Below are 279560 nucleotides of genomic sequence, written 5' to 3' on the forward strand. Positions count from 1 at the left end.
CCGCAGAGCAGACAAAGCCCGCAGCCGCGATGCGGGGAGAACACGGCTGGGCGCGCTGGGGGGGCCGGGATGGGGTGCCGGCTTGGAGGGTGGGACCCCTTGGTAAAAGACGGGGTCCCCTCATCTCCAAGCGGCAAGCCATCCCCCCTCGTCCTCTCCCGCTCCCCCAGTCTCGGAGATCTGAGAGGCACCGACTGGGAGGTGAGTTAGTTAACATCCTTCTGATCAGTAGAGGGGAGCTGGGAGGGCTGTGGAGAGATGAAGTGAGGAGGATGAAGGGGTGGAGGGAGAGGAGAGAAGTGGGGGGACAGAGAGTGAGGAGGCAAGGGAAGTCTTAAAGGCATGATGTGACTTAACAGTTTCGGGTGAGAGCCAGGAGCTTTGGGTGCGACAGAAGGAGGAAAGAGAGACTGGATGGAATGGAAACCCAGACTTCTTCAGGCCTGGGCCATATATGTAGCTTGCGGGTGATCTGTTCTTTAGCCTTCACCATCATCCCACCTCTCCCCCACTGAAAACCCATTAATTCAGCTCCTTTGACTCTGGAAATTTGGTGAAAGTAAAAATCAGTTTTTAAGGCATGAATCGGACAGTTGGGCACTTTTAGGGGAGTTTGTGGAAGTTGGAGTGTAATGCAATCTTTTCTCCCCTTACCCCATAGCTTCAACATTTCTTTTGTTACCCTTTTTATGCCTGGGTCTTTCCCAGCAGGAGAAGGGATGGCACTGCAGCTTGAGGGCTTGAGGTCAGACTTTTAAGAACTTCCCAAAAGTTTTATAAGAATGGGTGGGTGAGCTACAGTGGTAAGGTGTCCTTTTCTGGAGTGCCTTGGAAACCAAAAATCTGAACTAGTTTGTGAGGTAAAGTCCTGCTTGGAGGCAGGGGAACAGAGGAGATGACCTCATAGACCAGGCACTGTGAGGCCGTGAGGGCTGAGCTGCAAGCCCAGTTCCCTAAATTGATTCTTGGAGAGAGTAAATTTGCACACCAATGGGAGGGTGGGAGCCAGCGTGGAGGATCACAGGAGGGGTTGGGGGTTGGCACACTGCGGGGCTCTTGCTTCTTTGCCTGGCAGAAGATGCAGGGAAGGGGAGCCATGACTGAGAAACCCCGGAAGCCCCGGGAATTGGAGAAGGGGTGCCCTCTGGATCGAGGATTTAACATAAAGTTAACAACAGACCTTCTTGGATTGGGTGCTCCCGCCTCTAAGCAAGAGTGGGCGAGGAAGAATTGGAGAGACATAGCCCTGTGGGAGTGGCTGTTTCCTGCTCTTGTCCCCTCTCCTTCTGCCCCAGGAACTTGGATTGGGGGAACCAGGCTTGGATTGGGGGAACCAGGGAAAGCGTCCTACTCTGTGGACCAGGTGACTGTTTTTCACATGAACAGAAATCGCAAACGGTTGCATAGGACTGATTGTGTGCCAGGCCTTTCTGTCACCAGCCGGTCTGAGCCTTCCTGTCCCCTCTGAAATGAGATTCCCCCTAGACACTCACTCCTGAATTTGCCCTGCTTCCCACTTTCCTCCCCACTAAGCTAATTAAAGCAGGAGGTTAATGACCAAAGAAGCCTTGGGGGTTTGGCCAGGGAGGAAAACAAAGGACAGAAACAAGTGTGTGCGAGTGGGGAGGGGACAGCTGCTGAATGGGAAGGGACAGACTAAGGGGCAGGGTAGGGGAAGGGGCAGTCCCTGCTGGACCCCCGCTCACTGATCCAACAAGGACTAATCAGCCCCCCTGGGTGTGTTCATGTACCATGGGTCCACCCTCAGGCTCCCACTGACTCCAAATAGCCAAGGTGAGAGAGGCAAACGTGAACCTGGCACCTGGAGGGCAGGACGTGTGTGTGAGCGCACTTAGGTCTGGGGCTTGGCTGTGCACATAGAGGCATGTGCCTGCAGATTGTGCGGGGTACATCCACCCACAGGGGGCCTGCCAGAGTGCCCAGTGGCAGCAGAGCCTGGCGATGGGCACCTTGAGGAGCCAGGTTCTCAGGAGGTTTTTTTTTTTTTTTTTGGCTGTAGGATCTTAGTTCCCTGGCCAGGGATTGAACCCATGCCCTTGGCAGTGAAAGCTCGAGTCCTAACCACTGGACTGCCAGGGAATTCCCTCGGGAGGGGTTTTGATGAGTCCTTCCCCCACTCCCAGAGGCTGGTGCCCTCCTTTGTTCAGGGGACTCCCCTCCTCCACTGACATTTGTGTTGGCCAAGCTGAGTTTCTGTCCAGGGGCCCTCCTTTTCCTCTCTCCCCCGCCTGCCCATTCTAGAATTAGGCCCATGAGGGCTGAAGGCCTTACTTAAACAATTTTGCTTGGAACTAGGTAGCTATGCCCGCCCCACCCCAGCCCTCACTCTGCCCATGACCAGCAAGGTGTGTAGGTGGCATATCTCTCCCCTTCAGGACCTTGGAGGACAGGACTGTGTGTCTCATCTTTTTTTTTTTTTTTTTTTTGCGGTACGCGGGCCTCTCACTGTTGTGGCCTCTCCCGTTGTGGAGCACAGGCTCCGGACGCGCAGGCTCAGCAGCCATGGCTCACGGGCCCAGGCGCTCCGCGGCATGTGGGATCTTCCCGGACCAGGGCACGAACCCGTGTCCCCTGCATCGGCAGGCGGACTCTCAACCACTGCGCCACCAGGGAAGCCCTGTGTGTCTCATCTTTGTCATTGTCTCCTACCCTAGTCCCCCAGTACCTAGCACACGGCCCTGCCCAGAGCAGAAGCTCAGTAAGGGTGTAGTGAGTGTAACTGCGCATTCCAAGCTTCGTGATGTAGGAGGAAGGAGCAGACCTCTGGAGCCAAACATGCTGGGTGTTAATTCTGCCCCTTGAGCAGTCAATTACTGCTGAGCCTCGATTTCCTCATCTCTCAAATGGAAGTAATAAGCCAAGTTCCTAGCACAGTGCCTGGCTCATTTAAGGTGTTCAGTCAATGTTAGTTTGGGGGCCCTGGTTGCTCTCCCCTGGCAATTGACTTTACCTAGACTGTGGTCTTCATTAATTAATTTTAATTAATTCATTCAGCTAACTACTTCCTATTGAGCTCTTAGGATGTGCCAGGCACTGGAGGAGGTCCTGACCCACTGTGAGTCATTTGAAGATAGTTCTAGATCTAGACTTGCAGAAATAAGATCATCCCAAACAAACAGCAGATAAATCCAAAAATAATTCCTGTTGAGCACTGGAGTGCAGGTGAACTCTATATGTCTCTAGCACACACACAGCCTCAGACCTGAGGAACAAAGGACCCTGTGGAGTCGTTGAGTTGGCTGTATGAGCGTGTGTGTCTATGTGCAGGTGTATCTGTGTGTGTGTGTGTGTGTGTGTGTGTACACAGGTCTGGCTGCAAGGCAGGAAAGGTGACCCAGTTGAGAGTGGGATGGCCCAGAACTCGAGTGGAGGCTGAAAGACAGGAGTGGGATGGGTGATCCAGACTGTGCTTATCTGTGTGTGGAGCTGTGTCCCTTTTCTTCTTCCAGCAAACCTGGGCACCTATTATTGCTGTCGTACCAAGGGATGGGGCACAAACCTAACACCTGCCCCTCCTCTGCCCTATTCTCAGAGCCCCCAGGGAGGGAGGCAGACACAGGAGGCTACCATCAAGGTTGCCCTAGCAAGCTGGCTGGCCCTTATAGAGGTTATCTCATCCATCTCCCTACTCCTCTCGGGATGCCTTCTCCATCTGTCTTAATCAGCTAGGCCTCCTGTCCTGTACTTTATGGGGTTTATGTTTTCTTTTCTTAATACCCCTCCCTATGGGAAGTCTACCTTGTGATCTAAACACCATTCGTCCTGCTGAGAGTGCAGCCAGTTTTCTCTCTGTTGCTGGAATACACTCAACTCATTAATTTCTTTCCTTCTTTCTTCCTTGCTTCCTTCCCTCCTTCCCTCCTTTCTTTCTTTCTTTCTTCCTCTCTTTCTTTCTTCCTTTCTCTCCCTCTCTCTCTCTCCCTTTCTTTCTTTCTTTCTTTCTTTCTTTCTTTCTCTCTCTCTCTCTCTTTCTTTCTTCCTTTCTTTCTTTCTTTCTTTCTTTCTTTCTTTCTCTCCCTCTCTCCCTTTCTTTCTTTCTTTCTTTCTCTCTCTCCCTCTCTCCCTTTCTTTCTTTCTTTTCTTTCTTTCTTTCTTTCCGGCCACACCACACGGCTTGTAGGATCTTAGTTCCCCGACCAGGGATTGAACCCAGGCCATTGGCAGTGAGGCAGTGAGAACACAGAGTTAACCACTGGACCACCAGGGAATTCCCCTCAACTCATTAATTTCAATCAGTGAGAATGTATTGGGTAAAATTCTCTAGGACACACAAAAGAAGTAACAGACTTGATCTCTGCCCTCAGCAAGACACAGAAACTAGCCTACATGACCCAGAGAACACGGACAAACAGGATTAAACGTGAGGGCAAAACAGTCTTTGGTACTTGGAGGCCTACAGAGATTGGAGAAGAGAGGAGGTCTCTCTGGGTCCTTCCACTGTTGTGGGCCCAATCTCCAAGGGCTTTGGACCTGGACAGACAAACACCTCTCTGCTCCTCCCCTGGGACCACTCCAGCACTCCCCCTAGCAGGTCCCCTGCACTCTCTGATTTCCCTAGGGAGAGCAGCTCCGAGGGGCTGGGGCAGAACTAGGGTCCCCCAGGACAGCTGGCTGGCAGGGCCCCTCTGGGATTCAGGGCCGGACCCAGGTGTCCGGGAGGCAGGTGATACCAGAGCTGTGACAGTTGGTCCCCAGATTCCTCACCCAGTGGCGCCAGCTCTGGTTTCGGGCTGAGGCAAGGGAGGGGGAGGGGCACCTGGTGCCAGGCAGGGCTGGGTGTTCTCTTGGGGCAGGGAGAAGGAGGCAGTAAACATGCCCTTGCTAGGTTGTTGGGGAGGGATTTTTCCAGTGCCCTCTCTGTGCCAGGCACTGTACTGGATACTAACAGGGGATACTGAAGCATAAGACACAATCTGGCACAGGTGAATTAATGGATATAAAAGACTGTATAGAATGTCATAGGTGGACTAGAAACTAAATGAATGAATGAATAGATTCACCAGTTATCTAATGACCTTGTTTTACAGAGAGGAAGATTGAGGCCCAGAGAACTCAGGTCCTATGACTCTCTTGTGCCTTTTGTTCCATCATGCTTCCTTTTTCAGGAAAGGGAAGAGGAAGTTAGAGAGAGAGGGGTGGGAAGAGGGACTTTCCAATTCCTGAGTTTCCTTATTTCCAGGCTCTCTTCTTGGTGTTTACAGACTTGATCTCATTTAATCCTCTTACAACTCTGTGAGGCTGGAATTGCCATCTCTGCTTAACCTCAGGGACCTAAGGCTCAGAGAGGTTAAGTAACTTGCTCAGGTCACACAGCTGGTAAATGGACACTCCAGTGTTCAAAGACAGGTCTGTTTGACTCCAGAGCCTAGGACCCCAGAAGTGAACAGTGATACCCAGTGAGTAGTCTGGAGGCCGAGGAGAGAGTGATCACTGAAGTTGGACCAGGAGAGGCTTCCTGGATCTGGAGTCCCTGAAGGATGAGTGAGGCTCGTGCAAAGGGAGAGGACTGGAGATTGATGTCAGAGGTGCCCAGGAGGCTTGCTGGTTGGGAAAGTGGCCTGCTTGCCTGGATCCTGAGGAGCTCCAGGGACAGGTGGAGGAAAAGCACCTTTGAACTTTGGCCACGAGGTGGCGCTGCAGGCCAGTTACTGGGAGCTGCTCCAGCGTGGGCTTGCACACTAGGACCCAGAGGTTTCTTCCCTGCCAGTTAGGGATCCACGCCCAGTCCTGCCTCCTCAAGTGTCATCTCAAGCTTCCACCTTTCCCTTTTCTGGAGGGGCATCCACCAAGTGGGAGACAAGGAGGCTACCAGTCTATTCCTGACTAAGGACAAAAAGCCAGGTGGCCGTGACCTGGGCATCCCCATGGTCTGACCAGCTCTGCAGGTCATCCTGAGCCCCCTCCAGCTGCTTAAGACTGGTTAATGTCCAGTTGCCCTCCTGAGTCCCTGGCAGACACTCATCGGGGCCAGGCTAACCAAACAGACATTTGAGTACAACCGACCTGGGTCTGAAGCAGAATAATAATAAAACCTACCTAATAAGGAGTTAAAAAGTTTTCATCCAATAAACACATATTGAACACTTGCTGTGTCAGGCACTGTTCCAGGCATTGGAGATATATCATTGAACATGACAAAGTCCTTACTCTCATGGACCTGATATTCTGTGGGGGAGGGGAGACAGAGTAAACAAGTAGATCATGTAATTTATGGTAGTGGTAATCGCTGTGAGGAAAAACAAAGCAGGATTTGGGGTTAGAAAGGTGTGAGATGGTTAATTTAGAAAGAATGGTCATGTTGTGAGAATTTAACTGGACATATATAAAGCACAGTGCCTGGCATTGAGTTAGCAATTGTTACGATTATTTTGTTCCCTTTGCTTCTGCCCTTCTCCATCCCCATGTTCCTCTGTCTCACATTCTCCCTGCCTTTTCCCAGTAGTCCCCCAGGGAAAACAGGTGCTGGCTTGGAACCAGGAGTCCTGAGTTTTTAGTCCTGGCTCTGCCACAACAGTCCAAACTGGCTCTCCCCTCCCCTGCTTCTGGTAAATGACATCACCCTCCACCTGGTTGCTCAAGCCAGAAATCTGGAGCTATCTGTCATCCCTGCCTTTTCCCTAACTTCCTCCCATCTAGTCCATCAACCAATTCTGTCAACTACACCTCAAAACATTTCTCAAATCCATCAACTTCCCACCTCCACTGCTACTCTCCTGATCCAAGCCATCATCCTCTCCTGCCTGCAATAGTCTCTAGCTGGTCTCTCTCCTCCATTCTTGTCTCCCCTGCCCCCTCCAATCCATTCTCCACATGGTGGCCAGAGAGATAATTTTTAAAAAACAAATATGATCATGAAACTCTCCTTCTTAAAACACTGTATTGGCCCCCCATTGTCATTAGATCCAAGACCAAACTCCTTAGTGTGATTTAGAATATCCTTCACATTCTGGCCCTTGCCCAGCAGTCAGCTGATCCTGCCCTCCCTCTCACCCTCCACTCCAGCTACATGAGCCCTCTTTCAGGGCTTAGAGCACACCATGTTCTGCCCATCATCCAGCTTTGGCCTGCACTGTCCCATCTGCTGTTCCCTCACCCTTCACCTGGCTCATGCTGGTTCATGTTGTGGGACTCAAATTCCATGTCACTTTCCCTGGGAAATCTCTCCTGGTCATTTTTGGAGATCTCTTAACCATTCCGCACACTATATTGTAACTGTCCATTTACACTTCTGTCTCCCCAAGTACCTGGGAGCCCCTTGAGGACAGGGACCGGCTCTAGTCCACTCCTGTATTCCTAGCACCTGTGCCGGCACACAGTAGGTGCCCAATGTTTGCTGCTTGGAAGCTGCGTGCGCGCGCTCATCCATACTTCCCTCTTGAACAGCCTCTTCCCTTGGCCCCCACGCCCCACCATACCTCCCACCCTCCACACCCAGCTGCATCTCTCCCCTCCCCTCCCAAGCGCCACCCCTGGGCCCTCACAGCCATCCCTTGTCTGATCTCCAGAGGGGTGCCGTTTGCATGATGCTTGGCATATACCTTCACTGGGTTGGAACCAGGAGTCCTCCTCTCGCCAATGCCTAGTCCGGAACACATTCACAGCAGGAACTCCATAATGGTGCTGATTCACTGGTGTGCCTTCTGACTGATGGCTCAGAAGGGATCTCTAAGCATGTAAACCCCTCCCCTCAGTCACTGCTGGTAAAAGGAGTCTTGGACCCAGTAGGCCCTTGAGAGTGCAAAGAAGTACACATAGATCATGTGCTCCTGCCAGGTCCTCTCATCCCCCTACGCCTTTGCAGGTGCTATTCTCTCTGCCTCCAACACTCTCTCCCCCATCATCTTGTCTATCTCCCACTCATCCTTCCCACTCACTCCTGAGCTCAGGAGTCATGTCCTCTGAGAGGCCTTCCTGACCGTGCTCGTGGACTTCAGTGCTCCTCCTGAGTCTGCTGTGGCCCACAGTGCCGTCGCAGCCAGTGTACATGTTCTGTATGCTACTCCAGACTTCAAGCTCCCCCAGGACAAGGGACATGTCTTGCCAAAGCCTAGCGGAGGGGGCACTCAATACAAATTTATTAAGTGAATGATTAATTGAATGAGTAAGAGGAAGAAAATTACTGTGTGATACTGAGTCAGTCACTCCCCATCTTTGGGCCTCAGTTTCCTCTTCTGTGAAGTAGGGACAGGAGACGGTAGAACAGAGGTGTGCTTGCACATATTTAATAACAGGGGTGGGGTGGGGGGGAAGTCCTGGTTTGTGACAGTTGTCAATTTCCAAGGTGTAAATTCTCTCACCATGGCTGATTTCAATGTGAACAATGGGTTCTTACCAGCAGGCTTAAGCTCCCTCCAGCTCAGGACTACAGATGGGGTGGCTTGGGCCAGAGGGACTTCAAGGCACTTTCTCATTCCAACATCCTTGCACAAGGCCCCTTCTCCAGAGCCTGAGGGAGGTCAGGCTGTTTCCCAGTTGTACTTATACCCAGGCTGCCAGTTATACCCTTATTGCCAGTTTTCTAGAGGCACATCCATGCCCATTCCAGGTGGGTAACTATACATGTCTCTCCCAGGCAGCCTTCCCAGACGGCTCCAGGCCTGTTGGTTGGCCCAAGCCCTGACATCAGACCTGTGCAGAGGGGTCACCTACCCTGCTCTCCCGGTGTTTCTGGGTCCCACCTTCCCACACTGATGGGCTCCCTTAGAGAAGGGGCTGAGTCCAGTCTCAGTTTTTATCTTGCTGGACCTCTGACCTCTGACCCTGCTGGCCCCTCCTTCCTTCTCTATACCCTTTATTTCCTCCCCAGCTTTTCTCCTACCTCCCTGGGTGCTCCTTTTCAGTTTCCTTCGCCCGTCTCTCCCCCTGTTTCCACAGGGCCAGTGATTTCCAGGCCTGTAGTTTCCTCCACCTGGAACACACTTTCTTCTCCCTTTCTGCCCAGCTATTCAAGCGAGAGCCCGTAGTGTCCTCCACACCTGGGCTACAGGTGGGCAGGTGGCCTATTACTGGTGAGCTCTATGCAAATTAACTACTGTTACTGAATTTGTTTTCCCCATCTATAAAATGAAGATAAGGGTAGCAATTACCTCATGGGATTGTTATGTGATAGTGGCAAGAGGCAGGTAAAGTACTAACATAGCGTCTAGTACACAGAAAGTGCTTAATAAATGTTGGTGATTATTATTCAGGACTTAGCTTAGTCACCCCTTGCTCGGGGGAACCGCAGCCTGCGTTAGGTGCCTGGTTCTCTGCCCCCGCCAACCCTCGCATCCCGAGCAGCGCCTTTTGAGGCACTCATGACAGTTTAATTGCTTGTTCCACAAGGACAAGAGCTATTTGGGGCACACAGATGGTAAATATCTGTGAATGAATGAATGAACTAATGATGTGAATGACTGTCTCCCCTGGCAGGACACAGAGCGGGGGCCTTCTGCCACTCAGGGCTAGCCTGGACACGCCCACCCTTAAGGAGGAGGTGGGGCTGGTACCCCCGGGCCAGCAGGTGGCGCCAGCGCCCGTCAGTCTCCGTCCGTGGCCACCTCCCTTGCCCTCGCTGGTTTTACAACCCCACGCTGACGGAATTTGAAATGGGCAGGAAAGGTGGGGTCCTGAGGCCCGCGGGGGCAGCCGGGGCTGAAGTTCAGTCATGTCTCACGGGCAGACGTTTTTCCAGGAGGTGCCCAGACTAACTTGGCAGGGAAGGGAGTGGAGGCCGCTGGGGAAGAGGGCCCTGCTGAGGGGCTGTGGGCACAGATCCTGAAGTGGGGACAAGGTTGATGGTATCCTGGGGACATGAAATGAGAAGCTGTTCAATCAGTGAGTCAAAAGCCGAGATCTAGGAACCAGACACAGTGTGGGGAACAATGTGATGAAATCAATCAGTGAGAGAGGAAGAGGAGGTCCGGTTTCTATGACAATGGTCGTGTTTGTGGCAAGCTGGGGACTCCTGGGACCCCAGGGCCTGTGAACAGTGATTCTCCACAGGAACGGGAAAGCTGCAGAGGGACTGTATGCTGGGGACCGGATGCCCTGTGATTCCTTCTTGGTGCTCAGCACGTGTTCTCCCAACCACAGCTCCTGAACCTGTGCTCTTTCAGATGCTGCGAGGGGCGCTGAGCCCTGACAAGAGGCAGGCCCTGTGCTCCTCACCGTACATGCACATTTCACTTATTGCTCACAACGGCCCTCTGGAATTAGTGTTACCCCATTTTACAGAAGAGGAAATTGTCAGGCTGGCCAAGGGTGACAAAAGTAGGACATGAGTGGTAGAGCCAGGATTGGAACCTGGGCTAGTCTGACTCTAACCATCCTGTGAAGACCCAGAAAGCAGAAAAAGAAGAAGAGGGGCATGGAAGTTAGATCATGTTTGACCCCTACTCTCCACTCCCAGCCCCTGCTAGAGCCTGGGAATTCCCAGCATCCTCCAGTCATTGTCAGGACAGTTTCATTCTTGTGTAGCTGTGGGGCTGCCACAATTTCAGTATGAAAGGGGGTATCCCTGTCTCATCCCCTAATGACATGCAAGAAGGAACTGTAGCTCTTCATCATCTCTTCCCCTGCAGCAGAAGGGATGGAGGTTGGAAGTGCCTTGGAAATCTTCCAGTCCAGTCCACTTGTTTTGCAGATGAGGAAACCGAGACCCATAGAAAGGAAGCAATTTCTCCAAGGTCACAGAGCGAATTAATGGAAAAGAGAACTAGATCCTCTGTCTTCAAAGTTCTGTGATCCCAGAAAGAACCTTCTTAAATTTGGCACTGGGTTCTTAGATTGGAGTCAGGCAGAGGAACAGAGGGAGGACAGCAGATTAAATGGGAAAACCTAACATAGTATATAGCCCGTGGAAAGAAGGTACACAGCTCATGCCCCACCTGTCTACCACGTTACAACAGCAATGATAGTGGGGGGATCATCAGAAAGACTTATCACATATGTATGTCAGGGGGTAGAGGATCTTTGGTCAAAGTGGACTGCGTGATCTTTAGCAAATCACTTACCCTCTCTGAGCTCCAGTGATAATGTGGGGTACCCTACCTCCAGGGTTTTAGGGATGATGGATGGGATGGTGGGCAAGTTTTTATGAATTATGGGGTGACATGAATGTTCTTGGTTGTCAGGGAAGGCAAGTCACGTATAGTGGGACTGGAGATAAAGTTGCCCTGGAGTGCAGAGGTAGGGGATAAGCTGAGGTGCTTGACCCTTGATCCTTAGGAGAGCAAGGAAGCCACATGAACCTTGGACATGCTCACTACAGGCAGCAATTCTCTTCCCTGGGGGAAGGGGGAGGTGGGCAGCAGGTTCCTGCAGACCCTGGGGGTGCCCAGAGGCTGTGGGAAGCTGAGGACTAATTAGCTCTCACTCCCTAATTGGACTTAATTGCCTGCTTGTGATCAGCAATTAGGAGGCTCCATCAATTAGCACAGGGAGGGTGAATGGTTCAGCCGGGGCTGGTCAGGGCTCCCCTTCAGGAGGGGAGGGAGGCAGGCAGGTGGAACGGTGGTCCCATGGGGAAGTTGCCTCACTGCCCAGGCCCTTACCGCCCAGCCCCTTCTGCCCCTGTGAGGGAGGGGCTGGGAGCTTTCAGGTCTCCCACCTGGACTGTGGCTTCTCTGACCTTGGTTTACCCACTCTCACCGGCTTTCTGACTTCTGTCTAGAGGAGATGGCATCTGGCTGGGCCTGGCTCCACCACTGGCTCCTTTGCAACTTTGGGGTTGAGAGTGTGGGCTTCCAAGCCAGGCCTCTAGGGTTTGAATCCCAGCTCCACCACTGATTGGTTGTGTGACCCTGGACCCACCGTGCTTTGTAAAATGGAGCTGATAATAACAGTCCTTCCCATGCAGGGTCATAGTGAGGATCAGGTGAATAATGCACCTGCTCTATTTAGACCAGTGCCTGGCATCGTCAGCACTCAGTGTTAGCTGTTATTATAATCCCTGCTCCAAACCTCAGCTTCTCCATCTGTTAAATGACAGACTGAAGTAGTGTTTACTGAAAAATGCCAGGGTCCCACTCTAGATGAATTATTGAATCAAAATACCCAAACTTTGGGTGCTGGCGGTTTTGAAAGGCCCCTCCCCAAGCAATTCTGATGCCCAGTGAGGGTTGAGACCACAGGGTTCCCCCCAGTCATGACCCCTGAAAACCCTCGAATAAATCCCACCCCACCCTCACCCCCGTTCTGGACAGCGGCTCCCTGTCCTGTGCCACACAGGACCCCCTGCATGGCCCTGGAGCTTCTGCCATTTGGTTGAGAGCCACCTGTGTGGCCAGAAGCCGGTCTCTCTCCACTCACTTGGACCAAGTCCCCTTCCATAAAATGAGAATAATGACCTTGCCCAGCTCAACTCCCAGCGCTGTCCAGAGGTAATGTTTCAAGAGTGATAGGACTGGGGCTTCCCTGGTGGCGCAGTGGTTGAGAGTCTGCCTGCCGATGCAGGGGACACGGGTTCGTGCCCCGGTCCGGGAAGATCCCACATGCCATGGAGCGGCTGGGCCCATGAGCCATGGCCGCTGAGCCTGCGCGTCCAGAGTCTGTGCTCCACAATTGGAGAGGCCACAACAGTGAGAGGCCCGCGTACCGCAAAAAAAAAGCGATAGGACCTGCTGTAAAGGTAGGCAATTATATTGTTCCTTCCCTCAGTAGACATTTATTGACGGCCTAGTATATAACCCATCTCCTTTACACACAGTGATGACAGAGTTATAAGCTCCTGGAGAGGTTGGTCCTGAACCATCAGACAAGTCAGGTTCTTGGGCCGGTCTCTTTTTTTTAGCTCCTGCTGGGTATCAAATGAGCCAATGAGTGGAAAGAACCTAGAACAGGCCCTGTCCCATAGAAAGCGCTCTGTAAACAGTAGCCGTTGTTACTACTGGTATTGGGACTATGCCCTGGGCTGGGCGTGGAGAGAGGCCTGGTTGCAGAGCGAGCACACATAGAGCTCCGATACCGGGAGGCAGTGAGGGGCACGTGGGAGGAAGGCAGGGCTAGAATTAGGTGCTGAAGAGCGGGGTGTGTGGACAAAGTACAGGGAGGAGTTGAGCTTAGGGAGTGCTGGTTCAGGAGGGAGGTCTGTTGAGATGCTCAGCTCACATGTGAACAGAGAAACTTCTCTGTCCCAGGCACTGTGCTGGGTGCTGGGAATACTGGGGAGGGCCAGACCCACCCAGCCTCTACCCTCAAGGAGTTCCCCTAATGTGGGAAGACAGAGGTGAACACAGTGTCAATTTCGTGTGACAGGAGATGTTGAGGGCTTAGCGGGACACCTAACCCAGACCTAGTGGCACTTTTTAGCTGAGCCTGGAGGGTGAGTAGGAGTTGGTCAGAGGGCAAAGCATGTGCCAAGTCCAGGAAGGTTAGCTTAGAAGAAACGAGAGAGATCCAGATTGCTGGAATCTAGAGGGCAAGCAGTGAGGCTGGAGATAACAAGCAGAGCCTGGGCCATGGAGGGCTTTACAGACCAGCTCAAGGAATTTGGACTTTACCCCAAATATAGTTGGGGAAGTGCTGTTAGTTTGAAGTCTTGTGGAAACAGGCTGAGGTTTACATTTTGGAAAGATGGCTGCGGTTTAGGGAGGAGAAAGGATCAGGGCAGAGGCAAAGGTGGAAGCAGGAAGACTGGCCGGGAGGCTCCTGCAGTTACTCAGGCGAGGGCTCTTGGTACTCAGAGCCACGGAGCTGGGAGTTCCCTTGCGGTCCGGTGGTTAGGACTCCGTGCTCTCACTGCCGAGGGGCTGGGTTTGATCCCCAGTTGGGGAGCTAAATCCCGCAGGCCGTGTGGTGTGGCCAAAAAACAAAACAAAACGAAACGAAAAGAACCACGGAGCTGGAGGCAGAATGGAGAGAGATTCTGGGCCCACAGAATGTGGGGGGTCACTGGCCAGGGGAGACAGAGGGGGTGAGGCTGAGGAAGGAGGAACAGAGTGGGGCTGGGGTGGTGTTGGGGAGACATGAAGAACTCCATCTGGGACATCCAAGGAGGAGTGGCAAGTGTGGAAGCTCGGGAGTCACCCCTGACCTGGGAATCCTTGGAGGCCTCTTCCAAGAACTCTCTGGAGTGGAAGGGCCCCTCACCTATGGCCCAGTGCCAGGCTCCCCTTTCGCTGGCCTCTCCTGGACAGGCTGGGACTTCCTGGCCCAGAGACACCATGTTGGGGCAGGCCTGCCTGGATCCTCTCCAGCCCAAAGGGACAGAGGTGCCCATGTGCCAGCTCCAGGACACATGTTTTGGGGAAAGAGCAGTGGAGGCAGTGAGTTCAGGGAGCTCCACTTCCTATGCCACCTCCCCGGGCCTCTGGCCTCCGTTGTGGCCCTGGGAACAGATTCCAAGGAGGAGGCCAGAAGGCGAGCTCTCTGGGCCTGGGCTATACAGGGCAGCAGGGTGCAGCGGCCACACTGTAGTTTCGGCAGTGGTTGTGTGAATGAATTCTCCTTCCTCCCTTCACTTGAGCATCTAAGTGTTTGGAAGCCGAATTCTCCCTGGCCCGAGGTGCTCCCAGTGGATGGATCACCGTACGCTCGTCTGCCCCAGGCCCGGCGCTCATCGCCATTTCTAGGCCCCTCCTGCGGCGCCTCTCTGCCTTCTTCAGCCTGCTCTGTGCCCTCCCTCATTAAACGTGGTTTCTGTAGAATGTGATTTGAATTAACTCTTGGGAGAAAAATCACAGAAACCAGGAAAGGGGGGCCATGGGGAGGGGGCAGTGAGTCATGTTTCCGTGTGTATTTTTCAAACTTTCCAGTGGGAGTTTGGAAAGCAACACTCTTTCGGTTGCCAGCTTGGACCTGGCTCTCCAAGGGTCCCTCGGTCTGTTTCTATAGGGCTGTGCCCTGGCCCACCCTTCAGGTCTGCTTTGCTTCCTGGGATCCGAACCCCTTCTCCCTCTGGGCCGGCTCATGCTGTGGACGGGCGCGGGGAAGCCCCTCCTGGTGTGGCGCTTCAGTCTCGCCTCTGTTGTCATTTCACAGTGATGGCCCTCCATCTACGTCCATTTCAGGGTGGACCCATGGGGCCTGCAGCCACTCTGGCCAACCCTTCAGCCCTCAAGAACCTCCATCAGCACCAGGGAGCCTGGGCTCCAAGAACCTCCTCTCTGCTGTGGCAGCTTCCTCTTTGTGTCATTCCCTCCCATTTCTGCACCCCGATTTCCAGAGGGCCTGTGGCCGAGGGTGAGAACCCACTGACCCCCAGGGAGAAGCTCTGCAGAGCAAAGACCTCACCCTGAGGAGGTGGGTAAAGAAGAGAACCCCTCTTGTGTGCTGGGCCCTGGGCCCATCTTCTGCCCTGGGAAGGGGTGTCAGGATGTCCATTTTGCATATGGAAACCGAGGCTCAGCCAGGGAAATGGATGGGAACCTTAAGGGTGGTGGGGAGGTCATCTCAATCCCTTCTTGCAGGCCCGGAGCCCTTTTACCCTCCCCCAAAGCTCCCATCCGCTGCTTCAGGGGTCCTGGCCTAGCTGTCCGTCTCCCCTGCCCCTCCCAGCTTCTGACTAATACTTCCTGGCGGCAGCTGTATGTCCTGCCCCCACTGTGCCCATGCCAGCGACAGCCCACGTCACATGGGCCACATCTGGCTCCATTTGAGTACACCCTCCCCTCCTTTGTCCCTCCCCCTCCTCTGCCCAGGCACCAGATCAGGAAGGACCCCTGAGAACCTCTCTTCTCTGGATCCATTAGCCCTCCTTGCCTGCCCTTTCACAGCCTCTAAGGGAGTCACTCCTTCCCCTCCTTTCAGCCTCCTCATCCTCTCTTCCAGCCTCCACCCCCTGGACATCTTGACTCCATCCTTCAGCATCCCCTCCCTCACTGTATCCTGACTGCTTGGACCACCTCCTTCTCCAGCCCCCACTGAACAATAGATTGGGAAGGGGAATTTTGCAAGGTTCGAGCCCCCAGAGCTGTCCTAGGGCGAGGGGAAGGCGGGCAGCCCAGGGATTAAGTTGCCCTCTGTCCTGTTACCAGCGTGGGGCTGGGGCGGGGGGGGACATTGGTAGAGGTGACTCCAACATATGTGTGCATGGAGGGATATAGCCGAGCCTGCGTGGAGTGGGTGGAGGGCTGAGGGGAACTGTATGGCTCACCCTCTCTAAGTTGTCTTTTGTGAGGGACGGGAGGAGCCTGGAAGGCCCTCTAGCTACTGGCTTCCCTCCTCCTTCCTCCCTGCTTAGCAACTGTTGCTGGGTAAATATTTGCCCCACCAGGATCTGTGGCTGGAGAGCTGGCGTCAGCCCGGGCAGCTGCCCCTCTCCTCAGTTCCTGGGCCTCCCCTCTGCCCAATTCTCCACTCCTCCTGGGCCCCCTGACCTGGACTCCAGATGTGATCTCCCCCACACCTCAAAGCTCAGTTCTCCCTCCCTCACGGTAGACTTCTTCCCCAACCTTCTTCCTCTGCCCACTCTTATCTCTCCCCCATCCCCACTTACCCTCTGTGCTCAGATCTCTCTGGTCCATCCTCCACTGCTGGTCCACTAAAGTGAGGCCCCACCTCTGAGCCAGACAAGTCCCTTGCCTCTACCCCACCACACTCCACTTGGAGCCCAGCCTGGCTATCGCATCTGGTACACCGCTGGTGTTCACTGAGCCCCAGAACCTAACCTCCTCTGCTCTAACAAAAAATATGCCCCCACCCCTAAACCTTATCAGAGCTCCCCGAAGCTCCAGGCAGAGGGAGGAGAGGGAATGCGGGATGTTTTGATGGACACCCTGTCCGCCCTCCATTCCCAGGCCAGGCAGCTCTGCTTCAGGAAGCCAGCGCCATTTTCACCTCCTCTGGGGGTGGCATGGAGGGAATCCTGGCCAAGAGGAAACAGATGCCCCCTTGGCCCCTCCCTGGGCAGCCTGAGAGCACACCAGCCTCAGCCCATGCATCCTGTCCCTACCAGCCAGTCCCCTGCTGCCCACCCCTGCTGCAGTGGTTTCCCCATCACCTATCACTGTGATGAAGAGCCCCTCAGGGGTCGATGGCCAAAGTGAGGTGGGCTCTCAGGGTGCCCTGTGAGCTTTGGATTTACTGGACAAAGAGGGAAAATGGGGTGCTACTCTGGGGCAGACCTGTGGGTGGCTTAGGGTTAGTGGGAAGGGGGAATCTGGGAAGTTGGACCAAAGCAGGTCTAGAAATGAGGGGGGTTGGTCTGCATGATGTCCTAACTCCTCCCAGCTCTGAAGTTCTGGCTTCTAGGCAATGAATGATGAAGCACTGGCCCAAGGCAGTCCCTCCCCATCCCATGGGCCTCCCTCCAGGAGCTCCTGATCTTGGCAGAGATGCTGCCCATCCACCTGCCCCACCTGGCAGTCCCAGCCACTTCTCCAGGAAGCGCCCTTTGCTCCGTCCGCCCATCAGGAAATCCCTTGCAGATTAACCACCATTCTCCTTTTGAGAGTTCACTTTCCCAGTTGACCCCCCGGCGTGGACCCTCAGTTGCAGGCCGGGGAGCCTTCCCGGCCTTTCCGGGACCCTCAGAGGAGTCTGCCCATGTTTGCACGTGGTCATATTTCTGTGTAAAATCTGTAAAAGATATTCTCATATTTTAAAAATAAAGCCTCCTCACAAAAATTGGATGAACACTTAGGGAGACCGATTGTCTGGTTTGCCAGGAATTGTCCCGGTTTGAGCACCGCAAGTCCCTTGTCCCTTGTCTTAGGAAACTCCTCAGTGCTCTGCAAACAGGGCGGGTGGCCACTCCAGTTTCAGGCCCCACATTTGTTAACGTTTGGTCCCTACGTGGATGAGGGGAGGGGGACGGGGAATCCTTTTCTACCTCACTTTCTGCAAGTGTACAGGGCTTGCGGACCCTTTTCTCCAGCCCCAGTCCTGGAGTTGTGGAGCTTCTGTTTGTCTCCTTGGCAACAGGGAGAGGAAACCCCCATTTAGGAGACCCGGGAGGCCCCAGCAACCATACACACACACGCAGAGACACACAGACTCACAGGCAGCCGCCCACACGCAGTCGCCTGCGTCAGCACTAGCCGTCAGCACTGCCCGCCTCCAGGCCGGGGCGGGGCGGGGAGGGAAGAACAACCCAGTCGGAGCCCGAGTCACACTACCGCCCCAACTGATCTGCCGCACCACATGGCTCCACCCATGTCTCCGGTGCCCCGCCCCTTCTCACTCCAACCTCCCCTCCCCCACCCTCACCAGGTGGGGAGGGGCCATAGCTGGGGGATGGAGAGGAGAGAGTAAGATGTCACTGCCGAATTCCTCTTTGCGCCCTAATCTGGTGTGTACTGTGGCAGTATTGTGTACTGTGGTGTGTACTGTGACAGTTCCGGAAACCTGAGGCTCACAAGGTGGGGCGGCTCTCTTGGCCCAGTTGGGAGGGGGATGGGGTTTGGAATGTTGGGCAGGACCTCTCCAGCAGACTCTCCGGATTTTGCTGTTGGATTGGTCTCCTCGGGGCCTGGGCTGAAGAGAGGTGGGATGTAGTCAACCTGGAGGCAGACACCTGAGGTTTGGGGCCTGCTTCTGACACCTGTCTGCTGTGTGGCCTTGAGCAAATCAGTTAACCTGCCCAAGCCTCAACCTTGGGGGTAATGGTGTTTGCTTTCTGCATCTCTAAGAGGTTGGCGAGGGTTAGTGTTACGGTAGTAATCTTAATTGTGAAAGGATCACACCTGGGAGACCTGCCCAGCCAGGTATGAGGTGTAAAGGGTTAGTTCTCTGTCCATTATCCTGCAGCCCCTTCTGGCCAGGCCGGAACCCTGAAGGAAAAGAACCGCGCTCTGGCTCAGCAGCCAGCACCCCTACGTCACAGTGATGTTCATGCTGGTCTCTTGAGGTGGATTAGCCCCTCAGATAGGTCCGGGGTGCTGTCCTGTCTCCTGTGATAGCATGCGTTGGGGTCAGAGTGCTATTTCGGGGGTTCTGAGTGACCTTGGGCACATCTTTCCTCCTCTGGCCTTAGAAGCCACTTGTAAAGAGAGGGGCTTATTCCCCAGAGCCCCGGGGACCTCTTGGGAGAGGCGCAAGGGATCATCAGGCAGGAGTCCCCAAATCTCCCTACTAGAGAGGGTCTGCCTCTGTCATTTAGTATCTTGGGCTTTTGGGGTGAGATTTCATTCGAATGAGGGGTTCTCTGTCTTTCCAAACGGCTGTCAAACACATGCTCCCCTTCTAAGGGCCTTCCTGGCTGAACTAAGCTAAGCTAATTGCCCTGAACCTGCATCATTCCATCTAGCTGAGTCTGGGTAGGAAGAAGGCAGTCTAGTCAGCTGGGCTACCTTAGGTCAATTAGTCAACCTCTCGGAGTTTTGGGGTTTTGGTATATATTGATAAAATGCAGATAATAATACCTCCCTCATAAGGCTAAGGTGAAGATTAAGTGGGATCACCCACACACAGCCCCTAGCCCAGTGCCTGGTGCATGGCAGCCACTTAAAGAACAGGCAAGTCCTTCCACTCTCAAGGTTATAATAATCACCTGTGCACAAGTGACTCAGCAGTTCAACAGGTGTTTAGTACCAGAGCCTGTGATCAAAGAATGAATAAGACAGGGACCCTCCCTCAAGAACTCACTATAAAGGGATCCTCAAACCATGGCCTTGACTCTCCAAATCAGCCCCCACTCCCTAGACCCTCCTCCAAAGGGTTACCTCTTCCCTCCCCTATGGGGGAATATAACTGTCTCCCCAGTGGCCTAGGACCCATCTGAATCCTCCTCTCTCTCACTCCTACCTGTCCAGGATTATAACCTGGTGGGTAAGTGCTTGGCTTTCAGAGTCAGGTCCACCTGTATTACAATGCCAGTTCTGCTACTTACCATATGACCTTAGATAAGTGGTTCTCAACTGGAGGTGATTTTGCCCCACAAGGGACATCGGCACTATCTGAAGACTTAAAAAAAAAAAAATTATTTATTTATTTGGCTGTGCTGGGTCGTAGTTGCGGCACGCGGGCTCTTTTAGTTGCGGCATGCAGGACCTAGTTCCTTGATCAGGGATCGAACCTGGGCCACCTGCATTGGAAGTGTGGAGTCTTAACCACTGTACCTCCAGGGAAGTCCCCCTCTCTCCTTCTTGACCCCAGGCTTATCAAGCAGCAAAAATCCTCTCTCGCAGGCCCCATCCCTGAACCAGGCGGCTGCCTCCATCTCCCCCTTCTCTGGTCCTCGTCCTGACTTTCCTCCCACACTTTCCTGCCTCACCTCTAGTGTCTCCCTGCTCAGCTCAGCTGTGCACCCTCCTCAGCTCTTTCCCGCTTCAGCACCTCTACACAGACTTCCTCCCTGCACCAGTCCACCCCTACTCCTCCCACAGTCCTGCCAAAGTGGCATAAGATAGTGAAGTCCTGGACCTGGCTGCCTCATCCAAGTTCTGAGCTCGGCCTATTACTGTTTAGTTTTGGGAAAGTCAGCCTCAGCTGTGAAACAGGGAAATAATCTCCAGCCCATAAGGTGGTTTTGTGGAACAAAATTGAGAATGTATGTGAAAACACGCAACTATAAAGAGCGTCAAAGTGTAAGTTACCCAGTGTGTTGAGCATTATCCCACTTTATATTTTATTTTCATAGCACTTAACCACCTTCTAACAAACTATAATTTTGTCTTTTATTTATGGACCATCTCCCCCCACTAGGATGTCAGCTCCATGAGGGTAGGGATTTTTGTCTGTTTTATTCACCGCTGTCTCCCAGTGTCTAGCTCAGTGCCTGGCACACAGTAGGTGTTCAATAAATGTTTGTTGGATGAGTGAATTCACTATCTATGTATAAGGCACTTCTGTAAAGCCCGAAATCTACCTCCTCTAAGAAGCCTCCCTTTAAATGCATGTTACTTAATCACTGCAGCATCCCCATGCTGCAATGGGGAAACTGAGGCTGAAAGAAAAGAAATAACTTGCCCAAAGTCAGTCACCTGAAAAAGTGGCAGGACCAGATGCATTTGTTCATTTAAGAAACACTGAACACCTCCTGTATGCCAGGCTCTGGGCCAAATGTTAGGGACACAGATGGCCAAGATTTGGTCCCTCCTGTCCCTCACAGCACTTTTGGGAGGCAGGGTCAGAGGAAGGCCCAGGATGCTATGGGACCAGAGGAGGGTCCCCCTCCAAGACCATGGGTCTTCAAGACAAGTGCCCCTCCACTGCCCAAACCACCGCTTGGACTCAACAACCACATTCTGATATCACTTATTAACGTTCCAGCTCCCAGCTTCTGGGATCCATTTGGAATTCGTTATCCAGTTGAGGGTTCTATGCTGCTCTTTAACCACTTGTGCTTGGTTTTGCCTTTCCCTCTGTTTTCCCTACAAGTGGGCAACTCCCTTGAGAGCAAACATAGTAGCTCAACCCCCATGTCTCTGGTAGCCACACTACCCATGTTACAGGTGAGGGAACCGAGGCCCGGAGAATTCAGTAGCAGACCTGTCATCACATAGCAAGTGGGAGATAAGATTGGAACCTGGTCTCCGCCCAGTCACAACTCCCCCCAGCCCTCACCCCCAGCAGGCTCCGCTCCTCTGGACCCGGCCTTCCCTGCTTTCTCCTGCTTCTTCTGGGACTGGTGGTCTACACCTGGCAGCAAGAGAGCAGATGATGACATTTGGGATTCAGAGTTAGGATTGAATATTCAAGATAAAGGCCCTTCGAAGTTCACGTTTAGGATTGAGGCCATTGTGGTGGTGGTAAGGTGGGGGGACCCTTTGGAAAGGACCTAGAGTGAAATTTAGGGTTAGTTCCCCCCCTTCTTTCTCCTGCCTCTTTTCTCCAAAGATGGGGAGGTCTGGGCTAGGAAGGGTTAAGTGTGGTTTTGCTTCCCCAGCCAGGAGGGGAAGCCAGGCCAGGCAGGGACTGGGGGTGGGGGGTGGGGCGGGGGGACGCTCAGTGGAGTGGGGGCTAAGGCAGTGGGAACAGCCAGTGTCCCGCACGTTTCATTGGCACACCCACCCCGCCTCTGCTTTTGGTTTGGAGAGTACAAGAGGGAGAAACAGAACAAGGCTTTTTGTTTTGTCTGGGAAGCTGAAGGTGAGTGCCATGCCCTGGGGGAGAGGGCTGCAAGGAGGGGAAGCCATGTCCTGAGTCCCCCAACTGGGTGCATCCTGGATACTCGCCACACTGCCAGTCACCCCCCTAGAGATGGGAACCTAAGCATCCCCTTCCCGGTTCCTCTCCCTGAATACTCAAGAGTCCCTGCCTTAATCCCACTCCAGCCCCTTGTCCCTCTGAAGCCAGCTCCAGAACCCAGAACAGAGGACCTGTCCAGCTCTGCTTCTCTTGCGCATCCTGATATCCTGGAGCTGTAGGAGTCAGCAACATAATTTAATTTCCCCTGTTGCTCATCAGAGAATAAGCTGTGGAGGCCACAGGGGCAGGGCAGGAAAGCACATGGGTTCTGGAGCCTCAGCCACCGCCACCTCTTAGGATGAGATGGTTGGTGGGCCCAGGGCCAGGATAAGGGGAGGGGAGTAGAAGGCTGATTAAAGGGGTCTTTGGTGAGTCCTGGGGAATGGAAGTCCCAGAGCCTGGGGTGGGGAAGCCTGGGGACTTGGGTGATCCTGTTTTGTGAGAAGGCCTGGCCCCTCCCCAGAGCCAGTGGCAAAGCAGACCTGGCCAGAGAGGAGTGTAGAGATAAGTGCAGTGCTGGCCCTGCAGCCAGCAAGGTTGTGGGAGTCTTTGCTGTCCCTACCTCCCACCACCCCTTCTCTGGCTGAAACCGGGATAGAGACCCAACATTGGCTGTCCAGCCCCCAGCCCTGCTCCCCCTTTCAGGCCCCTCTGGGAACCACAAAAATCTGGGACCTGGTGTCCTGGCAATGTGATGAATGCATGCACAGCTCTGGTATCTGTTTTAAATTATCCATTAAAATAAGTACAGTCCTGGAAAAAAAAATAAGTACAGTCCTGGAGTTGGTGGGGTGGGGTGAGGAGTAGAAAGGGACTGAAGGGGGAGGAACCCAAGGCAGGCTTTTTTTCCAATTGCTTGAATCCAAAGGAAAGGGGCAGGAGATGGGCAGTGCCTGGGTCCAATTCTTGGCCTTCTCTGGGGCCTGTGGCTTGTTCCTTGGGTCTAAGACCCAATGGTTGGTTTTGAAGGCAGATTAAATTGGGGCAAAAGATAGGAAAAGAGCGACTCCAAACTCCTGGTCCCCACCCCAAGTTTGAGGGTGTAAAAGGCACTCAGGATCCAGAACTTTGCTGCAGCCCTCCCTCCAACCACGCCAGGGAACCCAGGCATTCTTCCCCACCTCACCCTGGCATCCTGAGATGCAACTTTGAATGGACTGCCCACATGTAGGGGGGCGGGCGGGGTAGGGGTGACTCACTATCACTATGGGGAGGAAAGGGGGAGCCAGTGGTGGAAGAAGAGTGAGTCACCCTGATGGGCACCAGCCTTAGCCCTCCCCCTACTGCCTGCCTGGCACCCTCCCTTGCTTTACACCCACTTTCCCTCTGTCCCCCGCCCTTTGCCCACCCACCCTCACCCCTTGGCTCTGCCCTCTACCCCCGAAGGCCTGAGGCAGTGGTGGCAAGCTTGCAGCTTGGAGCGCTGAGCAGGCAGGGACCTAGACGCGAGCTTCAGCTAAGCCTCGGGCACGCAGGGGGTGCGCGAGAGAGGGTGGAGCCCTACTCCGCCACCACCGCCGGGTGGTCCTCTCCCCTCCTCACCCCTCCCGCCTCCCCAACCCCCCGTGGGTATGCGACGGCCCCTTTAAGAGCAGTGGCCCCTCCTCCAATTCCCTAGACCTATTAGAGCCTTTGCTCTGGCGCCGGTGACTCAGAGTGTTCGCGGGAGCGCCGCATCCATACCGGCCAACCCAGATCCCGAGGTCCGACAGCGCCCGGCCCAGATCCCCACGCCTGCCAGGAGCCAGACGAGAGCCAGCCAGCCGGCCGGCGAGCTCCCACCCCGAGCAGTCTCTGTCCTTCGGCCCGAGCCGCTTGCCCTTACCGGGACCTCTGCCCCGCGGGCAGCGTTGCCACCCTGCCGGCCATGGAGACCCCGTCCCAGCGGCGCGCCACCCGCGGTGGGGCGCAGGGCAGCTCCACCCCGCTGTCGCCCACCCGCATCACCCGGCTGCAGGAGAAGGAGGACCTGCAGGAGCTCAATGACCGCTTGGCGGTCTACATCGACCGTGTGCGCTCGCTGGAGACGGAGAACGCAGGTCTGCGCCTTCGCATCACCGAGTCCGAGGAGGTGGTCAGCCGCGAGGTGTCCGGCATCAAGGCCGCCTACGAGGCAGAGCTCGGGGATGCCCGCAAGACCCTCGACTCGGTGGCCAAGGAGCGCGCCCGCCTGCAGCTGGAGCTGAGCAAAGTGCGCGAGGAGTTCAAGGACCTCAAGGCACGGTGAGTGCGCCCAGGTGGCGGCGTGGGGCCGGGAGAGGCGCAGAGAGGGCGAGCGGACTGTCGCCCTTGCCGAGCTCCAGACGGCTGATAACTTTGCGTTATAGTCTCCTCCCTCACCGGAACCGCCCCCAGCGGGTGACTGGCAGTGCCAAGGGAAATTGTCAAGACAGGACAGAGAAGGGAGGGGTCTCTGGGAGAGGGTGGAATATATAAGGTAACGGCGCGGGCAGCAGGGCCAAGTAGGGGCTGGTGGCAGGTCCACATTCTGTCAGGGTGGGATTTGCCAGTCATTTGGGGCCTGGGGGAGAGTCTTGGGCAAAGCGGAACTGGCTCCGCCAGGTCTAAGAAATCTGGGCACCCAGGACACTTTGGAGTGGGTGAAAGGCTCCTGTTAGAACTTTCTTGGCAGGCTTGGCACTGTGCCAACTTTGCCCAGCCTGGCTCTGAACACATGACACCCACTAAGACAGGGTTCCCAAGCTGGCAGATGTCCAGTGGTGCTGGAGAGAGGCCACCAAAGCAGGGTGACCCCCTTTTTCCCCTGCAGGGGCATGGTGATGGCCCCCTCAGCACGACCCTTACCCGGGTTCTCTGTAAGAGTTGGGAAGCTCTCCTTCACTCCCTACCTGTCTGAGACCTTCCCTGGACTCTGACAGGCCCACCAAAGAGCTCCAGGAGAGCGGCTTCCCCACAGCTCTCACAGCCCTTGGCCTGCTTGGCCCAGGAATGCAAGGGAGGGAGGGAGACAGAGGGCAGAGGCTCCCAGCTCAGGAAGTTGTGCTATGCCCAGGTCTGCCTCCCCCCTTCCCCACCTTCCCCCATCCCACCCTCACCCTCTGCCTGGAGTCTTCGAGGGTTGGGGGCTTGTCGCACCCTGCCTCCCTCCTTGGGGTGAGCCACTTTCATTTTCCCAGCCAAGCTGAGCAGCCTTTGCTCTGGCCCAGTCCTCTCAGCCGCTGATTTTTTGTTGTTGTTCTTTGCCTTGTTCAACTACCAGAATATAGTGACATTTTTGAAATCCAGCCGTTGGAAGCTTCAGGCCACTCCTACCTTACCCATCCCTGCCCCATTCTACCGCACCCTACTTGGCTCCTCCCTCTTTTCTAAAAAGGCCTTTGGAGCTGGGAAGTTTAGGCCATCTTCAGCTCCCCAAGAATTTGTTTTCTATGAAGACCTCAGCCAAAGAGCACTAAAGGTGCTTGGAGGTCCCTGGTTGGGGTGGGGTATAGTTTGACTTTCCTTCTTTCCCTTGGCATCATCTTCTCCAGACTCACGCTCTTCTCAGAACCTCTGTGTATTCTGTGCTCTTGATACCCCTTCGTGAGCCCCTAGCCCCAGGCATGGTGGGTGTGGCAGATACATCATCCCCTTGTGAAGATTAGATGGAAATTGAAATTGTGTGGAGAGGCAGGGTGACTTGCCTGCCGCCCCCCACTCAGGCTGTGGCTTGTGGGGATCTCAGTTCTCCGGCCAGACCAGGGATCGAACCCGGGCCATGGCAGTGAAAGCCCAGAATCCTAACCACAAGGCCACCAGGGAACTCAGGGTAACTTTATTTCTGTTGAAAGGGATCACTTCTGTCATTGTCCACTAGCGATAGGAGTAACTTAGTTAGCAGGACAGACAGGAGGCAAGCTAAGGGGAGTCCCAGAGAATTAGTGTTCTAAGCTAGTCCACGCAACTACCAAACTACTACCTTGCAGATCCCTGTGAAGGGCATTGTTAGCAGATCTTTTTCTGGGGAAGGCATTGATCAGGGAACAGAACAAGTGGAGTCTATGGTCTCTCGCTAACCCAGCCACGCCAGTCTGTCTCCTCTGCCTCCTGGTGCAGCTGTCGGGCCTGGGACACCAGGCGGGTGTGCACGCATGTGGGGCAGGGCCGGGGGTGGTGTGTGTACTTGTTATATTTAGCCACCTGCCTCTCCTCTCCCCCACTCATCCTGGCTGGGGAGGCTGGACTTCCGGAAAAGGGGGGGCGGGTTTGCACACCTGGATCCTAGGCTGATGAGAGGCAGGGTGGAGACGAAGAGGGCTCAGGTTGGGGTTTCTGTCCTGTTCTATGTCCCCCGTGGGAGAAGCAACGATTTGTTGCTCCCTTTTGCGTCTGCCGTGCTCAGGGTGAGGTGTGGAGTAGAATGAAGAATTTGGGAGAGGAAGAAAGGCATTGTCCTAACTCCTCCCACTAAAGCCTAGGGAGAAGGTGTTGCCTGGTTTAATGTTTAGTTAGAGCTCAGAGTTCAGGGCCAGGCTTTGGGTTGGGATGCAGAGCTGTCTGTAAGACCTTGTGGGGATTCCTGGCCCAGCCTGGGTACCTTGACCACACCCAGGGGTTTGGGGCACCCTCTCATCAGGCTGGGTTACAGGCTGCAAGCAGAAACACTACCCCCACCCACAAACACATACACACATCCTCTCAATTCTGGAGCCCCAGGGATTTGGACACCTAAGTGCGGGAAGAATGAGGAGGTTAAAAGATCAGGAAAGGCCTGCCTGGGGTCCAGGCTTGGAACTAGGCCCCACCCCAAGCAGGACAGCTGGGTGGATGACTCAGATGCTGCCCCCCTCTCTCCCACCCTTGTGGCTTTACAAAAGGCAGCAAGAGACAGGGTGGAGACAGCAGATGTCTTAAAGGGAGGGATGGGGGCCCGAATGTCTGCATCTTCTGCTCCCCGCTCCCCACTGCATCCTGGGATCCTTTTCTACCTCCTTCCTAAGGTTCTGGTGGTGATCTGAAACCGGGACTCCTGACAGGCAGTATGCACAAGTAGTTCTAGAGTTGAGGTCTAGAGTTATGGGCTTGGGCTGCGGGATGGTGCCAGGGTCTGTGTCTTCCCGTGCGGAACTGGTGGAGGAAGGCTGAGTCAGAAGTGGGGAGATCCCAGCCCCACAAAGCAGAAGCGTCTCTTCCTCCCCAGACCAGGCCTGGGTGCTCAACGACTTCCTGAATTGCCCACCTTTTGCGGCCCTGGTTGGGATAGGCAGGGACCTGCCAGGCCCAGGTTCATCCAAGCTCTCATCAGGATAAGAAAAGCAAAAGCCAGAGAGGTGTAGAGGCTTGTGCCATGTCACACAGCAGGGGAGTGACAGGTCAGGACTTGAGCACAGGCCTTCTGCTTCTTAGTTATGTGCTCGTACCATTAAACCGTACTTCTCTAGCTTAGGGGACAGGCTGGAGGATCTGGAAGGCGGGTTGGGATGACTGAGGTGCACTCCTGCAGTCTGGAGATTCTGCTCTGGGACCAGTGTTGTCTTCATGTTCTGCTGTTCCGCAGGGCCTGTTAACACTTGATCAATAGCCTTTGCCACATCCCATACCTGGAAAGACCCAGGACCCTGCCAGGCCATGGATCATGGGACAGAGCTCAGGGAGGCTGGTGATTCCTGTCTTGAGACTGTCTTGGGACTTGTCATGGGAATTGTCTGTCTACCTGGATCTGCAGGAGGCCGTGCCCTTTGGCAGATACATAAGGATAACAGGGATGGAGGCCTTTCGAGGGTACCTGAGCCCCAGTCCTCACCTGAGGGAGCTCCTGGTGTCATCTCTTCCCCCACCCCACACCCTGAAGTCCACATTCTTATTCAAACGGAAAGAAGAAGGTACAGCTAACCCTGGGGGCTGAGCAGTAAGTACTTAAGGAGCCCAAGAGAAACAAGAAAGACAGTAATTCCTGCCAGGGCCCCTGATTGCCTTCCCACGATTGATGCCCCCCGGCCGGCACATCCCCTGGCCTCCAGGAATCTGAGACTTACTCTTGCATGGGATGTGCCCATTGTCCCCACTCCCAGTCCCACCCCCAGTGATTCAGTAGCTCAGTGTCAGGGCTGAAGGCAGGGACAGCTGTGGGGACAACTGGTAGGAGATGCCTTTACCTACCAACTGTGCCCTCTGCTCCCCCTCCCTTGCCTCCCTCCTCCCCAGCCCCTGACTACCTCTAGCAGCTGCAGCAGGCAAGACCAGGTCTGGCTCAGAGGCCCAGGGCAGTTCATTCCATTCTCACCTCCCTGAGCCCCACCCTGTGTACAGAAGATGACACAGGCCAAGCTCGAATATTCTTGGAGACAGCAGGAAAGAGGTTCTTTGGGGAAGGTTGCAGCATCTCCTACTGCTTAACAAGAGGCAAGGTGGTCCACCAACAAAATGACAGGTAGCAGGAGGTAGCGGAAACAGCCCTGGCCCTTGGTGTCCTTAGTTCTAGGCTTGGCCCTGCTGCTAAATTGCTGTGTGACCTTGAGCAAATCACCCCCCATCTCTGGATTTCCCTAGCTATAAAAGAAAGGGGTTAGGGCAGAAGGTCTCCAGAGATCCCTCTGGTTCCAGAGTCGTACAATGACCCACAAAGTGAGAAAACAGTCCTCTAAAATACCACGCTATAAGTATGAAAATCGAATATAATTAATAACCAATGCTATTCACAATAGAAATATTTCCCACAAGCTTGGAATTAAAAGTACTAACACCCTCCTCTCTTTCTCAGAGAAAGTTTGTGAGAAACGGTTAACTGTTATGGCATCATATCCTTGGCTTATGCTTTGTTTTTACTGCTAGTAGGAAAGGACACTACGTTTTTAATGCGTCTCCCTTCAGGACATGTCATGTAGGCTGTATCATGCAGGAGAGGGAGAGTCCCATGGGTCTGTGTTGGGGAAGAAGGGAGGCTCTGGGGCAGGCAGGACTGTTACCTTAGTGCTGGCCAGGATTAGACAGCATGAACCCGGAATAAGAGGGAGGTGCAGGGGTGACCTTGAACTGCCCCCCTTCTCTCCTTCCTGCACCCGCAACCTGAGGCTGGGCTGTGAGGAGGTCTTGGCCCTTAACAATCTCTCAAGGAAGGGGACAGTTTGGGAAGGAGGCGGGGCAGGGTGGGGGGACAGGAGCTCCCCCTGCCCGTTTGTGGGAGAGGAAGCTTGAATCCTGCCTGTCGAAACCAGGAATAATTCTGGCTGGAATCCCAGGCCCAGCAGACGAGCTGAGTCACGGTAGAGGGCAGAGTAGAGAGTGGACGGGAGACCCTGAACTTGTCCAGTCAGAGAAGAAAAGGCAGAGGGATGGCCTTTTATTGAAAACTACGATGGGTGTTCTTGTTGAGTGGCAGCAAGAGGGATGAGGGCCTGAATCACATGAGGGACAGATGGAGGGGAGCAGAACACAGGAGTCTCTTTAGGGACTGGCTCAGGGGAGTTAGAGACCCTTAATTTCAAGGGTCCCAGACCTGGGCAGTTGAGAGGGGGCTGTTTGGGATTGCCAAGGCACCCCCTTCCTTCTCCTGAAGCTCCAACGCTGCCACCCTCTGCTGGCTGGGAGAGAGCATTGCATCTTCCCAGGCTGGAGTTGGAATGCAGTGGTACCAGAACTCCTCGGCCCTCCTCCCACTACCTCTCTCCATCTTGGGGTGCGGCTCCCACCCCCTTCCCGCTGTTGTCAGGGTTAATAACCATGAGCCACCAGTCGGAGGGTTAATACGTCCTAAGAAGGGACAGCTAAGTCACCTTCTTGCAGGGATCCCCTAAATGTCCCACCTTACGGCCAGTGGCCTCCCTCCCTCCCACCCCCAGGACATCCTACCTCTTCCCAGGCCTTCCGTCTCCCTTCCATGCCCCCACTTCTTTTGGTCTGTTCCCAGGCCTCAGCCCTGCATTTTTATGACAACACAGGAATAATTTCTGGAGAAACAGGCCAGGAAGAAGGAAAGTGGAGTTTGGCATGGGACCTGGAGGGAGCGGTTGGTCAGGAAGCCCGCTGCCTGTCGTCCAGGACCCCAGCACCCTGGCCTCTGGCCGCAGGCCTCTCCTGCCTCTGCACAATGCCACGTTGATACACCCAGCAGCTGTGACTCAGGCCTGGCCCCCTGCCAGTCCCAGCGCCTCTGCTGGAGTTGCGTCTGAACGTGTCAACAGGCCTCCTGTCCCCCTCTCAGCACCAGTTCCCCCATCCCAACCCTCCCTCTGCTTGGAATTAGACCTGTCTTTGTCTGGGGCGAAGACAGCTGGGAGCCTGGTGGCTCTGGAAGGGGATCTGAGGACCCTCAGACCCCGAGCATATGTGGCAGGTGTCACGCCCAAGGGAGGCGTGTGGAAGCAGAGCCGTGCCTGCTGTGGGTGCATGTGCCCGTGTGGGGAGGCCCATGCACCCACATACTGGGGGTCGACCTCTACCATGTGCTTTCCAGGTGCAAGACATTCAGAACTTCACAGGGTGGCGTTTGGGGGAGGCTCAAGGGGCTTCTAAGTCCCTGGAACACCTGCCCCTCTCAGTTCCTCTCTTCAAGGTCTCCTTTCCAGAAAGGGCTGGTGCCTTGAATGCCAGAGTGGGGAACCAGATGTCCCAGCCTATCCACGTCCTACCCATACCTGAAAGTGATGGCAGACCCACAGACCAGCCAAGAACCCAAGCAGTGGTTACTTTTGGGGGTGGGGGACCGTCGAACTTCATGGCTCCACACACAGCTGTGGGAGTAGCTGATGTTTGAGGGCTGTTTCACTAAGTCTCTGTATCATCACTCTCAGACTGGGGTGGCTCCCAGCAATTGAGCAGAAGTCGAAGTGTCTTCCAGGCTCTCTCCCTGGGTGTCTCTGTCTACTTTCTGCGCCCTCTGTGTGTGTCATGCCATTTTCTGTGTCTGTCTCCATCTGTTGTGAGTGTCCTCAGGTGACTGGGTGAGCAGGGTTTTAGGGTCTGAGGCTGCTCTTCTCCAGGCCTCGGTTTCCCCATCTGTAAAAGGGCAGGAGTTGGTCCAGGAAGAGGTCCCCCTAGAAGCCTTGAGCTCCTCCTAGTCTCAGGGCATTTGGGGACATACAGAAAAAGCCCGGAGACACACTTATTACTGGAAAGAGAATAAACCAGCAGATAAAACAACAGCTGAACGCACTTGGAGGAGGAGAGAGGGCTGGGACTGGATCTGGAGGCGCTGGGCTGAGGCGGGGCTCAAACAGAGGTGGGGGCGTGGATTTGGATAGGTGGAGGGAGGGAAGGATACATTTCAGTGGGGGGAGTTGCTGGAACAAAAGGAGGAACGTGCGGCCGGCTTGGGGTGGCCGTTGGAGACGCCCCATCACCTGGCAGGGAGTCAGCCTGGGCAGAGGTCTAGACCCCTGGGAAGAGAGGGGAGAACTCTCGCCAAGCCAGGAGGGCTGGGACTCACTGCTCTGCCCCCAGCCCTGCTGTGCCCCCAGCCCTGCTCTGCCCTGCCCAGCCACAGGGGTCTCCCTTTCCTGTGAGGCAGGAGACGCTCGGGGGCTCAGGGCCCTTTGTGCGCCTGCCTCCCCTCCCCCTCCTCCCGTCTCTGACCCGCGGCGATGGGGAACACGGAGGGCCGGTGAGGCTGGGGCGGGGCCAGTGAGTGGACAGGGGCGGGTCTGAGGGAGCCCGGCTGGGCTGGTCCGGCTCCTCCACTGCCCCCTTGGCCACCTGCCCCTCCCACTTCTTATTTTTAGCCCCAGTCCGTTGTCGTTGCTCCCCTTGTCTCTTCCTCAGCTCAGCGGAGGAAATGGGGGCCTCTCCCTCGGGGCCTAGCAAGTTGCTCCCGGCAAGCGGGCCCAAACAGGCCTGCGGCCGGCCCTGGCTTCCATATCTGGCATCTGAGCTGGGCTGAGGAGGGTGACTCAGCGGGCGGGTCAGCGCCTGGCCCAGTGCCCACCTCAGCCCCTTTCCCGTGCTGCGTGCCTTTCTCCCCCTCCCCCGCCCCCCCAGGCAGCCCCCAGAGTCCTGGCCTGCAGTGGCCCTGGAGCCTGGCTTCCCTATCCCACCAGCCGGCCTCAGCGTAACAGAGCCCCAGCCTGGGGCCACACGCGCCAGCTCCCGGGTCTCATTTCTACCTTATTCTTTTCCTCTCTGCTCCCCTGCCCTCCCCCACCCCACTCGTCCCTCCTTCTGCGATCAGATATGCCAGACGTGGGAAGAGTTAGAAACAGGATGCCCAGCCCTTCTTGCCTCATGAATGCCCGCTGGGATGGAGCCACTCCTGTGTGGGAGGAGCCTGGCGGATGGGAGGGAGAAGCCAGCAACCCCCTGGCATGGCACCGGGCCTGGGGCAGGACGTGGGTAAAGCCAGGGTCTCCCCTGTGAGCACCAGAGGATTTCCCGACCCCTGCCAGAGTATTGTGTGCTTGAGGATGAGTCACCTGTGGAGCCCCTGGTTCCCACCCTTCCAGCTCCCCTTGCCTGCCTCACCCTGTCCTCCCTGCCAGCCCAGTCCTCCCTGCCCTAGCTGTGGGGCAGCAGTCAGCATGTGCCCAGCTTTCCCACCGCCAACCCCCAGTGGACTCAGGCACGGGCAGCAGCACCACTCTGGGGCTGAACGCCTGGCCAGTGTCTGCTTGGGGTCCCTGCTAGGGCTGAAGACCCCAGCTAGGGAAGAAATGGCATTTGGACCTGGTGGTCAGGCAAGACTGGGGAGGAGGTTGGAGAGGCACTGGTTTCCGTACTGCCACCCGCAGCGGTCTCTTGGGGAGTGCTTGTGGCTCCCTGGCCACAGAGCTCCTGAGGTCTGAGTCATGAGCCCATGGGTGACAGCGGCTGCTTCCCCACAGAGGGGAGCTCCCCAAACACGGCTGAGAAAACCACAAAGGCTCTTCCTTGCTTCCCTCTCTTTGCTTGGGGTTTCCCTCACCTGCAGGGTGTGCCTTAGTCCTTTCATCGCATGTCTTTTAAGCCCTAATCAAAGCCTCCAGGAGGGGAAGGAAAATCGCCCCCTTAATTTCTCTGGAGGCCATTAGAGCACGGGAGGTGGAGCAGTACATCAGTGATTTCCAGCTCTGCTCCCGACTTGCTGTAGGACCCTGGAGGGACCCTGGACGTAGCTCTCTGTGCCTGTTTCCTCACTCACGCAGTATTAGCACCTATCTCAGTAGGGAAGCTGTGGAGATTAAGTGAGTTAATATTATAATATTTAGAGCAGTGTCTTGTATGCAATTAGGTGTGTTTGCTGTCATTATATGATTATTAGTATTAGTCTGAGTATCAGTATTAATATTAGTATTACTACTACCCCACCTTTGGGAGCAGAAGGAACTGAAGAGGTTATACTGAAGGACAAAATCCTGCAGTTGTCAGGCTGTGTGAGCCCCCGAGGACAGGGACCGTGCAGCTCCGTTGTTTTCCTCTGTCAGTGCTGCGTTGCACTGCCACAGGAAAGGTATTTCCAAGGAGAACTTCTGCAGTTCCTCTCCTGGTGTCTGAGGAGGCCAGGGAGGCGGGACTAGGGAAGAGACACCCTTGAGATGCCTTCCGAAAGCATCACGGTGCTCCTTCCTGCTTCTCCCAGCTCAGGCTGGCTGGATCTGGGAGCCCTCTTTCTCCTGCTGGCTTCTCTGCTCTCTCTAGACCTGTGGCTTAGGGGGAGGGGGAAGGGGAGGGGAGGGGGAGGAGGGAGGAGTCCTGATCAGCAGCCAGAATTGACTGTGACCGCCCCCCCCCCCCAGCCCAGTCCCTATAGCTGCTTGCTGTGCTTGACACTGGGTCACTCACCTTCCTCCTCTGTGCCTCAGTTTCCTCATCTGTACAAGGAGGGGGTTAAGCTGAACGTATGCTCAGCTCCTTCTAGTTCTCTAAATTCTGAGAGCCTCCCAGGATGGCCAGCTGCAGCCGTTAGCCTGCAGGGTAGAGAGGCCTCTTGGCTGGGAAGTCCCTGCCAACCTTGGAGTCAGCCCAAGGGGATCGGAATCTATGTCTGCTGCGTCGCTTCGCTTTACCAGCGGTTTTTCTTCTTTTTCCCTCCTCGCCCTGCAGCTGCCTCAGCTTCGGAAAAGTTCTGAAGTCATGGAAAGTTGGGGCTATGCTCCCAGCCAGGGGCTGGGCCGGATGGCAGCCAAAACCTGAGCTGGGTTTTGACTTTATTTTTAGCTTTTCTGGCTGAGACGGAGGAGGGGAGACATCCTCCAGATCTGGAAGGGCCTCTTTTCACAGGAGACAGACACTGTTGCATTAAACAGCTTGTTCTGAGATGTGGCCAGAGGCCTGGACAGAGCAAGCGTGCAGGCTGGGGGTGCTTCCCCCAGGTCTTCGGGTCCTTCCCTTGCCTGTCTGGATGTTGCTCTGTCCCCCCTCCCAGTGGAGCCCAGTTGGAGGGGAGGTGGCTCCTGTTTGAAATCTAAGCTGGTGGCAGGAGAACACCGTCTCAGTCTCGGGCCCTCCCTCCAGAGCTGCCTCCAGTCTAGCCTTCTCCATCCTGCTTCACAGTGAATTGTTGGGTCTGCTGGAGCTGAGGGCTTTGGTGGCAGGAGAAAAATGTTGGCAGGGCCACTTTTCTCCTTTCCAGGATAGAATTTTTTTCCCCCTGCCCACGTTTGGTTTTCCTTTTTTCCATCTGCCATGGTGGGTTCATGCTTGAAGTCTGATGAGTTGCAGATGGCAACTGGGCCCAGGCCCCTTGTCTCTTTCCTTCCACTCCCTGGGCCTAGTGGTTTCTCTCACCACGCATTGCTGAAGGGATCATTACAACTGAAAAGTTCTTGGGTTCCCCAGAGGTCTTTAAGAAAATAGGATCCCTCTATTTCTCTAGGTCACTCTCCAGCAAAAGTCATCAGCGGCCCAGAAAGGGAAGGGAGGTGGCAGAGGCAACCCCTGTTCGGTTGGTTCTAGCTAAAGCTTTACCCAGTTCGAGGAGTGGCGAGGTTCAAGGCTGGAACCCAGATGGACCTGGAGGCCTGGGGGTCACATCTGGAGCCAGATGCTGAGGCCTGTGGTCGATGTGTCGGGCTCAGCATTCTCAGGCTCTGATGAGGCCCAGAGGGAGGGAGGCTGGAACCCCTGTGCTCTGCCCAGATCAGGGGACCCAGACTGGGTCCGAGAAAGGGAAGGGTCAGTACCATGCCTGGCTGTCCTCATCCCAGGTCTCCCTGAGCTTTAACCAGGCTTTCCCTCCCAGCAGTTCCCGGTGTGTAAAAGGGACTAGGGGAGGTGACAGACACCTTTAGGTCTCAAACTGATAAGTGTTAGGGACGCACAGACCCAAGGCCTAGGAGCCTGGCTGTCTGGGTACCCACAGGGAAGGAGGCTTGGCTTAATGGAAGGTGGGTGGAGTCGGGGGAGAAGGTTAAGGCCCTCTGTGGGAAGGGGCAGGAGACAAAGGTGGCTCTGTCTCTTTGGGAAGGAATGGGAGGGGAGAGAGGGAAAAGCATTCATCTCACGGGATCGAGCTTTGCCCTTGGCCCCAGGCGCGTTCCTGAGTACTGAGTCATGGGAAGGGTGGAGAAGCAGGAAGGGGGTTTTGGGGACCTTGGGGGAAGTGGGAGTCCAGCCCCAGAGGCAGGCAGATGCAAACGAACCAAAGTCAAGGATGCCCTCCCCTGGCAGTTTGAGGGATAGCAGAGCCAGGCCCCACAGCTGACCTCCCAGAACCTGCCTTCTCTCTCTCCCTGCGGGACCTGGCTCTCTCTAGGAACACAGACTCCTCCTCTTAAACCCACTCTTCCCTGGCTTCTTTAGCAATACCAAGAAGGAGGGAGACTTGATGGCTGCCCAGGCCCGGCTCAAGGACCTGGAGGCTCTGCTCAACTCCAAGGAGGCTGCACTGAGCACTGCTCTCAGTGAGAAACGCACGCTGGAGGGCGAGCTGCATGACCTGCGGGGGCAAGTGGCCAAGGTGAGGCCCGCCCGTGATGCCACCTGACACCTGTCCCCCCTCCCCTGCCAAATGCACACTCACTCTTCCACCCCAGGCCCCCTCAGGAGGTGCCCAGTCTGACCTGTCACATGGTATCAGAGCCATTCCCATGTCCTACCCTCGTTGCACCCATCCAGACCATACTGCATCCTCCTTTGCTGCCCATGGTGTCTAGCACGGTGAATTTAAAAGAATCCACAAGCCATTTCCATTTAACTTTGCAATGAATTGTGCCTGGCCCTGGATCCCTCCCGGTGTGACCCTGCTAGAGAGAGCCATGACCTCTCTGGGAGGCAGGAGAGGATGTAGCCTGTCCGCAGAGCCCTGATCGGGAGCTGATGGTCGATCACATATGGATGCATGTTCTCAGTGCTCAGCATGTATACGATGGTCTTTACTTTCAAAACACTTTGCTATGTATTCTAGCCTCTAATCTCTCATGTTACAAGCTAAGGAACAGAATCAAAGAAGCTGGCTTGTTCCCAATCTCACAGCCACATCTGCTCAGAGCAGGACCAGGACTAGAGACAGTCACCAAGCTTCTGTCCTGGGCTGTCTTCCCTCCCAGGCCCTGCTGCCACGGTACACCGTGGAGAGACCAGGAGAAGCCAGCATGTTGACAAAAAAACCAAGGCTGGGCCATTCTCCTCCCAGGTCCTGCCCCCAGCCCTTCCCAGCTTCACTTCCCAGCTTGGGCTTTCTAAGATGAAGATCTAAGACAGGTGCACCCTTACTTGAGCTTCAGAGGATTGTTTCGTGGCAGATAAGGGCGCGTCTCTCCATGATCAAACCCCTGCCTTCCAGTCTGGCCGCCTCTGCTGTCACTCTACCCGCTGAGCCCTGTCCTTCAGGCTTCAGCAGTACTGACTGGAGATCCCGAAGTGCACATGTGTGCCTTCTTCCCTCTGTGCCTTTGCACTTGGCTCCTGTCTGCCCCACTCACCTGTCCTTCAGATCTCAGCCTCTTGGAGGCCTTCCCGGAAGCCCCCTCTACCACCCCAGACACACTTCGGTTCCTTCCCTCATATTCCTTCTGTATTCTGGACATAATTCCTTTATAGCAATTGCTATGTTGTGCCAGAGAAAGGAGGCACTGTCTTTTCTTTTCTTAGCACAGTACCTACCCAGAGTCATTACTGTAAGGGAATAAATATATTATTACCTCTATGGGTATCCAAGGCTCTCACTCCCCTAGACCTGTTTCTGCACATGTAAAGGGATGTGCTGGATGCAGCCCACTTCTCAGCTTCCTTCCAGCTCTGATGTCCTATGATCCCTCTCCCTGACCTCTGCCCCCTTCCTCTCAGCTCGAGGCAGCCCTGAGTGAGGCCAAGAAGCAACTTCAGGATGAGATGCTGCGGCGGGTCGATGCTGAGAACAGGCTGCAGACCCTGAAGGAGGAGCTGGACTTCCAGAAGAACATCTACAGCGAGGTGGGAACTGTGCCCTGCAGACCGGAGGACCAGGGCTGGGTGGTGACAGATGTCAGAGCTGGGGCTGGGGGATCAGCTGTGTGCAGAGCTCCCTGCCTGACTCCCTTGTACTAGTGGATGGGGAGTTGGGGGGTGGCCAGCCCCCAGGTTAAAGTGGGGCTTTACAGTGACTCCATTCAGGGTTAGGGCTGGGCCGGGAACTTGGGTTTCATCCTTGAAGGACTAGTTCTGATTTTGGTTTCTGGGTCCAACCCTTCCAGGAGCTTCGTGAGACCAAGCGCCGCCATGAGACGCGACTGGTGGAGATTGATAATGGGAAGCAGCGTGAGTTTGAGAGCCGGCTGGCGGATGCCCTGCAGGAGCTGCGGGCCCAGCACGAGGACCAGGTGGAACAGTACAAGAAGGAACTGGAGAAGACCTATTCTGCCAAGGTGCTCATTATCCCGTGGCTCCCTTGCTGCCTCTGCCCCCAGCAGCCCTCCACCCGCCCACCCTGAGATGTCCTGTGGGAGATCGGGAGGACGGTGTCAGGAGCTCAGGGTACCCGGCCCCTGACGCTGCAGCAGTGATGCCCTTCTCAGGTCCCTCCTGCCTTTGGTCGCTGCAGCCCTAACCCTGTGTCCTCCCCTCCAGCTGGATAATGCCAGGCAGTCAGCCGAGAGAAACAGCAACCTGATGGGGGCTGCCCACGAGGAGCTGCAGCAGTCCCGCGTCCGCATCGACAGCCTCTCCGCCCAGCTCAGCCAGCTCCAGAAGCAGGTGATGCCCCCACCCCGCCCCTCCCCCATCAGCCAATAGTCTGGGCAGGATGTCAGGATGTCAAGTGGAAGTCCTGAGGAGGGGAGGGTAGTGGACAGAACATGCCCCCAGGACCACAGGCTGAGTAAGAAGCCTAGGATTTGGAGTCAGATGACCAGTTTGCTGTTCCAGGACTACCTCTTATCTCGCCTGTAAGACCTTGCTTCTCAGAGCCTTGGTTTTCCCATTTGAATATGGAGATCATTCTTATCCTCCCTAACTCATAGATCTGCCAGGAGACCCAGTGTGAGGTGTTAAAAGCATCAATATTCTTCTAGCTGGCTGTGCCACTTGTGGCAGAGGAAACAGGTTCTAGCCTCAGATTAAGAGATTTCAGTTGGATATTGAGAAGGCCTCCCCAGTCGTCACCAGCCAGCCGAGGCCACATTAGAGCCATAAAAGGCTCTGATGGAAGCCTGGAGATCCTGGGGAGGATAACTGGGTGTCCCCTGCCCCTTACATCTCCATACTTGGGGCCCTTGGGAGCTCATCAGACCCCTGCCCCCCGTCACCCAGCTGGCAGCCAAGGAAGCAAAGCTGAGGGACCTGGAGGACTCGCTGGCCCGTGAGCGGGACACCAGCCGGCGGCTGCTGGCAGACAAGGAGCGGGAGATGGCGGAAATGCGGGCAAGGATGCAACAGCAGCTGGACGAGTACCAGGAGCTGCTGGACATCAAGCTGGCCCTGGACATGGAGATCCACGCCTACCGCAAGCTCCTGGAGGGCGAGGAGGAGAGGTGGGCTGTGCGGGAGTTGGGGAGGTGCTAGCGGCCGCCTCCGGCCTGCCACCGGCCTTGACTAGGCCCCCCACCCTGTCTCCCCCTCCGCAGGCTACGCCTGTCCCCCAGCCCCACCTCGCAGCGCAGCCGCGGCCGGGCCTCCTCCCACTCGTCCCAGACACAGAGTGGGGGCAGCATCACCAAAAAGCGCAAGCTGGAGTCCACGGAGAGCCGCAGCAGCTTCTCCCAGCACGCTCGCACCAGCGGGCGCGTGGCCGTGGAGGAGGTGGATGAGGAGGGCAAGTTCGTACGCCTGCGCAACAAGTCAAATGAGGTAGTCCCCCAGGTTGGGTCTAAGAGAATGCATCCGGGTTAGGGAGAAAACCTGGAAAGTGAAGGGATGGAGTTTGTGGGGAGGGCTGTCCCTCCCATCAGAGGCAGACCAGGGCAGTGTGGATATCTCCTCCACACTCTGGTTCCAGTCCTGGCTCCGGGACTCATCGGTGGCAGTGAGACCTTCGGCAATTTATTTAACCTCTCAGAGCATCGGTTTCCTCATCTGTAAAATGGGCATAATAATAGTCCCTAACCCTTTGAATTCTTGGGAAAATGAAAGTACTGAGTGTGTTTGGCACAGCATAAGAGCCCATAGATGTAGCTATTATTTATCCTTGAGGGGGAAGGCAGCGAGGGGCAGAATAGAGTGAGATAGACCCAAGAGCCTGAACGAGCCTCCCCCAACCTTCCCCTTCTCTCCCCGGCAGGACCAGTCCATGGGCAACTGGCAGATCAAGCGCCAGAATGGAGATGATCCCCTACTGACCTACCGCTTCCCGCCAAAGTTCACTCTGAAGGCTGGTCAGGTGGTGACGGTGAGTGGCAGGGTGTTTGGGACTCTGGGGTGGCCTCGGGTGGGGATGGGTTGGCCTGAGGATGGGAGTGCTGGAGTGAGCACCCTTCTCTAATTCTCCCTCCCCCAGATCTGGGCTGCAGGAGCTGGGGCCACCCATAGCCCCCCTACCGACTTGGTGTGGAAGGCACAGAACACCTGGGGCTGTGGAAACAGCCTGCGTACGGCTCTCATCAACTCCACTGGGGAAGTGAGTATGCCGCAGGCTGGCCTCTTACTGGACAAAGTTCCCCTGACGGCCAAAGTAGGAGCCAGCTGCCCCCAACCCAAAGGGGCCAATTCAGGGCCACTTCCTCCCAGCTCTCCTGTGCAGTCCCAGGCCCCAAACTCTCTAACCAGTGTACAGACCCAAAGCTGCCTCCCCCAGCAGCAGGAGGGGTGGAGGTTAGACAGTGAGGATTGTTAAGGCAGACCATGCTCCTACCCAGAGAGTTTGACAGTGTCACCCTGGGGGTAGAAACAATTTCCTGGGGTAGAAACAATTTCCTTAGCTCCAGTACCACAGAGGACAGAGTAAGCAGCAGGTTGGACAAAGGGCAGGCCACTCGAAGGTTCTTAGGTGGTCACTGGGTTGGGTATGCTGCACACTCCTCCCCTGGCCCTGAGCCCTGACCCCTGGGGCTCTCGTATCCCCGGCAGGAGGTGGCCATGCGCAAGCTGGTGCGCTCAGTGACTATGGTTGAGGATGACGAGGATGAGGATGGAGATGACCTGCTCCATCACCACCACGTGAGTGGCAGCCGCCGCTGAGGCCAAGCCCACGCTGGGGCACCCAGCCAGGCCTAGGGACAGCCTCTCCCTGGCCTTCCCGTGCCCCAAAAATCTTTTCATTAAAGAATGTTTTGGAACTTCACTTGCTGCCCTGGCTTTTCTTCTCTCTCCTCCCTATACCTTGAACAGGGAACCCAGGTGTCTGGGTTCCCTACTCTGGTAAGGAAGGGAGTGGAACTTTCTGATGCCATGGAGTCTTCCCATGGGAGCAGTGGACAAGGGTCTGGATTTGTCTCCTGGGACAGGGATGGGAGGACAGATGTGGGGCACCCAGCCCTGCCTCTCTCCCCCAATTTCTGTTGCATGCATCTCCTTTCTTGTCTCCTCCCCATTCCTGTCACCTGCATGGCCTCTCATCTCCCCCATTTTTCCTGGGAGAACGGTCTCTCTCACCCACGCCGCTTCCCAATTAATTTTGCATGCCTGCTGCTCTACAAGCTTGCTCACTCTCTCTCCTTTCCCTCTTAAGCTCAGAGTAGCTAGGACAGAGTCAAAGCCACAACTCCTATTCCCTGTCTTCTGTCCCCAAGTCTTCATGACCCTGCCCCCTTTCGTGTCCTCCCTTCCCAGCCCCGGCCCCCTAAGCCCTATCGCTCGCCCACCGTTAGGTTAGGTTAGGTTAGGTTACTTGAGCGCAGAACCCCACCTTCCCACCTGGTAACTGGGAACCTGCAGGAGCGCGGAGCCTGGGTGTTGGGCCTGAGCAGTCAGTCTCAGACTCGCCGTCAGGCCTGAGCCTTGTCTCCCTCCTCAGGGCTCCCACGGCAGCAGCTCGGGGGACCCCGCCGAGTACAACCTGCGCTCGCGCACCGTGCTGTGCGGGACGTGCGGGCAGCCTGCAGACAAGGCGTCTGCCAGCAGCTCAGGAGCCCAGGTGGGCGGATCCATCTCCTCTGGCTCCTCCGCCTCCAGTGTCACAGTCACTCGCAGCTACCGCGGTGTGGGGGGCAGTGGGGGTGGCAGCTTCGGGGACAGCCTGGTCACCCGCTCCTACCTCCTGGGCAACTCCAGACTCCGAACCCAGGTGAGTTGTCCCTCTGCCTCTACACCCCCACAGGCAGCGGGGCCCTGGTCCCTGAGGGTTAGGGTGGCCCTGTGGGGGGAGAGCCTTCTCTTCCGCAGCCCGGGGGAGTGGGAGCCTCCTCCCCGAAGCCCAAGATCCTAGATGGTCGCTCCCGCATCCTGCCCCTCCTGTCTGAGCCCCAGATTGGAGGGCAGGGGTGGGGCGGGGGGTAAGGGGAGGGAGGGTATGGGCCAGGTGCTGCGGCTCACACGTCTCCCCTTCTTTCTTCTCTCTTAGAGCCCCCAGAACTGCAGCATCATGTAATCTGGGACCTGCCAGGCAGGGATGGGGGTGGAGGCCTCCTGCTTCCTCCTCACCTCATGCCCACCCCTGCCCTGCCCCTCCTGGGAAGGGGCTTGAAGCCAAAGAAAAATACCCCTTTGTTTTTTCTTCTATGTTTTTGTTTTTTTCTAAGAGAAGTTATTTTCTACAGTGGTTTTATACTGAAGGAAAAACATAAGCCCCCCCCAAAAGCGCATCTATCTCAATCCCCCCCTTTTTTCCCCTGCTTCTGGGGAACTCCATATCTGCCTTAAAACCAAAGAGGGAGCCAAGGGAAAGGGATGCTTTTTACAGAGCCTAGTTTCTGCTTTTCTGCCCTGCCTTCTGCCCCCATCCTGGGGACCCTGTGACATGGTGCCTGAGAGGCAGGTGTGGAGTCTTCTCCGCCAGGCCCCTGGGCCATCCCCCATCGTTCCACTACACCTGGCTGAGGCTCCTCCGCCTGCCCCGCCCCCAGTTCCCCCCTGTCCCCAGCCCCGGGATGACTTGATTCTCCCAGGTACCAGCTGCGCTTGCTTTTTCTGTATGTTATTTAGACAAGAGATGGGAATGAGGTGGGAGGTAGAAGGAGGGTGAAGAAAGGTTAGAATGAGCCTGCCGTCACCCAGCTTCAGAGCCAGGGGTGGGCTGTGCCCAGTCACTGGAGATCGAGGTCAGGTGGGTGTAGGGGAGGAGGGAGAGGGAGGCTGACTAGAATGGGGGAGAGCCTGCTGGGGCCCCACCACAGAGGAGGAAGATGAGGAAGGGTGGAGGGTGTGTGGCAGTGGATTTTGGCAAACACTAAGGAGCCCCTTGCCTCCCATTTCCCATCTGCACCCCTTCTCTCCTCTCCAAATCAATACACGAGTTGTTTCTACCCCTGGCTGCTGTGGTGTCTGTCTTTGTTGGTGGGTGTCACTGTGTGTTCTGAGGGGCAGACAGACAGACAGACACACACACACACACAAATGTCTCTCAGTCACCGCATCCTCACGCCTCCCAGCCTTGCCCCTGCTCTATGGGAGATGCGACAAGGCCCTCAGAGCTTCAGATGCACATCTGGGCACCCAGCGGTGGCTGATGGGGAGAGGCTCTGACCTGAGCATTGCCCACCCAGTGCAGGGCTCTCTCTCCATAAGTCCCTCAGAGAAGCAGAGCCTGAAGGAGAGCATTTCCTTCCAAGCTTTCTTCAAGCAGCCAGCACTTAGCGAGCACCTTCTTCGTGCTGCACCCTGAACTCAGCGTGAATACTGAGACATGATGATATGGACCCAGTCTGAGGGTGGTGACATCTCAGGACCTGGGGCAAGGACAGATGGGGAGGAGGGAACAGAAGCCAGTGAGAGCAGCAGGAAAGGGGCAGGACTGACTTTGCAAACAAGCAGTTAATGTCCCTCTGCGCCACACTCCATGCTCAGCTCAGGGACAGGGAAATGGACAAGACAGTGTGTTCAGTGTCCTCAGGGACCTAACATTCCACTGGGAGCCAGAAAACGTGGACTGCTGTGGACAAAGGGACGTGTCAGGCGGAGTAGGAGCCTCAGAGAGGGAGCCTATCATCTGGGGGAATGAGGAGCCCAGACTGAGGGAAAGGGCCCCAACCAGGGAAAATGAGTTATAGGAACCAAACTTTCTCTGGCCCTTTATAAATTCCAAAGCATCTCTGCGCTATTTCATTGGACCCTCATACTGTCTTGACAGGTGGATATTGTCCCCTTTGCCCCTGGAAATGGGGACTCAGAGTTAACTCGACAAGACCACACAGCTAGTAGATGGCAGAGAACCCAGGGTCCTGGCTGTAGACCCCTACTTCTGTGACACTATGCTCCCCCTCTGAAAAGAAAATAGTGATGATAAAATATAAGTTTGTATTCCCTGGGACAGAGGAGTTGAGCCTGCAGTCAAAAGTCAGTGAGAAGGGGCTTCCCTGGTGGCGCAGTGGTTGAGAATCTGCCTGCCAATGTAGGAGACATGGGTTCACGCCCTGGTCTGGGACGATCCCACATGCTGCGGAGCAATGAAGCCCATGCGCCACAACTAATGAGCTTGCACTCTAGAGCCCGTGTGCCACAACTACTGAAGCCCACGCGCCTAGAGCCCGTGCTCCACAGCAAGAGAAGCCACCGCAATACAGCAAGAGAAGCCACCGCAATGAGAAGCCCATGCACTGCAAGGAAGAGTAGCCCCTTCCCCGCTCGATGCAACTAAAGAAAGCCCGTGTGCAGCAACGAAGACCCAACGCAGCCAAAAAAAAAAAGTCAGTGAGAAAAAGAGCATGTCTGGGTTTGTGGGAAAACGAATTGGAGAAAGCAAAATGAATGAGAGGAGAAAAGCCTCTTAAGTCCGCTGGAAAGTTCTGGTTCCCCATGGGCTGAAACCAGGTGTCTCTGGGAAAGGGATGCTGAGAGGATGGGGCGTGGGCTTGAGGAAGTGGTCCCTTTCTGAGGTGGGCAGCTTCGAAGAAGGAAACCCTTTCTCAGTCCCAGGCGAAGGCCTCAGGGGTCCCAAGTGGGTATGGGGTCTTGGGCATCATTGGAGTCCTGTGTCTGTTCTTTTTTATTTATTTATTTATTTATTTTTGCGGTACGCGGGCCTCTCACTGCTGTGGCCTCTCCCGTTGCGGAGCACAGGCTCCGGACGCGCAGGCTCAGCGGCCATGGCTCACGGGCCCAGCCGCTCCATGGCATGTGGGATCTTCCCGGACCGGGGCACGAACCTGCAGAACCTTCCCGGACCGGGGAACCTGTTCCCTGCATCGGCAGGCAGACTCTCAACCACTGCGCCACCACGGAAGCCCCTGTGTCTCTAATAAATGAGGACTTCCTGGGATGGACACGTGGGGGCGCCAGAGCCCCACCCACGCCGTTGGTTCCCCCCCCCCCCCCAGCCCAGCAGGACCCCGATGGATGGCGCGGGCTCTGAACATAGAAGGCTACGTGCGCACTGTGGGCTGGGAAGCACCAGGACCAGCCGGCAAGGTCCCGGCTCTTGAGGAGGGCAGAGCGATAAGGCAAGTCCGCAAAAGCTGCGGCAAGCCGACCATGCAGTCGAATTGGTAGCTACGACTCAGCCCAGCGGGTGCGTCGCACACGTGGTTACTTCACATGACACTCAGCGGACCACAAATGACTATTAAGAATTTTGTTGCTGTTAATAACATGTAACACATACTCTGTAGTAAAACGGAAAACACGGGTAATTACAAAGAAGAAAAAAGAAGTCATCCCTTTCAATCACCCAGAGGCAACCCCGGGTGGATTTCCTTCCAGATTTTTTTTTTCCTGAACATATATTTATTGATAGTTTACATAGTTAAGGTCTCACCGTGGTTTAAACTTTGATTCTGCTATTCTCAGTTAACATGCATAAGCACTTTCCAAAGTTATTTCAAAATAACATTGACTTGGGACTTCCCTGGTGGCGCAATGGTTAAGAATCCGCCTGCCAATGCAGGACACATGGGTTCAAGCCCTGGTCGGGGAAGATCCCGCATGCCGCGGAGCAACTAAACCCATGCCCCACAGCTACTGAGCCTGCGCTCTAGAGCCCAAGAGCCACAACTACTGAGCCCTCGTGCCACAACTACTGAAGCCCGCACACCTAGAGCCCATGCTCTGCAGCAAGAGAAGCCACTGCGAGAAGCCACTGCAAGGAGAAGCCTGTGCACTGCAACGAAGAGTAGCCCCTGCTCGCCATAGCTAGAGAAAGCCTGCATGCAGCAACGAAGACCCAACACAGCCAAAAATAAAAAATAAGTAAATTTGTTAAAAATAATAATAATAACATTGACTCTTTTCCTATCATGTAAGTAATACTTGGCCATTACAGAGAGGGTAGAACAAGAGAAAGAAAAATATTATAATCATCTGTGCTGCCACTACTCAGGGGTAAACACTATGAACACTATGGGGGAAGGCCTTCAAGCATTTTGTTTTCAATTTTCAAATATATACATATATTTACAATTTTCTCCTGGCTCTTGTAAATAATGTGTCCTGGAACAGACATCTTTGCACACATCTCTGGGCATTTCCAAGAAGTAAATTCCAAGAAGGGGACTAGCTGAGACAAAGGTATATACATATTATAAAGGCCGTTGATAATATTGTCAAGTGTCATCCAGAGAAACTGGGTCATTACCATTCTCACCTGCAGCAGAGCCCACTTTTTCCCAAACTCTTCCCAACACCAGGATTTTTGTCAGTTTTAATCTTGTTAGGAAAACAATTATAGTTCATTAGTGTTTCAAATTGCATTTCTTTGAAGAGAAGTTGAAACCTCTTTTCCATCCACATACATTGGTTTTTTGCATTTCTTCTGGTGTGAATAACATGTTTCTATCCCTTTTGCTCATCTTTCTATTGGCAAGATTATCTTTTTCATATTGGTTCTTAAGATAAGGGAGAAATGGGGCTTCTCTGGTGGCGTAGTGGTTGAGAGTCCGCCTGCCGATGCAGGGGACACGGGTTCGTGCCTCGGTCCGGGAAGATCCCACATGCTGCGGAGCGGCTGGGCACGTGAGCCACGTGAGCCACGTGAGCCACGGCCGCTGAGCCTGCGCATCCGGAGCCTGTGCTCCGCAACAGGAGGGGCCACAACAGTGAGAGGCCCACGTACTGCAAAAAAAAAAAAAAAGGGGAGAAAGCTTTTCCTCTCAATTTTATCTATCTATAGCTATTAAGTCATATGTTTTGCAAATATATTGTGTTTTGCAGCCATTTTTAATGCTGAATGAATATACAACACTTCATTTAACCACCCCCTCTGGACATTCAGATTAATTCTCAATTTTATGATTGTAAATAATGCTGCAGTGAATGTCTTGTCTTTAAAGATTTCAGGTAGTTTCTGCGGATGGAATTCTGATGACTCCCCTGCTGACTGGTCTTTAAATTCATGACCACGCACCCCTGGGACTCCCTCCCCTGCTACTCCTGTCCCTAGCCCACTCATCCCTTTTCTCCAGATGGCTATTTCATACCTGTCCTTTCTCTTCAGACTTCCCCTCTTCACTCTCAGCTGCTGATCTGCTTCCTCCTTCATTCCCAAAAGACTGCTTTTGCAAGGTCCCCATGACCTGCACATTGCTAACCCAGCTGCCACTTCTCAGTCTTCATCTCCCTTGACGTTGTTTGTCACTGCAGCTGACATTGCTGAATCTTCCTCTTCTCCCCGACCTCTGATGGATGGAGTGACCCAGGGCTCAATTCTTCTCTCCTCTGTCTACACTTAGGCCCTGAGAGACTTCCTCCAGGTGCATGGCTTTAAATACCATCCATATATTGGTGACTCTCAAGTTTATACCTTTAGCTCATTCCTTTGCCCTGAACTCCAGACCTGAATACCCACTTGACAGTCTAATGGCTCTCAAAGTTAACATGTCCAGAACCGATATGCTGATTTCTACACCTCCACTCCACTCTAATCTGCTCTGTCTATAATCTTCTCCACTTCAGCCAATGACCACTCTTCTTTCCGGTTGCTCAGGCCAAACACCCTGGAGTTTGTCTTTAACTCCTCTTGTCCTCTCATACCCCACGTTCAGTCCATTAGTAAATCTTGCCAACTCCATCTTTAAGATATATCTGGAATCCAGTTCATTCTCACCACCACTACCATCTCTTGTCTGGGTTATGGCATTAGTTTCCTGCCCTTGCTCCATACACTTTATTCTCCGCAGAGCAGCGGAGTGGTCCTTTAATTGTTGGGTCACTCCTCTGCTCAGAACCCTCCAGAGCCTTCCCAAAGCACTCAGTGTAAAAGCCAAAGTCCTCTAAATGGCATGCAAAGCCAGGCATGACGACCCTTCCAGCTCGTCTCTCACGGCTCTCCCTCGTGCTTACTCTACTTAAGCTGCAGTGACTGCCCATGTAATTCCTAGAACACACCAAGCACACGACTGCCTCAGGACATTTGCACTAGTGGTTCCCTCTGCCTGGACCCCTTTTCCCATCAAATATCTGCTTGCTTGTTCCCTCACTTTCTTCAGGTCTCTATTCAAATGTCACTACCTAATAAAGCCTTCCCGGACCAAATTTAATAAAACAGCATCCTCCTCCTCATTCTGAGCCACCTTCCCTGGTTTGTTTTTCTCCAGAGCACTTATCATCACTGGACATATTTTGTTTGTATATTTGTTCATTTTCTGTCTTCCATACTGGAATACATACACCTGAGAATAGGTGTTTTTGTCTTTTTGAATCCCCAGTACCTGGTGCAGTGTCTGACAATATAGTAGGTGATTTATAAGTATTTGTAACTGCATAGACTCAGAAATAGACTCAGTGGGAGCACTTTTGCAGAACCTGAGACCTTTAGCCAAATTACTTCCAAAACAATAGGGGGCAGACTGTTAGTATTCCCGTTTTAAGTGAGGCAGCTGAGACCCAGAGAGAAGAGAGGTTTACCTGAAGTCACCCAGCTCACTCCAGGACTCCTGATTCCCAGAAAACACTGTGGCAACTCAGAATAGTGTGGGAGGACCCAGGAGGGCTTTACAGAGGAAGGGGTCCTTTTGTGGGGAGGGCATGGAACATTTCTATCAGGTAGAAATGAGGAGAAATACCATCCCAGGTAGGGCATAGAGTCTAAACTGAAAGTTGAGGAAAGGCAGGGTCCAAGTGGACTGGGCGGAGCCTTCCCAGGCTGAAGGGATGAGAGGAGGTCTAGAACACCAGTCAGGGAGTTTGAAATTAATTCCACAGGCACTGGGGAGCCAGGGGGGATTTTTGAGCAGAGCAGTGATGTGAGAACTGAGATTTTCTACTGACTCACTGCTGTCTTTCAGTTTCCACTTCTCTTTCCCTCTACTTATATGTCTCTCTCAGCTGCCCCCTGCCCCTCCAGGGCCAGAGGTAACTGGTTAAGTCATTTTCCTTTTCTATGTCACCACCCTGACGGCTGATCAGGGAGTAGGAGGGGGAGGGGCTGAGCCAGGACCCTTTGTCTCTTAGCCTCCCCAGCACCTCAGTGACCCCTACCCAGGGAGGGGCGGAGGAAACAAGACTTAGAAGGTAGTTGAGAGGGGAAGGTGCCTCCTGCCCTCCCCCACCCTAAATTGACTCTGAGGTGCTGGCCTCCCCTCCCCCTCTGGGGCCAGGCCTCAGTCCCTTACAATCCTTGGGCTGATTCTCCGTGCTTAGTACCAGTCAGTGCCAGCTGGCAGCTCTCACCGGAGACTGAGGTGGCACGAATATGGGGAAGGGGGGAGGAAGTGGGCAAGGGCCCAAGGGGAATAGGGGCCAGGATTCGAAGAGGTGGTAGTCATAAGCTGGGTGGCCAAAATGGGGGTCGTATGGGAGGAAGAAAGGGCTAGACTGAGGAGTCTGGGGGTTTCCAGGGGAATAGAGGATGTGTCAGGCCCCTTACTCTGGCCCTCCTGTCCCTGGCAAACCTAATCCTCTCCCCACCACCTACTTTCCTCTACATCTACCCCCTTAAGCTGCCCCTAGCTAATTCTCCTTGGTCCCTTTAAGAGCTGCCTGGGAACTGGGGCACTGGAGGGGGCTGGCAGGGCCCCCACCCCTCCCCCTGCCCTGCCTGCCTCTGCTCCGCCCCCTGCCCGGTACAGACTCTGCTGGAAGTCTTGGACGCCTGGGTTAGGGTCTCCACTGCTGGGCTGGGGGTAAGGCTTCAAAGTGGTGGGGAAGGGGGACCGTGGTCCCTGGGGTGGGATGGGGTGGCGTGGGATGTCAGTTTCCTAGCCCTATGGACACAGAATATCTGTGTGCCAACTTCAATGGATAATGTAGGGGGCCCTCTGAGTGGTCCTCCGGCCTCGGACTGGGGGAAGGGTAGCCCCAGGTATTTGAGGGACAGAGCCTAGGGGGCAGGATGCCTGGGTATCCTCACCCTTCACTCCCCCATCTTATTTTCCTGGGACCCTCATTTGCTAACCTCCATCCAGCCATTTCCTGCTCTTCCTGAAATTAAAGACATAGGGCCCTGACGCCGCCTTCCCACAGATGGGGAAACTGAGGCTAAGCAAACCAGAGTAAATGGAATTGTGTGTGCCTCAGCAGGAGAAATGGAGATTAGGCTGTAGAAAGGTTCTCCTTTCTCTACCCCAGTGAACTAGACACAGGGGACTTGGGAGTCCAGCGTACCCCAGCAAACTTCTAACTACAGCCACAGTCCCCACCGGAGACTAAGCCCCTGCTCCCTCGTCAAGACAACTTAGCTCCTGCCTGCAAGTTTTGATTTCCATATGTCAAAGCCAGGAGAGGTTCCCCGAAGCCCAGCTGGGTAACCTGGAACGAAGTGGAGCTGGGGGCGGGGGCTGTAGGCCCCCCCTACTTTACTCCCTTTTCAGAAATGGAAATGTAGTCCCTTCCAGTTCTGCCACAGAGACTGTGAGCAATTCCCCTAAAAGGGAAAGAGATGGGGGCCAAGGACACCGCCGGGTGTAAAGTCGTTCTGCAGTCCAACCTGCCCTAGCCCAGTTTCCTCTAATCCCTGCCACCTTGATTCCAAATCATTTCTTCCCCTCCTGCCGTGTGTCCCAGTCCTGAGGAAGAAGAGCCTGTAGGCCCCCTCTGAGTTCCCAAGGGCCTCGGGCTGAGGGCACACAGGATGGCATGTCAGGAAGTGGGGGAAAGTGGTAGCAGCTCTGCTCAGTCCACTTCTGCTTTCACCACAGACGCTTCTTGCCCTGCCCCGGACAGATATGCTCACCCATCACCCCAACCCAGACCTAATCTAAAGGGGAACCAGGTTTGGCCTGTGAAACTCTCTGCCCTGGGCCGGCACCAGCACACTCACTTCCTTCTTCCTAAAAATACTCAGTCTAGAGATAAGCCAAGCTGCTTCCAGGTAGGCTGGAAAGCCATCCTTTTACCTATGTGAATCAGAGAGGGCAAGTGCCCTGCTTATGATCACACAGCAAGTTATAGGTATGCAGGCCTGGGATCCAGGGCTCTATTTTTGTTTTAATTTTTAAAAATTTTATTTATTTATTTATGCGGTACACGGGCCTCTCACTGTTGTGGCCTCTCCCGTTGCGGAGCACAGGCTCCGGAAGCGCAGGCTCAGAGGCCATGGCTCATGGGCCCAGCCGCTCCGTGGCAGGTGGGATCTTCCCGGACCGGGGCACGAACCCACGTCCCCTGCATCGGCAGGCAGACTCTCAACCACTGCACCACCAGGGAAGCCCCGGATCCAGGGCTCTTGCTCCCCAGTCCCATGGTACCTTTTCTCACAGTCTTCCCACAGGCGGAGAGAGGCCAACCTGGAAGAGGCTTTTTGTTTTCCATTTCTTTTTTCCTTTTTGTTTTTTTTTGGCCACAGGGCATGTGGGATCTTAGTTCCCCTGCCAGGGATCGAGTCCACACCCCCTGCAGCGGAAGCATGGAGTCTTAACCACTAGACCACCAGGGAAGTCCCCTGGAAGGGGCTTTTTCAACTCCTCATTTTACCAGTGAAGAAGTTGAGGCCAAGGGGGAACAGGAGGGAACTCTGGTAAACAGTGGCTCAGGATCAGGCCTGGAAAAGGACACCAGGCCCAGCTCCCAAAGCTTCCACCCAGACCCCTGCTTGCCTCACAGATGGGAAAGGATCCAGCTCAGGCTTGTCTCTTTTTAGCCCTATCTCATCTGGACCTCTGGAAAGTCCTTTCTGAAGTCTTCCCTCAATCCCTCCTCTTATAGCACAAACTTTCTCCTAATAGGTCTCAGGGTGTTAGCCAAAGAAGACTTCTGGCATCTTCTTGGTAAAGTGGCTTAGTAAGAAATGGCAGAACCTGAACCTGGCAATGGAGCCCTTGCCATGCAAGCCAGGATAATATTAATAGAAGAGGGCTTCTTGGGCTTCTTGACAGAGACCCTGTCTCTTGGCTTCTTTGCATAGATATTTGTGGGTTCATTTGCATCCTCATTGGCAAACTCAAAAATTTGCCTGGGGTCAGGCAGACCAGCATCCAGGTGTGACCCCCTTACTTATACACAGTTCCCGAGAGAATGGGGAAAACACAGAGAAACCGACCATAAAGGAGAAATGGCCCCACCTGACCCCCTGAACTCAGCTGGGGAACATCTGCACTGGGGTGCCTGCCTGACGGTGGGCAAGGGAGCTGAGCAAGGACCCCCAGGGGTTAGTGTGCCCCCTCCTGCCTCCCCCCACATCCGGAGCCCTGCCTCCTCCACACATGTGGATCCAGGAGCCGCAGAAGGTGGGGCGCAGGGGGACACTGGGAAGGAGGAGGAAGAATATGGGGAGATTCTAGTCCCTCCCACTTAGAGATGCAGTTGCCATGGTGACTGAGGACGAGTGAGGCGGGATGGGATTGGGGATGGGGGGTGGGGGTGTGGCAGGGCCGAAGGCACTGGGAGACAGGAAGCCTGGCATTCCAGGGGGAGGGAAACACGGAGGCCGCTCCAAGCTCCAGGTAAGGGAGCGGGAGAGCTGACAGTTCAGAAAGGAGGGGGCGGGCCATTGTCTGGCGCTCGCTCTGCCCTGAGGAGGGGACAGAGAGAGGGGGTCGGGCCATTGTGTTCAGGACTCAGCTCAGTCTTCCAGCACTAGTCAGACGGAAGGAGGAAACCTAGCAGGCACTGGGTAAGGGGTTAGGGGGGACTGGGCTGGGTGGGCGGCAAGAAGGCTGGGAGACTGGGGATGGGAAGAGGTGGGGGGGATGCTGGGGGAGTAGAGGTTTGACGATATCGCTAGTGCCTTAGACACAGTAGGCACTTAATAATTATAAGTTGATTTGACTTGCTTGTGATTGTAACAAGAGGGTAACGAAGGGCAGGGCAGGTGGGGCTAAGAAGGAGAGCCAGGAAGCTGATGTTCCCTAGGACTGTGCCCTTCTGGGGCTGTCCCTGATGCCAGAAGGGAGAGGTGGGTGGGGGGGAAACTGGACCAGCTGGGTCATTGGCAAAGCCAGGAGTGGCTTCTCTCCTGGCTTCAGGAGCCCCTCCCTCAGTGAGGTATCCATGCTCGCTCAGGGTGCAGAAGAGACGGAGTCCCTGGGGTGAGCATGGGGTAAGTGTGGGAGTGACATCCCCATCTCCCTTCCCACCTCCATCCCCACATCTACATCTCTATCCTGGGCTGAAAGCTGGCCAGAAAGGGGCTACTATTTGATGTGGTCTAGGGGCCGTGGGGGAGGAGTCCCCACTGGGGGGGTCAGGGTTGAACTCAGCATTGTTGTCATGGGGGTCCCCAGGCTGGGCCCCAGGGCTGGGAGAGAAAGGAGTTGGGGAGCTCCCACAGTGGAGCTATGAAATGGCACGGCCCCTACAGCCTGGTCCTTGAACCTCTGACCCCTTCCTGCCACCACCCCACCTGAACTGCTGCCTGACTCCAACCTCAGCCAGGACACTTCGCCTCCCTGGCCTTGGTTTCCTGGTTTGTACAGTGAGGGGGTGGGACCCTGTCAGCTCTGAGCATTCTTGATATTTTGGGCAGGACCTGCTACACCATTTGCAGGGCCCAGTGCGAAATGAAAGTGTGGAGCTCCTGGAACAAGATCAAGACTTTCAAGACGGCAGCAGCTGGGCATTAGACCGAGCGTGGGGACCTGTGTGACTGCGCAGGTCACATGCCCAGGAAGCCAGCCCTGGCTGTGGGCTCTGCAGGCTGCAGCAAGGGAGATGGCAGTGTAACTTGGGATCTGACTCCTGAGGCTCTGGTGCAAGACAAGCAGTGGTAGCGGCAGGGTGCCCTTCCTCCCCACCAGGCTCCTCCAGGGAGCTAGACCAGAAAGCCCTTGTGGAGACAGGGGGTGGGACCTGTACCTGATGGCCTTTCTTCAGAGAGGTTTCTGTTTCCTCTTGAGTCAGGAATCACCCTAGAGGCACTGTTTCTTAGCCCATAGGAGCTAGAACTTGCCACCCCCCACCCTACACACTTGCCTTCTCCATGCAAGTGGCTCAGAGCTGAGTTTCCCCGACTAGGGCAGGAGTAGGACTCCTGAGAGACAGTGTAGCTAAGGGAGTCACTCTGGTATGAGGCAGATATGAGTTTAACTTGGCTTCTGGCTGTGTAACCTCCTTTGCCTCACTTTCTGTCATCTTTAAAATGGGATTATGGTGGTACCTAGCTAAAATTGTTGGGTAGACCAAAGCCTGATAATGCAGACTTCATATCCACTGGAGAGGCTGGCGAAAGGGAGACTTGTTGCCAGAAGGAGAATTCCTGGGTCTCTGGAGAAGGAGGAACTCGGCTCAGGGCATTGAATCTAACACTTCCAGAGAGGTGGGAATAGGGCAAGGACTGGGAGGGTGGGGCTGGAACCTCCTTCCCCAAGCCCCACCCACCCTATCAGAGCTCCTCCCAGAGACCCAGAAAAGACGATCTGTTCAAGCAGAGAGGTCCCAGAGCAGGTTAGGCTCTGAGGTGGGGTCTGGGTGGGAGTTTCCCTTGATTCTGAGAGTCTACAAAATGTTCTCTGGGTGGCTTAGACCATGGCTTCTCCCAAGGATCTGGCAACAAGACTCCATGAGAGTCTGGGGAAGTCTTAGGTAAGTCTTGATAGAAACAGTTGTCAGGAGGGGTTGGGCTGAGGCCAGCCCTCAGGGAAATGGAGGGAAAATGGGAGCAGAAGGAAAGGAAAGAAGGCTGAGCAGACTGATAAGGAATTCTTCTAAGGAGAAGCCTAGGCTGTCCCATCACCCTGTAGGCTTTGCTGTGGCAAGAGGGACGGAAGTTACCCTACAGGAAGGACTTCCTGACCATGAGGAATGTGCATTTAAGGAGGAGATGGGTTATTTATCGGAGTCGGATTAGCCCTGGGGTGTCTGTGCTCTTTAACCAGCAGTCAGCGGGGCTCAGGCTGAGTGGGCAGGAAACTACCCACTTTATAGGTCGTGAAGCCCTTGGTGCTAGATGCCTCATTAACCCTGGATTATGAGGTTCCCCCTGGAGCCTTCAGGGAGGGGGTGAGCAGCCATCATCAGGCGTTCGGGTGCCCCAGAAGTATGTTCAAGCTCAGATGGGAAATTTTCTGGGTTTCCCACTGGCCTGATGCTGCCATTAGAGTGTTGGAGATAAGACTACAGAAGGAATTTCCACACCAAAGCCATGGATAAGAGCTTAATGCAATTGTTTTATTTAGTTATTAGATTTTTTAAAGCCATTTTAAAAAATTGAAGTATAGTTAATTTACGGTGTTGTATTAGTTTCAAGTGTACAGCAAAGTGATAGTTATACATATATATATATATATATATATATTCTTTTTCAGATTCTTTTCCATTATAGGTTATTACAAGATAATGAGTATAGTTCCCTGTGCTATACAGTAGGTCCCTGTTGTTTGCAATTGTTTTATTTTTGAAAGACTATGGCCCAGTTGGAAGTGGGAGGTTTGAAAGTTTAGATCACTGCAGGGACTTCCCAGTAGGTAAGAGTAGAGAGACCGCACCTTGTGGGTAAGTGGAAAGAGGAATATGAAAGACTGTGTCACGTCTCCTAGCTGGGAAGTCTTGAGCAAGAGGAGAAACCACTGCCTGGTTAGACTGGATGTGATGAGATAGAGGGACAGGGGAATGGCTGAAATGACCCAGAAACTTTCTGGCCGTTTAAACTTTCTGGATAGATGAGGTGAAAGACAGAGGTGTGCCTCCTTTTAGTCCCCTCCCAATCCACCAACTTCCGCCCAAGCCAGGGATCTGTCACAACTCGAGGTGGAAATTCTGGTTTCCCTTGCCCAGAGCTCCCAGTGCTGGCTTTGCCGCTATGGGTACCTGGAGCGCCGCACGCCTGGCCCAGCCAGGCTGAGCCTCCCGTCCCCTGCCTCTGGGGCCTGGGAACCCCCCTTCTTCATTCTCTTGGATGGCACCCACGCCCAAGAGTCTGGACATCTAGGTTCTGCACTGTGTCTGGCTCAAGGGTGAGATGAGATGGGTGGCTGGGGGGTGGCAGTCCCAGGGGAGGATTATGCAGAGGCCCAGGGAGATAGACAGCAGCAGCACAAGGACCAGGGAGAGAGGGGGCAGCTGCAGAGGCTGGGAGACAGACAGCCAGTCCCTGCCCTGGGCCACTTTCCGCACGATGCTGGTAGCCAGCCCTCCAGGCTGGACTCCCATCTCCTCCCTGCAAGAAGAGGCTTGTAGGCCTGAGAGTCAGCGACCTAAGCCCAGTTGGGGAGAGATCAGAACAGGCTGATTCAGACCTGGTCTGCTTGTTTGGGTCATCAGAGGGTAGGGCTGTGTACGAGGCCCTGGGTATCAACAGATCTGAAAGTGCCAGGAGAGTCACGTCTGAAGAATCTATACTGTGAGTGCAGGAATCTGCTCCCCAGAAAGTTCCCTGCCCAGGACCAGGCATTGGTTTGGGCTCTGGGCTATATGAGGAGGGAAGGCAAAGAGGAAACAGCAAGAAAGACTTCCCTGAGAGTAAGGTGAGAAAAGGCAAAGTGGGGCTATCGGTGCAAAGAGATCAGAAGGGCGGGATGGGGAACAGCTGGACTCCTACCCAGAGGGGAGATTGAGGCGGGCCTTTGGGATGATGGAAGTGAGACTCTCTAAGGGCACTCTGGAGAGGAAACTGGCCCGTCTCTCTAGCATCCCCCCCACAATACACACTTCTGCTGCCTGGGGCTATCTGATTGGTTCCCAGGGAGGATGTGGTAACGACTGCTCACCCAGAGAGTGGCGGGTGCCTGTTTCCCCAGAGCCGTCTGGTGACAGCCTCTGGCTGAGCATGGCCCTTCCAGCCCTGGGCCTGGACTCCTGGAGCCTCCTGGGCCTTTTCCTCTTCCAGCTGCTTCTGCTGCTCCTGCCACCACCGACGACTGCACGGGGTGACGGGCAGGGGCCCACACCCAGGGTCAAATACTACGCAGGTAAGTGTCTGATGATCAGGAAGTGTGGGGATGGCAACACCGGGCTGACTGAGACAGAAGTGAATGATGAAACTCACCTGGGGCAGAGATTGAGGAAAGGGAAGTGAGGGGACCAGGGGGCCAGGGGCGTTGTGCCTTCTTGTTCTCCAGAGTTGGTGATTTTTCTTTCCCTCCTTAAATGTCACTGGTATCGAACTGGTCACCTCAAACCCGTAACTGCTTTCATGCCCTCAAGTGCCCCAAAGCCAAGGCCCCTGCCAGAAGAGCATCTGTGGGCCTGGTGACCCAGGACACACCAGGACACACAACTGCACAGATGATGCTGGACCACGTCAGGCCCAGTACTGTGGACACCAAGAATACAAGAACTCAGTGTGGCCTGACTGGGATACGGACCCTGGGACCCTTGAGGCACAGCTTGGCTGGTTTCTTACTGAGGCTGTGGTGACTGCTGGTCTTGCACCTCCAGGGAAAAGATTCAGGAAGGAACATGGGCCCTGTAGGAGCTGTAGGGGCAGACTCCTGGGCACAGCTGTGTCTTTAGCGTCTTTCTGGGGCAACGCGGTGAAGGAAATGCATGTTGCCTGTTGATGGAGGGACCTCTGTGTTGGGTGCTGGGATTACAACATAAACAGGGCTCAGCCCCTGCCCTCAAAGTGCTGATGGTCCCAAGGGGGAGGCAGATGAACCGACAACCACACTTTGGGGCAGTCAGTTCAGTAACAGAGGGGTGTATACAGTTCTGGGGAGGCCTGCCTCTCCAGCACCTTGCCACACGTTTCCCCAGCTCCTCCTCTTGGTTGGTCCTAACAGTCTCTGAGCCTCCAAAGGTAACAATTAGCTAGTCAGTCCTCTAACTAATGCAAAAGTACAAATGTGCTCATGAGAGAGGATTTCAGAAGCTCCTCCCCCCTTGCTGATATGCCAGGGGACCAGGCACACACGCCCCACCTCTGCCACACCACAGTGCTGGGGAGACCTCAGGGAACTTCCCACAGCCAGCTGGAATCTCATGCCCAGGTGACATCTAGGCGCTTGCAGGAAACTTTGGAGAAAAACATTTCCTTTCTGTTCAGCCTATGGCAGTGATTCTTGTGGTGGAAATTTCCTGCAATAGAGGCGGGGAGGAAAGCGGGGCTGGTGAGTGGGTCCCCTACAACCCACAGCTACTTTGACACATAGTCTTATCTACATCTAGCTTTCCTGTCTGTGGCCGCCAACACCTTCCTGTCGTCTCTCTGCCTTCTGCTCTCCCCATGGGTGAGGACCAACGTGTCCTCGCCCACCGCAGCCCCCAGGCCTGGAAGAGCATCCACTGTGCCTCACTTTATTTCCTGTCCCTTTGTCTGTCTCTTGGGTACGGGCCACCCTCCCCCAGCTCCAGTCTGTCATTACCCTGTCTCTGGCTGCCTTTCCTCTCTACTATGAGCTCAACACACAAAGCTCCTATGGCTGCCAGCAGGGTGGGACGAAGCGGGGAGCTGCTGATGAAGAGTGGGTCCAGTTGCCAAGGTCTGGGGAACACACTCTGCCAGCCCTTTTCTTCTCCTGATTTTATCTCAGAAATCAGCTGCTTGCCCACTGACTTATTTTTTTTTAACTTTTTTTTTCTTTTTTTTTTTTGCGGTACGCGGGCCTCTCACTGTTGTGGCCTCTCCTGTTGCGGAGCACAGGCTCCGGACGCGCAGGCTCAGCGGCCATGGCTCACGCGCCCAGCCGCTCCGCGGCATGTGGGATCTTCCCGGACCAGGGCATGAACCCGTGTCCCCTGCATCGGCAGGCGGACTCTCAACCACTGCGTCACCAGAGAAGCCCTAAACGTTTTTTTAAAATTAATTAATTAATTAATTTTTTGGCTGTGTTGGGTCTTCATCTCTGTGCGAGGGCTTTCTCTAGTTGCGGCAAGCGGGGGCCACTCTTCGTCGCGGTGCGCGGGCCTCTCACTATCGCGGCCTCTCTTGTTGCGGAGCACAGGCTCCAGATGCGCAGGCTCCAGATGCGCAGGCTCCAGATGCGCATCCTCCAGATGCGGAGCACAGGCTCCAGATGCGCAGGCTCCAGATGCGCAGTTGTGGCTCATGGGCCTAGTTGCTCCGTGGCATGTGGGATCTTCCCAGACCAGGGCTCGAACCCGTGTCCCCTGCATTGGCAGGCAGATTCTCAACCACTGCGCCACCAGGGAAGCCCTGACCACTGACTTCTCATCACTGTCTCCTTCTCCCCACCTCTCAACAGGGGATGGACGCAGAGCTCTTAGCTTCTTCCACCAGAAGGGCCTCCAGGATTTTGACACTCTGCTCCTGAGTGGTGATGGAGACACTCTCTATGTGGGGGCTCGAGAGGCCATTCTGGCTTTGAATATCCAGGACCCAGGGGTACCAAGGCTGAAGAACATGGTGAGAGGCCAGGGGAAGGGCGTGGGCTGGGAGTGAGGAGGGGACCGACAGCTGCCCTGCGCTTGGGCTGCTTACGCATGAATAACCACCCAATTTGCTGTTACCTATAATCAGCAACAATCAGCAATTCTTTTTTTTGTTAATATTTATTTATTTTATTCTTTGGCTGCATTGGGTCTTTGTTACAGCGTGCGGGCTTCTCTCTAGTTGTGGCCCGCGGGCTCCAGAGCACGTGGGCTCTGTAGTTGCAGCACGCAGGCTCTCTGGTTGTGGCTCGCGTGCTTAGTAGTTGTGGTGTGCAGGCTTAGTTGCCCTGCGGCATGTGGGATCTTAGTTCCCTGACCAGGGATTGAACCTGAGTCCCTGCATTGGAAGGCGGATTCTTAACCACTGGACCACCAGGAAAGTCCCCAACAATCAGCAATTCTTCATATAAACATATATATATGATTGGTATAACAGACAAGAAACACTATAGTGGCCTCACTATTCATTGGTACCATGAATACTGGTTGAATACTATTAATTACTAAAATGGCTGATATGGAAATCATTGACATATGAGAGAAACATTGACTCAAACTATATCAATAATATGATATCCACCCACCGGTAGAAATCACTGAAGCTTCTGTGTTAAATTACAGCCACCCTACTCATGGGAACAACATGAGGGAGAAAGGGAGAGGGAAGGATAAAAGGAAGGGAGGGAGCTAGCAATTACTGAGCATCTCCACAGTTTGTTTTTCTCAATGTGTGGTCTGTGGGCCACCTGCACACATGGGATGCCAATTAAAAATACAGATTCTTGGGCTTCCCTGGTGGCGCAGTGGTTGAGAGTCCGCCTGCCGATGCAGGGGACACAGGTTCATGCCCCGGTCCGGGAAGATCCCACATGCCGCGGAGCGGCTAGGCCCGTGAGCCATGGCCACTGAGCTTGCGCGTCCGGAGCCTGTGCTCTGCAACGGGAGAGGCCACAACAGAGAGAGGCCCGCGTACCACCAAAAACAAAAACAAAACAAAACAAAACAAATACAGATTCTGGGCTTCCCTTGTGGCACAGTGGTTAAGAATCTGCCTGCCAATGCAGGAGACACGGGTTTGAGCCCTGGTCCGGGAAGATCCCACATGCCGCGGAGCAACTAAGCCTGTGCGCCACAACTACTGAGCCTGCACTCTAGAGCCTGCAAGCCACAACTACTGAAGCCCGTGCGCCTAGAGCCCGTGCTCCGCAACGAGAGAAGCCACCGCAATGAGAAGCCTGTGCACCGCAAGGAAGAGTAGCCCCCACTCACCACAACTAGAAAAAGCCCGCATGCAGCAACGAAGACCCAACACAGCCAAAAATAATAAATAAATATAATTTTTTAAAAATACAGATTCTCTGAGGTGTGAGGAACTGACATTTTTAACAATTTCCTCAGGAAATGTGGTGGTTTTTTTTGCCAACCTTTGCTTTTATACCATGCATGGCATTAGGCGCTTTACATATGCTACCTAGTTGTGCCCTCCAGAAGCCTGTGCAGTTGACCAAGATCACTCAACCAGTAAGTGGCTGAGTCTAGATTCAAACTCAGGTCTGATTCCATAGGCCATGCTCTACCATGGAGCTGTGTCCTAATGAATAACAGTATCATCAGAGTAATAGCCAGGGTCACAAAGTGAGGTTATTATAGCCCACTAGCGTGTAACTAACCACTATGCCTGTTGGTGATTTCACATCAGAGCCAAGGGGGGGATGGTAGGTCAGAGCTAGAGCTGAAGACCTCATTCCCTTTATCTCCTCTTTCCCAATGCCCCACTTCAGATACCCTGGCCAGCCAGTGACCGAAAAAAGAGTGAATGTGCCTTTAAGAAGAAGAGCAATGAGGTAAGTAGAGGTGGAGATACTGGGGCTCTGGTAGAGAACCCTGGTGTCCCTAGACCATCACTGGATGATCTCAGGTTGGGCAGGCAGCAGAGGATGCTTGTTTGCATGATAATTGCCTGCATCATGTTCTATAAAGACAGATGGGGACTGCCTCAGCATTGCCCAGCCCTTCTCCCTGCTAGGGAGTGAAGGAGCAGCCTCTGGGGGCCCAGGAGTTTGGGGCAAGTGCCCTGGAGGCCTGAATTCTCTATCTCCCCCAGACACAGTGTTTCAACTTTATTCGTGTCCTGGTCTCCTTCAATGCCACCCATCTCTACGCCTGTGGCACCTTCGCCTTCAGCCCTGCTTGTACCTTCATTGTGAGTTATCTGGCACCAGCTCTCAGGCCCCAAGCATCCCTCCTCACGTCTACTCCCAGCTCATCCTCTGCAGCTCTGGAAAACTCTGGTTTTCCAGACGCAGGACCCTTGTGAGCTTCCTGGCCCCACACCAATTTTCCTCTACATCCCCTCCCCTCCCTCCCTCACGCCCCTCCTTTCCCAGACATGAGACTCTGGCGTTCTGGCCCCCAGCCACTCCCCCTCTCTAGGAACTCCAAGATTCCAACCTGTTGCCCATCTCGGAGGACAAGGTTGTAGAGGGGAAAGGCCAAAGCCCCTTCGACCCCGCCCATAAGCACACGGCTGTCCTGGCAGGTGAGTATGAGGTTCCCTGGTCCATCCCAGCAACTGCTTTCCCTGGTCACTCTGTGACATATGGAATCTGACAATTTCCTGAAAAGCAGGGGACAGAGGGAGGAGAAGCCAGGAGCCTCAGAACACAAAATCAGAGGGAGAATCAGGTACCCCAAACATCAGCTCCTGCTGAAACTGCCACAAAGGAGGTGGAGCGAAATGGATATGGAGAGAGGCACAGAGGTGGGAGGGTCCAGGAAGGGTCGCAGGCAGGGAAGAGGTCTGAGATTCAGTCATTTGTTCAACAAGTATGCTCTGTATGAATGCCCCCTCTGGTGTGCCAGGCATTGTGCTAGGAACTGTAGGGATTACAAAGAAGAAATCATGGTGCTGTGCCCTCCCAGACACAAACCATTACAGACTTCCCACCCTGGCTTCCTGAAGGCGGTGGACTTTGACTGAGTGGGACCTTGAAAGATAGGTAGATGGGCAGGGAAGGTGTTCCATGAAGAAAAGGGTAGGACTTAAGGTACGGAAACAAAACGAAGCCGTCTTCGGGCAACAATGAGTGATTCTAACTGGCAAGTGGTTTAGCTGGGCATGGGAGGGAGGAGCCAGAGAAAAGTGCCAAAACACTGAAGGCCATAAGATTGGCCATTCCCTGTGGGCAGAAGGACCTAAGAATGGTGCTCAGTGTGGGGCTGTGAGCTGGGCTTTGGGATTCCATAGGAAGGTGTAGAACACATGAAGGAGGCCAGAGACTGATGTGAATGCTGACAGGTCTGAGGAGGGCAGGGGCACCCTCCAACTGATGAGGTCTCCCCGCCTCTCCCCACACTAGATGGGATGCTCTATTCCGGCACCATGAACAACTTCCTGGGCAGTGAGCCCATCCTGATGCGCACACTGGGATCCCAGCCTGTCCTCAAGACGGACAATTTCCTCCGCTGGCTGCAACGTAAGGACCTGAGCCCCACCCAGCACAGGTTTGGCCCCCTTCCCCAAGTCCCGGAGACCTGGCACTGTGAACTGCTGTTAATTCACTCAACTCTCGTTTGTTGAGGTATAACAGTGTGCAAGGCAGTACTGTTAGGCATTGGCGGTACTGCAGGGAAGAAGACAAAACTCCCGTCCTCTTGAAACTTTCATCTTACATAAATAATTAAAGAAGTACCAGTCGCTCTCCGCCCCCACCCCCCACCCATGGCTACGTCTCGACCAGCTGTGTGGGACCCGAGAGGTCATGTCTCCTGTCCTCCAGAGCCAAGAGTTTTCACAAAGGGGAAGCAAGGGCATCCAGGTGCTCCATCTCTTAGCCCATTTGCCCCGCCCCTGCAGCGGACGCCTCCTTCGTGGCAGCCATCCCTTCGACCCACGTTGTCTACTTCTTCTTCGAGGAGACAGCCAGCGAGTTTGAGTTCTTCGAGAAGCTCCACACATCCCGGGTGGCCAGAGTCTGCAAGGTCTGCAACCTGGGCGGGAGGCGGGGCTGGCTGTGGAGAAGCCAATGGGGAGATGGCAGAGGCGGGGCTGAGCACGTAGTGACCAATGGGAGTGAGGGGCGGGGAAGAGGGTGAGGTCACGTGGGGCAGGGGTCGTCCCCTGACTCCTCTGGTGCCCCTAGAACGACGTGGGCGGCGAAAAGCTGCTGCAGAAGAAGTGGACCACCTTCTTGAAGGCCCAGCTACTCTGCGCCCTGCCGGGGCAGCTGCCCTTCAACATCATCCGTCACGCTGTCCTGCTGGCAGACAATTCCTCCACCGATCCCTATGTCTACGCTGTCTTCACCTCTCAGTGGTGAGCGGCCAGGCGGGAACGTGGCGGCTGGAAGCGGGATTACGGGTCAGCACCCTTGTTGCCCTGGCCCGCCAGGGAGGGTAGGAACCGATGTGAGTCGAGCACATACTCCACACTTCACATACGAAGGCATTTGATCGTCACCATCTCCCAGGAATTTGACTCATGCCCTTAATGTAGATGGGAAAAATAAAGCTCAGAAAGGTTCTTATTAGTTTATATCCTGCCTGGTTCCAAAAAGGATAGGAGGCAGCTTACAAAAGGCAAACATTAAAATAAAATAAAATCCATGAGGAAATGGAAATAAAAGGAGAATAAGAGAACCCAGGGATCCAGTCAGCACATTACACATGTGCTTTACAAATGTGCACTGCTGGGATGTCGGCACAAATTTAGCTCCGAGCTTCCTAATGGTCAGAGCAAAGAGTGAAACACCACCAGCGACATAAGATAAAAATACAGTCATTGCTTGGAGGCTGAGAAAGTTTAACTTACTTGGTGTGGTCTGGGATCTGCTGACAATATGTCAGGTATCAAAGATATCTGTTGTAAGCAGGGTCTGGTATCTATGGCATCCAGAAATGAGAATATGGTGTATGTCACAGGTTAAAGAGAACAGGAGAGACCTTTTGTCTCCACAGACCAAGGCTGAAGGAATAAAAATAGTTGTAGTTAGGCTGTGGTTGGTTATCTGAGGACCAGGAATACATGGGATCCCCAAGGAGGAACACTTCATCTGGAGCCTGTTGGGCAGCTGGTTATACTGCTCCTCCCATAGGGGCCCAGTCTGGGCAGGCCAGGCAGGAGACACCCCAGGGCATGAGCCCCATTTAATTCTCATTAAAGATAATCACACCTCAGATCCTAAGATGGGCTAGAGTCTGGGGCTCTCCTAGCCCTTATCACCACAGCTGGGGGCTGACCCAGCCCTTCATCCTCCTGCCCTTCTGGGGTTTCCTCACCAAGGTGGGCCAGGGTTGGAAGGGGAGCTTCCTGGTATAGCAGAGGAGGTTACAGACAATGTCCCCTCTGGCTTTCTCCAGGCAGGTTGGTGGGACCAGGAGCTCTGCTGTCTGTGCTTTCTCACTCAAGGATATCAAGCATGTCTTTGAGGGGAAGTATAAGGAATTGAACAAAGAGACTTCACGCTGGACTACTTACGGGTTCTCTGATATCAGTCCTCGGCCAGGCAGCGTGAGTACTACCCATCCCACTGAGCAAACCCTGCCTCCCCAGATACATAATATGCATGTCAAAGTACCTATCACAGCATAATAAATGCCCAGTAAATGCTAGTGTTCCCCGCACCCCCAGGTCCTGTCTGCTCAGATATTCACCCATTCTGGCTGCCCACATTCCACATGTGTCCAACCCCATCCTAAACACAGAGCAGCACCTCTTCACCCCAGCTGAGTGCACGCCAAATACCTGGGTGTATCACTAAGGAAACAAGGGAGCACGGGCTGTGCCAAGGACTGTCATGGGCATCTTCACCTGCATTTCTTATTTAACTTTTGTTTTTTGATCAGAGTGTATATGTACAGCATTTAAACAATCACATAGATTTACATGGTTAGTTACAAAAAACAGCCCTGTTTCCTATCCTCAGCCCTTTTTCCTCTCTAGAGACAACCACCTTCAACTCTTTTAGCTGATTCTTTTGATATTTATCTCTAAATCTGGAAATACTTTTCTTGCTACTTCTTGATGTTTCAGTGTCAGGCAGTGTCTATTGAATTCCCATTCTGGATGGTGAGGATTTAACCATGTCCCCCACCCGCACTCAGCGATGTGCTAGAACTGGCTTGCAGCAACTAGCAAGAACCCTTTGTGCATCTCTTTACAAATCCGAGTTCAGTGACAATACATTGATAGCTTGAAATCAGCCATGGTGGGAATAATACATCATGGAAATCAGCAAACACTTCAAATCAGAGGTCCCCCCACTCGTCGTTCCCCAGAGCTGCCTTATCAACACACCACTGCACCCACCCGTCATCTCCCAACATTGTTTTATAGTAATTTTGGTTAAATCAATATTTGTATTATGATTCATTATTCACAACTGAGCCAGGTAGTAAGACATGATTATTTTTCCTTTTTGCATAATTTAAAATTTTTCCCTGGGGTTAGTAATTATCTTGATTATTATTATTTTTTTTTGCTTTGTTTTCTAAGCTCTTATCTTTAATTCAACCCCAAACTATTCCTCAGTTATCTGAATCTCTTTTAAAAACAGATCCATAAAAAAAAAAAAAAGATCCATTATGTATTCTAAGAGTTTCATCTTCCTGGAGATCCTTCCTATCTGCTGTAGTCTGTACTACATCTTAACTACATCCGGGACACAGCTGCCATCCTGGAATCTCCCTTCCTCATCATTCTGGGCATTCCCTTTGCCTCTTCCTTGTGCAATCTGGTGTTTCTTGCATCCCACAACTTCCTCTCTTTTCTTTTTTTTCACTATCTCATTTTAGTGGAGATTCCCGGAAAGGGATACATGACAGGTAAATTTTTTTGAGACCTTGAATGTCTGAATATGTCTTTATTCTACATTCACGTTTGATAGTTTGCCTAGGTGTATCTAATTCGAGACTAGAAATGATTTTCCTTCCAAACTTTGAAGGCTTCCTCTATTATCTTCTAGCTTCCAATGCTGCTGTTGAGAAGTCTAAAGCTATTCTGATCCCCAACTCTTTGAATGTCACCTGTTTTTCTTTTTCTCACTAGAATCTTGTAGTACCTTTTTTGTGTTGCTGGTTGTTTTGAAATTTCATGATTGTGCCTTGATGATATCTGTTTATTCATTGTCTGGACATTCAATTTGCCCCTTAAGCCTGGATTTTTAGTTCCTTCAGTTCTAAGAAGTTTTCTTGAACTATTTCCTCCTGTTCCCTTTTCATTCAACAAATATTTTTTGAGGCCACCTGTCACTGTTCTAGGCACTGGGGATATAGCAGTGAACAAAATAGACAAAAGTCTCTTTCCTCATGGAGCTGACATTCTAATGTCAGAACGTTTTTTCACTTCTTTCTGGACCTCCTGGACTAGTCCTCTACCTTTTAAAATCCTTTAAAAGATTTTTTCCATGTCTTTGGTTTTGTTCTACTTTCTGAGAGAGTATCTCAATTTTATCTTCTGATCCTTCTATCAGATTTTTAATTTCTGCTATCAGATATTTAATTTACTAGATTTTTTGAGCTTTGAATATGTCTTTTATAAACATGTTCCATTATAGAGAATTTTAAATATATAAAAAGTGAACAGAATAGTGTAATGGACCTCCGTACACCCATCAGCCAGCTTCAACTCATAGCCAATCAAACTGTTTCATCTATACCCCACCCACTTCTCCTCTTATTATTTTGAAGCAAATTCTGGTCATTGTATCATTTCATCTGTATTAGTTTCCTACGGCTGCCATAACAAATTACCACAAACATGGTGGTGTGAAACAACGCAAGTTTATTCTTTCACAGTTCTGAAGGCCAGGTGTTTGAAATCAAAGTGTCGGCAGGGGGCTTCCCTGGTGGCGCAGTGGTTGAGAGTCTGCCTGCCGATGCAGGGGACACAGGTTCGTGCCCCGGTCCGGGAAGATCCCACATGCTGCGGAGCAGCTGGGCCCGTGAGCCATGGCCGCTGAGCTTGCGCGTCTGGAGCCTGTGCTCCGCAACAGTGAGAGGCCACAACAGTGAGAGGCCTGCGTACCGCAAAAAAAAAAAAAGTGTCGTCAGGGTTGGTTCCTTCTGGAGGCTCTGAGGGAGAATCTATTCTATGCCTCGCTCTGAGCTTCTGGTTGGCTGCTGGAAACCTTTGGTGTTCCTTGGCTTGTAGGCACATCACTCCAATCTCTGCCTCTGTCATCACTTTGCCTTATCTCTGTATGCCTTATCTCTCCACTTCTCTTATACAGACACTTGTCATTGGATTTATTGCCCATTGTAATCCAGAATGAGTCATCTTTTTTAAAAAAATATTTTATTTATTTATTTGGCTGCGTTGGGTCTTAGTTGCTGCATGCAGGATCTTTCATCGCGTTGCAAGGGCTTCTCTCTAGTTGTGGCATGCGGGTTTTCTCTTCTCTAGTTGTAGTGCACAGGCCCCAGGGTGTGTGGGCTCTGTAGTTGTGGCACGCGGGCTTAGCTGCCCCGCGGCATGTGGGAACCTAGTTCCCTGACCAGGGATCAAAGCCACGTCCCTTGCATTAGAAGGCGGATTCTTTACCACTGGACCACTAGGAAAGTCCTCAGAATGAGTCATCTTGAGATTTTTAATTATGTATACAAAGACCCTTTCTGCAAATAAAGTCACACTCACAGGTTTTAGATGGACATGGCTTTTGGGGGGCTACCATTCATCCCATTACCTCATCCATAAATATTTTAGTATGTATCTTCAAAGGATAAGGGCTTTGAAAACAACAACAACATAGCCGTAGTACCATTATCACACCAAAATATTAATAATAGTTCCTTAATCTAATATGCATTTAGTGTTCAAATTTCTAATAGTCTCACAGATATCATAAGGGTTTTTAAAAACTATGGTTTCTTTATTGGAATCAAAATCCAAATAAGAACTGTAAATTTGGATTGGTTGTTCTTTTCAGTCTCTTTTAGTCTGTATGTTCCCTTTCCAACTTCTTTTTTTCTCTTGCAATTTATTTGTTATGTAGAATTTTCCACAGTCTGGATCTTGATTTTGCATCTTGTGATGGAGTTTAAGTATTTTCTGTAAATTGGTTGGTGTTTGGATCTAGAGATGTAATCAGATTAAAGTTTGATTTTCGGGAACAAAACTACCTCATAGTGGTAGTGTGGTCTTCTTTCAGGAAGTATGTAACCTCTGGCCACACTCTTTGAAATAACAACTCCTCTTTTGTAGCATTATGTTCTTGTTTCATGGGTATACTAACTTCATACTTATCTCTCTTAAGATAGTAATGATATTTTGCTGTGGTTTTCTTTTCTCTGAATCATTTCTGTTTCTTCTTAGGTTTTCGTTTATTCATTTTTCCATTTCCTTGTTTTGATCTCTTTCATGTTCATGGTTTCACTCACATATCTGGTAATCCTTGGCTATCTACTCATATTTAAGAGGGAGGGGACCATGAAGCTGTTTGGAAACTCTGCACCCTGGGCATGACTTGGCAACTTGAGCTCCGTGATAGCTCCACTGAGGATGGTCTGGCTGGACTGCTTTGTTGGGGACCTTCAATGTCAATATCTTTAAGTCTTTCCTCTTGGACCTCTAGTCAGTTTTCCTGGAGTAGATTCTTCCAGTCTTCTGCCTGGAGGGAGATGGTCTGGCTCCTGGTGTCTGGGAGCCATGGGGAAAGAGGGCTGGGTGTGGGGGGAGAGTCTCAGCAGGTACTGTGTCTACTTGGATTTAATCCCCTGCTTTCATGGTGGTGTCACCCATCTCTGCTGTACTCCATTCAGAGTCCCTCTGTCTTACCCTCTCCAGAGAATAAACCTCCAGTTTGGGGCTAGGGTATGGAAGGGTCAGTCACTCAGTGGCATGGAGCTGGGAGGAAATCTGCTTCTTAAAGAGACTTTCAAATAATCTTCTTTATTCAGCCCCTCCTTTGCCCCATTTCCAAAGGTGACTGGGGCCACTAATCCATGAACTTCAGGAATTCTGCCTTATAAATCAGATAGTTTGGGGTTATCCCTGGGCTGGCTTAAGAAGATTCTTTTATCCTGCTAAATCTTTTCCTATTTGTTCATTTGCTTTCCAACTTCCAAAATGTGGCTGCCTTTGCCTCCTCTCCTGTTCTCCCCATCCCTGTAGGTTTGTGTCTTTAAAAAAAAAAAAAATCCCTTTGGGAGGAAGTGAGAGTAAGTGCCTATGCTCATTCTGGCATCAAAATGAAATACAAATGTTATTACATCACTTTACAGATGAGGAAGTTGCAACTCATAGAGGTGGGGTAACTTGTCTGAGGACATATCTTGTAGGTGACAGAGCTGGGGCTGGTGTTAAGACAGTGCGCTTGGAAACGGAAGACAAGAATCGTGACCAAAGATCAGGACACAGGTGTCCCAAAGCCACAGTATGCTGGTGTTGGCAGGGCCTTTAGAGAACAGCTGGTCCAACCCCCTCATTTTATGAGTAAGAAAAAGAAGGCCCAGAATGGAGAAGGGATTCTCCCAGAGTCACGCATCAAATTCATGCCACACCATGATGAGAAACACTCCCTGTTCACCACCCCTTTCTGTGACATCATTCATTCAATTACTGACTCAGCGAACATTTATTGGGCACCAACTGTGTGCCAGGTCCTGTGTTAAGCCTGGACTTAACAGACATGAGTTCAAGGTGGTCCTTGTCTGCAAGGGACCCTCACTCTACTTCCTGCTGGTGGCCAGGCATCCTTGGTGAAGGTGATGATGGAGGAAAATAATGACAGCTAATGTTTATGAAATACTTACTTTATGCCAAGCACTGTTCTAATTACTTTTCATGTGTTGGTGCATTGCATCCTCACAGCAAGCCTGTGATGTATTGGTAATAGGCCCATTACACTGTTAAGGAACCTCAGGCACGCTCAGTTCAGAGGCTGGAATTCAAAGCCGGGCAGTTCCCGAGTCCAGCTTTAATCCCCATCCTGAAACGAGGACTGCCAAGAGGAAAGGAGGCAAAGGATATTAGCCAAGGGGGAGGGAGGGAGGGAAGAGGCAATGGGTGAGTTGAAGGAAGGAGAAAGCTGACCTGATCTGCCTCCTTCCCCTTCAGTGCTTAGAGGGCCCCTCCTCTGATAAAGCCTTGACCTTCATGAAGGACCATTTCCTGATGGATGAGCCGGTGGTGGGGACACCCCTGCTGGTGAAGTCTGGTGTGGAGTACACACGGCTTGCAGTGGAGACAGCCCAGGGCATCGATGGGAATAGCCATCTGGTCATGTACCTGGGCACCAGTGAGTAAAGGGCTGAAGGCCCTCAGGGGACCAGAGCAGGGACTGCAACTCGGGCTGAGGAGGGAAACCTTTGAGTTCATTGACTCAGGCATTCATTCAACAAATGTTTTCTGAGCACCTACTTTGTGCCTGGCACCCTGCTAGGCTCTGAAAATACAGTGGGAGGACAAAACAGTCCTGTCCCTACCTTCTCTGAGCTTTCAGTCTGGTGGGGGAGAGAAACATGGAGGGCTTTGGTGGCCTTAGCAAGAACTGTTTATCTTATGGGGAAGACATGCTAGAGAGGTGAAGAGTGAGGGAGGATAGAGGGGGAGCTGGAAACAGCGAGAGTAGAGATCACAGATCATGCTTCAGGAAGCTTGGCTGTGAAGGGGAAGAGGGGAAGGGGAGGTAACTGGAGGAGGGCGTGGGATCCAGCCAGCAATCTTTTTAAAGATGGGAAAGATCGTCAGGATCCGGTAGAGAGGGAGATGGCAAAGAGATGGGCAGGTGAGGGGCTAAATGGCAGGTTAAGTTGCAGAGGCAGCAGGAAGCCTGGTTCTAGAACCAGGGGGAGGGACTGGTCGTGAGTGGGGGAGGTACAGACCTCTGCTGGGATGGGAGTGAAGGAGTAGAAGGGGGGATAAGACAGGAAGGGGGAATGTATAGACTTGTGGGGGAAATGGGCAAGACATAGAGGGAGCTCTTTTGTGAAGGCTTTTGTGTCTTCTACGAAGTAGGAGGACACAGGGTCATGAGTGAGGGGCGGGGTGGGTGGAGATTGAGGGGTAGAAAAGGTGGGAGGTTTGAGGAGAGAGGAAAAGATTCAAATATTCATCGTAGAAAGAAGGAGAGGAACTTCGCTAGTGGCACAGTGGTTAACAATCCGCCTGCCAATGCAGGGGACACGGGTTCGATCCCTGGTCCGGGAAGATTCCCACGTGCCACGGAGCACCTAAGACCGTGCCCCACAGCTACTGAGCCTGCACTCTAGAGCCCGCGAGCCACAACTACTGAGCCCGTGCTCCTAGAGCCCGCGCTCTGCAACAAGAGAAGCCACCACAATGAGAAGCCCGCACACCACAATGAAGAGTAGCCCCGCTCGCTGCAACTAGAGAAAGCCTGCGCGCAGCAATGAAGACCCAACGCAGCCAAAAATAAATAAATTTATTAAAAAAAAAAAGAGAGAGAAAAAAGGAGAGACAGTCTGCGGGGGAGATGGGGAAGATTGCCAAGCATATATTATATTGAGGGCCTGGCTGAGGTGGATGACCTTGAGCTTTAGTGGAAGAAACCCATCAGGTTCATTCATTCTTTTAGGACATCAGCTGTGCCTATATTGGGTATACAATAGAGAACAAAACAGACAAAAATCTAGCTCCTTTTTGGAGTGCGTGGGGACAGACAATAAACATACTGAAGAGTCAATTACTGGGTACATTATGAGATTAGAAAATAAATGGAGCAGTGTGTGGTCAGGAATGCCAGTTGGGGTGGTAGTAATTTTTAAAAGGGTGTTCAGGGTAGAACTCACTGAAGTGCCTTTGAGTAGAGACACTTGATGGCGGTGAGGGAGGCTGGTGATGTGATTTTCTACAGAAGTGCTCAGCAGTCCATTTCCCCATGTCCATGGAGAAAGGGGACGGTTGGGTTCCTCCAGGCATGGAGTTTTATCAGGCAGTTGCAAAGGAAGGGCCGAGAGGCAAGGGATTTCCAGCCATTTACAAGCAAGCTCATCTCCGTGGCATAGAGGGAAATGGTCTGACAGATCTGTGTCCAGTGCACACTTCAGAAGGAACTTTCTGACAGCTGGGGAAGCCACCTGGAGTCAGAGAGGGAGCACGAGAGGGGTGTGTAGATGGGGTCAGACAATTTCAGCTCTCTCTGTCTCTTCACAGGCACAGGGTCCCTCCACAAGGCTGTGGTGAGTGGGGACAACAACGCTTATCTGGTGGAGGAGATCCAGCTGTTCCCTGACCCTGAGCCTGTTCGCAACCTGCAGCTGGCCCCCACCCAGGTGGGAAGGGGCCTGACCCTCAGATGGCCTTCTAGTGGGGCAGACCTTGGGTGCCTGGTTCTTCCCAGGTGTGGCGAGGACACCCTGACACTCTCCATCTTTCTTCCAGGGCGCAGTGTTTGCAGGCTTCTCAGGAGGCATCTGGAGGGTTCCCCGAGCCAACTGTAGTGTCTACGACAGCTGTGTGGACTGTGTCCTTGCCCGGGACCCTCACTGTGCTTGGGACCCAGAGTCCCAAATCTGCCGCCTCCTGCCCACCCCCATCCCGTGAGTGCCAGTTACCCAGCTTATGGTCTTCCTCTTTCCAGGTGCTACTAACACATTCCCTGCAAGATTCCCCCGGCCTGTGGGGGGCTCCTTCAGGGATGGAGTTGCATCAGGCAGTCCACTCTGGGCTTGTCTTCCCCTCCTCTCTGTTCCACCTAGTCTCCCAGACCCACCTTCTTCCCCCCTGCACTTCGCTCTCTTGCTCCCTCCTCCTCCCACTCTTGGCTGTTTCAAGGGATAATTTTTGCTTTCCCTGCCTTCTCAGGAAGTCCTGGAAGCAGGACATGGAGCGTGGGAACCCAGAGTGGGCATGTGCCAATGGCCCCATGGGCAGGAGCGGAAGGCCTCAGAGCCGCCCCCAAATCAGTGAGTGTGGGACCAGGGGAGGCACAAAGGCTCGGGAGGACTTCTGGGAGGGGATGGGCATTTCTGCCTCAGTTTCTCCCCCAGCACCTGCCTGGCTTGAGACCTGAATACCCAGAGTGGGAATGGATTGGGATGTAGGCTGTAGGGAGGAGGGATAGGAATTCTAAGCTGGGATTCAGGGCTGGGGTTGAAGTTGCTTCTGGTGTCAGAGTTGCAGTCAGACGGACTGGGGAGGTTAGTATGGGGCCCAGACTGGAGATAGGAAAGGGGTCAGAGTTGAGTTTAGGAGTTGAAATAGAAGTTGGAGGTGGGAGTTGGGGCCCACATGTCGGGTAGAGACTCCCTCCTGCCTGCTCTCTCCTTAACCTTTGGCCCCTTTCCCTTACCTACAGTTAAAGAAGTCCTGGCTGTCCCCAACTCTATCCTGGAGCTCCCCTGCCCCCACCTCTCAGCTCTGGCCTCTTACCACTGGAGTCACGGCACAGCAGCGATCCCGGACATCTCTTCCACAGTCTACCATGGCTCCCTCTTGCTGCTACTGCGAGATGGGGTGGGGGGTCTCTATCAGTGCTGGGCCACTGAGAATGACTTCTCATACCCTGTGGTCTCCTACTGGGTGGACAGTCAGGACCAACCCCTGGCCCTGGATCCTGAACTGGCGGGCATTCCCCGGGAGCGCATGGAGGCCTCGCTGACCACAGTCGGTGGTGGGGCTGCCCTGGCTGCCCCGCGGTCCTACTGGCCCCACTTCCTCACCGTCACTGTACTCCTTGCCTTAGTGCTTTCAGGAGCCCTCATCCTCCTCCTCGCCTCCCCTTTGGGGGCACTCCGAGCCCGGGGCAAGGTCCAAGGCTGTGGGACCCTGCCCCTCGGGGAGAAGGCCCCATTGAGCAGGGAGCAGTGCCTCCAATCCCCCAAGGAATTCAGGACCTCTGCCAGTGATGTGGACGCTGACAGCAACCTCCAGGGCACTGAGGTGGCTTAAACTCTGGGTACAAGCTGGAGCTGTCGGGTAGGGCAGGGCGCCTGGCCGTGCTGGCTGGGGGTACCGGGAGCAGTGCAGCCCTGACTAGGGTGGGAGTAGCACAAAAGACCACCTTCCTCCCACAAGAGGACCTTCTCTGCCATTCTGTGCCACCGATAGCACTCAGTGGGGCTGGGCACAGCGGTCTGACTCCCCTATGGGACTCCCTTCTGCCAAGCACGTGGCCTCTCTAATGTGGGCTGCCCCAGACCTGGACCGAGGCTATGATAGGAGGACCTAGAGAGGATCCTTCAGTTCTGGCCATTCCGGGATCTTCCAGAAACATACTGCTACAGGAGACCCTAAAACACCAAACACCTAAGCAACTGTAAGATGGCACACCACACCTGGAGACTCCACTCTAAAAGCAGCTGTCACCTTGGACACCAACACTCCCCTCTCCCAAGGCTCTCCAGGACTCTGCAGGGAGCTGCTCCCTTCCTGCTCCCCTTATCAACTCAACCAGGGAGGCCTTTCCTGAAGTCTCACCTCCTTCCGTCTTGCTTCAGTTGGGGCAGATTTAACCCCTTCTGGCCTGGCTAGAGCACAGGGGTAATCTGAGCCTTGTTCACTCCTTTTCCCTGTCTGACCCCTGGACCCTTTTCCTCTCCCCTCTCCTTTGTTTTGGGATTCAAAAACGACTTGTCACAGACAGTTTATTTTTTATTAAAAAGACAAAGCTTATGACTGGTGCTGTTTTTGTCGGAGCAGAGCGCTCCAGCCGAGGACCGCGGGAGGTAAGGGGAGCAAGCAGTCCGAGGACATTAGTAGGTTTGTAGGGTGATTGTTCTCTCCAGCTCCAAACCACCTTTTTTGCCCTGCCAGCTGCCTCCCAGCCCCCAGCCAGCCCCACAGCCCTTTCTTCCACTCCAGGCACTGCTAGAGGGTGCCTGCAACTCTGCCTTTGGGGCCAACACACGTCTGTGTGTCTGCTGGCCAGGCAGCACCTCATCCATCACGGACTCCGTGCTGCAGTCCCACAGTTGCTGTCCCCAGCTGTCCCACACTTCTCTTGACTCCTCCTCAGCCCCCCTTTCCCACTGCAAGCTGTTGGTTTCAACTCTTGGTGGATTGAATTTATAGCAAGACTGTGCAGTCACCCCCATCCTGGCCACATCCTTCCCAATATCTGACAAACACTCTGTCCACGCCCCCTTATCACCTTCCCCCTCTCCCTCCTGTCACGAAGGCACATGTCCCTCCTCCAATGAAGGCTAACAGGTGCATTTGCCCCTTCCGCTGTGCCAAGACCCCCTGCATCGCCCTCCCCACTTTATTACTCCCTCACCATTAACCCCCCTTCTTCCCCCACAAGTGTGCTCTCTGTACCGAAAAAGGAAACAAAGCAATAATCCTTCCCACAGCTCCACCCTTTCAGTCTAGCCCCTCCACCCTCACTAACTCTTGCCTGTTACCACCAATCACCAGGCAGGGTCCGTTCTTGCTGCCCCCCACCCCACCCCACCCCCAGTGTCGCCCTCACCCTCTTTAATGCCCTGTGGTCTGTCTGGCTTTTCCCCCACCTCTCTGCTCAGATGACTCTCCACAATTTCCCAGAAGCCCCCCCACTGGCCTTGACCTCTGTGCAGTCTTTACACCTTGGCCACACTATTCTTCTTACAACTCTCTTCTATTATGGCTTTTTCTTCAAAAAAAAAAATTTTTTTTTTAAATTTTCAATTGTGGTAAAAAGCACATGGTGATATAACATTTGTCTCCTTAACCGTACAGTTTAAGCATACAGTTCAGTATGTTAACGATATCCACATCGCTGTATAACAGATCTCTAGAACTTTTTCATCTTGCGAACCTGAAAGTTGATGTCCATCAAACACCATTCCTCCTCCTCCCAACCCCTGGCAACCTTCTGTCTATTAGTCTGACTACTTTAGGTGCCTCATATAATCATATAGTATTTGGCCTTTTGTGACTGACTCATTTCACTCACCATACTGTCCTCAAGGTTCATCCACGTTGCTGTATATGACAGGATTTTCTTCCTTTTTTGAGGCTGATTAATATTCCATTGTATCTATAGACTACAATTTCTTTATCCGTTTGTCTGCTGATGGACATATGGGTGGTTTTCACTTCTTCACCGTTGTGAATAATGCTGCAATGAACATGGGCGTGCAAATATCTCAAGATCCTGTCTGCTAGGTCTCCTTTACTGGCGTTATTTGGCTTCTCTTGGTATTGCTCCCCTTCTGGTTCCTTTTCTTCCTCCCATTACCCAATGCACTTTCACCCTGAGGCCTGGCTTTCACTGTTCCAAGCACCCTTTCCAGACCTTCTCTCTTGTGGCTCCCCATGACCTCTAGGCCAACGGCTGTGGGGTAGTGGAAAGGGAATGAGGCCAGGGTTGAGCTCCTGGGGCCTTCGTCTGCTGTTAATAGACTTGGACAGCTCTTCCTGTCTGCACCTCAATTTCTTCACCTCTCAGAGGGAAAGGATGCACAGGAAACTTCCTGCTTTAAGCATTATGGATCCCTCACTGTCAAATACATAGCTCCAGAGCTGAACTTTCTCCCGTCCTCCATCCAGTTCAAGGACAAGCCTGCTGGACATCTTTATCCAGGTGACCCAAAGGCTCTTTGGGTCACCCGAAGGTGACCCAAAAGAACACCTTTTCTCTGTTTCCCTTCTCAGCCTCCCACCAGCACCACTCTGGAATGTACTCTTTCCTCATCTCCCTCTACGGTATAATTTAGAGGTTATCTCCTCCGTGCCACCTTCCCAGCCTGCCGCAGTCCTGGCTGATTAGTCTTCTCTAAGATTTCCCCAGCACTCACTGTCTACATCATTCATGAGGTACTTAGACCCAACCATAAGAATGTAAAACACAGCTTTTCACGAAGATGGCGCTGAAGGCGAAGAAGGAAGCCCCTGCCCCTCCCAAAGCCGAAGCCAAAGCAAAGTCTTTAAAGGCCAAGAAAGCAGTGTTGAAAGGCGTCCACAGCCACAAAAAAAGAATGTCTGACGTAGTCTACCTTCCAACGGCCCAAAACACTGAGGCTCCGGAGGCATTCCAAATACCCTCGGAAGAGCGCCTTTCAGAGAAACAAGCTTGACCATTACGCCATCGCCAAGCACCTAGTCAGCCATGAAGAAGAGTGAAGACAACAACACATTGGTGTTCAATACGGATGCCAAAGCCAACAAATACCAGATTAAACAGGCTGTGAAGAAGCTCTATGACATTGACGTGACCAAGGTCAACACCCTGATCAGGCCTGATGGAGAGAAAGAGGCATATGTTCGACTGGCTCCTGACTACGATGCTTTGGATGTTGCCAACAAAATTGGGATCATCTAAGCTGAGTCCAGCTGGCTAATTCTAAATATAAAAGTTGTCAGTATATATAAAAGAAAGAATATAAAACATAGAAGGGGATGACACATGCAGTTACCCCTGCTGGACTCTCAACACCCTGGGGGCAGGAGGTATCTCAACCCCATCTCCACAGCCTAAAGCGTGAGGCACTATGCTCTAGTGAGAGGAGGCACCTGGGAACTGCTTACTGGTTATGAGAGCAAAACCTTTTCAGTCTCATCCTACCTGACTTCTCTGCAGCCTTTGACCCTGGTGACAATTCCTTCTTGTAACACTTATGCTTTGGTCTCTGGCTGCAGTGCTCTTGCTTACCTTCCTAGCTCTAACCACTGCTCCTCAGGTCTTTTAAGCACTTCTCTTTTCTTATTTCCCTTGAAAATTCCCCTTGGACAATATCTTCTGTGCCTATTGCTTCCACTCTCACCTCTCAACCAAGGATGCCCATTTATTCATTCAGCAAACATGCACAAAGTACTTGCTATGGTTCAGAATCTGGCCTAGGGACTTCCCCGGCAGTCCAGTGCTTCCACTGCACGGGGCTCAGGTTTGATCCCTGGTCAGGGAACTAAGATCCTGCTTGCCAGCGCAGCATGCCCACCCCCGCCCCGACCAAAAATAAAAAAGAATCTGGCCTAGACAGCTGGGGAGAAACCTGAATCAGACCTGCTTCCTACCCTCACAATCTGGCAGTAGGGACAGACTAGCAACAGTCAGAGCCCAGGGTGGGGTGGGGAAGAGCTATCGTGGGGGACAGAGTACTGCAAGCTCAGGCTTCCTGTCTCCCCCTCTAGCTACTGGTTACAGCCACCTGGATACACCACAAACATCTCTGATGCAACGTGTCCCCAGCTGAATTTATCAACCCTTTCAAACCTACTTGCCCTCCCTTGTTCCCCATGCTAGTTAACCTCACTGCGATGGAGAAGCTTGGGACCTCTTCTCTCTCACCCCTCCACATTTAGTGGGGCACCAGTCTCATCTCCTCTTCCTCCTCTCTCTCCCTGGAATTCCTCAGCACCTCTCCATTCCCACAGGCCCAGATCACTGACCATGACGGCCAGAGCTGACCCCTGACCAGCCTCTGCCCCCTTCTCCTGCTCCCATCCTGCATTCCACTCTCTGATAAAGGGTAGTTTACTTAAAAAAAAAAAAAGGGTTTCCCTGGTGGCGCAGTGGTTGAGAGTCCACCTGCCGATGCAGGGGACACGGGTTCGTGCCCCGGTCTGGGAGGATCCCACATTCCGCGGAGTGGCTGGGCCCATGAGCCATGGCCACTGGGCCTGCGCTTCCGGAGCCTGTGCTCCGCGGCTGGAGAGGCCATAGCGGTGAGAGGCCCGCGTACAGCCAAAAAAAAAAAAAAAGAAAGTAAAAAAACCTGCCTAAAACTCTAAATGGCTTTTCATTAAATCTAGAATTAAAAAAATGAAAACCCCTTGGTATGGCATGGCTTGCCTCCAGCTCCTCCATCCACATCTAGGCACTACTTGTAAATCCTGAGCCCCTCTATACAGCTTTCTGGAAAGCTTTATTGAGTGCCTAGCACTATTCCAGGCCTTGGTGACACAGAGATGAATAGACATTCTGCGTAGAGGAACCAACAGTGAGGTTCTTTGGGCATGCTGTGTCTCCCTTCTAGAACAGCATCTTATCTGTGTGTTCTTCTCTACCCTCCCATGCAGAGTTAGTGACCTATGCACACTTCAGTATAACCGTTTTCATACAGTGCTGCTTTTTCATTGTGTTTCTGTGAGCCTGACATATGGTAAACACTCTCTCAGTGCTGAAATCCATTCATTTATTCAACAAATATTTACTGAACACCTACTATGTGACAGGCACTGTTGGGTGCTGAGGGCAGATCAGTGAACAAAACAGACACTATTCTTGCCATCACGGAGCCTACATTCTAGTGTAGGAGAGAGATAAATAAGTAAAATAAATAGGGTACTTTATAAACAACTTTTTTTTTGTTTTTTTGGCTGTGCGGCTTGCAGGATCTTCCCCAACTGGGCCACAGCTGTGAAAGCCCAGAATCCTAAACACTAGGCCACCAGGGAACTTCTGATAGGGTACTTTATTTTATTTTTTTTTTAGTATTTATTTATTTGGCTGCATCGGATCTTAGTTGCAGCATGTGGGATCTTTGTGGTGGCATGTGGGCTCTTCATTGCAGCACACAGGCTCTCTAGTTGTGGCACGCTGGCTCAGTAGTTGCAGCACGTGGGCTTAGTTGCCCCACGGCATGTGAGATCTTAGTTCCCCGACCAGGGATCGAAGCCACGTCCCCTGCATTGGAAGGTGGATTCTTAACCATTGGACCACCAGGGAAGTCCCCCGATAGAGTACTTTAAATGGAGATGTGCTATGGAGAAAAAAATTTGAGTTGGAGAAAGAAGGTTGAGAGTGGAAGGAGTGTCTACAAGTTTAAATAGGGGATTCAGAGTAGGTCTCATTGATAAGATGATGTTTGAACAATGAAACAATGAAGTAAGTGAAAGTAGGAGCTATGTGGATGCCTGCAGAAAGAGCTTCTGGGCAGGAGCAACAGCCAATGCAAAGGCCTTGAGGCAGGAATGAGATGAAATGAGAAAGATGCTGTGTGTGCATGGGGGAAGATTGTAGGACCCTGTAGGCCACTGTAGAGACTTTGGCTTTTACTGTGAATAAATGGGGGAGCCATTGGAGGATTTTGAACAGAGGAGGGACATGATCTGACTTAAAGCTTAAAAGTATCACTCTGGCTGCTTTATTGTGATTGGTACATAGCAGAAGCAAGGGTGGAAGCAAAGAAACCAGTTAGGAAGCTACTGGAATAATCCAGGTGACAGATGATGGGGGCTCTGATTAGGGTGTTAGTATGTTGGTGATGGGAAGTGGTCAAGCTCTGAACATTTAAAAAAATTTTTTAATTGAAGTATAGTTGATTCACAATGTGTTAATTTCTACTGTACAGCAAAGTGATTCAGTTACACATATACATACATTCTTTTTCGTAGTCTTTTCCATTATGGTTTATCACAAGATGTTGAATATAGTTCCCTGTGCTATACAGTAGGACCTTGTTGTTTATCCATTCTATATACAATAGTTTGCATCTACTAATCCCAAACTCCCACTCCATCCTCTCCCCACCCCCCCAGCAACCACAAGGCTGTTCTCTATGTCTGTGAGTCTGTTTCTTTTTTGTAGATACATTCATTTGTGACATATTTTAGATTCCACATATAAGTAATATCATGTGGTATTTGTCTTTCTCTGTCTGCCTTAGTTCACTTAGTATGATAATCTCTAGCTGCATCTATGTTGCTGCAAATGGCATTATTTTGTTCGTTTTTATGGCTGAGTAATATTCCATTGTATATATGTACCACTTCTTTATCCATTCATCTGTCTATGGACATTTAGGTTGGCTAATTATAAATAGTGCAATGAACATTGGGGTGAATGTATCTTTTCGAATTATAGTTTCCTCCAGATATATGCCCAGAAATAAGATTACAGGATCATATGTCAACTTTATTTTTAGTTTTTTGAGGAACGTCCATACTGTTTCCTATAGTGTATGCACCAATTTACATTCCCACCAGCAGTGTAGCAGGGCTCCCTTTTCTCCACACCCTCTCCAGCATTTGTTATTTGTGGACTTTTTAATGATAGCCATTCTGAATGGTGTGAGGTGGTACCTCACTGTAGTTTTGATTTGCATTTCTCTAGTAATTAGTGATGTTGAGCATCTTTTCATATGCCTATTGGCCATCTGTATGTCTTTTTTGTAGAAATGTCTATTTAGGTCTTCTGCCCATTTTTGACTGGATATTTTTTTTAATTAATTAATTAATTATTTTTGGCTACATTGGGTCTTCGTTGCTGCACGTAGCCTTTCTCTAGTTGCGGCAAGCGGGGGCTACTCTTCGTTGCAGTGCGTGGCCTTCTCATTGTGGTGGCTTCTCTTGTTGCAGAGCACGGGCTCTAGGTGCGCAGACTTCAGTAGTTGTGGCTCGCGGGCTGTAGAGCACAGGCTCAGTAGCTGTGGTGCATGAGCTTAGTTACTCCATGGCATGTGGGATGTTCCCAGACTGGATAGAACCCATGTCCCCTGCATTGGCAGGCGGATTCTTAACCACTGCGCCACCAGGGAAGTCCAGGTTGTTTGTTTTTTTGTTATTGAGTTGTGTGAGCTGTTTGTATATTTTAGAAGGTAAGTCCTTGTTGGTTGCATCGTTTTCAAATATTTTCTCCCAGTCTGTAAGTTTGGACATATTTTTAAGATAAAGCCAATGGTATTTGATGATGGATTGCATGTGATATACAAGAAAAAGAGAACCTTTAAGGATGGCTCCAGGAACTATACTCAATATCTTGTAACAACCTATAATGGAAAAGAATCTGAAAAAGAATATATGTATATATAGTTATCTGAATCACTTTGCTGTACACCTGAAACTAACACAACATTGTAAATTAATGATACTTCAACTTAAAAAATTGGTTAAAAATTTTTTTTAATAAATAAAATAAATAAAAAAGAAAAGGATGGCTCCAAGATTTTCAGTCTGGGCAGCCAAAAGGATGGCGTTGCCAATGAATTGAGATGAATAAGAGAGCAGGTAGGTCAGATTTCAGGGACAAACAAGAGTTCCATTTCTGACATGCTAAGTATCAGTCAGGATTCTTCAGAGAAGAGAAACAGAACCATTAGGATATATATATGTATATATAATATATATTATTTATATATATAATGTATATTTTTTCATGGCTGAGTAGTATTCCATTGTATGTATGTACCACATCTTCTTTATCCATTCTTCTGTTGATGGATATTTAGGTTGCTTCCATGTCTTGGCTATTGTAAATAGTGCTGTTATGAACATTGGCGTTGATGCTGCCGTCTTTATTTATTTATTTATTTATTTATTTATTTTTGTCTTCATTGGGTCTTCTTTGCTGTGCTCGGGTTTTCTCTAGTTGTGGCGAGTGGGGGCTACTCTTGGTTACACCGCACAGGCTTCTCATTGTGGTGGCTTCTCTCGCTATGGAGCACGGGTTCTAGGCGTGCGGGCTTCAGTAGTTGTGGCACGTGGGCTCAGTAGTTGTGGCTCAGAGGCTCTAGAGCGTAGACTCAGTAGTTGTGGCGCACTTGCTTAGTTGCTCCGCGGCATGTGAGATTTTCTCAGGCTAGGGCTCAAACCCGTGTCCCCTGCACTGGCAGGCAGATTCTTAACCACTGCGCCACCAGGGAAGCCCTATTTATTATTTTTTACCATTTAAAAATTGAAGTATAGTTAATTTACAATGTTGTGTTAGTTTCAGGCATACAGCAAAGTGATTCATATATATATATATATTCTTTTTCAGATTCTTTTCCATTGTAGGTTATTATAAGATAATTGAATATAGTTCCCTGTGCTATTCAGTAGGTCCTTGTTGTTTATCTATTTTCTACATAGCAGTGTTAATCCCAAACTCCTAATTTATCTCTCCCCCCACCCTGGCCATGCTGAAGTCTTTTTTTAAAAATTAATTAATTAATTAATTTATTGGCTGTGTTGTGTCTTTGTTGCTGCAAGCGGGCTTTCTCTAGTTGTGGTGAGCAGGGGTTACTCTTCATTGCGGTGCGCAGGCTTCTCATTGTCGTGGCTTCTCTTGTTGCGGAGCACGGGCTCTAGGCACGCAGGCTTCAGTAGTTGTGGCATGTGGGCTCAGTAGCTGAGGCTTATGGGCTCTAGAGTGCAGGCTCAGTAGTTGTGGCGCACGGGCTTAGTTGCTCTGCAGCATGTGGGATGTTCCCAGACCAGGGCTCGAACACGTGTCTCCTGCATTGGCAGGCAGATTCTTAACCACTGCGCCACCAGGGAAGCCCCATGCTGAGGTCTTGATGCAGAATTTCTTCCCAGAGAAACCTTAGTGTTGCTCCAAAGGCCTTTCAACTAACTGGATGAGGCCCACCCACATTATGAAGGTAATCTTTACCTAAAGTCAGCTGATTGTGGATGTTAACCACACCTACAAAATACCTTCACAGCAACACCTATTAGTGAATAACTAGTTACTTACTATAGCCCTAGCTAGATTGACATAAAACTAACTTTCACACTAAGCTTGAAATGTCCATTAGATATTTTGAGGCAATTGTCAGTACAAATCTGTTGTTCAGGAGGGACCTTTCCTAGAGGTATCAAATTCTTTAATTGCAGTAAAATCACATAACATAAAATTTACTATTAGTGATATTTAGCCATTCACAGTGCTGTACAATCATCACCACTATCTAGGTCCAGAACACTTTCATCCTCCAAACGGACACTCTGTACTAATTAAGCAGTCACTCCCCACTCTTCCTCCCCCCAGTCCTTGGCAACCACTAATCCACTTACCTGCTTTTTGTCTGTATAGATTTGTCTGTTCTGCATATTTCATGTAAATGGAATTACACGATATGTGACTGTTGTGTTTGGCTTATTTCACTTAGCATAATGGTTTCAAAATTTATCCACATCATAGTATGTATCCATATTTCATTCCTTTTCTTGTTTTTTTTTTAATTCACTGTGTAATATCCCATTGTATGGGTATACCACCATTTGTTTCTACGTTTTGCCTATCGTGAAGAAGACTGCTGCTGTGAACATTTGTGTACAAGTTTTTGTTTGAACTCTTGTTTTCAACTCTTTTGGGTATATATTCAGAGCGAAACTGCTTGGTCATATAGTAATTTTGCTTAACATATTGAGGAACAACCAAACTGTTCCCACAGCAGCTGCACCATTGTACATTCCCACCAGCAATGTCTGAGGGTTCCAATTTTTCCACATCCTTGCTAACACTTGTTACTTTCTAGGTTCTTGTTTGCTTGCTTGCTTGCTTGAATTTTAGCCATCCTCGTGGGTGTGAAGTGGGATCTCATGGTTTTGATTTGTTTTTCCCTAATGATATTGAACATCTTTTCATGTGCTTTTTGGTCATTTTTTTGAAGAAACATCTATTCAAGTCCTTTGCCCATTTAAAAAAATTGGATTGTTTGTCTTTTTGTTGTTGAGTTGTAGAAATATCTATTTTGAAATGAATCTCCACCCCCAGCCTCCCAGTCCCTTATTTAAAAGGCTCTGCCTCTTCTTTTAAATCCATGCATAAGCAAATAGTTTTAGAGCTGGAAGAGACCACTCCGCCTCCAGGATGTTCCCTATTCCTGCAGTTTTTTGAGTTCCCAAACCTTAAAATTGGTTGTCTAAACTTAGTCCTTCCTGCTGCACACTGGCCTCTGTTTTGGCTCTGTAGATGAGAAAAATTACACAAAAATTTACAGATTAGATTTGAATTTAAGGATTCCAATAGATCGGAAACACAAGGTGACCCATTTAGAACAAGATCTTCAAGAAGCGCCGGGTGACTTTAAATTTCCAAGAATTAGAAAGGCAACGCATGCGCTGTAGAGCTAAGGGCATGTCGAAGCCAATGAAGGCGTGGCCTCTGCCCGCATTCAAGATGGTTCCCAGGCCCTTCCACCCTTGCTGCGGGGGCGGGGCGAAAGGCTAAAGGCTCAGAACGCCATTGGTGGAGTTGCACACCGTTCATCCCCGCCCCCCGCAGGGGGCGGGAGTGACAAAGTCCCAATTTCCGGTTCCGTCAGTACCGGGAGCCCGGTCGAGATGGAGGAAGATGCGACCGGAGGCCATCAGTCGCCCGAAACAGAGGATAGAGTGGGAGCTGCGGCCTAGAGATCCGCGCTTGGAGTTCACCTCAGACGGGGCGGAACCGCCCTGATGTGAGAAAGTAAGAAACCACCGGCTTGGGGTGCCTGAGGACTAAGGTCTCCGAGGACCTGGATCTGTCAGGGAGGCAGCGGGTGCCTGCAGTGGCCGGCTGCAATTCAGTGGGAGCCCGCCACGCAGTTTGGGGAATGAGGGGCGACTCTAACGAGTCATCTTTTCCTGTCGGAGGAGCATGAGTTTCGCTGACAGCGAAAGAATCATGGCGAGAGGCATCTCGGGGGCCAGGACAGAAGCAGCTTAAAGGGGGTGTCATGTGGAGTAGGTGAAGAGGACTGTCATGTGGTGTCTGTCATGAGGGATCACGTGGGCACCTATGGAAGACCGAAGGAAGGCTGGATGGAAATCGCTTCATGCCCCAGAGGGGAGGTTGTCTTGAAGGGAGAGGTTAGAGGCATGCCAGGGAACTTCCCTAAGGAAATGCATGTTCATTAGGACAGGTGGGCAAGCATGTAAATATATTCACATTCATGTGGTAGATAGCTCCCAGGATGCAAAGCCTTGATGCAGTTGCAGTAAGAAGTACAGAGGAACAGAAGGAGGAAGCAAAGATGTTTCCAGCACAGAAGAGGGGACCAAACCCCACGGATGTCTTGTCAGGAGTTGTAGGTGGCTATTTGACTTGGGGGGGGTTGTTGACTGAAAAGATTTGAATAAGTCTAGAAGTCATCACTGAGCCCAGTCCTGGTGACAAGTCAGGATGGAGTCAGAGGGCTCCTAACCTAGTCATAATGGTCTGGACTCCTAGAGTAGTTGTTATCATTGTTATAATACTGACAATCCTTAATATTTAAGGCAATACTTTCCAAACTCTGATATATGTATTAACCACCCAGAGATCTTGTGAACGTGTTGGTTCTTATTCACCAGGCCTATGGAGCATCCTGAAATTTTGTATTTCTAACAAGCTCCCAGATTATGCCCATGCTGCTGGTCTGAGTAGCAAAGATTTAGAGCAGCACTGTCCAGTAGAGCTTTCTGAAATGGTAGAAGTGCTTTGCTGTTAACAAAGTGCTTTCACACATTAGCTCATGTGAGTTGCACCACAGTGACATAGCTATGGCAGGCTTTACTAGCCCCATTTCACAGATGAGGAAACTGAATTTCAAAGAAGTGACTTGGTTCCAATCCTACTAGTAGGCAATGGAAGTGGAACTCAGACTTGGCTCTCCTGACTACTAGTGTTCTTTTCATCAAATGACCTTACATTCCAGGTGACACTGCCTTGTCCTGAACCAGAATCTTATCTCAGAACCTAGTGAACAGTCTGGTGTGGTTTTTCTGGTACAGGGAGAGGGGAAGTGGAGAAGGAGGTATACCTACTTGGGCCAGTTTGTCCCTTTCCTCTGATGGGCTCAGCAGTGGGGGTTCTGCCTCTGACATCTCATTTGATGATTTCAGGACATCCTGGGTCATCTGTTGGGTCTCCATATGAAGCACTTTAACCTTTGTGTCTAAGCTGTGTTAAAAGATGGGGGAAAATTCAGAATTCGAGCCATGAACACAAATAAGGATCTGGGAAAGAGCCATAAAGAAGCTGGGCTGATTGAATTGGAAGAAAGGAAGGCTGAAGGAAGTGAGCATACAGGTATCTGCATGGAGGATTTTCCAGAGGGTGAAACACAAGGAACTGGTTTTGATATTTCAGCGGGAAGTTTGGAGGTTAAATAACAAGGATCAGGTTGAGATCCCAACTTTTAGGAGCAACCCACCTTTCAAAGGGATAGAGGGGGTGGGTGCAGTGCCTTCCCCTTCAACTGTAGAGGCTCAGCCCTCTGTGGCATGACCTTTAGTGGCTTCTTCTGTCACCATGGTAATGATAGAAATTACCTGCTTTGGCCGTGGAGAGTCCTCCCTTCTTTCTGGGAATTTAAAATAGACTGGCACATGTGAGAGATGGAGGAAAGTGGGGAAATGGGGCGCTGGGTGCTGCTGTAGGATTTCTCATCAGGAGTTGTTGGCACTCTGTCATTCAGTTTGATAAGTTGAGACGGTGCCCACAAAACCAGGTCCTAGAACAGAGTCCTTCGTGGCTCTGGCTCTCTGCCCTGCTCAGCACACAGTATCCATGAGCTGGGCAGGAGTCCTTGCTTGAGCCCTGCCGTATTTGTCCTGTGATGACAACAGGCCTGCCCAGCCACTCAGCTCAGTCACTCCACAAGCACGCTGGGAAAGCAGAGGCAGCTCTTGGTTTCAGTGGAACAAAGCGGAGAGAAATCCCTGGGCATCTGCTGCCGGGAGCTTATGCTTAACCCTTGGGTGACTGGCAGTCATGAGGGCATTAATTCTGCCTCCCAAGGGTGGGAATGACCTGGCTTTATACTGAACAGAGTGATTTGTGCTGGAACTCCTCAACTCCCATGGAGTAGAGGGCATGATGGAGTAGAGGAGCAAACTTGGCTCATATCCTGCCTCCGCTAACCAGCTGTATGACCTTGGGCTTGTTCCTTTTAACCTATTTGTTGTACCTCAGTTTCCTCAGCAGAAGTGTCTTAACTGTGTAGAGGTTAAGTTGTAAGGATTACTTGAGGTAATAGGTGTCTAGGTGTCTCTCTCTCTTCTCCTCCTCTCTCAGTGGAAATGGACACATAACCTTGGGACCCTGGATGCCAAACACCCTGTTTGTCAGTGATACAGTGATCCCCTTCTCTTGAAGGACCTTAAAGGAGAAGTTTGCCACACTGGACTTGATGGGTGTCCTGGGCTGAGGCTGGAGGAAGGGCCACTTTTGCCCACAGCAAGTGGCACATCAGTGTTCCAGGGGTTCTCCTCCTAGAACCCCATCTCTAGCTCATTTCCCATGGCCTAGATTCTCTGTTCTGGTCAACCCAGTTGTTTCAAGCCATTGTTTTCTCCCTTTCACTGTCCACATGTATTCCTCCATTCAAGCTGCTTTGTCCTCCTCCAGGAAGCCTGTCTTGGTTACATGTGCCTCACCCATGCCTCACCTTGAAGCTGAGGTTTTCCCTCAGCTCACATGTACTCAGTTTGCACTGCAGGTATCTTATACTTTAATGAAAGTGATGCAGTCCAGCTCAGGAAATTCCAAAAAGCTAACCTTGCTTCCCCACTGACTTATATGGTAAACCAAGAAGCTACTTAGGCTGGTTGGGACCTTTGGTTGGGGAAGGTGGTTGAGGATGAACTCTGGTTATACACTTGACATGAGATTTGTCAAGGCTTTGGTGCTGGGACTGCCTGTGTAGAACACTTCACCTCTCTAGAGTTGTCCTTTTGATGTGGCCACCTCCTTTCCCATCCCTTAAGGATTTCTCTCAGAGCTTAGGGAGGCCCTGATTTCCTGCTTCCTGGACTTTAACTTCTCACTTTCCCCTTCTGGCTGAAAATGTCCAGTATCCTACACAGGAGCACATTACATTGTCACTATGTGTATGTCCAATATATGATGTCCTCTCATTTGACATTTCTTTTTTTTTTAAATTATTTATTCATTTATTTAATTTTTGGCTGCATTGGGTCTTCACTGCTGCACGCCGGTTTTCTCTACTTGCTGAGAGTGGGGGCTACTCTTTGTTGCGGTGCGCGGGCTTCTCATTGTGGTGGCTTCTCTTGTTGCAGAGCACAGGCTCTAGGCACATGGGCTTCAGTAGTTGTGGCACACGGGCTTCAGTAGTTGTGGCTCAAGGTTTCTAGAGCACAGGCTCAGTAGTTGTGGCGCACGGGCTTAGTTACTCTGTGGCATGTGGGATCTTCCCGGACCAGGGCTTGAACCCAGGTCCCCTGCATTGGCAGGCGGATTCTTTCTTTCTTTTTTTTTTTAAAATTAAGTTAATTTATTTTATTTATTTTTGGCTATGTTGGGTCTTCGTTGCTGCATGCGGGCTTTCTCTAGTTGCGGCGAGCGGGGGGCTACACTTCATTGTGGTGCACGGGCTTCTCATTGTGGTGGCTTCTCTTGTTGTAGAGCACAGGCTCTAGGCGCGCGGGCTTCAGTAGTTGCGACATGCGGGCTCAGTAGTTGTGGTGCACAGGCTTGGTAGTTGTGGCACACAGGCTTAGCTGCTCTGTGGCATGTGGGATCTTCCTGGACCAGAGCTCAAACCCATGTCTCCTGCATTGGCAGGCAGATTCTTAACCACTGCGACACCAGGGAAGCCCCTCATTTGACATTCCTTAAGTTGAAAGCTCCTGATTTTATACAGTTATTACAGTTGTAACCTTATTAGTTTTGTTTGAAACTTTAGTCAGTGGATACATTTAACATGAGGGCCACATGTACATTAATTTGCCCTGGTTTCTTTATCTCTGTGTCTTATATCCGTTCCCCAGAGGGATACTGTGTCCCCTTGAAGAGACTGAGTTTCTCAAAGGCAGAGTCTCTATATCTTTTCTGTCACTTGAATCTCCCTTCGCTACCTAGGGGCTGAGGTTATTATTTATATGCTTGGGGATGAAAGAGGCCAAGCACGTTCTCTACCCTGTAGTTAAGACTCTTCAGGGAAACTGCTTAGCTCTCAGGTGGTTCTCTTCTTTCTCTAGAGTGAGTTATCTAATAACCAAAGAGGACTCTGACCTTTGGCTTGTTCCTAAATTTCTAACTCCTTTCATTAGAAGGAAGGGAGGTGTGGGGGGGTTCCTGTGGAGTGAAAGCCCCACTTGTCTTCTTCCTTGCACTTTCTTCTAATGCAGACTGGAGAAGGTGTAAGTGTAGTGAATGTGGGTCAGGAGGAGCTCAGAGGGGCCAGCACAGGAAACCAGAAATAAAGTGAGGTGAGTCAGCTGGTAAATGGTGGTAAAAGAGGCACCCTGCTGAGGCTCAAAGGCCCAAGGCCAAAGGCCATGGCTCCTCAGTAGGCCCAGGAGTGTCAGAAATGGAGCACTTCCCTTTAGCCTTTAGGAACCTCCAGAATGTCACTTAGTGACATCCCATTAGCCCACTTAAAGGCCAGGTGGTTGGTTTGCCCACAGCATCCTGAGCTGTCTGGGTGAGCTAGAGAAGGAAAAGGAGAATGGGCCGTGACACCAGGGCCTGGGCAGAGGCAGAGAGACCAGAATAGCTGATCTGATAAGCTGGGGGTAGGGAGCTGAGGTGGGAGTGGGCCCACGGGAGTCACTGAGGTGAGAAACAATTTTCAGAAGAGGGGTCCTGAATTGGGACAGACTGGTAAAGGAGAGAGAAGAGGGCACTATCCCGATCCATGAAGGAAGAATCAGGCAGGGGTTGGCAGAGCCAGACTGGGTGAAGTCTAAACTTTGGAGAAGTGAGTACCCCAGGAGCTGAAGCCTGAGAATGGGGTTTCAGAGCCCATCCAGGAGGGGAAAGTGCAAATTCTGATCTCCTTCACATTCCCTCCACCCTGCTTAAATCCGCAGGTCTCCAGACACAATGGAGGACAAACGTAACATCCAGATCATCGAGTGGGAACACCTGGACAAGAAGAAGTTCTACGTGTTTGGTGTGGCAATGACGATGATGATCCGTGTCAGTGTCTACCCATTCACCCTCATACGCACTCGCTTGCAGGTTCAGAAAGGCAAGAGCCTCTACCATGGGACCTTTGATGCCTTCATCAAGATCCTACGGGCAGATGGTGTGACTGGCCTCTACCGGGGGTTCCTGGTCAACACCTTCACCCTCATATCTGGCCAGTGCTATGTTACTACTTATGAGCTCACCCGGAAGTTTGTAGCTGACTACAGCCAGAGCAACACAGTCAAATCACTGGTGGCCGGTGGCTCGGCCTCTCTCGTGGCTCAGAGCATCACAGTGCCCATTGATGTGGTCTCCCAGCACCTGATGATGCAGCGCAAGGGTGAGAAAATGGGCCGCTTCCAAGTGCGAGGGAATCCAAAGGGACAAGGGGTAGTTGCCTTTGGCCAAACCAAGGACATCATCAGGCAGATCCTGCGGGCTGATGGACTTCGTGGCTTCTACCGGGGCTATGTGGCTTCGCTGCTTACTTACATCCCAAACAGTGCTGTCTGGTGGCCCTTCTACCACTTCTATGCAGGTAAGCAGGGACCAGGAGGGTGGGGGTGGAGGATGGTCACTAATAGACAGAGATGCTTTTGCTCTGTGCATGTTGGAATGAGTGATTTAATGGGAGACTGGACCATTCATACAGCAAACATTTGAATCCAGGAGGATTCAGAGATGAGTAAGACATGGTTCTTCCCTTCAAGGAGCTAATATTATAGTGGAGGGAATCAGACAAGTAAAGTATATGACTGTAGGACATAGCGTATGTTCTCGATGAATCAGGATCAACTAAGTTTAGTGGAATATTGGCAGAGAATCATAAGGTGGGGAGGGACAAAATCCATAGGATTTAAAGATGAAAGCAATGGAGCAATGGGTAATAGCTTTTGAGTTGGATGCCTTTCCTTACTATTTTTTTTTTTTTACATTTTTTTCTTTTTTTAAAAAAATTATTTATTTTATTTATTTATTTTTGGCTGCGTTGGGTCTTCGTTGCTGCGCACGGGCTTTCTCTAGTTGCGGCAAGCGGGGGCTACTCTTTACTGCGGTGTGTGGGCTTTTCATTGCCCCGTGGCATGTGGGATCTTAGTTCCCTGACCAGGGATTGAACCTGTGTCCCCTGCATTGTAAGGTGGATTCTTTACCACTGGACCACCAGGGAAGTCCCTCTCCTATTTTTCTAATTGTACTTTTTTTTTTTTTTTTGTGGTAGCTCTGTCTCTTCTTCTGTTTAACACAGTCTTTCATCTGGAGTATTTGGTAAAATTCAGATACATGGACTCCACCTCGACCCTTTGTATCAGATTCTTTGGGAATGGATGCTGGCAATCTTAATGTTAGAGAACCTTCCAAGGAAACGTGAGCATTTTCTCTGGAGTCTGTCCTCACCCCTCTCTCCTCATTTGATTTCATTTACTATTAGAGTTGTCCTTTTCTAATATGTCCAAAATTTCTATTTCTGTTCCCAAACTTACGTGTCCAGAGCTCTGGACAGACATCCTGGCTGTTGGACCTTTTGACCTGGAGGCATGCACTTACATCTGAAATTTGTTTCAATTAACCATTTTTCATCCCAAGCTGGCTTTCTCTTCTGACTTACTTTCATGTGTCAGTGGCCATGTTATTCTCCAAATCACTGAAACTGAGGCCTTGGGCATAGTGCTTGGCCCCTTGTCCTTGTCCCCACATCTAGTCCTAGTGACCCTGGAATGTCTTGTCCAACTTTCTGTCCATTCCCACTGCCTTTCCTGAAAACCATTCTCTGTACCTACCCTCTTGGACCATTGCATCAGCCTTCTAGCTGTTCCAAGTCTCTTCCTTCCTGTCTACACACAAGTCCCTAATGGATTAACTTTATTTATTTATTTTTAAAATTTTATTAATTTATTTATTTTTGGCTGCTTTGGGTCTTCGTTGCTCCGCGTGGGCTTTCTCTTGCTGTGGTGAGCGGGGGCTATTCTTCATTGCGGTGCGCAGGCTTCTCATTGTGGTGGCTTCTCTTGTTTCAGGGCACGGGCTCTAGGCGCGAGGGCTTCAGTAGTTGTGGCTCGTGGGCTCTATAACACAGGCTTAGTAGTTGTGGCACACGGGCTTAAGTTGCTCCACGGCATGTGGGATCTTACCGGACCAGGGCTTGAACCCGTGTCCCCTGCCTTGGCAGGTGTATTCTTAACCACTGTGCCACCAGAGAAGTCCCCCTAATGGATTAACGTTAAACTCTGGTTGTGATGTTCAGTGGCTCCCACTGCTTACTCAATAAAATCCAAACTCTTCAGCCTGGCTTCACCTTCCCTTTTCAGTGAAACATCTTGCTGTTTCCCTATGTATAGTCTATGCTGCAGCCAGGCCAGTTCACACACCGTTCCTCCACCGTGCATCATCTCTCCCACCTCTGCTGTATTCGTATCCCTCTGCTAGATGCCTTCCAGGTCCACTTACCCTGGTGAAATCATGACTCATTGCCTCCTCTCCCATCCTCTCCATGTATCTCTCAACTCAGAAATGATCTTTCCCTCCTTCCAACTCCCATGACATTGCTTCAGTCTTTCTTAAGGCAGTTAGAACATTTGCCTTGATGTTATTTGTATGTGCCTATCTCTTCTATTATTTGCACAGGTTCTTCTTTTTTCTTAATACTTTTTTTCCCCCAGCTTTATTTTGATATAATTGACTGGAAAGTTTCTTGGAAGGGGGTGGAAACTAACATTTACTGAATACCCACTGTGTACCACACTCTGTGACACTGTGTGTCTCAGGGCCTGGTGAATTGTAAGTGCTCAGTAAATATTTGTTGAGAGAGTAGACTGGTTTTTGTCACTCCATTTTGCTTAAAATTTACCAATGCTGCCTTATGGGTATTTACAATAAAATCTAATGCTTCTCACGGTCAATACAGGTCTATGTGATCTGGTCCCTGTCTGCTTCTCCAGCCCCATCTTGTGCTCCTCTGCCCTTACTCACTCTGGTCCATTCTCACTGCCCTTCTCTCAGTTCCTGAGACACACCAAGCTATGTTCTCACCTCAAGGCCTTTGCAGATACTGTTCTTTCTGCCTGGAATAGCCTTTCCCCTGTTGTTTGTGTGTCTGGGTCCTTCTCATGCTTCAAGCCTCAGCGTACATGCCATCTTTACAAAGAAGACTTCTTTTTTAAAAAAAAAATTAATTAATTAATTAATTTGTAAATTTTTGGCTGTGTTGGGTCTTTGTTGCTACGTGCGGGCTTTCTCTAGTTGTGGTGAGAGGGGGCTACTCTTCGTTGCAGTGTGTGGGTTTGTCATTGCGGTGGCTTATCATGTTGTGGAGCATGGGCTCTAGGTGCGCAGGCTTCAGTAGTTGTGGCACACAGGCTTCAGTAGTTGTGGCTCGCAGACACTAGAGCACAGGCTCAGTAGCTGTGGCGCACGGGCTTTGTTGCTCTGTGACATGTGGGATCTTCCCAGACCGGGGATTGAACCCCTATCCCTGCATTGGCAGGTGGATTCTTAACCACTGTGCCACCAGGGAAGTCCCAAGAAGACTTCTTTACCCAGTTGGAAAGAGGGCTCTTCCTGTTTTCTTTTTTTTAATTGATTTATTTTTAAATTTTATTTATTTATTTATTTTGGCTGTGTTGGGTCTTCATTGCTGCGTGCAGGCTTTTCTCTGGTTGCGGCGAGTGGGGGCTACTCTTGTGGTGTGTGGGCTTCTCATTGCATTGGCTTCTCTGGTTGTGGAGCACAGGCTCTAGGCGCGTGGGCTCAGTAGTTGTGGCTCATGGGCTCTAGAGCGCAGGCTTAGTAGTTGTGGTGCACAGGCTTAGTTGCTCCGTGGCGTGTGGGATCTTCCCAGACCAGGGCTTGAACCCGTGTCCCCTGCACTGGTAGGTGGATTTTTAACCACTGCGCCACCAGGGAAGCCCTGTTTTCTTCTGTAGCACCTTGTTTTCCAGATGCTGCCTTCCAGTGGTTGTGAAATGTTTTCTTCTCAGGAGCAACAAGACACCCTTGAGGCAGAGCCACCAGTTCACTTTGTTTCTTTCTGTATGCTGACCCTGGGGAAGAAAGTGATTAGAAATCCAGGGGAGAGGTGGTTCTGGTAAGGCTTAAGGAATTCTGTCACGCCTTCGGACTTGGAAGCCCTCGCTTCTGTCCTGCCAACCTCCACCATCCTACTTGTTTCCTAATCTTTAGTTGCCTGGCGGTAAATTACCAAAACTAGGAGCATAAGAAAAAAAAAATATATATATATATATATATATATTTTTAAATTGAAGTATAGTTGATGTATAATAGTTTATAAATTACAGGTGTACAATATAGTGATTCACAATTTTTAAACGTTATACTCTATTTATAGTTATTATAAAATATTTGCTATATTCCCTGTGTTGTATAGTATATATCCTTGTAGCTTGTTTGTACCTCTTTTTTTTTTTTTTGAGGTATGCGGGCCTCTTACTGTTGTGGCCTCTCCCGTTGCGGAGCACAGGTTCCGGACCCGCAGGCTTAGCAGCCATGGCTCACAGGCCCAGCCGCTCCGCGGCATGTGGGATCTTCCCGGACCAGGGCACGAACCCGTGTTCCCTGCATCGGCAGGCGAACTCTCAACCACTGCGCCACCAGGGAAGCCCTTGTTTGTTCCTCTTAATCCCCTACCCCTATATTGCTCCTCCCCGCAAGAAGAAATTCTTAAAGGTATTATGGTGACTGAATTGTACAGAGAAAACTGAGAGGGAACCTTGGAGATGATAAATCTATTTTACATCCAGTCTCACTCAGAGTAAGAGCCAAAGTCCATGCAATGGCTTCAGGGCCCTACCTCTTAGACTTCATCTACTGTTCTTTCCCTCATTCATTCGGCTGCAGGCATACTGGCCTTGGTGCCAAAGACCTCAGGCATGCTCATGCCTCAGGGCCTTTGCATAGGATGTTACCTCTGCTTGGAAAGTTCTCGCCACAGATCTATAAGGCTTATACTATCCTTTAGGGCTTTGCTTAGACTTCACCTTCTACCCTTTCTGCCCTTGGCATTCCTTATCTCCTTTTCCTGCTCTATTTTTTTCTATAATTAGCACGCAACATGTCTGACATAGTTGTATATTTTGCTCTTTATTTATTTATTGTCTGTTTTCCCCCACTAGAATGTAAGTTTCATAAGGACAGGGATTTGAGGCTATTTTATTCACTGTTGTATCTTTAGAACCCAAAGTGACTGGCTCGTGGTAATCACTCAATAAATCTTTGTTGAATAAATGAACGAACTCTTGTCTCTCACCTCCAGAGAGGGAAAAGCAAAATAATTCAATTGCAGGTGAACTTCCTAGTGACACTTGGATTGGGTGGATCTGGGTATTATTCCATCTTCTTCATCAGCATTTTGAAAAATGAATTTTCCTTTCTTTTTTTTTTAATTAATTAATTTATTTATTTTCGGCTATGTTGGGTCTTTGTTGCTGCGCGCGGGCTTTCTCTATTTGGGGCGAGCAGGGGCTACTCTTCCTTGTGGTGCGCCGGCTTCTCATTGCGGTGGCTTCCCTTGTTGCGGAGCACAGGCTTTAGGCGCGTGGGCTTCAGCAGAGTTGTGGCACTCAGGCTCAGTAGTTGTGGTTTGCAGACTCTAGAGCTCAGGCTCAGTAGTTGTGGCGCACGGGCTTATTTGCTCTACCGCGTGTGGGATCTTCCCTGTCCAGGGCTCGAACCCATGTCCCTTGTATTGGCAGGTGGATTCTTAACCACTGCGCCACCAGGGAAATCCAATTTTCCTTTCTTGATATAGGCTGAAGAAAAGTTCTCACTGTAGGATATGATTTTCTCTTTTAATTGTAATTGTTTTTATTTTTTAAAACATTCATATGGTTCAAAATTCAAAAGGTAAGAAAGGGTATGCAGTGAAAACACTCCTCACCTACCACAGTCACCCAGCTTCCTTCCTTAAAGACAATTAGTGTTACCAATTTTTAATGTATCTTACCAGTTATCCAGTGCACGTATAAGAAAATATGTGGTGTGTGCTTTTCTAGCCAGTGAGTTGTGAAAAGTAGAGCATAAGCATAAGAGTTTTACATCAGGAGTGATTTCTGAAAGGAGTCAGCAAGCAAAGAGGTTTTGAAATCCCCTTCTCCAGAGGAATTTTTGTCCTATGCAAAATGACTTCTGGAAGGGGCCTGAGATTTAAAAATTTTTGTTGGTTCAGGGCTTCCCTGGTGGCGCAGTGGTTAAGAATCCGCCTGCCAATGCAGGGCACACCGGTTCGAGCCCTGGTCCAGGAAGATCCCGCATGCTGCGGAGCAACTAAGCCCGTGCATCACAACTACTGAGCCTGCGTTCTAGAGCCCGCGAGCCACAACTACTGAGCCCACGTGCCACAATTACTGAAGCCTGCATGCCTAGAGCCCGTGCTCCGCAACGAGAAGCCACCGCAATGATAAGCCCGCACACTGCAACGAAGAGTAGCCCCCACTCGCCACAACTAGAGAAGGCCTGCGTGCAGCAACGAAGACCCAGTGCAGCCAAAAATAAATAAATAAATTTATTTAAAAAATTTTGTTGTTGTTGGTTTAGATGGAAGCAAAGATGGGAGTTATAGGGTCTAAGGTGGCTAAGGATGGAGGGTTTGTCATCGTTGGGCCAACTGGTAGAAAAGGTTTGGGGCCGTGTGGAGTGGAACCTCATGTCTTGAGGCATTATCTTTCCCTTGATTCCAGAGCAGCTCTCGTCCCTCTGCCCTAAGGAGTGCCCTCACATCGTCTTTCAAGCCATCTCGGGGCCTCTGGCTGCAGCCACTGCTTCCATCCTCACCAATCCCATGGATGTCATCCGAACCCGAGTACAGGTAAGACCAGTCTTCTCCCCTACCCTCCTCCCAGATAAACCATTAGAAGTGTGATCTTGAGGCCCTCCAATATTTCCTGACCTCTTTGTGTCATGGCCCTCTAGTCTAGCCAGCCTTCTCCTGGTCATCCAAGCCTCTTCCTTGTGGTTATGCTTACCATCTACAGAAACCAGCTGAGCACTTTGAATCACCTAGAATGTTTCTGTCATCCTGTCTGCTACCTTGCATGCCTCTACTGCTTTCCTTGCCCATGCATCTAGGAATTCTTACTGCTTTCTTCTAGGCTTTCATCATAATAGCATAGCCTATCAACCACCTTTTCCTTACCTTGTAGCTTTGTGGTTATTAGAAATATGATTTTAGTTAATTTCGTAAGTCTATCTAGCTTCTCCACTTGGCTATGTGCTCTCTACAGTGAAAATGACTGTCCTTGAACAGGTTTCACAGATTGTTCTGTGTGGACTCAGCACAAACACAGACAAAGCCCTGGGTGGTGTTGTCCAGAAGTTATAGTCCCTGTCTTTAGTCAGCTGAATGACAATTTCACAGCCCCGAGTCCAAGGAAATAGAATCTGAATGATAATGTATAATATACACATGGTAGGTTTTGCTATATAAAGCTTTAGGTGGAGGGACTTCCCTGGGGTCCAGTGGGTAAGACTCCATGTTTCCAAAGCCAGGGGCCTGGGTTCGATCCTTGGTCAGGGAATTAGATCCCGCATGCATGCTGCAACTAAGAAGCCCGCATGCCACAACTGAGAAGCCCACATGCTGCAACTAAGACCCAGTGCAGCCAAGATAAAAAAATAAATAATAATAAAATTTAAAAATAAATAATAATAAAAGAAAATAAATAAATAATCATAAAATAAATAAATAAATATTTTTTAAAAAACTTTAGGTGGAGAGAATGGGGGAATTTTAATATCTGATTTGGGTAACTTAACAGGACAGCTGTCCAGGAGAGTGTGGTCATTGAGTTACAGTGAGGAGAGGGAAGGAAAATAACCTTAGCAGATGGAGGTGAAGTCAGCTTCCCTGATACCAGGATGTTGGGATGGAGGTGGCTGGTAAATCTAGGTACAGTTGACTCTTGAACAACATGGAGTTTAGGAGCACTGACACTCCGCATAGTTGAAAATTTGAGTATAACTTGGCCCTCTGAATCTGTGGTTCGCCATCCACAGATCGCATAGTACTGTAGTGTTTTGGGTTTTTTTAAGTATAAATAAAAATGAATTTTTACTTAAATCATTTTGGTATAGATTATAGTCAAAGATATTTAAACACATTGTGGGTAATATAAGCAGGCAGTTCAATTTTAAATTCAATTTTTTATGTAGTAACTCTGCTACGTATGTACAATTTTTTTTTTTTTTTGTGGTACGCGGGCCTCTCACTGTTGTGGCCTCTCCCGTTGTGGAGCACAGGCTCCAGACGCGCAGGCTCAGTGGCCATGGCTCACGGGCCTAGCCGCTCCGTGGTGTGTGGGATCTTCCCGGACCGGGGCACGAACCCGTGTCCCCTGCATCGGCAGGCGGACTCTCAACCACTGCGCCACCAGGGAAGCCCCCTATGTACAATTTTGATTTATTTCCAGAGAAGTAAAATAATCTCTTTAAATTTAATGTTAGCGTAAGCATGGAATTCTTAAATTAACCAAGTGTGTACTTTAGAGAAACAGGAATATATCTTGACATGTTTAGAGAGATATGCAATCCATAAAGGTTAAATAGCAATGGTAAAGTCTTCCCGGTTATTATATTTATTTTATTTATTTATTTTAAAAATTTTTATTAGTACTGTAGTGTTACTTGTTACTGCTGGAAAAAAACATACTGCATATAAGTGGACCCATGCAGCTCAAACCCGTGTTGTTCGAGGGTCAGCTGTGTATTGGTCCCTAGGAAAGTATGCGCCCCCTCCACGACCCACACGTTTGAAAATGAGTGGCATCTGATTGGTTTGCAAATAATAAAGTGTATAGGTTCCATCCTTATTCTCTCCTGAGCCTTGTTCTGGATGTTCCATGAGGAGATTCAAGGAAAAGGACAGGTCCTTACTTTGAGGAGTTCCCAGGCTGGAAGAGACAGCACATATGAGGACCAGGGCCATAGCTAAAAAAGCCCTTGACGTGGCTGTGGATAAGTGGAGGATTAGGGGAGCACAGGTGGTCAGAGGAAGAAGGGAAAGGGGGAATGTGGAGGAGGGCGCTAAAGGAGGCAGAGAGGAATGGGGAGACGTTCTTAGTCAGAGATGGGACCACCTTGTGAATAGAGGGAAGTATAACAAGGAGTGTGTCTGTCCTGCATTGGCTGAAGGTCTGAAGGGGGTAATCTCTAAAAGTGTAATTTGGTGGCAGGTATGGGGGTGGGGGGGGAAGAAGAGGGCAAGACTATTAAGAAAAAAGAGAGAAAAGATTCCAGTATGATAGGGAAGACAGGTCACAGGGTGTGTGGGAGATGACAGGGTTGGAGGGGGAGGACTCTAGCCATGGGGCTTCAGAGGGATTGAGATGATCAGAATCAAAATCACTGGTAGAGAGAGCTGAGACAGGCTGGGACCTGGGCCCCTTTGCTGCAGTGCTGCAGGGCTTGCACATGGACACACCTCTCCTTGAGCAACGGAATATAAAGAAACTATATGGGACTAAAAACAACTGTGTGCGTGCCCAGTTGGGGCAAATTCTGGACCCAAAACATACAAAGAAACCAAAAAACCCAACTGCCACTTTTGAAGTGCCGGGAGCAAAAGCAGGGTACTGTGCATGCTCCCTGCACACACCACCACCTAAGGGGCGGCGAAATACCTAAGCCACCCCTCTGGCCGGACTCCTGGACACACCCCTACCCTCACCCCATATAAGAAACAAGCTTACCTCCCTTTGGGGAGTGAGCAAGCAAAGGAAGCTCTTGTTTGTTCTTGCTCCCCTCTTGTGCAGCAAGGGCCCCAGTAAAGCCTTGCCTGAATTTCTTGTCTGGCCTCTAGTCGATTTCTATTGCTTCGGGAAGGCCAAGAACCCTGGCCCGTAACAGAGCTGCAGAGGCCCTTAGAGGTGATTTAATCCAGCCTCCCTGAGACCAGAGAGAAGCACTTGGTCCAAAGACTCATCACTATGTAGTTTATCTAATGATATGAATTATAACTACCATTTATTGAATACTTACTGTCTGCCAGGCACTGTTCTCAGCATTTACAAGTATTCTTTTGTTTACTTCGTAGAACAACCACACAGGGTAGGTATTATCATTACTATTTTATATTTGAGGAAACTGGGGTGCAAAGTGTTAAGTAAAGTACCTGAGATTATGCTGTTAGTAAATTGTGGAGCAGAATTCATACCAGGCAGTCTGGCACCAGAGCCCATACTCAGTCACTGTGCTGAACTGTCCCGCAGAAGCAGAGTCCAGCCCTCTGACTCCCAAGTCTAATTCTTTCCACTTTAGCCTAAGGCAGAGGGAGATTGGGTAGAGGGGCTTTGACTGCAGACCGTCGTCCTCCAATGCGTTGACTTTTCCAGGTTGAGGGCAAGAACTCCATCATCCTGACCTTCCGACAGCTGATGGCAGAAGAGGGGCCTTGGGGCCTCATGAAAGGCCTCTCCGCCAGAATCATCTCAGCCACGCCCTCAACCATTGTCATTGTGGTGGGCTACGAGAGCCTCAAGAAACTCAGCCTCCGACCTGAGCTGGTGGACTCAAGACACTGGTAACGAGTGATGGGGAGAGAAGCCTGCTGTTTCCCACACTACTCTGAGTCAGGGGCAGAGAGGAGAGGGTAGCACCCTCTTCAGGTGCCCCACCAGATACCGAGTCCGGCCCTGGATCAGGGACAGAGACTTTGAACTGCTCTTGCTGAAGAGGCTCCACGCCTGGATCCCCTGCTCTCATTTTTAAATTTTCTTGCCAAACTCGGCTCACTCATTCAGTACAGGTACTGTCCTGCCCTAAGGAAATCCACTCTCCCTGCCAATCCCACTCCATCCATCCCCTGCCAACCCTTCTCTGCCTTCCCCCTCCATCTGTGTCCCTGAGATCCTGAGAAAAGCTGCACATAGAACTTGCTTACTACCACTGGTTCTTCCTCTTGGGCTTTCAGCCCAGATTCCAAGCAGTTGCCATCAGCCCTTTCCTGCTTCATCTCTTAGGCTTGCTTATTTTTATTTTGGGACTGAGCTGCCCACCAGACTACTCTGCTTTTCCCTGCCACTGGGGGCAAGGTGCCAGGCACTTTTGCACAGGGAGTGGGAGCAGCAAAAACCTCTGGTTCTCCAGAGCACTCATCCTCTGTTTGGAGAGTTATTAGGTTGGGGAGAAATGTTGATACTTTATTTTGTGTGTGTATTTTTCTGTGAACCAGGCTACTGTCTTAGTCCTGCTAAAGCACCAATCCTGCAGTCAGAGCCCACCCCTTCCTCAGACAGGTGGAAAAATATCATGTAGCTTTTCCCTCAATCCCAGTTATCTATCCCTCCCAGTCCCTTCAGTCCCAGCAGCCTCAGGATATATAAGCTGTTTTTTTCCTCCTGGCCCAGATGACTACAGTGGTGGGCACAGCTCTAAATAGATCAGACTGTCTGGGACACACTGGACTTGGAACACTACCCTGAAAAGTCTGGTTTAGAGAGTAGTTGGTTTGGAAAGTGACAGGAGTATATGTGTGCCCTAGTGCATCTCCCTCGACCAGCTGAGCCAAACCTAGGAGAGGGCAGTGGAGGTTCTCAGCCCCAGGCAGTCATGACACACATATATACCCCAATCACTTGGGACTCACAGAAACAGATGTTGTCTCACAATGGGAGTCTCTGAGATGTGGAACTGTTTGTGTTTTTCTTGTCTCCGATCTGAGGAGTCATCCCGGTCATGGTACCCTCTAGAGGGATGCTTGGAGGCGGGTAAAGGGCGGGTCAGGAACTCACCCAATACCAGGACCACTGCATTTACCAGCCTGATACTGCCGAGATGATCTGTTGAAGCTCTCAGGAGCTAGATGATGAGTGCTCCTTCCCTGCCTCATCCTTCCCCCACAACACACACCTCCTCTACCAAGCTTGTGTTGCAGGTGAGGAGAGGTGCAGTAAATGGAATGACAAGAAGGCATATCAAACCCTGCACTTTTACTTGAGACATCTGGCTTGGATGACCCTTCAAACTTTCTTATTGGTCCCACCCCCTGGGAGAAGCCATGGTGCCAATTTGAAAGGTGCTAGCTACCTGAAGCCTTGATATTTCTTATGGCTGCCCCACATTCTATCCCCCAGGCAAGATCAGAATCTGAATTCTCTACCTTCACCACCACCACTGCCCATCTTGGGCTCTATCTTTGAGGGTTATTTTCTCTTTCACTTATTTTTATTTTTGACTGTCCCTTCTTGCGCTTTGTCAGGAGTCCTCCAATTTCTATTCACAAATGGTCATCCAAAGGGTTGGGCCCACAGATCATGAATCTTCCTGCCTCTCAGTCACTCCTTTACCCTAAGAACCACCAACATAATAGAAGCCAGGGGTCCCTCCTTTCTCTTTAAACTCATCCTAGTGAGACCTTTGGAGGTTGGTTTTCTCAGCTCCACACCTTCCCCTCCCTACAGTCTTGTCTTCAGTCCTTCCCCACCATTGCAAAGTGGGTAAAGTATCAGGGACAGGAGGTAGTCTCCTGCTTCTCATGTCTTATGTTGTTTCCATCCCAGACTCCTTCTTCTGTTTTATTTTATTGTACAGTATTTCAGCCTTTCACCTGTTTCCTCTGTCTGTCTCTCTGTCACACACACAGTTTTAAAGGACGATGGGCATTTACTAAAAGGGACCTCTGGCCCCTACTTTCCCATCTAATATTTTAGGGACTGGGATTGGGTTTGGTTAAAATGCCTTGGTGGGGGTGGGATAGTGGGCTTCCATTTTCCCAGGACCATGGATCTGGACCAATTGGAATTTTTGATACATTGGTCTGTAGCCAAAATTGGAAGAAACTTTCAGGGGACTGGGCAAGACGGGAAACCTGATGGGAGTATTTAAGGACAGGGGAATAAAGTGCAGATGCAGTTAACATTTGATAAAATGGACTCGTGAATATTAACAGCGAACATTCACTGTTGCACTGTATGAAGTCTCCGAAGTGTAATTAAACGTTTTTATTGAGTCCTTGAGCTTTGCGCTTATTTTGCCCGCTTGCCGAGAAAGTATGTTACGTAAGTGTATCGTTCTTGTATTAATACGTGTGTAACCCTCCGCCTCGGCAGTTTCCCCGGTGTTTGCTCGGTGATAGACATTCGCTGCTTCCAATCGGAGGCGCGCAGTGCCGGGAGTGGCCAATCGGGGGCTTCGGTGGGCGGAGCGGCCGGGCCAGTTAGCTTTGGCGGTTTTATTTCAACATGGCCGAAGCGAGCGGCGTCAACTTAGGCAGCGGCTGTGAGGAAAAAGGGCCTGAGGAATTAGCTCAGGAATCTGCGCGACCCGGCACTATCATCTCGAGGGTGAAGCTTTTTGACACCATGGTGGACACTTTCATCCAGAAGTTGGTCGCTGCTGGGAGGTAAGGTGGAGGAAGTGAGGCTGAGTGCCAATTTCGCAGTAGGTTGAGGCGGGCGAGAGGCAAAAAGAGGGTTTGTCCCGCCAGAGTCTAAACCCCGCGAGACCAGGACGGCCCCAGGGAAGCCAGCCCAGTCACGTGGGTCTGGGGGGGGTCTGGGTTATTTATCGGCAGTCATATTCTACCCTCAATTCCTAAGCCTCCGGAAGTCACGTGATGTTTACTAATACATAATTAGGTAATGTGGAGCACATTTAGGACAAGTAGCTACTCCTTCCAGTAAACCTAGTTTTTGGTGTTTTTTTTTGTAAATATTGGATGCACTTATAAATTTATTTATTTATTTTGGGCTGCGTTGGGTCTTAGTTGCTGCCTGCGTGCTTTCTCTAGTTGCCACGAGTCCGGGCTGCTCTTCATTGTGGTGCGCAGGCTTCTCATTGTGGTGGCTCCTCTTGTTGCGGAGCAGGGGCTTCAGGCGCACGGGCTTCAGTAGTTGCAGCATGTAGACTCAGTAGTTGTGGCTTGCGGGCTCTAGAGCGCAGGCCCAGTAGTAGTGGCGCAGGGCTTAGTTGCTCCGTGGCATGTGGGATCTTCCTGGACCAGGGCTTGAACCCGTACAGTTTCTTAACCACTGCACCATCAGTGAAGTCCCCAGTAAGCCTAGTTTTGATTATAGGTGGTTGAAAGGAAACACACTGGCTTTGGAGTTAGATTTAGGGTTCAAGTCATGGCCCAACTTAAAGTGAGCGAGACTTAACTGCTCTGTGCCTGCGTTCCTCATAAATAAAATGGGAACAATAGTACTTTTCTCATAGAGTCGGTCTTTCTGAGGTTTAAATGAGTAAAAACTCAGAAGGCTCTTAGAACAGTGCCGGCTACGTAGAAAGCATTAGACTTCTAGCTGTTGTTATGGAAATAGTAATAACCTTCACTGGGTGGTTGTGAGGACTAAATGTATTGCCATAGAAAGAAACACTTCCTCTCTTGATTTCTACTTTATATGAGCGATATTCTAACAATGCTGTTGACCTGAATTGTTGGACACTTTAATCAATAGAAATTGATATGGGCTTCCCTGGTGGCGCAGTGGTTGAGAATCTGCCTGCCAATGCAGGGGACGTGGGTTCGAGCCCTGGACCGGGAGGATCCCACATGCCGCGGAGCAACTGGGCCCGTGCGCCACAGCTGCTGAGCATTCTCAAGCCACAACTGCTGAGGCCCGCATGCCTGGAGCCCGTGCTCCGAGGTGGGAGAGACCACCGCAGTGAGAGGCCTGCCCGCTGCAGCGAGGGGAGGACCCCGCTCTCTGCAACTAGAGAAAGCCCATGTGCAGCAACAAAGACCCAACATGGCCAAAAATAAATAAAATAAATTAACCCCTCCAAAAAAATGAATAAAAGAAAAAATATTTTAAAAAAAATAGAAATTGATAAGAGGCCAGAGGAGAAATTCAGGCAAGGCTTTATTGAGACTCATGCTGCTGCATGAGGGAGTGAAAACAAGTTACAGGTGTCCTTGCTCATTTTTCTGAGGGGGAGTGAGCTGGTCCCTTAAATGGGGTGAGGGTAGGGGTGGATCCATTGGTCCGCTGGAAAGGTGGCTTAGGTGGTCTGCCCACCCCCTCAGTGGTGCTGTGTGCAGGGATCATGGGCAGTACCCTGCTTTTGCTCCTGACACCTCAAAAGTGACAGTTGGCTTTTTGGTCTTTTTGCATCTTGATCAGAATTTGCACCAACTGTGCATGTATGTAGTTGTTTTTAGTCCCTTATAGTTACTTTGTATTGTTGTTTGAGGAGACATTTGCCTAGGTGCAAGCACTGCAGGAAAGCGTCCCAGGTCCCAGCCTGTCACAACAGTATTGGACACTTTAAAGGAAGAGTTTTGTCCATGGTCCCATACCCCAGAACATTAATGCTGAAACACTGTTATCAGAACTTCAAGGGGTCTGACCACAGCCTGTTTTCCATCCACCCTCTATGTCCCCACTACCCCTGTTCTTTAACATCATCAAGACTCTCATCTGCTCCCTATTTCCTTCCCTCCTGGTTTTAGGACTTTACCTTTCCTACAAAAACCTTATGATACATCTCTTCACTCACTGATTCACTCAGCAAATATTTGAATGACTATTCTGTACCAGGCGCTGTGTCAGGTGCTGGGGATATGATAAAGCAGACAAGGCCCGTCTTATATTCAGTGGGTAGAGACATGAAGTAAACAAAATAATCATAGAGTTTGGTAAGGTAATGAACGAGCAACTTGAGGGAAAGGAAAACACTAGATAGGATAGTTAGGGGATTCCACTCTGAGGAAGTGACATTGATATGAAAAAAGAATAGGAGGGCACCAGCTTTTCAAAGAACTAGAGAAAAAGCTTATAGGAGGGAAGGACAGCTTGTGCAAAGGTCCTGAAATGGTCAGGGCGTTCTAGGAGCTGGCAGAGTGAGAGGAAATCAGAGGAGGCCGCACAGGCAGGTGACAGCCTTATCAAGCAGGGCCTAGTTTCCATAGTAATAAATTTGATAAAATAATTTGTAATCATTTTTATGGCCCATTCATGACACACCATCATTTTATGTCCAGGCAAGATTTCTCCATTGATTGATTGATTGGCTTTCCCTTACTCATTCTTACCCTCCTCTCTCCTCCCCACAGGCCCTGCTTTCTGTTGGCTATATGTCCTCCATTTATTCATGTATTCATGTACAAATGTTTTTTGGACATCTCCAGTGTCTCAGGCTCTGTTTTAGGAGCTGGAGATACAGCAGTGATCAAGATAGGAAGGTCCCTGCTCTTGTGGAATAGACTTTCTTGTGCCACAAAGAAAAATAAATCAGCGTGAAGGAACAGAGAGCAATGGGGAAGTGGTCTGGGTTAGTGTGAGTGCAGGGAGGTGACATTTGAATAAGTCTGCATCCTTGTAAAGTGTGTTGTTTTGTCTGTGTATTTTTTTTTAATTTGTTTATTTTTGGCTGCGTTGGGTCTTCGTTGCTGCATGAGGGCTTTCTGTAGTTGAGGTGAGCAGGCGGCTACTCTTCCTTGTGGTGCGTGGGCTTCTCATTGTTGCAGAGCACGGACTCTAGCTGTGCAGGCTTCAGTAGTTGTGGCCCATGGGCTCTAGAGTGCAGGCTCAGTAGTTCTGGCGCACGGCTTAGTTGCTCCGCGGCATGTGGGATCTTCCCAGACCAGGGCTCCAACCCATGTCCCCTGCATTGGCAGGCGGATTCTTAACCACTGCGCCACCAGGGAAGTACCCTGTGTATGTTTTAAATTTATATGAATGATAGTTGTGCTGCATATGTCTTTTTTCACTTAATAGATTTTTTTTTTAAATATCTAAGCATATACTATAAATGCGTATGGTTCAGAGCTCTCAGTGCTGCTTGTCATTTCATGATATGCATCCAGCACTTACCCGTTCCCTATCATGGCACCTGGTTGCTTCCAGCTCCCTCCTCCACAAATTATGTCAGGGTACATCCCCTCACAGACTAGTGCTAGAATTTCTCTGAGGTATATAATGGATTGGAATCACGGGATCCAAGGGTTTATATCTACCTATGTTTTGTCAGATTGCTTTCCAGAAAAGCTGTTCCTTTCTCCTGTGTCCTCACCATCACTGGGTATCTACCATTCTAATATTTGCTATTCTGAAGGTGTGAAAGGGGTATTTCATTATTATTTTAATTTGCACATTTCTAATTCCTCATAGGTGTGGGCAGTTCCTTATATACCTCATTAGTCATTTGGCTTCCTTTTCCGTGAACTGCCTACTTATTTTCTGTAGTGTTTTTTTTTTTTTTTGGACCTTTTTTTTTTTTTTAAATTGGGTTTTTTATCTTGATGATTTGCTGGAGTTCCCTGTATAGTCTAGATATCAATCCTTTGTCTGTTTCAGACTGAAGAGGAAATAGCTGTCTCTATTAGATGTTAACTTTGTCTATGATGTCCTTTGAGTAACAGAAATCCTTAATTAAATAAAAAATTACACAGATTTTAGTTGCTTACACTTTACCCCAGGAAGATGAAGCAGAAAGAGAAATGTAGTCATCCCAAGGGACCTTCTCCCAAGCAGTATGGATACTCATGACTCTTCTCAGCCTTTGCACTAACTTCGCATCCTTCAAACAGTCATAATAAATTGCTAAGTATTGCCTAATCAATTTGTATTTTAAAACCCTTAATTTTCATGTAATTCATGTTTTTCATTTTATGGCTTGTGCTTTTGAGGTCTTGTTTACAGAGGCTATACCAATGCCCAGGTCACAAAGATAATCTCCAGTGTTTTCTTCTATTGGCTATTTTATCATTTTACTCTCTGCTCTAAATCTGTGATCTGTCTGGATTCAGGTGTAAAGTGGTAGTCTCAGTCAGTCTCATTTTTTTGTTTTCCCAATCATTGTCATCTAAACAGTTCGTTCGTCCCCATTGCTTTAGGGAGCCCCTTTTATCGTATAGCAAGTCCCTCTGCCTATTGTGTCCCTGGGTCTCTCTTCTGCCCCAGATCTATTCACCTGTCTTTGTGCCAGTGCATATGGGTTCTTAATACCAAACCTTTGTAGGAAACCGTAAATCTGGTACAGCAAGTCCCTCTTCTCTCTTCACTTTAAAATTGACCCAGCTATTTGAGAACCTTGATTTTTTTCCTTGTAAACTTTAGAATGAATTTTTCTGGATCCTCAAAACATTCAGCTGCAATTTTTGGTATGTATTTTTGGCAAATTAAGGAAGTCCCTGTCTCATTCTAGTTTTCTGAGAATTATTAAAAAGATCATGATTTGGTGTTGAACCTATCAAATGTTTTCTTCCCCAGTTAAGAAGATCATATAATTTTTCTTCAGTTCATTAACGTTGATGATCTACATTGGTAGATTTTATGGAAGTTAAACTATCTTTGCATTCTTGGAATAAATCTACTTAATTATGATGCATTTAAAAAATACAGTTGGATTTAGTTAGATCAGTGTTTGTATGCCATAAGTGAAATGGGCCTATGGTTTCTTTTCTTTCACTGTCCTTATCAGCTTATAGAACCAAAGATATATTAGCCACATATATCCCTCTTCAGGAACGATTTATATAAAATCAGGATTATCTAGTCCTCAAAAGTTTGGAAGAGCTCATTTACGCCTATAACTTTCTGGGGTTGTCGAGGACTGCCAGTATTATGTTAAAGAGCAATGATGCAGTAGGCACCTTTGTTTTGTCCTCAAAGTGTCCCCATAGTGTTTGTTGCAGATTTTTGGTGTTTCTGTTTCTTTAACGGCTACAAGTCTGTTCAGATGTTATTTCTTCTTGCGACAGATTTGCCATTTTACAGGTTCCCCCCCAGAAATTTGTCTCTTTCACCTGTTATATTAACTTGTAACTGTTTGAACTATTTGAAATTATTAATTTAATTTTCATTATTTCCCTTTTTTCCATTATATGCTGTTTATTTTGGACTTTATGTAGCCAGAGTTCTATCTTATTAATCTTTTTAAAGAATCAGCCTTTTTTTTTCTTTAATTTCTGTGTTTTGAGGTTACTATTGGTCTCTTTGTCTTTGTATCTATCCTTATTTTTTTAAATTTATTTAGATTTATTTTATTAGTCTCTTCACAAATTCTTTCTTTCTTTCTTTCTTTCTTTTTTTCTTGGCGGCGCCATGCAGGTTGCAGGATCTCAGTTCTCAAACCAGGGATTGAACCCAGGCCACGGCAGTGAAAGCCTGGAATCCTAACCACTAGGACACCAGGGAACAGCTCCAAAATTCTTGAGTTGAACATTTAACTCTTCTTTTTCAATCGTTTTTGTTTTCTGAAAAATGTGTTTAAAACCATAAATTTTCATTTAATTACTGCTTTTGCTGGTTTCTACAAATTCTTATATCTAATATTTTCATAGTCATTTATGTTTTTAAATTGAGATTTAATTCATAAAACATAAAATTCACCTTTTAATGAGTGAAATTAGTATATTCAAAAAGTTGTGGAACCGTCACCATTATCTAATTCCAGAACATTCTTTTCACTCCAGAAACGTTGTACAGTATTCATTAGCAGTCACTTCCCATTTCTCATCCCAGTCTCCCAGCTCCTGGTACAGGCCTCTCATTGTTGTGGCCTCTCCCGCTGCCGACCACAGGCTCCGGAAGCGCAGGCTCAGCGGCCATGGCTCACGGGCCCAGCCGCTCCGCGGCATGTGGGATCTTCCCGGACCGGGGCACGAACCCATGTCCCCTGCATCGGCAGGCGGACTCTGAACCACTGCGCCACCAGGGAAGCCCTAGATTTGCTTTCTCTGGACATTTTATATAAATGGAACCATATAACATGTGGTCTTATGTGTCTGGCTTCTTACACTTAGCTTAATGATTTCAGGGTTCATCCGTGTTATAGTATATATGAATCCTTCACTCCTTTTTATGACTGAGTAACAATTCCATTGTATGGATATACCATATTTCATTTATCCATTCATCAGTTGATAGACATTTAGAGTTGTTTTTAATTTTTTTTGTCTATTATGAGTAATGCTGTTATGAACATCTGTGAACAGGTGTTTTCAGTTCTCTTGGGGATATACATAGAAGTGAAAATGCTGGAGTGTATAGTAATTCTATGTTTAACTTTTTCAGGAATTGCCAAACTATTGTCCAAAGCAAGTGTACCAATTTACATTTACACCAGCAGTTTCTGAGGGTTCTGATTTCTCCACATCCTCACCAATACTTGTTAGGTCTATCTTTTTAATTACAGCCAATAGTCATCCTAGTGGGTGTAAATTGGTATCACATAGCATCTTGGATTTGCCTTTTCCTAATGATTAATGATGCTGAGCATATTGCATGTGCTTATTGACCATTTGTGTATCGTCTTTGAAGAAATGTCTATTCAAATTCATTGCTCATTTTAAAAAAATTATTTATTTATTTATTTTTATTTAGTTGTGCCAGCTCTTGCAGCAGGCAGGCTCCTTAGTTGCAGCAGGCAGTCTCCTTAGTTGTGGCTCACTGGCTTCTTAGTTGTGGCACATGGGCTGCTTAGTTGTGGCAGGCATGTGGGATCTAGTTCCCTGACCAGGGATCGAACCCAGGGCCCCTGCATTGGGAGTGTGGAGTCTTAACCACCGTGCCACCAGGGAAGTTCCTCATTGCTCATTTTCTAATTAGGTTATTTGTTGTTTTATTGTTAGCTTGTAAGAATTCTAATTTTGAGAAGTCCAATTTAGATTACTTATTAATTTTATTTATTTAGGTTAAAATTGAGAAGAGTTTTTTCTTTGGTTGCTTGAGCTTTTAGTGTCATATTTAAGAAAACATTGTGTAATGCAAGATCACAAAGATTTACACCTATATTTTCTTCTATATAGTTTTAGCTCTTACATTTAGGTCTTTGATCCATTTTGAGCTAGTTTTTGTATGATATGAGAAAGAGGTCCAATTTCATATTTTTACATATGGGCATTGTCATTTAATTTTATGTACTTTGTAATTTTCCTTACCATTTCCTCTTTAACCCAATGATTATTTAGTAGTATGTCATTTGGTTTCCAGACATGTAATTTTTAAAAAGTTTTCCTTTTGTTGCAATTTCTAATTTTATAGCATTATGGTGAAATAACAGTTTGTGGGATGCTGATTTTTTGGGAATTTTTGACACTGGCTCTATATGGCTAAGTCTATGGGCAGTTTTTGTCAGTGTTCCGTGTACACTTGAAAAGAGTGCAGTTTCTGTTTCTTGGGTATAAAATTCTATACTTATTTATTAGTTTGAGCTTTAAAATTTTATTATTAAAACATTTTAGGAATTCCCTGGCAGTCCAGTGGTTAGGACTCCATGCTTCCACTGCAGGGGGCATGGGTTTGATCCCTGGTCCGGGAACTAAGATCCCGCATGCCACGAGGTGTGGCCAAAAAAAAAAAAAAAAAATATATATATATATATATATATATATATATATATATATATATATATATTTTTATATGCTCATTTTAAAAATCTTCTTGATTGAGCCATTCATTTCTTTTTAAAATCTTCCATCACAGTTGTTTATATCTATTTTTCCCCATAATCTATCTTTGTTGCATTATATAGAGAGGTTATTATTTTTACTAGGTGCAACGGAGTTTATTATTCTAAGAGAAATGGAAAGCCATTGATATTTTTTAAGTCGTGACTGATCTTTTTTTTTTTTCCCATGTGTGGGAGATGGCTCTCCACTGGCTTAAAAATCTATTTATTTGAAATGCTCTGAATACAGTGACTGATCTTTAAAAGGTACTCTGACTGCTGTGCAGATGATCGATTGTTGGTAGGATTCTTTTAAGGTCTTTCTAGGCTTCTAGACTCTGATTTTTTTGAGACCCCAGCCCACATCATGACAAATTTATTTATTTAAATTTATTTATTTACTTATTTATTTTTGGCTGTGTTGGGTCTTCGTTGTTGCTTGCGGGCTTTCTCTAATTGTGGCGAGCAGGGGTACTCTTCATTGTGGTGCACGGGCTTCTCGTTGGGGTGGCTTCTCGTTGTGGAGCACAGGCTCTAGGGCATGCAGGCTTCAGTAGTTGTGGCATGCAGGCTCAGTATTTGTGGCTCACAGGCTCTAGAGCAGAGGCTCAGTAGTTGTGCATGGGCCTAGTTGCTCCACAGCGTGTGGGATCTTCCTGGACCAAGGATCAAACCTGTGTCCCCTGCATTGGCAGGTGGATTCTTAACTGCTGGACCACCAGGGAAGTCCGACAAATATATTTAAAAAGCATCTAGTATCTTGACTGAGGTGGTGGTTACACATGTGATAAAGATACACAGGGGCTTCCCTGTTGGTGCAGTGGATAAGAATCCACCTGCCAATGCAGGGGACACAGGTTCGGTCCCTGGTCCGGGAAGATCTCACATGCTGCAGAGCAGCTAAGCCCGTTGCCACAACTACTGAACCTGCGCTCTAGAGCCCGTGAGCCACAACTACTGAAGCCCGTGTGCCTAGAGCCCGTGCTCCTCAACAAGAGAAGCCACCGCGATGAGAAGCCCGTGCACCGCAATGGAGAGTAGCTCCTGCTCGCCGCAACTAGAGAAAGCCTGGGCGCAGCAACGAAGACCCAATGCAGCCAAAAATAAATTAAAAAAAAAAAAAAAAAAAAGATGTACACACACAAACAAATGTATGTGTAACTGTTGAAATCTGAATGAGATCTTTGGATTGCACCAATGTCAGCTTCTTGGTTTTGATATTGTTTTATAGTTGTGTAAGATGTTAATAACATCGGGGAGGATACATTTCTTTGCAGCTTCGTACAAATCTATAATTATTTCAAAAAAGTTTACATACAAAAAATATTCATCGTAGCTCCATGTTCAGTGGAAAATAGTTGAAAACCACCAAAAATGTCCAATATTTGAAGAATGTGGTTATGTAAATATAATAACTATCTAATAAAATACTAAGGGGACTTCCCTGGTGGTGCATTGGTTAAGAATCCGCCTGCCAATCGAGGGGACACAGGTTTGATCCCTGGTCTGGGAAGATCCCACATGCCACGGAGCAACTAAGCCTGTGTGCCACAACTGCTGAGCCTGTGCTCTAGAGATCACTAGCCACAACTATTGAGCCCACGCGCCCTGGAGCCCATGCTCCGCAACAAGAGAAGCCACCGCAATGAGAAGCCTGCGCACCGCAAGGAAGAGTAGCCCCCAATCGCTGCACCTAGAGAAAGCCCATGCGAAGCGAAGACCCAACACAGCCAAAAATAAATATAAATAAATACATTTTTTTAAAAAAGGTTAAAAAAAAAAGAGTGGTTTGGAGGGGAAGATGAGGGAAAGGGGAACTCCAAGAGGATGCTGACTCTTCATGATAGTGGTTTAGTGGAGGGTTTTACCATCTACTGAGATGGGCAAGAAACACTCCCTGCTGAGAGCTGCGGGAGAGAAATGGGTCTGGGGTTGGAAATCAAGACATCTGTTTGGATAGGTTCAGTTGGAGATGCAAGGCAGCCACACTTCTGTTTCACAGCTCTTTTGCTCCCTCATCCTTCCAGCCCACCGACTGTCAAACCGAACTTCAGTATCCTGTCTGTACTCCTCTGCCCCTACACTCAGCCTCCGCGCAGCACTGTAGAGTCTCACCCATGGTGGAAAACGGTGCCTCCACAAAGTCATGTTCTTGGAATTCATGTGGACCCTCAGTGAGCCTATGATCCTCGTGTCTCCAACCAGTTCTCTTGCCCTTCTCCACAGTAGCTATTTAAAATCTTCATCATGTCCCTCAGGCCCTTCCTCTGCTCTGCTCCCTGTACCCTCTCAGTGAAAATGACCCCAACACCTGGTTCATAGAGAGAATTGAGACCACCAGGCAGGAGTTTATACATTTACAAATTTGGCTGAGAGATGCCCAATCCTGCATCCTCCTAGCGACCTCCCCATCAATTTCCTTCCCTTTACCTCCCAGGTTGTGGCTTTGGGTCTTTGCATTCCCAGGTTCTAGTTCTCCATCTCCAGTTTTTTCCTCAGCTTAGGGCAATTTGCCACCATTCCCCTAAAACCTTCCTTTCAAGGTCACTAATAACTCTTTGTTGCTAAATATTTTGGATATTTTTTTCATCTTTAACCTACTTGCTTTCCTTGCAGCATTTGACTGTTAACCACTTCTCTGTCCTTGATATTTCTCTCTTGGCTTGCAACACCATTCTCTGTCCCTTTACCTCACTAGTTGCTCCTTCTTGGGCTCTTCTTTCTCCACTTGTCCCTTAAATGTGTGAGTATTGCCCTTTCCTTACTTCACCTACACATGTTCATGATCACATCCCATTTGATACCTTGCTGCTGCTGAAAGTCCTTTGTGACTGTTCATTGCTCCTTACCGTGGCTTCCAAGGCCCCACATGTTCTAGCCCCTGCCTACTTCTTGTTCCCCTCTCTAACTATACTTGGTTATACTAACCTCATTTCCTAGAATGTCAAGAGCTTTCTCACCTCAGGGCACTTTGCACTTGTTGTTTGCTCTGCCAGCAATGGTTTTCCTCCATCTCTTCCCTGACCTTCTCTAAAGCCACCTTTCTCCCCTGGTTATTCTTTATCATGGCACCGTATTTTATTCCTTCATAGCACTTATCACAGTATATAGTTCTACTGTCTGCCTGTTTGTTTGTGGTCTGTCTTCCCCACATAAAACGTAAGGTCTTTGAGGACAGGATCTTATCTGTCTTGTTCACCACTCTCTACTCATTGCTTATTATGGTGCCTGGCACATAGTAGATATTCAATAAATAGTTTTGGAATAAATGAGGGTTCCCAAGCCACATCTTCCTCCTGAGCTTCAGACCTCTAACAGTCTACTACTAGAAATCTCCACTTGGTGTCCCTCAGAACCATTAAGTTCAGCAAAACAGGATTTCTCCTCCCTCTGTGGTCCCAAACTTGGTTGAAGATACCACCATCTACTCATTCTCTAGGCCAGAGATTTGGGAGTCCTCATTGACCCCTTACTTACAGTCAACCACCAAGCCCTGTTGGTTCCAGCCTGTCTCCTCAGTGTCCTCTCCATCCTTTGCAAATGTTTTAGTTCAGCCCCTCACTATCTCTCATACGATTGTTGCACCAGCTTCCAAAATGGCCCTCCAGCTTCAGTCCTGCCCCCTCCAGTCTACAGCTCAGATTTGAGCGTGTCTTTCTCCTGCTTAATTGGCTCAGTGTTGCTTCCAGAATCAAATGTCAGCTCCTTAGCTTAGTGTAAAAGGCCATTAACTCCTTGGCCCCTCCTGTCTCTCTAGCCATGGTCAGGGCCATGGGTATGCAGCATATGCACACTTGCGTGCAGGTGCAAACATACACGCACATAAGCTCTTCTGCATTGAGTGCTGCACTGTCCCCCCACCCTTGCCACCTGCTCTTTCCACTTACTGCTTCTCGCTAGAACAGCCTTCCCCTCATTTTGTTAAGTAGGAACTTATGGCTGGTTTCCACATAGAAAGGGCTCAGTAAAATGTCGTATGAATACAGACTTTTAAAATGTATCCAAATGCTTGACCCTCTCCCAAGTCATTAGAAGTCCTCAGTCCCAAAGACCAAGTATTTATAGCGAGGACAGGAATCTTTACATAGTAAAAGCTAGTTTATTCACATGTCATTTATCCAAACGGATATTTTAAACCGCAGGTTGGTTTTCCCTACAGCTCAGCATATTTTTCACATTCATGTTAGCTTAACTAGGGGGGCAAATTATATGATGCACTCCACAGTGACTGGAAGATTATTGGCCTCGCTGGGCTATCAGATCTCACAGACCCACAACCCTATCTTCAGTTAGGGTGTCTTCATTTCATTGGACCGGCTGACGCAAAGATGCCTGAATCTGTCCTTTCTCAGGCTTCAGAACATAGAAACGTGGCCATGTTGGAACTTACCATTTGCGACCTCTCCCTTGTCCTCTGAAAATGAAGGATTCTTTTCTGTCCTTACAGCCTCCTGGACCTTCTGAGAAACAGCTATTCTCTTAAAGCAAGCAGATGAGGCTTGCTATGTTTTGTTATAAATCAGGACCCGCCAAGAGAGGCAGTTGATTAGAGTTGGTGTTGGTGGGGCCCCGGTTGAAGTTAGCACTGTTTGGGGTACCCGTGGCACCTGGCAGCTGTGCCACATGTGTTGTCAGTGCTGGGGGGGCTGAAGGGAGTGAGAGGTGATTGACAGTTCCTAAGTTCTTAGATGGCAGACTGGTCCAGTGCCTTCCTGGTCCAGTCTTGCAGCCTGAGATGTGCTGCAGAGTGTGATCTGTGTAAACTGACTTAAAGCCTACGTCTGACAGTGACCAAGGAAGGAGAGCTGATTGCACTTGTACATGAACTGGTAGAGTTTTAAACTAGTGGCAGAGACTGTTGGTGTTCATAGGAAACAGTTTTTCACAGGAAAGAGTGGTTTGATCTATAAAATGTTCCGATTAAATAAGTGTTTCAGAAATGTCTCACCATCTTTGAATGTGCAGATGATGCGTGCTACTGGCAGTGATTAGTTTCTGAAGTGTGGTATGACTCACCAGACTGTGGTGTGCGGCTTCAGCCCCATCATGCTGATTCTCTCTTCTTTGTGTGTTTCCAGGCCATCTACCTCACTCTATCCCCACTGTGTCTGCCTTGCTCAAGTCGGCAATCACCTCAGCTGTGCCTCCTGAGTCTGCCCTCACACAGCAGCCGGAGGGAGCTTCTAACATACAAATATGATCTTGTCCCACCCCTGCTTAAAACCCTTTTCTAGCTCTTCCCATCATGATATGGTCTAGACTCTATGTGTCTGGCCTACCAGCCTGCAGACTGTGTGTCTTGGAGGTCAAGGCACCTGATCCAGAGCAGATGGTTCCACATGTCCCAACTCTGTGACCTTCGATAAGCTTCTCTCTGCCTCAGCATTCTCATCTGAAAAATGGGCATGGTGATAATAGACCCTACTTCATAGAGTTATCGTGAGGACTAAATGAGTTACTTCACGTAGAGTGCTTAGAACAGTGCCTGGTTCTAGTCAGTGCTCAGTACACATTTCTTGTTATTACATCTTTATACACAGGCATGTCTGTGCACTCTTCAGCTGCGCTGCCAGGGCCTTCTGTCCTCTGACCGACTCCTGCTACTCTCATAGGTCTCAGACGTTGCTTCCTCCAGGAAGCCCTTGTTGGTTGCATCACTTGCAAATATTTTCTCCCAGTTCGTAGGTTGTCTTTTCATTTGGTTTATGGTTTCCTTTGCTGTGCAAAAGCTTGTAAGTTTGATTAGGTCCCATTCGTTTATTTTTGCTTTGATTTCTATTGCCTTGGGAGGCTGGCCTAAGAAAACATTGGTACAATTTATGTCAGAGAATGTTTTGCCTGTGTTTTCTTCTAGGAGTTTTACGGTGTCAGGTTTTATATTTTAAGTCTTTAAGACATTTTGAGTTTATTTTTGTGTATGGTGTGAGGGAATGTTCTAACTTAATTGATTTACATGTGGCTGACTGATCTCTTATTTTCATCAAGGAACACTTCTGCTTTCTTTTCCCCTCTTGCTTTCTCAGTCCTGGGGCTGAGAAAGGGGGGAGGGGGAAAGACCAAACAGAGAAACCCCTTCCCTCCCCTCCCCTCCCCTCCCTTCCCTTCTCTTTTCTCTGCTTTCATTTTTTAAATAAATAAATAAGTTTATTTATTTATTTTTGGCTGTGTTGGATCTTTGTTGCTGTGCATGGGCTCTTTCTAGTTGCGGCAAGTGAGGGCTACTCTTCTTTGCGGTGCGTGGGCTTCTCATTGCAGTGGCTTCTCTTGTTGCAGAACACGGGCTCTAGGGTGCGCAGGCTTCAATAGTTGTGGCTCGCAGGCTCTAGAGCGCAGGCTCAGTAGTTGTGGCGCAGCATATGGGATCTTCCCTGACCAGGGCTCAAACACATGTCACCTGCATTAGCAGGCGGATTCTTAACCCCTGCTCCACCAGGGAAGTCCGAAAAACATTTCTTAATGAAACAGGGCAGCTGTACAGGTGGTGGTTGGAGGGTGGAGAGCATGAATTTCTGTCACTGCGCTCCCCAGCTTCTATCCCCAGCTTCTATCCGTCTTGGTCTGTCTTTGGCCTCCACTCCTTTACTGGTCGGAAACGCCAGTTCTCACCCGCCCTCTGGCGGACAGTCTGTGGAACATGCGTTCAGTCGGGCAGCAAGCCGGTTACCATGGAGAAGCCAGGGCTTCCTTTGCACTAGTACATGTGTTTACTTGTCTGTGCCTCTGTCTTTCCATTCTTACACAATTTATCTGCGTATATAAACTGACAGATTGACTAGCCACCAGAGTTTGATTCTGGCCTTAAGTACTTTAAGTTAAACTTGTGTGATAATTCAGTTTACAATGAGTTTTTAGTGCAGTAAAAGACATGCTTTATCAGTGAGTTCAAAAACAATGATGGGGCTTCACTGGTGGCGCAGTGGTTGAGAGTCCGCCTGCTGATGCAGGGGACACGGGTTCGTGCCCCGGTCTGGGAAGATCCCACATGCTGCGGTGTGGCTAGGCCCGTGAGCCGTGGCCGCTGAGCCTGCGCGTCCGGAGCCTGTACTCCGCAACGGGAGAGGCCACAACAGTGAGAGGCCCGCGTACCGCAAAAACAAACAAACAAACAAAGTGACGGTATCTCAGATATTGCACAAGAAGTATTTAAGAGAAAAAAATAGGTTAAAATCAGTTAATGTAGTCATCTCTGTTTTGAAGCAGTAAATGCAGCTTTTAGAAGTTACTTTCGAGAGGGAGACGCAAGAGGGAAGAGATATGGGAACATATGTATATGTATAACTGATTCACTTTGTTATAAAGCAGAAACTAACACACCATTGTAAAGCAATTATACTCCAATAAAGATGTAAAAAAAAAAAGTTACTTTCATTGATGACAAATGTGGTCCTTTTTGTGGGACCACAGTGTAGCCTTTTCTTTGTAGTGGGGGCCAATGGGTTCTTCCTGCATATGCAGTTGCAACCAAAATGCTTTTACTAAGCCCCTGCTTCTGCAGACTTCTCAACCCTGGGAAGCCAAGTTACTGACTGTGTTCTACACTTCTCAGGGGGTGGTGAGGACTGTTCCTTTGAGAATAGTAATAATAATTGTAGCTAACATGGAGCATTTCCGGGTGTGCTCTGCACTGTACTAAGTATTTATATCTGTAACCTCATTTCATCCTCACAGTAATTTTGTGACTTATGGCTAGTTATTATCTCCATTTGACAAAGGAGGAAACTGATGCTTATAAAGGTAAAGAAGTTGTCCAGGATCACTCAGCTGATGAGGGGTAGAGGTAGGATTTGAACGTAGGCAAAAGGACAGGCAGTCTTTAGAGCCGTACACTTACCCAGCACAAAGCTGGATGGCCCCTTGTGTACCCTTGGAAGGCCGAGGCCAGGAGACCGTTCCAGCAGAGGGCAAAGGGGGGCTTGGCAGAGGGACCATTGGGGATGCTCTGTGAAGAGGACTGCTCTGTCCAAGTAGCCCAGGCCCTGGTACCCTGGAGTCCAGGGTAGGCGAGGTGGCTGGGAATGGACCAAGCCTGAGGCCAGGCAGCCCAGGTCTCAGCTCAGCCCCAGTCGCCTGGTCTACAGCATGTCTTGAGTGTGCTATGTATCTAACACTGTTCTGGGTACCCTGGAAATCCCAGCACCATTGCAGATGGCATCCCTATCCACAAAGACATTAGAGTTTACATGAGAAGATAAAAGTTGACATTTGGAGGGGGTGGCAATGAATGTTTTCTAAAATGCATCACTTTTCCTGTTTCTCTGTGAATGTATGTTTTCAGGAAATTCACAAGGGCATTCACAGCATTCCCAGGTCTGCATTGTCTCCCAAGAAAGGAATCCCTGGGGGCGGGGCGGGGGGGGGGGAGAGGGAATTGCATGAAGTTGATCAAAAGATACAAACTTCCAGTTACAAGATAAATAAGTACTAGGGATGTAACGTACAACTTGATGACTACAGTTAACACTGCTGTATGGTATATGTGAAAGCTGTTAAGAAAGTAGATCCGGTCTTCCCTGGTGGCGCAGTGGTTGAGAGTCCGCCTGCCAATGCAGGGGACATGGGTTCATGCCCCGGTCCGGGAGGATCCCACATGCCGCGGAGCCGCTGGGCCCGTGAGCCATGGCCGCTGAGCTTGCGCGTCCGGAGCCTGTGCTCCGCAACGGGAGAGGCCACAACAGTGAGAGGCCCGCGTACCGCAAAAAAAAAAAAAAGTAGATCCTACGAGTTCTCATAACAAGAAAAATCCTTTTTTTTCTTTTGTTTCTTCTTTTTTGTTTCTATTTGAGATGATGGATATTAACCACACTTATTGTGGTAATCATTTACCAATATATCTAAGTCAAATCATTATGCTATATACCTTAAACTTACAGGGTGCTGTATGTCAATTATGTCTCAACGAAACTAGAAGAAAAGAAAAGAAACCTAAATGTCCATCGATAGATGAATGGATAAAGAAGATGTGGTAAATATATACAGTGGAATATTACATAAAATATATACAGTGGAATATATATATAAATATATATACAAATAAATATATACATATAAATATATACAGTGGAATATTATATAAAAAGAAATGAAATTCGGTCATTTGTAGAGATGTGTATGGACGTAGAGTCTGTCATATAGAGTGAAGTAAGTCAGAAAGAAAAACTAATACCATATATTAATGCATATATGTGGAATCTAGAAAAATGGTACAGATGAATATATTTGCAGGGCAGGAATAGAAACGCAGACGTACAGAACGGACCTGTGGACACAGTGGGGGACAGGGAGGGTAGGATGAATTGGGAGATTAGGTTTGACATAAATACTCTACCATGTGTAAAATAGACAGCTAGTGGGAACCTGCTGTATAGCACAGGGAGCTCAACTCAGTGCTCTGTGATGACCTAGATGGGTGGGATGGGGGGGAGGGAGGTCCAAGAGGGATGGGATATATGTATACATATAGCTGATTCACTTCACTGTACAGCAGAAACTAACACAACATTGTAAAGCAATTATATTCCAATAAAAAAAGAAAAGAAAAGAAATCACTTTCCTCCTGGCCTCCAACCTGGCTGTTCTCCCTCCATGTCCTTGGAGCATATGTTTCCCATCTTGCGTGTTTGTAACAGTGTACATGTTTCTGGGTCCTTCACTTTCACTGAAGTTTCAGAAGGGTTGACGGCAGCACTGGTGGGCAGAATTATCTTCACCCCTGCCCTGGGCCCTGTCTGCTGCCAGCCGCCTGAACTGGGTGGAGATGCACCCAGCTCAGATGTGCCTGGCGAGTGGGCTGGGAGGAGGAACAGGATCTCCCGTGTTTGAGCCAAACCCATTTCAAGCCACAATTACCCGGTTTCAATTCCAGCTGTGCTTTGTCAGGTGTCATGTATCCCTCCACATTCCTCCATGTAGCCACATGGCTGCGTGGCTCGTGGGGTCAGTGGCAAAACAACAAGATGTCTGGGGCTCTGCTGCAGGTTGAAATGATGCCTGTCATCTTTGTATTGTCCTTTTGGTACCTAGGTTTAGCCTCCAAGGGGTACTGATGTCTAATGTGTACCCTCAGAAGGATGAGAGACTGTCACCCTTACCCAGAGGTGTGCTGGTAGGTGCGTACAGCCAGCTCTCCTGAAATAAAGCCCTGGCTTGCAGTGTTTGCCAGTTTCTGAGGTGTAAATACTCCTAAGCTTACCAGCGTAGCATCACTACACACAGTAGAGAAGAGATGGGCAGCAGCACACCTGTTTCCACAGATCGAGACCATAGATGGAAAGAGCTTCCAGAGCAGAGTAAAATGTGTAGAATGATTAGGAAGTCATATGTTTTGAGCAGTTAGTATCTTTTTTTTTAAATAAATTTATTTATTTAATTTATTTATTTTTGGCTGCGTTGGGTCTTCGTTGCTGTGTGCGGGCTTTCTCTAGCTGTGGCTAGCGGGGGCTACTCTTCGTTGCGGTGTGTGGGCTTCTCATTGCGGTGGCTTCTCTTGTTGCGGAGCACAGGCTCTAGGTGTGCGGGCTTCAGTAGTTGTGGCACGTGGGCTCAGTAGTTGTGGCTCGCGGGCTTAGTTGCTCCGCGGCATGTGGGATCTTCCTGGACCAGGGCTCGAACCCGTGTCCCCTGCATTGGCAGGCGGATTCTTAACCGCTGCCCCACCAGGGACGTCCCGGTACCTTTGTTTTTAATATAATTGATTGTAACTTTGTATAATTTAATTTTCAGTAATGGCTGTGTTTAACAACTGGCTCACAGATTTCCTGGAAATTGAACGGTTATCTCTTACAAGCCACAGTGAGCTGGCCTCGGCACACCACTGCTCTCACACTGCACCTGTTTCAGAAGACATTGTTTTGGGGGTAGGAATTAGGCCAGGAGGCCCAAAGAGCCATGAGAAAGGGAGGACCCAGTAGTGACTCCCTGGGTGTGGTGGGGGCTATGCATGGGGTTCCAGGTACCTAACCCCCTGTTTGTCCAGAGCCCAGCAGCCTGGCTCACATGGCTGAGGGGTATCTGGGCCCATAGCGAAGCGTCAGGGTGGGTTTTTTGTGTTCCAGGACTCCTCCTCAGACACTTTTCGCAGGTCCCTTGAACATTGCTTCATCAGAGAGGGCTTCACCGACCACCTCCCCACTTAGAGGTGATGCCCATGGTACACCCTCTCAGCCCCATGACCCTGGTCCTTTTCCTTCCAGGCACTCTCCACAAGTAATCTCCTCCACATTCACATGTGAGTTTCTATGTTTGCTGCCATCTCTTCCTCTACTGGAAGCTCTAGGAGGGCCGTGCCAGTCTCACTGACCCGGAGCACCCAGCACATAGCAGGTGCTCAGTGAACACTTGTGGAGGGGAAGGGCCTGAGAGAGCAGGCTGAGAGACACGCACAAAAACGAGGAGGGAGAGGAGACAGCCATTTACCTTATTTGAGTTTCTTTTTCCAAGAAGAACAAGCCGTTGGCAGTGTACTGGGTACCCTTTGACCTTTCCAGCTACAAGGGGTGTATCTGCTGCCAAGTGACAGAGACCTGATTTTAAATGGTGTGAACAATAAGAGAAATGCATTAGCTCACTAACAAGAAGCCCCAAGGTAGGGTTGCTCCAGGTGGGTGTTTTCAGCAGCTCGACGATGTTCTCAGAGACCCGGCTTCTTTCCCTCTTTCTGCTCTGCCTCCTTAGGGTAGAAACTTTGCTCTCAGACCAGGCCCTCCATGGTTGCCGGGAGCTAGAGGCATCACCTGGATATAGTCATGCCCTACAGACATCAGTTCCTTCCAGTGTGGCTCTTTTTAGGAGTAAGGAAACCTCTCCCAGAGACCACATGTCCTGTCCTAACGCAGCCCTGCAAGGGGACTAGGATGACCAGAGATTCTCAAAGTGGAGTGCCCAGACCAGCAGCACCAGCAGCACCTTGGAGCTTGTTCAAAACTGAGGAGGTGGGGCCCAGCGATCTGAGTTTTAACAAGCTCTCCTGGTGATTTGGTGCTTGGTAAGGTCAAGTTTAAGAACCACGGCTGGCCCAATTGTGACCCACCCTTCAGAGGGTGAACTCAACTGGGGCTCTGCTGAGAGGAAGTGGGGAGACTGGTGGGGCTGAGCCATCCTCGGAGACTGGAGCTGCAGATGAGACACTTTGCATCTACTGCCTTTAACCAGCACCATGAAGGAGACAAGGCTCAGAGTCCTGTGATGAGGGGCAGGGCTGCCCAGGCAAGAAGAGCCTATGACTCTGAACCCCCCAACCTTTGCCTTCTCTCCTTACCCCCAGCTACCAGAGATTCACTGACTGTTACAAGTGCTTCTACCAGTTGCAGCCTGAGATGACACGGCGCATCTATGACAAGTTTGTAACTCAGTTGCAGACATCTATCCAGGTGAGTGGCAAGAAGCCCAGCAGGTACTATTGGCTCGGGTCCTGCCTCCAGATCGTCAGCCCCCTGAAGGCAGGGACCCTGCCGTCAGCCCCTCTCTACCCTCAGTCCCCGAAACTGTCCTCTGTGCCCCCAGGCTGCAGTGGCCATCATCCGTTCCCTCCAAATGACAGGGGTGTCTTGAATGCCTCTTGTCTCATTGCCCTGTGTTGTAATTGAGTTTATAGTTGTTGTCCCACCTGACCTTGTGAGCTCAGCGAGGGCACGCCTGGGTCCACTCCTCTGTGTTTCTCCAGCACCTGGTGCAGAGCCTGGCACAGAGGAGGCATTTAGCAAATTGTTGAATTCATTGGAACTGCATACCGGAGGGGATACAGAAAAGGACAGGATTCCATTCCTGTCTTTAAGTGATCCCTCTTGGGAGTTTAACTTCCATGCTGTCACACTCCAGAATGGGCTTCGTTAGGCATCAGAATGTATGTGTGCTGTCCGCAAAGGGTGCTCAGCTGTGGGGACAACAGCAGGGATGCAGCCTTCAGAGATGATGTGCAGGAGGAGAGGCTTGCTGCAGGCTCTTTTTAAATGTATTCTATTTTATACTTTATTTTCTTAATTATAAAAGTCCCATGTAGAAAAGTTGGAATGTTTGTATAGAGACAGAACTTAAATTAGCTAAAATTTTACTAAGTGCCGTTAGTAGTTCAGCGTATGGAGTTGTCTGGTATTACTATAGCTCTTTCCTCTTTTCTCTTCAGGAGGAAATCTCTGAAATCAAAGCGGAGGGAAACCTGGAAGCTGTCCTGAATGCGCTGGATGCGATTGTGGAAGGAAGCAAGGACTGCGAGGAGCCGGCTTGGTGAGAAGGGTGATGCCTGCCCCCCGGCATGGACAGGTGGAGAGGACCAACACCAAACAGTGACCCAGAACAGAGAGACAAATGCATAGCCCCTCTGGGGCAGGAGAGCTGGGGGCAAGCGCATGTAGTCCAGGGGGTTGAGGTGACTGGGATGAGAGAAATCTTCCCAGGGAGCTCATTTCAGGACCCATCTGGCCTGCAAGAGAGAGGGTAGAGGGAGTGGGATGAGGCACAATAGCGAGGTTTGGAGTCTTATGTCGATTAGTCTGGCCCAGGCATCTGGTTTTTATTCATTTGTTCATTCAACAAACACTTAGAAGCACTTACTATACGCCTAATACTGTTGTAGATGCCAGAGATTCAGCAGTGACTAAGACACGAAAGACCTTCTCTCCCGGGGCTGTCATTCCAGTGGGCAGCCCTGCTGCCAGGTTGTTCTGGGCAGGATGGAGAAGGAGGCCCTGGGGACAGGAGTGGAGAGTTGAGGCCACCGAGATGGCAAGTGGCCTGAGCTCCTGCCTCCTGCCTCCATTCCCTGCCTGAGTAGAATCCTAGGTCAGGAGGAGTAAAAACCTTTTTTGTGCTTTTCAATTTGCTAATGCTTTGTGACATTCATAACTTAAGAGAATTAACTTTTATAACTAAGAAAGAGTTTGTAAAGAACCTACAGTGGCTTCTACCCCACTGCCCATCAGAACTGGCCTATCTCCTCACTCTGGGCACTCAGCACCCCCTAAACTCTTGCCTCCTCAGACCTGTCTTTCCTTTATCTTCTCACGTTAGCCAGCCAGGGCCTCTTGGGGTCTGGGCCTGCTCTCAGGCCGCCACCTTCCCCATCTCTCCAGCTCACAGTCCCATGGTGTGGATGCACCAGCAAGGCACATGGTCACAAGGACTGAGGAAATCATCTCCAGCCCTGGAGGTTTACAGCTGGAGGGAGTGTCTGTGGATGAGGAGGAGGGCTAAGGTGTGGGTTGGTGAGAAGAGGAGAGATGGGTTCCTGGGAGCTGAAGCTAAGGGACAAGGGGTTAGCGTCCCCTCAGGAGCAGGAGCCATGCGGTTGGATCTTGGGAGTGAGAGGGACTACAGGAGAGTCCTGGAGAGCCAGCCAGCTGGAGGCTGAAGGTGGGAATGCCACTGGCTGGGTTTGGAAGGAGAAGCCTTACCCCACACGACGACTCTCTGTCCCCACCCCTGCGCCCCCTGCGGCCCTGCAGGCGCCCTAGTGGGATCCCAGAGAAGGACCTGTGCAGTGCTGTGGTGCCCTACTTTCTGCAGCAGCGGGACGCCCTGCAGCGCCGTGTGCAGAAACAGGAGGCCGAGAACAGGCAGCTGGCAGATGCCGTCCTGGCCGGGCGCAGGCAGGTGGAGGAGCTGCAGCTGCAGGGCCAGGCCCGGCAGCAGGCCTGGCAGGTGAGTGTCCCGGCCCTGCCCTCAGGCACGTGCTCCCCTGCTGCAGCCGAGGAGAAAACGGGCCCAGGGAGGGCAACTGACTTGCCCAGGGATGGCTCCTCCATGTCAGGATCAGGGTTAATCCTCTGTAGCCATGGTGGTTCTACTCCATGTGATCACTGCCCAGTACTTTTAAAATGTGTACAGAGAATGACTTCTAGAGCCGTCAACATACCTAAGATATATCCTCCATGCAACAAATACGTGTCCTTTGAGGGTGAACTCAATTTCTGAAAGTGGCCCACAGTCACTTGGGGCCAAGTTGTTGAATAAGGGGGAAGAGAGTAATCAGGCTGGGTGACGCAGATAGCACGTGTGGCTACAGAGTGATGAGATGGACTTTCTCGCCGGCTCAAAATGTAGTTCCAAAAGAGGGTTTCTAGTGGGGCTTGAATGGTGGCCCATTATTGGGTTCTCCTCATCATTTAGATGTCCAACTTATGTTTACCTGTGGCCACTCGACAGCTCCCTTCCTGGGGCAGACCCTCCTATTCCCGAGGGGGATAAGTCCCCAGATCCATGGCTCTCAGGTCCCCTGGTCTTCTTCCCAAGACCAGTCAGGGGCAATCTGAAGGCCCTGCCCCAGCCTCAGCAAGGCCCCAAGCCTCAGGGAGGCGGCAGCAGGAGAAAGGCTGGTGCCTTGCTCTGCTTCCTCTTATCTTCACCCCCTCAGCCTCCTCCTGTAACACACTGGCCCTGGGGGTGTGTAGTGTAGTGTAGTGTAGTGCAGTGGCCCAGGCTCTACACAGCAGACACCCAGGTGGTATAACCGAGGCCTCAGCCTAGTGCCGTCTCCTGGGACAGGTTCCACAGTTGAGAGTTGTGTCTCGGGTACTCTCGGGGCTGCCTTGCTGAGTCCTCCGGCTGCTCTGCCATCGGCGCTTCATCACCATGAGGCCAAGGGTCACTCCCCTGTCTAGGCTTTGGCTTCCAAATTGGCCAAGTAGTGATCCCCAACACCCTGCCAGCTCTGACATTCAGTGCTTCTATTTTAAGAGGAAGAAGGAAGCCCCCTGCTCTTATAGCCACACCTCTCCCATTACAGCTACAGATGCTAACCATTGTTTGAAGTGGGTCAGCTGGATTGAGTGTTGAGTGCTGAGCCCTGTGTGGGCTCAAAGAGCCCTTTTTCACTACAATTCCCATGTCTGTAGCCCAGCTGCAAGTCCACTTAATTTAAGAAAGTTTCTCTGCTAGAAATCTCCAGTGAGGTCAGAGGATCGGGGGACACTTAAGGGGCCCTTTTTGAAAATCGGCTCTTCTCTGGGGAGGCCCAGCCTAGGTGGCCATGGCACCCAGCCTGCCATAAACAAACTGCTGAGTGGGGCGGATTTCCTAATATGCCCTGCTGGGCCTGTGATATGAGTTTCAGACCCCTTCCTTATCATCCTGGGGGAAACCCAGGCCTGGAGTCAAGGACAGTGGAGGGAAAGCATTTGGATTTTGTCATCTCCCAGTCTGTCTGTTCTCTCTCATTGGTGTCAGGCTCTACACAGAGAACAGAAGGAGCTGGTGGCCGTGCTGAGGGAGCCTGAGTGAGGAGGAGAGGGCCCGGCCCAGGAGCAGAGGGCAGTCAAGGTCAAGGGCCTGTGGTCCAGGATGCTGAGCCTGAGTGAGCTGCCTCCAAGAACAGTCCCTAAGCAGTGATGAAATTTGCCGGAGAAGGAGGCCTCAGCTGTCTCCACTGCCGTTGTGCCTCTGGGGCTCCTTTGGGGTCAAACACACACACTACCTTCAGATTCCTCCCTGTTTTCTTCTAACTTTAGGATTCTTGGCCAGCTCCCGCCCTGGGAATTAGGCACCATGCTGCCTCTCCTTTAGGTTCAGGCCAACCCCCCACCCTACCCCCATCATACATATTGCCTATTCCTGAGCCCTCCCTAGGACCTGGCTTGGGGAATCTGTATTCAGTTTCCACTGATTGCCCCCTTGCTGGCCAGCCCAAGGGCCCCTGCCATGTTCTCCCCACATCCGCAAATAAACTTCCTTCACTACACTGTAATCTGTGAGGATGCTCCCTCTGCCTGGGCCTCTCCCAGGACTCTCCTAGGCCAAGATCCCACCCTGGACTCCAGAGTCCTGGCTCCAATCGAGGCCCCAGTTGCAGGGCTCTGAGAGCCTCCAGGCTGGGGAGGGTTGGTGGGGGGTGTATCTGACCATCTGTATGGAAGGGCAGTGAAGCCCCTTGTCACAGAAACCAGGAGCCTTGGGTTCCCTGAGGCCAGGACAAGCTGCCGGGGGGGTGTCACTGTCCATGCGCCTGCCCTTCTCTTTGCCTTGGGTTGATTCTGAGAGGCTCTATGGTGGGCCTCCCTAGGTGTTTGTTTGCGCCTGGTGAGTGCTCGAACATGGAGCAAGTGGGCCCTCCAAATGGCTGGGGCTTTGTCCTCTGGCTTCTCACAACCCCCTCTTCCCCAGCCAGGGCCACAGGGCATCAGGAGTGACTTAGCCAAAGGCAGGGTGGGTGTTTCCTCCAGACCGGAGGGTGAAAGGAGTGGGTGTGGGTGGGGGCAGAACTTTCTTCCCTGGCGAGGGCTTCACCCTAACTCTGTAGAGAGAGGCCTGGTTGGGTCTGTCTAGGAGCAGCGGGGACACTCGGGAAGATGGCAGGGTGGTCCCTGATCATCAACCCCACCCCCCCAAGTTGAGCCTAGTGGCTCCTCTCTCCTCCTGGACACGCCTAAACATCCAGCCACCGGCCGTGGGGTGGAGGCAGCAGTGCTTCGTCTGGCAGGTCTCCACCTGGTGAGTGGGTGGTGGGGGAGGACACCCTCCCTCTTCTCCAGGCTGAGCGGAGGCAGAAGTGGCTTTCAGGTCTGGGGTGGCGCTTTTCAGGCTGGATGTTCTGCCCCTCGGAGGACAGGTCCCCGGGGTTGTTGGCAGTGGGGAGGCTGTGAGGGCAGGAAAAGGATCGGGGTGGGGCGGTCAGGAGCTCAGAGGTGCGAGGGGCATGGGGAAGGGGGTTCCCACCTCAGTGCCCACCTGGCCAGTCGCAGACAGAAGGGCTGTCCTTACCTCACACCTGGCCACACCTGTGTTGGCTTTTGGCTCTTGGCCCTATGCTGCCCCAACCCCTTCCCCCGTCCCAAGGCTCAGGGCCTGAGCAGAGTCGAGCCGCCCCCATGCCAGGCCTGCTGTTGAGGTCTCTCTGGGGCAGAGGCCCTCGGGGTGAATGAGGGCATTGGCCCTCCCTCACTGAGTTTGGCTCCTGCCCACAGGGCTGACAGTGGAAATCAGCCTGTGGGAGGCTGTAGCCCAGCTCTGTGCAAATCTATTTTGGACCTCTGGGCCCCCCTTCCTCTCTAGGCTCCCCCTCCTACCCCTCCCCGTCTGCCCCGCTGGTGCTCAAACTGAGGCTGGGGCTCCGAGGGAGAGTGAGTAGGGGCTGGGAGACCTGGGGCAACCCCCTTGAGGAGGGGCTGGGGACCTTGTCTGGAGGCTGGCAGTCTTGGACTGAAGCCCACCTTCCTCCATCACTCCCAGAGGCCTGCCCAGGCAGCCGCAGCTCCAACCACAACATCCTTTGGGGTTTGGCCTAGGCAGTTGACCCCCAAATAGCCCTGGTAGATTCCCCCAAGACCCGCCCGCACCCTTGCCTCTGGGGCACAGCCCAGAGAGTATAAAACAGTGCTGGAGGCTGGGAGGGGCAGACCAGCTGAGTCCTGAGCAGCAGCCCTAGCACAGCCGCTGACAGACACACCATGAGACCCCTCATGTTCCTCGCCCTACTGGCCCTGGCCACACTCTGCCTCGCTGGCTGGTCAGGTGAGTGCCCCTACCCCTGCCCCGGCCCGCGGGAGCTGCGAGGGGAAAGCACCATGGCCTCACCTCTCCTCACCCCTTCCACTGGCAGTCCCTATTGGCAGTCTAACCACCTTTCTGTGGGCTCAGTCCATTTGCCCCCACTGCTGTCCTTGTGGAGGGAGAGGAGAGGAGAGGGGAGGAGAGGGAGAGCCCTAGGGATGAGCAGGGGTGAACTGGGCTCCTTTTTCTTGCAGATGCAAAGCCCAGAGATGAGGAGTCTGGCAAAGGTGCAGGTATGAGGCAGGGCCTGATGGGAAGCTGTGCCCTGTATCACTCAATGGTGCTGCCCACTCCCAGCACCCCTGTCTCACCCTGGTCCCCTCAGTCCCATTCTCCCCTCCTGCCCCCTCCCATCTGGCTCTCAGGAAGGCCAGCCTACTCCCCACCTTGTCCACCCAAACTCGGAATCACCTGACCCCTGACCCTCTGCTCCACAGCCTTTGTGTCCAAGCAGGAGGGCAGCGAGGTGGTGAAGAGACTCAGGCGCTACCTGGATCATGGGCTGGGGTGAGAGAAAAGCAGGTGCTGGGCCAGGGCCCTGCATCTCCAGGATGGGCTGGGAGGAGCGGCCGCTGTGGGAGGACTCTGGAGCCCCAAGTGCAGTGGGAGGAGGGGCGGGCATTTTGCATGGAGGCTGATGCCAGTGTGTTGGGCTCTCAGAGCCCCAGCCCCCTACCCAGATCCGCTGGAGCCCAGGAGGGAGGTGTGTGAGCTCAACCCCGCCTGTGACGAGCTGGCTGACCACATTGGCTTCCAGGAGGCCTATCGGCGCTTCTACGGCACAGCCTAGAGCTCTCAGCCCTGCCGGCCTGGCTGGCAGCCCCCAGCTCTGGCTCCTCTCCGGGACCCCTCCCCCTCCCCTCTCCCTGACCTCCCTGCCCGGCAAGTGTGAGATCCCAGCAGCTGGGAGCATCATCCCAGCTGCTCCAGAATAAACTCCGGAAGAGGAACTGGTGGGGCTGTGATTCTTTGTCCATCTATGGAGTGTGAGGAGGAGGTATTGGGAGGATGGGGAGTGGAGAGGTTTTATCTTTTTCAGTCCCAGAAAGTGCTTCCCAAAATCTGTTGTTGAGTTATTTATTTATCCCTGCCTCAGTCCAGAAGCATTGAAGGTGGCTTCCTAAAGTCTAAATAGGGTTCTCCTCTCTAGCCCAGCACCCTCCCCCACCTCAACCCACTGCCCCATCCGTGACACACCCAAATAGACCGGATCCCAAAGGCCTGGACGCCTGGAGTACACGGCTGTGACCAGGACAGACAGCCTCATCGCCATAGGCAAAGAGCTTCCGGTAGATGGTACTGCCTGGTTTGGGGGTGGGGGCAGTAGCGGGCCTCCTGGCCTGGTTAATAAGCATTCAGGATGGGCCTGGGTTAGTCATGTTAGTTCTTGCCTGGGCTGAGCAGAAACTCCAGGAGCACCAGAGATGGGACCAGATGAAAGGGCCCAACACCTCCCCATCCCAGCCTTCAATGGCAGGTGGGGCAGCTCCAGCCTGGACACACGCACCTCCCCTCTCAGACCCTCAGCACTTCCCCCAGCCCCATCAAGAGCACCCTCCCTGACCCTCCTACTCTCTACCAGCCTCCCAGCCCCTCTCCTCTCCTCTGCCTTCTGATCTCCGCACTCTCTCCTCAGCCACTCCTCTTGGTTCCAGGCTCAGAAGTGCCCCTGTCTTATCAGGCCTGGGTCTGGGCTCCTCCCCAGCACGGGGGCGGGGGCGGGGGGGGGGGCACCTGGCCTCTGCTTCCCTCCAGGGCAGGCTCAGAGCTGGGGCCTCACTGTAGTTTGGCCTTTGTATTCCTCTCCAGCGGGCCACCCTGCAACAGGGGGCACGTACTGGGAGCCTGAAATAGGGAAGCTGTGAAAGCAGCAATGATGAGCAGGTTCCCAGCCACTGCCAAGCCCAGTGTGGCCACTGTGCCCGCCAGGCCCAGCGGCGGTTCCTGCATGGCCAGCCAGGCTCGGCGAGATCCCATATCAGCCAGCACCGCCTCCAGCTGGAAGTGTGTGCCCAGCACTGCACAGATGTGGAATAGCTGGTGGCTGTGGCCTGTGGGGAGGATGGGCGTGTGAGGGCACATACCCCATCCCCAGGGCTGCCCCAACTCATCCTGTGACCCATGGTGAGCACCACATCCTCTGGGCCTGCTACTCCCCTAAAACTGGGAATAAGAAACCCAATTCCCAGAGTTATTGGCAAGAGTGAGTGAGCTGCTGTGCACAGAGCCCCTGGCCTACAGGCTGCTGGTTTTGTTGTTGTCTGAGGACTGGGGCTGGGCCTGGACCCTGAGGGCCCTGCCAGGAATACTCTCCTTTACTCAGTTCACTCTGTGCTCTGGGGAGCTGTCTCCCCATCCCTTCCTGGGCCAGGCCAGGTCTGCTCTCACCGATGTAATCAAAGCGTCCTGGTGCCAGCCGCTCAGGCAGGTGGGAGGCAAAGAGGAAGCCAGTGAGCAACGCGCAGAAGAGGTGGTAGCCGTGGCTGGTGCTCAGTGCCTCCTGCCCACAGCTGTGGCCCCTGCCCCAGCACAGTCCGAGCTGGCAAAGGAAAAGCAGGGTTGACGGGGAGGGGCTTTGGGGGTGGACATCATGTGTCTGGGATCTGGTGAGGATGAGGAGGGGGAGGGCACAGCTGGACTGGGTGCTGGGCTAGGAGGGTGGGCAGCAGGGCTGAGTCAGGGATCGAGGGGGCAGGGCTGGGAGTGGGCACTGTGAGGGTCAGGACAGGAAAGCAGGAGCCTTACCCGATAGAAGAGCGGGAGGTTGTCGAACAGAAAGGGATAGGTGAAGGCAGCCGTGCGGAGGATCTTACTGAGCGCAGGGCTTTCTAGCTCTGGGAACCTGGGAGGCGGGAGTGAAAGGCTGGTCACCATCCTTATGCTGGGGTGGGGGTCAGAGGAGGGCAGGGGACCTTTGGCCAAGATGGAATGTCAGTGTAGCTTAGTGGCTATGAAAGCCCTTAGGCCACATGACTCCTCTGTGAGTGACAACAGCTGTTAGACGGGGATAGACACCTGCCTCTTAGGTGGCTTGTGAGAGTTAGAGACAGCGCAGGGATGGTGCTGGTGCACAGGGTCTGGGCACAGTAAGTCCTCAATAAACGGTCCCATTGTTACCAATGTTGTTCAAGAGCAGTGAAACGCAGGCACACCCCAGTGGTCCTGGGTGTCCAGGTGTTTGTGGGTGCTCTGTCCTGTCCCTCCGCCTTCCCCTTCACCACTGGCCGAGAACCCACCGGGAGTAGCAGGAGAGGCCGGTGCACAGGAAAGAATTGAGTGCGGCGGCGGGCACAAATAGCTGGTGCAGGCGGCTGTGCAGCCAGGAGGCCGGCATGGAGTAGGCGGCATAGGGGAAGGCGCAGCCTGGCGGGGGGGGGGGGGGGGGGGGGAGGGGAGCTGAGGCCCCGCCCCGGAGACCCCGCGCCACACCCCCGCCCCGCCCCGGAACGCCCCCGCCCGCCTGCCCACCGCCCCAGCCTCCGCCGCGGGGCTCACCCAGGCTGTAGAGGCTGAGCGCGCCGTAGTCCAGGAAGTAGCAGATGTGACGCGCGCGGGGTGACATGGAGCTGAAGGTGTGCGCGCAGCACGACGCAAACGGGTAGAGGCAGGCGGGCAGCAGGAAGACGAGCAGCGGCCAGTGGTAGGGCTCCGACCGGAAGCCCTGGCCTCCCGCCAGCGCCAGGAGGCGCCACAGGAAGTACCTGCGGCAGGCACGTGCTCAGGCCACCGGACCCCCAGCGACTCCCAGTGCAGCCCGCGGGCCCGGACGGTCCCGGTCCGCCTGAGTACCCCCTTGAGCTCGAGGCCCAAGCCTGGGACAGAGCCTCCCTCACCAAGTGGGCAGGAAGTGAGTCCAGATGTTGACGGTCTCGTTGGTCATCTGGAAGGAGCTGAGGACACAGTCCAAGGCCGAGCTGGTGGGGCGGCGGTAGCCAGACATGATACCATCTTCCCAGAACACCTGGGGTTGTGGGGGGCAAGGGAGGAGAGGAGTCACTGTGTCCCACCCTTTCTCTCCAAGGGACTCCACTGTGTCCCACCCTTTCTCCGGAAGCAGGGTGGAAGGGAATGGGCTGGAGATCACAATGGCCCCAAACTAAATCCAACCCCATCTCACCACAGTTTCCAGTACCCAGAGAGCAGGTGAGAAACAGAAGAGGCAGAGTAAGGGGACAAGATAGGATGGACACAGCGTGCTCTGAGGAAGCCGACTCTGGATAAAAGAGTGTTCTGGGCTCTAGGGAGCAGGTCACAAGCCTGTTCCTTAGAGAGCAGAAGAGTCCCACACTGAAATGGCAGGGATAAGAGTTAGCCTAGAGCAGGGACTTCTGCACTTGCAAAAAGAGAAGAAACTTTGCCCCAGCCAGTCCCCTGAGAAGTAGGAGTTGGTGACTCCCTCACCCTGGGGACCTGGTGGACGCGAAGGAGTTGGGGCAGCTTGAGACTGAGCATGGTGGCCCGGCACCTCCACGTTGACCTAGAGACAAAGGGCGGGGGGGGGGGGGAATTAGGTATCTGCCCCCATCCACAGGTCCCTTTTCGCCCAGGTCCAGGCTGAACCTGGTCACTGAGTCCCAGGGTAGGCTGTGTACCCGGACATGCATGCGGGTGGTAGCTGGCCACCAAGCTGCTTCCTTCAGGCCAGGGGAGGCTGGCCCAGCTTCCCCAGTGGTCATAACCCCAACCCCTCCCCAGCCTAGCCTGGGGGCTATTTAGTTCCCCCATTGAGAGGAGCTGGTCAGCCTCGACTCAGCAAGGATTGGAGGGTCCTCCTCAGCCAGAAGGCTGCCTCAGTAACCCTGGACCCTGGAGCCAGGTCCGCAACCCCCAGTTTTTGTCTCAGAAGAACCCTGACTTACGGAGGCCAGCACAGAGAGCGCCTAAGCACACACCACCACCGCCATCGCCAGCACCAGAAAGCTCCTTGGCTCACAGTGCCTGGGCTGAGCACAGACAACTTAGGGTGCTCAGGGAGAATTCTTGGAGAGGCCAGATGCCTACCGGTGGGACAAGGAATTAGGGGGATGCCTGGCTCTTCTCTGAAGACTACACGTGTGCCCCGGGGGGGGCATTTGGGGTCCCTGCCCCACCTGAGCCCGGGCCCCTCAGCCTCAGACCTGTGTGCTGCCTCCGGGTGGCCGCAGCTTTGCTGCCCCGCCCGCCCGCCTCCCAGGCTGCCTCTCCCAGGCACATTCCTTGGCACAAGTGGATGGGCTGGGCCACCAGGGCGGGTGGAGCTGCCCCAGGAGGAGGGAGAACAGGACACTCCTCCCGCCTCTCCAGGCCAAAACTTTCCAGCCCCGCCCCGTGCCTCTTCCTGTCATCGCTTTGCCTACTCTCTGTGTGCATGTTTGCTCCGCACACACTCTGGGCCCTCACACCGCCAGCCTGAACCCCAAGCCTCTGTTCCTGTCTTTCAACATTTTGGGGGCCCTCTGCCCTTGAGCTGGGTGCTGGGGACCCTGCTGGGCACAAGGCCGACCTGGTCCCTAGTCCCTGCACCCTGGCTGAGATTTGATAGATGACCCCGGGAATTCCCTGGCGGTCCAGTGGTTAGGACTCTGTGCTTTCACTGCCGAGGGTCTGGGTTTGATCCCGGGTCGGGGAGCTAAGATCCCACTACCACAAGCCTCGGGGCGCAGCCAAAAACCAAAAAGAAACTAAGATAGATGACCCCTCCCGGAAGTGGGATGGGGGTATTCTGACCTATCCTGAGTGCGGCCCAAGCTGCCTGGGGGAGGGGTGGACCAGGAAGATGCTGGCGTCTAGCTCCCCTCAGGGTCCCTTCCCTCAGCACTGGGGTTCAGAGGTCTCTGAAGTAGTTTGTGCTGGAGCCATGGAAATGGGGGAGGGGCCGGCCGGAGCAGGCGAGTGGCCTCTAGTTCCCCAGAACGGGCGTCTTGGCCCCAGGTGAGCTTCCTTACCCAGAGTTTGATGGGCGCTCCTAAGCCGGTGGGTCGGCAGGCCCCGGGCTCCACGGGTGGAGTCCCTGGCTCTTGCCAGCCGGGCCAATGGGAGGGAGAAGAGAGTGGCGGGCAGGCGGGCCAGGCCTGGGCGGGGAGTGGGAGACAAAGGGGAGCCAGAGAACAATCCCAGCCTTGTCCAGCCTCCAGAGAGCCGTGCGGGGTGGCCCAGCCCCATTAGCAGGCAGCTCACTCGGGCTCCAGCGCACAGCCAGCCCCTTCAGCTTGACCCCACCCCACTGAGAGCAGACTGGCCGGAAGAGGCCAGGGCCCTAGCCAGGATGCAGCCAGGGTGGTGCAGAGCGCCCCCCTCAGACCAGGCTGCCCCACGGCTCCAGGGTTCCAGGCTCTCCCAGGAGCTGAGAGTGGCTCTGCCTCAAGCTGGGCAGAGGAATCCAAACCCTGAATAGGAATTCTCCAAAACCTCTTCTCACTGTGCTTCGCTGCCTCTCAGCGCCTGGTGCTGGGCAGAATCCAGAGCAAATGCATTTGGTAAATGTTGGTTCAACCTCGAGGGGTTCACCAAGCTTCTCCACTCCCCAGACACACTTGAGGTGTCAGTGCTTGCGGAGGGATGGGGTTGAATACTCAGAGGCTGGTTTCAAGGTTCACCCTCACCTCTCCACTGAGGAAGTTTCTCCCTGATTCAGAGGACCCAGCTGAAAACCGCAAACCACCCCCAGGGAGCAACGTAACCTTCAAAATAGTTGACCCTTGAACACAGGTTTGAACTGCGTTTATATGCAGCTTTCTTTCACTACATATGTACTCAGTACTACACGGTCCCCAGTGGGTTGAATCATGGATGTGGAACTGCAGATACAGAGGGCGGACTGTAAAATCAAGTGCAGATTTTTGCTTGCATAGGGGTCAGCGCCCTAAAACCACATATTCTTCAGGATCATCTGTATATTGTTTTCACCTATCACCCTTGTGAAGGCAGCAGCTCAGTTCAATGAACTTCACATCTATCAAAACCGTCTCTGGAGTTTGTGCTCCAGCTGCTGGTTACTTGCTTCAACTGGGCCACCTCAAAGAAACCTTTCCAAACTGCCATTTCAGTATGTAATCTCCAATGTCCCAATAAAACTGTACAGAAAGGCACCAGGAGACAAGGAGTGGGCTTCTGGGGGTCTTTATTAAGTGATGCTTTAGTCTCAGCCTCTGCCAGGGACTGGAAGTGGGGGTGATCCCACTCCCCCCAGGTTGTCCCAGACTTGCTGTCTTAGAGGAAGGAGGCAGGCAGCCAGTTCTCCTCCGAGAACAGTCTGGGAAGCTAGGCTAGTGCTCTGGGGTGGGGAACAGCAGAGCTGAGATCCCCGACCCTCAACCCCCAGCCCGAGCTGTATGTGCAGCCCGAGCGGGAGGGGCCGAGGCAATCCTGGCCAAAGCCTCCCACACTCAGCCCCACTCTTGCTGCTCCACTCACTGCCCTGAGCTATTCGTGATCTCTGCTCTCACATTCACCTCAACACTCCAGAAGCTAGCCCCATGCTCAGCTCCTCCAGGCCTTTAGTCCCGGGGAAGGACAAAAGTAGGGAAGCCCATCAGGGCAGAGGGTCCCTGGCCGGGCAGCTTCAAGAGCCTCTCCTTTCTGCTGTCCATCCGAACACAGGCCCCTCCCTAGATAGTAAGGGGGGTTGTGGCCTCAAACTTCACCCCTCTCTCCTCTTACTGGCATCCCACTCTGTCCCAGCACAGCAGCCCAGAGCACAAAGCGCAGTGACCATGGGGCTGGCGGGCACAGAAGCCCTCATTGGCATATAGGCCAGACTGCCTGCAGCCGTCGTGGGCCTGCTCCCTGCCCTGGAAGCTAGACGAACGGAGACAGAAAACAGAAGTGGGGCAATGGGTGTGCATCCCCTGCAGCAGGAGGAGGGGATCTAAGCCCTGCCCTGTTACTGGCGCAGGCAGCTCTAGGCCCCTCTTCCTTAAGAGTCCCCAAGGCTCCAGAGCTGCCCAGCCCCTGCAAAGGGAGATGAGAGGGGGATGGGTGGTCCTCAAGGAGAGGAAGGGTCTGCAGAGAACCACCCAGACACCTGGTGTTACCCAACTCTACCCCCAGGCCCAGAGGGCCCAAACTCCTGGCACCAACCACCCTGCGTCTTGGGTGAGGAAGAAGGGCCCCTTCTGCTGTCCCTTCCCCTCAGAGGTCCAGGAACCACTCCAACGAAACGCAGACACCCGTGCCTGCCACCTGCCCCTGGGGAAAGCAGGGGGGCTGAGGCAGGAAGGCTGGCTAGGGGCCAACAGGCCTCTCCTGCTCCAAGCACTTTCCTTGCTTTCCTGACGTCATCTTGGCAACAGGGGGACCCCCGCCCTCCCAGCTGGCTCCTGGGCCCTCCCTGCAGCCTGTGTGCAGCTGGGCTTCCTTCCTGTGTGCGTGCGTGAGTCTGCGTGTGGTGGGGTGACTACAGGTGGTGGTCCTGGCTGCCAGGGAGGGCAGGAGAGATCTGGAGTCAGCCCCGCTGCAGGGCCTGGGGGTCGGTCTCAACCAATCTCCTTCCACTGCTTGTAGAAGTCCAGAACATTCTTGATGTCCACACTGGCATGTGCAGCGGCCTGCAAGGCTGCCTGTAGAATTGGGGGGAGGACAAATGGAGGAGGGTCTGACCTCCCAAACTCTGGGACAAGTCGTTGAGGGGCTGGGGAAGGGGTGATGGAAGAGGAAAAGGGCAGCTGTCTGGTCTGAGGGAGTCGACACCGGTACCTCCTCCCCATTCCACACTCTGCCAAACATCACCCCATGACCCACCTGCATAGGGCCTGAGAGCGTGCTGGGGTTGTCCAGTGGAAGGCCTGTGATGATGGTCACCATGCCACTCGGGTCCTCCTCACCTGCCCCCTGGGCCAGAGTCAGCTGTTTGCAGCTGTCCAGGATCTTATAGAGCGTCCTGGTGGGAGCAGGGGGAAGGCGGGCCAAGCCCCAGCATTAGCACAGCCTGAACACCAGATCTCCAGGGCACAGGGGAAGCTGGGGGTGAGGAGGGCACCAGGAGAGAGCGAGAGAAACCAGGCAGCCCAGAGGAGAGGGTCCTGGAAGCTGGCCCCAGAGGACATGCTACAGGGACTGGGCAAAGGTTCAATGAGTGAGGAAGCTGAGCCCAAGGATCTCAGGGCCACGGGGGCTCAGATGCTGGAGCAACTTCTCACTCCATCTAAGGTGAGACCTGCAGGAGGCCTCCGGCAGAATAAGCCTGGCCCCGCGCTGGTCCTGCTGCCTGTTACGGAATTCTCCGGCCCCGTCCCTCTGTCCTGGGGAGTGCCCACAGAGGAGCAAGGTAGGCAGCCTATCTGAGGTTCTAGGGGTGGGGGCTGAAATTTTACCAGGCATCTGCATCCTGCCTCTTCAGCTTATGCCGCTCAAAGCTCTTCCCCACCTCTTTCTGGCAGCGAATGTACCTGCAAAGGAGACGAGAGAGTGAAGGTTGGGGGCAGGGGAGAGGGAGGGCACCTCATACAAAGCAGGCCATTGTGGCGCAGGGGACCCAGTTTTATTGGGGGGGGGGCACGTCTCCCACATCACAGGTCTGTTTGGAGTCATTCTGAAGTGGCTTCCTAGCTGCTGAGCCCAGCTTGCTTTTCCTCCTGATAACATCAATTCTTTGGTTCCTCCCTGGGGAGGAGCTGGGAGGGGAGAAGCAGCAGGTGCTTTTCAAGTCAGTGCTTCTGGAGACAAGGTCCAAACAAGCAGGCTTTGTGCAGCTTTCTGACCAGGCAAGGGCAAATGCAGAGGAGGGGTGGGCCAGCCAGCAGAGAGCAGGGAGCTTTCTCCCTCTTCCCTACACCCAGTGTCTAGTCCTTTTCTGGCCCCAAAGGCCAGAAGGAAGGGCCTGTGCTGGGCTGAGCACCTATACACTGCTATCTGTCCCCTCAGCCCCATGGGAAGCCCCTGGGCAGCCCCGATGAAGGCACTCCCACCTTGGTCAACCTGATCACCTAAAGCAGGAGAACCTCCTGCAAAGGAGTCCATAGGTTGGAGGTGGGGGCTTGTTCCCCTCTCCCCGGTCACAATGATCTCATGTTTGCCCCAGAGGTAGATGGACAGCAGGTCACTGTTCCCCAACAGGGCTCCTAGCTCCTCCAATCGCTGTCTATTTCAGCACCTAAGACCCTGACTTCTAATTATGTCTTCGGCTTCCCTCCCCAGGCAGTGAGCCAACTGTGACCAGGGGCCACGTGTCTTACACGAGGAACACACGCATTTGTTGTCTGTGCTCAGCAGAGGTCCAGCCAGGCCTGCACTCACCTGTTCCCTTTTTTAAACTCTGCCTCCAGGTATCGGATCCCATCCCGGGCCCCGGGGTGTTCCTTCTTCAGCAAATCCAGGCCATCGATCACTGGCGGGCAAGATGGGCGGTGGGGGAACGACAAAACAGATGAGCTCAGGCTGTCGTGACATGGGGCTCTGCAGAAGCATCTGCACTCACTCCAGGACACACTGCAGGAAAAGGGGCCGTAGCTCCTACAGGAATCCTGAAGTTCTTTCAAAGACTGACCTTCTGCCAACAATGTATGTTGGCAACTTACCAACTGCTTTCACTTAGATTTTCTCATCTGTTTCTCCCAACCATCTTGTGAGTCAGGGTTTAACAGGGATTGTCATGCCCACTTCGCAGATGAAATGACTGAAGTTCAGAGAGGCGGCAGGACTTGACCAAGGCCACTGTGTGTAAACTGGGCCCCAAGTAAGGGTCTCTCAATCCCAAGCCAGATTCTCTTTTAGCCACACTCTCTGCTCCCACCTCTCCAATATACTCACCTGTCCTTGGGATGATGACAATGAAGCGGCCACTGGTGGCCAGCTGGCGGATGACAGGGAGGTGGTGGCAAAGGGCTTGGGTGTCGGGGACGAGGTAGGGAGACATTGCTGACTGGGCCTTGGGCTGCTGCAGGCTCCCTTCCAGCTGAGAGACCTCGAGCTGTTGAGAGAAGGCAGAGTGGGTGGAGCTGCGTGCAGCCTGGGCAGGGGAAGAATGGTACTCAAGGTGGCTCTTATGGGGCTCCTCCTGCTGCCAATGGGAACAAGGGACCCCTTCGACGAATGGCCTCATAGGAAAAGTAGACAGAAACAAGTGGTAAAGGAAAGAGGAAGAGAAAGAGAAGGAAAAGAGACAGAAGTGAAGGCAGAAGGGACCACAAAAGCTCAGTGACAAGTCAGCAGCTGGAAGGCAGTCTGGGAGGCTGGGAGGGTAGCCAGGGCAAGGTAGAGAGCCACAGCGGGCAGAACAGGGGCTGAAGCTGGAGGGCTGAGGACGTGCCAGGGGGCTTCAGGCAATAACCAGATCAAGAGCAGAAGGAGCGCGGGGCCCCAACTTCTTACCTGAAGTCGTAGCTGGGCCATGTCTCTCATTAGCCTGTTCCGCCGAGCTTCCTCCTGTGCCTACAAGGGGAAAATACCAGGTGCTAAGCTTGGGACAAGAAGCTGGGGGAATGAATATTCCTTTCTCCAGTGATCAAGAAGACCAAAAGGGATTCCTGGGGTCTGAAATAGGTACGGCCTCATATAAAGTCAGCTCTCTATCACTCCTGATAAGTGAGGGGAAGGGAGGTGTGGGAGAAAAAATATCCCTCCTGTGTAATCTGAACACACTTCATTAGCAGCCCACAGAAGCTCACGCCTCCCAGGGAGAGAGGGAGGGGATGGCACCTGTCTGTGTCTCAGGGTTCCACCTCTGCTCCTCTCAATCTGTCCTCCCTCCCAGGGGATACCATCCATGCACCCCTTCACTTTCTATCATCATCCACTTGCCAACTTCTTCCAAAAGCTGCAGCTTCAGCCCAGACCTGACCACTCCTGAGTTCCAGACGTACATACCCAAATGCCTACTTGACAGCCCAACCTGTTTCTCAGAACCTGCTTCTCATCCTCTAGTGTACCCCAGCTTGCTAAGTAAACCACCATCTGCCAAGCCAGAAAGCTTAGCTAGCTTTGACTTTTCCCTCTCTTTCAGCCCCAGAAGCTATCAGCCTCCCAGTCCTGTCAACTGTACCTCCTAAAAAATCATTCACATCCCTCTGCATCCCTCCATCTTCAACATGCAACCCCGGTCTAAGCCAGTACCTCCCACCTTGACTATTATAACCACCTTCTTTTTGGTCTCTGCCTCCAGCCCAACTCATTTTCTCTGCCTGCAACCAAGGCAATCTTTCAAAAACCATCTGCTGTCCACCATGGCCCTGACTAAAAGTCCTGTGATGGTTTTCCTTTGTCTTCTAGATGAAGTCCAAATTCCTTAGTACGGTCTAAAGATGGGGACTTATTCTGAAAGACATGGGGAGCCACTGAAGGCTCTTTGGCAAACTGGCATCATCAGAGTGATGCTTTAAAATATTAATCTGGAATGTATAATCTCATCCTCATCCTAAGAAGACACCAGACAAAGCCCAGTGAGGGGCATTCTACAAAACAACTGAACAATACTCCTTAGGACTGCCAAGATTATAAAAGACAAGGAAAGGGACTTCCCCGGTGACGTGGTGGTTAAGACTCTGGGCTCCCAATGCAGGGGGCATGGGTTCGATCCCTGGTCAGGGAACTAGATCCCACACGCATCCCACAACTAAGGAGCTCGCCTGACTCAACTAAGATTCAGTGCAACCAAATAAATAAATAAATATTAAAAAAAAAAAAAAGGACATGGAAAGACTGAGGAGACATTAAAACAATCAAATGTAATGTGGGATTCTGGAGAAGAAAATAGACATTTACAGGAAAACTAGTGAAATCTGAATAAAGTCTGTAGTTAACAGGATTGTACCAATCCTAACTTCTTAGTTTTGATAATTATACTATGGTTATGAAGTGTCCACCTCTTACCCGCCTGTGGAGTGTCCCCTTCGAGAAACTCTGGTAGAGAAAGCAAAGAAGGGAGGCAGAAGACCAGACCCATCGGGAAAGAGGGGTCCCTAAACCAGGCAGACACTAGAGCCCAGAGAGTAGGAGCAGCGCCCCGCCTGGCTTGCAGAGAAGCTAAGCTCCCACAGCAGCTTAGAACAAGGACAAGAGCCTGGTCTTTCCAATTCCAGAGCCCTGGCTCTGCCACTGATACCTCCTCCTTTGTCATTCTGAGCCTCCTTGTCTATAAAATGAGGCTGCAAGCACCCACCTCACAGGGCTGTTACAGAGTTAAATGAGATGTCACATGCAAAGCAGCTTTGCACATGGAAAACTCTCGGTAAATGATGGGAGAAGGCAATATGACAAGGACCACGCTGCTGCTGCCAGGGGATAAACCCCTTGGGGTGGAAACGTGACTCAGGCAGAGCAGGAGGCAGTCCCAGCAGGCAGTGTGGCCTGAGTCCACCGTGGCCTGTGGTGTCTAGCACCACACCAGAGGGGCTTTCAAGTATTCCGTGCCCCCAGGAGGAGTCTTCGGGAGGTTTAGGCCAGAGGAAATGCCTGCAAACACTCTAACATTTTTTGAAGCTGTGTGACTTCCCTGTAATTATTTTTGTAACCCCCTGTGTTTCCCCCTATGCAACAGCAATGAAAGCCTTAACACAAAAGGTTAGTTTTTAACAAAACGTGCTTGCTTTTAAGGCAGCAAGGAGGAGGGTTTCTGGGGAGACTGTGCCCCTTCCCATCCGCAGGAAGGGGGTGCTCATAGGTCGGGGAGCCTGCGGCTGGGGAAAGGAAGAACATGGGGGAGGAGACTGGCTTGAGATGAAGAAGAACCCCTGGGCTTGCCAAGACACGTGGGCCGTGCTTCCCGTGCCAGACACCACCCCCCCAAATGTACTGGTGCCACTTAGCTTGGGGAGGACAACACGCCCAGGGTTGTGCAGGCCCCACTAAAGAACCCACAGTGTTGCTCACGAAGTATTAGCCTCACAAGAGAAAGGCCTGTCTTGTTTGCTGCTGTAACCCTCATGCCTAGGATACTGACGGGTCTGGCATAGAGCAGATTCTCAGTAAATATCTGTGGAATGAATGACTGACTGGAAAAGAGGTAACACAGGCCACCTCCTACTCTTTGAGGCTTCTGTGGGATGGAAGGGTTCCTGCATGGTGTCTGATGCCAGGATCCCTCCATTCCTCAGTCTTCATCCCTCGAAAAGGAAAGGGAAAGGAGCATTTTGCTGAGCACACGTACTCCACAGCACACACTCCATAATGCAAAGTGCAAAGTGCCTGCCATTCTCTATCATTGCACAGTCACAGCAACCCCATAAAGCTGATTCAACTATTCCTGTGTAACCGATGAGGAAACAGACTTAGCAAGGTTAAGTGACTTGCTCAATTCAGACTAGGAGGTGACAGAGATGGCCCTCAATCCCCAGTCAGTCTACATACAGGCCGGTGCCAGGCTGCCCCTGCTCAAAGCAACTCTCACTCCCTATCAGCCCTCAGTTCCCTCCCCAGGCTCAGTCTCCCCGGCCCCAATGACCAGGTTCTTCAGTCGAGGGCCACCAGTGTGTCTAAGCCTCTGACCCTGGGTTTCTCAGTGAGCCCATGGGAGCAGAGCAGACAGGGAGGGGAGGCCTGACTCACCATGCGGAACTGGGCCTGGGCCTGCTGCAGCAGGCTCTCCTGCTCAGACTGGGCGATGCTGACGAAGATGCCAACCTCTGGGTTGAACTGCAGGATGCTGCCTTGCAGGCGGGCAACGAAGTGGCCAAAGCTGCGGATGCAGCAGATGCGCACGACCGTCTGTGAGGAGACATGGGAGGCGGCCCGGCTGAGCAGGGCCCTCCAGGCCCGCTGGGCCCCGCTCCTCCCCTCCGCCGTCCCTGCCAGTCCAACCAACTCAGCAACACGGGCTCCCTCGTAAGGCCTGTGGTCTATGGGGTGGAAAAGAGGAGCGCCGAGGCCCAGGGCCTCTAGCTAACGGAAAAGGAGTGGGCAAGTAGGGCGAGGAGACTCCCAGAAGGACTAGAGAAGCAGGACTCAGGGCTGAGAAGAAAGAGACAAGGGCATGGGCTGGGAGTGATGAGACCTGGGTTCTTATGCCATCTTTCTCTGGGTCTCAGATCCTAACGTGTAAAATGAAAGGACAAACTAGATCACCATTTCCAACTTATGTTTTTGGCCAGCAAAACCCTTCTTTCCCCATCAAACAAAAATCTAATCTAGAATGCTAAAATATAAAACAGACTATCAAGCCAAGCTGGAGAAGGAGGAACCAACGAGGGGGTGGGGGTGGTGTGTGTGTGTGTGTTGGGGACGGGGGCTGGGACGCCTGTCCACTTGGCTTCCCTTTGCTGCCCCAAGACGGCCCATGTGGTGACACAGATTCAAGGGTGAAAATCACTGGACTAAATGGGTAGCACATGCCCTTCCAGCTCCAACTTTCTGTTTGCTGGTCAGCTTAGAGGAGGCTGGGCTCAGAAAAGAAAAGAGACCAACAGAGATTTCAAAGCCCTAATAATTTACTTGTTTTGTCCTCTCCAAAAAGCGGAGAAAGGGGAAGGAGGCTTGTTCTACAAAGGGAGACACTACCAACAGCAAACCTGTGGAAGGACATCCTGCCAAGGAGGAAAGGAAGTCCAAATGGTTCACCGAGTGAAAAAGGACTCACAGCTGCAGCCCCAGGGACATGCTCCCTGTCTGGATGGAAGGGGTGCCTGCCCGTCCCCTCCAGCCCTGAACCCCTGCTTTGCTACTGAGTCTGATGAACAACAGAGCTTGTGGCGTGAGAAATGATATCCCCACCTCCTCTGAGGTGCTGAGCAAGAGCCGATCCGTGTCGAAGTTAAAGCGTCTGTGGGCAGCCCGGAGGGGAGGCAGGTTGCGAAGGGCCATGTCCTCTGGGAGCAGCAAGCTAGACGGGAGGTCAGGCAGTTCACAACCTTCAAGAAGATCCTGGACCTCAGGACACAGGACCAGGCCTGGGGAGAAAGAGGACACATGAGGCCACCTGCTCTATGGGAGCCCCCAGTCAGAGGGACACAGTCCTTCCTCAGAGGCTGTGAGACAGGACATACTCCTCGGACACAAAGTGGGGAGAGGTGGCGGGGAGGAAAGGAGAGATGGGTACACAGGGCCATCAGGCAGAGCTTTAGGAGACCAGAGCTGGGAGGGTTAGAGGACCGCTCAGACTGGGATGGCCCCCTGACAGAGGGACAATTACACTAGGATGGATGTGAGAGGAGGAGCTCTGGAAGAAGGAATGGACTGTCCTTGGGTGAGTCCAGAGGTAGGAGAAGGCGATTTCTAGCTGGAAGGTGGCAGGAGGGGATGACCCAGACAGATGGGCTCTGAAGGTCAAGGTCAATTCTCAATGAGGAAGGCAGCGGTGCCACACCAGTGACTGGGGCTGGCTCACAGGCTCCCCTCACTCTGCTCTTGCCACTCCACTGCCTTCCCCAGGGAGCACACTCCCTGGTGGACCAGGCCACCTGCCCACAGTGGGGCAGTGTTGGGGCAGGAAACCAGAGAGGCCCAGACCACAATGACTGCTGTGTGTTAGGGAGGATAGGCAGTGAATCCCATTAACCTCCTTACCCTAAGGACCAGGTTACCAGGAAGGGGGAGGCGGGCTTTGTGGGGCCAGTGAGGGAGAGAGAGGGAGGACAGTGCCAGGGACTCACTCACCAGACTCTTGGAGTTCGCCAGCAGCTGGCAACAGATTAAGCAACACAGAGAGGCGGTTCCACAGACTTTGAGAGCTCTTGAGGGAGAGAGAGAAGAGGAAGCCTTCAGCTGGGGCAGTGCTGGAGGCTGGCAGTGAACAAGAAAAGCACTATATCTGAGGGGTCTGGGGCTATGGTCACAGGCCTAGAAGCGTTTGAGAGAAAAATTAACAAAAGAGGCCAAGGCGGGGCTCACGGAGGACTTGGAAAACAGGGAGGAATGAAGAAGGGGACCATGAAGTCTCACTGAACTTCATCAACCGCTGAAGGCTTGAAACCACAGGAGAAACTCTCTGGATCTTGGTAGTGGAAAAAGCTAGAGCGCTGGAGGAAGCTTCTCCCTGTCTAGCACAAACTTTTCCTTTCAGCCCTCCACGTGTCCACACTGGGCCACCTCTCTGGGGATATGATCATCTTCACCACACCGCCCTCGATGACTAACAATGACTAACTAGCTGTCATCAGGCACAAGCACATGCCCAAGGCTGTGCCTGGCCCTGACCTAAACTCCCTCATCTAGGGAAGAGGGCGACCTGCAGAGAAAAGGGTCTTCCACAGCAGGCAGGTGTGCTACTGGAATAAAGGAACACTGAAGAAAAGCCTCAGGGCACTGGAGGCTCAAGATTAAGACTCTGAACCTGAGAAAGGAAGGAAAAGGTCACAATCACGCCAGCCAGTCTTCATGGCAGCCCGCTTCTGACACCACTCACTCCAGCTACAGGACTCTCTTTAAGCCGTTTCCCTGCTCACAACACCTGCACCTTGTCTGAACATCCTGTCACTTCCCAGTCTCATCTCTCTTGTCACAACTCAGTGCTCTCTCCTTTCTCTGGACTCCGGTGTTTACCTATCAAGGTTAGCCCTTGGACACATACTGTCACAGACGTTACTCACAATGGCAGGCATTATGCCTAGCGTTGGGGACACAAAGCAGAATAAGCAGTGCTATTTTCCCAGTCCACAAAATTTGTATCCCAGCCCAGGCCACAGACTCTTTGAGGGCAAAGGTCATGCCTAATCCTTGCCCTGTAAAAAGCATAAGGAGCCAGCACAGAGCAGGTGCTTGACAATAACTTTTGTCTTGACCAGCCCACCTGAGGGGATTCCCACACCCCATCCTGGCTGGCACCCTCCCCTTACACCTTGGGACCTGACGGAGAGCAGTGGGAGTGGAGTGACGCACCTGCGCACACACTATGATGAGGTCGGGGTTAGTCCGTAGCCAGTCCAGGAAGACTTTCACAGCAGGAAGCAGGCCTTCCGCCATCAGGACTTGCAGCTTCTCCTGGATGCTGCGCTCATTCCGACAGGAGCGCCCACTAGACTCACTTCCCTCCGACTCAGAGCCCTCTTCAGAGGCTGGGGATGGGTGACAGAGAACCAGGATGAGCGACTAGTAGGCACATGGCAACAGGCTTCAGCTCTGTGCGGGGAGCATGCCCCAACCTGCTTGGACTCTTCTGAAGAATTCTGATGTGAGAAGAGAGGACTCAGGCTCCTGCCTAACTTTTCTAGGCTCACTAACTAGTTGCTATTTTTTTTTTTTTTTTTTTTTACTAGTTGCTTTTAAGCCAAGAGCCTGGTGCCTTTTAAAATACGAGCTAAGGAGCTTCCCTGGTGGTGCAGTGGTTAAGAATCTGCCTGCCAATGCAGGGTACATGGGTTAGAGCCCTGGTCCAGGAAGATTCACATGCCGCGGAGCAACTAAGCCCGTGCACCACAACTACTGAGCCTGCGCTCTAGAGCCCACGTGCCCCAACTACTGAAGCCCGCGTGCCCTAGAGCCCATGCTCTGCAGCAAGAGAAGCCACTGTGATAAGAAGCCCACGCAATACAACGAAAGAGTAGCCCCTGCTTGCCGCAACTAGAGAAAGCCCGTGCACAGCAACGAAGACCCAACGCAGCCAAAAATAAATAAATTAAATAAATAAATTTTAAAAAAAAACACGAGCTAATTTGTGAGGTCTACAGCTACTCACTCAACTGATATTTATGATGTGCCTATACTGTGCAAAAGGCAGGGCAGACAGTCAGAAGTGAGCTACAGGTGGGGAGAAAAGGGGTACAGAATTAAAAGAACTACTTCCAACTCCTAGCTCTTCAAGTCTGCAGGTTAGAACACTAAGTAGTTCACACTCCAACTCTGAGCATCAGCTTCCTCATTTCTTTTATTCATTCAAAGTCCCAACCATGTGCCAAGCACTGTGTTAGGTAATGAGGATACAGCGATAGACAAAACATGGACTGCCCTGCCCTCAAGAGGCTCATGGTATTGCGGGGGAGGGACAGACAAGTCAACGGACAATGTCACTCAAGTGGGAAAAGGCTGGAAGTTGCCAAGGTGCAGAGTCTACAGGAGCCCACAGGAAGCCTACCCTTGGAGGAATCCCAGACCAAGTGACTTTTAAGCTAAAATCTAAAGTGAGAATTAGGCAAGCAATTGGCTAATTGAGAGGCTCGGGGCAAGGGAGGAAAAGTATATTCCAGACCAAAGTAGCACCGTGCACAGAAGCTTGGAGGTAAAGAACAGAATTTAGAATAGGGATGATAACTCTTCCACCACAAGACTGCAGTGAAAATTAGATAAGACCCCCAAAAAATCCAACCTAGTGCTTGGCATAGAGTAGATGCCGCAAATGCTCACTGCTGCTGCTGACCAGGTGCCCCCTTTGCACCTCAGGGGAAGACCCTCAGGGAAACAGTCTCATTCTAATCCACCTGCCCTGGTGGGTGTGGTTTTTCTAGCTTCCAGGAGCCCTGGTAGGACCTGGGATGGCACGGGAGGGAGTTACAGCTGCAGTGCTGTGTAGGGAGAAAAGCCCCAAACCCACGGGGCAAGGTGGGAGTGGGAGGAGAATAAGACCATGAAATCAGTTGGGAGCTGAGAATAAGGAAGTGAGCAGCAGAGGGGATTCCCAGGAAAAAACTCCAGGCCACACTACAGGCAGAAGCCGAAAGCCAGGCAGTGAGGGTGGGGATGAGAGGTACTCAAACAGAGAAAAAAGTGGCCTCTCTCAGATGAGTGCCGATGGTATAGAGGTGAGGACCAGAGCAAGATGATGAAGAGAGGCCCAAGTACCTGGCTCTGAGGGCTTGTCCACATCCCCATTGACACAGGGCCTGCGGCTGGCCAAGGTGGGAGCTTCGGTGGTGGGCTGGAGGAGCAGGTTGCTGAAGGTGGGGGCCAGTCGGAAGCAGCGTTTAGTCTGGAACATCTGGGTGGACATGGCTTGTAGATTGCTGGCAATGCTGGCCTCACTGGGGCCCAGTGGGCCATTGAGGGATTCAGGAGCCTCTGACCTGGCCCGAGGTGGCTCCAGGGCTGGGGACCGTGTCCCTTCCTCGTCCTCCATATCTTCCAGGTCTGATCGGGACTCTTGGCTGTTCATTTCTGAATCTGTCTCGGCATCAAAGGCTGTTCCCCCACCTTCAAGGCTCTTGTCGGAGCCACTGTCTGAGCCCTCACTGGCCCGGGCTGAGTCATGGCTCGAGTCTGAGTCAAAGCCTTCACTCAGGTCACTGTCATCACCAGCTTTGGGTGGGTGGCGCCGGCGGCGGAGGCAGGAGAGGCGGGAGAACTTCCGGCTCTTTCTGACCTCGCCATCTTGAGATGCTGCAGGAGGAGGCTCAGGACCCGGCTCCTCCACCTTCTCCAAGGGTTCCTTGGACTCTGCTTCATCTGTGGAAAGAGGATGGTCAGGTGGGGCCTTAGGGACAAACCGGAACGAGGACACTGGCAGGTGCTCTTCGACAGCACCTCCCCTGCCACAACTGTGTTCCCCTCCCACGATCCCCACACCCCATGCTAACCTTTCCACAGTCACAACCTCCCCCGTGCCTGCACCTGTGCCATCACTCTGGAATGCCGGGACGGGATTCTCGCCCTCTTCCAGCTCAGCTTGCAGCCGTATGTTGACATGATTGACAAGGTGGGAGAAGAGGGCCAGGGTGAAGGCAATGGCTGCACTGTACTGCTTGGATCCTAAAACCAGGAAAGCCAGCATTAGGGGCCCAGGGCCCTGAAAAGGAGTAGGCTCCACTAATTTCAACCTCATCTCACCTGTTCTCAACCCTTCCAAGGATCCAACTACCTCTGAAAACTTCCTCTAAGGTAAAAAAAGACTTCTCAGGTCTCTTCACTCGCATCCTGTAATGTGGAATGTGCCAGCCCATCCTGCTTCAGGTAAGCTCATGGATGCTCTTGTCCCATCTCATCCTCCCTGGCTTTGATGCCTTCACGCAAGCGTCTCCCCATATGCCCCAAGCATCTTTGCACCCAGCCCTGCCTCCCCCTCCCTTCCATCCAACTTTGCTCTACATACACCTCCGGCAGACAGGTTTCCAGAACTGCCTAACTGCCCCCACCCCCAGCAAGTCTGAATTCCGTCTGGATCATCAGCTAAGCATCTCAACCACTGTGTCTGCCTGGGTCCTGGCCAAGGGTACGTGTGTTTGTGGGTGTAGGAGGGCGGAGGGGGTGGGAATATGCTGTCGCCTTTGTTCATTCACTAGGAGCTTCTTTAGGGCAGGGTTCCTTGCCCCTATCTCCCACAGCCAGGCAGCAACACAGGTAGTGAAGGGACTGCTTGTGGAAGCAAGTTCATGGATAAGGAGCTGCAGAAAATGGTAGTGAGGATCCCAGAAGCCAGTCGGGGAGAAATGAGGGACAGAGGGAGAGTTACCTGCTCTCTTCAAGCTGTGCACACCCATAAGGCAGATGATGACCATCTGAAAGATGAGAAGGTCCGGGAGGAAAGCATATCCACTCTCATACTCCTCCTCATCCTCACTGGCCAGGCTGAGGTTGGGTGAGGAGGGCAGGTAGAAGAGACAGAGGTTGAAGTCCTCCAGGACTGACTGGCAAAGTGATGTCAGCTCTGAGTCCACAGAGCTATGGAAGGGCAGGATAACAGGGGAGGTCAGTGATGGGGGCTGGGGCAGGCAAAAAGAGCTGGGAATACAGGATTCAGAGAAAAGACCACAGGATCCTTAGCGGAGACTTCAGAAAGAGGAGCAGGGGGAATCAGTGCTTGCTGGTCTCCAAAGCAGACAGAATAACACGGGAAGGGCAGACACGCAGTGGAAGGGATGTGGGTAGGCTTGCCATTCGGCCACTCCTTCAACATCTAGTAAGCACCCACTGTGCCAGAGGGTAAGCCACCCAGAGAATGGGCACAGAACCTAGGGTGAGACAGTGAGGGATGCCAAGAAAGGACTAACCAGCTAAATAATTTCCAATCAAAAGGCAGAATTCACCAGCCCACTCCCTCCTCTTCAAGTCCCCTGCCAGAAAGAAGCCATCGTGATGGGGCTCACAGGACACAGTTCTTGCTCACACTCTCTTCCACTCACCTGCTTTTGGGCTGCAGGAGGCTTTGCAGATACATAAAGTTCACCAGCAACCTCTTAATGTCTTTACATCTGAAATGAGAGGAGCCCAAGGTAAATGGTGAACAGCTCCAGGGTCCCTATGGTCCTACTGCACCAATTGCAGAAAAACCCCCTCTTCCCACAGGCCCCACTCACCGCTTCTTGCTGGGAGAGAGCTTCCGAGTCTCGCACTTCTTCAGCTGGTGGTACATTTTGGCTGCCTTGTCATACAGCCGCTTGAGGTTCCCATAGGCCCCCTCAAAGGACACTTCCGACTGGATGCTGAAGGAGACAGAGGTGAGCTACTGAGTCTTGGCAGAGGCAGAGGGGGAGAGGGGAAATGTCAGTCTTCCAGGGATTTAGGGAGCACTGTTTCTAGTCAATACAGGCTGCTCCCAGCCTCCCCTTCCATGTATGTACTCAGGGTGAAAGCTATCTTTCCTAATAAAATACACACATACAACTTCCAGATTAATCAGAGTAATGATGACATCTGCATCTCCTCTGTATCTAGAAATGGGACAATTAATCTCACTGAATGTTACAAACTTAACTTAGTTACCATCCCTGAAATACACTATCCTTCATCTTAAAGCACAGGCACTTAATAGGTAGCATTTAACAAGCATTTACTATGCGCAAGGATATTTACATACACTACTTCAGTTAATCCTCATGATATTCATTCAAATGCAAATATGTACTGAGCACCCAACTCTGTGCCAGGCACTGTACCCTACTATTGTCCACATTTACAGATGAGGAAGTAAAGCCTGAGAGAGCAAGTATAATGCAAAGGTCACATAACAGACTTCCCTGGTGGCGCAGTGGTTAAGAATCTGCCTGCCAATGCAGGGGACATGGGTTTGAGCCCTGGTCTGGGAAGATACCACATGCCGCGGAGCAACTAAGCCCATGCGCTACAACTACTGAGCCTGAGCTCTAGAGCCCACAGCCACAACTACTGAAGCCCGGTGCCTAGAGTCCGTGCTCCCCAACAAGAGAAGCCACCGCAACGAGAAGCCCGCGCACCGCAACAAAGAGTAGCCCCTGCTCGCCACAACTAGAGAAAAGCCCACGCGGGGCAACGAAGACCCAACGCGGCAATCAATCAATCAATCAAACAAAGGTCACATAGCTAAAACATAGTAGAGCTGAGTCTCCAACCCAAGTCTGTCTTACCACAAAGGCTATGACCTTAAGAGCATGCTATACTTTTTAAAAAATGTCTTGTTTTTCGAAACATCTTTTAATTACAAAAAGCAGTGATAGAAAAGAAATACACGCCAGTGGTGAATTAAATATAGCTACAGGGCTTCCCTGGTGGCACAGTGGTTGAGGGTCCGCCTGCCGATGCAGGGGACACGGGTTCGTGCCCCGGTCTGGGAAGATCCCACATGCCGCGGAGCGGCTGGGCCCGTGAGCCATGGCCGCTGAGTCTGCGAGTCCAGAGCCTGTGCTCCGCAACAGGAGAGGCCACAACAGTGAGAGGCCCGCGTACCGCAAAAAAATAAATAAATAAATTTTTTGGTACTCCTTCCACTGAGAAGTGGGCTCTGTGTCACCTCCCCTTAAATCTTGGCAGGGGATGAGGGTGGGAGACAATGACTATGCAACTGCTTTGACCAAGAGAATACTGCAGGAGTGACTCCACCAGTTTCCAGGCCCAGGCCTTAAGGGATTGGCAGGCTCTACTTGCAAGTTTCTTGGGTCATTATCTGCTGTTGGAGCCCTGAGCCACTATGTAAGAAGTCCATCTGCCCTGAGGAAGATACCACATGGAGAGGCCCTGAGACTACAGGGAGAGGTCCAGATGAACCAACCCTCCAGACATATCAGACCCCCAAATCAGCCAAATACCACTGCCTGACCCTAGACAATGCCACCAGGAGGAGAACTGCCAAACTGAGCCCTAGCCAAATGCCTAACCCACAAACCATGAGATATAATTGTTTAAGCATAGTAGAAGAGGACCTTATTTGGCACCTCCCAAACCTGGATGTGCTTGGCTCTCTTTGAAAGTGATTCACCCTAAATCATGATTATGAATGTGATGAGGGATCCAGGACAAGTAAGGGGGGCATTCCCTGGAAGGCATGCAAGGAATGGGAAAGATGCAATGGGAGGTTATAATATAAAACCTGGTAATCATATTCAAGAATGAATACACAAATAACAAAGGCTGGACAGGGTGTGGAGAAAAGGGAACCCTCCTACACTATTGGTGGGAATATAAATTGGTGCAACCGCTATGGAAAACAGTATGGAGGTTCCTCAAAAAACTAAAAATAGAGTTGCCATATGATCCAGCAATCCCACTCCTAGGCATATACCCAGACAAAACTATAATTCAAAAAGATACATGCACCTCTATGTTCATAGCAGCACTATTTATAATAGCCAAGACATGAAAACAACCTAAATGTCCATTTACAGATGAATGGATGAAGATGTGATACATATATATATATATATATATATATATATATATACACAATGGAATATCACTCAGCCATAAAAAAAGAATGAAATAATGCCGTCTGCAGCAACATGGATGGAACTAGAGATTATCATACTAAGTGAAGTAAGTCAGACAGAGAAAGACAAATACCATATCATATCACCTATATGTGGAATCCAAAATATGACACAAATGAGCTTATCTACAAAACAGAAACAGTCTCACAGACATAGAAAACAGACTGTGATTGCCAAGGGAGAAGTGGGGGTGGAGGAGAGATGGAGTGGGAGTTTGGGGTTAGCAGATGCCAACTATTATATGTATATAGAATGGATAAACAACAAGGTCCTACTGTATAGCACAGGGAACTATATTCAGTATCCTGTGATAAACCACAATGGAAAAGAATATAAAGGAGAATGTATGTATATGTATAACTGAATCACTTGGCTGTACCGCAGAAATTAACACAACATTGTAAATCAACTATATTTCAATTAAAAAAAAAAATGAATACAGTGGATGGGAGGCCAGTCTGTAGCGATCTAGTAACGGAACAGGGTAAATATTTGTTGATACAGGAAACAGGTTTCCTTGGCCAGGAAGGCAGAATTAGGTTATTTTACTTTACACCTTAGTAGCTGACCATTTAAGCTATGAAGACCACCCTTATTCCCTTTAGGCTTTGAAGCCCAATTCACTATATAACTTCTTCTGAGATAGATTTGGCTTCTCAAGTGGACTCTGGCCCTGAATAGGTGGCAACAGTGAGCTTCCTGGCAGTTTATGTCTCACTAAGACTTAACCAACGGCATTCTCATTTACCTGTCACTCTCATGTGCATTTGGTTATGGTGACTTAGTAACCTAAGCCTAGTCAACTTTGGGTGCCCTGAAAAAATTGTTTTTTCATTCTAAGAGCTAAGTGTGAGATCCAGGGAAGCAGTGATCCACCCTGTTAAACTTGTCCCCCCGTGCTGTCATCTCTGTCACCTCAAGACACTGAAGCTCTATAGTTCTGAAGTTCTTGTCAGAGGCTACTTTGGTACCATTTTATCAACTATATCAAATTTATTTCCTTCTTCAGGAAGGCGGCAATCCTGTTATTTTTCATGACAGCAGACAGCTACTTCAGCTGCCCAAGTATCTACAAGTCCAGGTGGCTATGTGAAAAGCAGCAGGGCTGTGTCAGGATGCCCCTGAGAGAAGGGACACCCTCAATCTTAGCATTCTTCTATCTATCTCACTCAGGAGCTAGAGAAGGGAGAAAGGGAAGAGAGAAAACAAAGGAGGAATTGTGCAGACATGAAAGTAGGGCTGGGGAAAGAGCTGGCAAATACTCACCAGCGCAGGTAGCAATACATGGCTTCCACATTATAGTACTTGCTGCCGGCAAGTGTGCCCAGCTGGTTGAAGGGCATTCCTGGAGAGGAAGAAAAGTCACACAGTCTGTAGCCATAATACTCACTGAAAGCTGCAAGGCCCAACCCACGTTAAGCATCAGAGAACTCATGGGGAGAACAGTGGGTCTGCAGGCGACACTGGTGTCTCAGGTGATCAGCAGTTTAATCTTGCTCCTCCAGGGCGTTATCTATTCTAGACTCACTTCCTATCAGTCTAAGCCCACCTGGACCACCAGGGATTTCAGCACTGACAGCTGCCATTCCTTCAGCAGCAGCTGTGCCTCTTCCAATGCTGACTGAACTCCATGGAGCCCTCTCCTCTATCCCAGCTCAGTCTCTCACCTCTGAGTTCTCCTTCCTACATGCTAATCCCCATCTTTCCCTGAAATGGAGCCTGATCCGTTCCCTCACTGTGCCTCCATGGGGGCAGCTGAAGTACGGTCCCCTCTTTCTACAGAAACCTCAGGGACAGGGAAGCCATCTTGTCTCTCCCTCTTCTTCTGCCTCCTTCCTTCTTAGCTCAAGACTTTCCCATTTCTCTTCTCCTTCCACCATCTTGTGAGTGTGTGTTACAAGGGTCAGAATGCAGAACCAAGGTGAAGTATGAAAGAATTGAGAGTGGGTGGGAAGGACCCAGGGGGAAGTGAGTATGGCCTGCCTGCCATCTCAACATTGTCTTCCTCTTGGAAAATGCTGCTGGGTTGGGAGGCCCCAGTGGAGGGGTCCACTTACCAATCTGGGGAGCCACTGACAGGGCTTGGTAGTAAAATCTCTCAGCTAGCAGCTCAGTGTCTACGCCAGCTAATTCATTCTGATATCGTGCTGCAGGAGGGAGAGGAGGAAAAGAAATACAATGATTCCGTGTTTCAGAAAAACCTCCCCTCATCTGGGAGTCTACTCTGGAGAACTGTAATAAGAGCCCGGGAGGAAGATACCTGAGCTAGAAGGCAGGCTGCTTGGGTCTCTGGCACAGTCTTAAGTCTGCATGACTATGGGCAAACTGTTCAACTCTCTCTTCCTTGCTGGTAGGTCCAAAATGTAAAGAATATTTAGTGTTTGTAAAGTAAAGAGGCTCTTCTTGATTATCTCTTCCCAATGAAGGGGCTGCAGCATATATAAATGCTTGAAAAGACTTCTGATATTTGGTTCTGGAATTCAACTGCTCAGTTCTAGAGAGAAGACATTACTAATGACACTTGGTCAATCTACTGTGAAACAGCTGATTCTCTCTGTGCCCCTTGCCTATAAAGGGTCCAGGAGTGGGATGGGGGCAGGGAGACGAGCCTCAGATCAATAAAGGATAATGCATCTGACAGCCACACACCGGCAGCCTAATGACAGAACCATTGTCTATCAGGACTAGAGACCGGGGGCCATAAAGCAAGAGTACTTTTCCATTCTGAGAAACATATTTCAGGCAGGTAAGTCCTCCCTGAGGTCTAACTGCAATTCCTCTAGGAATCCATGAAGAGAAAACCCCAAAGGAGAAAGACATCAAATTAAAATCTTCCTAACCCACCGCTGAAACCAGGTTATCACCCTGACTTTCTTAAAGAGCAAAGACATTTTCCTTCTTCTTGTATTCACCATCCTTTTCGACTCATGCATGAACAGTGAAAAGAAGGAAACACTGTAAACAGACTGGAGGAGAAAAGTTATCAGAGGCCACACTGCGCCTCCTGCTCTCCAATCACGTAAAGGGTGGTACCAACAAGAGCAGTTGGAGCCTGTCCTGTAGCCCAAAACAGAGAAAAATGAAAGGTTCGGATTCTTACACAAATCCCCCAGGTACACTAGACATCGGTGGCATGCCATCTGTGCCCAATCCATCTCCTTCCCTGAGGCAGACACTGGCTTCTTGCATCCTGAGAAAGAGAGAGAGAGAAAGAGAGAGAGAGATATGTTTATAAGCCCATTCCTCTGTCCCTACCTTTGGGGAAACACCTTTCCTAGGTGGAGAAAGGAGATAAAGAATCCAGGGCTAGTTTTAGAACACGGCCTTATGGGGCAGAGAAGACACCCATCCAGGACACAGATAGAGACACAGGCTCACAGGTAGACAGAAGTAGAGACACAGAAACTCATAGGCAGGGGTCATTCATAGGACAGAAAGGAACTAGAACAGATGGGCTATGGTCCTCAACCTAGGACAGCTCCCTGGGGGAAGGTCATGTGAAAGGTCATCATAGGAAGGCTTCTAGAAAGTAGAGGTGAGGCTCAAGTGTCAGTACAGTTGTGGGTGCCTTGGGTAGCAGCTCCCCACCTAAAGGTAAAAGGTTTGGGTAAAGATGGGAAACTTGCCCAGGAAGAATGGCATTTGAATGAGGCCAAGGTAAATGCTCCTGGCTTCTGCTTGGTGGGAGGTCCACAGAGAAGGCAGCCTATGGAGAGTCTATTCATGAGGGAAACGAGGTCATCTTGCCTGACCTGAGGACTGGTGGTGGCCAGAGCCAAACATGCATGGGCTCTCTCCTCTCCCTTCACCCAGGCAGCCTTGTAACTTCAGAGAGCTCCGGCTACTTGGCAGGCAGTTTTCCCATGTGCCAGGTACTGTTCTAAGTGTATTAAAATATCAACTTAAGTAATGCTCAAAGCAACCGCATGAGGTAGTTACTCTTGTTACTTCCATTTTACAGTTAAAGAAATCAAAGTTGCACAGCAGGTAAGTTGCACAGCATCCTCCTATCCATTCCACTTTGCAGCCACACTCCTGGGTGTCTAGCTCCCATTCTGAGCAGCCTTTCCTAATATTCTTTATAGAGACATCGCTGAGTTGGCTGAATGAGAAATATCAATAAGGAGAAAAACTAAAATGATTTGGGGAACTGACCCTTTGAAATAAGGGTTCTTAATCTTTGTTTAAGCTATGGACCCCTCTGGCAATCTGGTTTAACACCTATAAATGTTGCCTTGGATTGACGTTGTTTTGTTTTGTTTTGTTTTCTTTTTGGCTGCGCCACACATCTTGCAGGATTTTAGTTCCCCAACGAGGGATTGAACCCGGGGTCCCAGCAGTGAGAGTGCCAAGTCCTAACCACTGGACCGCCAGGGAATTCCCCATTGTTTTGTTTTTAAATGTTTTTAAATGTACAAAGTACAGTGCTCTGCTTCTGACCAGAGAATGCTGCCACATAGTGGTGCAGACACAACCTCCATCTCTGACCCAGAATGTCTTTGTCCTGGTGAGGGAAGGGGCATGGGGATGGGGGAGGGTAGGGGGTATAAAGAGCAAGGGGAGTTGGAGGAAGAGGGAAGGAGCTCTAAAGGATAGCTGAACTGAAGAGAAAACCACCATAGCTGCCAGTACCTCAGAAGGCCAAAAAGAGATTTGCACTATCTTGAAAGAATGTCCATGATTTCCCCAACGTTTCTAAAAACTTTAATACTTTCATCAAATACTAGGAAACAATCTCTAAAGTTAAAACAAATGCCAGCCAAATTCAACTGGAAGAAAAAAATGCTATTAATAACATCTTTCAGACCTACTCTAGATCATTCCATTCCCTCCCCGACTCCCCATCGGTCTACAATCCCAGACTGAAGAGGTCTCTCTCTCTCCTTCCTTAAGATCTTTACCCCAAGTCATACGGTTGTTTGGGTAAATCCAAATTTCATGAAGCATTTGTAGGTCTTCTAGAATGCTCTCTGCCTGGCTGGGTCACAAGGTACATGGATCCTGAGGGATAAGAAGGCTAGAAGTAGAAGCATATGAACTTGCTCCTCGAGCCCACCTTTCAGGTTTCACTGACCTATGAGGGGGTCGGTGACATGGGTCCAGTCGATGCAGCACTGCAGTTCTAGCTGGTAGTGGGACTGGATATAAAGAAGGAGATGCTGGTAGAAGCCGATACCAGCGACCAGGTGTGTCCTGTAGGCACATTCCAAGGTGCTCCGGCTGTGGATATGCTGGAGATTGGGAAAGGGAAGGGGCTAGTTAAGCAACAAGATCAGAGTTCTGCTCCCCCATCCCTAATCATATTCATCTCCCTGAAGAAATAAACTTATCTTCTTGGCTCTGGAACTTTATCCACATCTCCTCTCACTCACAAGTTACCCCTATACCCTTAGACCTACTTCTCTGGTCTCCCCATCTGGGATCAGGCTCCCCTCCTTCCCTGATCCTAATTCCATATGACTCCCTCCCTTTCTGCTATCTCTTCCTTGGTTTCCCTATCTACAACCATACTCTGGCCCACTTGCCTCGCTGTCCTTTTCTTCCTTAGCTTCCCCTCTTTAGACAAACATCTTCCCAAGATCTTGACCTCTCCTTACCTTTTTGTTAGTCTTGATAAGCTGGATAACTTCGTAGTACACCTTTCTCCACAGCAGCTCCTCTGCCTTCCTCCCATAGTCCACCGGGTGCAGGAACATAAGCTTGACGCAGAGCTCACGCAGCCTGGGAGGGTGTAGAGGAGAGCATGAGAGGGACTGCCCATCCCTTGGTGAGGGACACAAGAACTGAGGACAAGAAGGCATTTGCCAACACCCCGACTGACAAATCTCTGTGCCTCGCAATAGACATCCAGAGTCAGTCAGTAGGACCCAAGACAACAGCAGTCCTGGAAGGCAGTGGGAGCCCCAAAAGACAGAGGCAGGAGCAATAAGAATTTTAATAATCTTCATTTCTTTCCCTGCACCTTTCTCTCCTTTTTACTCTGCCTCTGTATCTCCTCCTTCCTTCCTTCATTATGCAGTATGGCCAACTCCTCCAACTCAAACACCATTCTAATGGTGTTAGATGTAGAAGCTGCAGAGAGTGAGGGATCCCCTCTCCCTCTTAGGAAGGCCAGAGACGTCATACCCCATTATTGTACCATGAGGTCAGGAGATAAAAGAGAACATGTGTCTATATGTGACAGGGTTTCAGGTGGAAAGGAATAAAGAAACTGTAAGAATGTGTAGTTTAGAGTCTCAGCTTACTTGTTCCTCAAGCTAATGTTCTCTGGTTTGAACACTTCTTGATAAGCAGTTTTGTTGCAAAGGATGAGGTCAAGTCGATGCACAGCCTCCACCACGGCCCTGCAGGGAAATATAGGCAAACAGCCTCTGAGCCATGTGTATGGTCCACCTATGATGCTGGAACACTGATCCTAGAGGAAAAGCTAAAGAATTTGGGGTGGGGAAACTAAATGGCTGCAGACTGAGCTCGGTACAAAACAAGATGAACACAGTCTCCATCCTGACACAGCAGTCCCCTCAGGAGACATCTGGCAATGCTGAAGACATTTTTGATTGTCACTACCTGGGGAAGGGGAAGAAGAGGCATGCTATTGGCATTTACTGTGTGCTGCTAGACACCCCACAATACATGGGAAAGTCTACCACCATAACTATCCTGCCCCAACTGTCAACAGTGTCAAGGTAGAGAAACTCTGTGATATGGAAGGTAGACTCTCTCAATGGAAAGAGCATAGGCTGTGATGCCAGGCAAAACATCTAGGGTTTGAACCTGGCTGTGTCTTACTAACTCTATAACTTTGGGCAAAATTACCTACCTCTTTAAGCCTTAGTTACCACATGCATAAAAGTGGAAATAATAGCAGTTACCTCAAAGGGCTGTTGTGAGGATTAAATGAAATAATTTATATACAGCACTGGTATACAGTAGGCATTCAATAAATATTGGTGGAATGAATAAATTATTATTATGCAAAGGCTTATTATCTCTGACATAAAGGAAAGGCATTCCTAATATAAAATTCTGCTTTGGAATAATGGGGTAAGAGAAAGGGGGAGGGTGTCCCTAAACTGCTTAGTTATAAGGTCTCCTGGATCCTGCTGAAGGAACTGTTTCTTTAATATAAAGTGTAGGCTCTGGAACCAGACAGTCTGGGTTCAAATCCTAGCTCTACTTCTTACAAGCTATGTGGTCCTGGGTAAAAAATCTAACTTCCGGGACTTCCCTGGTGGTCCAGTGGTAAAGAATCTGCCGTCCAATGCAGGGGACATGGGTTCAATCCCTGGTCGGGGAACTAAGATCCCACATGCCGTGGGGCAACTAAGCCTGCGTGCCTCAACTAGAGAGCCCATGTGCTGCCAACTACAGAGCCCACGCACCCTGGAGCTTGCACACCACAACTAGAGAGAAAAAACCCACATGCCACAACTAGAGAGAATCCTGCACGCCGCAAAGATGCCGCATGCCTCAACGAAGATCCCGTGTGCCACAGCTAAGACCCAACGCAGCCAAAAAAAAAAAACCCTTAAAAAGAAAAATCTAACTTCCTTATGTGTCAGTTCTCTCATCTATAAAATGGGATTAATATCATCATCTACTTTGTGGGGGTTAAATTAGCTAATATATAAAGCACTTGTAACAGTGCCTTGTACACAGTAAGTACTCAAAAAATATTAGTCTTCATCCTGAGGAAGATATTCCAGACCCTAAGAGAAAAGTTCAAGGAAACTCTACAATGGATGGCCAAGAGGTGCCTGGGTAAGTATCATCTCTGGAAGGGTAAAACCCAAAGGACAGACAGCAGCTGTGAGAACAGGTGAATCAGGCACAGCTCTGGACACAAAACAACCAAAAAATAGGGAGTGATGATTCATAAAACAGTCCAAAATTGTTTCAGAACACTGAAACATGCTCCTGGGCTGGGGATGCTAGCAGGCTAGCATCTTGTGGTGGCTCAGGTGGTACACCACTAAAAGCTGTCCTGTACAGGGCGAAGTGACCGCCAACACCCAGCTGAGTGGGTGGGATGGTAATCAAGGCCTTCTCACAGGCAATCTTAAGAGCCCAGCATTTCTTCAAACACCTCCTGGGCTGCCTAGAGATGGAAGCCAAACCCTTTCAGCCATCCTGGCCCTCCATGCCAAGGGCAGCACCAGGCAGCCATCAGTGATATGCCAGCTTAGTCCCCAGGAAAGGGCTTTTAACTTCAGTGCCATGCACAGATGTGAGGAGGCTGTGTGTGTATGTATTTTTATGGACAGGCCCCAGAGCTTTCCTTAGAGTCTCAATTCAAAAAGGTTAGTAACCACTACTCAAGGAAGTTCTAACTGCAAACTCTTAAACCTGAGATGTCTCCGCACTTTCTTCCACATTTCCCATCAGACCCTAAGCTCCTCCACTAAATTGTAATCTCTAGAACAAAAACTACAAAAAAAAGTCTTGTGTCTCATTCGCTATTGTAATCCTAGGCCTAGCAGTGTTAAAAAAAAATGTTTTTAAAAAAACAGTTAAAATTGGCCTAATTAACTGGTGCTTGTGTCCCTTCCAGCATCCCTTTTCCAGCTGCCTTTTCTGAGGGGCTTAAAACATTTCAGAATTTCATTTCTGTAAACAGACTGTGGGAATTTCCCAAATTTACTGAAGGTCGGATGACAGTTACATAGTCTAACAACATATTTACCTTGGGCCAAGAAATCAGACCTTCCTCCCCCAGTTCTTCCCACCAATCAACACTGCTATAATAAATAATAAAAAGAGATCTGCTGCCTCAAATTTCCATCCTGCCCAAAGCCAACAACACACAATTACCAGCAGAGATACCCACGTGCACGCATGTAAACCACACATGCAAACATATCCGCTTAAGTCAGTCAGTTCTGTGAGGGCAGTGGCTTGAGAAAAAACAAGATTTGTGAATGATTAGAAGGATGACCAGAGCCATTTCCAAAAGCTGGAGACAAGTAAGGAATCTTGCAAGCACTGCCCACTCTCTGTCTGACAGGCAGCACTGACAATCGGCTGCATGACAAGGCACACGTGCCATCCCAGCCAACTGCTCACCCACCTGGAGACTGCTTGGGGCAGCCCACAGTGAGAGCCCTGGGGCTGATAGATTGGATCACTTTTCTATTTTTGCATCAGCCTATACTCCCCTCTGCCTTCTGGCTTAGGAAGCCAAAGCAGGCAGGATGCCTACTCAAGGGAGGAAAAGACAACATGTTCTTGACTCTTTCACTGTCAAGATGAGGCCCATGGCTCTGAAGCTGGTCTTCTCATGCAAACACCTCTGGTTCTATAGAGCCTGAGCCGAATGAAAACCCCAAACCCTACTCCGTATTAGAAAGCAGAAAACTGAATTTGGTCTCTATGCTTCAACCTACTTTGATCCAGTTCAAGAGCCCATGTTTCAGCTGCCCCACACAGAAAATCCTCGACTCGGGGCAGGAGGAGCTCACTCAGGATGGGAAGAGCTCATACTGGCCTGTTCCCAACAGAGGGCTGAAAGGCTGAAGATGTGAGTGGCACAGTGGCACTGTGGAAATCAGAAACCAGGAATGGAAGTTGCCTGGCAAGAGACTGTAGTCATGAGGCTGGAAGGAAGGCAGAACTCAGGAGTCCCCAGGTGCCCTGAAATGGGCTCCTATGACCTAAGAACATTCTGGACTCAAAGTCCTTCACCGCTCTTCCAGTCCAACACAAATAGTCTTCCAGCCTCTTTCTTTTCATTCCGATTCCCAAAACTTAGAGTCATAAGGGACCTCAAAGCCTATCAAATCCAAACCTCTCCTTTTAAGGGTGAGAAAACTGAGGCCCAAGGTTAAACTGTGAGAGAATGGCAAAGCAAGGAGCTGAACCTGGCTCTCTTGATTTCAGTCCAGGGCTCTTCCCTGTAAGTCCTTACAGGGTTCTAAGCACCATTCCCTTCCGGGTTTTTCTCCTATCTGTGACCCCACCCTCACCTTCCCAACCCCTGCAGTCCCCAATTCCCACCTTCTTACCCCAAATCCGCAAAGCTCGGTGCCAGCCCCAAGCTCACTGCGGGAGGTATCCCTCCACGTGCTTCCCTCCCAACCTCCCACCCACCCAATTCCTTCTTTCTGCTCAATCCAGCGTTACGGGGCCCCGAGCCCTCTGCTCCCTCCAAAATTGCACCCCCCCTCCCTCGCCCGCACCCCAGCCCGGCACCAGAGCCCGCCCGCCCGGGAGGCCCCGCCCCTCGCTGTCCCCCCCCCCACTTCCCTTGGCGGCTGCACTCACACCCCGGCCCCTCTCACCGGTAAAGCCGCTTAGTGTGGAGGACCTTTGCTTCGGGCTCGCTGCTCTCCCCTGTGGGGGGGCCTTGGCTCATGGTGCCCGGGCCCGGGGGCGGATCCCGGTCACAGACCCCCGCCACCTACCGCTACCGCCACCACTGCCGTCTCCGACCGTAGCCGCAGCCACCACCGCCGCCGGCCCTGCTCGGCCGCCATAGCTGCGAGGCAGCTGCCCGCGACAGCTCCTCCTCCGCCTGCCAAATATCGCGATACCAGCTGGAAGTTGCGGGCCATTGGCCTGCCACTACCAAATCTCGCGAAACTCGTTTTCCCTCCCGGGAAGTTGCCAGAACTAACTGTGGGCAGCATGGCATCTTTCTGGCTTCTGCAAGCCCTTGCGAAAAACTTTATTGACAAAGCTGCCAGAGAACGAACAGTGAACTCTGCGGGGGAGCTGAGGCTAAGCTGGATCCGGGCAGATGGACTCACAGCTAGGAGTATGACTTTGCTTTGTCCGACGGTGGTCATTTGGTCCATCCTTCTGCCCGCACCCCGCACCCCCGCCACATTTGAGCCGAGCGCCTTTCAGATTACTAGTTAGGGTGATTCCACTTCTCCCTTTTCCCCCATTATTTAAACAAACAAAAAACGTGTATGTGAAAATTTTCTTGGAAAGAGTCAAGCATAGCGTAAGAGTAAGGCCCTCCAATACAGGACTCTTGTAGAGGCACCTCGGCCCTTCAGCTCCCGCACCCCAACCCAAAGATTTCCACTTGCATGTTCATCTCTCACCAGTCCAGCAAACATTTATTGAACACCTGCTGTCTTCCAGTCACGATGCTGGGTTCTGGAGACACAGAGATGAGCGATCCAGACACTGTCCCTGCCCTCACAAAGCTCAAATAACTTCAGGGGAAAAGATCCACAGGACTGAGAAGGTACACCCTTAAGCGTTTCTGCCCCCGGAAAGATCACCTTGGATTCCAATTGCTTTCTTAAACCTTAAACCTAACCTAAAAGGCAAGGTGTTCAGGGGACCTGTGTACCACTGTAATGGGAACATAAATTCCTTTTCCAGACACCGACCTTCTTTCTGTTCCTGAAACAACCTGTCTTTCCCACTTATTGGCCTTTCACCTGCTGTTTCTCTGCCTGGAACACTCGTTCTCCTGATTTCCCATCAAGTCCCAGCTCAAATATCATTCTGGCAAAGAGGTTTTCCCTACTGAAATTGTCATATTGGTTTAGTTGCTAGGCTTCTTTATTATCTGTTATCCCAAAAGAACAAGCTCTTTAAGCGCAGAGGCTTTTTTTTTTTGGCCGCGTGGGGTCTTTGTTGCTGCACGTGGGGTTTCTGGCTTTCTCTGGTTGCAGGGAGCGGGGCTGCTCTTCCAGGGGCTACTCTTCGTTGTGGTGCGCGGCCTTCTTATTGCGGTGGCTTCTCTTGTTGTGAAGCTCAGGCTCTAGGCGCGCAGGCTCTAGAGCACAGACTCAGTAGTTGTGGCACACGAGCTTAGTTGCTCCGTGGCATCTGGGCTCTTCCCAGACCAGAGATAGAACCCGTGCACGCTGCATTGGCAGGCGGATTCTTAACCACTGCACCACCAGGGAAGTCCCAAGCACAGACACTTTGCCTGTCATCTTGCTCTTGCCTGTGTCTGTGCCTAGCTAATAATAGGTGCTCAATAAATATTGAATGAATAAGTGTAGAAATTCAACCTCTTTTGGGGTATCCCAATCTACTCCAAGCACCCTCTGATGCCCAAACCCACTTCTTCCTCCTTTGCTTTCCTGTGCTGAGGGTTCCTACGCATCCCATGTTGCTAGGACACACACTTACCTCTATGATCAGCTGCACCCCCACTTTCAGAAAGGATGACGTCCTCCTTTAATGCTTTTTCTGTCGGCAGATTCAGCAGGGCGGGGCCTGCCCCTTTAAACTGGGCCGCACCTGCTCTGGTCAGACTGGTTTGGAGACACAGGTAAAGGGAGGGAGACTGAGAGGAATACTCGCAGAGCCAGCAGGGAGCTGGGCAGCTCCTTCCCGGACACTGGGGACCCTCTACCTCTCTCCAGATGGAAAGTAAGTGGGTGTCATGGGTCCAGACACTAAGGGTTAGGAGGTCCTTGAGGAGATGGAGAGAGGGGAATCAGCCCCATCCAGAAGCAGTGAGATGGAAGGCGGCAGGGAGGGAAGAAAGACCAGAGAGGAGGCACGGGAAACAGTCTTGATTAGACTTAGAGATCAGAATGAACAGACTCAGGCCCTCCGGAGACGTTGTGGGTGGGTTACTGAGAAGTTTGGAAACTGACCAGGTATCCAGATTGGTGACAAAAGAACAGGATGCACTGCTGTTGCCAGTTCCTTGGGACAGATCTCTTGGCAAATCATTGGTATCAGTTGCCAGGAGAGTTCCAGTTGGGGATCTGCAGGGGAATGGGAGGTGTGGAGGTGAAGGGGCAGCTTCTCTGTCCCACAAGAATATCCTTAGCGGGAATAAAATCCTTGGCAAAATTCTAGACCTCTCCTTTTCCTCCCATTCCTGCATTAGGGTGGCCATGACCCCAGGGGTTTTGGTGGAGGGGGTAGAAGGCATGGGTGGAGGCTGGCTGAGGCCACAGCTGCCAGCACCTGTGCCCCCTGACTCACCCTCTCCTGCTGAATAGCACTTGATGTCGAAAGGGTGCCTCCATTTCGGCTCTCACTTCCCTCCTGCCTCCCTCTGTTTCAACACCTTCCTCCGGACCATGTTCTCCCTAAGGTCCCAGAAAGGACTAAAGTCCATGAGGCCGGCTGCCCTGGAGACTTCCTGTTCTGTCAGCCCTTCCTGAGGGCCAGAGGATGGCAGCTTCTGAAAGAACTTTACTCCCTCCAGGGTGACATGACCTTGCGGTAGACCCCAGAAGTGAAGCCCCAGGATGACAGAACCCGAGACCCTGGCCCTGCTGGAAGTGAAGGGGCCGGAGGCCCTGGAGAAGAGCCCACCCCAGGCTTTGGTCCCCAATGGCCGGAAGCTGGAAGGGGAAGATGGGGTTGAGTCCCCTGGAGCTGAGTCCTCCAGAGCGGGATCTTCAGCTGGGTCTCCCACAGCCGGAGAGGGGACGGAGGATGGTCTAGACAGCACAGTAAGTGAGGCTGCCACCTTGCCCTGGGGGACTGGCCCCCAGCCCAGTGCCCCGTTCTCAGATCCCCCTGGCTGGAGGAACATTGAGCCTGAGCCCCTTAAGTCAGAGCCACCCACCAAGCTAGAGGAGTTGCCCGAAGATGACGCCAGCCTGCTGCCCGAGAAGGTGGCCCGGGCCTTCGTGCCCATCGACCTACAGTGCATTGAGCGGCGGCCCCAGGAAGACCTCATTGTGTGCTGTGAGGCCAGCGAGGGTGAGCGCCGCCAGACCTTCCTGCCCACCCGGGCCACCCACCCTGAGCCCCCGGAGCGCAAGTGGGCCGAGGCAGTGGTGAGGCCGCCTGGGTACTCCTGTGGGTGCTGCAGGGGACGTGGAGGCCATGAGGGGCTGAGGGCCATGGCCTCGGTGGGAGCCGCCCTCATCCTCTTCCCCTGCCTGCTCTATGGGGCATATGCCTTCCTGCCCTTCGATGCCCCGCGCCTGCCGACCATGAGTTCCCGCCTCATCTACACGCTGCGCTGCGGGGTCTTTGCCACCTTCCCCATTGTACTGGGTGAGCCTGGGCCCTGCAAGAAGGGAGGGGGCATGTGGGAGCTCGGCTGGAGGGCAGGGCCTGCCTGGCTTGGGGAGCAGGGGAGTTTCCCTTCACTAGACCTGGACCCTCAGGGCCTCCCACACCCTGTCACCCCCGTGTGCCCACCTCCTCCCAGGACCACCTCAGCCCCACCCACGGTGCAGAGCCCATGCCCATGAGCTCTCTGCTACAAACCCTGCCTCCAGCTTCCTCCCTGCCGCTCCTCTCCTGACCCTATGTGTCCTCCAACCCTACCCAGGGATCCTGGTGTACGGGCTGAGCCTGTTGTGCTTTTCTGCCCTGCGGCCCTTTGGGGAGCCACGACGGGAGGTGGAGATCCACCGGCGATACGTGGCCCAGTCGGTCCAGCTCTTCATCCTCTACTTCTTCAACCTGGCCGTGCTTTCCACCTACCTGCCCCAAGACACCCTCAAACTGCTCCCTCTGCTCACTGGTCTCTTCGCCATCTCCCGGTGAGCTGGGGCTGGGGGTGGGGCAGAGGGAGGTGCTGGTGCTCAAGAGGCCCAGGCATCTGAATGTCTGGAGAGCCAGGGAGCTTTCTGGATTCTGCAGCAGCCCAAATGTGCACCCCGGAAAGTTGAGTCACTTTCTTCCTTGTACTTTACCTCACCTGGTAGCAGGTGATCAGCTCATATGTCTTTCATAAGAGACATGTATCAACCTAGAACTGGAAAGGCTTTCAGGTGTCACCTAGACCAACCTCCCACCCCTTGCGGCCACTCCTCTGTGGCACTCTGGTCAGGTGGCCACTGGCTGAACACTGGTTGAACAGCCCCTGTGACCAAGTGCTTAGTTCTTTGTAAGGCAGTCTTGTTTCATTTTTCAGAAGTCCTAATTATTAGAAAGTCCTTTTTTATATTGTGCTTTTTTATATTGTGCTAAAAAAAGAAAGTCCTTTTTTATATTGTGCTAAAAACTGACTCTGACCTCTGTAATTGCCTAGACAAATTCAGATCTTTGAAAACAGCTCTCAATTCCCCCACTCCAACACTCTGCTTCCCCAGTGTTTACTTTGCTAAATGGCCCTGGTCCCTTCACTATCCTGTGTCCTTCCCTCTAGGCAGGAAATTCTCCTGTCAAATGGGAGGGATGGGGGCTGGTCAAGGGTATTGTCCTGTTCATACAAGCCAAGGCCACATAGGTCTCATGGCAGCCTCATTACTCTGCTTTCATTTAGAATTTGTAGGCACCTGAAATCCTTAGGGGTGTTTTCACGTGAACTACTGTTAACCCAGAAGGCACCTTGGAATTTCTGAAGCCAAATGCAGGCTTTCCATTTTGTCCCCTAATACATTTCCTTTTGTTATTTTCCATAGAGCATTCCAGGTAGCTTTAACTGCTAAAGCATTCTTCCTATTTAGCTTAAATCTGTCTTCCTGTCACTTCTGACTGTAGTCTAGTGGTCATTTGTCCCACCAGCCTCCTGACCATCATTCAGCCCTGCAAGTTCTCCCAGTAGATGTTTCCCAAGATAAATATGTTCCTGCTCATGTAACTCAACCTCCCATCTCTCTCTCTCGGGGAATGCTGGTCTCAGACAGAAGTTGGTTTAAGCACCAAGAATCATCAGGGAGCTAAAGGACCAGCAATCGTCTGGTCCATCTCACCCATTTTACAGAGAGAAAGTGACTACAGATTGGGGGAGAAGACTCGCATAGGTCAGTCAGCAGCAGAGGCAGGACTAGAACCCAGGTCCCTTCCTTCTCTCATCCAGGGTCCTTCTTCCCTACCATGGGCAAGTTACTTAAGTATTTTGTGCCTCAGTTTCATCATCTGTAAAATGGAGTTATTGTGAAGATTAAGTGAGTTAATTCATGTAGAGTGCTTGCAACAGTCTAGTACTTGGTAAGTGTTCACTAAATGTGAACTTTCCTATTATTATGATGCTATGCTGCCTCCTGGTGCAGTAGAAAAGCAGCAGTTACTCTTTCCTCCGTTTCCCAGGTAAAAAAAAATAGAGACATCACAATTTTGTAATAAGTGATCCTTCATATATTAAGAGGAAGCTGCTGCCCTCCCGCCACTGAGGAGTGTGTATTTTGAATGGATCTTCCAAGAGGGGAAATTTGGTTGTGCCTAGTCCATCCCTCTGGGCTTCAAGCTCTCTTGAAGCTGGTTTCCTTACTCTCTCCCTTCCCTGAGGGGCAGGAGACGGGGTGATGAACAGGCATGGGTTCAAACCATGGTTTTACTATTTCCCCAATGTGTGACTTTGGACCAGTCTTACTTAACCCTTTTGGAATCTTAGTTTCTTCATCTGCAAAAGGGGAAGTAAATACAATGGAATGTACTGCAGCTGTGAAATAATGAAGCTGTTTATATACTAATATAACACAATCTCCAAGATACATTAAATGAGGGGAAAAAATCAATGTGCAGAACAATCTCATATTTAGTATGCTACCAAACTTCCAAAAAAAAGAGAAAAGGAAAACATAAATCTTTTCACTCATATAAACATCACGATGTACAAGAAACCATAATACTGGATGTCTGGGGTGGGAGTGGAACAGAGGTGAGAAGGTGAAGGACGAGAATAGGGTATCTGGGAATCAGTAAAGGAAGACATTTTACTATACTCACTGGTACCTTTGAATTTTGAACCATGTAAACTAAACGTATACTGCCTACTCAAAATTTTTTAATTAAAATTTGAAAAGTACACAAAGAGGGAGGTGAACAATATTCACACTTCATAGAGATGCGGGGGTCTAAATTAAATTAAACATTGCCCCTAAAGTAATTGGTACCATGCCTGGCACATGGTTAGTACATAAACACTGGCTGTCTTTAGAGGTATCAGTTGTGCTGACCAACACCCAGCTACTGCCTTCACTTTGTATTCTCCCCATCATCAGCCTGTTGCCAGTTAGCTCATGTACTCCCCTCAAGGAAAGCCCGATCTTTTCTTGCCTCCCAGGCTGATATACTGGCTGACCTTTGCCGTGGGCCGCTCCTTCCGAGGCTTTGGCTACGGCCTGACATTCCTGCCCCTGCTGTCCATGCTGGTGTGGAACCTCTACTATATGTTCGTGGTGGAGCCCGAACGCATGCTCACTGCCTCCGAGAGCCGCCTGGACTACCCTGACCACGCCCGCTCAGCCTCAGACTACAGGCCTCGCTCCTGGGGCTAAGCCGCCCCACCCCCTTGCTCCCAGCCCTGGTACCTGGGTGGGATGAACCCACCTACTGCCCCGGCAGGGGTCCCATCCAATCAGAACCTGGACTGTCCCCTGCTCTCCGAGCTGGGGCACTCCCCTTCACCTTTGGAGCCTGGGACAATTAGGCGGGAGGGACTCAGACATTCCTTCAGGGAAAGAGGTGGACAGCCATATTCCTTAAGGATGCTGAGGACACAGGACCAGGAGCAGAGGCATGGTTCCTTCCTGAGCAGCCTCCCACCACTGCCGCTAGGGCCCACAATGGCTGGACTCTGCTCCACTCTCCAGCCTCCTGTAAGGCAGCCAGCAGAGCCACAGCCAAAACTCTGACCATTTCTGTGCTGGGTGTCCAAGCAGAGGGCCTCAAAGAGACTAGAAACCTTGCCCATGCCTAAAGGTAATGGCTGGCCATCAGATCAAATAGGACGTTCATGTCTGGTGAAAACCTTCTTGGGGACCTGTATTCAGGACCCTCCATGACTGGCCATATAGGCCCTTGAGCCTCAGTCAAGTCAATTACAGCTGTCCCAATCCAGTGTGGCTGCCTCCTCCCTTCCAACCCTTTAGGTCCCTGTAACCTTGCACCTCCATACTGCCCAGAAGTCATACCTCTCTCATGGGAAGAGGAGCAGACAGGGAAACCTGCCTCCCAGGAGGCGTGTATGTGTGTGTGTGTGTGTGTGTGTGTGTGTGTGTGTGTGTGTGCGCGTGTGTGCGTGAGTGCGTGCGCGCACACACCCACACCTGTGGTGGCTGGGAGTGGTGGGAAGACATAGTGGTTGATGTTAACCCCATGTGAATGTGTGTGTAACAATAAACAACTACCACTGTCTTCCTTGGCTCTTCCTTCGTGTTTGCGCCCTCGTCTCAAGTGTCCCATCCTTGTTTGATTCAGACTGCACCAGGGACCTCCCAGCTCCACATGTTGAAGAGTGGCTGGCAGGAGCCTGGTCCCATGGCAAGGGAGAGAACTGGGCCTGGGGAAGAAACGGCGCTGCAAACAAGAAATTGCCTTCCATGCCCACCTCCAGCCCTCTCATTCCCTGGAACCAGACCCAGCAACACTCACACACTGAGAGACAAGCCCTGGGGAAAAACTTAGTCTATTTCATGCCCTCCAGGGTAGCAGACAAGTCAGAAGGCCTCTCATTTAGGCCTGTGAGTCCCATTCAAGGGAAATGGGGGGGTGGAGGGGCGGGGAGGCAACGCGGAAGGGACCCTCCCTCTAGCAATCACTCTGTCCCTGGTCCCTCCTCAAAGTTTGAAGGAAGCCCCACCTGGGTCCGCAGGAAGTTGAGGCTGGTCTCTGAGGTTCTGCAGAAAAGCAAGATGTGAAAAGGGAGCAGCTGGCTAGGAATACTGACCCTCAAACCTGCAGACCAGCAAGGCAGGTCCAGTAATGTCCTTCCCTCTAGAGAGCAGGCCTCAGTTTATAGGCTGATATTCTGAGTACCGCTTGTGGCCCAGCAGCAGAAACACGCCTCCTGCCAGCAGCACGAGCGCTGGAGCACCCAGGGCCACTGCCATGATGCCTAGGACTAGCGAGGACAAGGCATCTACTGGAGGGGTGCCCACGCCCAGGAGCATGGACCTAGAGCGAGCAGAGTGAGAAAGAGAGGTGAGCAGGCTTAGCGGGGAAGGCCGAGAGGCCCAACCCTCCTCCACTTCGACCTCCCAAACCCTTGGCCCAGGCCCTCACTCTCACCAGCTGAGGTAGTGTTTGTCCCAGTAGCCAGGGCCTGTGGAAGTCCCAAATGTCAGATTGAAGGCACAGAAGTTGTTCTGGGACCCAAAGAAGGCTCGGACAATGGGTGACTGGGGGAGAAGGTATGCCAAGGTGGGGTAAAGAGGGGAAGCTTGGCAGGGCATGGCTGATTCCCGGCCCCCCTGCTTCTGAGAGAAAGCCACTGGTCGCCACTGCATGAAGCCTGATGGGAGGGAGCCCCATAGCAGCTGGTCCAACTGGGGAGAAAGGCAAACAGGCAGGATGAGGAGGACCCGTGGTGCCCGACCTTTCTGTTCCCCCACCCTCTCCCAGCCTCTGTCTGTCACGAGTTGTCCTGAATCCTAGGCCTGGTTCTAGAACTCACAGGCTGTTTGCATCGATCTCTCCTCTGTAGAAAGGGGAGCTGGACTGGATGGCACTGGGTCCTTTTCCAGCCTCAACACTCAGCAAGCCTGCACTCAGCTCCCTCCTTTGGGCCGCCGGGCCCTTGCAAATCCCATCTGTCAGAGCACTAGTCACACTGTACTGCCTTCCCTCTGGCTCCTCCACTGAGAGCAGAGACTGGGCTAATTCATTAGCACAGTGCCCAGCACTTAAAGGAGCTGAGTGAAGTGTTGCTAAATGGTAAATGGTTGAATGATTCTCTGAGGTCCTAATGGGGTCCCCCTTCACCCCACACCCATCTGCTTCTCTGCTGGAAGTCTGACCTGGAAGACGGCAGGTGCATATTCATCATCGATGGAGTGCTGCTCCTGCACTGAGGGGCAGTCAGGGCCATGGCCCAACGTGGCTACCTCCAGCCCAAACAAGGAGTGGTTTCCCCGGGGAGAGGCCCCAACCAGGTCCACCTCTAGCTGGCAGGTGTCCGCTGTGTGCAGGAGGCGAGGGGGTTGGGCTGGTCGGCCAGATCCGGAGAAGGCCTGAACCTAGGATGGAAGAGGCATGGGAGGTGTGGGAAGCAGGTGGATGCCTGTGTTTGAAGGCAACCCCCATCATTAACTCCCACCCTCGTAAACCAGCCTTTTGAGTTCTGATTCCCCATACCCTTACCCTGAAGGCCAGGCTGCCACTGGCAAAAGCCCCAGTGGGGTCGTGAATGGGGTGGCCTCGAAATGTGGCGCTCAGGGTGGCAGGATCCAGTGAGTCAGTGATGTTGGCCCAGGAGAAATTGGCCAAGGAGTATGGAGGATATGATTTTCCTGGAGGCTTTGCGGCTGCATCGGCTGTGTCGGTGCTGTCAAACTCAAACAGCTGGCGGGTGGGGGTGGGGAGGGACTAGGCTTGCCTGAGTCCAGCTTTCTCCTGAATCACCACCACCACCCGTTCACTGGCCCCACCCCAGGCTCTCATACCTGACTCGACTTCACCTACCCCCAGTCTTGTTTCTCCCTCTAACTCGAATGAACCCTCACCTCTGCACTCTTCCCCTTGGTTCTCCCCCAACCTCCTCACCCTGGTAAAGACGATGGCAGAAGAAAATTGAATGCTCTCCTTGGGGAGCACCATGAGACCCCCGTCAGGCTCAGAGGAAATCAGGAGGCTCCAGTTGACACTCAGGGTGCTGTTGGGGGTGTTGGTGGCCACCAGCAGCACGGCTGGGGGTCCCAGGCTGCTCCACACATAGTGCAGGGTGGAAGTGGCACCCACTGCCCAGATATGAAGCAGGTTCTGGGAAGTGTCCAGCCAGTCAGAGATGACCTTCAGAGACACCTGGAACATGGAGCAGTGGAGGGTCAAGCAAACAGGATCAGGGAGAGACACAGAGCAAAGAAGTTTGGGGATAAGGAGAGGGGCCTTGGAAAATGATGAGGAAAGGGTGGGACCTTGGGGGCCTAGGCAAGAGGAATGCTTGTGGGAGCTAACAGAACCTTCTTGTAAAGGGCAGAGGTTGGGTGGAGGAGAGGTGGGTAGAGCCAGAACTGCCTTGACCCTGGTGGAGAGATCAGGGCACAAGGTTGAGAGGAAGAAAGAAATCCAACACTTGTTTGGACCTGGCTCACTCAGGGCTAAGTCAAGGTCCAGGTTTCACCAGAAGACAGGAAGCTCTCATATCCACCCTACTCCACAATCCTGTCCCATGACCCATGGCTGCTCCAACCCCCAGTTTGAAAAACTCTTTTGTCAATGCAAGCACACTCCACCCCCACCAATTGTTTGCCCTAGATTCCAACCACCCTTCAAGGTAGCATATCCTGAAACACCTACTGCTCTAGCCCCTCACCTGGCGGGTCTCCTCCCCCAGAAGGCCAAACGGAGCTGCTGTCAGAAGTAGGCTCAGGAGGAGCACGGCGATCCTCATAGCTTCTCACGCAGTCCCAACTTCAGAAGGCGGAAGAGACGCTGAAATCATGTGACTCACAGATTCAGCTGATCTCTTTAAAGGGCGGGACCATCACAACGGTTCTTAAAGAGACCGCCTCCCTTAACCCAGATTTGTGAGTGAGAATAGAATCAGAAAGGTTAGGAGTTCGTCATCCCCAAATGACCTGGCAAGCAAGCCATCCCAGGCTAGATCTGCAGACATACTCCCAACCTCTCCTACCCAACTGGTCCCGCTAAAGTTACCTATAAGCAGGCATGATGTCTGGATTCAACATCCAAATGTAATCTATAGAATGACTCTGTGGCAGGGAAGGCACTGAGAAGAATTTGAAGGAATTCGATGGGAGAGATAGCACACCTCAGAGGGTTCTTTTTGTCAGTTTTTAATATTTATTGAGCCCCCAGCTATGCAGGTTCTTGTCCTGGAAGAGCTCACAATTTTATTGTGGAGAAAAGAAACCTCAGAAAACAGGACATGAAAGTGATACATAATTGTCATAGGAGGGAGTTCATGTCTGGCTGAATGAATGCACTTTTTATTTTTCTTGTTTTTTTTCTTTAATTTTTAAATTTTATGTATATTTTGGCTGCGTTGGGTCTTTGTTGCTGCGCGCGGGCTTTCTCTAGTTGCGGCAAGTGGGGGCTAATCTTCGTTGCGATGCACGGGCTTCTCATTGTGGTGGCTTCTCTTGTTGCGGAGCACAGGCTCTAGGTGCATGGGCTTCACTGCGACGCGTGAGCCCTAGAGCGCACAGGCTTCAGTAGTTGCAGCACGTGGGCTCAGTAGTTGTGGCGCACAGGCTTAGTTGTTCTGCAGCATGTGGGATCTTCCCGGACCAGGGATCGAACCTGTGTACCCTGTATTGGCAGGCGGATTCCTAATCATTGCGCCACCTGGGAAGTCCTTTCTTGTTTTTTTGTTTTTGGTTTGTTTGTTTGTTTTGCCTAATCCTAAAATTATTTTGGCTAATAAAAAATGCATACAGTACAATATTCATAAGGTACCAAAGGGTACCACCCCTATTCCCCAGCAACCTGGGTCCTTCCTTGAGACAACCACTATTATCAGTTTCTCATGTGTCCTTCATAAAATATTCTATGCATGCTCAAGTGTATGTTTTGTTGGGGTTTTTTGGCCGCGCCATGTGGCATCTGGGATCTTAGTTCCCTGACCAGGGATCGAACCCGTGCCCCCTGCAGTGGAAGTGCAGTCTTAACCACTGGACTGCCAGGGAACTCCCTCAAGTGTGTGTGTGTGTGCACACTTGATAATACATATATACATATACATATATACACACATATATATGTATAATAAGATACAATGGAATCCACTGTTCTGCAGTTTGTTTTCTCATTTATATATTGAGGAATGTTCTGTATCAATGCACTTGGAGTTGTCTCATTCTCCAGTCTTTCATTGCAGGGCGGACGTTCCATGGGTATATTTAGCCAGAACCTTGATAGTATCCAACATTTTGCTACGGCAAACAACACTGAAAGGAATATCCCTGTATGAAATGCATTCATACATATTTGTAACCAAATCTATAGGATAAACACCCAGGAGTAGAATTGCCCAGTCAAGTTGCCCTCTATGAGGTTCATCAATTGACACTCACACCATGTCTGAGAGCCCATTTCCCCCACACCCTGGCAAGTGCTTACCAAACTTAATTTGCATTTCCCTATGAATAAGGTTAAACATCTCTTCATGCTTTATTAGTCATTTATTTTTTGCTTCTCTGGAGCTATTTATACACTTTGCCTATTTTTCTGAGGCCCTATCTTCTTCTTTTTTTTTTTTTTTTGCGGTAAGTGGGCTTCTCACTGTTGTGGCCTCTTCCGTTGCGGAGCACAGGCTCCAGACACGCAGGCTCAGCGGCCATGGCTCACGGGCCTAGCCGCTCCGCGGCATGTGGGATCTTCCCGAACCGGGGCACGAACCCGTGTCCCCTGCATCGGCAGGCAGACTCTCAACCACTGCGCCACCAGGGAAGCGCGGCCCTATCTGCTTAATGGCCAAGTTCTAAAAGTTCAAGGAAATCAACTCTTGTACTGTTGCAAACATCATCCTCCCTCTCCCATTTGTTCTTTTTTTGCCATGCAAATATTCTATGTAGTTACATTTATTATTTTTCCCCACTCTGATAAGTATTTATTTATTTACTTACTTACTTACTTACTGCCACACTGTGCAACTTGCAGGATCTTAGTTCCCTGACCAGGGATGGAACCCGCGCCCTTGGTAGTGAAAGCGCAGAGTCCTAACCACTGGATTGCCAGGGAATTCCCCTGGTAAGTATGTTTTTAAATCTCGTGTCTTCTTCTAGTACTGTTATATTTAAATCTTTCAGTCGCCTGGAATTAATTTTGCTGTAATAAATGAAGAAAGGATCCAATTTAATTTTTTCCCCAAATGGCTACTCTAGGATAAACTAAAGTTTCCTTAAAAACTTTCATTTTTCTGGCCTTACTACCCAAAGCAATCTACAGATTTAATGCGATCCCTATCAAATTACCCATGACATTTTTCACAGAACTAGAACAAATAATCCTAAAATGTACATGGAAGCATAAAAGACCCAGAATTGCCAAAGCAATCCTTAGGAAAAAGAACAAAGTAGGAAGCATTGCCTTCCCAGACTTCGGACAATACTACAAAGCTATGGTAATCAAAACAGTGTGGTATTGGACTTCCCTGGCAGTCCAGTGGTTAAGACTCCATGCTTCCACTGCAGGGGGCGAGGGTTCAGTCCCTGGTTGGGGAACTAAGATCCCACAATCTGTGCAGTATGGCCAAAAAATTAAAAAAAAAAAAGATACCAGCGTGGTATTGGCACAAAAACAGATGGAACAGAATAGAGAGCCCAGAAATAAACCCACACACCTATAGATAATTAATCTTTGACAAAGGAGGCAAGAACATACAATGGGGAAAACACAGTATCTTCAGCAAGTGGTGTTGGAAAAGTTATACAGCCACGTGTAAATCAATGAAGTTAGAACACACCCTCACACCATACTCAAAAGAAACCTCAAAATGGCTTAAGACTTAAATATAAGACATGACACCATAAAACTCCTAGAAGAGAACATAGGCAAAACATTCTCTGACATAAATTGTACCAATGTTTTCTTAGGTCAGTCTCCCAAGGCAACAGAAATAAAAGCAAAAATAAACAAATGGGACCTAATCAAATTTACAAGCTTCTGTACAAAGGAAACCATAAACAAAACGAAAAGACAACCTATGTACTGGGGGAAAATATCTGCAAATGATGCAACCAACAAGGGATTAATTTCCAAAATATACAAACAGCTTATACAACTCCATAACAAAAAAACAAACAACCCAATTGAAAAATGGGCAGAAGACCTAAATAGACATTTCTCCAAAGAAGACATACAGATGGCCAATAGGCATATGAAAAGATGCTCATCATCACTAATTATTAAAGAAATGCAAATCAAAACTACAGTAAATCAACCATACTGCAATAAAAATTAATTATACATAAAGAAAAACCTACAATGAGGTACCACCTCACACCAGTCAGAATGGCCATCATTAAAAAGTTTACAAGGGCACTTTCCTGATGGTCCAGTGGTTAAGACTCCGTGCTTCCACTGCAGGCAGCACAGGTTCGATCCCTGGTTGGGAAACTAAGATCCTGCATATCGCACAGTGCAGCTAGAAAAAAGAAAAAGAAAAAGTCTACAAATAATAAATTTTGGAGAGAGGGTGGAAAAAAGAGAACCCTCTTACACTGTTGGTGGGAACAGAAATTGGTGCAGCCACTATGGGAAACAGTATGGAGGTTCCTCAAAAAACTAAAAATAGAGTTGCCATGTGATCCAGCAATCCCACTACTGGACATACACCCAAACAAAACTATAATTTAAAAAGATACATGCACCCCCTATAGCAGCACTATTTACAATTGCCAAGACACACAATGGAATATTATCCATAAAAAAGAATGAAATAGTGCCACTTGCAGCAACATGGATGAACCTAGAGATTACCGTACTAAGCGAAGTAACTTAGAAAAAGACAAGGACCATATGATATCACTTACATGTGGAATCTAAAATACAACACAGGACTTCCCTGGCGGTCCAGTGGTTAAGAATCTGTGCTTCCACTGCAGGGGGCACGGGTTCGATCCCTGGTGAGGGAAATAAGATCCCGCATGCTGTGTGGTGTGGCCAAAAAAGAAAAAAACCACAAATGAACATATCTACGGAACAGAAACAGACTCACAGACATAGAGAACAGACTTGTGGTTGTTAGTAAGGGGTGGGGGTCGGGGAGGGAAGGATTGGGAGTTTGGGATTAGCATATGCATACTATCACATACAGAATGGATAAACAAGGTCCTACTGTATATAGCACAAGGAACTACATTCATTATCCTGTGATAAACCAGAATGGAAAAGAATACGAAAAACATGTCACTTTGCTGTACAACAGAAGCAGCCACATAGCACAGGCAGATCAGCTCGGTGCTTTGTGACCGCCTAGAGGGGTGGGACAGGGAGTGTGGGAGGGAGATGCAAAAGGGAGGAGATATGGGGATATATGTATATGTATAGCTGATTCACTTTGTTATAAAGCAGAAACTAACACACCATTGTAAAGCAATTATATTTCAATAAAGATGTTAAAAAAAATTTACAGAGAAGTTATAATGCCATGAGAAAATGCCTCTGACCCCAATGCTAAGTGAAACTAACAGATGAGAAAAATGTTCTATATGTGTTGAGCTTTTTCTGTTCCTATTTTTTTTGTTTTTCTTTTTCAATAAATAAAGTTTTGCACAGAAATAAGACTGGAAGTAAAAATAACAAAATACTAACAGTGGTTGGATTCAGATAAAGGGGCTTTGGATTCTTTAGAAAATCATTTCTATTTTTCTGTATTTAATAAATATTCTTTTGGAACTTTAAAACAATCTTAAATCAACTATACTTCAATAAAACTTAAAAAAATCTTTTCACTTTTCTTGAGAAAAAAGTACTTGTACCCTCTGAGGTTATCAACTCTGGACTTGACAAGCAAGGATATAAGCAAGAGTCTTGGCTGAGTTCAAAGGGTTTCAGTAAATAAGAATTCAAGTCTCCCCACCACCCCCAATACACCACTTTTGGGGGGCGGGGGGTGGAATAGGACTTACTTGAATCCAGGAATTTGCCAGGGAAGAACCATGACAAAGTCAAGGTGGCAGCAAAGTTGTGTTCATGGAATCATTTAGAGTTCACGCAGGCAACAAAGTGGCTTGGATAGCCTTTAATCACTGTTAAATTTAGCCTTTGAACAGCACAGAGGGGCTCTGAAAGCTAGACTGAAGAGTACAGATTGATCTAACATGCCAGGAGGAATTTTCATTAGGTTCAGGAGACTTTGTAAGTCTTAAAAAAATAAAGAGGCACTGATGACAGGTGGGAAGACTACTATGTACAATTATCCAAGTGCTTAACCATCACAGCTGAAACCAGAATGGACCCAGAAAGGTGTTAAGGAACAAATGGGAGGCAATTCCTCCCTCCACCACTTCCAAGCACTACTTCTTCAAGATATTTTTATCTACTTGAGAATTAACTCATCTTTCTTTAAGGTCTTAAAGCTCTGAGGGAATTAACACTGCAAGTAAAGACGCAGGGATTTCAGCAAAAGATAGGTAGGCTTATTTCAGAGCCTCTCATTGAGAGAAAACGCTGAAGACTTCATTTTTTTTTTTAATTTTATTTTTGGCCGCGTTGGGTCTTCGTTACTGTGAGGGCTTCCTCTAGTTGCAGCGAGCACGGGCTTCCCACTGCAGTGGCTCCTCTTATTGTGGAACACGGGTTCTAGGCACACGGGCTCAGCAGTTGTGGCTTGTGGCCCTAGAGCGCAGGCTCAGTAGTTGTGGCGCACGACCAGTGTCCCCTGCACTGGCAGGTGGACTCCTAACCACTGTGCCACCAGGTAAGTCCCAAGCTGAAGACTTTAGAGTGGGTTAAGCAAGAAGCTGAATACTAGGCATGAACAGAGTCTCCAGAAGCCCTTTTGCACAGCACACCTCTGTTCAGGCAGCACAGCCGGCTGTGAATGCACTTATAGAGGCAGACTGCCTACACAGGAATTCTAGGTCTGCCATTTATTAGCTTTGGGACCCTTGGACAAGCTACTTTATGCTTTGGATTCCCCATCATAAAATGGGGTTATTACCTACCTTATAGGGTCCTTTTGAGGATATGCAAAGTGAACAGAACGTATCTATTATACAATAGGCAATGTGTGCTAGCTATTATTATTCTACCTAGTATTCAACTTAGTAACACTAAGTCCCGTGGTCAGGGAGGAGACACAGTCTGATTGCATGAGTCATGAGGACAAAGGGGACAGTGTAAGGCCCAGAGGAAGGACTCCAAAGAAATCAAAGGCTAGCCCCACCTAGCTTCCAGCATCTCAGGGCCACTACATTTTTTTTTTGTCTTGATAAAAACAAAGCATAAAATGGGACTTACATCTTTTGTTTCTGCTTACAGGGAAAGCAGAGGTCCTACTGTGACACAAGCATGCCAGGAAAATAAGCCAGCAAGCCAAAATAGACTGGAATCAAGAACACCACTGGGGGCTTCCCTGGTGGCGCAGTGGTTGAGAGTCCACCTGCCAATGCAGGGGACGCGGGTTTGCGCCCCGGTCCGGGAAGATCCCACATGCCGCGGAGCGGCTGGGCCTGTGAGCCATGGCTGCTGAGCCTGCGCGTCCGAAGCCTGTGCTCCGCAACGGGAGAGGCCACAACAGTGAGAGGCCCACGTACCGCAAAAAAAACCCAAAAAACAACACTGGGAGAGGGCAGAGAAAAAGAATTCTAGGTATGATAGGAAGGATTCTGAAAAGTTACAGGATACAGTACAGAAACAGATGCTCTATGTCCTTTAGGATAAATGCCTGAGCCCTAGCATGTACTGGGTGTTGCTCTACGTACAACCACATACAAGGAACACCCGTGGTTTGGACAGGTTCTTCCTGTTCTTTGAGTGGTGAATGCAAGGTGGTACGTTTTTAAGCTTTACAATATCATGCTTTGAACTCCAAGAGCCTTCGCAACCAGCATCTACTGAGAAGTCTGAAGAATAGCCTCTCAAGGAGGCAAAGATACTGAATGACCTCATTCCCATCTCTTCCCAGTATGGTTTTTTGCCTCTTCCCTCCTTGCCAGGAGGCAGAGATATGACCCAAGGTTGAAAAACAAATAACCACCATCTCAAATGACTTAGATTTAATCATCGGAAGCAAACTAAATGGAAAGCTTACAATAGAGGAGAATTACATGTCAGTGCCTTTTGCAAACTGAGCTGGGACAGAAAGGGACTGGGGCTGCCCCTCAACCCAATCTCTTCCAAACAAAGACATCCACAGTGTCCCTGGCAGTCTGGCTCAGGGAAGGGGGAGACTGTTGGCTCTGTGCGTTGAGGTTGCCTTGCCACCGCTCACTCCTGGCCAGCATCAGGAGCCCCGCCTTGCTGGCTCTGGTCATCACCCTTTTTTTTGTGGCCCGATACGATGTCATCAATCCGCAGCAGTAGAACTGCCGTCTAGGAGAAAAACCACAGCCCCAAAGAGGTTAGCAAAGAAGGGAAGGACACTTGTTTTCTTTTAGACGTATCACCTAGCTCCTCCTATATAATTACCATTTTATCTGAAATCTACCCTTTCAGAGTCTCGAATGTAAAATGCAGTTCTCGGTCAGCAAGGGATGCAGCCTGTGCTACGTTACCTTGCCTTTTTTTTTTCCTTCTTTTTTTTTCTTTTGGCCATGCTACACAGCTTGTGGGATTTTAGTTCACCAACCAGAGATTGAACCCGGGCCCTCAGCAGTGACAGAACGGAATTCTAACCAATGGACTGCCAGGGAATTCCTTTTTTTTAATTAAAAAAATTTATTTTTGGCTGCACGGGGTCTTAGTTGTGGCATGCGAGACCTTCTTAGTTGTGGCATGTGGACTTCTTAGTTGCAGCATGCAAACTTCTTAGTTGTAGCATGCGAACTCTTAGTTGCGGCATGCATGCGGGATCTAGGTTCCCGACCAGGGATCAAACCCGAGCCCCCTGCGTTGACAGCACGGAGTCTTACCCACTGGACCAGGGAAGTCCCCCTACCTTGCTTTTTAAATGAGCTAAATATAAGTAAGGGGATGGAATTCCTTGGGAGATCTTTTGGGGAATACTCTGCCTTCTATCCCCCACCCCCTCAAGACTGGACCAAACACAGTTTTCTGGTTATCTGGAAATTAACAGCACAGCATATATCTTAAGAGTGCCTCACCTCCACTGCTGTCTTATACGTTTGCAGCTTTACAGCCAATGGTTCCCAGATGCCCAGTTCTTTCATGTCCACCAAAGTACCTGTCTCACCATTTACGCCCCAGGTCTCACAATTCTCCTGGGTGTGCTTGGCCTATAGTTGGAACAAGCATAAATAATTAAAGGGGAAAATACTAGGGACAAGTAAGCTGACAGAGACCATTACATAAAAATCAAATACACTGCACTGATAAGGTAGGGATAAGAGGAAATGGCAATGACAACAAACAAATCAAAAATTAAGAAAGAGAAGAGATTTTAAAGGAACAAGCTACCAGGAGAACCTGGAAAGACAGACATGAACTACCCTCTTAGGCCAAACACAGCTTTTCCTACCCCATCAAGAGAAGAGCATGGAAAGGAACTCACCCGAAGGGAGGTAAGTAGACGGATGGTGCTGGCCCCACAGTTTTGAATAAGGGTACGAGGGATGACCTCTAGGGCTTGGGCAACAGCCCGATATGGCCATTGTTCCACACCAGTCATGGCCTTGGATTTTTCTGTCAAGGCATGAGCCACAGCCATCTCAGAAGCCCCACCTCCAGGCACCAGCTGAGGGTCCAGGAGAACATTGCGGCACACCTGCATGGCATCCTGGAGGTTGCGTTCTACTTCCTTGGGAAAGCAAACAAAGAGTATAAAGCCAGAGCTTGATGACTCAAGGACAAATCAGAAGCACCAAAGGACTTCCTGACTGCCAAATTCGGTAAACCACCAAGGAGGGCAAACTAAGAAAGGTCCTTCAAACCTTTTGGGCAGGGCAGATGCTACTAACTCTGGAAAAACACATTAACTACAACTGCAACAAGGCCAGGGGGAATGTGGTATCACTCTGGGATGTTAGGCTTTTGTCCATTGTGCTTGACAGACCTATAACCTTACTCTGTCCTGTCTAGCTGTGTACTCTAGGAGGCTGCACAGTGTAGTGGAAACTCTCTGCTTACTAGCTATATGCCTTTGGTAAAATACTTAACCTCACTAAGGAAAAAAAAAGTAATATTTATAATTTCAACTTAAAAAACAAGGAAACAGTGGTTGCTAGTGGATGGGGAAACAATGAGCCATTGTTCAATGGGTATAGTGTCTCAATTTTTTGAGATAAAAAAAGTTCTGAAGATCTGTTGCATGTGAATATGAATACACTTAAAACTGCTGTAACTGTACACTTAAAAATTATTCAGATGATAAATTTTACATTAAAAAAATTTTAAACCATGATTAAAAATAAAAATATTTAAAAAATAAGGAGAGAGAGATTTGTGGCTTCAGATGGCAATTAAATAACTATAAATGGGCAACTGGATAATTTTAGGCTCTCTGGGAAACTCTCAAGAAATGGAACGACCTAGATCATTCAGTCACACTTCCAAGGCCGACTCACCGAGAGAATCTCTTTGCTGGCCCCCCGTAGAAGAATGGTGCAGGCCTTGGGGTCTCTGCACTCAGTGATGAATGTAAAGTACTCATCTCCAATTTTCTTGATTTCCAACAGGCCTGCCCCTGTGCCAACATCTTCTTCTCTCAGTTCCTCTGGTCGGCTGACTATTCGGCCCCCACAGGCTCTATTGATTAGATGGGGAGAAGGGGGACAGGGAGAAGACCAGATGATGTCAAATACTTTTACTCATCTTCCTGGTCCTTAGGGTCTGTGGTGGGGTGTAAGGGTTAAGGGCCAAAGTGGACTGCTAGCAACACTTCTACCTAACTCGAGACGTCTTGGTTGCCTGGTGAAATAGATTTACAAATATATAGGTGAAGTTTCCTTAAACTAATATGGCTTTATAAGTGAAAGTGTGCATACCTAAGGCAACTACTGTAACGAGATACAAGTTAATTCAAAGTATACTTAGTGGACCCTAAAATTGGGACAAATGAATTCTTATGCATATCTGACCAAGTGTATAACACATAATGGTCATTTCTAGATAGAACTCATCCTATAATGCCCAGTTAGATCTCAAGGCCAGTAACAGGACTGTACTAAAGACAATGTAAAGGTCAAGCAAGAAATAAGGTGATTAGGTACATAAATATATGTCTCACCCAGTTTTAATAAATATAGGGCTAATTTTTTTTTTTCTTTTGTGGTACGCGAGCCTCTCACTGTTGTGGCCTCTCCCGTTGCAGAGCACAGGCTCCGGACGCGCAGGCCCAGCGGCCATGGCTCACAGGCCCAGCTGCTCCGCGGCATGTGGGATCCTCCCGGACCGGGGCACGAACCCGTGTCCTCTGCATCGGCAGGCGGACTCTCAACCACTGCGCCACCAGGGAAGCCCATGTAGGGCCAATTTTTTATTTGTCACTTTTTCCCCACTCATGGGCATGTAGAGTCAACTATGTATATGCATGTATGCCGAGCCATTTCAGAGAAAGCGTTTTAAGTATAAAATTGGATTTGGACCTATGGTATATTATGTGATGTTAGGATAGACTTACCTTTAAAAAAAAATTACTCTTAAAAATAGATGGTATCTGAGCCTAGATATTTGTGCTGAAGTAGTGAGTGCAATCTAAGGTTGCATTAACAGCAGCTGAGGATCCAATCAAGGTAATTGTTGGATCTGCTATATTCTGAGCTAGTTAAAACAGATGAATCTGAAATGGATCCCTACACCAAGGTAGTGATCATAGATGTCTAAGCATAAGCTGTTCACTACTGGTTAGGAGCAGCAGAGTCTCATGCAGCAGATAACTGTTACTCTAGATAGAGGACTTCTTCTTCTTCAAATACTTATTTACTTACTTGGCTGCACTGGGTCTTAGTTGCAGCATGCAGGAACTTTAGTTGTGGCACATGGGATCTAGTTCCCTGACCAGGGATCGAACCCAGGCCCCCTGCATTGGGAGTATGGAGTCCTAGCCACTAGACCACAGGAAGTCCCTAGACAGAGGGCTTCTGAAGAGGGCAGATGGCTAAACCCAGGTTATTTCCATCTGTAAATAATTTGGCTGGCTTTATCCTATGCTAAACTTTTTCAGATAAAGATGACTACATTATGAAGCTACAAAATAAAAACACATGGGAAGGAGAATCTTATTTTTACCTGGCCTACTCACCTAGCAATGCGATTATTGTCTGTCTTCCGGACTCTGCGGATGGCTGTGATATTGGCCCGCATGAGGTAGTGCTGAGCTAAATCTGCAAGAATAGAGGTGTCAAGCTGGAAACCAGAAACCCTGGGTTCTGAACAGGTTTTATCCTCCATGTACCCTAACCATCACATGTTAATTATGTTCAGTGTATGACAACATGCGAGGAAAAAAATCACCGACCCTCTTCTACCACAACAATAGTCTGGAAAAATGAATGTAGTCCTACCCGAGATGCCCTTTTCTGTGATGACCACGTCTGGCTTCAGATGGATAATGTCCTCACAGAGCTGCTGAATGTACTCTTCTTCCATTTGGAGGATTCGGGTGAAGTCTTCCTCTCGTGTGATCTCAATGTCAGTCTATGTGGTGAAGAAAAGTCACTCTGAATTAAAAATTTTGGATTGGTGAAGCTCTTTAGGGTCATCCCACCTACCATACTCCCTCCATCCAGCACTCTCATGTATCCCAGAAAGCATGAGTTAGAATAAGCCACGACCCAAACCTCTATAAGCCACTTTAGCTCCAGCAGTCATCTAGTTTAACCCCATTTAATTATAAAGCAACTGGAATGCTAAGTCACAATGTAATTAGTGGAGTTTGGCTAAGGTCTCTAGCCACTTAGTTCAATGTTTCCTCTGACCTGTCAGTGTGCATGGTAACTCAGCGTCTTAATTCTTCCCACTAATAAATCTATTCTTGTTGCCAACCACTGTTTGATAAGCTTCAATTACTTTGTTTTATCCAAGGGTGATGGAGCCTTGTAAGCTTCCTGCCCTCTGGAAATTCTTTGGCACTTCAAAGCTCAATTAACTCCTACTCTATGTTCTACTGATGCATTATGAAAGGTGGCATGATAGTGTGGAATTGAAGCCGAACAGAGCTGGGTTCAAATTCTGATTTGGCCAATACCAGCTGTGTTCCTCAAGCAATTAACCTAACTTCTCTGAGGTGTAGATCCCTCATCTGTAAAATGGAAGTCAGTATCATCTGCTGTAAAGGGTAGTTGTAAGAATCAGAGATTACTTGTAAAGGTCACAGAGTAAGCATGTAACAAACTTTTTAATTCCCTTGCCCATATTAACAGATTCTTACATCAAATTTAAGGAATAGGGCCAGGGACATTACCTGGCTTTCTCCTTTCTTGTATTCCAGAGAAGAATCCAGCAGCACGATGCGAGGGTTCTTAATATAGCGTCGCATCCGCGGATGGGTCACATCCTTGTTAATCATGACTCCACGTAACACACACGAGTCTTCAATGATGCCGCCAGGTATCTGAGCAAAAGAACCACTTCAATCCACAACGAGGAGACAATTTCTCAACTCCCTGCCCAGACATTCATCTTTCCCAAATAACCACCATTTCAAATTTTTAAAGTATCTTTTTTCCATGAACCTCTAAAACAACTACAATTGCAATCATATTTCTCCCTAGGAAGCACATCAATCTTAGCACATGATACACAATTTGAAGGTTGGCTGAGACAGAAATTCAGTGACTGACAGATTTAAAGGGGCACAGGGACTTCCCTGGTGGTCCAGTGGGTAAGACTCTGCACTCCCAATGCAGGGGGCCTGGGTTTGATCCCTGGTCAGGGAACTAGGTCCCGCATGCGGCAACTAAAAGATCCTGCAATGAGGATCCCGCGTGCCGCAACTAACACCTGGCGCAGCCGAACAGATGAATGGAGAATCACGCAATACTTCTTAAAAAGAAAAAAAAGGGTGCAGATCTCTACTTCCTGAAAGATATTTGCATGAATTTTAGACATAGGGCTCCATCTACTGGCCACAAGATATTAATGCTACTTTTAAATCTTAAATTAATAAAGATGGAGAAAGCATTCTGGGGCTTATAGCGCTATGCTGTAGAGCTCTTGTTTATTTCCTGATCCAGTGGCTGATATGTACACAAATGCACAAATACAGACACAAAAATAAGCCTTTCTCTTGCCCCTGTAGACGCTGTGTATGGACAGCAGTGAAGCTAACAGAATTATTTCAGATACCTCTTTGGCACTCTCTTTTTCAAGTTTTTTTTCCAGGTAGCAAATACTCTTCTTCCTGGTTCTAATAATAAAAATATCTTGCTCTGATTTAAACTTATTTCCTCCACAAGTGTCTCATTCTAGGAAATAATTTGTCTCCAAAGTACACACTCAAAGAGTTTACCTTTTCTACCCTTGCATATTTCTTGATGTCAATCTCCTTCCGACCATTCTCCTCAAACTGTACAGTTTTGACAGCATCCAGGGCAATGTTGCAAGCCAAAGAAGACCACCGACTGATTACTTTGGTAGTAATGGAGCTGTTGATGATGTTCAGCATCGCATCTCGGTTACTGGTGTCAACAGGCGTACTGGAGAAAAGAAAAACGAATAATATGCTCAGTGGGATCTTGGATGTTTATGGAAGTCCTCATCTGTATCTTGATGACTATAGTAGTGGGCCAACAGGCAGAACAAGGGGAATCTGTTCCTTTGTAGAAAACTAAGTGTTATCAAGAAGTAACTTTGTCCATACTCTGCCTTTTAGCAAGATTATAATTAACCCATCCCTGAAAGGTGTCTCAAATCCCTGAGTAATCTGTTCTCATGTCTGACAACTCTCCACACTTAGAGTTTACAGTAAAATAATTTCTTTACCTTCTGCTCCAACCAAATAAACTCTATTACTTTCACAACTTGGGTCAAGACACATTTTATCTTTGAAACCTCATCCTGTAACTAGCAAATTCTGAGAGCTCCTCTTGAGAATCACCATCGGTCTGTGCTATCCATTTGGACAACTGATTCTATTTTACCTAGCATCATAATACATGGTGCGCCACAGTGTTTTTATGTGTTTAGTCTCCTCCAACGAGACTATAAATTTGTACATGGCAAGACTATCTAGTAAGAGACCTTGGATACCATCTTGTCCAAATTTTCACATACTGTTGAAATCCCTTTTATTAACACAGTAAGACACACAATAAGCAATCATTAAATAGTTGCTGAATTATGTATTTTAGGGAAAAACCAATAACTCCAAAAATATTATCTAAGATATACAAGCAGTTATTGCTTGATAAAAAAAAACAAAACATTAATGATTCAGCTCCAAATATTCAATAAATCCTTTGTGTACTCTACATTCTTACAAAGTTTACTTCATAAAAATGTTTTGTTTGTTTTTTTTTTGTAGTACGCGGGCCTCTCACTGTTGTGGCCTCTCCCGTTGTGGAGCACAGGCTCAGTAGCCATGGCTCATGGGCCTAGCCACCCCGCGGCATGTGGGATCTTCCCAGACCGGGGTACGAATGCATGTCCCCTGCATCGGCAGGCGGACTCTTGACCACTGCGCCACCAGGGAAGCCCCATAAAAATGTTTTAAATCAAACACCTCCTTCTGTTAAGAGTGCTAGACAGATATTATCATATACTTTGTTTCTTAACAGCAGGAAGTACAATACAAAGCTCACCAAATTGCTAGGTGCTTGTGTACCCGACAACCTAAGGATATGAGTAGAAAATGATAGGTTTTAATTAATTAATTAAAAATGAATTTATTTAATTAATTGATTTATTTTTGGCTGTGTTGGGTCTTCGTTGCTGCGTGTGGGCTTCCTCTACTTGTGGTGCACGGGCCTCTCATTGTGGTAGCTTCTCTTGTTGCGGAGCACAGGCTCTAGGCGCGCAGGCTTCTGTAGCTGTGGCTCGCGGGCTCTAGAGCGCAGGCTCAGTAGTTGTGGCTCATGGGCTTAGTTGCTCCACGGCATGTGGGACCTTCCCGGACCAGGGCTCGAACCTGTAACCCCTGCACTGGCAGGCGGATTCTTAACCACTGGGCCACCAGGTAAGTCCCAGGTTTTATTTTTTAAACAACCTTTTTAATCAGAAAAATTTTGCATTCTGTATCATGTTCTTACTTAACTGACATTTCCTCAAGTAGAAGTCACACATTCGTATATTCCTTTTATTACCTTATAGCACTCAGCAAACATAGACTAACAGCAAGCTCTGTGATAACTAGAGAGGATTCAAATAGCATTTTCAGTACCAGTCCTTTTGATTTTAATGAAAACCCCTGGCTACCATCCTCCACAGTACTTTAGAGAGACTACTGACTGAATTAGTTATAATCATACACGATGGTAGGGTATTTTAAGCCCTGAATAATTATCTAACTCTTTAACTTATTTCTCCCACTAGAATCTAAAACTTTGCAGAGTAGCTTTATTTTACTTACTACACATTTCCTATAGCAGTGCCTAACATGGAAACTAGCAGACTGCATATAACCAAAATATATTTTGAAGAATTAAACCTAGCTTCTTTTATTTGTCTGCTTTGCATCCTTTGCCATTTTCTAAAAACTTTTATTTCTCTTATCCTTCCCTTCATTTTGCTCCCCTCTTTGTTTCTCCTTCTCACAAAATAATACCAGGGTATAAACTACTGGTGATGTGCTCGGTCTTCCTTTACCATCTAAGAACAGATTAGTCTTCCAGGCCTCCCATAGTTGACACTACCCATTTCTGGTCCCCACCTCCAATACCTTATTTTCTTAAGGGTGCTGATCATATCGTCCAAAGCCCTGCGGTAAGCACTGATCACCACTGTTGGGTGCATCTGCTGCTCTAGGAAGTGCTCAGCCACAGATAACATCTCCCCTGCTGAAAAAAGATACATACACCATAACACTTTGAAAAGTACCTGGATATCAAGGCAACTTCATTATGCTTCTAAAAATACCTGCTCTTTTTTCTAAAGTAGGTTTCCCCAAAAGTATGCAAATACTATTCCAAATTTTATACTTTGTACAAGCAAATTCGGAAAAAAAAAATTCTCATCAGATATATTTTAAATGATCAAAGATTGATCCCAGGGTTGACTTATTCTTGTGATCTTACTAAATATTTGTTCCCAGTTTCCTAAACAAATGGTAAACATTTTCCCGAAGACTCTAAAATTGAAAGAAAAATAAAGGAAAATTGACTTGCTTATTATTTCAATACCTAGCATGTAGTCAAACTGCTGGAACTGAAAACAAACAAAACCCACAAAACTTTATATCTGCAAGAATACCCATAAAAATTTACAAAATTTACCCTCTGGAAGAGGGATTATTGGTAAAATGTCCCTTCCTTTTAAAAACTGTCCTTACTTTCTAATTCTAATTCACACACACACACACACACACACACACAAGCTTGTTTCTAAAAAAAGTTTTAAAGAGGAAAAAGGATTATTTTGGTCAAAAAAGGACCTTCTGCACAAAGGGCTTGTACTACCAGGTCCACTGACACTAATTTTTAAAATGTACACAAATGTGTAAAAGTTCACATGTATACTCTTTGGCATGTGCTCAAATGTTTGATTTCAATACTTTAGAATTCCTAAGTGACCATCATGTATATTAAAAGAAAGATAATCAAATATTTTGAAACATGCTCTAATAAGTTAACTTAGAAAAGACTATACCCTGTTAAAGAAGAATCAGAACAGTATCACAGAAGAAAGATATCTTCAGAAATGGCAGTTTTGGTTTTTTAAAAGCTACCTAAGTCTAGGAAACCTAGACTCATGGATACTTACTTAATATCTCCACGAGATTTAACTAAGATTACCAGCTAAAAAATTCTGCCTGATACCTAAAGCTCATCTTCTACCCAAATAAGTGAAAAAGCATATGGAGTCTTACCTACTTCTTTCATCCTCCAAGTTTCTCTTCAAAGTACAGAACTAGCCATATGTAATTAATTCTCAATCCACAAAAGAACTGGATCTAAAGATGTGATTAGTTGGTGGTGACTCAAGCAAATTTCCACCCAACTCACCATTCTCAAAATGCAATACAAAGGCATTTAAAAATTAATTTTTAAAAAGTTCATATAATAATAATTTTGTTAAGGATTCTATTTTTAGGCCTGTGGACCAACACTATAAATTGGCATCTCCTAATTAGAAAATAGTTTTTTTCTCAATTCCTAAAAACATATTGCTACAGATTTTCATTTTCTTAAATTAATTAATTTTTTAATCTTTATTTTTGGCTGTGCCACATGGCTTGTGGGATCTTAGTTCCCGGACCAGGGATCAAACCCACCCCCTTGGCAGTGAAAGCGTGGAGTTCTAACCACTGGACCACCGGGAAATTCCCATGTAACACATGTAAACAAGTGTCCTTTACGTGGTATATTTAGTGGCACGTTTTCCACATTTTTTGAGCATTTTCTTGTTGATTTCACTGTTTAAAATGGCCTAAGTATCGTCCTAAAGTACTATCTAGTTTTCCTACATGCAAGAAAGCTGTAATGTGCCCTGTACAGACAATAACTTACTACATAAGATTTGTTCAGGCATAAGTTACAGTGCTACTGGGCATGAGTCCAGTGTTAATGAATCAAAAATATATATTAAATAAGGTATCTTTAAAACAAACAAAACATAAAACGTATATATTTATGCACTGATAAATATGTGACTGGAGGCTTGAGGAACCTAACCCCATACTCCCCCCGGAGTGATGGTTTAGTATTCACTAATTCAGTGTTTGTGGTGACTTTATAGAATATAACTTATTGTGAGTAATGACAATGGACTGTATTTTATTCAACCAGATTTGCAAAGCTCATCCTATACCACGATGAACATTTTATGCTCAGCTGGAGAGAATACACAGAAAATTAGCAAAAAGTTCTTTAAACATTTATAATTAGTGGATTGGTAAAAATGTTCTTCTTAAAATATGACTCAGGGGACTTCTTTGGCAGTCTAGTGGTTAAGACTCCATGCTTCCACTGCAGGGGGTGTGGTGGATTCCATCTCTAGTCAGGGCACTAAGATCCCACATGCCGCGCGTTGCGGCCAAAACAAAACAAAAATATCTGACGTTATTTCTGGCAAAAATCTTAATGTTTCAATCTAATTTTCCTTATCAAGCTTCCATTCTTTTCTTACCAAGAATAATTACAGATGTGGTCCCATCTCCAACCTCTTCATCCTGTGTCCGGCTAATTTCAATCATGGACTTGGCTGCTGGATGCTGTACTTGAATCTGAAAGAAAGACCTCTTAACCCATTCTGCTTGGTCCTAACTCTTGAGCTTCTTGCTTCCACACTGACTCCCTTTTATTGTTTTACCACAGCTTTAAAGATTAAAAGTGGCCCCTAAGAGATCTAAGTAAAACACCTTTCCAAGTCTTTCTTTTTGGGGAAAAATGCATTAGGACAACTTAACTACTGAAGTTTCTTGAGAACAGAACAGTATCTTTTAGCTTATTTATTGCGAACACCATTGTTGTGGTTGAATTGTGTCCTCTGAAAGAACATGTTGATGTCTCATCCCCTGAAAACTGTATTTGGAAATAGGGTCTTTGCAGATGTAACCAAGTTAAAATGAGGTCACAGGGGTAACCAGGGTACGTTCTAAACCCAACCACTGGTGCCCTTATGAGACACACAAGAAAATGCCATATGACAGAAGGGGAGTTTATAAGCCAAGGAATGTGGTCAAGCACCAGAAGCTATAAGAGGAAGGATTCTTCCCTCGAGCCTTCAGAAGGAGCATGGCACTGCTGACACCCTGAGTTTGGACCGCCAGCCTCCAGTCCATGTGAATAAATTTCTGTTGTTCCAAGTCACAGAGTCTGTGGTAACTTGCTACAGCAGCCCAAAAAAGCTAATCATTATTTACATTATCTCTTTATGTATCCTTTATAAAATGTTAGAAAGCAAAACGAAAAGTCAAACCTCTCGAAGAATAGCATTGCCATCATTGGTCATCACGATGCCTCCCATTGGGTCCAAAAGCATCTAGGACAAAAGCAGAAGTTATATTTAAGTGTCCTAGAAAATAGAAAGGGAAAATCTGTAGTCCAAGTTTCAGTGTGAGATAAGCCTACCTTCATCATAGACTTGGGTCCCAAACATGTTCGGATGATATCTGCAATAGTCTATGGAAAGAAAATACAAAACATGTAAGCACAAATCAGAAGATGGTGAGTGTATTAGGGGAAGAGGCATGAGTAACCCACAGAGCCAGTGTTTTAACAAGGACACTTCCAAAGTAGGGTTGGCGACCACTTTAAATACAGCACGCCACATGGCTAGATTCTGTTCTTTGCTTTTTCCGCTTTGGGAATGTTTTCTGGATGCAGAAAGAAATAACTTTTCACAAGGAAAAAAAGAGACATGCCTTTCAGAGCTTCAGTTTCCCAGCAGTCCAGATAACTGAAGGTCCGTGTATTTGTATTTCTTTCCATGATAGTAGCCTCCACCCCATGCTAATTAGATCTAGGGCTTTTTCATTCTTTCATTCAAAAGATATTTACTGAATACCTACCTATCCAGGATCTACAATGAGTACTAGGAATACAAAAGGGAATTAATACAGTTCTTCCCTTCAACTAACTCAGTCTAGTATGGGAGACAAACACAAATAGAATATTATGAGACAACGTACAGCAATAGAATATGCACAAGTTAATATGAGAAGACCATTAGGCCTAGCTCAGAGAGGGAAGGCTTCCTTCTCCTTATCACCGAGAAGGAAATATCCTGAAGGAACGGAAGTCAACTTTTCCTCTGCCAAATTGCAAACAAATACAGAAATACTAGGGAAGGCAGCTACAGGCAAACTATTATAAACAACTTAAAAGATGTGCTACCTACCTTGGCAGCATTGATGTTTCCAGATTGAACTTTTCTTCCAGATTCACGCTTTGTGTTCTGGCCTAAAATATATAAAAACAAAAGGCAACAGCTCAGGACTGCCACACTGTATATAAGCTATTTATTCCCCGATCTTTGAAAATAAAAACACCCAGGTTTCATGATGTATATACGAATTAAAGCTTATCAACTTGTACTCTTTAAATATGTGCAGCTTATTGTATGTCAATTATACCTCGACAAACTGTTAAAAAGTAAACGTACATACTTATGGCTACTTACTTCTTTATTTACTTCAACCCCTGGTATATGAAGAAACAATCCATAAAGCTTCAACTTTGGAATCCTGGTCATCACTTTCCCTCTAGCCAAACATTCATGTATTTACAGCAAGAATTCATAACCTGAGATCTGCGATCCGTGAGATTCTCAAAGGGCTGGTGTCTCTAAAAGCATCAATCTCTCCTTTACGTAAAAAGGGAGTTTGGGGGTTCATATTCTCCTACTTGGATATGGGGAATTATACTGACAGTCCTAGCATAATTACTGATAGTGCCCCCCACTGTGCTGTGGAATGAGAACACACACTCAAGTGTCTGGGTCTGCCAAGATAGTCACTTCATGCTTGGACATAACAAGAATGCCTCAGTTACCCATTTACCATTAGGAAGAGCTGACTACGTATTTTATAAGGAGCCTAACTGGATACAGCCACTAATGCCAGAGATTAACGTGGACCTCCAGAGGGCTGCACAGTGCACCACTCAGTCACCCCAGGGCCCTCTCAATGGGAGACAAGCCAATGACTATAATTGAACCTAAGTAACGTCTCACTCCTCTCTCCAAATTATATTTTCCCTACAATTTGCTGTAAAATTTTCGATCCAGTCCCATCAAAACTAAACACAATTCTCAGGATTTCGATTCCTATTTCAGACAGTGATAACTAAAATCCTGCATGGACCTTTCTGATGGATTCATCAGAAAAAACAGGGTTTTTTTCTGGGTTAAGTGAATTCTTGTCTGAAAACAGTTATTTTCCAGGTATAGACAAAATAGATAAAATCTTGGAATAGCATTTCTCTACAAAGAAGATGGTGAGGGAGGGAAAATGGCTAGTCAGGCAGCTCAAATGCTCTTGCAAATAGGATACAAAAGTTACACAGGTTGGAATCATACCAAGGGAAGACAAGGGAAATGGGACTCGTAAGTAAGGAAAGAAATCTGGGATGTTCCCGAAGGGTAAAGAGAACCAATCGAGGAATCTGGGAAAACTCAGCTGGTAAGTGGGAAAGACTACAACGGAGGGGACACTTGAGGGAATAATTACATCTAAGCCAGACTAGTGAGGGAAGCAGGGCTACCTCGTGAAAAGGGGTTGACTAACAGAAATTCAAGAGGACGGCTACCGAAGAGGAAGTGGCCAAGGATACCACTCGCTGTTTGCCAGACCCTCTTTTAAACAGCTGTATCTCCTTATCTCATTTAAGCCTCACAATCCTATGAGGAAATACTGTTAACCCTAATAACAAAGATGGAGCCATTTTCAATCAAGCAGTTTGGCCGAGGCCACACCGTTACTAAGGGATGGGCCAAGATTATAAAGCTAGGCCAAACTAAAAAATCTTTATTCATTCAGCTACACACTGAAAATCGCTCAAGGAAGAGTGCAAGGGCGGGGGCTGGGGGTGAAGAACGGAACGCCGTTCCGTTCAACAGGCTCGGCGACAGGAAGGTCAGTTTGCATTTGCCAAGACAGGGGAATGGGTTAAGAGAAGAGAGGAAAACGGGAGAAGGGGCTTCCAAAATTAACGACTGGAAGGCTCAGTGGCCGGACCTGAGCGGGACTGGGCTGAGGCAAGGCTGTAAAGTGCGGAAAAAGAAGGGTGGTGAAGATGGGGGGTCCCTTCCCCGGCTTTCCCACAACTCACTAAGCACGAGTACCGGACGATGGCCCATCATGGCGGCGCGATGCAGAGCCGGGTACCCCGAGCTTGGGGAACCCGCAGAACCTTCTGGAGAGAGAGAACCAGCGAAGCCCAGAAAACGCTGCCTCCACAGGGCTCACACGCAAACCCGCTACTCTCCGGGTCGCCACCAATCACCGCACCCACCTCACTGACCGGCACGCACACAGACCAATTGACATTCTTAGACCCGCCCCCTACGTAGGAACGCAGGGAAAGCTAGATAGAGAGAGCACGATGATGGCAGTGAGAGGGCACAGGCGCTTGCGCAATAGGGTGGCCGCTCCCGGCCGCGTGCAGCGCGAACCTCCGCGCAAGCGCCAAGGCTGGGGCAGTTGGCCGACATGCCACTGCGCATGTGTACCAACTACAAGGGTTGGTGCTGGGGTTGAGGCTTTCGATTAACACCGCTGGTGAGATCCTTAAACTCTTGCGTCTCAGCTCCTCCCGGGTTCCGAAGGTCAAGAAAAGCATAATAGTTTCCACGCTTTAGTTCCAGCCTTAGCAACCGGGAGGGATGGAGGGGCGGGGCTTAAACCGGTGGTTGAGGGAAGACCCGGCCCGTGTGATGCGGGGTGAAATGGGAGTTGTAGTCCGATCGGACTGGGCTGGGCGGTTAACTATTCTTCCGGGCACGCTGGGAATTGTGGTTTATTGTCTCTGACTCGTTGCTGTGCGTGGACCTTCACCTTCTTAGGTAAATGTGTTCTGCTGAGGCTGTGAACGGTACCGGAGGGTGATGGCTTACTTTTTCCCCGAGTTATCCTATCTAAAACACTTTTTCAAGTGTTCCCTGTAGTGCTCTAAGATTTTTTTTCTCCACGCCCATTCCCTCCTCTGCCCTCCTCATCTCCTCAGCTACCGGTGCGTTAGAGATGTTGGGAAGCCAGAGTTTTTAAATTACCTTACAAGACAGGAAAAGGTCGGATATTACAGAAATTAAAACGAGGAGAGAACACAGAATATTTGCCCGTTCATAGGAGATTCTTCAGGTTTGGGCATGGTTACAGTACTATTTTGTCCGGGAAAAAAGGCTGTAGTGCTACTAGAAGCAGCTGTTTTCCAAACTAATGAAGGGGCTGTGAGACCAAGAGCAATTCAAGAACAATTACTTATATTTGGCCATGAGATAGAACAGTACACCCTTTCACATTTTTTCCTCCCCAAATTGGAACAGCCTGAGCTCTGCTGGGGAGAACTTATGAAGTTGTTAATAGTAAAATAATAGCATGGGTTGTCAGTGGTCATGTGATTCTTTCCCAGGCACCACACTTCAGATGGAGCAGCGTTCTAGTCATCCTACTAACAGAAGAGGTGTGTCAGAGGCCCTGCTTCCTCTCCCTTAAAACCAGATCTCCTTGGGCTTCCCTGGTGGCGAAGTGGTTGAGAGTCCGCCTGCTGATGCAGGGGACACGGGTTCGTGCCCCGGTCCGGGAAGATCCCACATGCCGCGGAGCGGCTGGGCCCGTGAGCCATGGCTGCTGAGCCTGCGCGTCCGGAGCACAGGCTCCGCAACGGGAGAGGCCACAACAGTGAGAGGCCTGCGTACCACAAAAAAAAACAAAAAATAAAACAAAAAAAACCAGACCTCCTTAATTGCTCAGCTTGTGGGAAAATGAAGCTAGTTGTATGTATGTTTTTTCCTATTACTTATTTAATTGGAAAGTATTTGTATTTGTTCTGCATTTCCCACTAAATGGAAACATTCCTGTATTCCCAGTGGCTAGAACTGGATCTGTTAAATAATAGATGCTCAATAATTTTTTAATATATTTTAATAAATTTTTAAATTTATTTTTGGCTACTTTGGGTTTTAATTGCTGTGGACAGGCTTTCTCTAGTTGGTGGTGAGCGGCGGCTGCTCTTCGTTGCCCTGTGTGGTCTTCTCATTGCGGTGGCTTCTCTTGTTGCAGAGCATGGCCTCTAGGCGTGCGGGCTTCAGTAGTTGTGGCTCACGGGCTCTAGAGCACAGGCTCAGTAGTTGTGGCGCACAGGCTTAGCTGCTCTGCAGCATGTGGGATCTTCCCAGACCAGGGCTTGAACCTGTGTCCCCTGCATTGGCAGGCAGATTCTTAACCACTGTGCCAACAGGAAAGTCCCAGATGCTCAATAATTGTATGTTGAATGAATATATTAATTATTCCTTTGTATCTCCTCTTAATACTTAGAACAGAAGACATATTGTTGGCTAGAGTGAACAGATACTCAGACTGAGTGGGACAGTCCCACTTGGTGGCCAGGGAAGTGCCTGAGACCATCTGACTCCAGAGCCTATTCACTTAACTGTTAGGTGGGATAGATTACTCTATCTGAGAGGCTTGCTCTCTCATAACTTGAACATAAATGAACTAGCTCTTCTCACAGATTATATTGTGCAGTGGTAAGGAGCATGACTGGAGTCTATAGGCCTGGATTTGATTCCGCCATTGGCACATACTCATTGTGGAATCTTGAGCAAATTTCCTAACTTAAGTTTTCTCAAAAAAAATGCAGATAAAGCTACCTACTTCATAGGGCCATTATGAGAAATGTATAAGATAATGTATGTAAATCACTTTTTATTATTTTCTCTGTTCTGCTTCCTTTTGCTGCTCCCCAACCTCGTCCTCTGTTATACATTGTCCAGTCAGAAATATGGTTCCTTTAGTATGGACTGTGTGTAACATACTCATCAAACCTTAGAATTCAGTAGAAAATGCATCCTCATACACTTAGGAAGGGCCCAAATTAGAAGTGCATTTGCATGGAAGTTCACAAATTTTTCAAATGGCGAGAAGAATCTTGAGGCCTGAGTTTCACCTTCTAGCTCCTTACCATGCTGAATGAGCCATCAAATGTGGTGATGACTCTGGAGCAGGAGTGAGGAGAAGATGGAAGACCTACGGTAGGGCTCAGAAAAATCCACAAACCCAGGGCAAAAACATGGATTTCCCTCACCAAGAGTAACTGATGGTGCTTGATCACTTAATGACTGTCTAAACGGCAATGCTGTCAGTTCCATGAGAATAGCAACCATGTCTGTTTAGCTCACTGTGGTATCTTCAGTGGCTGATACATTGCAAGCACTTAACTGTCTCTTACATGTGAGTGAATGAATTCAATTTTTTAATCCTTTTTTGATCTCATTATGATAGTGAATAATGGATTCCCCACTGTCTCAACCCCTTTAATTCTTTCATAGAACCAACTGTTCTGCCTTTCCATCCATTGCTCCTCTGTCTACTTTGCCACTTCCTTTTCATCTTCCAAACTCCCGAGGAGGAGTTCCCCAAAGGTCCAGTTTTCTCTCACAGTCTTTGACCTTGGAGAGCTAATGTATTTTTGCAGTTCCTTCATCACCTCTTTGTGACTGGCCTGGCAGTTTGACCTTTCACCTGAGCTCAGTGCCTTCTCTCTGGCAGTTTTTCTAGGCATTTCTATTTGGACTGTCTTGTCTCACCTCAGATCCAATATGTCCAAAATGTGATTTATGTTAATATGACATTACCCCAACTCAGATTCCCTTGAGTGAGAAAGGAAATTCAGAGGCTTGTGCAGTTGGGAGGTTGCTGAGGTAGTCAGAGAGTAGGAAGAAGAGCTACCAGTAAGTACCACAGGGACTGGAACTGGGGATTCAGTGCCTGTAGCTATCTGCCCATCTCTCCATCTTTCTCCTGCACTCTCTCTTCTCTCTAGTCTCTTGCTTGTATCTGCTTCTCATAGCATGCTAGCCAAATTCAGTAGCTTTCATTGACCCCAAATTTACGTCTTCCCAGCATAGCAAATCAGAGGAAAGCAAGCTTTGACACAATCTATATATCAATGCCAAGGAATGACTGGCCCAATTTGCCTCATGTGCTTACCCCTTCAATCAGTCACACTTGCCAAGGGGGATAGGATACCATGATTGCCCTGTATTGGGTCACATGCCTATTCCCGTTGGAATATGGAGAGGGGTCTGATGTATGTATGACCTGGAATCTGGGGAAAGAGTAGTTTTCCAGAGCAAGGGTTGCCCAGTAGACAGAAATGACATATGTCTCCTATAGGACTCATGATTTTCTCCCTACAAATCAAATTTTCCTTCTAACGTAACTATTTTTGCCAAAGGTAATCTGTTTTCCCCTTTGAGAACTTCCATGTCCAACCCATTTTAATCCCAGTGGATTAATTAAAGTAGAAATTTTATCATATTTTCTAATCCTAAAAGGCTCAGTGACTTTCTGAGAAAGTCTCAGATTTGCTATTGGAAAGGGTCTTCCATGACCCATCCTGCTTTCCCACTCTCCACCCTCTAATTCTGGCCACTTTCTTAGGGCTCCTCATCCTTCTGGCCATATTCTTGCTTCCTTGCCTTTGCTCACGCCATCTTTTTTTTCTCCCACTTGAAATATCTTTTCCACTTATCCAAAGCTTCCTGTTTTCAAGGTCCAATAAATATCCTCCACCTGCCTGGAGTCTTCTCTGACTGTTGTACTCATATTGATATCTTACCCCATTTCAAAAACATTCATTTTTACATTTAATCACATCTTAGTGTAACTAAAAGATAAAAGGACTTACTTTCACCCAAGACTGTCAGACTCATTGTTTATGTCCTGTGTTTTTATATCACCATTTCACCAGTGTCTGATTCGTCTCCCTAAGTAGGTATTAAACACCTAAGAAACCATGTCTTAGATGTCTTATGTTTGCCCTAACATTTAGCACAGTAGTCAGCATGTAGCACAGATCAATAAGAACTTGCAGAATATAAGCAAATTAGATTTTAGCTTATCCCAACCCTGCTTGGTTTTCCTCAGTCCCATTATGGTTTCTCTTTTGTCTTATATAACTTTCTTTGAAGGTATTCAGGCCAAGGTCTCAGCACCTGAATTCATAGACCAGGCACAGGGATCTAATTAGGCTGTCCCTTGTCGGAATGAACTCTGACTTAGTTGCCTCTGATTTTGTTCCAGCCAAAGAGGAAGGTAATGCTGTGCCTCTTTGTCGAGCCAAACCCACCCCCAGCTTTATTAACCTTCAAGCAAGTTCCCCACCAGCCACTTGCCTGAAAATCCCGGCAACAAAGCTGTCCTCAGGTAAGGAAGGATGCAGGGTGGATTTCCCAAATGGACTCAGCAGGGGGAAAGGTTGTATGGAGGAGGTGGCTGGAGCTGGCTGAAAATTTTATTGCTTGCTAGTAATGTTAGTTGAAAAGTGGCCAGGGAAGGAAATAGTAACAGTTAGCTCAGTTTCTTTGCATTTCAGTTATTCATCCTCCCATGGCGACATCAGTGGGTATTTAGCATACCTGTGGGAAGCCACACAGCACACTAGACAGTCATGACTCATGTTTCTGAGGACCTCAGAGTTTAACAAAGAAGTCAAGACCAATAAATACACAAACAATGGATAAATAACTACCAAGGTTAACTAAGAGCTGGATGTGTATAATGTAGTTGAAAACATTAGAAAAAGAATTGATTTCAGCAAGACTGGTGAAAGTTAGACAACAGGAAGAACTTTGGGTCACTGCTGATGACCTTACTATGTCAGGTAAGAAGAATGCTGAGGCATCCCCTGAGCTCTTGAAAGGGAAGTTAGGCCTCACTCTCAGACCATTTCATTCACTCATCAAATATTTGTTGAACACTTATGTGCCAGGTACTTACTCTTCTAGGTGCTGGGGACACAATAGTGAACAAATCAGACAAAAATCTGTGCCTTCCTGGAGCCTACATTCTAGAAGAGGGAATTAGCCAACAATTATGTAACTAATTATGAAATATGCCAAATAATCATAAGTACTAAGGGAAAAATAAAGCAAGAGAGTGGGTAAAAAGTTCCAGTGGATTGGTTTCAAATAGGGTAGCCCGATAGGCTTCATGGAGAAGGTGACAGCTGAGCACAGCTGCATCTGGGTTGAGTTGTGCCCAGAAAGATTAGAGCAGTCATCTTATTAGAGCCCTTCCCACCTCAGTACAATTATAAAATCTCTCTTTTGTCTCCTTTGCACCTCCATTGCTCTTCCTTCAGGAACTGACCACAAGCCCAAGGAATGCCTAGGACTCCTAGAATGTATGTATGCCAGTCTCCAGCTTGAGACCCAGCTTGCCCAACAACGGATGGCTATTTTTGAAAATTTACAAGCATCCATGACACAACTGGCTCCTGGGAGAGAAAGCCAGAACTCTTCTCTGCCAACCTTATCTTGCAATCTGTTGTTAAATCACCTGCCCCAATTCAGTAAATGAATTGTGGAACAAAGTTATCGTGTATGTTTTCCCTACTCTCTTCCCAGTAAACCCTTGGTGGAATCTGGGCATATATATTCTACAAGTGGTTGGTTAGTTCACAAGTTCATAGTAGGTGCTCATTGAGTGCAAAGCACTATACAAGGCACTTGGGGATACATATTACAGAAGAGAGAGTTTTGGGGGATTTACTATCTAACAAGGCAGATAAGAAAAAGAATTCATTGTAAAATTTAGTGGTACTCTGAGGGGGAATGGAAGTTCAGAGATAGAGGTTAGTAGGATACTGGACCAATCGTGGAATCTTGCTGGAGGAAGTGGTGCCACTTGATGAAGGAGCTGCATTGGATGGCATGGACGGATGAAGTAAGGTAGTTCCATGTCAGTTGGGAAGCTTGGACAAAGACCTAGAGGTAGGAGAATAAGTCATCAAAAGTTAGGATAAGAGGGTTTTTTATGCCCAGAATATAGGATATGAGGCAGAATGTAGAGCAGCTGAGAACAGACAGAGCAGCTTTCCCTGGGGAATTATTCTGGTAACAACTGTTAGAAAACTGTCTGATTTTCATTCTTTTCTTTTTAAATTAATTTAATTAATTAATTTATTTTTGGCTGTGTTGGGTCTTTGTTGCTGCATGCGGGCTTTCTCTAGTTGCGGCGAACAGGGGCTACTCTTCGTTGTGGTGCACGGTCTTCTCATTGCAGTGGCTTCTCTTGTTGCGGAGCATGGGCTCTAGGCGTGCGGACTTTAGTAGTTGTGGCACGTGGGCTCAGTAATTGTGGCTCGCGGGCTCTAGAGTGCAGGCTCAGTAGCTGTTGCACACGGGCTTAAGTGCTCAGCGGCATGTGGGATCTTCCTGGACCAGGGCTCAAACCCGTCTCCCCTGCATTGGCAGGCAGATTCTTAACCACTGCGCCACCAGGAAAGTCCCAGCTCTGAGTTTATTTGAAGCACTAGAGAGCAATTGGAGGCTTTCAAATAGCAGCAAGGCATATATAATGGGCAAAACATTTTGGGGTGAAGGGAGAATGGAAGTGGGGAGGCCTGCACTAATTAATAATAGCAATCTGATACAATACTACCAGGGTCTGGATACAGGGTTTAGAAATAAAGACAGGCAATGGGTAAATCTGAGCTAAATTACAGAGAAGGACTAGTCTTGAGCTTGAAACACCAAGAGACTGCATCCTGAAATTTCTAAGTTGGGAAGTCAGTTTAGCTTTAATGAGGGTTCAAGTCCAGCCATAAGTTTTCAGTGTTTGAGAAGGGGACACCTGAGTTTGGCTTAGCCATTTGAGCTAAGGTTGAGGAATTGGGGTTGGGCATTGAAAAAATTCTGATTAAGCTATTATCCATGGAGAAAGAGAAAGAAATAATTTTACAAAGATATTTGTGGATAAGTTTGGACCAAATTGTGGTGCATGGGCTTCTCATTGCAGTGGCTTCTCTTGTTGCGGAGCACAGGCTCTAGGCGCATGGGCTTCAGTAGTTGCAGCACGTGGACTCAGTAGTTGCAGCACATGGGGTCTAGGGCACGCAGGCTTCAGTAGTTGTGGCATGCAGGCTTAGTAGCTGTGGCTCACAGACCCTAGAGCACAGGCTCGTAGTCGTGGTGCATGGGCTTAGTTGTTCCGTGGCATGTGGGATCTTCCTGGACCAGGGCTCGAACCTGTGTCCCCTGCATTGGCAGGCAGATTCTTAACCACTGTGCCACCAGGGGAGTCCCCAAAATGCAATTTTTGAATAAAGTCTGAATGGGTCCCCTCTTCCCTTAGCCAGTGATCTCTCCATTCACACTTAAAATTTAAGAGTCATGCTGCCACTAGAATGGCTGTCATCAAGAAGACAAAAGACAACAGTTGCTGGTGAGGATGTGGTGACAAGGGAACCCTTATACCCTGTTGGTGGGAATGTAAATTGGTCCAGCCACTATGGAAAACAATATGGAGATTCCACAAAACATTAAAAATATATCTGCCATGTGATCCAGCATTCTACTACTGGGTATATACCCAAAAGAAATGAAAACAGTATTTCGAAGAGATAAATGCACTTCCATGTTTATTGCAGTATTTGCAATAGCCAAGGTATGGAAACCACCTAAATGCCCATCGGGATGAATGGATAAAAACGATGTGGTATGTATACACAATGGAATATTTATTCAGCCATGAGAAAAGAGGATATCCTGCCATTTGTGACAAAATGGATAGACCTTGAGCACATTATGCTAAGTGAGATAAGTCAGATAGAGAAAGACAAGTACTGTATGATATCACTTATATGTGGAATCTAAAAAAGTCAAAAAAATAAAGTAAAGTAAAATGGTAGTTTTCAGGGAATGGGTGTGGGGGGATAAAAAAGTGATGTTGTCTAAGGGTACAAACTTGCAACAAATAGTAAATAAGCCATAGTGATCTTAATGCACCATATAATGAATTTAGACAACAATATTGTACTATAATTGTGTAATGTGGTAAGTATCACTACAACAGCAATCATATTACAAAATATAAATATATCAAAATAACACATTGTACACCTTAAATATACACAATGTGATTTGTCAAATATATTCAATAAAAAAAAGTTATAGTCACGCTTAATGAAAACAAATTTCATGTTCATGGATAGGAAGACTGAACCTTTTTTTTTTTTTTTGGCTGCACTGCCCAGCATGTGAGATCTTAATTCCCTGACCAGGGATGGAACCCACGCGCCCTGCAGTGGAAGCATGGATTCTTTAACCACTGGACCGCCAGGGAAGTCCCAAGGGAAGACTCCATCTTGTTAAGATGTCAGTTCTTCCTGCCACTGCAATGAGAAGCCCGCGCACCGCAATGAAGAGTAGCTCCCTCTCGCTGCAACTAGAGAAAGCCCATGCGCAGCAACAAAGACCCAACACAGCCAAAAAGAAAAAGAAAAAAAGACAAATTGTACTGCCAGGGATAAAGAGGGACATTTCATAATGGTAGATAGGTTAGGATAAAATGTTATATTCAAGCAATGGAGTGCTACTTAGCAATAAAAAGGAACAAACTACTGATACATTCAACAACATGAATGAATCTCAAAAACATTACATTAAGTGATGGACATCTTGCAGAAAAGAGCACACATCGTACCATTCCATTTATTTGAAGCTCTAGAACACACAGTATTAATATATGATGGAAAAAAAACTAAAAACAACAGTTGCTTCTGGGGATGGAGTGGGAATGAGAATTGACTGGGAACGGGCAGAGGGAACTTTCTGGTTGATGGCTCTATATTTTGCTATAGGGTTTGGGTTACACAGATGTATGCATTTGTCAAAACTCATCAAACGGTACACTTAAGATTTGTGCGTTTCATCAGATGTAAATTTTACCTTAAGAAGAAACTGTAAACAAATATTGACCTCTAGTTAATGATATGCATACAGAAGGTTTAGGAGTGAAGTATACTGATGTCTGCAACTCACTTTGAAATGCATCAAAAAAAAAAAAAAAATAGGGGCTTCCCTGGTGGCGCAGTGGTTGAGAGTCTGCCTGCCGATGCAGGGGACGCAGGTTCGTGCCCCGGTCTGGGAAGATCCCACATGCCGTGGAGCGGCTGGGCCCGTGAGCCATGGCCGCTGAGCCTGCGTGTCCAGAGCCTGTGCTCCGCAACGGGAGAGGCCACAACAGTGAGAGGCCCGTGTACCACAAAAAAAAAAAAAAAAAAAATAGATGGAAGGATGGATAGATAGTTATGCAACAAATAGAATAAAATGTTATGGTTGAGTTTAGGTATTGGTAGTCCATGAGTTTTCACTGGAAAAAATTCAACTATTATGTATGTTTGAATATTTTCATAATAAAATGTTGAAAATAAGGGTCCTTATGTTTAGAGATACATACAGAAACATATACAGATGATGTCTGTGGTTTGCCTCAAAAGAACCTTGGTAGAGGGGCCTGGGTTGGGGTGTGGATGAAATAAAATTGATCATAGGTGGTTAATTGTCTTATCTGGGTGATAGGTACTTGAGACTCCAGGATAAATTCATCAATGGAATTGTTTTAAAAATGAGGTGTTTTACAGCATCGCTGCATTCTTCGTGATGAGATAATCCTAAAAATGATAACATTTGTTGTTCCTTTTTTCTTCATTTCTTCATTTCTTCATTCATTCACTGGGTGCCTCTCATGTGGCAGGCACTGATCTTGGAGCTGGGGTTAGAGCAGTGGACAGAACAAAGTCTCCATCTCGTGGAGTTTTCATTTTAGTGCAGGGAGACTGACAGTAAGAAAACAAGTAAATACATAGTTATGTTGGATGACAGTAAGGACTATTAAAATATAGTGTAGTACATAGTTCTGCAAATGGGGCCAGGGACTCCTGAGTGTTCCTAAAACCCTTTTAGGGGATCCTTGAGGTCAAGACAATTTTTGTAGGAAGTAATACTAAGACATTATTTGCCTTCATTCTCATTCTCTCATGCGTATACAGTGGGGTTTTCCAGAGGCTACATGGATGTGATATCACAAGAGATTGGATACAGGTATGAGAATCCAGTTATTTTTCTATTAAGCCAGACATTAAAGAGATATGAAAAATGTAAATAGTGCTCTCGCTAATTTTGTTTTGGATAATATAGTTATTTTTATTAAAAATATTTGTTAACATGAGGTTGCTAATGTTTTTAAATGAATACATGAATATTTTAAAATGTTCTAATTTCTAACAAAGTAAATATAGAGAGATATAACCCATATAAACAAAAGCTGTTTGGGGTCCTCAATTTTTAAGAGTGTAAAGGGGTCCTGAAACCAAAATTGTGAAAACCCTTGGTATAGTGTAATGGAGGGAAGGGGGAGATTGTGGGAGGTAAGGGAAGCGTTACTGATAAAGTAGCATTTGAGCAGAGACCTGAAGGTAGAGAGGGAATGAGCCATATAGGAGTAGAACATTCCAGGCCAAGGGAACAGAAAGTGCAAAGGCCATGAGGCATGCCTGGAATTCTGGAAGAACAGACAGATATTTGCAATGGCATGACTGCAAGGCAGAGTTGGAAGGAGGTGAGATCAGAGAGGTGATGAGAATCCCAGATGATGTGTAGGGCATTGCAGGATATTTTAAGGACTTTGGCCTTTTTTATTTTTATTTTTATTTATTTTTTTTTGGCTGTGTTGGGTCTTCGTTGATGCGCGCAGGCTTTCTCTAGTTGCAGCGAGCGGGGACTACTTTTCGTTGCCGTGCGCGGCCTTCTCATTGCGGTGGCTTCTCTTGTTGTGGAACACAGGTTCTAGGCACTCGGGCTTCAGTAGTTGTGGCACAAGGGCTTCAGTAGTTGTGGCACGTGGGCTCTAGAGCGCAGGCTCAGTAGTTGTGGCGCATGGGCTTAGTTGCTCCGCGGCATGTGGGATCTTCCCAGACCAGGAAGATGAACCTGTGTCCCCTGCATTGGCAGGCAGATTCTTATCTACTGCGCCACCAGGGAAGCCCAGGACTTTGGCTTTTACTCTGAGTGAAATGGGAAACCATTGGAGGATTGTGAAGAGTCATGTGATCAGAAATACATTTATTTTGACAGGATGACTCTAGCTCCTGTGTTGAGAATAGATTGTGTAGAGGCAAGGGAGGAGGAGGAGGTTATTTTAATAATCCGAGCAAGAGGTGAAGGCAGCTTGGACCAGGGTCGTAGCCACGGAAGTAGTGAAAAACGTTTAGAGTCTGAATATATTTTGAAGGTATAGGTCTCAGGATTTGGTGATGGATGGATATGATGTATGAGAGAAAGAGAAGTCAAGGATGACGCTAGATTTTTGACCTGAACAGCTGGAATGATAGAGTTGTCATTTATGAGATGGAGAAGCCTGGGGGAGGAATAGGAAGGGGTGGATGCAGAAGCAAGGTTCTGACTGTGTTAGATTTGTGATGCTTGTTATGTATTTAAGTGGAAATGTCCACCAGGCAGTTAGATACATGACTTAAATTCAGGGGGGAGGCTTGGGAGGAGATAAAAATTCCATAGACATCAGTATATTAATGGTATTGAAAGCCACAAAACTGGAGGAGATCACCTAGAGAATGAAGAGGCAGAGAATAGAGCTCTGGGCACCACAAGGCTAAGAGTTCCATGAGAGGAAGAGCTACTCTCAGGCTCTGCTGTCCTTAGCTTTGACTGGAAAGGCTAAGGTAGTGTTAGATGAAAACATCTTCAAGAATGAAAGAACCAAATTACCCTTCTTTCACTGTTAGGAACGTAATTTGATTACTAGAAACAAAAGTTACTTTAATTATTTTCCCAAATTTTCCACCAATATTTTCTTTCCCGTACTTCCTTGTCTCTGATTTTCCAATCTTTCTCCTTCCAGGCCCCTGATCAACCAAGCCATTCACCACTACCGTCCAGACCTCCATGTATACTCGACCTCAGGCCACTTCTGCCATACAAAGTAAACGACTGACTAGGTGTGATGCTCAAGGCTCTGGTCCGGAAGGATCTCCCTCCATGGTGTCCTTTAGGGCCACCCCTGAGTAAGGCTGTGATACAGCAGCAGCCCATTTACAGCTAACCCCAGTGTATCATGTTGACCCATCTCTGGACCAGACTGGGTTTTTGTTTTAACTTTGATTTACAGAGAATTTAGAACATACACATAAGTAAATAGTATATGAACTCCCATCTATCCCTAACTCAGGCTTAACCATGGCCATTTCTGTCCCATTCATCTCCCCTCTCATGATATTTTAAACAAGTTGCACACATTACATAATTTCACTGTAAATATTTTAGTATGTATCACTAAAAGATAAATGCTTTTGAAAAATGACATTATTATTACACTTGAAAATAGCAATAATACCTTAATATCAAATATATAGGAAGTGTTCAAAATCAGACCTGAGTTTTTGTTCCTCTGTCAGTTGGTCTTGGAAAGTTTCCCATGAGGCCATAGATATAAGTTGAGGGAAAAGCACTGGCGCAAAGGACACAGACAGTCTGGACCACCAGTTGATGTAATTAGCATGGGTCTTTTGGCTCTGCTCAGGCCTAATCCCAAATATGCCATTTTCCCATTGTACAATGGATTGCTGCTGTGCCCCCCCAATCTTATGACTCAGTGGATCTGATAATACCCAGTCAAGATGAGTAGCTCTGGATGAATAGTCACTCGATGTCCCATAGTCAGTGCTGGGTCTGTGCTCAAACCCTATAGCCCATTTTTCAAATGATAACATTCTCTTTCACAGTAGGCAGAGTTTGGCCCCAGAACCCTGAGTCTGTGTTACAGCCCTCCTATTGGGGCTTTTTAGAGACTCTCTACAACGTTCTAATCCACTGTAGAGGCCTTTGGATTCATTGTGTTTTTTGTGTGTCATGTGGCTTTAGTGGCAGGACAGCTTCAATCATAGCCTGGACATGCCATAGAGCTCTCTCTTGCTTTGAACCCCACTCAAAACTGATAGCCCTTCAGGTCACCTAATAAATGGTTTGGAGCAATATTCCCATGTGTGGGATATGTTGCCTCCAGAATCTAAAGAGTTCTGCCAGTTACCATTCTTCTTAGTGGTAGGGGACACAAAATGCAACTCTTCGTCCTTCACTTTAGGGGAGATGTTCTGGCATACCTCAGATTATTGGATCCCTAAAAATTTCTTCAATGTTGCAGTGTTGGAGGACAGAGGGAATGAAAAGCACCCACCAAACTGAGAAGGCATCTTGAGACGGAAAAACGAGGCAGCTCCGTATAATCAGTGGATCAGTGGGTGGGATTGGGATCGAGCTGCTTTCCATACCACAGAGGGGCCATTGGGATAATTTTATAGTTAACCTAGGGTATGGGGGTATGTACTTGGAAACAGGACGTACGTTCCTAAGTTAAGATTTGTGAATGGGTAACTAGTCTTGTGGGCACTGGGAATATGTCAGGGAAGGTTTTTCATCATTGTTTGGGGACTAACAGAGCATAGAGGCTACCTAGTCCGAATGATTATTAGGAAATATCTATTAACTACAAAGCCCTTGATGACAGAGAAGTGATTCACTGCACACTACAGTCCTGGGCAGGGTCAGCGAAAGGTCAGGAGAAACTGTAAGGGCTCAAGATGGCGTCAGTCACACTAACAGCCATACAGTCAGGAGCCTGAACCTTCTAGTCTTACTAAACTACTTATCACTTCATGATCATCAAGTCCAATTAGTAAATCATCAATATAGTGGACAGGCATATGTTGGGCAGTGCGTCAAGACAATTGATTTCCCTTCAGACTCTATTGGTTAGAGAACAGGAGAGTTAGCATGATCTTATGGCGAGACAGTGATTGTGTACTGCTGTCCTCATATAAAGGCAAATTGCTTTAAACCATCCTTACCAAGGAGGATAGAGAACACACTTGCCAGACCAATAGTCACATAACAATGCTAGAAGCTGGCCAGTAAATATACCACATTCAGTATGGCAGCTATGATTGGGGCTACCATGTGGTTAAATTTATATAACCCATTATCATCCACTCTGTTTGGCTTCTGCAGGAGCCAGACAAATGAATTGAATAGTATATGAACCCTTATGTATCCATCCCTTTATCCCAACAAAACTACCATCCCTGTATCCTTTACGTATTCGATGGTGGTGCTGATCGCTGCAAGGGGAGAGGATTGCTTCTGCTGACCTGGAGTGTTCAGATGAAGCTGGAGGTTCAGCATTCTCAGGTTCATGCGCACAGATGTCTCATTCCAGGTCTTTGAGTCTTACTCTTTTCCTATCAGGGTCCTGACTTCGATATAGGAGACCTGTTGGTGCTGTGCATTCAGTCTCCTTTGCTGTTCTGCTACCCTCAGTTAGATCCCGTATCTGATTTTCTCACTGTCTGCCCTGCAACTTAGATGAGAGTCTCCTTAGACATTGCCAAAGAGGCTCTCTGACTTTCGTGGTATGCCTTGAGTTGTTAGTTAGTTGACCTGAGCCTATAATTTTCTTTTTTTTGAAGGCTTCCAAAGCAGTTAAAAGCCAGCCAATCCTTATAAATTACCATTGCCCCCATGCCATTAAAGGGTCATAGCTATCACAAATGCCAACACTTCACCTTTTACCACATCCCAGTCCACCACGGGTGAGAATCTTAGTTATTTGATGCTGTCATACACCAGGAATTACCAGCAGTGGAATCCTTTTTGCCATCTGACTAAAAAGTGATCCAGCTCCAAAATCCCATCCTGATAGTCTTCATTCTAGTCTGGAAGCAGTTGTTTTAGCCAGTTTCTCCCCAAAGCAAAGCCTGAATCAAGTGTTTTTCATGCAGGTAGTTTATTTGGGAATGAGATCCAGAGAGAAGGTATGCAGAACGAGCGGAGTGGACAGGGAAGAAGGGAAAGATGATATAAAGATGCATCATTCGGTTGGCCACCACTACAGGTGACTCATGCTCAATCCCACAGGACCTTTCGAGGAGCCTCATGAAATGGATCTCAGAACCATTTCTGAGAAATGAAATGAAATGAAAAGAGGTCATGAAAAGGGGAAATGTATCTATTGGCTCCTGACCCCTGCTGATCCAGAGTGCCCCACTCTTGTTAACTCCCTGTCTTAATCAGTCTAGGATGCTATAACAAAGTACCATAGTGGTGATCATTTTGTAATGTATAAAGATACCGAGGGAATTCCCTGGCAGTCCAGTGGTTAGGACTCCATGCTCTCAGTGCCGAGGGCCTGGGTTCCATCCGTGGTCAGGGAACTAAGATCCCGCAAGTCACACAGCATGGTCAAAAAATCAAAACAAGACAAAATAAAATAAAATTCAAATCGAATCACTATGTTGTACACCTGAAACTAATATAATATTGTAAGTCAGTTATACTTCAATAAACAAAAAACAGAAAAACAAAGTACCGTATACTGAGTGGCTTATAAAAAACAAATTTAATCTCATAGTTCTGGAGGCTGGAAGTCTAAGATCAGGGTGCCAGCCTGGTCGAGTTCTGGGGAGGGTCCTCTTCCAACTTCTTGTATCCTCACATGGTGAAAAGAGGGTGAGAGAGCTCTCTGAGGTCCCTTTTTTTTTTTTTTTTTTTTGCGCGGTACGCGGGCCTCTCACTGTTGTGGCCTCTCCCGTTGCGGAGCACAGGCTCCGGACGCGCTCCGCAGCATGTGGGATCTTCTCGGACCGGGGCACGAACCCGTGTCCCCTGCATCGGCAGGCGGACTCCCAACCACTGCACCACGGGGGAAGCCCTGCGCCACCAGGGAAGCCCTCTGGGGTCCCTTTTTAAGAGAACTAATCCCGTTCACTGGGGCTCCACCCTCATGACCTAATCAACTCCCAATGTACCACCTCCTAATACCATCACATTGAGGGGGTAGAGTTTAGAGTTTCAGTTTCAACTTAGAGTTTCAGTTTCAGTTTAGAATTTTGGGAGGCTACATTCAGTCCCTAGCACCCCCATGCTTTCAGTTTACACATGCATAAGTCTTTGTAGGTTCTTGCAAAGAAACCCCAGGGCAATAAATGGGAGGGGTGGCACAGATTCCAAGGAGAGACACTGACAGGTTGTACCTGCACTTAGCTGGTTGAAGCTTGTATGAAACTGTCACCGCAGCATTAGCTGGAGCAAGAGGTAGGGTCCAGAGGATTTACAGAACAGTTGCCTGTTATAACACATGATAGTGCCTTTGGGACATCCTCATGACAGTGTCTCAGAGGGAATTGCAGGGAGGGGTATGGGAGAAGGAAGATGGCTGGTGTGCCTGAGCGGCGTTCCCCCAGTGTCCTTCTCCTCCTGGCTTTCCCCTCAATGGGGCTGAGATTTCACTAACTACTGTTCTTCTTCCTTCTTACCTGACTGTGTATCCTAGAGATACTAGATTTTGCCATTACTTCCTCTTCAGGGCTTGATTCCTTTTTGGGTTCTGGGGCCTTTCTAATTGCTCTGAGGCCAAGAGAAAGGCCCGGAGAAAAATCTCTGAGGGGAGCCTGGGTCCCTCCTTCTCTTCTACACTGGGGCAGAGGGGGTGGGGTGGAATTGTCGGATGGAAACCCTGGGATCCTCACAGCCTTCTAGTCTCATCCAGAACCTCCAGCGCAGAGTGCTAAACTACCTCCCTGCAAATAAGCCCTCTGCTGTGGGCTTCCTCTGACACAGGGTTTTGGTTTTCCCTTCCCTTTACCACTGACACATTGGCATTTTTCCACTGAATGAACAGTGGTGCCCGGACTGACATCTTCTGCTCAAGCCTGCTTTGCCACCACTTTCTTCTCTGGGTGAGCTGGGCCAACTCTTGCCTGGCAGGTCCTTCCCTCTGTGTACTGACACTGACTCCTGGGGATGGGATGAAAGCCAAGTGGATGGCAGGGTCCCATAAGTGAAGACCTCATAAAGCAGGCAGTAGGGTCCTAAGGACTCAAGTAGTCGATTTTCTGAGACAGGAGGTGATGGGTGCATGTGATTCGAGGACTACTGTTTGCTGCCAAGCTGAACACTTACTGAAAAAGTCTGAAGATGGGTAGTTTTTGTTTTGGATTTTTCAGGAAGTGAGACACTAACAAAGAAGTGAAATGATTCTGTGATCTCAGGTTTGACTGGTTTGACTGGTTTGCTCTCTAAGCAGGTTAAACCATGAACGCACATCCTTGGTGAAGAGGGTAAGCCATTATCGACCTTTGTTTCCCTGAGGTTCTGAGACTCTTAGAGCTAGAAAAGGCCTGAAAGTTCGTCGTTGTGCATCAGAATCACCCAGAGGGCTTGTTCCATGCAGACTGCTGGCCCCACTTCTGGAGTTTCTGATTCGGTAGGTCTGGGGCAGATCCTGAGAGCTCTCCTTTCTTTCTTTCATTTATTTATTTATTTAATTTTGGCTGCATTGGGTCTTGTTGCCGTGCGCGGGCTTCCTCTAGTTGCAGCGAGCAGGGGCTACTCCTCGTTGCGGTGCACGGGCTTATCACTGTGGTGGCTTCTCTTGCTGTGGAGCGTGGCCTCTAGGCGCCCGGGCTTCAGTAGTCGTGGCACGTGGGCTCAGTAGTTGTGGCGCACGGGCTTAGCTGCTCCGCGGCATGTGGGATCTTCCTGGACCAGGGATCAAACCTGTGTCCCCTTCATTGGCAGGCAGTTTCTTAACCCCTGCGCCACCAGGGAATTCCCAGCCTCTCCCTTCTAACGAGCTCCCCGGTGGCAGGGGGCTGATGTGCTGGTCTAGATCAGCGATCCTCACCTCTGGCTACTCATTGAAATTGTCTGGAGAGCTTTAAAAGAAAAATACTGGTGCTGAGACTCCACCCAAACCTATTAAATCAAAGTCTCTGGGGGTGGGGGCAAGCACTGGTATTTTTTCAGAGTTTCTTCCCCAACCCAAATGATTCAGAGGGACACTGACCCAGTGTCTCCACCAGGCCAGCATGGTTCACTTGAGGGAGTGGGTGCCGCCACACGGGGTCTCTCACAATCATCTGCTGAGCCTTTTCAGCTTTCCCGCAGTGGCTCTGGTGAGTGTGCTTTAGGCCCCCTACCCCTCTGTGTCTATGATTCTCCTGCCAGGAATTACCCAGCTACCTGCCCAGCTGCAGGAAGCCCAGTCTCCTCCCAGGGCAGCAGGTCTGGGTGCTAGAAGGCTCTTGTACCTAAACCTGGGTCTGACTCCTACAGCTTTCTCCAAGCACTTAGTAAGCCAATTCCGTGGTGAAGACAGGAACCAATAGTGCCATCCCCAGCCCCTGCAATCTCAGACCTCCATTGCCCAGATAAAGCAGCCCCAGTTCCTGTAACATCCTCCTGTGGTTTTCATCTGAACCTGCTTCTCTGTTTATTGCTCATCTCAGATGTGGCAGTTCTAACTGAATCCAGAACTTCAGGTGTGTCCAGAGCTTGGAAAAATGAAGATCGGAAGGGGAGATTCAGAACCCTGGAGGAGTTCTCTGGGAGCATTTCCCCAAGACACTCCTCCACCCCACTGGTCCAGCTTCTCCCTTCCTGAACCCAGGATCTTCTGGGTTTTTTCATCTGATATTTGCAAACCACTTGACAGGAGTTTGATGCCGTCAGACCACCAGTTTCAAGGAGTGACACATTTTATTATTATTATTCTTTGGCCACGTGGCGTGGCTTTCGGGATCTTAGTTTCCCAACCTGGGATTGAACCGGGCCACGGCAGTGAAAACACTGAGTCCTAACCGCTGGACCACCAGGGAACTCCCAGTAGTGACACATTTTAAAACAATACAGTTAAAAAGAACTTTAGTAAGTTTCACATTCGTGAAGAATCAGGAGATTTTTTGTTCCTGTTCTTGACAGCTTTTCCCGTTGCTGTGTGACCAACGCATAGAATAGTGCCCGGCACATAGCTGGCTCTCAGTAGCCATTTGCTGCATATTTAAATGGCTAATAAAATGAAATACTTAAATAGATAAATATTTATTGAATGAGTAAGTGGGAAGGATAATATTGTTTACAAACTGATCTGGCTAAGAAGATAGGACAGTGAAGGGCACACTGAGAGCCAGCCAGGGAGCCTAGCCCAGCCAACAGGGCGGGGCCCCCCTCTTTCCTGTCCACCATCGCTGCCCACGCCCGTGGAGATGGAGGGGTGTGGCCTGCCCCCTCCATGGGAGCTAACCTGCTACTGGCTTGAGCTGTGAGTGCTGGAGCTGCAAGCCTAGGGTGAAGGTGTTGTTGGCAGAGAAAGGTGGGGACTGGTGTGATGACTTAGCTCCATGGCCAGCTGACCAGCTGTCTCAGGGTGGAGGGCCTGGCAGAGGAAGCAGTAGGAAAGGGCGGGCCCTCGAGGATGGAGATCTGGAAAGGACTCCCAGCGGCGGGAAAGGACTCACCCTGGTGGAGTCAAAGTCCTGTCTCCTTTCAGCCCAACATTTCAGTCAGCAATTGGGTGTGGGGACCATGCCATGCCCAGTAGAGGGGTTGCCCTCAAGGTGGCCCAGTCCAGAGAAGGGGTGGAGGTATAAATCCCAATGGGGCATCCAGCACTCTAATTTGGGGAGCACACAACAAGGAGCCCAAAGGCAGGGAATCATACTTGAGGTGGGCCTCGAAGGTGAAGTCCTGTTTTAGTTGAAGAAGGGGCACGCGGGTAAGAGCCTGAACTAACTACCCGACAGAACTAAAGTACAGAGTCTGGAAAGTGAATCTCTCAGCCTGGAGGGAGAAACAGGCTGCATTTGGGAGGGGTCTTCTCGGCTCCCTGCTGGAGATGGGCCCGCCACCAGTGGCTCAGGTCAAAAACCTGGGTACCATCCTTGACTCGTACATTAGTCAGCTCAGGTTGCCATAACAAAACATCATAGACTGGGAGTTTCAACAACAGAGCTTTATTTTCTTACAGTTCTGGAAGCTGGAAGTCTGAGATCAGGGTGCCAGCATGATCTGTTTCTGGTGAGAGCTCCCTTCCTGACTTGCAATCAGCCACCTTCTTTCTGTTGACCTCACTTGGCAGAGAGGGCGAGAGTGAAAGCGAGAGCAAAAGAGGTGGGGGGAGCTCTCTGGTGTCTCTTCTTATAAGGGCACTGATCCCATCATGAGGGGGCCACTCTCATGACCTCATCTAAACCGAATTATCTTCCAAAGACCCCATCTCCAAATACAGTCACCCTGGGGGTTAGCACTTTGACGTATGACTTTAAGGCACACAATTCGGTCCATAGCAACTCCTTTCTCTCTCCCCTCATATCCAATCCTTCGGTAAACCTTGTCAGTTCTACCTTCCAAATATTGGGCTGACCAAAAAGTGCGTTCGGGTTTTTCGTAAGACGTCAAGGAAAAACCCGAACGAACTTTTGGGCCAACCCAGTACGTCCAGAATCTGACTGCTTTCTGCACTGTTACTGCTACCGTCGGCTCTTGCCTGGGTTGCAGCAGTGGCGTCTGGACTGGTTACTTGCTCCCCAGACAGCCAGAGGGATCCTTTAAAATAATACATCAGGTCATATTATTTCTCTGCTCTTGACCCTTCAAATTGCTCCCCATTATCCTTACGGTAAGGTCCAAACTCCTCACCAGGGCCTTGAGCCGTCTGTGTGCTGGCCCCCGCTACCCGTCCTGCACTGCCCCATGTCTCACTGAGCTCTTGTCACACTCCTTGCTGTTCCACCTCAGGGGCAGTGCATTTGCTGTTCCCTTGGCCTATCAGTCTGTAAGATCCCCTCTCACTTCCTTCCATCCCTCCTGAGGCCTTCCCTAGCAATCCAGTCTAGCAGCATCCCTGTCACTCTATCCTCTAGCCCAGCTTTGTTTTCTTCAACAAACCTCTCGTGACATCTTATGTATCTATTTGTGTGTGTTTATTGTGCGTCTCCCCCACTAGAACAGCAGCTCCATGAGGGCAAGGACGATACCTGTTTGTTCACTGCCAGGTCCTCAGGGTTGAAAGCAGGGCCTGCTTGACCTTGCAACGCATGGCTCAATAAATAGCTACGAAATGAACGGCTGAATGGTCATGACCTTGCTTAACAGCATTAAGAGACTCAGATCCCACATTCTCCTCTGTGTCTCAGGAGCTTGGTACGCTGGTGGGGCTGCAGGAGGGAGATCAGAGCAGACAGCCCACGTCCCTAGATGTGCCCCAGGGAGGCTGAGTCTGATCACAGCCCAGTCTGATCGCTCTTCTGCAGCTCCTGTCAAACCTTATGGAACCATCTTACCACCTCCATCCCGGCTGCTTCAGGCCCGGGGCAGAGAAGATGTGCTTCCAACCTTTACAATTGTCCTGTCCTGGGTCGTATGTAAAGAATATTTCTATCCAACTGCTCCCTTTCTAGAGAAGAGAGGTGTTCATCACAAAGTGTCACTCACTTTTGGGGAGGGGAGGATGGGACTGGCCTAGGAGAGCAAGGGTCCAACACCAGGATGCCTGAACAACAGCTCCCGGCAGAGGGAGACGTAGTAGGGCTTGAGCCGGCTTTCCTGGCTTGTCCAGGGCGGAGTGTGGTTTTGGTTGGTTTGGTGGCGGCAGCAGAATCCTTAGGAGAACTGAGGAAAGGAAGCTGGGGTGGGGATGTGGCTTCTCATCTCCCCGCTCCCTTTAACTGCTGTCACCTCCGCCTGACCCATTTCTAGATGCAATTCCACTGCACCCTAGATTCCCTCCCAGCTTTTCTCTCTCTCTCTCTCTTTTTTTTTTTTTTTTTTGCCTGTGCCACATGGATTGTGGGATCTTAGTTCCCCGACCAGGGATGGAACCCTGGCCCTCGCAGTGAGGGCTGAGTCCTAATCACTGGACAGCCAGGGAGGTCCCCCCGGCTCTTCTCTTAAGTGGCTCCAGTCAGGCACTTGAGAGTTAACCGAACACATATTTTGAAAACTAAGGACTGAGGGACTTCCCTGGCTGTGAGTGCTGACCAACAGTCACAACCATGGCTGTACTATTGAAGACGTACTACATGTCACGTGATTTGTGGACCTTAATCCTCACAACAACCCCTGTGGGGTTATTACTATTCTTATCTCCATGTAACAGATGAGGAAACTGAGGTTCAAGGCATGGTAAGCAACTTCTCCAAAATCTCTTTTGGACAGAGCTGGGACTCTGACCTCTGTCCCTCTCATTCTGAGGCCACACTCTCACCTTCTGCTCTTTGCTGTCTTTCAGAATTTTACTGTTCAGGAATTGATCACAGACCCCCAACAGGATCGCAAGAATTGCACCACTGAAGCAGAGCTGCTGTCAGGCCTTGGGAACTGAGACTACATCTCATCCGTCTTGGCATCCTGAGAACAGAGCACGATTCTGCTCTGTTTGATGGTGATGGAACGTGGAGGATATTCCTCCAGAACCTAGCACGTAGCGTAGCACCTGGCACATAGCAGGAATGCAAACAAAATGTATTACGTGAGTGGAAAACATTTTAATTTGATATCACTGCCTTCTGACAAACTTTTTTCCCAAGGTATTGTCATTTTCATTTTACAGATGAAGAAACACAAGTAATCTGATTTTGGCAATCTTTTACATGGAAGTTGTTTTGGTGAGCCTCTGGGGACAGAAAGCCATATTTGATTTTACCATTGGCTGTATGTAAACACAACAATATTTTGTATGGTGCCACTGTGGCTGTGGTTTTTGGGGAAAAACGAGGTCTGGGATTTTCCACCCCCAGAAAATGGGTGCTGAGGAGTTCTCTAGTATAGTTTCTTTTTCTAGTTTCATACCAGACTGTTAGACAAAAAGGAATCCACCTGTTCCACCTTACCTGTGAAATTAGGCCAGATCTCACGGTAGGCCTCACTTCCTCTGGGAAGCCTTCGCTGATCACCCCCAGCATGGGTTGGATCCCCATAGGACCTGTCTCCCCCACTATCACCTTGGCAATGCGATTGCCTGCTGATTCACTTGCATCCCCCCCAGATAGACCTCCCACCCCCACCCAGGGATATATCTCGTTCCACTGTATCTCCAGCCCCTAGCACCGTGTCTGGCACACAGTAGGTGCTCAATATATGTTTGTTGAATGAATGAAGGCTCTGCCTTCTCCCAAATCTCCTCTATTCAAGAGTTGTTGTGTCACAGGGGCTGCTGGTCTGATGGCCCTTTCTGAATATGCTTGTCCTAGGCCCCAGACTCTGCTGGTCACTGCCTCCAGCCGATGACAGGAAAACACATCAAGTCTGTGTCTGCCCCCTCCATCCTTTCCTGTCCCCAGAGGCGCATGTGCCCATAGTATGTTGGAGTCAGCAACCCATTTGCCCTCTCTGCTCAGCCAATCAGAAGAATAATAACCATATCTGTTGACTGCTTATGAAAATGCCAATGCTCTACATCAATTATTTGTAATCTTCGTAACATTTCCACAAAGGGAATATTATTACTCCTATAGATAAGGAAACTGAGACTCAAAGAGAGCTCAACAATTTGCTGAGGTCACACAGCAAAGATGTATTGAATGAAGGAAGGAATGAACAAACAAGTGTCTTACTGATTCTGGTGCTTTGCTGTTTTTCTCTTTTGTTCTCCATAAACACTGGGGATAGCTTGATGGAGCAAAAGGACCCAATTGGCTTTGGGGATTCCTGAGCCAAGAGAGCAGAGAATAGGGAGGAGGTGACCCCAGTAGAGAACAGCTCCAAGCAACCCCGAGTTACTCAGTAACCCAAACCCTGGTCCCCGTGGACAGCCTGGCCAGGCTGGGCCAGGGCAAGCAGCAGACACCAGTTCCCCTTGGCCACCCTCAAGTGCCCAGCTGGTCACAGCTGGAAACTGGAGATGGAAGGTCAAAGACTGGGCAGACCCCAGGCCGGGCAGGATGGGAGCTGGTGACAAAGTTTGGGCCCTGAGAGGAGGTCAGGGGTGGAGGAAGGGGTGAGAGGTGAAGCCCCCCCATTCCATCAGAGTTTTCAGGGCCAGAGAAGGCAGGAGGAAGGGCCAGGGGCCCTGACAGCACTTGGCAATCCAAAAGAAAACCATGGACTGAGATTCTCCATAGTGGGTGGTGGGCCAGGGGAGCCCTCACAGGTGTAGGCCTGCCAGGAGAGCCCTCAGAAGGGACGGGTGGGCCAGGGGGACCCTCAAAAGGGGAGGACTGTCAGGGTTTTCCTCTCTGTTGGACCAGGGGTGATACCAGATGGTACCCATTAGTTGTTAAAATACCAAGATCCAGGGCTTCCCTGGTGGCGCAGTGGTTGAGAGTCTGCCTGCTGATGCAGGGGACACGGGTTCGCACCCCAGTCTGGGAAGATCCCACATGCCGCGGAGCGGCTGGGCCCGTGAGCCATGGCCGCTGAGCCTGCGCATCCGGAACCTGTGCTCCGCAAGGAGAGAGGCCACAACACTGAGAGGCCCGCGTACCGCAACAAAACAAAACGAAACAAGATCCTCCTATAAAGATGGTATTTAGCAGTTCCCCAAAGGTCTCCAAGTATGCCCTCAAGAGGTTGGCCCAGCTATCCTGGCCCTTCCAGGAGGCTCCCTCTAGACCTCCCACAATCCAACAAATAAAGGGTTGACACCTGCCAGGTCTGTAGGCATCCAGGACCCAACCATGTTACACGTGTGGCTAGAACCTCAGGTCACAGCCCCAGGACCTGGCTTAGCGTTGACGCTAAGTGAATATTCGTTGAATGAATGAATGAGCAACAGAGGAGAGGGAAAATCAAAGATTCAGAGGAATTCAGAGAGACTAAGAGAGACAACAGGTGAATAGAGATGGAGGAGGCTGGCATCAGGGTGGAGGCTCCCAGAAGATGCTGGGAAGGCCCAGCTCACTCTTTCTTTCTCTCTCGCATTCTGCTGCTTTTGAAGACTCTTCCCCTTAAGGGCCTGTCCAGTCCCTGCCTGTGCAACCCAGGGCAACCCCTGCTCCCAAACAGGGCTCAGGAAGCAGGCTGAACTTTTGGGGCAGAAGGCTGGACCTGGGAGGATACCCCAGATGCTGAATTATCTGAGAATCATTATCCAAAGGCTGCTGACCAGACATCTTCTCCTCCCCCCCGCCCCACGCCACCACCGGCAGAGGAGCTAGAAAACAGCCATCTTGCTGACCAAGAAGTGAGAGAGAGTCTCGGGGCCAGGGGCCACCGAAGGCCAGAGAGGCTGCTCAGCCTGGTAGAGCAGTGCTATCAGAGGCAGCTACCACCCTCCCATGCCTGCCTGGCTGGGCACCTAGAATCCAACTGTACCCCAGAGCCCATGCTGGGCCAGAGGATCAGGACCCTGAGGGGAGGTAGGAAGGAGGTGAACTGGGGAGAGGGCAGAAGGAGAAGCAAGGAGGAGGGTCAGGGACTCCTGTCACTCCTGTCCCTTCCAATTCTCGAGAAGGGGCAACCCCCATTCCTAGGAGGAGCCCTACCCTGCATCAGTTCTGGGCAGTGGCTGGTCCCTATGGGCCTAGGCCACATCCCCTAAGAATGGCAGCTCCTCCTTCAGGCCGAGGTCTGAGACATCTTTGCAAATACCCACAAGTCCGTCCCACACAACAACTCCTTCAGACAGCTGGGGTTAGGCTACGGGTAGTGTAGACAGAGGGCCTTCCCCACCACCAGCCCCACTGGCCTTCACGTTTTCCTCTTTGAAGCCCCTGTGGCCTCTGGGAGTCAGAACCAATAATGTGAGGGTCCTCCATCTGTTTAGAGGTCTCCAGGGGCCTGGCACCCACTGGGTAGAGGCCACGTACCTCTGCCTGCTGATACCCACCCCTGGCCTCAGTTCCTGAGCACCCTGAACGTGTGCACGGTTTCTGCTTATGTGGGTCCCCTTCTTGAAACATCTCCTCTTCTTTCTTTCTTCACTTACTCAGTTTCTAGGTTGGCCTTCCAGGCTGCCTTCAGACACCATCTCCCGGGAAGCAATTCTCCATCTTTGTCCCCTCCCTCATCCCCACTCCTGTGGGTTCTGCAGCCTCTCCTCTAGGCCCCCAGAGCCTCTGTGATTCCCAGGGTCACACATTTACCCCAGTGGTAATTCAGTTCTCTCCTAGGTGTCTCTCTCCCAACTGGACAGTGGCTCCTGGAGGGAGGGGTCATCTGGTTCATCTCTGAAGCCTGGTTCACAGTAAGTGCTCAATTAACAGCTGCCTCCTCGCTGTCTATCTACCAGAACCCCAGCAGATGCAAATCTTGCTTGTGTAACAAGGGTCTCTTGACTCTTAACTGAGAAGACCCTCCTGCCATCTAGCTTCCCTTCTTTCCAGCTGCTGGGGCAGCCCAGACCCTCTCATATCCACACTGGACGTGCAGGGAACCCAAGTGTCAGTTGGCCCCTGCCCAGCCTGCTCGCAGGTCCAGCCTTCTGACCTACAAGTGTGGTGGGATGCAGACGCGGGTGAGGAGGCTGAGGCTTGGGAGTGGGGTAAGGAACTCAACTGTTGAGGCTCAGACCTCCCCGGCCAGGTTAATCATCAATGCCTAGAGAGCCGGCTGTTCTTTATCTCCGTTCCCTATCGCCTTTTCAGTTGGGCAAAAGATTGAGTAATCCCTCTCCTCTCTCTTGTATTAACCCTGGAGGGGTTCGACCAGGGAAGTCTGAGCCTATAAGGCCGCTTATTCTTAGGGAAACACTCTCTAACAGCATGTTTGAGGGGGCGGGTGCCCTCCCTTCTTCCTCCCCCCCACCGCCCCCTGCGGTCCCGCAGCTGCGCCCCAGCAGGCAGAACATAGGGCGCCTCTCTAGGGTCATTTCCAAGGACCTGTCCCAACCGGAACGGCGCCAGGGTCAGCTGCCTCAAAGGAAAGAGGAATTGGGGGTACAAACGCCCCATCGCCTTCCACTCCTTGCCCCACCTCAGGCCTGGGACACCGCCCACCCTTCCCCGCCTCCCGGACTGGAGCCAGGAACTGCGGGCAGGTAAGCCACCTTGTGGGCGGGGCCTGGCTTCAGTGGGCGGGGCCTGGCTCGAGTGAAACCTGCCCGGCCCGCCCGGTGAGTGTCTCCCAGAGCCGCGCGCCAGGAGCCCTAGCCGGAGACGGAGACTCGCAGCCTCTATCCCATGGCCGGGTCTCCCCGCCGCACCGCGGGCCGGCGACTGCAGCTGCCCCTGCTGTGCCTCCTCCTCCAGGGCGCCACCGCCATCCTCTTTGCGGTATTTGTCCGCTACAACCATGAAACCGACGCTGCCCTCTGGCACTGGCACAACCACAGTAACGCGGACAATGAATTTTACTTTCGCTACCCAAGTGAGTGCGGGTGAGGGCACGGGGAGAGCTAAGGCCCTAAGCTCCCCCGATGTCTTGGGAGGGAGCACTTGGATGCCCAGATCTAAGGTGCCCCAGATTTATTATAATAACACCCTTTCACTAGCGTCTGCCACGTTCCAGGTATTATGCTGAGGGCGGCACGTGCATTTTTTCTCCTTTAGTCTATGAAGTAGGCAAAGATGGGGAAACTGAGGCTCAGAGAGGTTAGGTGGCTGGTTCAGGGTCTTGCTGTCAGAATTGAGGGAGCTGGGATTTGAACCCAGATCTGAAGCCCCAGCTTTACCTACTCTCTTGTTGGCCTAGTTGGGCTTTGCTGGGCTGTTCAGAGACTTTGCCTTTCCTGGGGCCTCCACCCTGACCACAGGGAAAAAATCATCTGGGCAGGGGAGGTAGGGAGTGGGGCACAGGGGGCAGTGATGGTATTAGCTGTGAAGGCAGCCAAGACTAGTGGACTGAGACATTTCTTCCCCAGCCCCCCAAAGCTGGTCCTTCCAGAGCCAGAGAGAAAATGACGTAACTATCCACCAGCCAATCACAGAGTAGCAGCCCCCCAGCCCTGCGAAGAAGGCAAGGCAGGGTCATTAGCCCATTTCACCCAGGAGGAAGCTGAGGCTCAAAGGGGTTGTGATTTGTTCATGATCACCTACCATGTGAGTGACAGAGCTGGAACTAGGACTCAGCCATCCTCAGGTCCTAGCACCACAGCTCACCTGCCTGCTGACAAGGCCCAGGAAGGAGAAGGTTAAGCCCCTGCCCCCTGTTGTGGACAGAGCCTTTCCCTCAAGATTGGGGACCCAACCTTGTGACTCAGGCCCTGGGCAGCTGGGACCAGATCTCCCAGACTTCATCACAAATGTTTGACCAGGTCTCTAAGCCTCAGTTTTCCCCATCTGAGCAATGGGGAGAAAGATGCCTCCATTTGAAGGATATCCATTCAAATGAGGCCCAGAATGTGAGAATCTCCTATAAAAATCCCAGGCTGTTATTACCCTACTTTCTGTATGCAGAGCTGGTGGCAGTGTGTCCCCACCTGACCCTCTCCCAGCCCCAACCCCAAGAAAATGAAGCTCACAATGCTGAGGATAGAGAGGGTGAGGTGGAGGCTTGGACCTGGGCATAAAGTGCCAGAATACCGGCCATCCTAGGCCGAGGGAGGGCTACAGCTCCTCCCGCCCCACATTTCACCCCAATTCTGGCTGCATGAGGTGAGCCATGGATGCTGGAATCAAAGTCAGAGCCACAGAGCTGGGATGGCAGACTCTTGGGGTCATACGTTTGTCCACAGAGATGGGGAGTTGGGCAGGGACAGTCCACAGGCTGAGAGAAGTAAGCTCTTGTCCTAGGGTCTGACCTGGCTGCCTGCCATGAACCCCCATTTGCTTCTCCCATGGGCCTCAAGGCCTCCAAGCCCTGCTTGCTTCACAGTCCTCCCTGAAACCCCCAACCTCTTATCCCTCTGCTGCAATGGTAGGCTCTCCTGGATGCCCAGTTTTCCGTCCCTGGATTGCAATAAGAGGAATAGCAGTGGGAATCCTACCTCTTTTTCTGCACTAGGTTTCTATCCCTGTGGACTTGGGACCCTGGTGCAGGGATGGGTTGGGGAGGAGGGAGGTGTGAGGTCCCTGGAGCGTGGGGCTTTGATGAGCCAAGTCTTCACCTATCCCTGTGTCCTGGAGAAGTGGTCAGGGCCAGAGGGTGGTGTAGCCACTGCCCTTTGATTTGGGAGATGAAAGAGAGTTTTGCCGCTGTTGTTTAGCTGTGGGACTAGCCAATGTCAAATGCGTGACTTCTCTGAGTATCTGTCTGTGACCTCTATAGGAAGGGCCTTTAGAGCTCATCTGATCCACTCCTCTCAGATGTGGAGAGAGAGCCAGAGAGGTCATGTGACTGCCCAAGATCACACAGCAAGTTAGCCAGCCTAGAACCGGGTCTCTTGACTCCCCATCTGCAGACTTTCCCCCACATTACAAACTTCTATCCTATGAGGCAAGTAATGGAAAATAAGAAAGGGGGAAAACTAATACAACATGTAAAGCAACTATACTCCAATAAAAAAAAAGAGAGAGAGAGAGAGAAAGAAAGAAGGGGAGAAACTAGGGGAAAAGACTAGGCATACAGGGGACACAGAAGCAAAGATGAGAAAGGGTTCTAAGAAAAAATACGGACAGGTTCTTTTTTATATATCTCTGAGACCTGACTTGCAAGGAGAGGGATTTAGGACAAATGGAATCAGGATTTTCTTGAGGTGGGGGCAGGCGGAAGTGACTGGGACCAGAGTGGTTTGTGACTTTTCTAGGAGAATACAGCCCTATCTGCCCTCTTAAAGGCACGTGGGGGTAGAGTGGTGGGGGCAGATGGCCTCCCCAGCTTACCACTCCCTTTTTCCTGCTTCTCACATTTTATATCCCCACTTTACAGATGAGGAAACTGAGGCTTAGAGAGGTTAAGTAGCTTGTCCAAGATCACACGGTGAGAAGTGGAGGGGGGAGGTGCTGGAATTTAAATCCAGCTCTGTCAGATGCTAAAGCCCCAGCTTTAACTGTCCCCTTGTCCCACAGTCTGACCTTGTTCAGGAGTCATCTGGTGCGGTTGGGGAAGGGCAATAAGGGAGGGAGGGAGGGTGATAGGTGGCCCTAGAGGGCTTTTATCTTCTCTCCAACCAAAGGTGCATGGGTTTGGTGGGGGTGGGGATGTGATGGAAAACAGGCTCCATCCTGCCCAACCCAGGGATCCCCTGAAGGGAATGTTGAGGGGTCATCTCATCTATGCCCCTGCCTCCAGCTGGAATAGCCCCTTACCCACCACAGTCCATGGAGAATGTCTGTGTGGAATGTTCCACAGAGTGGAATGAGTAAAGGAGATTTCTTGATGTTTAGACTCCAGGTGAAAGACCAAGGGATTGAGTTTTGATTCCAAACAAACCCGGGGTGGGAGATGTAAATATTATTGCCTTTTAAGACAAGTTCTAGAGCGGTTTCGGCATGAAATGGGCATGACCCAGCCCCTTTTGTTGCTTTGTTATCCTTGGGCAAAAGGACAGACCTGGCACCCCCTTTACCGTTTGCACAAGGAGAAAACAAGTCAGGCCGCGAGGCTAAAAGAACTAAGGCTTCGGGCTGAGTTCTAAAAGATACTCTCCTTTTCTGTTGGGTTTTAAGATCTGAGAGGGAAGAGAGATCTGGGTGATTTGGGGAGTGAGTTGGGCTGGAAAAGTGGCACAGTGGTGGAGACATTTAGTGAGGCCAGCGGACCTCCAGACCCTCACCCACTTGGCCACTGGGGCTGACAGCTGAGCTGTAGACCTCCAGTTCCAACATGCACCCCACCCTCTGCCAAGGGCTTGCAAACTCATTTCCTATCAGCCCATACACAGCACACACACACACACACACACACACACACACACACACACACACACAAGCAGAAAAATTTGCTTCTCTCAAAGTCGTTGATTACATTCTAAAGTTCAGTAATAAATTTTTGGCTTGTTGGTCCCTCACCTTTAAACAAAAAAGGTGATTGTGATTTTCTTTCTTTGTGATCTGCCTCTTTGTACAAGACACGCGATCATTTACAACAAAAACGTGAATAAGAAAAGTATAGAAGCAGTACACAAATAAGGAACACTGTGAAGGCCTACAGTTGTTATAGTTGAAATTCCTGTAGCTCTGAGCGTCCAGGCAGCTAGGAAAAAGGGGTAATATGGTCAGTTATGTGTTCTCATCAGAACCAAGGAAGCCTCACATATGTGATTCTTTGATCTTTTGATGGCTGTCCTCCACCGACAGCTCTACATTCGCAGAGCCTGGTGCATGACTGCTTAGTAAACATCTATCACATGAATGAGGGAAAGCAAACCAGCTCCTGGTTCCTCAGGGGAAATGACATTTCCTAGTACTAAGTTCCAGGAGAAATTTCTCACATGGAGCTATGAAAGGAGAGTTTATGGTCGTGGTTGACCCTGTTTCTCAGTAAGTTATTTACAACAAATGCAATAATGCACTCAAGTGTTTCTCTAGTATTTCTCAATTAAAGCCAAAGATAGCACAGTATTATGGATACATAGACCCAAGACGAAGGAAACAGGACTAGATGCACTGGCTGAACATCATAGTAGGTTGTGTTTCAAACCCTATTTACAAGTAGATGGGGGGAGGGGTACAGAACAAACTAATACAAAAGCAAATTGTTGTATTTATCTCATTTTCACTATTACTGTTTATTATTTTAGATCTTTTTACACAGAATAGAAAGCAAACAGAAAAGACCCCAAATCTCCCTGCCCAGAAACCCCACCGACACTTAAAAAAATTCAAGTGATTCATCTATAAAATTAAAACATTCAAAGTATAGAAAGAAACAAACTATAGGGTAAAATCCTCCTTCCCGGAGTGGCCATATTGCACACCTCCAGGGGGCATTATTTGCTCCAGAGTTGTACAGCTCAGCAGCCCTGCCCCCTCCCTTCAATTTCTTTTCTCTGAGATAATCTCTGTTAACAATTTAAAGTTATTTTTGTAAATTAATTTATAAAATTTAAAATCCTGAAAATGGAGAGGTATAGATTCTGAAGTATGAGGAATGGAGGGTAGACATCAAGAAGGACTTCCGACAGAAAGGGAAAATTTAAGAAAACCCGGCAGGGGAAGAGAATTTCCAGCACAGAGGGCAGGGACTGTGCCAGGAAAGAACACAGGAAATGTTGGACTTCTCACTGGTTGTAAGCAACCCAGGGATAGGGCAAATGAGTGGGGCAGAGAAGAGAGCGGAAGGCTCTACTCTCTTGCTCTGACCTGGCGACAGCAGGGATGGTCTGGGTCCCACTGCTCCAAGCTGGCCAGCTCTGCATGGGGTATCCGGGCTGGGAGGCCGGCCATGTCCAGGGAGTTTTATAGGCTCGGCTCCAGCCTCAGGGCGGCCCTGGCTTGTGAGAGCTGGGGGCGCTGGCAGGATGGCTGATTGGTGGATGGGTGGCAGCCTGAGCAGCCCTGAATGCCCCCTCCACCCTGCAGGCTTCCAGGATGTACACACCATGATCTTCGTGGGCTTCGGCTTCCTCATGGTCTTCCTGCAGCGCTACGGCTTCAGCAGTGTGGGCTTCACCTTCCTCTCGGCCGCCTTTGCCCTGCAGTGGTCCACACTCGTCCAGGGGTTCTTCCACTCCTTCCACCATGGCCACATCTATGTAGGCGTAGAGAGGTGGGCAGTGGCGGCCACCCTGGCTCCCCTGAGGTCTACCTGGGAGGCCCCTGTCCAAGGGACCCAGCTCAAACCCAGTCCCTCAAGTCTGCTCCCTGACCCAGGTTTTTGACCCATCCGTTGATTTCTTTTAGGAGCCCTGCCTATTCTGTTGCCTGATATCTTCTCCCATCCTCGAGCCCCACCTCCCCATTTCTTTAGGCCCCTTATTACCCAAGAGATGTTGGGAGGATAGATAGTGTCATGGAAAAGGGCAGGGTTCAGAGGAGCTCTTGATTCAAGATCTGGTTCTTCCACCTGTTGTGGGCTTTGTTTGCTAAGGCCCAGAACCTCCCTGAGACTCTGTTTCCGCATCCACAAAAAAGGCGAGGTGATACCTTCCTGCCTACCAGGGAAGAGCTTAGGTGGGTAGGCTCATTGCCTCCTCCCCTCCCCCCACCCCCCAGGGCTGCCCTCGCTTCCAGCCCCCTCTCACCCTCCCCATCCCAACCCCCCAGCATGATCAATGCTGACTTCTGCGCTGGGGCTGTGCTCATCTCCTTTGGTGCCATACTGGGCAAGACTGGGCCGGCTCAGCTTCTGCTCATGGCCCTGCTGGAGGTGGTGCTGTTTGGCCTCAACGAGTTTGTGCTCCTTAGTCTCCTCAGGGTGAGTCTGGATGGGGATGGGGTGAGGAGTGGGAGTGGCCAGGGCCAGGCCCTGAGCAGGGAGGGCGTGGGGTAGGGGCAGGGGCGAGGGGCTGCCCCTCCACCTCAGCTCCACCTCCCCAGGTGAAGGATGCAGGAGGCTCCATGACTATTCACGCTTTTGGCGCCTACTTCGGGCTGGTCCTCTCCAGGGTCCTCTATAGGCCCCAGCTGGAGAAGAGCAAGCATCGCCAGGGCTCCGTCTACCATTCGGACCTCTTTGCCATGATTGGTGAGGCCTGCTGAGGTGTGGTGGGTACGGGGCCGGTTCATCTCCAGGCCTGGTCTTGGGGTGCCACCTAGAATCCTTGGGGCTCTGGCTGGGAACTCCCTACCAACTCGGATTCTTCCACCAGAGCCCCGGGAATCCGTGCTCACCATTCTCAGTAGTTTTATGACAGGTTCTTAGAACTCAGCACTGGGGTATGCACATGCCCTGAGATCCATCCTAGGGGCCTTTCTCAATCGAAGTCTGAGGGCACCAGTCTCTGTTGAAGACCTCCAGGGTCCCCACTACCGACAGTTAGATACCAGACTCCTCAGCCTGGCGCACCCACCCCTGCAGGATCTTGGCTACTCCTCCCCCCCTTGCCCCCTCCCCACTCACTCTCCCCACGCTCTCTCTCCAGCCAGACTCAGCTTCTCCCCATCTCTAACCTCCAGGCTTTTGTCCCTGGGGCTGCGTCCCACCTCCTGAGGTCACGTCCTCTCAGGGGATTTCCTGCACTCTCAAGGGGGAGGAGGAGAGGTCGTAGGTCACGCCGGCGAGCAGTAGGGTCTGACCTGCAAGCCCCATCATCACCACCTGTTTCTCCTAAGCGCATACCTCTGCCTTGGCCTCTGCTCCTCTCTCTTTATTCACTAATGAGTCAGGAAAGGAAATCCATATTTTATGGGGTTTTTTTTTGCGGTACGCAGGCCTCTCCCGTTGCGGAGCACAGGCACCAGACGCGCAGGCCCAGCGGCCATGGCTCACGGGCCCAGCCGCTCCGCGGCATGTGGGATCTTCCCGGACTGGGGCACGAACCTGTGTCCCCTGCATCGGCAGGCGGACTCTCAACCACTGCGCCACCAGGGAAGCCTTATTTTATGTTTTTGAGGGTAGTATTGAGTAGTGACCGAAGTGCCCGTTCTTACATTAAAAAGAGACTGGTTTTGTATTTCTTGCTCACCTCTGGGTTTGTTGTGAAATAGAGCATGTGGAATCCTAGGTCAGCTGAGGCCTCCTTGCCCTTTGAGACTCAGATAAGTTTAGCTTGAAGTCCAAAGGCTTCCCCAAGATGTCTGTGCTTTCCTGCGAGGCTTACATTCTCAGATCTCCTCTGCCTCCCAGCTTCTTGCAGACAGGAAAACTGGCCTCTTCCTCGATTCCTCCCAAAACTCTTCTCAGAAGATGCATGTGTATGTGTGGTAGATTTTAATCAGACTGTGGAGGTGCAGAAGTTACATCGCAACCCAAGGACCACTCAGGACTAAGGGGCAGTCTCTCAAGCCTCTTTGCTCTGCTGACCCTACCCTACCGGGTCCCCAGCTCCCCTTCACCTGCCCTTGGCCCCTCCCCCTCTCCCTCCAGGACTGACCTGGGACCCGCAGGCAGGGCATATGTCCTTACCCCAGATGCGCAGGCCCAGCCCATCGGTGCTCATGGCAGGGCCCACCCTCTCCAGGGGGCAGTTGAGGTTATAAAACAAGTGATTTTCCTCTTATGTATATCAAGTACCAGATTAGTGCCTGACATGTGGTGCCCTTTGCCTTTTTTTTCTTTCCTTTTCTGATACTTAAAAAATCTCGGGCTTCCCTGGTGGCGCAGTGGTTGAGAGTCCGCCTGCCGATGCAGGGGACACGGGTTCGTGCCCTGGTCCGGGAAGATCCCACATGCCGCGGAGCAGCTGGGCCCGTGAGCCATGGCCGCCTGGCCTGCGCGTACGGAGCCTGTGCTCTGCAGCGGGAGAGGCCGCGGCAGTGACAGCCCCGCGTACCGCAAAAAAAAAAAAATCTCAACCCCCTGTGGTTTTCAATCAAGGAGCTCCCTTTTGTGCCAGTACCCTGCGATAGCTACCATTTGTTGAACATTTAGTACTGGCTAGGCCATGCGCTATGCACTTGGGATGTATCACCTCATTTAGTCCTCACTTTATAAAGTGGGTATCACTATCCCCACTTCACAGATGAGAAAACTGAGGCTGCTGAGGGTAGGTGACTTGAGTGCAGTTACACAGCTTGTGCCTTGTGGGGGAGTCACCTCCTTCCTCGCATTCTGCCTGCCTGCCCACCATTTAGGGACCATCTTCCTATGGATCTTCTGGCCTAGTTTCAACTCTGCACCCACTGCGCTGGGGGATGGGCAGCATCGGTCGGCTCTCAACACGTACTACTCCTTGACTGCCAGCACCCTCAGCACCTTCGCCTTGTCAGCCCTTGTCGGGAGGGATGGGCGGCTGGACATGGTATGGGGGAGAGGCTTGGGAGAGGCAGAGGGAGGGACCGGGAGGCGGGGGAAGGATCGGAGACCCTGCAAGGAGGATTCTCCAGGGGAACAGGTAACGGCACAGGCATAGGGGGCTCCATCTGCACTGGAGGCGTTGGGTCAGAGCATGAGGTGATGACAGGATAGCAGGAGAGTTAGAGGGTTAGATGGTGGGGGGACTTCAGAAGCAGTAGGTGCCACTGTGGTGGGCGGGGTTGGGTTGGGTGTGGGTGTGACGATCTGAAAGGGCCTCCAACGCCTTGTTCTTCTGTGCTCCCTTAGGTCCACATCCAGAATGCCGCACTGGCCGGAGGGGTTGTGGTGGGGACATCGGCTGAAATGATGCTGACACCCTTTGGGGCTCTGGTAGCTGGCTTCCTGGCTGGGACCGTCTCCACACTGGGGTACAAGTTCTTCACGGTACAGATGCCTCTTGGGCCCTGGGCAGAAGAGGGGGTCTTCGGAGTGCACACGAGACTCATTATTGTTGTCCTGTTCTCCAGCCCACCCTTGAGTCAAAACTCAAAGTCCAAGACACGTGCGGTGTCCACAACCTCCACGGGATGCCTGGGGTCCTGGGAGCGCTCTTGGGGGTCCTTGTGGCTGGACTGGCCACCCATGAAGCTTACGGAGATGGGTGAGTTCTCCCCACCCTCACCCCCCATCCCCAGTGGAATCGTTATCCCCCTTGAACTAAGTCCCTCACTCTCTTCCTCCTATTGTGGACCAACAAGAAAAAGCTGTCTATTTTCTTTCATTCATTCATTCATTCATTCCTCTACCTCCTGGGAGCTGAAGAAACTGGAGTGAACAAGACTGGGGACTGCCTTCTTGGTCCTCACTCAAGTGCAGCAGAAGGTCATTGAACAAATGATTTCAATAGTGTTATTACTAAAGGGTCAGGTAAGAGATACTGACCCTTAGGATAGATTTTTGCACATCAGGGCTCAGAAAAGAGGGCAGGCAAAAGTGACCCTCAAAGTGAGCCTTGAAAGGTGTGAGGGTGTTGCTGGCACAGGGGAGGTGGGAGGGTGTTCCAGGCTATGGGCCTGACTGGAGCAAAGGCCCGGAGGTGACTCAGCCTGGCAGCTCCCTTGAGGCCCTTTTGGCCGCTGCAGGAAGCGGTGCAGTGCACTGATGCACTGACCAGCCCTGGCTCCATGCTCCATCCCTGTCTCCCCCCACTCTCCCCTCCCTGCAGCCTAGAGAGCGTGTTTCCACTCCTAGCCAAGGGCCAGCGCAGCGCGACGTCTCAGGCCATGCACCAGCTCTTCGGACTGTTTGTCACACTGATATTTGCCTCTGTGGGTGGGAGCCTCGGAGGTGAGTGACCTTGGCCTGGGGGGGAGGGGGGGGATGGGCGTTGTGAGGCGCTCCAGGGAGGGCAGAAGACAGAGGAGGGGGTTTCTCTGGAGGAAGGGCCATTTCATCCCATCCCCCTGCCATTCATTTACTCACAGGTATCTGTTGAGCGCCTACTTTGTGCCAGGTGCAGGGTGGGGTTGTACATTTAAGGGGTAACTTCCTCCAGATAAGTAGGACAAAGTGGGTACTTGCTCCCTTCCGATGCCAAGGGAAGGTGGGAAGCCTGCTAGGGGCTGACAGATCCCTCTCCTCTGTGGCTTCCCTGTGCTGCTCCCTCTGCCCACTAGAGGGCAGCCCAACCTCAGGCTGAGGCCCTGAAGCGTGTAGGGCTAGGGGCAGGGAGGGAAGAGCCCTGCCTGTCTCATCACTAGACTGGAGCACAAAAACCTTCCACAGAGGCAGCCTGCCCACTGACGCCAGGTCAGGCAGTCCTTCCTGATATCTGGCCTTAGTCCTTTTGGCTTTCAGAATAAAACGTCTGATTGAGTATCCCCACCCTCCTGCTCCCACCCTGAGATTTTCATTCTCAAACAAGGTTCAGCTCATTCATTCATTTAATTACTTACTCAATAAACGCTTTCTGCACCCCTCCTGGATAGGCGGCCACAGAAGGCTTATGAGCTGTGGTTCGTGACAGACTCACTATTTGGTCCGTTCCCAACTGTGCCAACTTGAATAAGTTATTTAACTTCTGTAAGCCTTGGCCCCCTTCTCTGTAACAGAGGGATCATATTCACCTTGCAGGGTTGCTGTGGTTGCTTAAGGAGGGCAATGCACGTCAAGCACTTTGCATAGGGCCTAGCAAAAGTCGGTGCTCGATAAATACCACTGTGATATGCCTGTGGCGGGCATCGCGTTGACCTCATGCCTCCTGGCTCCTCTGTGCCCGGTGGTATTGAGTGGCAGTCTCCCCCATGGGGTTGGCAAAAAGCCTCACACATGATCCCCTACTGCCACCAGGGCTCCTGCTGCGGCTGCCCTTCTTGGACTCCCCGCCAGACTCCCAGTGCTACGAGGACCAGGTTTACTGGGAGGTGAGATGTGGTTGCAGCCCCTCAGGCCCATGGGGCTCTCTCACCCTCCAACCTTCCCTTCCCTGCCGCACCTCCTCTGATCCAATGTGCCTCTTTCCTTCCTCGCTTGTCTCTTCTCCTCTGGGGTCCCTCCCTGAGCTGTGGTCTCCAGCCCCCTGGAGCTGCCCCTTCACCTGCTCCTCCATCCTTGCCCTCCAGGTGCCTGGGGAGCATGAGGATTTAGCCCAGGGACCTCTGAGGGCAGAGGAACTGGAGACTCGGGCCTAACTTGCTTCCAGGACTTGAAAGGACGCTCTCCTTTTAGAATATGATGGCTGGCTACCGTTGGGAAGCTTTTCTTTTCTAGTTCCCATCACTTCTGCTGCAAGAAAGAAGACAGGAGCCGGAAGGAGCCTCCTTACCATAGGCAGCATTGGGGAAGGGGCTGTAACTAGTGTGGTGAGGGGAGAGCCTCACACAGCCCCACCCCACCGCCCCACGCCCTGCAAGTGAGGCACCCAAGTGACTGCTGATCCACTGGACCAGCATCACTCCGTTACAGTGAAGCCTGAGCCAGGGCCTGAAGGTGATAAATACCACGGTCACCGAGGACTCTCACTCCTTTTTTTGTGCACTTGGAATTTGGGGGGCTCCTCCTACCATCTAACTCACAATTTTGGAACCTCGGGTGAGAAAGGACCTTAGTGGTGACAATATCCTGCCTCCCTGGGTCCATGGAACTCGCCCTAGGATGCCGTGTTCTGCTAGGTGGATGCCCAGACTGGGCTTACCTGCCTCCAGAGACAGGAAGCTCATTCTCCTGCAGCAAGTGTGTGTTTGTTATAGGACAGACAGCTCAGGCTCCTGGAGAGCTCTTCCTATTCCAGAACGGCTGCCACTCTGACCCTCAACTTGGGTGGCCGCTGAACAGAGTAGGAAGAGGGCCCCTGCTGGGACTAAGAGGGGCATAAGGAGTTCTTTGCCACTAACTCCTCAGAAGCTGGAAGCAGCCAGCCCCCAGGCACCAACTTATGTCCCTGTCCCGAGTCTGAGGAGTGGGGACTAGGAAGGGCAAATGAGTTGCTGCAGAGAATGGGGCTTCCGTCAGCCCGAAGCCATCTGATCACCAGAGGGCGCTCCAGACCCAGCAGAGGAAGATGCGGCCTTTCTTGCCCCTCCATCCTCTACCAAGAATGGGAAGTCCTTCCTACAGCCTAACGGCATCCCTGTCTGCTTCAGCTCTGGTCCTCACTATTCATGCCACAAGACTTTTCTGAGCTCCCAGTCCCCACCACATGTCATTCCAGATCTCTCATTCAACAGAGAATCCATCCTGCCAGTAGACCAGAGCTCCTTTCCCAGCCCTGAAATACTGGGACCCCCCTCTGCCCTCTCCTGCTCTTCCCTTCTGGCAGGAGTGAGCATGACTAGAGACCTCTTTCTCAAAACCAAAACCCATGCACACGTAGGAACCCAAGGAGGGATTGCTGAGGCCTAGTTCTGGGACAGGGGCAAAAGGTGCCCCCACAAGGCTCCATCCTCACTGTAGCTGAAGGGACTGAGTCTGGCTGGGGAAAGAGGTCAAGCACAGAGTTGAAGAAAAGCTGAGGAACAAGGAGGGAGGTTGAGAGAGAAGTGCCCCATGGGGACCACGCCTGCCCATGTGGCCCAAATATATTTGGTATATCCCTCCCCTTGAGCTCCCCTCCTTCCTCCACAGCCTCCCCTGACCATTGCTGGCTGGGGTAGGTATGTTGGAGGGAGATCCTTGTGCTGAGGCAGGATGACTGCTGAGATTGCAGAAAGGTACCCTGTCCTGTCAGCCCCTGCTGGGAGGGAGTCTGGGCAAGCAGAGGCCCATCCCCCATTTCACCCTGCAGAGCCATGGCTCTGCCTCTGCATGGATCCAGGTACAGCCAGCTGACCTGTTCTGCCCCTGAGCTCTCTGAGCAGTCCTCAAACAGAGATCTGAAAGACTTCTAGGAAGGAGAGACTTAAGGATAAGACCCTCCCTGCCCTTGCTTATCCTGGGTGGGAAAGGCTACGAGTATTCATTTATTACGCATACCACCAACATTTTCCCACTTGATCCTTTCCTTCTACTCTGGTTCTTTCTTGACCACAACCAACTCTCCTCCAGGCTTGACAGAAAGGGGCTGCTCTAGCCTAGGCTGGTCATTGCTACCATCTCAATCCAGGGAGGCTTCCTGGAGAAGTGACAACTGAACCCTCCCTGGGAGAGGGCAATTACCCAGCCAGCTTCTAAGGGAGGAAAGGCTACAGTTCCTAGGGTGGCCCACCAAGAGATCCCTGAGAAAGGGTGATGGCTGCCCGACAGGAGATGGCCCTGAATATCCCCTAACCAGACAGTTCAGGCTCCATCACCCCCATAAAGCCTCTCACGGCCTGGGAGACGCTGCTGAGCTCTACTGCAAGATACAGCACCCTAGGGCTTCCCTGGTGGCGCAGTGGTTGAGAGTCCGCCTGCCGATGCAGGGGACACAGGTTCGTGCCCCGGTCCGGGAAGATCCCACATGCTGAGGAGCAGCTGGGCCCGTGAGCCATGGCCGCTGAGCCTGCGCGTCCGGAGCCTGTGCTCCGCAACGGGAGAGGCCACAACAGTGAGAGGCCCGTGTACCACAAAAAAAAAAAAAAAAAAAGATACAGCACCCTGGCTTCATGGCTCAGGGGACTCTGTCCTGGACTGAACTCTCCTAAACCAGGCCCTTGGTTTTTCCCTCTGCATTTCCTCCTCTCCCTCCCCCAGCTTTTCCTGCAGTGCCTAGCACCCTGGCAGGCAGTCCATAGATTGTTCGGTCCAAATGATGGACTGAGCCATCATTACTGGTTTGGGTCTGGGGGGTGATCGTCCCATTACTGCTTTCAGGCAGGGAGCTCAGAGGGCAGGGAAGGCAGGTATCCTTGGAGCCTCTCTGCTTCACCAAGGCTAAGCCCCTCCCCCATCTTTCCTGTAGCCCCTGGCTCAGCACCATTGGTTCCCCACACGGTGGCCCATCCATTCAGGCTGGGTTGACAGGGTGACAATGAACAGGTCAAGGAGATGGCGGGGACAGGGGCAAAGGGAGCTCCTTCCTCACCCCTTCAGGACAATGAGGCCTCTGCCCCTCAGGGACAGCCCCTCTGATCACCGCCATTATCACTCTCAATGCAGGACAATCAGACACTTGCCCACTCATGAACTCCGTCTGTCCAGCCCCAGTGCCTGAGCTCGGGGGACAATGATGGACGAGGACACTTGGCCCCTGCTCGCCTCCCAGGGCCCCACTGATGGGGAAGGTTGGCTGCGCTGGGGTCAGTGTCAAGCCAGCAGAGCCAGAGGCATTAGGAAAGGGTTTCTGGAGGTGGAGCTGTACGGGCTTGGCACAAGTATGTGTGGGCGACAACAGAGCTTCCTGCCCAGACATCTGGCTGGGAGGTCCAAGGTTCCCCACGCGCCTCAGGGTGCTTCTGTGCCTGTGTGGCCAGAGCCCCCTGGGCCGGGCCGGGAGCTAGAGCTGCTCCTCTGACCTCTGGAGGACCTGGCGCCCTGAACCTGCATAGCCTGGGGAAGGCCTGAGATGCCCCGTTATTGGGATTCAAATCACGGCGCATGGTGGCCCCAGCTCAGGGAGGAATTAGACACGGCGTGGGTGTCCGAAGTGGGGGTCGGTGGCGGTCCCGGGACAGACTAACTCGGCAGCCGCGTCCCCCGCCCCACCTCACCCCAATATTTCTCTCCCACCGTCACGATCTCCCCCGCCCGGCTCTGCGCGCCCCGTCTCCTTTGTCTGGTCCTCCCGCCCGCTCCCAGCCGGGTCCTCCGCGCCGCCCCGCGCGCCCCGGCCCGTGCGCCCGCCGGCGCTGCCGCCGCCGCCCGGGAACAATGCGGGCCAATGTCTCCGGGCGGGCGAGCGGGCTATGCAAATGTCCAACGGCCTGTGAGAATCCCCCTCTGCCGCCGCCCCGGCTTCCACCGCCTGAAAGGGGCTGGCGGCCAGGCCCGGGTGGGGGAGGCCGTCCCTGCATAGGGATGAGCTGTCTTCCCGGAGCGCCCGCCCGGGACAGAGCGCTATTGTCTCCGTGCCGCCGTCTGATCGCCGATCGGAGTTCGCCAGCCCGGGGAGGAAGGAAGAAGGCGACCCAAACCACGCCTTGGGGCCAGGCAGGGGTGGTCACCTGTTCCCTCCATACCTACTCCTCTCCCCAAAGAGCCTTGACTTTGGGGTCAGACCTTGGTGGGCCCCCAACTTGGCACCCCACTCACACAAATCAGTTCATTTCTGAGCCTCGTCTCTTGGAGGTTAAACCTAGCCTATAGGTGATGCTCTTCCCATCCTCCCTACCTGTTAACTGCCCTCTCCATCTCCATCCATGTTTTCACATTACATTGACCAGAGGTGTCTCTGGAGCCAGTTCCCTTCCAGAACCTTGAGGGAAATACTCATAGTTTCCCCAAAGCAGGTTACTGGACAGAGATGCCCCCGAGGGATCCTCTGTGACTCGTGAGCCCCAGGCCCAGTCCAGGCCTCCTTCCTGCTTCCTTCTGCTGCCACCACCAGTTAAGAAGGCCCACCGTTTACTGGGAGAAGCCCTAGCCATGCAGGACTGAAAGAAACTTCTCCAGTGATGTAGAGGTGCGGGGGAGTGGTTTGCCACAGAAAGTCCCCTCCCACAAGTGAAACGTGCATCCCTCTACCCCCAACCCAGGAGCTTGTGCCCATCTAACAGGTGGTATTGGCCCAACACTGGATAGTAGGCAAGGGACCCTATGCGGGAAGCAGAGTCCATTCTAGCTGGGAACTTGGCCTCTGCTCTTGTGCGCTTACAGGCTGAGCTCCAGTAACTGGGCTTTCGACTCTGCAAGGTGCAGGACCCGATTCCACCTTTTCTAAACTCCCACACAGGCTCATGATCAAGGGCTGATGCCACTCAGGTGGGAGCTATTTCAGAGATGGTGCCTGGGCCCTTGAAACAGTGATGCTTCTGAGGCTCATAAGGTTTTCGGGGCAAAATCAATCGGGGCAACATCAAAATGAGAACTGTCCCAGGAAGTCCAGGATTTCAGTTCCAGTAAAGCAGGAGAGGGTTGAATGGGGAGAGGAGGGAGGAGACGCTGGTAGGGCAGGCAGTCTTCCGGGAAGCAGGGCTTCTAGTGCTGCCTCAGAGGCCTGTTCATTTCTGGTTTGGCCCAGGCTTTTCCTAAGATGGAGCACTTCCTTCTGTCCTCCTGGCCTCTGTGACGAGATCCAGGTACAACATGCGTGGCAACTCCATTCTGGGGAGGTGGAGGTGCAGTGCGGGCAGTGGAGCCTGGCCTCCTGGGATAGCAGTTGGGAGACAGATAAGAGGAAAGTTGGGGTCAGGGGATGTGGGCTGGGAGCTGAGGCATTTTATGGTGCCAGGGAAGTAGCCAGAGTCCTGTCCACCCCCACTCCCCACCTTTGGAAGTGGGCCCCCCTCCAACTCCTCACTGCATCTCTGCTCCAACCTGGAACCCTCCAAAACATTCTGACCTGGGGCTGCCCAGCCTCATGGAAACTCCTCCGGGGACCCCAAAAGCCACATCTGAAAGAAGCCAAACCCAGGTCCCTGCACGTCTCCACACATGGCTAGAGGCTCCACCCGCCTGAGCCCCAGAACACATCCTTCCTCCCATGACCCTCCCTCTTCTCTTCCAGGACATTTGCAGGTTGTCCCCAGAAGAGGTTGGACCAGAGATGCCTGCTCTGAAGGGGGCCCTCTCTCTCTCTCTGGCCTGGATTTCTGGAGCTCTCTGGGCCTGCTCTGGATGGTCTTTGGAAGGTCCCTGGGCAGGACCCAAGCAGACCCATCCTGGCTCTGAGGCTGAGAGAGGAAGTGGGCTTTGTTGTGCTGGGGCATCGGCTGGATTCTTAAGTTCGCTTTTCCCACCCTGCTCGTCTTGGCAGGGGAGCCCTCAGCTGGAGAAGATGCCCCCCCACCCTAGTGTCCCCTCCTCCCCAGCTCAGCACCATCCATCTCCGTCTCCCCAGAGCGAGGAATGTGGCTCCGGGACACTGCGGGGCTTGTTCCCAATCCCCTTCTAGCTCATTTCACTTGGGCTTTTACAGGCGCGCCTTCATCCCACAGGCTGCTGTCTGGGTTCTGGCTCTGACGGCGCAGACAGAGATCTCCCCTCCTCCCTGCAATTCCTCACGCTTCATTTTGTCCCAACACCATCTGAGGAGGCTACGCCGTGGGGGGTCAAGGAGCCCTGGTGTGGGAGCCGGTGGGGGCAGTGTCCCCCTTCTTCCCAGCCCTCCAGCCACTCAGCTGGCCTCTGCTGGAGCCTACAGCTGCACGGTATCTGCAAGCTATGCACAGGGTCTGCAAGCCATCCATCCCCTCACTAGCATTCCTGTCCGCGCCCCGCAAGCCTCGATTATTGGTGGAATTAGTACCGGGCTTCTTGTTGGCAGTTGCTAATTAAGACCATTTTTAAACGTGGTTATTAATGCTGCAGAGGGCTGTAGCCGCCGGCATCTATCACCCGCACCGCTGGCGAGGTGCTGGCTCAGGATGGCTCCCGCCTGCCTCCATGTTGCCCCACCAGGCTTCAGGTCTTCGAGGCAAGGGTTGGTGGGTACAGAAGTTCGGAGGGGGTTTAACTGAGCCTTCCAGAGAAATGGAGGGGCCGCCTTCACTCCAGGGTGCCCCCAAACTGGAACCGTGAGTGTGTGTGTTGGTTGGGGGGGGCACTGTGTGAGCCACGTGCTGCCAGTATCTTTCTTCCCCAGAATGTTCAGGGCTGCGTCAGGATGGAGCTCATGAAGACTCTAGGGAGAGCTTGGGCCATCCCCTAACGTGCCCCTCTGCTCTCCAGCAACCCAAATACCGGCTCTGCCTTGAGCCAGGTGAGGGGGACCATTTCAGTGAGACCCTCCATATAAAAGGGGGTGATGTATCCGAGTGGAGCACTTACCTCACAGTTTGTGGGTACCTACCAGGTGCCAGGCCTTAGGGATCCTCTCATAAATAAATCACCCTTCCAGGGCACTGTCCCAAATCCCTCCAGACTGGCTGAGGTCTGCCTCCTCTGTAGACCCCCTCACCCCCTTTCACGCTTCAGCCAGCCTCACAGCGTGTTGTAACGAGCTATTCATTTTTACCTGCTCACCCCCACTGGACCACGCCTTGCTCAAGGACAGCGGCTGCATGTTGCTTACTGCAAACAGTAAAAGTCTTTGTTGATTCAGCCTTCTGGCCCCGCTCCCTCCTCTCTGACCTCCAGCCTTGGCCTTCCAGAGCAGGATGTGTGGCACGGAGCCTCTGGCCCATTTTGCCTCGGTTGGACCCAGTCAGCCAGGACTCGGAGGAGGTGTATGTGGCCTGGCGTGCAGGGCTGGGCCTCTCAGGGGCCTTCCGAGGGAGCCGGTCCGCTCTCAGCAGGCCTGTCTGGGCTTCCCCTCCGGCCCAGCCTGGCCGCTGCACCCCTCCCTCTCCACCCATGTCCGGAGAGGCGGCCCAAGGCGGCTCAGGAGAGCTTGGGAAGGCACCCTCCCCCATACACCTGCTCTTCCCCATTCTTCTCCATGCGGATTTTACTGTCTTGACCCTTTCCTGCAGCTTTTGAAGGAAGGATCCACCAAGACTCTAGTGTCCCCCAATCCAGGAAAAGAGAAGAGGAAAAAGAAGTCCTGGAAACAAAACCCCTCCAACAACCTTAAAGTAGGAGAGATTGGTTGGAAGCCTTTTAATCCCTTAATCCCTCTCAGATGGGCCTTGAGACGTTAATGATTTTCCTAATTATTCCCTCCCATTTTCCCATCGCTCTGTAAGGACTTTCGAGAGGAGTGAAATTCCGAGTGAGCGGGTGTGGGATGAATGGTGGGCCCACCTCCCCCCGAGATCGAGCCCAGAGTCCAGGCGGCTGGGGAGGTGGGGGAAGTCGAGGAGCGCTCCAGCTGGGGGCTAGGGCTTCCCTGCCACTGACACCCGTGTGCAAAGCGGGCCTGGGACAATGGGGCTGTCGGGGGCTGCCTGAGAGGGCCAGGTGTGGGGCTGGGGTCCCCTCAGTGTGAATGGCCCATTATCCTGCCTAGAGGATGGGAGTGGAGGGTCTCTTTGTGTCCCCCAGGAAAGGCCCCTCTGGGTGATAATCACCCTGGGAGGGAGGTGGATGTGGTGATAAGGGTCTTTGGAGGGGGCCAAGCCTCCTCAGAGAACAGTTGGCCATTCAGGCCTTTGGCCCTTCTCTTGTTTCCAGCAGCCTGGGATCCTGTGGCCCATCCATGGGGGTGGGGGTGAGGGGGAGGCCAGCAGACATGGCCTGGCTCTGAGCTCAAGCCCCCTCCCCAACACCGTAGTCTGCTACACTAAGTTTGGGGGTAACCTGCAGGAAACCACCCCCAGACCCCCTTCCCAACCCCTACCTAGTCTTGGGTACCCTGGGGCCTTGCCTCACCTCCACCAAGACACTGAGTTTCTGAGAGTAGACCTTGATCCTGGCGTGTTGCTCTACTGTATAAATCACTCGCAGAGATTCTCATTCCACCTCTACAAACTCCCTGTGGGGTGAGGGCATCAGCCTCATTTCACAGATGACAAAACTGAGTTTCGGAGCAGTGAAGGGACTCGTGTGAGCTTACACAGCCAGTAGAGGCAAAACTGAGATTAGAGCCTGATCTTCCGATCCTAGGCGCAGGGCTTTTGCACCTGCTCCCTCTGCCTGGAATGCTCACCTCCCTAATGACCACGTGGCTGGCTTCCTCATCTCCTTTGGTCTTTGCTCAAATCACATCCTCCATGAAAGGAGAAGTCTGGAGTTTCCTGAAAAGTGACACGGGAGGTGGGGGAGAGTAGGTGGAGGTGCAGATGGAACGACCGGCCGTTGTTGAAGCTGGATGAGGGGTAGATGGGGGTTCGTTAGATTAGTCTATTTTTGCATCTATTTAACATCTTCCACAAGAAAAGTTTGGACAAAACCTGGCCTTCCGGAAGCACCTTATTTTAAGTTGAATTCACCACCCCAACTCCAGCCCTTATGTTCCCTTTCCCTTCCTATTTTTCTTCAGATCACTCATCAGCATCTCTACCTATTTTGAGTATTTGCTTGGATTCATGTTGGTCTCCCACAGTAGCCTCGCACGGCCTGAGGTCCTGGGGTCTGTTGGTGCGGGCTGGTGCCCTGGCACACAGAGCGGCACCTGGCACTTAGGGGCGCTTTGTCCATTATTAGCGAAGGCCCGGATGACCTGGGTTTGCGGCTGAAGGCTCTTGGCCAAGCCGCCTTGAAGCAAAGAAAGGGCGGCCCATCGGCTTGGGTTTCCGGCCTGTGGGGTCCTTCAGCACCTGGAGCCACAGCCGGAGGGTCTTTCCCAGCGCCCCCCAGCCTGGGCTAAGCCCCTAAGTGTCCCATTATGTACCATTCACTTCTCACTTTGTCGGGCCCGTCCGCAGCCGCTGCGTCCTTTTGTCAGAGGGGCCTGGGAGTGCGAGGGGCTATTACCACAAGGCCTCATTATTCCCAGCCAGAGCAATAATGATGAGTCCCTTCCCCAGGCTAGCACATTTTGCAGGGTCCCTCCCATTTAATAACTATAATAACAGCCACCATTTATGAGCCCCCACTTCGTGCCCCGCCGCGCCAAGCACTTTACATACATTATCTCATTTAATCCCCCCAACAGCTCTGGCAAATAGCTACTGTTTGTATCCCCATTTTTCAGATAAGAATGCTAAGACTGGGTGCCCAGAGCTCCTTTATCCTCAGCTCAGCCATACAGGGGGTGGAAGGGCAGGGATACACCCATGCCCCAGATGGGACAAGGAGGCGCAGAGACAGGAGGTGGCCTGGGAGAGAGCACACAGGAGATAGCAGGGCCCATGGCTGGGGCTGGGCAGCAAGCGTCCCTCGGGCATGTGCAGAGGAGGGTGGGCAGCCGCCCTCAGACCTCTTCAGGGGAGAGCAGCCAGGCCATCACTGTGTGTTCACTGGGGCAGCTGCTGGCTTGGGGAGCTTCAGTGACTTGCCCTGTGCAGGGCTAGTGAGAATCCAGGGGCTCTGCCCGCAATGCCCACCCGATAGGGAGGGGGCGCTTCTGCTCCCTGGGCCAACACTGAAATGCTCTTAGAGGACCCGGTGGAGTGTGGGGCACAGGGACCATGCCCTGGGAGGAGGCAGGAGCAGGGTGAGAGAAGGGAGAGGTAGAGGGAAGGAACTGAAATTGCACTGTTTCCTCCCCAGTGAGGAGTCTCAAGGGTTCTCTTATGCTCTGGCCTTTGGGGTTAAACACTGTCCTTCCCAAGCTTTCAAAAAAGATGCAGTAATTATTATTTTAAATTAGATTTATTTCTGAATAATAATTTCTTCACTTTTTAAAATGTTAATTTTATTTATTTATTAATTTATTTATTTGAGGCTTCCCTGGTGGCGCAGTGGTTGAGAGTCCGCCTGCCGATGCAGGGGACACGGGTTCGTGCCCCGGTCTGGGAAGATCCCACATGCCGCGGAGTGGCTGGGCCCGTGAGCCATGGCCGCTGAGCCTGTGCATCCGGAGCCTGTGCTCCGCAATGGGAGAGGCCACAAGAGTGAGAGGCCCGCGTACCGCAAAAAAAAACAAACCAAACAAAACAAACAACAACAACAAAAATGTTAATTATATTTATTTATTTGAGGCTTCCCTGGTGGCACAGTGGTTAAGAATACGCCTGCCAACGCAGGGGACATGTGTTTGAGCCCTGCTCCAGGAAGATCCCACATACTGCGGGGCAACTAAGCCTGTGCACCACAGCTACTGAGCCTGTGCTCTAGAGCCTGTGCTCTGCAACAGGAGAAGCCACCGCCGTGAGAAGCCCGCGCACCGCAACGAAGAGTAGCACCCCCCTTGCGGCAAACAGAGAAAGCTCGCTCAGCAAAGACCCAACGCAGCCAAAAAAATAATAATAACTTATTTGGCCATGTGGCATATGGGATTTAAGTTCCCTGACCAGGGATCGAAGCCATGCCCCCTGCAGCAGAAGCGAGGAGTCTTAACCACAGACCACCAGGGAGGTCCCCAGGAATTTCTTCACTTTAAGGGCATAAAACTTTAGAGGCCCAAAAGGGTGTACCACACAGTAAAGTTTCCCTCCTGCATCCGGGTCTCCACCACCCAGTTCCCATCCCAGAGGCAACTAATGTTCCTGGTCTCCCCTGTATCCTCCCAGAGCTGCTCAGACATTTCGTTATAAAAGTCAACACCGGCCCCTCACCAGGCCATTCATCTGTTTCCTAAATGCGTGGTAAGCACCTTCTCAGCCAGGCTCCAGGCGGCCAGAGAGAACCCTTACCCCTTAGGGGATCTAGGGGGTGCAGGGGAGAGGACGATCTCTTAGAAGGGCAGAAACGGAGCAGAAGGGATGGCCTTCCAAGGAGAGGGAACAGCATATGCAAAGGCTTAGCGGTGTGACACCTGATGTGTGTCCAGGTCCCTAGTGTGCCTTCTGCATGCGAGGCAGGAGGGGTCCGCACCACCTCGGTCAGGCTGGACTCCCAGAGTCCGGGGTCTTTGGGCTACAATCGGCATGCTCTTGCCCCTCAGCCTGAGGTCTCTCAGAGTCTACAGAGGGTTTGTTCATCCGTCCCTTCCTAGAAAGGAGCCACCCCTGGCCAGTGGGACCCCTGGCGTCTGCTTAGCCAGGGGGCTGGGCCCAGCCCTAGTCCCGAGGGGGAGACCTACTTTACCATGGCTGTGAGGGTGAAATCAGTTTATAGGGTGTTTTGTACAATGCTCGACACAGAGTACGTTTGCAGTTCGTGTTGGCGTTGTAACTGTTCCCAGGACACCCTAACCATCCCCGTCTCAATGTCCTCTCTCTGTGGGAACGTGAGTATCCTCCTTGCTCACTCCTGGCCCCCCAGATTCTTCTCCAGGCTCCCAGAACTCCACTGAACCGCAGCCTTCCCCTTGGTTTCTCAGGGAGGGCAGTAGGGGGAGCCTCGCCCGGGCACAGGACCCTGTGAGCTGAGGTGTTCACAGTGGAGAGAAAGACTGCCCCTCCTGGCCCCTCAACTCCGCCTCTTCTCACCCACCCTCCTTTAAAAGGAACCCACCCCCCACTCATTACCGAGCCCCAGCAGCCAGGCCCTGGCGAAAGCCCTGGCTAAAGGCAGCAATTAGATCGTTAGCACCAGCCCCAACCCACCTGCTTGGAGTCCCTCAAACGCATTTTAATTATAATCCCTTAATCTCCCTCAGATGGCGAGGCTGGCTCTAGGGCTTTTGCCCCAAATAGCCCCTTCCCTCACTCTCTTCCCCCAATTAAGGGGTCCTCTCAGCAGAGAGCCCCTCTCCCAGCTAAAGGCCTCCCCGCCCGGGAGCAGCCGCCTCACGGGCTCTGTCGCCCTCTCTACGGGAAGTGGCCCCAGATGGCCGGCTAGTCCGCCTGACGTTCCCATGTGTGTGGCTGCGCCCCTCGGATTACGTGCCTCCTGCCTCGGCACGAGCTGAGATGCCTGGGACCCCTTGTCTCTCCCTTGGTCTCCTCTTGTCCTGGTTTCTTTGTGTCCTCCGGGTAGCATCTCCCCCCCCCCGACCCTTTCACAATGACTTCTATTTTCCTGTCAACCCATCCATGCCACCCTGTCCGGGCCAGCTGTCTCCTTGGCAATTCCATCCAGGAGCAGCCAGGTTCTGTCACAGGTGGAACTGAGGCCAGGGCCCTGACGGGACGTCTCCTGGTGGCAGCGCTCTAGTGACCTCCAGCTGACCTCAGCAGGGTGCAGCCTTGCCCTCCCGCCCCTCGTTGCCCATCAGGGCTCTGAGACCCTCCGCCACGTAGGGACTGGCAGAACATTGGGCGGCCTCTGTCCCTGAGCTCTGAGCAGGGCAGAGGCAGGGGGAGGGACAAGATGACCCAGCATGTGGCCCTGTCTGAAGCTGAGCCTGGATGAAGCTCTTTCCTGGGAAAGTTCTGTCACTAATTGACTTGCAAATGCCTTGTTTGTCCCCAGATTCATAATTAGTGCTAAGGATTTCTAGGGCCCCATCCCGGAGGGGGCTTTTTTTGGGGCAGCCTGTTCCTCTCCCCTCTCTGAGGTCGGCCGGGCTGGGGGTGGGCAGAGCCGGGCACCGGTGCCCAGCTGCCGTCCAGCGTTCCCACGGCTCTGGTGCCAGCGTGTGAAAGGCGAGGTGCGGGGGACGCGGGGGCTGGGGCTCCCCGCCATCCTTCAGCCGGGACCAGGGCCAAAGCCCTGAGGCTCCAGGAAACGCCAGAGCTGGGGAGCGGAGCGGGCAGTGGCAGTGGGTGGGGGCCGGCTGGCACCCCCAGGAAGAAGAGCCCAGCCGGTGCCTGGGCTGGCATTGGCCGAGCCTCCAGCAAAATGAATGGGCCAACAAGGGGCCTCTCTTCCCCACGGCTTCCCCACAAAGGCCTTGGCTACACCATGGGATGTGGGGGACCAGGGGCCACCGAAGGAAGAGGAGAGGCTATTCTCCAAGACGCCCCGACTCCCAGCCTCTGCATTCCCAGAAAGGGGCCCTGGGCTGGGGGCGCAGTGCCTTGGGTTCAGGCCCAGCTTGGACCTGGATCTGCTGAGTGAGGAGGGCAATCCTCCCAATCCCTGTGGGCCTCAGTTTCCCCCACCGTATTATCCCTGGCATCCTTCCCAGCCCTGATGTCCCCCTCCCGGCTTCTGCCCACTCAGCTACCCTCACAGCCACACCCTACCTTCCACCGCCAGTTCCCAGCCCTCGGCAGGCCCTCTCTGGGCCTGAGACCCAGCCAGACCTCCCCTCAGCGGGCAGCAGCACTCCTCACTCAGGCACAGCCTCCCAACCCCTAAGGCCCTTCAGTTCCCCTCAGGTTAGGAGGAGCGGCTTACCGGAAGGGAGGAGTAAGGAGATCCTAAGCCGTGGCTGCCTGCCATGGAGTCAGACAGCCCAGGGCCCTGCCATTTGCAAACTGCGTGACCTGGACCTGTCAGTCTGTCTGGGCCTCATCTGTGAAAGGCCTCACAGGGTTATCACCGGGAATAGTGAGACAGTGGAAGACACTCCATGTGGGACCTGGCACAAAGTGGATACTCAATCGAAATTCTTTTTTTTCCTGCCTCCCTTTCAAAGCTTTCTGCAGTCTGCCTGCGTTTCTGGGTGACTGAGATGTTCTTTCACAGTCCACCCCCATCTTTTTTGCCTGGCTCTCTCAGCAGCCCCTCTATATTCCTCATTTCCTCTACAGTTCATTTCACAGGACTGGCCATTTTCCTTTGGTAAGTTCTTCCCAAAGTCTAACCTTCTATTGCAGGTTGCTCCTCCCCAGGCCTGGCCTCTTCGCAGGCTGCCCTGCACCTGGGGCCCTGAGGGAAGGGGGTAGGGATGGGCTCTATGGTAACCCTGAGAAGAGAATGCCCTCTTCCCTCATCTGCATACAGACGGTCTCATTTGCATACAGACAGACCTCATCTGCATATGCTCAGTGGGACTCTGAGAGCAGATTCTTAAGTGTCTGCCTGGACCCTCCCAGCCCAGTCCTGGCATCCCTGTCGAGGGAGGGGTCCCTCCCCACCCCTTCTGCCCCTGTCTGGGTCTGGGCCTTTCTGTTTCCAAAAGGCAGCCCACCCTCTGTGGCTCCTCTCCCACCTGCTGTCACTAGTGTCCGGCTTTCTTTTCCTGTGCTCAGATAAGTCCTTCCTCCCACCTCCTCGTGCCGCCCCAGCTCCTTCACCAGGAGCCTCCCTTCCAAGCCAGGAGGCCAGGCCGCGAATGGAGGCAGAGGGCTGCTTTTCCCTGCCCAGGCCCCCCAAAACCCAGAGGGTAAGGAAGCCATAGAAGGTTGATGCTGAGGCTCCAGGGTCCAAACAAAAGCAGGGGGAGGGGGAGGGCAGACCTGGGCAACTTCCTTCTTGCTGAACCCAGGCCAGACCCGGTCTCCATTCACCCCCTCCTCCTCCTCCGGGGGCTGACCCCAGGGCTGCAATGGGTCCTTGCAAGGCTGCGCAGTTGGAAGGATCCTCAAAGTAGGTCTGGGAACTTCAGAAGCACTTGCCTGACCTGGTGAGCCCAGGCTCCGCCCCTTAAATATGCCAGATTGTGATACAAATGGAACTGCCTTTTCCTGGGCGCATCCTTGGCCTCAGTCAGCCCTCCTAGACCCTGTCCTTGTGGGGGGTCCTGGGGCTCCTTGGAATGTAGGTTAGGGGAGCTTGGAATTCTCCTCATGGGCCTCCAACATGCTGAGGACCCAGGACACAGCCCTTCCCCTCTCTGGCCTCAGTTTCCTCTGTAAAATGAGGAGCTGGGCTAGAACAGGTGGCTCTTACCGCGTTCCTTCTTCCTGGAAATCATGCCCAGGTGCCTAGCCAGCATTCTGTATGCAACTTCAGCAGATGCAAGGATCCCCCTGTGGTTCATCTTGACCTGAGGCTAGGAGCCCTGGTCTAGAGCAGCTAAAAATGCTGTGGTCAGTGTTTAAATGGAAGGGGAGGGGTGTGTAGACATACATGCTTGGATGCGCAGAGTATCTCAGGGAGGACATAGGCACCAGTGGTTGCCTCTTGGGAGAGGAGGTGGGTGGCTGGGAACAGGGGAGGGTAAGAGGTATACTCTCCCTCTTGTGCTGTTGGAATTGAACCATGTGTATTATCTTAAGCCTTTTTATTTAGAAAAATCCCAGGATTCCAGCTATAGTTCCATGGAGGGATTGTTGTTAGATGGAGGAAGGACTTTTTAGGGAGTGGTAGAAGGCTTAAAAGGAGCTGGCACTCTGGACTCTGCTAACACTTTCCAGCAGGAACTCTCTAGAGATTGGAGGGGGGGGGCGCTATCTTTTGGGGGAGCATGTTTTATGCAGGTGTGTTATGGGGCAAATAAGGCCAAGAGCACAGTTCCTTCTTGCTGTGGTTCCCCTGCTCCCTCAGGTTCCCTCCCAGGTATTGTTGGGAAGTCCTACCTGCTGTGTAACCTGAATCCCTTTTGTTAAGCATATTCATCCCCTTCTGCCTCTACTGAGGGTGGACAGAGAGGAAGCAGGAGTGGGTGGCCCCGTGAAGCAGGGATGCTCTTTATCTCTGGTCTGTTCAAACCCTGGAGGACATTTCTAAGGATGTGTCCCTTGGTGGCTGAGACAGAGGGCCATCCAGTGACCTCCCACACAGGCACTCTGGGGGAGCAACCCCACCCTCTCCCATCCTCTTGGTCCTTGGGGTGGTACCTAGGGGCCTCCTTGGCTGGGAGCGTCAGCCCACTGCTCTGAGTTGGGACTGACCAGATCATGGATGGTGTTCCCAGGGGCCTTGGGATGGCTCAGAGAGGTGGGAGGAGCCAAGGAGATCTTTCCTCCCCAACCCATCCCCCACAGGTGGGAGTTCTGTCTTAGTGAGTCTTCCCCCTTTTGTTGCAATGGTGGCTTTTATAGCATTGGTCTCTTAGAGGGAGCCCGGTACTGCCCTCCTCTCATTCAGCCCCTCCCCTGCCCAGGTACATCCACTACCACTAGTACTGTTGGTCAGTATTCAAGAGTCTTTATTAGACAGGAGATGGGACTTCCATCTCAGAGGAATCTCAGCTCAGACAACACAGGAGAAACCAGGACGGGTGGGATGGACAGCTTGTAGACCCAGGAGCAATGGTGAAGCAAAGTGTTATCCCAGGTGGCTCCAGGTACAGTGTGCTGCCCAGGCTGGAGGCTAGGGCCTCCCCACTTCTCTCTGGCTCAAAGGCTTCTTGAAAGAACTCTTCAACTTGCTAGAGTTTAGCCTTATCTTTCAGTCAATCAGGACGGCTTCTCAGAGGGAACCCAAGCCAGCTGGGTGAAGTAGGTTCTTCTTTTTGGTCTGAAGAGAAAAAAAATGTCAAGATTGAAAAAGGTTCTCTTTGGATGGAGACCCTAGCAGGAGGCAGAGGGCACGTGTCCAGTGGCCAGGAAACGCGAGAGACCAGGGAGGGCTCCATGTAAGAGGGGGCCACCATGACAATGGATGAATCTAGGAGCGTCTTCTAGGTGCTCTACGCAGGACCATGGCAGGGGTTGTGTGTGTGGAGGCGGAGGCAGAGAGGGCATGCCCAGGGCAGGAGCTCAGATCCCAAACAGGTGAGAGGCTAGGCAGTGGCCCAGGGCACTTGCTTCAGGAAGACAGAAAGCATATTTCCTTGGCTCGGGACAAACCCGGGAAGATTTTGTTGACTTCTACAGCTCCCGTGGCCTCTTCCCCAGTCCTGTCTTTAACCTGCAAGGACTGTTTCAGCATTCCTCAGACTTCACTCCTGCACCTGAGAAGGAGCGCCCCTTCCTCCCCTGAGAACACGCAGAGAAGGCCTCCCCCCCATCTGGCCGTCTCTCCTCTCAGTCCCTCCGACTGTGTTTGGAACACGTTCTGCAGGAAGTCAGCACAGGGGAGGGAGACAGCATATGCTGTGGGAGCCACCAAGTCCCATTTGAAGCCCAGCCCAACTTACTAGTCCTGTGACTTGGGGCTCTGATTATGCCTTGGTAAAGTGGGGACAGTATCACCAGTTTTCAGGACCGTTGGAAGATTAACTGAGACAATGGCTAGGAAAGGGCTTACACAAGCAAGCGGGTGCCAGATCAAGGTCAGTCCCTTCCTTCCTGGAGTGGAGGGAAGCTGTGCCTAGGAAAGAATAAAATCAATAGGGGCTGCACAGAAATCAGGTGTCAGAGGCACAGCTGTGGGCACAGCATTCCTTTCCTGCCCCACCCGGAGTGGGGAGCCCCCAGAGTTCTTCTCACCCGACTTCTCCAACAGCTTTAAAATCTGAGAAGATGGGCTTCCCTGGTGGCGCAGTGGTTGAGAGCCCGCCTGCGAATGCAGGGGACGCTGGTTCGTGCCCCGGTCCGGGAAGATCCCACATGCCGCGGAGCGGCTGGGCCTGCGAGCCATGGCCGCTGAGCCTGCGCGTCCGGAGCCTGTGCTCCGCGGCGGGGGAGGCGCGACAGTGAGAGGCCCGCGTACCGCAAAAAAAAAAAAAAAAAAAAAAAAATCTGAGAAGAGAATTTCAGAAAGAAATTCTTTCTGAAATTCTAGGCCACACCGCTGCGCTGCCCATCTCTGCTCAGATCAGTGTCACCTTCCTCCTACCTAGACTCTCAGACTTTCCAGACTTGCCTCCTTCCTCCCTGTCCCACCTCCTCCTTCCCTGCCCTGCCCCCAACCCCACCTTTGCCAGTCCCTAACCTTGACCTTGACCATACTATGGAGGGGTGGGAATGGGAGGTCTGCCTCACCCATCAAACTGGAAGCTCCCCAAAGGTAGGAACTCAGTCTCCCTCAAACCTGGGCTCCTTGAGGCCTGTGTCCCTGACGCCCTCTGGCCCTATTCCCAGCCTGGGCTGGCTCCCAGAGGCCCGGAGGTGAGCCAGCTGCCCCTCAGTGCCCGCTAAGTCTGTTAGCATCTCCCTCCACAGCTCTCTTTCCCCTCCTTGCTCCAGATCCTCAGCCTGTCTGGGAACCCTGCTAGCCCCAGGCTGGCTGGATTTAGGGGAACAGCAGAGGAAACTGGTGTCTGTCAGGGCCTGGGAAGGGGTGGTAGATGAAGCCCAGCGCAGGGCCCTCCTCTGGGTGGGGGAGGAGGAGTCCAGATGGAACAGTCTCCGCCTGTTACACCCTCCCAGCTCCAGACAGAGGGAGCATCTCCTAGCAACCGTACAGTAGCAGGGGGCTGGGAAGAGGGTGGGGGCTGGGAAAGCGGGGCGGAGAACAGTGATATCGTAAATTATCCCTAGCCCCTCCCTGCCAGCCCACCCTTCCTCAGTTGAGAATGGCCTTCTTTCTCTCTCCACCTGCTCCTCATTCAGGATTCCCTTGCAAAGCTGGCCCCTGCTCAGTGCCCCTTATAGGTGCCCCTCTAGCTCAAGGTGACAATTCTCAGCCTTCTGCTTGAGCTACAGAAGGAGGGAATTCTTACCCTCCCAGGATCTCTCAGGGACCCTGCTGGAACGTCCCCAGTGGCTGGAGGGGGAGACTGCCTTCCACCCCCACTGCACCCGAGCTAGAAGACTATCACTTGCCAATGGTCTCTGGTTCCTGCCTCTCTCTTTGGGTGGGGATGGGGGCAAGGAAGGGAAATTTCAAAGCATTTGTGACACTGACTCCACTTCTCTAAACAAAAGGTTTTAGACTTGGGACCTCCAAGTCTTTAAGGGGCACTTGGGCCCCTCACCAATCTGGCCAAGTCTCAGTTTCCCTATCCCAACAGCTGGAGTCCGGGAAGCTCAATAAAGTGACTAAAGCTGGGTGGCAGTTCCTTCCTTACCTCTCCAATTAGCCATGTCAAGCCAAGGGTCAAAGAACTGGTACTTCAGCAGTACAGATCTTGGTTAGACACTGGAGAGGACTTCCCAAGACAGCAGTAAGCAAGATCATGGAATTTCCTGGTTGGAGAGAGGAAAAGTCTGTCAAAGAAACAGGAAGCTGAGTGGGAACCCCTTAAATTTTGTCTCATTAATGCTTTCTTAGCCATGTTAAATAACATATTAGAGAGTATTTAGCAGAGCCTGACATATAGTAAGCCTTCGTTTTGGCTATTTTAAAAAATCATATATTAATATGATTTTTTATTGGGTGGATATCAAGAGGAGAGATAAATCCCCTGGAGACCTATCTCCCATCCTCCAGGAACCCCATGAGAAAATCCAGATATGAGATAGTGCCCCAAGTACAAGATGGCAGCCAATTGCCATGGTAACAGCAGAAGAAGGAGTCTGGTTGGTTGCGGGGGCAGTGCCGGGAAGCCAGCTGGTGCCAGATGGACAAACCCAGCAGAAGGTAGCCCCAGCTGGGTGAAGCTCATGACCCTGTGCCCAGGGCTCTCCCTCCATATGCCAGCCTCAGCCTGTCCCTTCCCTCCAGGCCTAAAGGCTCCATTGCTATCTGTGGGGATTCCTCCTCGAGACTCTTGCTTGTACAACAAGGGATGACTGCTCAGAGACAAAAGACCCTCCTGCTCAAAGTCTCCCTGGCCCACCAGCCGAGAGGTCTAAACTGGTCTGAATTTAGCTCACTCCTGACAGTGCTGAGGAACCTTAAAATCAGGGACTTGGGAGGGTCCTAAGTGGCAAGGCTTGGAGGTACCATTTTGTCCTCATTCAGTGGAGGGTCACAATGTCTGGCTAAGGTTCCCTCTGGAGAGCATTGAGACGAGGGAGCAGAGTGGGTTAGGACAATGAAGGGAAATCGAGCTTCAGTCCACCCCTCCTCTCTTCCCGGAATGGCTGGACAGTATTCACACAGGGCCAGTGGGAAGTTCTTCCTGAGAAGGACGAAAGAAGCCGTGGTCATGGAGTCCATTTCACCACATAGTTGTTAAAAACAAGTGCCTCCCAAACCTGTCTCAGCAAGATGCTCACCTGCTTGAGACCAGAGAGCTCCAGCCAGTCCACAGAGCCCAGCCACGCTTCCCAGACAGGGCTTCATCACGTTCTGCACCCAGAGTCCCTTCACTCTCCTCCCCAGCAACCCACTCCCTCATTTCCAGACTCTGGAAGCCTTCCTGGATTGTCCCCATCTGCCTATCGTGGCCCCTCTAACTCTGTGTCCCTCAGCATTTAGAATGGGCACTGGACATCTGCACACAGCCTTTCATCCACACCGACATATTTGATCCTCAGGATAACCGTGGAAGGAAGTTAGGATCCAAAGACGTTAAGTGACTTGCCTAAGGCCACCCAGCTAGTAAGGGAGGGAAGATAGAATTTGTATCTTGACCAGCCTGCCCTATTCCAGGGTCGAAAACCAAAACCTCCTTCTTTTGTTGTTCTTCCTATGGCCGGAGCCCCTCTATCAAATCTGTGAGCAACCTGCCAGCTGAGGTGTGTCCACTGTCATTCTACCGCTTCCAGTGCCCCAAATCCAAACTTTTATTAGCAGGGACGGTGTACCCAACGGAGGGTTGGAGGTAGGGGAGAAGGTCTACCCACACTGCCAATTAGCATAAGTGACACTGAGGCCAGGCAAGGAGAGAAACCTCCCCTGGGTGTGGAGACCGAGGGGACCTTGGACTCCTTTTTGGGCTCTGGTCAGTCTTGATCCCAACATAGCCCTCCCTGGACAGGGAGCCCTGTGCAGAGCTGGAGGGGACTCTTATGCTGGAAGAAGAGAGAGGCTCCGGGCGGGGCCAGCCGCAGAGGTACTATGGGAGGGCGTGTACAGTTGGGGAAGGGAGGCTAGACAGGCCTGGCAGGATCGGAGATACACCTGGAAAGACGTGGGGAGGGAGCAGGGGCAGAGCCTTGGTGCTGGAGAGGAGCCTGTCCTGGGAACGGCTCTACCATGGATGGCCTCACTGTGAGACCTGGCCAAATCTCAGCTTCTGTTTCCTGCCAGGACCTGGCTAAAGCTTGAGGCCACCCCTCACCCTCCCCTCCTCCAACCCCATTCCAGCCCACTCCCAGTGGGCCCTGGGAGCTAAGCCCCCGCACCTGACATGGCCACTTCCACAGCTACTCACAGAGAGATCTTTGTGCAGAGGCTGCGCCTGGGGGAGGGGCGGTAGGCGGCACACCCACTTACATTCCACCCTAGTGGCCGGCAGTGGCATCGTCATCTCCTCAGCTGTCTCTCCAGCCTCTCACCCCTTCTCTAGGAAGAACCTCCTCAGAGCCTTGGCCCACTCCTGGACCCTCCCTTACCCCTCTCCCACTCCCTCCTCCAGGAAGTTTCCAGGACTGAACTTCTCTGTTCTTCACTCCGGTCCCCAGAGGTCCATCTCCTGTCCTGACCTCAGGGCACTCACTGTGCTGGGGACCAACCTTGGCTTCTCCACGTCTCTTCCCAGGGAGCTCCCCTGAGCCTGCCCGACCGTGCAGGTGTGTGTGGCCGAGAGGAGTGAGGGTGATTCTAGAGGGGGAGAGGCAGAGACCCTTCTTCAGGTGGCTCCCACTCCTTTCACATTCCTCTCTTTGTTCAGAACCAGCCAAGAGCCAGGTAAGTATCTGGTTGGTGCTGGGCTCAGTGGGCAGCTAGATTCGGGTTTCCCCCTTCATCCTGGGGGTGGTTATGTGCTTGTCCCCGAGCCATACTCTGCACTCAGCACCTCTGAGGCTGTCAGCTAACTGCCCAGTACCCCCATCAAATCCAGTCTCCCTGCTGAAGCACATAAGGCTCCTAATAACCGAACTTCTGCCTCCATTTCCCATCTCCTCCCAGTCAGACTCCCTCCGAGGGACACGCTAGTCGCCTGACACAACACGCTCTTCCCTACCTCCTTGCCTTCACGTACGCTGTCCACTCTCCACCACGCACTTCGTCAGACGCCTTAGACTGTTAGCCCCTGCTTAACTTTGATCACTTTTATCCCCTTTATTTTATCACTTATCTTTTGGCTCCCTCCAGGAAGCCTTCCTTAACTCACCTAAGGTGTCCCAGGGCTCCGGCCCCCATGCGGCCACAGCACCTTGTATAGGTCTTCAGGACAGCAGCCTTTACACTGTCTTGTAATTATTCGTGTCTGCCTCCCCCACCAGGCTGCTAGGCCCTCAAAGCAGCTTTCACCTTCCTGTTCAACATAGCATCTGGCACACAGTAGGCACCCAATAAATGCCTGTTCAGTGAATGAGCTGACATGGAGATATGGGTAAGGGGAAGGAAGGCAGGGATGTGAGAAGCGCTACTGAGGACGAAGTGATGGGCTCTGATGTGACTGATCTGGATGAAGGGAAAAGGAAGAAGGCAAATCCAGGATAATGCTCAGGATTTGCACCTGAGGACCTAGAAGTTTAAGGATGCTATTGATAGAGGTGGGGAAGCAGGAATGTAGCTCAAGACTTAAAGCACAATGCTGAGTGAGTAAGCATCTGAATGCCCTCCCTATGTTTGGGGAATGGCCATCTCATGAGTCTTGGAGGGAGGTTGTACTTATAAGCCACTACAGAAGCCAAAAGCACAGGTACTTTCCCTGGTTTCCTTGCAGCTAGGGCCTGGTCATGCGGTCCAGGCTTAGCCAATCAGATGCACCACTCCAGTCTGATCTGGGAGCTAATGACAGGACCACAGTAGTTAGGGTGCAAATCTGGAGTTTAGAGAAATGAGTGAGCGTTTATAATTCCAAATGATGGTTGAAATGATAAAAGTGAAAGAGCATGAGTGGAAAGGAAAAAAAAGAGCTGAGAGCAGAACTTTGGGAAACAATTCTGACTGGAGAACTGATCTACCCAGAGGACTGAATGACTAGAACCCAGAATGAATAATCAGGGATCTAACAGAAGAACCAAAGGCCACAGGAGAAGACATCAGTATGAAATGGATATCAGTAGGAAATGTTCCACAGAGGTCACCAGGCTTGAGCAAGGGCCATTTGGTCCAGTTGAAGAGTCTGTGTGAGAGGCTGGAGAGGGCACAGGTTTCACCAGTTATGAAGGTGGAAGCCAGACTGATGGGCTGAGGAGAGAAGACTTGGAACTTCACCTCAAGTACATAGCGAGGAGCCCTTCACAGACCCCAGAGAAACCCTCAAACTGACAGATAATCCTGCCTGCCCACACCTTACCCTCTCCCCCTCCTTTTCCTGCTGATACTCCCAGTTCTGATTCTTCCTGTATTTTTTTTTTACACTCTTCACAGTCCTCCAATTTCTCTAACCACTGGCACCCATGAGGGGTCTGGAACTAAACTCAACACAGAGGCCTCTCTACCACCTCTGATCGTATGCGAGGTTCATGTCTCTTCTGGGGCTGCCATCCCTCATCTCTCCCTCCTTCCTTCTCTCCCCATCCTCTTCTCACAATTCCACTAGTAGGAAGATCCAACAATGTTCCTGGTCAGCCAGAAAGTCCTTCTTATGGTCTCACCTCCCTCCCTGTCCACCAACCAAGGCTGGCTCTCAGCCCACACCTGTCAGAGGCGGCCATTTTATAGGCGCCAGCTACCTAAGATGGTGGCCTCCCTCTCTCCCTCTGCTTCCGTTCCCACAGCTTGCCTCCTACCCTTGCCCCTTTCTTTCTGAAGCCTGAGCCCAACAAGGTGGGGGGCCAGGCTAGGGAGCCAAGGCCGGAGGAAGCAAGACAAAAAAGGACAGAAAAGCTGGCCCCTTGGCATCTCTCTTTGGCATTTGAGTCTAGCATAGGGAGGGAGGGCAGAAGGGAAGAAAGAAAGTAGTGTGAGTTTTTATTTCTGTCTTCTTCCTGCCACCTCCCCCTCCAACACATACACTTTGATGAAAACAAAATCTCTCCCCTTTTCTCTCTTCTCCAACCCCCCTCCCCATTTTTCCTGGCTCCTACCAAGAGCCTCCTGGAATGCAAATGAGTTGTATTATGCAAATGTATGCAAATCAGGCTTAACAAGCGGAAGGAGGGGGCAGAATGCCTAATGAGTAATGGCGGAGGGTACAGATGGAGGGTGGCAGGAATGACCCCATCTTCTCTGTTCCCACAGCCTGGGGGCTTGCTGGGGGTAGTGAGGTGTCCTTCACTTCTGGGAAAGAGTAGGGGAAGGCACCGTTGCTTCAGCTGAGAAGGCCTAGGATGGCCTTGGCTATAGGTGAGGGACAGGAGAGCTTGGGAGGAGACAGGGTTAAGTACAAGGGACTCACTTATACAACCTTGCCCAGAGACTCTGGATGTACCAGCCTCCCTGCCTGTATGGTCTGCTGATGGCTGAACCTTCAGCTGAAAAGAGGGTGATGCTTATGCATGCCATGGCTTGTGCATCAGAAAGGAGGATTCCCAAGGGAAGATTCCCAACCAGACCCAGGTTCTTCCTGGGTGGGGGGGTGGGGGGGTGCAAGCTGTCTCTCTTTGTGCTTTGGAAGGTGGGGGTTGGGGTGGTTGCCATGGCAACATAGCATGGAACACCCACCTCCCCAACATCCAGCCCCAGAGGACCTAGAGAGTTGGGAGGGATAATGGATTGACACCCCCTGATGCCCCCACCACCTGGCACTGCCAGCCGGAGATGGCGGCATCAAATCCTAGAAAGAATGGTCCCTTTGTTTCCAGGCTTGCGGTGTTGGGGGAGCAGGACTGGGCACACAGAAGGGCCTTTCCCAGGCCCCATTCCAGTTTGCGTGACTCTTGCCGGCCTCTGGAGACTCCTTGTGGCCATCCACTGGCCTCTTTGCCCTGGCAGGTTGTTGCCCCCTTGCCTTGTCTCCCATGGGCTTACCAGCTACTGCTAGGTATGCCTTCCCCTGTGCTTCTCTCTGAGGCCTCCCTTCCCAGCCTTCTCAGACAGAGAGAGCAGTCAGTTCCATCTCTTCCTGGCTTGTGTGGACACACCTCACATGTCTGGACATGAATCCTGTCTTTTGTATGGGGGCAACCTGTGAACTCTACCTACCTGCAATAGGGCTGCTCCACCCAACTCAGGCAGGGAGACTCCTTAAGGAGGTATCAGACACAACAAGACGGCCAGGCTGGAAACCGGGAGCCTGGATCTTGGCCTTTCCACTAACCAGCTGAGTGACCTTGGTCATACCTCTTGCACTCTCTTGGGAATCTGTAGAATGAGGGCTATAGAGCTGATGCTATCTAAGGCGCTGCCTGATCCATACACTCTGTACCTTACATGAGCTTAGGTTAAATTCTTCCTGAAATTTAACCCTCAACCTCCCTACTGCTGAAGCCCTCTCATTCAGACTCCCCAAGGTGGACAAACCCAGTTTCCTGGAGACGGAATGGCAACTGCCCTCAGCCTCTTCCTCTCCCTGAGACTCAACAGCTGCCTGCAAACAACTCCCCAAAATTAAAAATTCTAGAGTCTTTGATATATAACCGTGCAGACAGGATCCCCTCCTAACCCTCCCGAAGGGGGTCAGCACAGCCACCGCACTCACCGCCTGGGAGCTGTCCGTGGTGCTGGATACGGCTCTGGTGCCCTTGTGGAGGAAAGAGGGCGGGAGGGTGGTGGAGATCCCACCCACCCACCCCAGAGGAGAAGCTAAAGGGAAGAGAAGAAGCAGAAACATTTGGAAACAGCAAGGAAAGGGGCAGATGTATTTCTGAAGACAGTTTCTCCTCCCTGAAGATCTCCAAATAGCCAATACTACTTTGGGGGAGGAAGAGATCAAGAGTCAATGAAACTCTGAAACTCACACTCCTTCATCCCTAATGATTTAAGTGTCCCGGATTAGATCAGTCCTCATCTGGATCCTACTTGGAAATCCACATGGAGATGGAGTATAGTTTCTGCCCTTGGGGTAGAGCTCAGGCTGAAGTAGTGGACAGGTTACAGACTTCGAAATTCCATCCTAAATTCTAAGACTCCTACGAGGAATCTAGTAATAAAGATGAGGAAGATACACAATCTGCCCGATAGTATTATGGCTCTTAGGAGCTTGTGTGTGGGGGTAATAGAAAGGTAGGGAAAGTAGGAAAGGGTGTGTGTGTGCCTGCTTGCATGTGCACAGGTGTGTGTGTGTGTGTGTGTGTGTGTGTGTGTGTGTGTGTGTGTGTGTTTGCGTGTTTCCCAGGCAGAGAGATGAGCCTATATCAGTGGTTCTTAACCTTAAATGCACATTTAGAAACACCAACGGGACTTTTAAATGATACTGATGCCTAGGCCTCATTCTCAGGCACTCTGGGATATGCTGGACCCAAATATCAGATTTTTTAAAACGTTTCCTAGGTGATTTTAGTGCATAACCAAGTTGAGAATCCCTGGTCTGGAAGAAAGCAAATAAGAAAAATTTCAGGGGTTAAGCCTGAGCAGCTGGAGGAAGGGGCAATGCTAGGGCCCCTGGAGAAGGGAATGAAGAGGGAGGAGAAGGACAAACATATAACCTCCCCTCTCCTAGGAGTTCCCAATGGCCCCAAGCCTGGCCTGGAGACCGACTCAGGTGTTGGGCCTGTCTCTTCTGTGCTGTGGGAGCTCAAACCATTCCAAGGCAATGAGATGAACTTTCCCCCCACCCCAGTCCCTTGTGCAGAGACAGGGAATGGGTGCAATGACCCTGAGGGCGTGCTGTTCCCCTTCACCCAGAAGGTCCCCAGGGAGGCAGTTGTGGAAGGTAAACAGCAACAATGGTCTCTTTCAGTGTCCAGATTCCAACCCTTCAGTCCAATTAGCAGACACAGCAAACAGCAATTCAGCTGCCTTCAGCCGCTGTCATAACAAACTCAGAGCAGCCTTAATGGGGGGATTAGGGCAAGAGGAGGGGGGGTGTCATTCTGAGCCCTGGGAGAGCCTGGGTGGCAAGGAAGGGTTCCCCTTTTTCTCTTACCTCTCTCCTATCTAAATATGCCCTGGCCCACACTTACCTTCCACAGCCCTGTTCCTCATTCTCCTCAAAGTTCTGAGAATGTTTCTATGGTTTCGTCTACTCTTTCCCTCCAATGATTTTAAAGCATTAACCTAAACTCATTTAACAGCTAAGGAAGTTGGTACACCCTGCCTCCGAATGAGACAGTGTTCTAACCACTCAAGATCTCTGAGGTCTCAATAGCAAAGGAAGGAGGATGGAAAGGTCAAAGGTCCCCACAACATCACTGTGGAAAGGAGGTGAAGAAATAAATATCAGTATTCCAACTCCCAAACCTTGGGAAGTACAGGCCTCAGAAGGACTTCCAGATGTGGAAGAATGCAGAGGGGCCTGTGCTCTCTGGTGAGTTATCACCCTTGGGAATCAAGAGTCAGCAGTTGGGGGACTTCCCTGGTGGCACAGTGGCTAAGGCTCCACACTCCCAATGCAGGGGGCCCGGGTTCGATCCCTGGCCAGGGAACTAGATCCCACATGCATGCCGCCACTAACAGTTCTTATGCCACAACTAAGGAGCCCACATGCAGCAACTAAGACCCGGAACAACCAAATAAATAAATAAATATTTAAAAAAAAAAAAAAGAGTCAGTGGTTGGGAAGGTGGGGGGTTGGGAGACAAGAAGACAGAAAACACCCCCTCCCCCTTTTTCTTTTCTGGCTGCACTCCGCAGCATGTGGGATCTTAATTCCCAGATCAAGGATTGAATCTGCACCCCCTGCATTGGAAGCACGGAGTCTTAACCACTGGACCGCCAGGGAAGTCCCCGAAAACACCCCTTCTTAAAGTCTTTCAACGATGAAGAAAAGTCTGCATACTGATAGACAGAACTCTCTTTGGTTCGTTAATTATACCCACTACCTAACTGGTCCTTTAATTTAATAAACTCTTTTTAGTAACTCCAGAAGCTTAATAGAATAAATTTGGAATTATCATTTACACAGCCATAGCTCTTTATCTACATAAGTCAGTTTACCAATCTTAAGTACTCTTACCAATACATGGTAAGATCCATTAAGGAGAAAAAAATACAATGGTCATTCTGCCACGTGGACTCCAGCCACTTCCCTTAACGGGCTTCCCGGGGTCTGTTCCTCCTCTCCCCAGGCTTCAGACACTGCTTCCTCAGGTCCCAAGAGTCCCTCCTCAACTCCAAAGCTGAAAAGGAGGAGGAATTTTCTCAAGTTTAAGTGTTTTGAGATCCTCAGTCGAGAATGTGCCAAAAAGCTGTCCTTTGGCACTCTGAGATCAATCACATGCTTTCAAACAGTCATTTCAAACTGTAGCCTTTAGCTATTCTGCAATCCAAGAATTCCTCTTTACCTGTGGGTATCATAACATATAAGATCTTTTATATAGAATTCTTCATTTGCTCCATGTAACAACCCTGAGGATATAAATGCTTACCCCCACTGTACAAATATCTGATCTGAGGCTGGTTAATAATGGCACCTAAACATAGACCTTGGTTCAGTTACATTTGCTCATTCTCTTTCATTCCCTAACCTTTCTGATTGTGTTGATTCCTGTTATTGTAAGGACCTTTCAACAAAATCTTTTTTGATGCCCAGATTGGGAAAATTTTGGCCCCGGGTGAGGGTGTGAGTGAAAATGTAAAACTTGAGACAAATATTTAGAAGAAAATTTCCTTTGAACTCCTGGACTCATAATTCAATAGGGGAAGGTATTGGGATAAAGGGATGAGGAGAGAAATAGGTAAAGAACCTAGCTTAAAATTTGTTTTCCAGTAGGAATAGGTGGATGTAGCAAGATCCGAAGAACAGAACTAAAAATTCTTGGACGCAGAAACGTGATGATACAAAAGAGAAATTGGTAAGGCCCTTCTGTGCCCCTTTCAACCCAGCCTCCACGCATCCCCATTCCATCGGTTCTCCTATTGGGTTTAGCTGGAGGAAATGCTATCTGGTATAAAGGCTGGGGGAGGCAGAAGGCAGGACTCAGTGGTGTCACTGTGAGGTCTGCATTTGGTAAAGCCCCCCAGATCCCAGAGTGTCTCTTCCTCTAGTGGCTTTATAGCTATATGTAGCCAGGAATCCCTAATCTCACATCTGAGCTTCCTACCCACCATGGATCACGCACATCCAATCTCATACCAGGTCACACATCACTCGGTTTCTCACCCTCATAAGCAGACATACACGGCCCACAGATACTGTCACCCATCATTCTCCTGACAACCCTATCCACACACCCACACACCGTATGTACGCATGAGGCAGACAAAAACCCTCACTCCCACCTCGCTCCTGCCTCCTATTCCCCCTTTCCATTGAGGTGCTTGTTTTGTAGGATGTAAACCCTCAACCCGCCAGTGCCCTCAGGCCGTCTATTCTCCTTTGGAGATCCTGTGGTCCAACGCATTAATGGGCTACAACAATAATAACATAAAGCCAAATGGTGTGGCTAATAATATAGGTTTGAAGTCTCCTGCGGATGAGCAGATCAGCAGATCTGCTCAGCAGATCCCAAATACACATTTCCAGCTAACTACATGAAAAGTTAAAAAAAAAGAGTCAGCCCATGCTCACAACCAGGCCTTGCATCTCACAGTGGGGTTTCCCTCTCCGCTGATGCACAGATTCCCTCCCTTCTTAGCTCACTCCCATCTCAGTCTACCTACCTCACCCTCTCTAGTCCTTCCCTCAGGCAAGCATGGTAGAGTAGAGAAGTAGAGAAAGTATTGGATTTGAAACCACTGAGTGACATTAGCAACTCCTTTGAATGCGTAGCTCCTGTTTGTAAAATGCGGTTAACAGCAGCGACCTCACAGTGTTGGAGGATCAAAGGAAGGCACCTAGGCAGAGTGCTGTCACTGGGAAATACGGTGCGGTGTTAGGGATTAATAGCGCCTGCCCCAAACCCACTCCCTTTCTTCCTAATCCTGTCTCCAGCTGCACACCCCCGCTCCAAAAAACCAGATTTCAAACAGCTGAAAAAAGCAAAAAGGCCGTTAATCTCTCTTTCCTCCAAACCAGGAAGAAGACATAGGCACTCTGGACTCTCTGAAGCCCAATTGTTTTCGTTTGAATTCCCAAATATTTCTCCCATGTAATATATAATTGAATCATAATCTTGTAGCTATAAAATCAGCTCCTGGGAGGAAATTTTAAATTTACACAGGCAAAGGGAGTCAGTACGAGGTCATTTGTCCAGTTGTCCTGCCCTGTGTTCTGGAATGCGGGGGGTGGGGTGAGGGGATGGTGGGGAGTTGTCGGGATGGGGAGAAGTAATAAATGCAGAGGGGCCCACTTCTAGTTTTGCCACAGTTACATTTATTCTACCAAGTGACTAGACCATCCTCCACTCAACTGTACCTAAACACCCTTTTGCTTAAAATATTTAGGTCAGGCCAGATAAATGGATTCTTTTAGGAAAGGCCCTGATTAATCTCTCTAATTCTTTGCTTTCTCTGGGCAGCATAAATACCAAGCGACAAATTCCTTTGTGTTGGAGCTCCTTGAGGCCATTTGCTCTTGGAGATGATTTCCAAGACAGTGAGGATGGAGTGGGGAGGTAGGGTGTCCTGAAAGACCCCAACTCAACCCCTTTAGTCAGTGAAGACAAAGCTGGCATGAGAAGCTTTTCAAGACATCAGATTCGGGTCCTGAGTAGGAAGGAGGAAAGAATATGAAAACAAGGAGGCCGAGAAATACTCTGCACTCTGTCGCCCCGGACCCAGGCTGGGCAAAGAGGTTCCCCAGCCACCCTGTCCTCTTTTTGAGCGACCCCGCCCCCACCCCCCGTACTTCCAGTCTACCTCCACTTATCTCCACCTTGCCATTCTCGGCTCCCGATCTAGCTGGATAGACTTACGTGGCTTCAGGGAGCCCATCAAAGCAAAGGCTAGCCTTCTCAGGTGACCTCCCCCAAACTCTCCCGCCCCAGCAATAGCTGTGAATAGCCTGCGGGAAGCCGTTCACCAGCGCCCACGGGAGAGGCCTGGCCCAGGAACCCCCGGCACCGTCCGGAATAACCCTGCAACAAGATTGCAACAGATCTCTCCCTTGGAGCAGCTTCCCCGGCAGTGACCCAATCCGCAGACTGCCAGAAAAGGCCCCATCCCGAGAAGTAACCACAACGCCCTTTCTTGCTACCCTCCACCCCCCGACTCGGCGGGGGAAGGTACTGCCTTGAGCCTGGCTATGGGGCCGCGACTCCTACCTGCGCGGACCGAAGTTGGAGGGTGGAAAGTCGCCCCGACTGTCGCGGTCTTGAGGCCCGAGGGCCGCCGGGTCCTCTTCTCGCCTACCATGGCCCGTGGGTCCTCGCAGCTCTAGCCCCTCGCTTAGGCCTCCCCCGCCCGCCCGTGCCGCCAGCTTTCCCGGGGCCCCTCCGCGCAGTGTATGGGGTTATTTTTACTTTCGGTTATCTAGCTTTATGAAGACTCCACACCACTCATACAGCTAGATAACCAAAGATAACAACCAACCCCGCCTCCTGGCTGCCGTCGCCGCCTCTTCCACGCAGCCTCTCGGCTGCCGCTGCGGACGCCTGTATCGCCGAAGCATCCTGGTCGCCCGCCGATGGGGGTTGGGGAAAGGGTACACTGCTAGAGGTGGGGGACGGGGAGAGAAACAGAGTCCAGGACGGAAAAAGACTCAGAGACACAGGGACACAGACATGACAGAGACCGAAAAAGGCGTGGAAAAAGACGCGACGGCCGACGGTGTCGAAGTCCGGGAATCGCCCCCGGATCCCCAAAGCTTGCGACGCCTCGTTTCCCGCTCCCCATTCGAGCCAGAAGCGACAGAGTTCCGCTGGTCCCTGGGAGGAGGGACTCTCGGGCTTTTCGTGCCACACGGGAAGACTGCAGGGACCGAGACAGAGGCCTCCCAAACCTCACGGGGTCTACATTGCCCTCCTTTGGGAGATCCAGGCGCATCCGATAGACCGAACCTTAGCTTCCAGTGGAGCCCAAGCCTCCGTGTGGGGTCGTAGGGGGAAGGCGCGGAGCCGGCCCCACCACAGCTTCCACCTCGCGAGGGCGGTGGAAGCGAAGCGGAGCTCATGCAGGGGAAAGGGCTGGATCCAAGCCTCCGACTAAAAGGGGGAGCGGGTAGCGAAATCCTGGGGGTAAAACCCCGGAGGTGTCCCAGAAGGAAACAGGGAAATCCTAGCAACCCAAGGGGGTGGGAGGAGGCGACCCAGGGACTACCAAGCGAGTCTCTCTAGGAGAGAAGGAAAAGGCAGAGACACACCCAAGAAGGGATCCGAGAGAGCACCCATGAGATGGGGAAGAGGGAAGAAAGCGGAGGGCGGGCCGGGAAGGTGAGCCGAGTCCCGGGCCCCGCAAGACCCCCCAGAGAAATGGCTTTGTACAAAGAGGTCCAGAATCACCCAGGGCTGTGAAAATGGCCGGGGGTCCGAAGCGAGAGGCGCCCTAGGGGTTGGTGGGAGTTCCGATCAGGAACGGGAATCGTCTAGGAGGTCCCGGGAGCCCTGAGGAGGGTGTGGGGCTCGGCCAGCCCCCCTAGTGGTGGAGGCGCCGGCACGCAGGATTCCGAGGCTCTAGCCCACCTCGTGTCCCGAGCCAGCCAGGCCACTTACATCGAGCCTAGTGTGCCCATCCGTGCTCTCCCGCGCGGTCCTCCCTGCAGATTCCCGCCCACGGAATGCCATTGCCCTGGGTCCGAGATGCCAGGGCTCAGCGGGCGCCGGGGTGGAGGCGCCCGCCGGGATCTCAGCCTCCGCCGAGCCAAGGCGAGCAGGGCAGAGCGGGCCTCACCTCCCTAGCTCCTTCCGTAGCTTCTGCCGCTGCTCTGACCCGGGCGCGCTCCGGCTCCGGACTTTTCATTCATCCTTTCACGCTCCCTCCCCAGGCGAGCCTGTGATTGGTTCCCCCGAGCCTGACGTCACCACCTCGTTCCCCCGCCGGCTCCGCCCCTCCCCCTTCCCAGGTTGAGCCGGAGCGCGCAACTGGGGCGCCCTCCCCCCGGGAGAATGGTGAGTGGGGGAGGAACTACTATGTCTGTGTGCTGATTCCCAGCCTTTTGCTGCATCCCCGAGACCTGCCGGCCATCTCCAATGCATTGCCATTTGTGCTTTTGCACTCCAACCTCACTCTTTTTGTAGGTTCTACATTTTCCATTTTGGCCCTAGGTGTATTGCACCAGGTCCAGGGCTCAATGATGGGAAAAGAGATCGGGTGACATCTCCTCAAAAAGAACCAGATGACTGGAGATTCCACCTCTACCTGCCTTCTCTCATCAGGGTATTCTTTGTGCCTCCCAGACTGTGATCTTAATCTTTTAGGATGGACGGGAACCTCCCTTGTTGGTTTTCAATCCAAAACAGTGAGGGAAAGATCCTGGAAGTTTGGGACTCCTATTGGGAGATGCAGGGTCTGAACGAGGCTGGGCCTCCTTCTTCGCCGTGCAGAAATGAGAATATCTCTTGAACTTGTTCGCAGCACCAAAGTTCCAGGTAGGGGAGGCTGGGGATCCCAGCTGGCATTAGTCTGGGCAACACCTGCAGATTTGACCTAGCCCTGGAGGCCCTCGCTAGAGCTTTCTCTCCCTTCCCCCACCCCGTGCGCCTTGAACCGCGAACCCTGCACCCCCAACCCGGGTTCCATCTCCGGGTGTCTGGAGAGCCGGGGTCACAGGGAGAAAAATCATTCTCCAAGCAAGGTTTCAGGTTGCGGGCTTTCCCGACCCCGTTCCCCATGTGGCCGGGAGAATCAGAAGCGAATAATGCCGTGTCCCAACTCCCGGTGGCACACGTTGGTCCGCAGGCGGGATCCGGATTCTCCAAGGCTGGCGGAGCCCTCTGAGATCGAGCTGCGGACCCCCATTTGAGCCGCTGTGACTGACAGGGAGCAGTCCTATTTCCTGGTGCCGAGTTACCCCATCCCTCCACCCACTCTCCTATGGGCCTCTTTTCTAAAAAATCCTATGACTTGGACATCGGGAGCCAGTCCCTCTGCCTAATATGGGTTGGGTCCTATCACCAGGGATCCTACAGCAACAGGGGTGCACTGGGTTTGGCCCAGTGTTTGGCCATCAGACGCAGCCAGGTGGTTTTATCTGCCCCAGGGTCCTGCCTCTGCATAGTCTAAGACAAAGCCCAGCCTGAATGCTATTTGCCTTGGTTAGATGCAAGCCCTGCCAGTGGGTTTCATCTGGTGCTCCCCTCAAAAACTGGAAAATGTATGAATAATTGCTGCATGGTTGTGAGGTGGGGGACACTTTGAAATAGGATAAAGCCCAGGGCCCTGCGTTTCCCCACCACAGTGACAGGAGGGAGCTGAAGCAGATGCCCTGATTTCCCCAGGTCTCAGGGCAGTGCTTGGCACACCTTTTCCGCCTCTGTCAGCCTCCATAGGGTCTCAAGGCCTCTACCCAAGGGAAAGGCTCTCTAGAAACTTCCACAGTGTCAATTCTTCACCCTCCCAGAACTGACAGCACACCAACCAGTGGTGGGGTATAGCTGCAGAAAAGCAGAGCCCTCCCCACTCTCACAGGTAGACATACCCTACTGGTGTGCTGCTGGATGCATTCCCTACATACATCCCCCATGCCAGGCCCCAGAGAAACTATACGCCTCTTCATGCCTACAGACCTCCTCAAATATTTCTCAGTGTACCACCTCACACCCCTTTATAGGATACCCCATATCCTCTAGACATTCCAGCAATCCTAAATAGGGCCTACACTTCTCCGAACATACCACCAACTTCCCCTACAAGTATTTCTCCATTTGCCCTTCCACGACATCCCTTAAAAGCACCCTAAACAAACCTTTCTGCTCCTCCATCCTACCCTCACCCAGCTCCTGGAGGCTGGGGCCAGCATGTGGGAAAGAGGCTGTCTTGCTAGCTAGCACACTCCCCTTTCTCCTCTGTAATAATTTCCAACCAAGTTCCCTGCCCTCTGTGGGGCCCAAGCTTATCTCCACAATTCCTTGCCCTGGCCTGGGCCATCCAGACAGCTTAGCAAGAAGCAGGAACCACCCTTCCCCTTCAGCCACTGCTGTATTTTTGTTGGGGAGGAAGGAGGACAGAAACAGTTTTTTGTCCAACAGAAACCCCTCAACCACACCTTTATTGCCCAAATTCAGACTCAACTGGAATTCCTGAAAAACCAAGGTCAGGACAGAAGTGGGTACATATCTAAATTTCCCCAAATAGTTAGACAAAGAACTAGATCCCCTTGCGCCTTACTATGGCTTTGGCTCCTACAGAGGTACCTCAGTCTAAACAGAGTGTCCAAATATAAGGGGGGGGCCCCACAAAAGAAAATGGAGATTATTCTAAGTTGTCCTGGTACTATCTACTTGGAATCCCCCTCTCTGCCTAGATTCCTGATGAAGTAATTTTTTGTTTAGTTTTGTCTGGGTGGAGTTGACAACCTGATCTCCCACAGCTCCTGCTCAGGGATGACGATGAGTGGGGCACCGTCTTTATTCTAATGGAGATGGAACTGCAAGCCATGAAAGAAGCAGAAAACTCCCCACCATCATATTAACTGGAATTGGTTTGTATACCAAGCCATGTTGCTCCAGTTTCAAAAAAGAAACTAATTCAAGGGTAGCAAATGAGACAGCCCCTCAAGGGCAGAGGCGATTTCATACATTTTTGACTCTATGGTATCTAACACCATGCTTAAAACAAAGTGGGTACCCAGTAACTGATGAATTAATTTATTTTAATTTTTATTTTATATTGGAGTATAGTTGATTAACAATGTTGTATTAGTTTCAGGTGTACAGCAAAGTGATTCAGTTATACATATTCATGTATTTATTCTTTTTCAAATTCTTTTCCCATTTAGGTTATTACAGAATACTGAGCAGAGTCCCCTGTGCTATACAGTAGGTCCTTCAGTAACTGATGAATTAATAAAAGAATGTGTGTCTCTGTGAGTGTGTCTGCAAGTCTGAGTTTGTCTTCATGTGGATTGAGCCCATTGTGGATGCAGAGGGTGGGCATTGACAAAAGGTGTGTCCTGTGGGATCTGCGTATGGGGATGAGAGAGGAGTGTGGGGAGTTGTATGTTAGTGACTATTCCGCAGTTCCTTTGACCGGAAGGGACCCTTCTACTGCGGAGAATTGGATACAGCAGACCTGAGAGAAGCTAACAGCTGGAGTAAAGTGGGTGCATTCGATCCCCCTTGCGCTTGGCTAACCAGCCTCAGTCTCTCTAGGAAGGCCTCAGTGGGAGCAGAGCCCTCTGCTTCCAGCACACAGCAGATTCCGCTGCAGTGTTCTTAGAGCGATGGTCTGCAGACCCCACCCAAGTCCTTCAAGGGAAATTCTGGCAGACTGTGGAGAGAGCACACCAAATCCCTGGTGCTGATCTCAGTCTGTAAGTGTCTCAGATAGCCAAGGAGCATACATTCTTTGCCAGTGCCTGTCCCCACCCCCATCCCTACAGCCCTGATGCCCACCCATTGTCTGTGTCCCTGAAGAGGTCCATGTATAAAAAAACATGGCCTGAATTACGCTCTCTGGACGCAGCTTCTGGATGGATCTTTATAATTTGGGTCCCAAAATGTATTTTGGCATCAAGCAACTCTCTTGAAATATTTAGGTAATTAAATAAAAGGCGTATTTGTTCTTTGTTTCAATTATCAGGTTAATTTGCCTTGAAGATACAGAAGAAAGCTGCATTTGGAAGAGGGTGGGTTCAGATATTTATTTCTGTCTTATAAGTGCATCATTATTGTGAACATTATCATACATTATTCTTTTGCTGTAGAATATTTGCATTTTCTATGGGATAGCGACAAATAAAGCAAGAATTTGCAGTTAAAAAAAACATGGGGAAGCTGTGAAAAAAAAAAATCTCTATATGGGCAGATAGTTTAAAGGGCGTGGAGACGTAATCTGGAAGATTTCATCCCTGGGGACACCACCCTTCGCTCCCCACAAAGTGTTTTTCTCCCCTTGAGAGGCCGGCCTGAAAATTCCTCGGGTCTATCTAAGCACTGCCTCCCTGCCTGCTCCCAATTCTGTCCTTGAACTCACACACCGCTCACTTGCTTGAGAGCCCTGTGGAGTTGGAAAGGTGAGAACAAGGTGACAGAGGTGGTAGAGGGTTAGCCATCGGCAAATGGTCTCTTTGAGAGGCAAAAGCATGAGTGTGTAAGGGTGCTGTGTACGCGCACACACACAAACCTATCAACTAAGACAAATGCAATGACATATCTACAGATATTCCCAGCAGTGCCACCTCCCAATGCTTACACACCCTGGCACACACACCCACTCACAGCTGTTTAAGCTCTGCAGGTCCCCCTTCACCACAACCCACACTCCTTTCCTTTCTCACCTCTATCACCCATGTGCAGATATCTCTGCTCCTCTGCAACCCACCACCGCCCCCTGTGTCAACTGGCCTCCATCTCTGCCCTCAGCAGCCTATGAGAGAGGGGGAAAAGAGTCTCCCGGAATCCTCAGTGCCTCTCTTCTCCCTCACGGAACTGGGTGCAGGGTGGCCTTCATTCCTAAGTCTCCATGTTCCATTCCCATTATCAATGACTATACAAGTCTTACAACAATCAGAATAGACCGAAATCGGGGGCTGAAAGCTAGAAGAGACAGGGCATGGGGTAGAGAGGTGTAGGGAACAGGAGAAAACCCAGATGATTGCAGAGCCAGCTTCTTTCTCCATCCTCACCCCCAACACCACCATCAAAAACAAACAAATAAGAAAATAAATACCCCCAAAGCCAAAGGGGGACACCTACGATGACACCAGAAACAAAGGAGGCTGCTTCTTCTCGGATGCCCAGCTCCTGTCAAGGAGGAGAATACAAAGGTTAAAGTCTTTTGAGTGGCTCCAGTCTTCTCTCACTAACACCTCTGTCTCCCTGACACTCTCTCACCAACTCCTTTTCTCCTAGCCTTATGTTTTTAAGACCTAGACAGTCTAGGTTCTCCTCTTCTGCCAGAGCTCTGGGCTGCACAGGGAGATAGCTAAAAGAGAAAAGCCTAGACATGCAGGGAAGGCAGGGCCCCTGGCCTGAGCTTCTCCGGCTCCATCTTGCCTGGACGACTCTAACCCAGGCCCATCTTCACAACCTCCTTCCACCTCCCTCCAAAACCTTACCGGCCCAGGGGTTTGAACTGAGCCTGTGGAGATGTTGTGGCCCTTCTGACTTAAAACTAGAGGAGTAATTCCCTGCCCAATGGCTACCATCCCCTCACAGATTCCTGTTGCTCATGGTGTACGAGAAAGCATGCTCAAGATAGAATGAAGGATCTGGGGTCAGACATACATTTTTGTCTCTCTAGCTGTAACTACATTGTAAACTGTAAAGTGCTACGCACTTGAGATACTGTCAATCATATTGTGTCTCTAGCTTTCTTCCCCCTTCTCATCATTACCTATCTACCTATCATCTACCCATGCATATCACTAAGGATCCATAAAGACATCTCCTGTAGCTATCAATTTCTCCCTCTCTCCTTCTCCTTCTCTTTCTCACATACAAAAAAGGTGTGAATACAAAGCAGTTTTTTAAAACAATTTTAATGTTGGGTATGAAACCCAGTCTCAATATTTTATAGTCTTACTTTCCCAGTATTTGCTTCAGGCTAAATTATGATTTTGAGGAATGACATGTGTACCACAGGTAACCCAGCTCCTAAAATACTAAGAGAAGTGTATTTGTGTGTGTGTGTGTGTTGGGGTAATTTGGTGATTCCTTCTACATCAAACTCAATTCCACAACGAATTCTTCCTCTTCTTTTTTTTTTTTTTTTTTAAGTCAGGAAGATAACCTACCTAAATGCAGAGGAAATCAGGAAAAAAAAGGAAGGCTGGGGAGCAGAGATAAGCCTTAAATCCAAGGCTGATTTCTAGGAGGGGTGTTTTGAATGCCCCCCTCCCCACTTCTAACACCCATGAATACCCACTTAACTCCCAGCCTCAGCTCTGCCAGCCCATCCATTTCATAAAGGGGTGTCTCAGTCTGGAATTATCTTCAGACCAAAGAGGGGGCCAACTCCAACCCCCAACTTGATAGAAAATAAGCACAGGGACAGTTGGGGAGCCTAAGGCTCCTTCTCCCACCCTAATCAAAAAGCGTCATGGGGTCCCTGGAGCAGCTGTACCTCTCTTTGCTGACCTCTGCCCTGCACCCCACCCTACACCCCCACCCCCACACACAATGTCCAGGGGGACGTGGTGACAAGGACCACACCCCAGGAGGCATGGAACAGGTGTGTGCTTGTTTGGTGGCGGCAGCCTCAGCCTCTCCCACAAACCTGGCCCCTGGGGTACCAGAAATAGCCTGCCGGCCTCTAGCCTCTACTACCCCACAATGGTCCCAGCCTCTCTCCCAGAAAGCACCATGTGGGTGGGGACTGGGGATAAGAATAGTGTTTTCTTTCTGTCTCCTCTGGCCCTTCTTAAAAAACAAGAAATTAAAAAAACCACCATCAGATGGGTCGCATAAGGGCTGGAGCAGGGTTCTCTCCCCTTTTGAACCTAGGCATCTGCCCCCAATACCTCGCTTGCCTTTAAGCTTTCCCACCTCCCAGCTCATGAGAAAAGCAAAGAAAAAGGGGAATAAAATTAATCTAAATGCTATCGCTGTTTTTTCCTAATTCTGGTCTCCACCTTTTTGGAGATGTGGCTCCTTCCCCAACCCCCAATCACCCCAGTCCCTCAGACTTTGTCCGCCCCTAAAACCTGAAGTCTTTGGGGCAGAGGGGAATAAGAGTCAGAGCGAGGGAAGAAGGTCAGGAGTCCAAATACAGAACCATTTTTCCTCTTCCCTCCCATCTCCACTACAATCTGCCTTCCTGCCTCTCCTCTGGTGCAAGCATTAAGATGTTGGCCCTGTCTGGTGGAGAGAAGGGAGGGGCGGATTAATAGGATCAGTAGCACCGTGACCCTAAAGCCCCCCTGAATCCCATTGACAAACTTAGTAAGCTGTCTCCCGGTTGGCCTGGGCTGGGGGAAGGAGGGGGACCAAGAGGCGCTCTGGGACGGCTGGGCAGGGGCCTGCCTCAGCCCACCTTGCTAGATAGATGGGGGAAGCAAGAGGTGAAATCCCACTCTGCCAACTACTGCTCACACACACGCCTCACCCCTTTTGGTCACCCCTAAATCTTTTATCAGCCTTTCTTTTCTGTGATTATTGCACCCGCCTCCATTAGCCAGTGGGCAAAGTAGGAAGGTAGGGCGCCCCGACTGATTTGAGGGGATCCCTTCCCACCCCCAGCTCAGATGTCTGAGGAGCTAGGACCCTCCCGAAAGAATGGCCACTTACCCTGCTGCTGTGAGGAGGACATCCTGCTCGGGTGGCCCCTGCCGCTGGACTGCCTCTTTCTCCCGGCTCCTAGCCTCTTGTGGAGTGGAGGATGCAGCTCCGATGACGTAGCGTGTGTCTATCCATTCAGGAATTTCGCTTGCCTCTCTCTTTCTTTCTCTTGCTGCGCTCCCTGGAAAGGCAGCAAAAAGGGGGTGCTGCCCCTGTCTGGAGACACCATCACCACCAGAATAACAACCCACTCTGATGAAGCCCCTCCTTCTCCCATCTAATGCCTGTCTGGGAAGGGGTCTTTGTCATCTTCACTCTTTCCCACCTCCTCCTACTGCCTTTTCTAACCTGAGGCAGGAAGAAGGGGCTAAGGAAAGCTATTGTTCCTCCAGGCCACCCTTATCCCCAAAGGAAGCAAGAGAAAGTGTGTGACAGAAATACCCTGTCCCCAGTCTCCTTCCCCTTCTAATTCACCTTCGAACTTGAGAGCGTGATTCAATGATGTGTGTCTAGGGTGGGGAGTGGAGTTGATACGGAGTGATAGAAAGAGGACACAGTTTGCCATTTGGAGGTTCAAAGTATTCCGATCTCCCCTTCCCAAACCTCCCCCAGCTCTCTGTCCCTGTCAGCTCAACTAATCACAAATCCAGATCTTAGCTGTAAAAGAGAAAGTGACAGTCAGAAGATGAAGGCTGAGAGCTGGAGGGGTGACCAAGATGGGGGGGCAGTGAAGGCCAGCACTTAGAAGCCTAGACAAGAGAAGAGGAGGGGTGCGACCACAGATCCAAAGTGGGAGATAAATTATCTTGTTCTTAGAGGAGGGAGAGTGAGTTGGGGGTTGGTTTCCAGGGCTGGGGTCCCGATATCTGGTGGAAGCTGGGGCCCAGAATGGTACAATGGTCGGGTCTCTTTTCTCTCCCTCACCCCCACCCTCAGCCCCTCCCTCTTCTCCCTCCCTCTCTTCCTGGCCTGCATGGGAACTCAGTCTGAGCTCGACGTGACAGACAGCAGGCCTGCATGCTAATGAAGTTTGTCTCAAGTTCATTGTCAAAGCCCCCCCTTCCCCAAGGCCCCCTCCCCTCTTCTCTCATACACAAATCTCCCTCCAACTTTTGTCCCACAGACCTGGAGGCCACTTGAGTCTCTGCTGGCTCCCCTCTCTCACCCTCCCCCACTGCTTTCAGTCTCCCCTCTCCTCACCACCTCCCTCAGCTGGGGCGGGGGGCTCTCTTCTCCCTGGTGCCTTCCCAGCCACCTTCTGGCCTGGCCATCCCTAAGCTCTGAAAGGGGGATTCTGAGGGCAAAGGTCAGAGTCTATAGACCTGGTCCTTCTTTGCCTACCCCAAAGTAGGCAGACTTTGGGGAGGTAGGAGAAGGTAACAGACTGCCCCCAGTCAAGGCTACCTGCCCCCCAATTCTCAGCCCTGTTCTGGCCCAGTCCCCCCATTCCAGCCTCAGCTTCCCCCTCCCCTCATTCCTCCCATTATGATTATTTTGCTCTCCCCTTGATTACATCTGCTTCACTAGCTCAGAAATAAAGATCCTTTGAGACTAATTTTGCACCCCCCGCCCCCAGCTCCCCACCCCTTCCCTCCTCCTTCCCTCTGGACCAGGGCTCCCTTTAGCTCCTTTCTCACCGGCTGAAGACATTGAGTTCCTTGTCTAGGGAGCTGGGGGGTTGATGGGAGGGGGTGCCAGTGGAATGGAGGGGGGGTCTCTCCAACTCTGGGACGTGTCCAGCAATCCAAACCTGTCCTTCCTTTGTTCCTACAAATCTCTTCATACTGTCACCACCCTCTGGAGTCTGCCTTTCTCCCAGTAACCAAGGGATTGGGGAGGAAGGGGAGGAGGACCCTGAACTCACTCCACCCCTCAATTCCAGAGAAAGGAGGGAGGGGGAGAAAGGCAGAAAAAAATTTAATCCCCCCCTCATTAGCCAGAAAGGAAGCTAAAGGGGATAATTATAATTAAAAGCAGACAGCTGTGGATTGCGTCTTTTATGTTCCTCCAGGCTTCCTCCCCACTTCTGCCACTATCACCCAAAAATCTGCACAACTCCATGAGCATCTTCCCCTTGGTTTCCTGAGAGTGGGAGTGTGCTAAGAGAGTGAGGCATGGGGGCAGATTCGGGGAAGAGGACTGCACTTCCTCTCCCACAGACAGCACTTTCTTAAACATCTCAAAAGGCCTAGGACATGGAGATATCTCTTCCTATCCCCCAACCTGTACCCCAAAGCATGGGCCTGTAGGAGGGGGGCATTCAGGAGATTAATTCAATAATTTGGGGAAATCTTTGATTTTCCTAATAAAATAGTAATAACTTATTCATAATGATACTAATTCTAAGAATTTAAATATAACCTAGAATGTTTTCTCATTCAGGCTTCTCTTTCCTCCTCCCTTGGAGTGGCCTTAAAACATAGGAGGGGTAACTAAAAGCCGGAAGAGCTAGGATCTGTAAGGGAGTGTGTTATATCAAAGAAAGGCTCATAGATCTAGAGTACACAGAAATGCGCACAGATACATACGTATGCTCGATAATTTTCAGGGTGGTGTGGCTAGGCCTAGCTCTGCTATCCTATGTATTTATAGAACTTGATCATAGGCCAGAACAGCAGGGTAATTATAACAATATTAGCATATATGCA

The 279560-nt window shown here is 50.6% G+C and overlaps 12 protein-coding genes and 1 pseudogene across 27 annotated transcripts; 9 read left to right on the forward strand and 4 right to left on the reverse strand.

Moving 5' to 3' along the window:
* Positions 1 to 23663: 23663 nt before the first annotated feature.
* LMNA (lamin A/C) lies at positions 23664 to 42734 on the forward strand. Its single transcript, XM_079901120.1, has 12 exons — positions 23664 to 24294; positions 35719 to 35875; positions 37204 to 37329; positions 37590 to 37760; positions 37963 to 38088; positions 38644 to 38864; positions 38958 to 39180; positions 39611 to 39718; positions 39827 to 39946; positions 40396 to 40485; positions 41282 to 41551; positions 41828 to 42734. Exons 1-12 carry the CDS (start codon positions 23939 to 23941, stop codon positions 41852 to 41854), a joined length of 1995 nt encoding a protein of 664 aa, XP_079757246.1. The 5' UTR covers positions 23664 to 23938; the 3' UTR covers positions 41855 to 42734.
* A 13733-nt stretch (positions 42735 to 56467) lies between these two features.
* Positions 56468 to 74532, forward strand: SEMA4A (semaphorin 4A). The gene is made up of 14 exons (XM_079901137.1): positions 56468 to 56633; positions 58869 to 59029; positions 60837 to 60899; positions 61160 to 61258; positions 61489 to 61594; positions 62415 to 62531; positions 62912 to 63036; positions 63198 to 63370; positions 64414 to 64564; positions 70109 to 70289; positions 72167 to 72285; positions 72395 to 72552; positions 72818 to 72918; positions 73311 to 74532. Exons 1-14 carry the CDS (start codon positions 56492 to 56494, stop codon positions 73901 to 73903), a joined length of 2289 nt encoding a protein of 762 aa, XP_079757263.1. The 5' UTR covers positions 56468 to 56491; the 3' UTR covers positions 73904 to 74532.
* A 2262-nt stretch (positions 74533 to 76794) lies between these two features.
* Positions 76795 to 77258, forward strand: LOC307187648 (large ribosomal subunit protein uL23-like; annotated as a pseudogene). The gene has a single exon. The product of its transcript is annotated as a large ribosomal subunit protein uL23-like (transcript).
* A 7652-nt stretch (positions 77259 to 84910) lies between these two features.
* SLC25A44 (solute carrier family 25 member 44) lies at positions 84911 to 103438 on the forward strand. 6 transcript variants are annotated; one of them, XM_079916119.1, is made up of 5 exons: positions 84911 to 85049; positions 86447 to 86633; positions 90380 to 91017; positions 97169 to 97296; positions 100817 to 103438. In XM_079916119.1, the coding sequence occupies exons 3-5, from the start codon at positions 90393 to 90395 to the stop codon at positions 101006 to 101008; spliced, it is 945 nt and encodes a 314-aa protein (XP_079772245.1). In that variant the 5' UTR covers positions 84911 to 85049; positions 86447 to 86633; positions 90380 to 90392; the 3' UTR covers positions 101009 to 103438. The 6 variants fall into 6 exon arrangements, with proteins under 6 accessions (XP_079772245.1, XP_079772244.1, XP_079772246.1 ...); XM_079916118.1 differs by lacking the exon at positions 86447 to 86633 and having other exon boundaries at positions 84917 to 85049; XM_079916120.1 differs by lacking the exon at positions 86447 to 86633 and having other exon boundaries at positions 84917 to 85049; positions 90380 to 90819.
* A 224-nt stretch (positions 103439 to 103662) lies between these two features.
* Positions 103663 to 128556, forward strand: LOC307183543 (polyamine-modulated factor 1). Of its 2 annotated transcripts, none has more exons than XM_079916202.1 (5): positions 103663 to 103824; positions 124075 to 124180; positions 124933 to 125033; positions 126312 to 126446; positions 127971 to 128556. In XM_079916202.1, exons 1-5 carry the CDS (start codon positions 103664 to 103666, stop codon positions 128008 to 128010), a joined length of 543 nt encoding a protein of 180 aa, XP_079772328.1. In that variant the 5' UTR covers position 103663; the 3' UTR covers positions 128011 to 128556. The 2 variants fall into 2 exon arrangements, with proteins under 2 accessions (XP_079772328.1, XP_079772327.1); XM_079916201.1 differs by having other exon boundaries at positions 126251 to 126446; positions 127971 to 128503.
* A 185-nt stretch (positions 128557 to 128741) lies between these two features.
* Positions 128742 to 131082, forward strand: BGLAP (bone gamma-carboxyglutamate protein). Its single transcript, XM_079916218.1, has 4 exons — positions 128742 to 130250; positions 130484 to 130522; positions 130727 to 130796; positions 130950 to 131082. Exons 1-4 carry the CDS (start codon positions 130187 to 130189, stop codon positions 131077 to 131079), a joined length of 303 nt encoding a protein of 100 aa, XP_079772344.1. The 5' UTR covers positions 128742 to 130186; the 3' UTR covers positions 131080 to 131082.
* Positions 131083 to 131857: 775 nt separating this feature from the next.
* PAQR6 (progestin and adipoQ receptor family member 6) lies at positions 131858 to 136549 on the reverse strand (the record flags this gene model as incomplete). 8 transcript variants are annotated; one of them, XM_079916055.1, is made up of 8 exons in its annotated part: positions 136214 to 136320; positions 134691 to 134766; positions 134123 to 134250; positions 133785 to 133990; positions 133526 to 133652; positions 133035 to 133131; positions 132678 to 132828; positions 131948 to 132340 (listed from the first exon to the last, which is right to left on the reverse strand). In XM_079916055.1, the coding sequence occupies exons 2-8, from the start codon at positions 134739 to 134741 to the stop codon at positions 132066 to 132068; spliced, it is 1035 nt and encodes a 344-aa protein (XP_079772181.1). In that variant the 5' UTR covers positions 134742 to 134766; positions 136214 to 136320. The 8 variants fall into 8 exon arrangements, with proteins under 8 accessions (XP_079772180.1, XP_079772176.1, XP_079772181.1 ...); XM_079916057.1 differs by lacking the exon at positions 136214 to 136320 and adding an exon at positions 135149 to 135253; XM_079916056.1 differs by lacking the exon at positions 134691 to 134766 and having other exon boundaries at positions 136214 to 136333.
* A 583-nt stretch (positions 136550 to 137132) lies between these two features.
* On the reverse strand, positions 137133 to 165221 carry SMG5 (SMG5 nonsense mediated mRNA decay factor). 2 transcript variants are annotated; one of them, XM_079925402.1, is made up of 22 exons: positions 165013 to 165221; positions 160981 to 161079; positions 160333 to 160456; positions 159810 to 159966; positions 157836 to 157925; positions 156793 to 156882; positions 156002 to 156080; positions 152354 to 152479; positions 152180 to 152248; positions 151510 to 151718; positions 150672 to 150809; positions 149907 to 150506; positions 148011 to 148186; positions 146790 to 146865; positions 145908 to 146083; positions 144747 to 144905; positions 141576 to 141635; positions 141015 to 141174; positions 140502 to 140592; positions 139580 to 139654; positions 139008 to 139146; positions 137133 to 138826 (listed from the first exon to the last, which is right to left on the reverse strand). In XM_079925402.1, exons 1-22 carry the CDS (start codon positions 165084 to 165086, stop codon positions 138743 to 138745), a joined length of 3051 nt encoding a protein of 1016 aa, XP_079781528.1. In that variant the 5' UTR covers positions 165087 to 165221; the 3' UTR covers positions 137133 to 138742. The 2 variants fall into 2 exon arrangements, with proteins under 2 accessions (XP_079781528.1, XP_079781527.1); XM_079925401.1 differs by having other exon boundaries at positions 151510 to 151778.
* A 1759-nt stretch (positions 165222 to 166980) lies between these two features.
* Positions 166981 to 171853, forward strand: TMEM79 (transmembrane protein 79). The gene is made up of 4 exons (XM_079934377.1): positions 166981 to 167074; positions 167868 to 168670; positions 168951 to 169164; positions 171633 to 171853. Exons 2-4 carry the CDS (start codon positions 167911 to 167913, stop codon positions 171844 to 171846), a joined length of 1188 nt encoding a protein of 395 aa, XP_079790503.1. The 5' UTR covers positions 166981 to 167074; positions 167868 to 167910; the 3' UTR covers positions 171847 to 171853.
* Positions 171854 to 171875: 22 nt separating this feature from the next.
* Positions 171876 to 176079, reverse strand: GLMP (glycosylated lysosomal membrane protein). Its single transcript, XM_079934365.1, has 6 exons — positions 175821 to 176079; positions 175052 to 175309; positions 174650 to 174850; positions 174307 to 174525; positions 173579 to 173835; positions 171876 to 173464 (listed from the first exon to the last, which is right to left on the reverse strand). The coding sequence occupies exons 1-6, from the start codon at positions 175896 to 175898 to the stop codon at positions 173299 to 173301; spliced, it is 1179 nt and encodes a 392-aa protein (XP_079790491.1). The 5' UTR covers positions 175899 to 176079; the 3' UTR covers positions 171876 to 173298.
* Positions 176080 to 183177: 7098 nt separating this feature from the next.
* Positions 183178 to 198115, reverse strand: CCT3 (chaperonin containing TCP1 subunit 3). Its single transcript, XM_079901149.1, has 14 exons — positions 197959 to 198115; positions 196028 to 196089; positions 195259 to 195309; positions 195107 to 195169; positions 194315 to 194411; positions 191910 to 192027; positions 189543 to 189729; positions 188496 to 188645; positions 187597 to 187729; positions 187335 to 187416; positions 185659 to 185839; positions 184647 to 184892; positions 184240 to 184371; positions 183178 to 183508 (listed from the first exon to the last, which is right to left on the reverse strand). Exons 1-14 carry the CDS (start codon positions 197987 to 197989, stop codon positions 183404 to 183406), a joined length of 1638 nt encoding a protein of 545 aa, XP_079757275.1. The 5' UTR covers positions 197990 to 198115; the 3' UTR covers positions 183178 to 183403.
* On the forward strand, positions 197988 to 204209 carry TSACC (TSSK6 activating cochaperone; the record flags this gene model as incomplete). Its single annotated transcript, XM_079944503.1, has 4 exons — positions 197988 to 198010; positions 198295 to 198407; positions 202932 to 203054; positions 203992 to 204209. The coding sequence occupies 4 exons, from the start codon at positions 197988 to 197990 to the stop codon at positions 204207 to 204209; spliced, it is 477 nt and encodes a 158-aa protein (XP_079800629.1).
* A 21388-nt stretch (positions 204210 to 225597) lies between these two features.
* RHBG (Rh family B glycoprotein) lies at positions 225598 to 237049 on the forward strand (the record flags this gene model as incomplete). Its single annotated transcript, XM_079936769.1, has 10 exons — positions 225598 to 225784; positions 230818 to 231004; positions 231502 to 231652; positions 231775 to 231922; positions 233971 to 234137; positions 234440 to 234577; positions 234661 to 234794; positions 235359 to 235480; positions 236483 to 236556; positions 236755 to 237049. The coding sequence occupies 10 exons, from the start codon at positions 225598 to 225600 to the stop codon at positions 236821 to 236823; spliced, it is 1377 nt and encodes a 458-aa protein (XP_079792895.1). The 3' UTR covers positions 236824 to 237049.
* Positions 237050 to 279560: the final 42511 nt, after the last annotated feature.

The sequence above is a fragment of the Stenella coeruleoalba genome (genome assembly GCF_951394435.1).
Source record: "Stenella coeruleoalba genome assembly, chromosome: 1".
Classification (NCBI taxonomy): Eukaryota; Metazoa; Chordata; class Mammalia; order Artiodactyla; family Delphinidae; genus Stenella; species Stenella coeruleoalba.

Bases quoted from the DNA above. Each gene is read 5' to 3' on its own strand.
- SMG5 (XM_079925401.1), bottom strand. From the start codon at position 165,086: ATGAGCCAAGGCCCCCCCACAGGGGAGAGCAGCGAGCCCGAAGCAAAG. The intron at 150,507-150,671 runs GTGCAGGCACGG...CTCTTTCCACAG, and splicing joins ATTCCAGAGTGATGGCACAG to ATGAAGCAGAGTCCAAGGAA. The intron at 144,906-145,907 runs GTGGGGATATCA...GTCTCCTCACAG, and splicing joins TGCTCAGCACCTCAGAGGAG to ACGGTCGTGCGCATCTGCTG.
- TMEM79 (XM_079934377.1), top strand. From the start codon at position 167,911: ATGACAGAACCCGAGACCCTGGCCCTGCTGGAAGTGAAGGGGCCGGAG. The intron at 168,671-168,950 runs GTGAGCCTGGGC...AACCCTACCCAG, and splicing joins CACCTTCCCCATTGTACTGG to GGATCCTGGTGTACGGGCTG. The intron at 169,165-171,632 runs GTGAGCTGGGGC...CTTGCCTCCCAG, and splicing joins GGTCTCTTCGCCATCTCCCG to GCTGATATACTGGCTGACCT.
- CCT3 (XM_079901149.1), bottom strand. From the start codon at position 197,989: ATGATGGGCCATCGTCCGGTACTCGTGCTTA. The intron at 196,090-197,958 runs GTGAGTTGTGGG...TATATATTTTAG, and splicing joins TCGTCCGGTACTCGTGCTTA to GCCAGAACACAAAGCGTGAA. The intron at 187,730-188,495 runs GTAATGTCCCTG...TTCACCACATAG, and splicing joins ACAAGAAAGGAGAAAGCCAG to ACTGACATTGAGATCACACG.
- SEMA4A (XM_079901137.1), top strand. From the start codon at position 56,492: ATGGCCCTTCCAGCCCTGGGCCTGGACTCCTGGAGCCTCCTGGGCCTT. The intron at 56,634-58,868 runs GTAAGTGTCTGA...ACCTCTCAACAG, and splicing joins CAGGGTCAAATACTACGCAG to GGGATGGACGCAGAGCTCTT. The intron at 61,595-62,414 runs GTGAGTATGAGG...TCCCCACACTAG, and splicing joins GCACACGGCTGTCCTGGCAG to ATGGGATGCTCTATTCCGGC.
- LMNA (XM_079901120.1), top strand. From the start codon at position 23,939: ATGGAGACCCCGTCCCAGCGGCGCGCCACCCGCGGTGGGGCGCAGGGC. The intron at 35,876-37,203 runs GTGAGGCCCGCC...CCTTCCTCTCAG, and splicing joins TGCGGGGGCAAGTGGCCAAG to CTCGAGGCAGCCCTGAGTGA. The intron at 38,865-38,957 runs GTGGGCTGTGCG...CCCCCTCCGCAG, and splicing joins CTGGAGGGCGAGGAGGAGAG to GCTACGCCTGTCCCCCAGCC.
- GLMP (XM_079934365.1), bottom strand. From the start codon at position 175,898: ATGAGGATCGCCGTGCTCCTCCTGAGCCTACTTCTGACAGCAGCTCCG. The intron at 175,310-175,820 runs GTGAGGGGCTAG...TCCATGTTCCAG, and splicing joins TGGGGGAGGAGACCCGCCAG to GTGTCTCTGAAGGTCATCTC. The intron at 173,836-174,306 runs GTCAGACTTCCA...CTTTCTCCCCAG, and splicing joins ATGCACCTGCCGTCTTCCAG to TTGGACCAGCTGCTATGGGG.
- LOC307183543 (XM_079916201.1), top strand. From the start codon at position 103,664: ATGGCCGAAGCGAGCGGCGTCAACTTAGGCAGCGGCTGTGAGGAAAAA. The intron at 103,825-124,074 runs GTAAGGTGGAGG...CCTTACCCCCAG, and splicing joins AAGTTGGTCGCTGCTGGGAG to CTACCAGAGATTCACTGACT. The intron at 124,181-124,932 runs GTGAGTGGCAAG...TTTTCTCTTCAG, and splicing joins AGTTGCAGACATCTATCCAG to GAGGAAATCTCTGAAATCAA.
- SLC25A44 (XM_079916119.1), top strand. From the start codon at position 90,393: ATGGAGGACAAACGTAACATCCAGATCATCGAGTGGGAACACCTGGAC. The intron at 91,018-97,168 runs GTAAGCAGGGAC...CCTTGATTCCAG, and splicing joins CTTCTACCACTTCTATGCAG to AGCAGCTCTCGTCCCTCTGC. The intron at 97,297-100,816 runs GTAAGACCAGTC...TGACTTTTCCAG, and splicing joins TCATCCGAACCCGAGTACAG to GTTGAGGGCAAGAACTCCAT.
- BGLAP (XM_079916218.1), top strand. From the start codon at position 130,187: ATGAGACCCCTCATGTTCCTCGCCCTACTGGCCCTGGCCACACTCTGC. The intron at 130,523-130,726 runs GTATGAGGCAGG...TCTGCTCCACAG, and splicing joins GGAGTCTGGCAAAGGTGCAG to CCTTTGTGTCCAAGCAGGAG. The intron at 130,797-130,949 runs GTGAGAGAAAAG...TTGGGCTCTCAG, and splicing joins TACCTGGATCATGGGCTGGG to AGCCCCAGCCCCCTACCCAG.